General features: G+C 42.0%; 1 protein-coding gene across 2 annotated transcripts; it reads left to right on the top strand.

The window, feature by feature from the left end:
• Window positions 1-20,118: 20,118 nt before the first annotated feature.
• UNC13B (unc-13 homolog B) lies at window positions 20,119-243,580 on the top strand. Of its 2 annotated transcripts, XM_062017877.1 has the most exons (39): window positions 20,119-20,234; window positions 49,663-49,692; window positions 51,544-51,643; window positions 55,786-55,903; window positions 56,808-56,931; window positions 65,889-65,959; window positions 68,737-68,794; window positions 84,577-84,799; window positions 98,984-99,310; window positions 101,149-101,239; window positions 147,432-147,478; window positions 152,922-153,000; window positions 154,722-154,796; window positions 155,289-155,508; window positions 166,761-166,988; window positions 167,300-167,441; window positions 178,796-178,965; window positions 180,275-180,390; window positions 182,318-182,481; window positions 184,921-185,071; window positions 185,826-185,894; window positions 188,004-188,093; window positions 189,515-189,649; window positions 190,460-190,593; window positions 191,529-191,614; window positions 198,600-198,726; window positions 203,177-203,273; window positions 204,068-204,211; window positions 205,180-205,257; window positions 206,240-206,317; window positions 214,207-214,295; window positions 217,391-217,543; window positions 220,386-220,509; window positions 227,497-227,553; window positions 232,755-232,835; window positions 233,245-233,392; window positions 238,649-238,741; window positions 240,295-240,454; window positions 241,645-243,580. In XM_062017877.1, the coding sequence occupies exons 1-39, from the start codon at window positions 20,213-20,215 to the stop codon at window positions 241,928-241,930; spliced, it is 4,785 nt and encodes a 1,594-aa protein (XP_061873861.1). In that variant the 5' UTR covers window positions 20,119-20,212; the 3' UTR covers window positions 241,931-243,580. The 2 variants fall into 2 exon arrangements, with proteins under 2 accessions (XP_061873861.1, XP_061873862.1); XM_062017878.1 differs by lacking the exon at window positions 227,497-227,553.
• The last annotated feature ends 17,659 nt before the right edge of the window (window positions 243,581-261,239 follow it).

Here is a 261,239-nt window from a genome sequence, read left to right as displayed (position 1 = left end):
GAGTCAGCTTCATTACTCCCCACAAAAACTGGGGAACTGCAAAGGACTTCAAAAGGGTCTATGAAGGCAAACAGGAAGGTTTAAACACGTTAGGCAGTGCTGTACACCATGGCTGGCCACATTCCAGAGGCTCCCGGGAGGGCTGGAGGAGGGTGTTTCCCCAGGAAGATGAGGTGTCCCGGGCAGCGCGCAGTGGAGCGTCGTCTTTTCCATGCTGAGCTCTGCTGCCTGCGGGGCTTCCCTTTGAAGGGTGCGCTGGTGAGGTGACTGGGTGCTGGTGAGTTCATTGCTGGGTTAGCTCCCTCCCGGAGCTGCCAGCGCTGCCCTGACCGGCTCACGGGCCTGTTTGCCAGCCTGGCTGCTCTCCATGGAGAGGCAGTTGGGTGAGGAGCTGACAACAGCAAAGCTCCTACCACGGTTTTAATTTCATGTAATAGTTTTCACCACGGAAGGGCGATGTCCCCAAGCACATGCTGGTTCTGTCGGTGTGGGTGGTTTTCGCAACCACAGAAGTGCCTTTGAAAAGTACGCACGTCGTCTTCCCAGAGCTGATGGGACAAGATGTGCCTCTGCAGAGGCGATGCCATCCCCGCACTGCCCGCAGGCTGCCTGCACCCTCAGGCTGGCCCACGCTAACGCACGCCCGAGCCAAGTCCGTGTAGGTAAAACCATAAGGGACCCGTGTGCAGAAACAAGCCTGGAAAGATCTGGAGCTCTGCCAGGGACAGACTGCAGAGAATTTTAAAAGGCCCTTGGAGGAAGCTGGTGGGTATCAGCTGTCACGTTGCTTGGGGGCTGCTGGCGAGCCAGGCTGGGATGGCGCAGTGGGGAGTGGTGTTAGGGCTGGACCAGGCACCCTGCAGTGACTCATAGCTTTTTCTCATCTGTCAGAGAAGATGGAGAAAGCCCAAGGGGCAGGTGAGCAGCAGGAGTGTTGGGTGTCACTTCCCCTCTTAAAGATGTGCCATGCAGGCACCCCCTTGTCAGGCTGTGGCAAAAGGGATTTGGCTTTTCTCTCTCCTGGAGTTTTCACACTTACAGTCTTCCCTTCGGTTGGCAATGGAGGAGAGCAAGGACAAACCCTGCCTCTTTTTCCTCACAGCTGTCTCAGCGAGGGGATGCATTCTTGTGCCCCACAGTGCCATGCTGGCACTGGGGGATGTCCCCAGGGGAGCATAGGTTGGTGCCCCAGGACCTTTCCCCTGCTGGAACCTGTTCCCAGCAACATTCTCGGTTTACCTGTTTGACTGAAACGGCTGTAAAACTGAAGATATGAATCAGGCTCAGGGAGTTTCCTGCCAGAGTCCTCCAGCTCTCAGGGTTAGGGGTGGTGTTCCCTACCAGCACTGCAAAAATCCCTCCAAGCATGGCTTGAATAGGAATTCACAGTCACAACTCAAAATCACTGTTGTACCCTGATGGAGCCACAGTGCCCAGTAATGACTTGTCCTGAGCTGGAGGTGTGTGCTGGGATTCAGAGCCCTGATGGGAAAGGTGGGGAGTGACAACGCTGCTTAGGAAAGATTAATCTGTTAACAAGCAATGGTTGTAAGATCAGGCTGGTCTGCTGTCTTCCTCCCAAGCTCCACACGACCCTCACAGCTCCAGTGTTGGCTCTGTCACACAAACTGTTCCTCAGGACTTTGCAAAGGAGGGAAGCATTGTAACCATGGGGAGAGTTGGGCACCAAGGTGCAAAGGGACCTTCCAGGCAATGCAGCTGGGTGCAGGTCATGAATTCAGTGCTTTAGCCACCACACTTCACTGCTGTTTTGTGTCTGAGAGGCATGTGGTGCTTCCCAGAGCCAAATGAGGGTCTTGGCTGTGGACAAGATCTAAAAGGTCCTGTTCTGGAGCTGCTGGCAGGTGGTGTAATGTGGGGCAAGGGCTGCAGCTTGCAGCTTAGCTGGCTGAGGACGCCTGTCAGGATGAGTTTCTCCAAGGGAGATTCATAGCCCCAGGTAGGTACACAGTGGAGTTGCCTTCATGCCTGAGGGTTCGCAGTACAAAGCCAGAGCAGATCTAATATCTGATATGTGTTGGTTACATCCTGCTCTGAGCAGGAGATAAGGCTGGAGATGTCCTTTCCTGTCCCTGCCAGTGGTACTCGGGGGTGCCCAGTTGCCACTCCAGTGCTATTAACACCTGGGAATGGTATGTGCCTTGTCAGCACCAGGGAAATAATCTCTGCTCAACCTTCATCACAAACTTCCCCTTCCTGCTGCTTCACCCCTTCCAGTCACCCATTGCCCTGGACAATTTGACTTCACTCCACAGCCCTCTGCCCTGCCTGACCTGCAGCTGGGGAGTTGGGGGATGGGCTATGGGTCTAGAGTGGCAGTCGGGATGGGCTCCAAAGATGGTGCTGCTGGTCCAGCTGGGCTCTGGGGAGAGATGGCACTGTGCCCCATTGTTGGATGCAGAAACAAGTCCCTCCCTCATTCTCCCAGGGCTAAGCTTCTCCCCCTGCAGCTTCACTGCAGAAATGTTTCTTTTCCTTCAGGCCTGCCTTGGGGGGGGAAAAAAAGGAAAAAAAAGGGGAGGAACTGGTAAACTCCATTTACCTGCCTGGTTTGTGTTGACCCCGAACAGCCATCTGGTGTGGGCTGTGCTGGGGCTGGAGTGTGCCAGGGCTGCCCAGAGCCGGGTAGTGACGTCTCAGCCTTGCAGCTGCCCCCCAGCCACGCTGGCAGCCTTCTCTGACGCTGAGTGTAGGAGCCAGAGCTGATAACAGAAGGCGGAGGTCCTCTTATAGTCAACTTGACGCGTGACGAAGACTGAGGCCACCCAGAAGTGCCTCACACAGCTGCAGGCTACCCCAGGGCCCAAGGCTGCCTGTTGACCATGGGTGCCTGCCTGCACCTCAATTTTGTCATTTCCCCTTGGCCACGTTCAGTGTTTGAGGCTGAGCCCTGCTGCTGAACTCTGAGACTCAGAGCACTCGCCAGGATCCTACACCTCACACAGCGCCTGTGCCCTGGCGTGCTGCACCTGGCTGCACCCCCTCTTCCAGTACCCAGGCATCTCCCAGGAGATACAGTTGCTGGTTAGTGGGGTCAAGCTTTGGAGAGATATGGCATTTTTGAACCTCAGATTATGGATGAAGACAGCTCAAGGGTACTGCTGCATGGAGGGACAGCAAAGCCCTTTCCCTGCTGCCTGCTGATGGGGAGGTGCTGAGTTCTGTGAGGTTCCTCTGGAAGTGGTATATCCCCACTCCAGCCACTGAAAATTTCGGATAATGGAAAATGCCGTCTGATGCCTGTCTTGGTCAGTGGATGCTGCCTGTTGGCACAAGGTGGCAGCCCAGCCCAACTAATTTTAAGCAGGGCCATGACCCACCTTTTTGGGAAAAACTGGTCACTGCCGTGACTTGCCAGGGGATCCCTTGTCCTCGCACACTTGGGATGTGCATCACTGCCCTGCCGTGGGTCAGTGTTACAGAAGGTACAAGCCCTGCTCCATGAGACAGCCTCATGGGGCACAGGGAGAGGTACTACCCTGGTTCTGTTGGCACAAATCCTCTGCCAGCACTGGGAAGCCTTGCAGATCATGTTCCCTGCGAGCGTGCACCCAGCACACCGGTGCAGAACCCAGGTAAGTGCCTCTCTCATACTAGATTGGACATGTCCCTGCAGGAGGACTGCAAGGGCAGCCTGGCAGGAGCCTGGAGCATGCATCCCTATCACTCACCCTCAGGAGGACAGACCATGGCACTGAGCTCTCTGTTCAGACCTGCGCATGGGCATCCACAGGTTGCACCTCTGCTGCACTTTCCCTCCCTGAGGGGACCTGGGAAAGAGGGGCATGGTGATGGGCTTCAGGCCAGCAGCTCCTTGGCGTGGGGTGATGCCACACCAGATGTATTGCAGCTACCAGGACCTTCCATCAGGGTGCTTCTGAGCAAGAGCAAGCAACACAGAATGAGCCAACAATGAAATGAGGAAAGATAGGCTCTTCTCTGCCCTCATGGGTAACTGGGACACCCTGGAGTCTGTGATAACCAGCCCAAGCTGGGGATGTTAGGATGCACTGAAAGTGTTTACAGGCTTTTCACTCTGATGTTTCCATGCACCTCCAGCAAATGGAGAGAGGTGTTTTTTACAAAGTCATGAAGCTGTGGGGACTCTGGTTCTCCGGCATCAGGTCTCACTTCTTGGTGTTCACTGTATTCTCATGTCCTGATGTTTCCATCTGCATGTTGCAGGTTGGAGGGTGGTTTGTGGCTGAGATTCTTTGTCGATATGTTCAATGAGATAACCATAAGGAGGCATGGCAGGCTGACATTTCTCCTCTCCATCCATCCATGCTTGCTCTGCAAGTGCCTTTTGTAAGAACTGGAAGCATTGCGAAGTTCCTGCTATGTGTGGGATAATTCAGCAGATACTCCTGATGGTGGGTGCCTGGCTCAGTCTTGGGCTTTACTTGTGTCACTCAAGCAGCCAAGGCTGCTGTATGTGCCTGCATTGCTGACCTGGCTCTGTCTTGATGTGCACCTTTTCCCATATTCTGTTTGTTCAACTGTAATGGGGACACATGAGAGTGCTGTTGATGTGATAAACCTTGCTAAAGTATGCACCAGCTGCCATTTCCTTTGGATTTATAGTAGAATCTCATGTTAGACCTTTTTACTCCCTTGCTCTTGCCATGACCTGAGCCTTGACTGTTATCTTTCCTGGTGTTGCAGGACCTCACTTTCCAAATGCTGTGCCTTTGCTGGAGCCCATGGAACAAAGCAGCAGATTTGAAGGAGGGCTGGGAGCACAAGCAAGCTGCTGCACTGCCATCCTGCCTATTAGCATCCAGAAAAACCCTGTCTGAGCATCCATATGTGTACAACTACTCTCCGTGTTCAGATGTGCAAACATACCCAGGGCCACAGCACAGGCATCCCTGTGCTTGGGGGGTAGCAGGTAGCAGAGAGGTCTCTGGGCTCCCTCACAGAGTCGCTTCAGATCTCAGTGCCCAGCTCTGCCTCCCATGCCTGTCATTCATTTCAGTGTGTGCATTCAATCCCTCACCAAGCTCTTGGGAGGCTTGAAAATTAAAGGATGCAAAAAATCCCTGCCAGCTGCCTGCGTGGGGCTTCCCAAAGGAATCTCGTTGGCTCAATGCAGGTGGGTGCACAAGCAAACGAGGTCATGGCCAGGGAGTGAGCAAGAGCCTCATCCCCTGTGTTCAAGCACTGTGGCTGCCCCCATGCCAAGGGAGCATCTGCTGGGGTTCACATCCCTGGTGCCATGGTGGAGAGGTACGAGGGTGGCTGGAGTTTGAGCAAAGCTCTCTTTGAACTGTATTTGTGGATGATGTCACCGTAATGCTGGCAGTGAGAGCAAAGAATAGGAAGTGCTTTCAGGGTCTCTGAAGCAATTTCCAGCCCAGAGGACCTGCCTCTGTGTCTTTCATGCTTAGATCCATGAAAAAAGAAAAAAAAGCCCAACTAGCAAAGCTAGCTTGATTTTAGTTCAGAGGGGAAAAAAAATATATATACCCTAAACACCTCAAAGCATTAACTGAATCCTTTGGCCATCATATCCATACTGTGAAGGCAGAAGGGCCCAAGCAAGGCAGCTTTCATCAGTGAAGTGTGAAAGTCCCAAGACCAGGTCAGGAAGAGATCATAGCTATCGTGTCCCAGGTGCAGGTGGCTACAGGAGGTGCTGTAGGAGGCACTTGGCTACTTTTGGGGTACTCTTCCTCAGGGTGTGCTAACTGAACATGCTTCACGAAGATTAGTTATTTCCAGAAGCTGGCTTCTTGTCCCAGTAGGACTGGCACTGGAGTTCCATGTCTGCTAGCTGCACCTAGAATAAACAGTGCAGAGAAGCCCAGGAACGTGTGTAGCCCTCATAGATGTGTTGCTCTGCAGCTACACTTCCAATTTGCTGCCAAATGAGTGAGGGAAGGAAAGAGGAGAATGTTCATAAATTAAAGTTGCAGTCCTCTCCTCCTCTGTTACTAACCCCTATTCAGATTTAATCAGACAGTGTATTTCTGTCCTTGAATCCTGAGTTATTGCAGCAACAACCCACTCCAAGAGTGGCTGTACTTCAGCAGCTGTTGAGCAGGCTCATAATAAAAGACAAACTTGTCTCTGAGAGGTTGTGGTCTGAAACACAGCAACAGGTAGAGACAAGGCCAACAGGCACCAGTGAAAAACAAAAGTCAAGCAGTGCTGCATGGATCTACACGTGCTAGCTGAGATAATCAGCCAGGTTACAGTGTGGGAGTCTTGCAAGGTGGGTGTGGAGGGACAATGGAAACCTCAGAGATGAAGACAAGCAGGCAATGGAGAACTGAGAGAACTGTATGATTGTTCTGGTTTAGCAAGGAGCAGCTTTTGGCTTAGTAACAGGGGGAGCGGGTTGCAGTGAAGACCCGGTAAAGAGTTTGCGGACTCTCCCCGCCCCCCCCGGGTTCAGACCCACCTCCAGCCCGGCTGGGCCAATCTGGCGCCTCTGCCATCACTATTTAGGGGACGGGAATTTGAAATGCGAGGCAGGAGGTGTGAGAGTGATACAAGACGGAGGCAACCACGCGGACCCTTCAGCCAGAGAAGGAAGGAAGGAAGGAAGGAAGGAAGGAAGGAAGGAAGGAAGGAAGGAAGGAAGGAAGGAAGGAAGGAAGGAAGGAAGGAAGGAAGGAAGGAAGGAAGGAAGGAAGGAAGGAAGGAAGGAAGGAAGGAAGGAAGGAGAAGCAGTAGACCAGAGACCCCACTGCAAGCCGTGGTGAGAATGCAGCTGTGCCCCTGCAATCTATGGAGGTCCATGGCAGGACTGAGAGTTACCAGCAGCTCCGTGTGAGTGAGCCCGGACGGGCGAGGGACTGTGTGGGGAGATGGCCATGGCCCAGGCCATGCTGGAGCCTGTGGGCTGCAGAGCAGCCCCACACGAGAGGCAGAGAGGAGCTGCAGCCTTTGGAATAAGTGCACATTGGATCAGCCCGTGCAGGGCTGCTGGGTGTGTGTGAGGTACCCCACGGATGTGCAGGGAGGATGGGTGCGGAGCCCACCTGTCCTGAGGAGAGACAAATGGCAGAAGCCATCAGGAATAGACTGACTGAAACCCCCACTCCCTGCCGCCCCCCATGAACCTTTCAAGGGGGGCAGGAGGTAAAAACCCCAGGATCAGGGCTCTGAGCCCGGGAAGAGTGGAGGTGTGGCAAGAAGGTGTTCTTAAAAAGGCTGGTCGGACTCTTCATTGTTGTGTTACTCTGTTGTTTTATTTTGGTTATGTTTTGGGTTTTGGGGTTATGTTTTAGTTGATGTTGCATTAAATTCTTTTCTGGTTTCTTCCCCAAGCCCAGTAGCCTGGTCTGTTTTGTCCTGAACCTTAAGCGGCAGTTAAGGTCTCCCTGCCCTTTGGCAATTCTCAGCCTCTTCGGTACTCAAGGCTAATCATGGTCTTTGTTCCCCGATGGGCCTAAACCAGGACAATGATGAATGCAGGAGGTTCGTGTCATTTTTCTGTAGGACTGTGTCAGCCATACGGGTCTAACATTTGTCTGGAAAAAGATCTTTTTCTGCACAGTTCAGAATAGCTCTGATGGGAGCTTTGATGAGACTTGTTCCTGAAAGGGAGCAGGGAAAAATCAGAGGCATTCTGCTGAAAGGCCCTTCAAAACATTTGTATGGAGAGTGACCTGATTTGAGGATAACATATTGGTTATGGCTCGAAAAACTTGCAGGTTAATGATTTTGTACCCCATGATGGAAAGGACTTGATAAATGTGAACAACTTCATTCAAGTTGAATTTGCAACCACGGGATGCATCTGTGAGGAGAAAATAGTGGCAGATTGAGCTTAATTTTATACAAAAAAGTGCTGGATCTGTGACAGAGAGGCAGATCTGTGAGTCCCCAATATGTGGCTGTATGATCTGGTGCCCATATTCAGAGACAAAGCATTAGATTAATCTCACCTGACATTTTCCTTCCTGTGAGCTAAGGTCCCCAGGCTCCCTTCACAGTCAGTAGTGAAAAATAAGTACTTTCAGGGAGTCTAACCTATTTCGAACATGAATTTGAGGGTGAAAGGAGGTATTCCCTAGAAGTGTTTCCATGCATTATGGAGACACAGTGGGAAAAACTCGGAGACAGACACACATACTGTGAACATCTGTATACCACCACCACAAAACAGCTCAAACTCCCTCAGTGGCCATATGAACACAGAAAAAAATGTAGAAATGATGAGGCTGAGAGCATTCAGCTCCAATGGCACTGAAGGAAGGTGCAAGAATGAGTTTTAAGAAATCCCTGCATGCAAAGGGAAAGTTTCTTTGTCTTGGTTTGCTTCTTCAAGAGAGCTACTGGCTTCCAACTGTGCTGCTTGCTTGGCTCTTGGACAGAGACTCTGGCATGCATCAAATCCCCTTCTCCCTTCTGTTGGGAAGGGTTTATGGTTTGGCTGATGGTCCAACACACACCTAAAGCACTAGGAAAGCTCTGCTTTTCCTTCCAGAAAGCTAAGACAGGCTACAGATGCTAGCTCCTTCATCCCCATGTGCAGATGTAATTAGTACTAAAACAGCACCTTAGGGGCATTCACGTTGCCTTCACAGCATCCTGCAGTTATTTTGATCTATAGAAACTTATGCTGTCAGTGCTAAACTGGTGAGGCCACAGAGAGAAACTTATCCTAAATAACACCAAAACTGGGCCATTTTCTGGTGTATTCTGAAATTATAAGCAATCTCAAAGAAACATACTAGGTTTTACCTACAAGGCTCCTCAGTTCTTCCAGCCTCTGCACTAAAACCTTCAGATCCTACAGGGAAACATGTACTTTATTGTTACTGGCAGTTGTCATAGTAGACCTTTGCACACAAAAGCAAGACTTGAGCTGATTGGCAGTTCCATGAGAGACCTCTGGAGAAACCTGCCTGGCTTATAGGATCACAGAATCATAGCAATGTTATGATTGGAAAAGACTTTAAGATTGACTCCATCCAGTCACCTCACACTGCCAATCCCATCACTAAACCAAAACATATCCATCAGTACTTCATCTATATGTCTTTTGAATATCTCTAGGGATAGTGACTCCACCACCTCCCTGGGCAGCCCGTTCTTAATTTTTCCTAATGTCCAATCTAAACCTCCTCTGATGCAACTTAAATCTATTTTCTCATGTCCTATCATTTGTTATCGAGAGATCGACCCCCACCTCACTACAGCTCCCCTTCAGGTAGTTGTAGAGAGTGATTGTGTCTCCTCTCGGCCTCCTCTTCTCTAGGCTAAACATCCCCAGCTTCCTCAGTTGCTCCTCATCAGACTTATCCTCTAGACCCTTCACCAGCTTTACTGCCCATCTCTGGACATGCTCCAACACATCAATGTCCCTCTAGGACTGAGGGCCCCAGAACTGGACACTGTATTTGAGGTGCGGCCTCACCAGTGCTGAGTACAGTGGGACAATCACCACCTTGGCTCTGCTGGTCACTGTATTTCTGACACAAGCCAGGGTTCCATTGGCCTTCTTGGCCAGCTGGGCACACTGCTGGCTCGTGTTCAGCCACCTGTCAATTAACACCCCCAGGTCCTTTCCCTCTGTGCATCTTTCCAGCCACTCTGCCCCAAGCCTGTAGTGTTTCCTGGGGTTGTTGTGGCCCAAGTGCAGGACCTAGCACTTGGCACTGTTGAACCTCATCCAATTGGCCTAAGCCTCTCCAGGTCTCTTTGAAGGGCCTTCCTATGCTTAAGCAGGTCTACACATGCACCCAGCTTTGTGTCATCTGTTAATTTACTGAGGACGCATCCAGATCATTGATAAAGCTGTTAAACAGAACAGGCCCTGGCACCCAGCCCTGAGCAACATCACAGGTGACCAGCCACCCACTGTATTTAACTCCATTCCCCATCACTCTCTGGGCCTGGCCGTCCAGACAGTTTTTCACACATTTCAGAGCAGGTCCATCCAAGCCATGGGCAGCCAGTTTCTCCAGGAGGATGCTGTGGGAGACTGTGTGGAAGGCCTTACTGAAGTCCCGGAAGATCACATTGACAGACTTTCCCTCGTATAGAAATGGTGGATTTTATGTCTCTGCAGGGGGTCCTGCTGCCAGAATATTTGGCTTTTCTCAGCAAAATTTTCCATGGGTGCTGTAGGCTGTAATCGGCCTGAAGAACTGGGCTCTTCCTTGTGGATGTGTGAGCCGAGGCTTGGCTTTAAAGGAGCTTCTGAAAGCAGAAGATAGCATTGGTGTTCCTGGATGGGAACACCAGGGTTGTATGGAAGCTGCATACTAGAAAGGAATTGGTGAGTTGGGGAAGAGACAGTTGATAGATAAAAGATTCCATGATAGAAGCAAAAATCTCTTTTCCTGGTATCTTTGTGAGCCATCAGCATATTTTTTTTTTACATACACAAATATCCAATGGGAGGTAAATATCTAGCAATTAAGGATCAAAAGACAGGGCAAAATTATGGTATCTGCCTAAAATTTCCTGCATTTTGAATGCCAACTGTTTCTAGATTTGTGTGGTGATGAGTACTCAACATTTTTCCAAGCAGAATTTTCTATGTTAATGCATGTAGCTCTGAACATGAAAGCAAACAGCATCTGGAAGCAAATAACTTGTAATGAATGCCATTAAGAATCTCAATCTGTGAACCACAAAATGATTCCTACCACATGTAAATGGCTCTGCCAATCTGTTTCTTTCCTACCCACTAAGCATAACAATGACACTGGGTTCCTTGTCCCAGCTTGGGGTCTTAGTGCTCACACCTCAGCTCTAGCAGGCAGCTCCCATCAACAGCATCTCAAATGGCAGGAGGACCTCTGACTACCATAGGCAATATCCAAGCCACTCAGGCAATACCCATCCTACGGGCAGGCCATGGGCAGAGAAGCCCCTCCCCAAGATCTGCCAGCATTTAGTCTCCCACTGGCAAGGGAAACAGCCTTGCTAATGACTAGAAATCCTGAAAGCATAACATAATTTAGAGCCACAGCCACACTCCCTAGGGAAGAGCAATGGTATATGCAAGCAGTCATCTAATCATGGTCTAATTACCCAACTGGAATTTGGCCAGGATACTGGGACTAAGAGCAGTACTCTAAAGAAAGGGTTGTAGGCTCTCTAGTGAGTGTATGCACTTGGGATCTTGGCTTTATACACTTAGTAGAAAGTGTAAAGGGGCAGAAAGCATGCCTGGTACTGCACAAAAGCACTCTCAGCTAGGCAAAAGAGATTGCAGGTAGGTTGCTTCTTCACAATTTCTTATTTCTAGAAATTGGGCAACTACCTCTTCCTCCTGTCAGTGCAGACTATTAATTGTTAGGATCAGGTTTTGGTTCAGATGATGGTCCCGAACTAAATCCTCTGTTTGGACATCTCTGTTGTGATCCCATCAGCTCATACTGACGGATGTCACTACAGGCTATGTGGTTTCAGTGCTCAGATGTGAGAAACCACACAAATGGGGGCAGAGAATAGCATCTCAGCAGCCCAGGAAAGTTAATTTCCCATAGGTGACAGACGGCTAGAGCCAAGTGGCTCTCTAAACCTTCCTCGCTACTGTGCTTTCCACTGACCTGATCTCAAGTGGCATTGCTCTATACTGCTTTTTTGTTCAGAGTTGTTTTGCTTTTGTGTCCTTTTTCTCAATGAGAGTGACCGGTTTCTTGCTTAAGACAAGACCTGGCGAATGTGCTAGCATGAGGCACAAGTTAAAGGCATTTCTTGCAGCCACTCTACACTCTACTACAGTGGCTGTAGGCTCTGAGAGATGCTTTTGTTAAAGCCTTCACAAGCAGATAGGAAGTGAGAAGATAAAAAGAAGAGAGAGAAACAGAGATAAAAATGACAGCCCTGGGATTAACGCAGGCATTGTTCAAGGGTGGAGGTGAGGACTGGAGCTGTTGGTGCCCAAGGCTCCTTCCCTTTGGTTGGGTTTGGACAAGTCTCCCAAAGGAGAGGTGAGGTGTGGGATGGCTGTTGTATCATGGTAAGGGTGTGACCTGTTCTAGGTGGACCTGCTTTGGCATGGGGGTTGGACTAGATGATCTCTAAAGGTCCCTTTCAACCCCTAGCACTCTGTGATTCTATGATACAAAGGATATCAGGCGTTATGGCGAGGCTCCGGGCTGGCTGCCTGTGTCCCACAGCAGGAATCCCCATGGGACTAGAAGGTATAATCTCATAACTGGGACTTGTCACTCCTCAGCTTTCTCAACTTGCTGCCAAGGCAAACCTTGACCCTGGCAGGATCCTTGCAGACCCCTTATCACAGACCCACTGTTTAAACAAATGAATTTGTGCCAGGTGATTTATCTCCAACCTTTGCTGATTTTCCTAAGCAATTTTACATAACCAGCTGCGTTAAATTTACATTTGTATAGAGCAAAGTCTTACTATTGTCCTTTTTTGTTGTTTTGCGATAGAAAAGAAAGTTGGAAGAGCAGTATTTTCCTCATTTAAAAAAACCCTCTTTTTATCCTCAGCTCTTGTGAGAGGCATGAGGAGCTTGTGAATGGTGTCTGTTCTGCTTTCAATACAAAGTGATAATACCCAGCACAAGAAACAGAGGAGATCTGAGATTGTTAGCTACAATGTTGAATTTTGCCTTTTGTTTCCTTTTTATTTCATTCAAAAATGCATCAAAAAGTATAAAGAAATGGTCTCTAAATGATATGCACAGATGTTACTCAAAGCGTTCCTGGGGAATATTTCAAGAGAGTCGTTCTTTCAAGAGAGTAAATTTTGTCATTCTTTCAAAGTTCACCCTCTCAGACCTATCACCAAGGATACAAGGTGAAATTCAGCAACGCACATACATATCAGGAAGAGTTACAGTCTGTGAGAACAGCAGCTTTCAGGCTGTAATGTCACATCTTCTGCAACTTATCTTCACCTGCAGCTTCCTCTGTTGTGAAGGAAATTCTGCCCCACAGCTGCCAGGCAGGCTGTACTGTCGACACAATCTGGACAGTCCTTAGTTTTTGGTTTTTGTTATTTAAAAATGCTGATTTGAGAAGGAATGGGAAAAAGTACCATCTGGACAGTGAGATGCTTCCTAATTATTAGTTATTTCTTGTGTTAAACTGTACCAGTCATCATCAGAGTGCTAGATATTACACAGGCATTTAAGGAAATGGACAAGCTTGTCTTGTATTTGTACTTTAAATCCTTTGGAAAAGGATTTTGAAAAATTCTTTAGGAAAAAGGGACAAAAAGAAGAGAAAAAAAATGAGCTAAAGAGAATCCTGGGAAAACCAGAGGGGACTGAGTTGCAAACTGCTTGTTTTCTGCACACTCGTTGGAGGAGGTTGGTGGCGGAAAGTGTTCACAACAGGGCTTTTATTCTGCTATCGCAGCTCTGAAAGCTTGATGTGTGTGCCCAGGGAAGGGTGAACCAGCCAGCCTGCCTGCCTGCCTGCTTGCTTGCTTTCCCTGTGTTCTTCACATAGCAGGAAGGCACGGTACACATGCACGCGGCTTGGACTCCAGCACCTATGGAACAAAGCTGGAAGGTTAAACTGCCTGTTTACATAGGAAATGTCAGTCACTTGAGCCACTTCTAGAGGGCCAGTGGCACTGTTAAACCATGGGAGGTAGGCCTTTCCCTGCAATGTGCTTTAATCCTCTAGTAAGTAATTTTAAAAGAGCACTATAAAAACCCTCTGATAAAAACCAGGCTGTGCTCTCTGTGGGTCTTACTGAGTGCTTTTTTGTTTCTATGTAGAAGCCCCCGCCTTCTCTCCCTGCTGCTCTCAGATGACTGATACACTTTAATATGAAATCACACCAGAGGACAGAGATTCTGGCTAGCTGCTCCACAGCAAAGTGAGAGGGATCCAGTGTCTCCAAGTAGTAACGTGATTTCCCTTATGCCTGTGATACTCTTTGGTAGAAAGTGACTGACAATGTGGCATTTGGCTGTGGTCTTGCATGGTGAAGCAAATCAAGTAGACAAAAAAGTCTTTTCAGTCTCACTGTACTTCTTCCTCAGAGACTATATTTGACTATCTTCACCAACAACTTTAACTTTTACAAATAGCTCCTCTTTTATCTCTGACAAATGTTCCTTGTCAATGAATAACAGCCACAAAAGCAAGAGAAAGCTATCCCCCTAGGCTTCTCTATTGAAAAATAACCTGTGGTCCTCAAATATCTGTTAATGTGAACAGAACAAAAACTGAAGACACAGCTGTAACGCAGGAAACAAGCCTGTTTCTGGGGTGAAAGTTTTTGCACCTTATGGAGATAAAAGTGACTCCTCTTGGAAAAGCGAAATATTTGATTTCTTTAAAATAAAACAGTTGCCTCCTTCCTTTGTAATAGAGAAGCTGTAGTTCCATTTGTACATGAATCTGACCAAAGTGGAATATGGAATAGCAGAATGGGTGTCACCTGTTTCTATTAAATCAGAAGGTGGTTATCTCACAGAATCACATGGATCTGTGTAGCTAATCTGAGGCATCAGTGCCAGGAAATGCTGCCCTGATCCTGGTGTGACCTGCTGTGCACAATATGTGCCATTCATACTTGAGAAGTGTTAACGGGAACAAGAAGAAATGCAAACCAGAAACTGGTCAGAGACAGTGATCTCTGGATAACTCAGGAAAGATGCTTTTTTTTAAGGCTGGCAAATTAAAATTAGAGAGGTGATGGAGCTGTTGTCTCATGGGTAAATACCAGGAAGAAAGAAACACTATTTTAGCTCACAGATGAAACTAGCAGAATTATGAAGAATATGAATATGTTGGAGGTGATGGCTGCTGAAGTGTTTCTGTACAATACTGGAGCAAACCCCTAAAGTAGTTTGTGAAAGAGACAAAGCTGGAGAAGAGGGGCAGCGTGACTGTAGGGATGCAGCTTCGGACTCCAGAGGTCTCTTCCGTCCTGCCTTCCCATGTTCCTAGCTCCTGACTGCTAGATAGTAGGTATGTGTAGAGGAGGAGATGTTAAGGATAAAATGTAGACAAGAATAAAAATCTGTCAAAGGACATTATTTATTCTGATCAGAAAGATCACTTCAGCGTAAGGCAGAGTCTGTCCCTGAATATCCTAGAGCTCACGAATGTGTTTCAGCATCTGCTTTTGAGAGAGCAGCAATAGTGGCAGTGACCATGCTGGCTAAGTCAGGGATCAGTAGCAGAGAACACCAGTGCTTGCATGTGTGATCAGATCCAAGGAAAATATCTCCGATCAGGGTCCATGTTTTACACAGACCCTGTGTTTCCAGCTTTGCTGCTCACTGCTTGGACAGATACTGCACGCTGGCAGTGTGTAGCTGTGGGTGCAGTCAATCCTACCATGCAGTGCAATCCCACCATGTTGATCAAGGACAAAGCACCTCAATATTAACAAGAAATGCTGTGTTTGGGATGCTTGGGATAATTGCGTGAAAAATGGGTTCAGTTCCATTGACTCCAGTATGAGTGGTTGAAAGAGTTTTCTGTAGAGCAGCTGTAACTGAAAGGTCAGTTCCCATGGAAGCTGCCCTCTTGTGCAGAGTTTTTTTCCTGAGATTAAAGGATGCTTCTCGCCCCTCCAGCCTTTTGAACATGGATTTGTACTCTAAAAGCCTGCAGTTCTCTTTGTGCTACCCATTTTAAATGGTTATGTGGTGAGAGTGTCATATGCAAATGTATTTATAATCAGGACACCTCGTATCTTTAGTACCTCCTTCCTTGAAGAATTATTGCAACCTCCATTTTGTGGACAGAGAATTAAGGCACAAAGACTAAACCCTAGCAAAGTGCCAAAGCCATGCAGAGAGGAAAGCTAAATGGCTGCAGAGTTCCTGAGCTTGCTGAAAGGAAAGGCTCAGTACAGGGACTTCAATGGCATGGTGGCAGGTTGAACAGGACAGTTGGAGAGTCTCTAATTCAAGAAGCAATTAAAATTAAGCCAATAGTTAATGCCTTAAATTGCCATAACATTGCCACTTCCAGATGTCACCAATCTTTAGGAAAAGCTGAGATTGGGATGCTGGAAAGAACATGCCTCAAGTTGCAGCCTGAAATTTTCCTGGTAGCTTGGCTGCTGCATCCCACTGCCCTGTTCACCTCTCTGCCCTGCAGATGCAGAAGCCCCATCCACTCCTGAACCTCTGAAATTTTATGAGTATCATTCATTTTGAGCATTTTGGAGTGTTAAAACCAAAAAAGTCTTGTTTAGATAAAACTGAGAGGATTGCAGGCTGCTTCCATGCAAGTTTTGGTTTTTTTCTTCTTTTATTTTCTTCTGCTTTTTTTGAGTTTCGTATTTCTGCCACTGGAGAATAGCTCAAACTGAAATTTGGCATGTGGCAAACCCACATGGGTTTTGTTTTAAATCAAAGGGTTTAGATCTGTTAAACATTGTATGTGAAAGAGTGTGTGTGTGTGTGTGTGTGTGTGTGCGTGTGCGCGTCTGCGTGTGTGTGTGTGTGTGTGTGTGTGTGTTACGCAACTGACCAAAAAAATTCATCTCAGACCTAGTTTTTGGAGCTAAGCTCTAAAGATAAGGAAAAAAAAAAAAAGCTTTTAATTTACCCTCTGGCATTTGGCAGGAACTGAGTGCTGGATATAGACTAAGCAGTTGATTGATATTTTGATATTGGGAAGCAGCCCCCAGATTTTACTATGAAGGTAACAGGCTACTGAGACGGTTTTCACAGTTTACACAGACTGCAAATATAGCCACAGTATTGCTCTCTGAATAGGGAAACTATAGCAAATAGACAGGTATAAAACAGCTGGCAAGCTGCAGTAAGTGGAGGATCACCCATTTATTACTTTCCTATCCAACAGCAGGTCAGCTGAAAGCAGTGGCTGGGGTCTGAGTAGCCGGAGAAGATTAACTCTTTCTCTGTAGAGAGTGAAAATTAGGTTCCACTTTCGAATTAGCAGTAATGTCTCCTTTCTGAGTTTTCAGAGCCTCTTGGCTTTTGTTCAGAAAAGCATGTAGCTTCAGTATATATGGTGGTTACTGTGGTGTGCTCACTGCATTGTTTTTCCTCTTTAATTCAAAGGACTTTTCCATTAAAAAATATGCTGCTGATGGAGTGTGGTGCCACTGCTACCAGAGCACACTGACAGACAATGATTTTAAATCCAGTCTGCTACAACAGATTTGGGGCTTTGCTTGCAGTTAAGTATTTGTGAACATGGCATTCCCTTTTGTGGATTTACAGAAAAAGATGTGGAAGAATCACTCATGTTTAAGAGGTTGAGGATAGCACAGCAAGTAGTGTTTTTCAAGTGTTTTTTTTAACTCTTTCCATGGCTGTGCATTCTTCATTGAACTATTTCTGTATTTGTGACAACAATGTCCAGAGAAAGAACTGGAAAAAAGAACAGAGAAAGATCCATTTGGTGAGTGTCACTTCAGCTGGGAAAAAAAAGGAGGTTGATTTTGAGGAGCAAGTGTAATTTAGAAGAAGGTAGTTCTAGTTCTACCTTGCAAAAGTTTCACAGGAATGGCATAGTCCTTCTTCCAGCCTATCTGAAGTGGAAAGGAGAGGGGAAATGGACAAACATGCAAGTAAGCACTGTATTTGGGAACTCAGAGTTACACTCTTTTGATTAAAGACTGGTAAAATATTTGCATATAATTAGACCTCATAACTGCCAAGAATCATAACATCTATGATAATCCCAGCCTCCACAGTTACTGCTGGTAGTAAGATATCTCATCCTAGCTACAAGATGCTTACTTGATTGCCTCACTTTCTAGTAAAACATTACTATAATTTTGAAATGTGTATGACACCACCTGCCCTTGATGAGCTAATTTCTGTATTACGGTAGCATTTACAAGCTGTAGGCAAGATAGGGACTTGCTGTACCAGGTGCTGTGTGACACAGTAGGTGACAATCATGGCGTCAAAGGCTTTAATTTTTAAATTAGGACAGGCAGAACAATGGGGCCCAGCAAAGGGAGAAGAGTAGTCATGATGAGATTGTGGTGGTTATGGCAGAGATTAGCTAGAGCACAGTTCAAGAGTTTTTGTTTGCAACGTGGTTGCAAAGGAAGACCGGAAAGGAAAGGCTGAGCAGATCTGGTACGCCTGAGCAGACCTTTTGCTGATGAAGAGCTCTGATGAATGCAGAGGAGATCTGAAAAGGCTGGAGGTCTGGGGTCCTATCCAAGACACATGGAAAATAAATAATAAAGTCCTTTTTAGAGCAAAACACTAATGAAAAGTCAATGTTGTGCTCAGCTCACATCTAGGGCAGGCTTTGATGATGTCTAGTCAAAATGCAGAGGCTGGTGTGCTGGAACTCTTATGATCTGCCACTGCTACCCTTGAATAACACAGAGAAGCACACCAGAGCTTTTGAGTTTAGCATCATTTCAGCAGCATTGAAGCCAGTTCAGGGGCGAGAAGATTCCTTCCTTGCCTGACTCAGTGCTGGCACTTGCAGTTCCCTGTACTGACAACTCCCATTCATGCTGCTAAGTGGACGTGTTCCCACTCCCTTGAGGCAGCCTCTGGTAACACCTTTAGCATACAATCTGCTTGTTTATTTGCAAGAACATTGTGGTTTGTCCTTTCAATTGGCTCCTCTTGGACTCTAAGAAAAGCTTTACATGTATATCTGACATATTTCCTTGACTGATACACTTCTGTGCAGCAAACAAAGGCAGTAAAACAGGCTGTGCTGAGCAGGGCAGAAATCAAACCTCTCCTGTCTGGGTCTGAATTTTGAGGAAGTTGGTAATGTCTTTGAAACTCTCAGCTAGGAGTCTTGTCCTTTACCATCTGTGAAGACTTTTGGGTGATTCTGAACGGTAATGGAACACTAATCACATTATATGACACTTCACTTTTGCATTTCAGTATCAGAAATCATTTTTTTCTCCTTGGATCATCTGTTTGGAATTACAAGTACATTGTGCAGTGTTACGGTTATTTATAGGTTGGGATGAAGCAGTGCTAAAAGCATGAGAGGCCATCAGAGAAAACCACTCGAAAACAGGGTCAAGGGAGACCAAAGAGTAGTTCTTTTTGCAACAGGCAGCAGATCTATGAATCATCAGCTCAGAAGATGGAGATGCAGGACTCTGCAGGGGTCTGAGAAAGACAAGAGAAGCAGAGGGATGGATTGGAGGCTACTAACCACACAAAGACACCAGGCTCTGGAAACCCACAGAACAAGTTTTGCTTTGGAGCTGAAAGAGTACTTAGAGACAACTAAGACACAGTAATCATGCCTACTTGTCCTGCTCCTACTCTTCCCAAAGCCTTCGCTTATGGCTTTTGCTATGTGGAGGTTTATGGGTGGTTGTTGCTGTGTATCAGCTGAGCTTCTTATGGTGAAAAACTAGAGCTCATCCCAAGATGAGTGTAAATCACAGAACCTTAAGAGTTGGAAGGGACCTCGAAAGACCATCTAGTCCAACCCTCCTGTCAGAGCTGGACCACCTAGAGTAGGTCACACAGGAACTCAGTCATCCAGGTGGGTTTGAATGACTCCGGAGAAGAAGACTCCACAACCCATCTGGGCAGCCTGTTCCAGTGCTCCTTCACCTGAACAGTGAAAAAGTTTTTCCTCATGTTTCTTTTGAACCTATTACATTCCAACTTGTACATGTTGCCCCTTGTTGGTCATCACTGAGAGGAGCCTGGCTCCATCCTCCTGACACCTACCCTTTATGCATTTGTAAACGTTAACGAGGTCACCCCTGAGTCTTGCAAAGATATAAGGAGGATGTTATTAGCCAGTAAGATCTCTTACCTTGCAGGAATAAAACAAAAGGGGCGAAAAGCAGGAAAAACCCACCATGTAAAGTACCAAAAGTCCTCAACCAAGTGCAGCCCACGATTTTCTCGGGCAGGGACACCTCCGAGCCGGCCTGCTGGACGGCCACACGACACCCCGAGAACCCAGCGCGGCCGGCGCGTGTCGAGCCGGTCCCTGTCACGGACGCGGGCGGCAGCGGGCCCAGCCGCGGTCTCCCTCGCAGCTCTGTGAACTGAGGGGGACAGCTCCCCGCTCCCCCCACCCGCCCGAGCCCCATGCGGTTGCCGTGGCAACGGGAGCGGTGGCGGGCGCCGGCGGCGCCCCCTATCGGCCGCCGCGGGGTGGCGATAGCCCGCCCCGCCCCGCCCCGCCCCGCCCGGTGGCGGCCCCGCCCCTGCTCCCCTCCGCGGGCGGCCCCGCCCCCGCTCACGGCGCCGCCGCCTCGCCCGCCGGCCCTGAGGCAGCGGGGCGGCATGAGAAGAGTCGGGGGCGGCTGGTGGGGTCGCGGTTGAGGTGTAGCCACCGCCGCCATGTCGCTGTTGTGCGTGCGAGGTGAGTTGGGGCGGCGGCGAGGGGCGACCGGGCTCCCGCGGGAGCGGCTGGGGGCGACGGTCCCGCTGGGTGGAGCTGGGGAGCGCCCATGTGGGGAGCGCCTCGGGGCGGGCGGCCGCGCCGTCCCGCCGCGGGGGTCACCTGCCTCAGCTGCCGCGAAAGGGTTGGTGGGGAAAGCTACCGGGCCCCCCGAGGAAAGGCCGAGCCCGGCCGCCCCGAGCACTTGCCTCCAAAGTGAGCTGTCAGCCGGGCACCCCGCTCCGGAGCGGGAACAGGGCTGGGAGGTGTTACGGCTGTGTGAGGTTTGGGTTTATCTCGTAAATTAACGACTTTCCGTCTGTCGGAAGCGGGGATAGGTGTCCCGGTGACCTCCCGGTTGAGCTCGCGCTCCATCGAGGGAGCTACGGCCGGCTCCGAGCGGGAGCCTCCACCTGAACCCCGAGTGCGGGAGACGAGATGTCCGCCCCGGGGGGGCGAGGGCGGCTGTTGGAGCGAGGAAGGGCGAGGGAACAGGTGCGATGTCGAGGAACAACAATCCCGCCCGCTGCCAAAACCCCTGCAGCGAGGAGGAGCTGTGTTTGACTTTCGTAGTTCATTTGAACACGAGTTGAAATGCGGACGCTGAGTGAAACCATGCTCTCAGGAAGCAGGTTGCTGTCATTGCTTTTAGTGTTGCAGCTTTCACTCTCTGCGTGCTCACTTACAACAGTATTATTTAATTCAGTTTATTCAGTGTTATTATTTCAGATACGTTACTGATTATCTTCTCATCGTGCTGTCGAGCCTCTTTCCCTTGCTGAACAGGTTACTGAAAGGCGGCACTTTTCTCATGCAGGCTGGGTTGTAGTGCTAGCAGCTTGCTCTTTAAGTCTACTTTTCAATTTCTTGTTCTCTTGTGCCAGAAAAAAAAAAAAATCCCTAGGGAAAACCATCTGCCAGGACTCACACTACAGAGATGTGTCTCCTGTCAGCGTTCCACACTGAACGATGTGGTTGGTCACAGGGTGTCCCCGGATGCCAGCCATGCCCTGCGGCTTAAAAGTGTAGTTTTAATGTTCTCAACTCCTTTGCCAGGTATGATCAAAAATACTGGCACTGCAGTGGTGCTTACTGTTTAGCTCTTCTTTCATTCATATCCACTGGTTTTATGACAGCTATTAATCCAGCTGTTTGCCTCATTTTTTAGTCAAAATCATTCTTTTGATGATGAAGCTGGCAGAGTATCTTGAGTGTGCACTATTTTGGGGAGAGCACTGTTCTTAGAGCAGAGTGTTTTAAAATTAAGCTTCAGCCCTTTATTAAACATACGTCAGGAGATCTGTACAAGTGTGGGGCTGTTTTACACAGTTCTGTGTAAACTGTGAAGTGTGTGTAGCATCTCTGGTAGACTTGCCTACTCCATTTTGCAAGCTTTGCCAAAATGTCTTAATTGAAGCTAATTCTTACTAGGTCAAGGATGCTTACATGTTACAGGTGTTTCTACTTTTTTAGTGGTTTGTCCTCAAAATGATCTCAGGCTACTCTTTAAACAACTGTGAGTTTGACTGTTAAAGATGTGTTTCTATGCCGTCTACTAAGAGCAGTGAAAAGTCATGGATGTTTCAGTTACTGAAACTCTTCTACTGAAACTTGTATCCCCATGGTGTAAATTCTTGGTCTGTTAAGAGATTTTGTGACAAAAGCATTTCAGCAGCCTGGAACACTGCTTTCTGGAGTTTGCCTTACTGTTTGACTCTGTATAAAGAGCTAAAGAAGAAACTTGAGGTGAGAAGTTGGTGACAGTGTGAGGTGGGGAATTATGTTGAAAATTAGGTCTTTAGTTTCCATCTGCTATGTTAAGACAAAGTAACAGCAGTAATTTAGATAGGTCACACTGATTGACTTTATTATAAGAAAGCAGAATGTTAGTCTGTCAACTGAGCTTGAAGAAACATGCTTTGTGAAATAGCCGTGACTGAAGGAGTGAGCTCATGGAATCTCACCAGTATGAGCATGAAACAGAACTGCACTGAGTTAGAGCAGTATGAAAAATCAAACAGCTACCAGGAGCTGAGATAATAACTTCTGGGGCAAGGAGAAGAAAGGTCTACTAACTGTCATTTCTTTAAAAAAGAAAAAAAACCGATATTTTTCTTACGTTTTCCCTTCCCACCAAAATGAACTCATCTTGTTGAGGCAGTGCAGCTGTTAATATGAAAGTTAAAAAAGTTTTTTCCCCTGATTAAAAATTGTGGAAATGTAAGATTTCAGGGGTTGAATGCTGTAGACCTGAGATGAAAAAAGAAAGACAACAAAAAAAAAACCCAAGAGTGAAATAAATGTAGGCGATTGGGACACTGTTAATAACCTCTGAATTGCAGTTAAACAGATAAAGGGAAATGTGGAAAAACCTGTAAGTGGCAGTGTAACAAGAAGCCTGGCAGCCAGAAAGATAGTGTTGTAATTCATTGATCTGCTTTTTTTCCCCTTCAATTATGCACATTAGTAGTATTTTAATGAATGGCTAATCTAAGACAGCGCACACACCAAACATGTTGGAGTGCTGCCTTTTCCTGAAGGAGCAGCTAGCAACCATGGCTTCTCGATCTCATGTTTAGTGCTAGATTTCTTTTACATTTTCTTTTTAGAGAGCAAATTTGGTTTGTTTTTTTTTTTTTTAGTTCAGTTTTTCAGAGTCTTTGAGCTACATGTGCCATAGAGAGCCTGACTGAAAACATAATCTGAGGAGTTGTGAGTCTGAGCTCACCTGCAAGTATTCAAAGGATGTGTGATGTGAGCAAATGGTAACCGGCTGTTGCAGGAACAAATTAAGGGATTCTTTTGGAGCACAAAAATATGCAGAGAGAGGAAGTGAAGGAGAAAACAAATTCTGAATATTATATGATTGAGGCTTTTAGAGGGGACTTCTTCATATTTTGATTGTACTGCTTAAGTGCAAAAGAGATTGCATATACTCCTGTTTAGAGCAGCTGTGTCTGGATTATGTCTGATAATCTTCTCTTGGCATAGTTTGCTTTATTAGTTTGCATTTAGTGTTGTATTTGTGAAAATAGCACATATTAAATCAAACAAATCCCAGTGAAGCAGTCTAGTTTTTCACTTCACTCTTACATTGTTGATTTCCTTGGTCTTCTTGCTTTTACCTAAGACCTCAATTAAATTTCTTCTTCTGATCCCTCCTGTCTTCTGACTGACAGATGCAACTGCTATCTCAGCACAGCTTGCAAGGGGCACAGTAGAGGAGGACCCTGTTGAGGCTGGGTCACCTGGTCACTGGTACTCTGTGAAGGTTCATTTGCTCTGTTTGCATTGCTGTCCAGAAGCTTGTTTACTTCTACTACATCTTCCTTTACACCCAACTGTACCTTGCTGTCACAAGGTAGTGATGGTTCTCTTCTAGTTTTCTGTCTCTCTGCTTTGTAACAGCTTATGCTGTGTCTTCAATGTCATTGTATTCCTAACTTTTTGACCTGCCTTATCCATCTGATAGTTATAGTAAAACCTGTGTGTCTTTCTCATATCTTGCCTGTCCTGTTTGCTATATCAATGTCTGAAAGGCTTTGCTGCTGCAAGGACGTTAGCAGTGGGGATTTTCCCTCGTTCCTGTGTATGGTTCCTGGTTTAGTCACATTGTAGTTGTCGAATGGGCATTTGTCTTGGGGCCTGATGTAAAGTACCTATGAGATCTGTCAACCTGAAGTATGTAGGAGAGCAAGTTAGGTGATTTCTAGTCTTGCAGGCCAAAAATTCAAGTTGTTGACTGCTGTGTGAAATGACACTGTCTGAAGGTTGGGGATGTTGTGTGTTTGTTTTTTTTGGCCTACCATATATCTTGCTGCAGCTCTGAAGAGTTAGAAAAGCTTGCTTATCTGGTGACATTTTTGTCAGAAGAGATGGAGTGTTGGAGTCAGGAATCACAGAATGGTAGGGGTTGGAAGGGACCTTTAGAGACCATCTTGTCCAGCCATCTGCTAAAGCAGGTTCCCATTGATGGGTTCACACATTAACGTGTTCAGACGGGTTTTGAATATCTCCAGAGAAGACTCCACACGCTCCTTGGGCAGCCTGTGCCAGGGCTCCCTCACAGAAAAGAAATTTCATGTTCAAATGGAACTTTGTGTGTTCCAGCTTGTGCCCATTACCCCTTGTCCTGTCATTAGACACTATAGAAAAAAAGACTGGCCCTATAATCTCATCACCTGCACTGTTAAGGATTGTTAAAGACTCTCCTCATTTTTCTCTTCTCCAGGCTAAACAGCCCCAGGTCTCTCAGTCTCCTTGTAAAAGTGATTTTTCTCCTCATCATCTTAGTGGCTCTCCCATAGACTCTTTATAGAAATTCCATCTCTCTTGCTCTGGGGAGACCAGAACTGGACACAGGACTTCAGTTGAGGCCTCACCAGAGCAGAGCAGAGGGGGAGAACCTCACTCAACCTGCTGACCACACACTTCTTGATGCATCCCAGGATGCCGTTGGCCTTTTATGCCACAATGGCACAGTGCTGGTTCATAATTAGTTTGATGTCTATCAGAACTCCCTGGTCCTTCTCATTGGAGCTGCTTTCCATAGATCAATTCCCAGTGTATACTGGTGCATGGAGTTGTTCCTACCCAGGTGCAGGACTCTGCACTTGTCCTTGTTGAACCTCATGAGGTTCCTCTCTGCCCAACTCTCAAGCCAGTCGAGATCCCGCTGAATGGCAGCACAGCCTCAGGTAAATCCGCCAGTCCTCCCAGTTTGGTGTCATCAGGGAACTTGCTGAGTACGCTCTGTCCCCTCATCCAGGTTGTTGATGAAAACGTGGAACAAGACTGGCCCCAGAACCGATCCCTGTGGAACTCCACTGGCCACAGGCCTCCAACTCAATTCTGTGCCATTGATCACCACTCTTTGGGCTCCGTCATTCAACCAGTTCTCCATCCACCTCACCGTCCACTCATCCAAGCCACACTGCCTGAGCTTTCTGATGAGGATGTTATGGGAGACAGTGTCAAAAGCCTTGCTGAAGTCAAGGTAGATGACATCCACTGCCCTCCCCTCATCTAGCCAGCTGGTTATGCACTCATGGAAGGCATCAGGTTGGTCAAACAGGATTTCCCCTTGGTGAATCCATGTTGACTCCCCCTGATCTCTCTAAACACATGATGGAAAAGATGATTGACATCCAGGATGAGCTGTTCCATTACTTTTCCAGGAATGGAGATGAGGCTGACTGGCCTGTAATTTCCCAGATCCTTTTCTTTGCTCGTTCTGAAGGCTGGAGTGACATTGTCTGCCTTCCAGTCCTCAGGCACCTTACCAATGCTTCACAATTACTCCAAAATTATGGAGAGTAGCTTAATAACATCAGCAGCTCCTTCAGCACATGTGGCTGCATCTCATTGGAACCCATGGATTTGTGGATGTCCAGTTTGCTAGTAGATCCTTTGCCCAATCCTCCTCAACCAAAGGAAGGTCCTCCATTTTCCAGTCTTTATCCTTCAAGGACTAGTATTCCTGAGGGCCAAGCTTAGTTGTAGTGTCTGAAGCCAAGAAAGCATTCAGTAGCTCTGCCTTCTCTTTATCCTCTCTCACTAGACCACCCTTCTCATTAGTGGGCTTACATTCTCCCAAGTCTTCCTTTTGCTGTACTTGCCTTTCTTATTCTCCTTTACATTCTTTTCCATGTTTAATTCCAAGAGAACTTTAGCCTTCCTTGTTTCATCCCTGCATACTCTGATGTCATTCCTATACTCTTCCTGAGCAACCAGTCTCTTTTTCTACATTCCATAGACTTTCTTCTTACATTAGTGTTGGTTCAGGAGCTCTTCATTCATCCACGCTGGCCTCTTACCTCCTTTACCTGATTTTTTTACTCATGGGGATACACTGATCTTGGCCTTGGAGGAAGTGTTACTTGAAGGTTAACCAGCTCTCCTGTACACTCCTACCTTCTAGAAGCCTAGCTCTTGAAATTCCTCCAAAGAGATCTTTGAAAAGGCCAAGAGCATCTCTCCTGGAGTCCAGGGTCTCAGCCTTGCTTGCTACCTTGCATCTTCCACACAGGATCTTGAACTCCACCATCTTATGGTTGGTCACTGCTGCCAAGGCTGCCCCTAACCTTGACATTCCTGACCTTCTTTATTTGTCAGTACAAGATCCAGAAGCACACTTTTCCTCTTTGACTTCTCAACTACCTGTGTCAATAAGTTGTCCTGGACTACACATGCTTGGCTGTGTGACTTAGCCAGTGGTTGAAAAAAACCTGGGCCTGTGATCATGGGCCTGCCTTCAGCTGTCTGTATGGAACCTATTGGTGTATGTAGTGTTGAAACAAAATAAAATGCATTAGAAATCTGGATGGTAACAGATAAAAGAGTGTTTGCTAGTGAAGAATCTTCTTTGCATTGAGATTTAAGTTTGAGGTTTGTAAAGATGTGACTTGCTCTTTTAATTTTTCATTCAGATAATTCATTGTGTGATCTTGCTAACAGATTGGCAGCTGCTCTGAGAGACTTTCTTTGCTCTGCCTCTTTGGTAGGTTAAAACTTCCCTGGCATTTTCTTGGTGTGGAAGAGTATGAGAGCAAGTTTGAAAGGTTTCTGTTTAGCATTTGAATTAGCTCTTCATTGCAGTCCTTGTTTTCTGGCCGTACTTAAGAATTTTCTATACAAATGAAAGTTGCATTTAATACTCTTGTATTGATCTCAACATCATTAAATAGAGAACTAAAGTCGGTTTTATTTCTACTGCTAGCTTTGCTTATCTGTGCATGTATTAGCCATCTTTGCCAAGGACTTTGCTGAAATCATGTTTTCCTTTTCTGCTGTGACCTGTTATATTTGGCAGATGCCTTCTGTGATAAAAGACTCGTATAGGTATATATCGTGGATATTTGGATCAGATCTTTCTGCATTTAGCAGGTTCTCAGATGGATTTTCTTTTTTCTAAGGCATCCTGACTAGACTGCTGTGCATAATGCTGCTTTTGTTACTTGCTTCTTCACTGGCTTCTGTGTCCTGCTTGGTTTTGTAAACGTGGCGAATATCCAATCTAGGAGGAAAAAAATGTTGAAACATGACCATCATTTGGTATGGGAAGCCTCACTAACCATGACTGGTCTCTCAAGTGGCTGTTACTCTGTTTCACTGTCTCTCCATTGTATTATGTAATTTCAAACATTAATAAAACTATCCTGCACTGGTAAGTCAGACGTCTCAAAATTGTCTGTGTTAAATCTGTACAATGTAGATCAACCTTTCCAAATAGGTATTGAATTGTAGGCACCATTTTGTCAGAACTTCAACTCCTAAGATGATTTTGTCTGGTGTTCGCAGGATGTATAATTATGTGTCCTCCTGCAAGCATGCCCTGAGTGTTGTGCTCTTCTCTCCTTAGAGCCTGTGTTCTGATCTCTCTGGATGCGTTTATAAAGCAAGTGTCACTGGGCTACAGACTTCTTCACTGATATCTTGAGTGGTGGTTATCTTGACTTTCTGATTTTTATTGTTTGCATTTTGGATATTTGTGTCATCCTCACTCATCGATGGTCTGGAAAGTACCTGATCTCACAGGTGCTTGTCTTTCCACAAGCATGGGGTAAATACTGGATACTTGTTGCTTCCTCGCTGTTAGCACTTAAGTCAGTTAATGGGATGGGAGGGCAATATCGTCCTTGGTGGTTTTTTTCTCTAATATAATGAAGATTTGATTTTTTTTTTTTTTTTAAATGTTTAACCCTCTCGCTTTTGCCTGTGTCAAAATTCTGACACCCAGAGCCACCCAACCTGTGTTGATACTGTTCATTTCTTGTCCTATGGCTTATATCTCTTTGGGGTGCAATGGGTTTCAGTTGTCCTTGCTAGGGAAGCAGTGGCCTTTTAGTCCCCTAGAAAACTCTTAATAAATAATTCTTGCATCTGATATCTCAGTTTTGGTTTGAATTTATCCTTCTCAGTCCATTTTCTAATAACCGTCCTCAGCTTTATGAAGTTAACCTTCCTTGAAATGTCCTTTGTTTGTTGCTAGGGATTCTCCTTGAACAATCCATGTTGAGTTTTATTCTATCACAACAACTGCTGATTACTTTTAAATAATTGTGGAAGTAAATTGTAGTGGGAATCCAAAATAATTCTGCTCCTGTTAAATAGTTTTTGGGTTGGAAGTTATTTACAAATTTTAAAAGAACTGGAGATGTTGTGGTAGGTGTATGAACTATCCAGTGTTTCCTTGGTTTTAACTGTCTTTATATGACTAATACTACGAGTTGACAGGTTAAATGCATTTTGAAATACATTATGGGCATCTGTATTTCTAGTTCACCTGGGAAGAAAGCTTCCAATTTAATCCAGAATTACTTTTTTAAAAAAATAAATGCAGAAACCTCTCATTGATAGTTTTCATTAATGAAAAGATGCAAGTGAGGTTTAGTTGTGAGGTTCTTGCAAGAAGCAGAGATGCCTACTTCCTTCACTAGGCTTTCTTTTTTTTTTTCTTGTCCTTTTATTTTTCCCATATAACACACTGAGTACCTTCAGATATTAGTGACCTTTTCCTTCTTGTGCAGCATGAAGACCAGCTGTGGCGATGGGATCAAGTTTGATGATAAGTCCTCAGATAGGGAATTCTTTTGACTGATGTTGGTTGAACTTTATAAGCACCACATTATGGCATGAATTCATGTCTTACTGGTGTGGAAAGTGGCAAAGAATTGGAGAATGGTACTGGCAGATATGCTGACTTTCTGGCAGCTAGGTGAGGCCATCTTAAAAATGAAAATAAATACTGGCAGCTAATCATTGTGACTCAGTCTATGTTACTTCTAGCTCACTGCTTTTGAGTGTCAAGATATTAATCCTTTTGTTGGGTGAGCTGGCATGGCATTTGAAAGAATTCTAAGGGAGCTGAGTATCTACATTCAATATGGAAGCATATGGTCAGAGGCCTTCAATTTAGGGAAATCCTGTACTGAAGGAAAATTAAATTGAGATGTTGTCAGGTGTATATCAACCTCACCCACTTTGTTTGCAGGATGTACTTTTGCTAGGCAGGCTTCAATTTGTATAGGTCTTAAAGTTGCTGGACAAGGTGTGTAGGTTAGAAACTGTGTTAAAGGGATTAAAAAAGATTTTGTTCTCTTTTTTCCTTGTCTTGATTTGGGAAGTTGGAGTATTTAGAAACTTGAAGAAGGTATGATCTTCCAACAATTGTGTGCTGGCCTCAGACTTCTAGTTAAACATCCTGTATTTAAAGTGAGTTGGACTGGAATGGCATGTCCGATGGGGGGATAAGAGAAGGTGTCTTGTTCAAGATAATCTTTAGCCTAAAACTGTTGGTGAGTTTTAAGACAAGTTTGGCTTCCAGCCTTGACAGTGTCCCTTTAAGGAATACTGGTTTTAACCTTATTACTTAAAGCTCCTGTGGCTTAACTCTCTTAATTCTTTACAGCTAAATGCATTGCTAAACAGACTCTGGCACTTCCTTTAGACATAATTATAAGATATTAAATAAGTGCAGAATTACACTTTTGAGTATTGGCACACTCAATACTTGTTTTTTCAGCTCAGGCCAAAATAGTAACACACAACTTAAGAAACACTACGTTAAAAAAACCTTGCATGCTGAAGGACTTCTTGGGTCATCCCTCTGTCTAGATGAAGTATCTAGCATATAACCAGCCTGCTGTCATCTTTGTTGGCCTTTCCAGAGAAAGGAATTTGAGTCTGGAGCTGAGTATGGTGGTCTGCTAAACTGTTCATTCTTTTAAGCTTTTATACAGCACAGTGGTTCAGGCCCTGTAGCAGGGTTGCAGGCATGCTTGAACAAGGCAAAGTGAGCTGCTGGAAGGACTGCATCACTTGAACTCTGTTCTGGAGGATGGTATAGGGCTCTTGTCTGCAATATAATAAGTTGGGAGATGGTTGGTTGACTTGAGAACAGACAAATGTTTTTTACAATGTTGAGCAAATCTGTTCTGTGTTGTCCTGCTGTCTGGCAATTTTGTAACTTTGTGCCACCAGCCATTCAGTCTGCTCAGGTGTAGCAGGGCAGCACTTGAGCTGAGGAGAGTGGTGTGAACAGAGGTGCTGTGGTGCCGTGCACAGAGAGCAAAGCCCCCAGATTCAGGCACCGGTTTGGAGCTTCGTGTGCTGATGAAGATGTACTGTGTTTTTAAACCTTCATGGGACTTTTCTCTGGCTACCTTTCTTGGCTTGTCATAATTTTTGAAGTTGTCATAGATTTGTCTCATTCTTTATGCCAATGGATACCTGGTTGAGGCTAGACAACTCTGTAACTCATGGGGAACTCTATGCTTTATTCTGTCCTTTACTGATTGTTTTCATTCCAAGTATCACAAGAAGGCCATCAAAGTAAAGGAAAAGAAGAAGGGGTTTTTCAGGTACATTAGCAGCAAAAGGAAGATGAGGAGGAGTGTAGGCCTGCTGCTGAACACAGAGGGTTCCCTGGTGACAGAGGATGCAGAGAAGGCCGAAGTACTGAATGCCTTCTTTGCTTCAGTCTTGGGAAGCTGAGTCCAGCAAAGATGGTAGGATGGCCTGGACAGCAGAGGACTTGCCCTGAGTGGAAGAGGAAGATGTTAAAGACCTGTTGCGCAAGCTTAACACTTGTAAGTCAATGGGATCTGATGTGATGCCTCCAAGGGTGCTGAGGGAGCTGGCTGATGTGATTGCTAAGCTGCTGTCCATCATTTTTTGAACAATCATGGAGGACAGGTGAGGTGCCTGAGGACTGGAGAAAGGCCAAAGTCACTCCAGTCTTCAAAAAGGGAAGGAAAGATGACTTGAGAAACTACAAGCCAGTCAGCCTCACCTCCATTCCTGGAAAGGTGATGGAACAACTCATTCTGAATGTTATCACTGAACATATGAAGGAAAAGATGGTTATCAGGGGGAATCAACATGGATTCACCAAGGGGAAATCCTATTTGACCAACCTGATGCCTTCCATGAGTGCATAACCAGCTGGCTTGATGAGAGGAGAGCAGCGGATGTCATCTACCTTGACTTCAGCAAGGCTTTTGACACTGTCTCCCATAACATTCTCATCAGAAAGCTCAGGCAGCGAGGCTTGGATGAGTGGACAGTGAGGTGAATCAAGAACTGGTTGAATGACAGAGCCCAAAGAGTGGTGATCAATGGCACAGAATTGAGTTGGAGGCCTGTAGTGAGTGGAGTTCCACAGGGATCGATCTTGTTTAACATCTTCATCCATGACCTGGATGAGGGGACAGAGCATACTCAGCAAGTTCCCTGATGACACCAAACTGGGAGGACTGGCGGATTTACCTGAGGCTGTGCTGCCATTCAGCGGGATCTCGACTGACTTGAGAGTTGGGCAGAGAGGAACCTCATGAGGTTCAACAAGGACAAGTGCAGAGTCCTGCACCTGGGTAGGAACAACTCCATGCACCAGTACACACTGGGAATTGATCTATGGAAAGCAGCTCCAATGAGAAGGACCAGGGAGTTCTGATAGACATCAAACTAATTATGAGCCAGCACTGTGCCATTGTGGCATAAAAGGCCAACGGCATCCTGGGATGCATCAAGAAGTGTGTGGTCAGCAGGTTGAGTGAGGTTCTGCTCCCGCTCTGCTCTGGTGAGGCCTCAACTGAAGTCCTGTGTCCAGTTCTGGACTCCCCGACTCAAGAGGGAGAGGGAACTGCTGGGGAGTCCAGCACAGGGCCACCAAGATGATCAGGGGACTGGAACATCTTTTGTATGAGGAAAGGCTGTGGGAATTGGGGCTGTTCAGGCTGGAGAAGAGGAGACTGCAGGGGGATCTCATTAATAGTTATAAATATCTAAATGGTCTGTATCAGGAGGTTGGGGCTTCCCTTTTTTTGAAGGTATCTAGCAATAGGACAAGGGTTAATGGGAAGAAGCTGGAACACGAAAAATTCCATTTAAACATAAGGAAAAAACTATTTCACTGTTCAGGTGAGGGAACCCTGGCACAGGCTGCCCAGGGAGGGTGTGGATCCTCCTTCTCTGGAGGTCCCCAGAAACCTACCTGGACATGTTCCTGTGTGACCTGATGTAGGTGGATCTGCTTCTGCAGGAGTGTTGGACTATATTATCTCTAGAGGTCTCTTCCAACTCCTACTATTCTATGATTCTGTTATTCTAAGAAGGCTGTTTTTTCCCCACCAAATTCTTGACCAGATTGTTCAATGGTTGCTGTGTAAACTGAGTTATTTCAGAGTTTTATGTTTGCTTTTGCTTTTTTTTTTTTCTAATTACTTGAAAATATGCTTTAAAGATATTTCAAAACAATTTCATATGATCAGGTAGTGATAGAAAGGCAAGGAATGAATAAACTCTTGTCAAATTTCCCTTAAGCTTTGCTGTAGATAAATTTCTGCTTAGAAAACATAGCAGTTTCCAAGGAATAAATGTATATCTACATGAATATGTAGACAGTTAAATTTCTAGAGAGAAATCTTCTGAGACATTTTTCTTTCCTGAGGGCTCGTATAAACTTTAGAGTGTGTTTCCAGGAACTGTCTAGAGACTTCAGACTTTCAGTACTTTCATGATGATTCACATTTAGTTGTCACATATTCTTTCTGTTGCAGCAGCTACAGTCCTTCACAAATGAAGTCCATGTGGAGTGTTATGGCTGTAGTTATACACTGGAGATCCACAAGATTCTGATACTCTAATAATTATGTTTTCCTATAGGGCCAGGATTACTGTAGGCTGCATGAGATGATGCCAAGGTGACTTATCAGCTTTGAGTGAGGAAGGAATTTGCTGAGTAAACTACTACACACATTTTAGAAAATTGTCACGACTATTTTATTCACCTTCCCAATTTCATGAGTTAGCCTTCATCATACTTCTTTAAAGACAAACAGGTGATGTTCTTCAGGAGATCATTTGGCATTTATGGAAGGCACACTTCATGTGGCTCTAAATCACTGGAAAGCTGACACTGCCTTTATTTTTGGATTAAATAATGTTTTTTAATAAAAGAAATTCTTGTTATTTTCTGGTTCGAACATCTCTCAACCTTGAACTCATGATCTGAACTTAAAGTTGTCGCATATGAAGTGAATTTGGTATGCAACATGGATATGGATTGCTGGGGAGGGAAAAATGGTTGTTAAACAGTAATTCTATTTCAGCCTTTTTACCTGGTGTAACTTGCTGCATGTGCAAAATTTTATTAGATTTTTCACATACCAAATTAAGTAAGTGGAGTCTGTGTGTGCTCCATTTTAGTTAGAGATTTTTTTGAGGGAATTAACTGCTTAGAAACTCTATAGTTATAAGGATTGTTGTAATCATTGAATACAACCCTCTGCAGGATGTGGTATTTTCTACTATAACAACCTAGAGTCTTCTAGAAAAGAATAAGATTCTGAATTAAAATTTATGAGGAATTTTCTGCAGTTCTTGTCAGGCTCTCTGTTGATTATCATAATCTGTGACAAATTTAAGCATTTTAGACTGAACTGGTTTTTTTTGCTTCAGCATCACCACAGCAGAAGTTGCTATGCCTTTCCTTAGATTGGAGAAGCTGTTAAGAAATTTGTACTCCTTGCTCTTCCAGTACTTAAGAATTGGGAAAAACTAAGTTTAGTAATGTCTGTTACTTGAGTACAGGTATGTGACTTATGACTAATCTGCCTGTAGTGAGAAGTGTTTACATATTTTTCCATGATTAAAAAGAGATCAGGACATGGCATGACTTATCATATTGCAGTGTTAAATCAGTGTTTTGTTACACTTTGCAGAGGTAGAAGGAGTGTGATTCAACAGAATTGTACTGGCAAACCTGTTATGTCTATTGTAAACTTGAGTTTGAAGTTACTGATCTGTATGTTTCTGACACCTGGGTCAAAGATACAGAAATCTGTTCAGGCTTTATTGGTGCAGAGCAGCACATGACAGAAGTCTGAATATGTGTGAGTTAACCCTGTGCATGCTTGATGGGGCCTGTACGTGGTTTTTTTTCTCTCTGACTATCAAGAGGAAACTGATGTTGGAGGTGAAATAAGGGTTACATGATTGTGAAATGACAAGTGATAACAGTTGTATGAAGTAAACAGTGAAAAGCATTTTAATGAGAAGTTTTGAGTTTGTTTCCAAGGTGGTGCAAACACATTAGTGTTATGAACTGAAGTGGGAAGCTTGTGAGTAAAGTGGTGGAAGGGGGGCTGTTGGACTAGTATTGGAATTAGCTCTTAAAGGTTACCAGGAGCCATGAGAAGTGGAGCTATAAAGTGAAGAGATGTTGAAGGGGATACCTTGCTCTGGAAACAGAGGAATAAAGATGACTGGGGAAATTCCACTGTGTGTTAGTGATGAAAAATTGTAAAGCAGCATTAATGTGGATAAAAGAGAACCAGCTGGGCTGAAATTGCTTTGGGAAGAGCTGATAAGAGATTTTGCTGTGATAGTTCAAGAGATCTGCTGCACGTAGTCCTGGATTTAAATGTGGTTAGAAATCTCATAGTATGTTTAGAAAGAAGTATTTCTGAGTATTGTCACTATGAGAGACTGACTCCCCACACCAGACAGAGAATGCTGTTGGTAATGGTAAGGTACAGAGAGCTGTGTTATCTGTCAGTTTCATTGTCAGATATTGACTGAAGCTATAAAATTGATGGAGTTAACTGTAGACGTGGATTAAAAAGCAGGGAAGCTGGACATAGAAGTGAACTTGGTTTGGGTGATCACAACTTAACCTAGGTTAAGTTAAACATATAAACGTGTGGCCTAGCAGCTGTCAAGACTCTAGAGAAATTGAAGAAGCGTTGTGGTGAAGCAAGGAGTTTGGATATGAAAAAAAGGCATGATATTCAGCAAAGCTACAGGTGCAAATATTAGTATCTCAAATAACAGAAATGGCTCCACCTAGGAAATGACCCGAGAGCTGATGATTCACCTGACCATTGCGTCAGGATATGGTGAGCAAACACAGAACCTCTGAGAGGTGTGGGCAAAAAAATCAGTTTGTAAAGGAAGGAGTACCTTGAGGATCAGGAGGTCCAGGGATAAGGCAGGGGCTTCCACCTCAGCAGACAGGTGGTGTCTTACAAAGTGTATTAAAACAGGTAACAGAAGGTGCTTTGATTACATGAAAGGGAAAAACAACCAGTCTCACAAAGGAAGGAACAGGACTGCTGTGCATAGAGACAAGGAACTGAGTAAAGGTGATCTGGATATGATCCCTGAGCTATAAGGAGTTGTTTCTTATGGGGATGACACTGAAAATGATACACAGATATGTGCAATGGAAGCAAAACTTTTACTACGTTGAATTTGAGTTTAGTAATCTGTAGTCCAGAGTGCTAAAACATGCAACACTTGAAATCTGGACTCTCTTATCAGAGATTTAACTAGTGCTCTAGGCAAGCAGTGGCATCACCTAACAGGATAATAAGAAGATGCTTTCTGTGTGTTGGAAGGAAGGGCATGGATGATAAATGTTGTTAAGTACAGTCTTGCAAAAGCAGGCAAGAGTGTGATAATAAAATTCATTTTAAACCTTGCACATTAGGAGAATCATAAAAACATTATGAGCAGGTGGAAGCAGTGTGGAAGGTTGTCAAGTATAAAATGCATGGGTTTGTGAGAGGAAGATTGTATTGGGCTAACCTCTTGTCCGAACAGATGCATGCTTTCATCTGGAAACATCTGTAGTGTCTCACAAATGACCATAGCAGACATTTCTTTCTGAAGGAAGTCGAAACTGGCAAAAACCATTTTAGGTGTGTAAGGAACTGACTGAAGCAGAAGATAGTAGCATTGCAAAGACTGGTGGGAGGGTCACTTAGATGTCTCCTGCTTGTGGCGTGACAAAGGTAGGAATGTGTGAATCAAAGTTGTCTTTAAGACAAGGTCTAACAGCATAATTGATTTAGAAGTAAATAAATATAACACATGAAGAATTCAGTGACCTTGAGGACCATGACAATGAAAATGGGTTGATATTGTGTAGAAGAGCCGTGCATTTCAAGGCAAATTACAATAATTTCCGAAGAAGGCAAAGCTGAGTGAAAGGAGAGATGGTGGGGAGTCCCTGTGACTCAGCACTGTGGTGCTGATAAGCAAACTGATGGGATCTGTGATTTCTGTCTGTTAAGAACATCAGGAAATTAAACATGGAGTGAGGAAGAAACATTAAGGTAGAGGATGTGATGACATGAGGTTTAGACAGTATAAGTGTGTCATTAATTAAAGTGTAGGCTGAAAGTCAGGAATGATTTTGAATGGCTTTGAGTGGTCATAGGGGAACCAATGTTAGAGTTGGTTACCCCGGAGGGCCCTCATGGTACTCACAGCAGTAACTTGGTTATGATGTGAGTTACTGCTCTGACAACTACTTGCTGTAGACAAATTGTATATTAAGGTAAGATTTTGATGCAGTGTCTTGCTTAGTTATAAATTTTAATAATAAAAAGACAAAGCTACATGTGAGAGAACTTGCTTGTGCTCACTTGTTACCTAAGGCTATTTATTTTAGTTAATGATTTTGATTCTAATGACCTTTAGTCTGGTGGAATTTCACTTTAATTTTTATAGAGGCTCAAATGCAAGCAAAGAGCATGGGTTTCAGGAGCAGTGTTGAGCATAATCCTTCTCATTAGTAAATCTGGTTGTGTTTCAGTTATTTGTACACACTGTATCAAGACAAAAGTATTGTCAGGAGAATGCTAATGTGCTTGGGAGATGCAGCTTCTTCAGATACCGTAAAACTGACACGTGAGATGAAGTTAAAAATCATACACTTGCTCAGGGATTGGTCTCTAGGCTGAAATTTGTAAAACACATTATCTCTTTACAAACTATTCTTTAGAAACCCAAACACCTCCAAACCATCCTTTTCAGCCTGCTTCTGGGGGCATGTTCTAAAGGACCAATGTCCCAAGACCTTAAGCAAAAAAAAAAAAAAAAAACCACAAAAAAACCCCCCCACAAAATGTTGGTGCCAATTGAATTCCCCTATTTCTACAATTTGTATGTCCTACAGGGACCAGTGTTGTTTGAAAAGTTTGTGAACAGTAAAAGTTGGGCTGCCAAAGAGTTAAATCTGCAATGTTCTGTTGGATCTCCTGTTCCTGCCTGGGAATCTCATCCAGTTGCACCTTAACTCACATCCTAAACAGGTTTTTTTTACACTTTCGTAGTGCTCAGGATCAGCATTTTTCTGTCTCCTATGTAATAATCTTTTTTTTTTTTTTCTGATTTGTAAACTCAAGCAAGGAAATATATAATAAACAAAATAGTAATATTTTCATTAAAACTGTTTTTCAGACTAGACCAATCGTGCTTCATTATTTGGTGCAGGAATACACAGGAGCAGTTTTTCCTGAATGTTTATAATTTGCTGTAGCATAGTGGGATGTTTTTACTTTAAAAGAAAAAAAAAAAAAAAAAGACTGAATCTACCACAAACATGCTGTTGTTTTGAGTATCTCTTTTGGTGAATATGCTAGACTTCTGAAGCTGAACAGTGATATTTGTTAGTGTTAGTTTGTAGCCCAGTGCCTTTCAGGGCAAGCTCGTGCTCAGTCCTGCTTGACAAGTAGCTGTGTTCCAGTTGGCTGATTGCTTGCAATCCTGTAACTTAAATCGAAAGTACCAAAAAATGTACCAAGGCTGAGATTAGGTGGGAATCACTTCTGATGTGGTTAGTCAGCAGCTCTTGTTCCAGGGTTCACCTTGTTTAAATCAAACCTGAAAAGAAAGTGTAGAAACTTAAGTCATTTGGAAAGCTATACAGATGGCTTTGGTGTTTTTGTTGGCTGAGGAGAGAAGCACATGCCAGCCAAAGAAAAAGCACACCAATTGTTTTTTTCTGTCTGTAATTCCTGCTTTTTCTTCTTTGTTTGATACTAGAGTACTTCTGTCTTCTGGCAACTGTTACTTCACCGCGGCCAGGCTGTGTGATTTGACCCAGTAACCGTGGCAAGATTCTAGTCATTTAAGTGGCTTTTACCTGTACATATTGTGTCTGAGGTGCAGCTGAATATGCTTCCTGTCTTTTATTTTGAAAATAAAAACCCCATCAAAACCTAGTTTTCCCACTCATCTAGTCTCTGAATTAAAGCTTTTTGATCCAGATTTAAAAATAAAAAAAAAAAGAAGTTTGCTCTTTGGCTTTTTTTTTTTTTTTCCCACTGGAGCTTTTCCTATAAACTAGTTGAACTATTGGTTTGTCAGCAAAGTCAGTTTACTGGCTCAGACTTACAACTCAGACTGTCTCCTAGCAGACTTAATATGTTATCAGTCTGTCTCTTTTCCTGCCTTCTGGTGCAAGGATATGGCTTTCATTATGCTTATTTCCTTAGTCTTTGACAGATAGTATTGAGTTGAAGTCTGTTTTGTGTAAAATTAAGTAGCGTGGGGTTTGTTCCCTTCTTCAATTAAGGCATTTCTACTAACTTAAAATAACGTATTTCTGAACAGTACAGAACTCAAAAGAAGGATAATATATGGCACTGAAAATTGGAAGCCTCCTTTATTCTCTGCCTGGTAGTATTAGTCCTCTATATCTAACAATTCTGAACGATTTGATGGAGTTTTTATTTTTTCAATTTCCTGATCAGAACAGATGCAGAATCTCTTCTAATCAATAGATAGTTAAAAGTTCAGGAGAAATCTGTAACCTTCAGGGAACTCCTTAAAACAAAGTGACTGAAGCACAGTCTAAAAGAATGTGTCTTCCAAGAGATAGTCACAAACATAGTGATTCACTCTAGCATGTTGCATCCAAGCTTTTTTAGTAAAAGAAGTAAAGGCTGTAACAGAATATTAGAGAGAGGAGGCAGCTTGGATTAGTGTTCACCTCTTGGTTGGGGAACCAGGTCGCCTGACAGAGTTGTCTGTGTTGCCAGCGTCAGGAGGATTAACCTTTCATAATCTCTGTGATTTGAATAAGAGATTTTGTTCCTGTCCTCATTGCTCAGTTCAAAGCAGCTGCAGAGCAGTAACTTCAGTGAATCTTCAGCAATGTGTCGCTGTTGGTCAGCCAAAAAAGGAAGAAATAGATGTTAGAGGATTTCTCCTAGCTGTGTTTTGTAGCAACCATTTTTAGTGATTGGGTGATAAGTGTATATATGTGGAATTATTCTATAGGGGGAAGTTGGCCACATCCTCAGTTTCCTTTCTATTTAAAGGGTGTTCTGTTACACAAATAGTATGAAATCCATTTCTCCATCACCACACTCTTTTTTCCCTCCTGCCTGAGAAAGCAAACTGTGAGCAAAGACATCATCTCTTGGTTTGTAAGCACAATGTCAAAAAACTCAAGTATGTGTTTGTTTTCTCATGCCTCAAGAAAAACTTAACTGGTCCAGACCAATCAGTTAAGAGGTAATGCTCACCTGGCTGTACTAGGTCAGATCAAAGCTAGGAAAGTTTATCACCTTGGTGGTGGTAGTAGTAAAAAGAGACGTAGTTCTGCTTGTAGCACTGCAAAAGGTGAAGTATAATTTTCTTTTATGTTTTGTGGTTGTGGAGGGAGTATTAATTTTAGTTTTTAAAAAACCCCAACTAAACTATATTTGCTGTCTCAGATAGCAAATTATCTTGCCTCTCTTCTAGTGGTAGTCCCTTTCTTCTCAACTGAGAGTGATATGGGTTTGCTTGTGTTGTGTGCCTACTTTAAAACATCTGATACTGGTGTCAAGTGACAGCAAAGATATATAACAAAGAGGCTAAATTGTGAAGTCTTTAAAGCACGTCTTCCCCTTTGCTGTTGAAAAAGTATTGAAGTGGAATTTACCTGAAATTTCCCAATAGCATCCTAGATCATCTTTTGAAGTCCCTTCCAACCGTTAAGATTCTGTTACTCTGTGATATTGGGGATGGAGGAGATCTGGTGACAGAACAAACCATATGAAATTCTACTTCTCAAAATATCACCTCTAGGTTTTAAGCCTAGAAACTAGGGCCATATTATTCTAGACTATATACTACTGTATCATCATGTCATGATTTTTCTTAGCAATTGTCTAGATATTTGTATGGACATGGTGCCAGGCTAAATGAGGTTGTTCTGCAGACCTTCCTACTGTGACATGACTTTGAGTGCAGACTCTAGTTGAGGGTTTGCAAAGAGCCCTTGGTCTTCAGGGCAGAAGACATCTGGCAGGCAGAAGACACCTGGTTTGGTACTCAAGTATGACATGTCATTGATGTCTAAGTGTCACAACATTCAGTTTGAGTAGTGGGACTATTGTACTTATTCAAACAACTGATGTTTAGGAAATAGTACACTTTGAATTGACTGGCTTTGTTGGGCAGTAACCACAAGGCAAACATCTGTGAGATGTCGAAAACATCTCTGTGGAGTATCATTTGTGAATACTCTTGTGAAATGTTCTTGCAGTTCTCAATGGAGAAATATGACTGGAGAACTGACACTTCACAGCATTCCTTGGTGAAGAAAACCATATGAATGTAGATTGAGTACTCCACTAACTGCATCACAGAGCCTGGGCTTTTGGTTCTGTGTAGCAAACAGATGTTGAAGTGATGGCTAGGAGTGAAGGTAAATTTCAGGTAGATGTTAATATGCTGATGGGAAGTTTATGAAGAAACAAACTACAATTCCAAATAAGCATCTGAGTGTGCTGGCTCCCACCTATCTAGAGTTAATTTCTCAGTTTGCACTGAGAGTATGATTACTGTCAGGTAAGTTGAAAAGGTGAGTAATGAGGTAAAGTTCTATCTGGAGAGCAGCACACAGATTTGGCATATCTTTGAGGCACTTTGTGTTCCAGCACAGACTGTGGCTCTTGAGAACTGGAGTTGATATTTTCTGCACACCTTTAAAGGATGATAATGAGATGCATTGCTAGAAGAATTTTTTTTTTTCCTAGATACTGGGAATGTATCATTCTAGTGAGTCCCAAGTGGGTAGAAAATGGCCTATAATTCTCACCCTGTTCTAGTTTCTTGAAAGGTGACTTGAGCTCAATGGGTTGATCAGTACTGTGTAGACTGGGAAGTGTTCTGAGACTACTTGCATGCCAGCTGAACTGTGGGACCATGCAGGTGGGAGAAATGGGGGTAGATAGCCCCATAGCCTGGAAGAACATCTCCAGTGATGGGAATTCCTGGAAGAGAGTCCTGGTGTTGGGAATTACACCATGACATGTTCTGCTTCTCTCTTTAGACTACCACCTTCTCTCTCCTTTGCAGCATTTAGCCATACAAGCTACTTGGAAGTAGGAGCCTCTGCACTTATTCTGTTTCCAGGTACATTTCATTTAAAAACTGGAAAATGTTTTATAGCCTGTTGGCACTCTGGATTCACTGGCAGTGCTAATCTCTTTCAGAAGGTTGTAAAGTTCAAGGCTTGTGTGTGCTTACTTTCTTTACTGCTTCCCAGCATCTGTTTTCAGCTTTTTTGGCTGTATGGTTCATGAATATGGCTTTTTCCCAGACAGAAGAAACAATATTGTCAAGCTTATTTCATCTGCTGCTTGTCTGAAATCAATTGAATGCTTCCTACTGCCTTTCAGGAAGATTTTTCTGGGGTCAGCTCTAAGTACACTTCTTACAGCTTCCTTACTGCAAAGCAGAAGTTTCACTAAGTGCTAATGCTTAATGTAATAATGATTTGAGCTGTGGTTTGCCAAGTAACTTAACAATGTTTTAAGCATTTTATTGGTAAGATCTCCTGAGGCTTAATGGTTGGATATAATCTTTTCTGAACTAAACAGTTCTATAACTCTGGATAAAAAGATCTACATGTTTTGAAATGTTGAAATCCTTTTGCAGTACCTCATGGTCACGGCATTATACATAACGATGTTTCATCAGTGTAGACCCTTGTCTGTGCAGTCTTTTGAGTTATCACTGTATCCACTTAGAAGCTCAGAGAGGCAAGGGAGTTCTGCAGATTGAGACCTGCTTTTTGGTGAGTTTCGTTCCTCCTTTCCTCTCTGTGGACTTATACTGTCTTAGTTGCTCTACTTGAAATTTTGTTTTCACACCAACAAATAATAGCATTGCTTTGCTGCCTGATCAGAAAAGTGCTCATGTAAGGATCCTGGAAGAGCAATCTGATGTCTACTGTAACTTCAGGGAAAGAATAAGTTGCAAACCTGTTTAGTTTTCCTCTTGCATTTTGTTCCCTCTCACAGTTGCATTCTACATTTTTTCCTGTTCTGTATTCTCCTAGTAAGATGCTTTGTTTCCAGTTTGTTTCTTGTGAGATACAGGTTCAATTTTTCTGTCTGAAACTCTGTTCACAATGTCAGTCTTCATGGCCTATCTTCTGCAGCACGATTCAAAGTTTTTTAAATTGGTGTAGCATTTTCTCTACCTCTGAAAACCTGTTGCTGAAATAATTTAAGAAATGTTTCAGGTAGATGAGTTCTTGAGCTAAGCAACAAACAAGAATGCATATGAAACCTCTTAGTTCAGGAAATTGAAAACCTGTGTGGTGTATAGCTGAGTGCATCAAATCAAATCTGGTAACAGAGTAACCTGTAAATGAGACCCAGCTGTGTCTCTGACTGAATCTATTTTTGTTGTTGGTAGTGTTTAGAAGACTACTTAAGTTAACCAGTTACTACATTGAAACGGTCACAGAAAGTAAATGGAATTGTCATCCATTCTGTCACACGAAACATGTTTTAAAGAAGCAGGGTCTTGTAAGAGAAACCTGTTGCTGATGAGGGCTGAGTTTTGTTTTTCAAAAATAGTTAAACAACGCTTGCCACAGAGTCTGTAAACTTGGTTCTCTACTCCAGTGTACTGTGAGTGTGGCTTAGACTTGAGTGTTTACAACTGCCAGAAAGGATTGTTCTGTTTAAGTTACCTAATAACTTGGGTAAGGGTGCAAGAAGCACAGCACTGTGGAGCTCTGATGTGAGCTGAACTGTGCTGTATACACTTAAAGTTTTATGCAAAAGCTGAGGTGAAAAGTGACAGCACCTTCAGATGTGAAATTGCCTAGCTCACTAAGGTGATCAGATTGAGCAGAAGTCAGATGTATCTGTCATTTAACAGCACAGCGTATTAAGTCTGGATTTGCTCATTTTTGCGTAGTTTGGTCATTTTGCGGTCTTGCTCTCTCTCACAAGTTTCTGTGAATGAAACTGTGGGGAGTACTCCAGATACTCTGCCACCATGCTGTCACTCTGCCCATGGGCTATGACAATAATAGACATTTAGACAAGACAATGATATATAGCTTTTATATACAAAAGCTAGGCTTTTTTCCAGGCAGATTTCAAAGCCTTTCTCACTGAAGTTTGGCCCATACAGCTGGTGGGACATAGAGCCTGGGCCTGTGAAAATTCTGGCAAGGAACAAGTGTGGAGGTGAAGCTTAGTTAAGCAGACCCAGGCAGCAGCTGCAGTGTCTCAACAGGACTGGAATTGTCTGTCAACCTCAAGATATGGGGTGTCAGTGCTATGGAGGGAAAGCAAGGCAGGTGCTGTCTACCTGTGGGTTGTGACACTTGTGTGCATGTAAGCCCTGGATCTTAACTGACCAGAGAATTTACAGATGAACAGGTGAGCATCTGGTGATGTTTGACTGTGGGGAGAGTTACCAGGATCTGACTTTATGTAGTGCTTTCTTGGATTTCTTACGTGAAATGGTGCTGAAGTTAAACGAGCTTAGTATTGAGTGTGTTTCCTCTGACACATGAATCTGGAAAATCCTTCCAAGCAGTCACATGTGTCCCTGCTGCTATCAGTCACTGTCCAGTGGGCACAAAGAGTGGAGTGAATGGTAGAAAGCTGTTTATTGGAAATTCTCTTGTAAATCAAATACACTTAGTAGCTTTGTGTGTCTCTGGACAGGGTAATGAATTTGCAGATCATCTGAGCAGGAAGATTCTAATTCATGTGAATTAGGAGGGACTGTAATTCATTTTCAAGACATCTGGCAAATAGAAATCCTTAGGGTGGATCAATTTGCTACCACAGGCAACGAAACAGAATCTTCCCCACCCCCTTACTTCCTGAGAAGAATCCAAGAGTGATAGTACTTGTTGCTTAAAGGTGGTTAGTTGCTGAAGGAAGCATATCTTCCCTTGGTTTGATGTGGTTACCAAGGCCTTGAGAAAGGTGAGCTCAAGTGGCCAAACTAAAGCAAGCTCTTTGCTATATGAATGGGAACCACAATGTAGAAGTGTGTGATTCTTAAAATTTTGATGAATTATTAACAATTAATAAACTTGTGTTGTGTCCATTCTATTTACTCTAGATGACTTATCGATCTCTTTGTTCAGTTGAGGTGATTTAGTGGTAATGACAGCTTGCTGTTCAGGTTCTCTGGATTCTTCCAAAGTTTTGTTAATCAAACAGATGATGGTTTTTTGCAGGACTACTTGAGATCCTAAGTTAGGAAAATTCTGCCTGTAGGTACAACCTCAGTTCTACAGGTACTGATGGGAATCTCTGCCATGTTCCTACTCTCTGTCAGTTACCAAGTGAAATGGCATTTCATAGGGTCTCTTTTTCCTTCTGGCAGCTGAGCAGTTCTCTGGTCAGCCTAGCCCTTCATTCACGTCAAGCAATAACAAAATGTTATCCTCTGTTTACTGTCAATGCAATCTCAATGTTTACATCTGTTGGTACATGAAGGTACCCACTGTATTTCCGTCACGTCATTCTCAAAGGGAATATACTGGGACATAAAGTGCTCTCTTCCCCGCTTGAGTGGAACAGCATTTACATGTAAGCCAGTAGTTTGTTTTCCCTGGCAGAAAAACAATAAAGCAATAGATGTGACTCAAGTCTCTTGTCTCTCGATGGCCCCTGAGGCTGAAGTAATCTCTCAGCTGCAATAACCACCCCAGCTCAACAGGGCTCTGCTGTGAGAACATGAAGCCCAAGCAGATCCTGTTCTGGGCTTTCTGTAGTGACAGCAGAGGCTGTTGAGATGCTGCCAAGTGCTCTGAGGTCCGTGTGGCCTTCTGTGCCAATTATCTTTCCTCTGAGCTGGTTCAGGAAAATCTTTTCCTTCTGAACATAATTTAACTCTGAATTTTTGAGAAAGCAGCAGAGCCTTTCTTTCTAGTCCTGTATGGGTCTGGGAATACCAAGGTGGCTGTGACATACAGAAACTTTGTTACAGGCTTGGGAAATCATTAAACTACTATTTTACCCAGCTCACTCTTAGAGTTCTGAAGGTATGAGAGAAGTTTCATGGCACAACCAGTACTGTTGTTCTGCCATGGAACATGCATTTGCATTTAATTGCAGACCTCTAATGGTGCTGGGCTTTTATAAGGATCATGTGAAACGAAATGGTGACTGAGTTAAAATCGGGGGTGAGGTCACTGTATAGCCTCTGCTTCCTCCTGCCTGGAGCACCTTTTGGGTTGAAGTAGTGGGAAAGACAACGGTTCTTTGCCCTCAGGGGCAAGGTGAGGATCTGCAGGGACTGTGAATGTAAAATGCTTTGATTTCCAGGGGAGGGAAAGGGATGGGATCCCCCAGGGACAGAACAGTCCTTGTTAGATGTACCAATCTTGTGCAACTAAACAGCCTCTCATGAATTTTATAAATAGCTTTCACGAAATGTGTAGGAGGTGTTGAGTTCCCGACTCTTCAATGAATACATGTGCTATAGCAGTTGGTGCAGGGTTCAGACAGCAAAATTATTATCAAAAACGTGACTATAAAACACACAATAGACCTGAAGGGCTACAGCACTGCCTACCCAGACCTTTTCTCCTAGAAGGGATCCCCTCTCTTCTGTGTGTATGCTGCAGGGTGCACAGGCCATGAATTTGGTGTGTTGACTTAGTCTTGGGTAGTATGAGTGGTTTGTTGTGGACTCTTATTTCTGTTGCTTAAGCAACCTTTGCACCCAGTGCTGCGTATCATTGTTCACTGAAGTCTGAGCACCTGGAAAAGGTGAGAAAAGCACAGAGTGAAATGGAAATATGTATCGATTCTGCTGTTCATTTGGGGACAGCTACTGTAGGAGTTAGTGTTCTCAAAAACACATCAACACTGCATGTGTGTTTCACTGGGGAGAGGAAACTTTGTCAAATTGCTGATCATGAAAATGTGTTTTGAAAGCTCAGCTTTCAGCAATGCATTTCTTTTTAGGAGCGGTAATTAAACTGCATTCTTCCATTCTTCTAATTTCTCTCCAAGCCTATCCATGGCACTATTGGCCTCTGTGTTAGGATGTAGATCTTGTTGTAGTGTGGTGAGTGACCAGCTCCTGGGTCATGTGCTGGATTTAGTTAGGATGTAATCTTTTGACCATCTGCTCAGGCACTGAGTGTCTGCATCTCTCTGATTTGCAAGCACATGTTAAAGGTGATCCTGAATCTGCAGATATTCACGATACTCAAGTTCCCTTTAACTGAGTACAAATGTATTCCCTCTCAGGATGTTTGAGCACTGTGTTGTCAGAACCTTCCAGCAAGTTGGTGTACCTGGGGCAATTTTGGGGCAGCTAGCCAGGAAACAAAAATTTCTTCAGACTGATATATATATAAGTAGATAGCAAGAATTTCTATGTAGGACTGAATTTAAGAATACTGCTGGCGTTTTTTGATCTTTCCACAATAGTTCTGGCCTTTTTTTTTTTCTTTTTCAATCTCTGGCTTCTATTTTCCTTTCCTTGTCTTTGGAAGTGTCTCTGACCCTCCAGCCTTTAGTAAGTGACAGTTGTAGAGCATCTGGAATCCTGTTGTGGGGGGTGGGTTTTTTTACGTTGCAGGCAAGACTTCACTGTAATTATTTTCTTGTCTCTTTACTTAGAGTAATACCAAAATGGTGAGAGAAAAAAACTGTAAATGAAATAAATGTTTACATCGATTTTCATTGCTTTTGTGTCTATCTAATTTGCATCCAGTTGTTTCACTGCAGTCCATCTGCTTTCCAATAGCTCCTTGAACTGAAGTGCAATAGCTGTGTCTCTGATATGCCAAGTCTGTTTTAGTGATGAAATGAATCTCTGCTTGCACAGAAAAAGCAGGAGCTGACAGAATACAATAGGTACAATGTCTAACCAGACAAAAGGTATGAGTACAAAAGTTTCTCTACGGAAGCTAATCCTATTGTGCCTTTCCAAAGCTGTGGTCCTTAGGGGCATGGTGTGTGTTGTTCTGCACCTTGTACCCATCCTGTGAATCCCCTGGACTGATGGACAGGCTGGGTCTTGGGCCTTACAGCTCTTCCCAGCTTGAACTGGCAGACACTCACCCTCTTGTTTAAGGAACTCTATAGTTTCATGGCCAGTCTTGATCCTGAGGATGATGTTGTGGGAGCTGCACATTTGCAGTGATTTTTACATTTCCATAGGAAGTGTTTTCCAGCGGGCTAAGAGAATAAAAACATTTCCAAGTTGCTTTTCATGTGAATTGTTTGGACATGCTGTGTAAACCTGAAGACAGAGCAAAAGAGTTACTAGTGAAAGGAGACTCCCAGGTTTATGATCCAGTTCTTTATTTTTAAGCCCTATTTCTTCATCTGAGGGTGTAATTTGTTACATTCAGTTTGTCTAGTGACATGTTTATTCTTGGTAGTTACTGAGGAGATAAGACTTGATTTTTATGTGGGTCTATAGCAGCCTTGTGATCATTGTTGAACCCTAGGACAGCTCTTGCTGAAGCCTCACACGAACACCTTTTCCAGCATGGTAAGGTGATGTAGAGTTTGCTGCCTTTCATCAAATGAACCTTTTAATATTTAGAGATTGAGACCACAATGTACAGACAGCATCTGTTGCTTAGTTTGCATGTTGCTTGCTGCAGAGACAGTGTTTCATCTCTGTGTCTAGGAACCATTGTCCCACTTCAGCTGCTTTTGTACAAATAATACTGAATTTCCACGCTGGGATTGCCTCTGCTTCCCTTCTAAAGGAAGTGGAGCTTGTTATGAACAGGGAGAGTGACCAGCTGAAGCTTGCTCTGCATGCTCTGCTTTCTTTCTCCTTTTTTTCCTTCCCTAAAGCACATGGACTTGTTTCTCTGTCTCCTGCCTCTTGAAAAGGCAGGGAGAGGAGAGGATCAGAGATGAGCTGGTGTCTGCACATTCTAGGGCAGTATTTTGTGAAAAGCCTGTTTTCATGTGATATCCAAAGGCACCTAGAAAGTGGGTAGCTTGCACTGCCTATTTCTCAGTGGTTAAACAGACTGATTGATTCGGAGATTAAAAAGGAAACTGCATCTTTAGTCAGCAGGAACACTGGCCCCCACCACTGTATGTTTTGCTTGCACCATTAAGTTTACCATCAGAAATGCTTCAGGCCCTGAACCTGGGAGAAAACAAACCCATTTATTTTGTACTTAAAGCCTCATGAGCCTTGGCAATCTAGGTAAAAACTACAACTTTTCTGACTTATGTCTGAGATGCTTCTGGCTCATGTCATACCTAGTACAGTATTTCCTTTGTGCAAACATCTACCTAGACTGTACATGCTTGCAAAGGAGAGTTTCTAAAATAGTGAGGGTGTTCTCCAGGATCACATTCCATTGCAGCTCTCTACATGTAACCATGTAAGAGCCTTTATTTTATTTTATTTTTTAAATGTTCCTTTGTAGAGCATTTGTCTTGGAAGACAGAATCTTTACATAGCATTAAATAAGTGTTGGATGCTTTTGTTTTGTGAAGCTTCATTACACCAATTTTTGAGTCTTTTTGCTCTCTGATATGTCTTGCCTAGCTTGTTTACTAAGTTTTCTTCTTAGTGTTAGTTTTCCAAAGGAGAAGGTAGCTGGAGCCTAGAGATGTCTTCTCTTAGTTCTTACACTTGGCAATGCCAGTAAGCATATGAGCTTGCAAAAGAGAAATGTAAGAGTCTTCCTGAGGTAGACATGGACTATCTTGTCTGGTGAGATAAGAGGAGGTGCTGTTTTATGTTTAAAACATTGTTTTTGATAAATACTGTCCTGGAATTAAATTAACAAAGGAGAGTTTAGAAAAGTGACATTTGAGTTTCGACTGCTGCTTGTTTGGCACAGCAGGTTAATTTGATTTACAGATGTCATACTATAATGCTACTATTCAGGCTAATTATATTCAAGTTCTGGTTGAAAGTCTGCTCTGTACTGTTAGAAGAAATTCTTTGCTTATAAAGAAACGTTATTTCTTTTAGAGTGTCTGTAACTTTGTAAGTGAGGTGGGATGAAATCAGATCTTGCCAAGCAGCAGTAACATCTGTTTACAGCAGACTGAGTTTGAAATTGCTTTGCATTAGTCATGTCATGTTGCGTTTCAAACATTAATCTTCTGATTATTTTTCAAATGCATTGATTTTGAGAGGTGACATGGGGTGCAGATGAGATTTTGTCTCTGGATCTGTTAACTGTTTAAATGAGTGCCGATTGCCAGTTGCCAAGTCTCTACTGGGGATGTTGTCCAATTAATGCGATGCCCTGTGACACTATGACTCCAATGAAACTTGAAATAGAAATTCATCAGGACGAAACATCTAACAGCATCTTTTGGTTTGTTTTTTTCCTTTTTTTTTGTCTTTACAGTAAAAAAAGCTAAACTCCAAGGACCACCAGGTAAGCCATCCTCTGCTGCATGTTCACAACAATGGTTACACCTACCCTCTCACTTCTGTTTGTGTTGCACCCTCCAGCTTCTCTTAGCTCCTCCATGTTCTTCTTAGGAGTGGCAAAAGGTATCCTGAGAATCCAGGCAGCCTGGTTTAGTAGAAAGCTTGAGGCTGTCATCTGGTGTCACAGTACTAAATAACCTGCTTACATGACCTGAACAGGTGTTGGATGAGGAAACATGTACCTTTATTGTCACCAATTCCCACCCCATTCTGCCCTTCACTCTCATCTTCCCTCTCCCCTATTAAAAACAGGATCTGAAAATGTCTGCCAAGCAGAACTTGTGTATGCCTGTCTGTATTCAGTGCTGGATAGTACTGCAGAAGTGATTAATACTCTTATGTGGCAGTCCATAATGGCTGTGCTTGGGATTGAAATCCCATCTGCTGGGTTTTGTGTCTGCATAATAAATAAGAACAAACATCTGGTCTAGGCAACTATTTCACTGTGGTTCATTAGATAGCAAGGAATGCCTTAGCAGACAAACACTTGTTCAGGTGTTTAAATCCAAACCAGTTGCACAGCTGTATTCATGACTTATTTGTTCAGCTTTATTCTCCTGATATAGCTGTCCTCAGATTATAGTAGAAAGCTTCCATTTTGCCTTGTTCATACTCTGTGTCAGGTCAAGATCTGTGTGTTCACCAGCCGGGAACTTCCAGGGAGGGAAAGCTGAGTGCCCAGACTAGAAGGCAATTAGCGTGTACTTTGTCCTTTCTCTAATCAAGAAGTCTACTCATGACTGCAAAGTGTTTGTTCTGTGGTCTAGGTCTAATTCAGCTGAAGCATATGGTTTCACTGACAAACCCAGTCTCAGGAGGATGCAAGTGATGTAGCTAGAAATAAGGGGATCTGACTTTCAGTGACCTCCACTTCTTCCTGAGATTCTGGATCCTGTAGTTTTTCATTCCTCCTTTTCTGTTAGGATATTTGAAGCTAGACTGCTTTGTGCCAACTTAGCATATGTCTCTTTCCAGACTTAATGAAACTGATAGATAGTTGTGAGGTGGTAGCTCCCCTCAAAGAAGAGTTTATTCATTCTTAAATGCTGATATTCAAACTTTTCTATGTGCCTGTGTTTGACTGCATGTGATTTTACTAACAATGAAATAGCAGCAACTAGAAAAAAAACAAGGTTTTCCAGTCTTTTTTTCTTCAGATTTAAAATAAAACTGAAAACATTTAAACAAAGCCTGTCTTGTCAAAATGTGAGTATAATATGGTTGTTCTTGGTCAACTGATTTGAGCAATACAGATCAGTTTTAGCACACGTGTAGTATAAAACACTGTGTTTTCCTTCTACCCCTGACTAGTGTTTGAAATTCTTTGTGGATTCATGGGTGGAAAACCAGGTTGGCAGTAGGAGAGCAGTTGGGTCAAAAGGGAAGAGATTATATGATCAGCCCAACTGCTTCTTGCTTGTATGTTTTGCAAATTTGTTTTTCACTCTGCATGGTCTGCATGATGGGTGGGAATTATTCTGCCTCTTCTTCCTCTCATCTGCATTTCAGTAACAGCACCTTATGTACAGTGTGTCTGTGTTCCTCAGGATTTTACACTCTTTATTTGTCCCTGGTTTACTGCAGATGCTTAGTTGCTTATTTTTGTTCGTGCATTAATTTCTAAAAATCTGTGACTAAAAATTTGCTCTCAAGTCAAAAAGATTTTTTGAACAGTTGTGTCCTTTACCTAGTGATGTCTTCCTATGTGGTTTTCTGCTTTTGGGAGCAAAATGTTGTGCCTGTGTGATGAAAGGATATACTGAAGAGACAACAACATTTTCCTCTCATTCTCCAGACAAATTTAATACATATGTGACCCTGAAAGTGCAAAATGTGAAGAGCACAACAGTAGCCGTGCGAGGTGACCAACCCTGCTGGGAACAAGACTTCATGTTGTAAGTAAAGTGTTGTCCAGCAATGAGATGCTTGTGGCTGTCCTTCCCCAGCACTGACATTTATATGGAGATGCTGTTGTGTTGTCTGGAGTACTTAAGTAGGTAAAATACTTAGTGGCAATCATTTTTCTGTTGTACACACTGACCTGTGCTGAAGGAGATGTGTGCTGGGAGACTGCTGGTGCTGTGGACTGGCTGGCATAGCCTGTGTCTTTGAATCATGCCAGATTGCCTGGATTCCTATTTTTATATCTGTGTGTTTATGGGTGCAGTGAGGGCTGGCTGCTCCTTCAGGGACAATGAGCCAGGAGCAGAGTGTAGTGGGATGGGTGGTAGGGCAAAGTCCTCACTAGCCAGAGCCCAGTCCCACAGTACCTAAGCAGCACAAGTGGGAGTAGGACTAAGAATCAGACCTGTGTCTGCAGGGAGGTCAGGTCATCAGGCAAGTTTGTAGTAATGACACAGATCTGAAGCTGGGAATGCAAGTTACCAAGTCAGGCTGAGGGTTGTGACTGGTAATGAAAACCGAGATCAGACATAGTCCAGCAATTGCTAGTCAGGTACAGAGCAGCAAGACAAGTCTGATGTTGAGCTGGGAAGTCAGTCTGTGGGTTGGGTCTGGATGGATGAGATTTGTGGCACAGCCGTGGCTAAGCTGGAGACAAGCACACCTATAGCATAGCTTAAGCAAGGGCTCAAGCCCAATAGGTGAGCTTAAATGGAGCTCCTGGGCCATAGAAAGAGAGCATGAGTGGAAGCCACTGGTGAGGCTGGCCAGGGCAATTAAGGGCTGTTAGCGCACATGGAGTCTCAACGTATTCATCCTGATTACTTCAGTATGGGAGCTGCTCTTAATGTGTTGATATTTTCTGCCACTGACCTGATGCCCATGAATGTGTTTTCCAGCTCCCCTGCTGCAGCTTGAGGGGCTGCAAGTTGCTGCCATGAGCAGCAGAACCTGTTCCAGCTCTTCCACGGTTTCTGGTGTAGTTGGTACTTCCGATTTGATCTGCTCCTCATAGTCTTGACACATAGCTAGGGATTTCCCAATATCTTTTGGAATGGTGGGTTTTTTTTGCTGGGGGATGAATGACTCATTGACACATTGCATCAGCTTCTGCTTCTATAGCGTTGTAAGACAGTGACCTAAATTTACTAAATCCTGGGCGCCAAGTGCTTTTCTCTGAACTTAGCATGGACACTGCTGTTGTGAGGGGAGTGATGTGGAGTCAAAGCTAGCACTGCTGTTTTTGAGTGCCTCTGAATTGTTTACATAGTATCCATAGTAAGAGAGCCACATAGAATTTTGTGAGTGTGTTTCCCAGTCCAGCAGCAGTTGATTATCCTCTGCTGAAAGTGGGTAGATTTTGCCTCTGGTTGAGGCGTTCACTGGCATCAGTACAATGTTACCATCATAGGTCTGCTACCATCTCCCTTGTTCAGTGGCAGTCCACTTTTGGAGCACTGCATGAGGTGTGTGCTTCTGCATGGAGAGTCTGGAGCCTATCCTTTGGCATCTGTCGGAGCACATGTGCTCCTGAACATGGTGGTGTTCTCAGTTCTGCATTTCCTGGTCAGAGAGAGGCTGTGGCTATCAGTGACATAAACTGTGCAGGACTAGGGTAAGGTTGGTGCAGGAAATTGTTAACAGTCTGCCAAATCACATACCATACCCAAACAACTAACTCACTCTTCCTGTGATTTCTGCTCATCCTGTGTACAGGAACTAGCCTTAAATGTGGCTAGCTACATAGTAGGCTGCTTACCAGTGATTTAAGAATGGCACTTGTTTGTTGGGTGATGGCTCTCACTGTTGCCCCTCCTCCTCCTTCCTCTCAAACAGCCCCTGGAACTGCTCACTGGTATCAGCTGGGAGCTTAGCTAATATGCTGTAAGGTCACTGTGCTGCTTCATAATTAGTTGCCAGGGGATATGAAAGCAGAATATTAGCTGAACTACCTCACCATTATTGTCTGTGCTTTAGCCAGGCAACAACACAGTTGTTCTGATGTTTCTTTATAATGAAAATAGACATGGCAGGGAACGTGTTTTGCATGATCTTGTGTACATTAACTTGTCTCAGGAGAAATAACATTGATATTCCAATACTAGCATTCACTGGTTTGCTCTTTTTGTATCTGGAAAAGGCTTTCGAACACAAAGTGTCTTTGTTTTTTTTTCCCCTGAGAAAAGGATGCTTTTCCTGCCCGTGTTTTTGCTTATCTTTTTCATGATGCATAATAGAAGAATAAACTACAACCAAGAAAACTTTGTGTGTGTTGTTTTTGCTTCCACACTTCTTGTAAGATATAACACACTTCAGTGTTTAGGACTCTGGGGTTTTGTGAGATTTGCTTATTTACCAGACCAGTAATGTGTTCTTTGGGGCATTTTCTAATTTTGAAGCAGATATAAAAGGACTGCACGTTTGCAGCAAGCATCTCTTTGAGTGCAAGTGCAAACTGATATTTAGAACATGCTGATTAAATCGGCATTAAAGTTGTTAGAAATGTCTTTCATTCAAATTCTATGTATGTATGGAAAGGGAGGGACGCCTAATTCATGTCTCTTTTGTTCTTTGAAGCTGTTCTGCATCTAACCAGAAGGTGGAGAAAGAGAGACAGAAAGGCAATCAAAGCCACTGTACCGAAAATCCTTGTTTTTTCTTATCTGGTGACCTGTCCTGTGTAGTTCTGTACAGACACTCATTGAGCTTGTAATGATTGATGTGTTGCTATGTCAATGTATATTGAAGCAAAGAGTGTGGTTTTACAGTCTGGCTGAAAAAGAGAGTTTTTTCCTTCCTTTCCCTTTCTGGCCCCACAGTAGTTTTCAGTCAGCAGAAATATCAGTAATTTCTCTTGTTGTTGCAAGTTCCTGCAATCAGATAAACATCGTCTTCCAAGAGACAAGTGATGGTGTGGGCAGCTAGTCATTATTTTGGTGGTATTGAGTAGCCATATCCAAACAGAGAGAGCTGGAGAGTCAATTTGAAGATGCCAGCAATAAACTTACAATAAGCCTCTGTAACAGGTTGATTTTGAACTCTGTAGACTGAGTGACTCAAGTACTGGACACTCCTGACCTCAATTCTTATGTCTTAAACAAGAGCAGAAGTACTTGGGTTTAAAATAGGTATTAATGTGCTTTGCTGTAGCTGCAGGGTTTGTCTTGAACTTTGGATATACAATATTCTCTTCTAAAGTTGTAAGAAGTCTCTGAGGCAAAGCTCAAATAGATGCTGGGATTTGCAGCAGTTGGTTTTTTTTTTTTTTGGCCATGACTGCAGTCTGTAGAAGTTAGTGACTGACATGCTTATACACTCCCTTGATAATGTGGATACATTTGGACAGAAGGATGGCAGGCAGTCCAAGGTTAGCAGATAAAAGCTTAAAGAAGCTTAAAGAAGTAGAAACAATAGCCTTTATAGCCTTTTTTGCTGATAAATGAGACAGTTGTGTATCAACAGACAGTTCAGGGTTCTTCACTACTTCATTGGTTTTGCCAGCATTCACGCTGTACTTGTGTTTCAGTGCTCTTAAGGAGTCATGTTAAAAACCAGCGTGGAAGAGGGAGGCATAAATCCTACGAGGCACTGGGAAGAAGTGAATTTGAGATGCATTCTTATCTTTTTGAGAGGGAAGATGTTCACGAAAACCTTCAGATAACATTTTCCAAGAACCTTGACACTTGATGGTTGTGTGGCTGTATTGCCACTTGCTGCCAAAGGTTCACATGGCTCAAAGCCCTGCAAGTGTCAGGCAGAGGAAGAGGCTAGTGCTGGAGCAGGAGTGGTACAACACAGCCCTGCCAAAGGAAAGGAGACACTTACTTTGTTAGAAATGGGGTACCTGATGATTAAGAATAGCTTACCTTTAGGATTTTGACCAAGATACACTTCTTCCTCCTGTGTACATAGCTGCAGAGATGAGTTCCCAACTACCAGGCTGCATGACATAGTTCATGGTTTTAGTTTTCAGTCTTTGTGTAGTTAGTGTTACACTGTCATTAGCAACTAGTGTTCCCTGCAAGTATGAGCTACCTCAGCCATACACTTCCAGAAGTTCTCTGTAGCTTGACACAGAGAACTGTATTCTGGTTTGTATTCTGTTTTTTTTCACTTGTCTTTTCTTTTGTTGCAGTGAGATCAGTCGTCTGGACCTGGGCCTAATTGTTGAAGTATGGAACAAAGGACTGATCTGGGATACCCTGGTTGGGACTGTGTGGATTGCTCTGAAGGCCATTCACCAATCTGATGAGGTTAAGCTGACACAGAAGGTTTAATTTGACAGCTCCAATTTTGATTGTTAATGTGTTATAAATCTGGTCTGGTGTAGCCCAGGACTCTGCTCCTCAGCAAACCTTCCACTTCCAAAGTCAGGAAGGCTGGGTGAGGGGAGAGGGCTGTTGTCATGATGATGTTTTTTTGTTTTCAAGAAGGATGCCAGTAGTGAGGCCATAGGATTCATTGATCTCATTTCACTCAGGTGGAGTCAAAAAACAGGGCTCCATCTGTTAAAGCAGCACTGTAATTGACAAGTGTCTGAAGATTAAGATCTGACTGCTTAGTTTGATACTCAAATTTCTATGAGTTCATGCTAAAGACAGACAGTGACCTGGTAACAGACAAGCTGGCCTTTAAGGTAGGCCCAGAGCATGTATACATCATCTTGAAGCTTCTGGTTGCAGTGTTAGAAGATATATAGTGGTGATAATATGATTTGGAAAAAAACAGGAAAATAGAATGTGCCAATGTCTGTAACGACTCTAATTACTGAATTTAATGGTTCTTGCAGCTAAGCAGGACTTTTTACTTAAAATTTCAGGGCATTCATTTAAAAGACTATTGAATTTGAGAAGGGACAGCCTATGGCTGTCCAGGCACTCCTCAGTGCCTATCTTTGACGGTCTTACCAGTTCCACTGGAAAGGCAATAGTTCTGCTAGAAGGTGTTTTCTGCTTATTTTGGTAAAAGCATTTGAGATGTGAAAGAAAAGCTGCAATCATATGATGAATAGATATTATTTCATATTTAAATTGAGTACCAGACCTTGATAATACTTTAAGGCTCTTTCTGAAGTCTTTCATTCTTGGCAAATATATGAGAGTCACTGCAGAAGCACCTGCTAGGCTTGAAACTTGAGCTGTAGCTTGTGATTCACAGGAAGGTCCTGGGGAGTGGTCTACGCTGGAGGCAGAAGTTGTAATGAAACATGATGAAATCTGTGGAACCAAAAACCCAACTCCTCATAAAATTTTGCTGGACACAAGATTTGAATTGCCTTTTGGTGAGTGCATTTCAATAACTTACCAAGGATGTTGACAGTGGAGAGAAAGTGTTTGGGGGCAACTTGAGTTTTATAATCAAGTTATGCTCCTTCTCAGTTCAATGCAGATCAAATTGCTGATGTTCATTTCTTCTTTGGCTTCTTTCTAAAAAGTTCAGAAAAAATAGAGAAGTGAAGGTCTCTGAGTGCTGGAATGTTTAGACTAGCAGCAGTTTAAGAAACTGTTAATGTTCTTTCAGGATTGTGCAGTCAGACATTTTGTTCCTGAGTAGGGAACATTCACTCCTTTGTATCTAGACAAATTTGGCTCTAGAAGAGATGCAGTGTGTTGTTAGAGCTGTTCTGTGGTAGATACACTTAAACTCTGTTAGAAGCATGCAGTTCAGTTAGTGAAACATTAATGCCCAGTGCTCCTGAACATTGTCATTAGCAGAGTATATAAATGACATGGTGTTATAAGAGCTGTCTTTCTGGCTGTCATAGCTTAGGCCCATCCAGGGATGAAAGAACATGATTAGACTCAAGTAGCATAGACTTGAGAATTGCCAAAAGGCAGGGAGGGCTTAATTGCCACTGTGGTCCAGTACAAAACAGATCAGGCTACTCAGCTCGGGGAATAAAACAGAAAATAATTCTGTCCACCACCAACTGAAGCATAACCATAAAACCCCAAAATATAACCAACACAAACCAACACAGAGTGGTACAATGATGAAGAGCACAACCAGCCCTTTAAGACCACCTTCTCCCCACTCCTGCCCTCTTCCCGGGCTCAGAGCCCTGGTCCTGGTGTCTTTTTCTCCTACCCCATGAACAGCTCAGAGGAGCAGGGAATGGGGGTTTCAGTTAGTCTATTACTGATGGCTTCTGCCGTTTGTCTTTCCTTAGGGCAGGTGGGCTCCTCACTGCTCCTCCCTGCTCCTCTGCGGGGTCTGGATGCACTCACATGGAGCTACTGGTGGCTCTCAGTCCTGCTGTTGCCCTCCATGGGTTGCAGGGGCACAGCTGCATTCTCAACACGTGTTGCAGAGAGGTCTCTGGCCTGGTGCTCCTGCTTCCTCCTCCTTCTCTGACTCTGGGGTCCACATGGTCACCTCCATCTTGTACTACTCCTACACCTCCTCCCAAGCACTGTCCTTAAATAGTGCTGGCAGAGGCACTAGATTGGCCCAGCTAGGCTGGAGGTGGGTCTGCACTCAAGAGCTGGGGGGGAAGTCTGAGAACTCTTTACCAGGTCTGCACGGCAGCCCCCTCCCCCTGTTACCAAGCAAAAGCATCTGCTCGTTAGACCATGTCACTGGAAGTAACTTGTGATTGAAAAGTACAGAATACGGGAAAGTAGCTAGTTGGAGCAAACCCATCTTAAGTAAAGCTATACGTGATTTTATTTATTTTTAGTTTTGCTTCAAAAAACTGCCAAACCACCACAAACCTCTAAAAAACCAAACCACAAAAAGCTTCTCAAAGAGATAAACTCTAAAAGTAAGGCCTTAGCCAGAATGCAATAGCTTGTCTTTCTAGCTCTTAGCTGACTCTTGGGACAAAGAACAGAGATAATGTCTTAGGTTTCATGGTATTTTTTTTCCTGAGCTGGGCACTGAAGTGTTTTCAAGTTGTCTGTTGTTGGAAGGCTCATCTCTCTCCCTCTGCCTGTTGCTTGTTTTTTGCTGCCAAGCCCCTGGCAGCCTGAGCAATTTGTATCATGCTCCAAGCACTAGTGGAGCATTTACACACCCACTGGCATTTGGCCAGGGTCTGTCAGGATTGGCCATCTGTCATGGGAAAAAATTAGGTCATCTATTAGTCTCCTACCCCCCTTCCAGGTGCAAGGGAAGATGCAGACTTTGGCCCTGCAGCATGATGATCAATACAAATTGTGTCTTGTGCTCTGATGGTACTATTTTGAGTGCCCAGTACCCTGGATGGTGCAGTTCAGGGTGAGTGCAGTGTTTTATAGATGTGAAAGCCGCTGCTTTTTAACTACAGTCTGGTGTGTAAAGGGGAAAAGGTTTCTGACATCGTGGCTGTCTTGACAACTAAGCTGTCTGATTATTGGTCAGGAGCCATCCCTCTTCCTTGTGAAAATGTCCTGGTGATTCACTTCTGCTGTCACCCTGTCAGTGGGAAGTTTATTACTGAAGTTACTCTTTATGTAAGAAGAGGAACAGCTCACTGGATTTCCTTGTGAGGTGAAGCATTGGTTCTTAGGACAAGTGTTTGGGCTTTTGGGAGGGACAGAGCACAGTGCTCTAGCTGAAGGCAGGTCTTGTTAGTTGCCAACAGCTCATTGAAGTTCATTGTTTGCAAACCATCTCTGCTTTAAAAGAAAATGAAGTTCTCTCCCTGTGTATTCTGAGAATATCCAAAAAAGAATTTGCTTGCTGCTGCAGTTCAGGTTTTGGATGTCCTTACATTCTGTGATTTTTTTCCTTTCTTTTTTTTTTTTTTTAAATTTTATTTTCCCCAAATATAAGAGAAGAGAATCCCTGTAAACCACTATGTGTTAGAGCATCTGGATTAAAAAAAAAATCAGCTAATTGTGTGTTTTCTCCCTGCTACTATAGTGAAAACACAGGACTCTTTGTTTTGTTTTGGTTGGTTGTTTTGGATTCTTTTAACTACTATTTGAAAACATATCGTGTTCTATTGAACATAGAATTCTGAGAAGTAGGATTTCATGCAGAAAACTGAAAACATTATGTAAATAGTAAGCTTTTTGTGCCTTTTCTCTTTTTAATATTTTTAAGCACATCTGTTACTTATTTCTTTGCTTATTATGCCAAATACTGAAATCACAAGGACTCCACACTGCTATATTGAAGAGTTTTCATTGTAGAGTTTGACAAGTTGCCTACCTGTCCAATGTTTCATAATGCCTGGGAAAAAAATGAGTGCATCACTTAGCTCTTTCAAGGCTGCTGCCCATCTCTTAGAGTGCTGCAGATTTTCTTGAATCATCTCCATTTTCAGTCTGTCCTGCCATGGCAAGGTCAGAAGCAGATTAAAAAGCAGTAGGGTACCCAGAGCGCGGAATTTTCCTCAAAGTAAATCTACCCATGTCACCTCCTCCAGTGGTAATTCACACCATGACTGAATGTCTCCTGCCATCACCTCTAGGACACAGAAAGACCCTGCAAGATGAATTAGGCTCTGTCTCGCTTGCAGTACTGGGAGACTTGGTGGGATACATGGAGGTAGCTTGGTTCACAGCACTATCTTTGCATCTCTTCCAATGGATTTGCAGGCCAGTTTCCCTTTCAGTGGAGGGTAGTGGTATGAATTCTTGGTGCTCCATATGTTAAGACTCTGTTGTGGTGTTATCTGCAATCTACTGCTTTCAACCTATACAGAGAACTAAATGGATCACTGATCTGAGGTGGAAGTTTGTAGGTCATCAGCTTTGTTGCTGTAGAGGTAACATTTTATTAACAGTGTTTTTGGAGTGTTGCTTTGGAACGCTGTATATCATCTTTTGTTTCCCAAGTGAAGATCTCCTGGCTATTTTATGCAAGAGAACCGGAGTGATATATGTCCACATGTACAGCCTGTGCTGCTTCCCATGTCTGGTAAAACACAGCTGTCTGGGATAGCAGCTTTAAAAAAAATAGTGTGATCTTCATTTGGCTATGCTTCTGTGTTTTTTCTGTCACTTCTGGCTGCTCTGTTTCATTTAGTCTCGATGATGCATGTGGATGCAGCACCCCAGGTTATTCAGTCTGTGCATTTAAAATGTTTCATTGTGTTCAGGTGGAGCTTGAGAAGTTTTCAAATGATTATAAAAGAATAAACAATTTGAAAACCAGAAGGGCTGAAGTCCTTGGTGTAATACATGATTGTCTATGCAAAGAGGTTTAGAAACAGGTTGATTGTTTGCTCTATATTTATCCCAGATTAGTTTGCTGCTTCTGCTTCCACCTGATATGTTCAGGATTCTTTCTTTCTGGTATGTCTTCTGATGCTCTGGAGACTAGCCCACAGCTAAAGATGAAATAAATGCAGACTATGGTGACACTGCTAGTGGTAGTACACGATGAAGGCAGCTTAAAAGTTTTTGATTTGTGCTTTTTTTGTTGTTGGTGGTAGGTTTTTGTTTCTTATATGAAATTGTTTTGAAGTGTTTACCAGGCATGGAGTTGGGAAAGAATAATTTCCTAACAGAGGCTGGTGAGAGTTGTAGTCTAAGCTCCTGATAATAGAAAATAATCTTTCCTGAGGTCATTCATTAACTTGGTAATGCCCAGATTTCTAATGGGACAAAGAACATCTATGGTGGCCGTGATATATCCTCCACATGTCCCATTGCACGTTCCAGATGCAGCTCTGCATTGGGTTCAGTACTGTTGTTAGTGTGACGTTAGGTTGGTGGTGTATAGGAAGGACAGCAGATCTGTGGGCCCTTCTGCACTGAGCATCTGTGTGTGATGGACTGCAGTACTGGGAACCAGACTATCATCTAGCATTCTCTACTAGCCCAGTGTTCTTAAATGTTTAATCTCACAGAAATGTAATAATCTTCTATAAAGGTGCAGCAAAGCTTGAGCATTTGAAATGTGAAGTGTGGGTGAGGGTTGATGTTAACCTCTAGGGTGCAAAGCATTTTTATGCCTGGTAGTCTTAAAAATGGCAATAAACTGCCTTCTTGATGGGAGGAAGGAGTTGTTAGTGAAGATAGGCTGGAGCAACTTTATCCACTGATCATCTGTTTCTTCTCAGAAACAAGGCAGACATATGAAGGAAGCCAGCTTTTCTTCTTGGTCAGTTTAGAAAATTTGCTGTTAGGGAGATGACAGTCTTGCTGCTGTTGTCTTGATGTAGTGAATGTGACCTGGCATAGACTTTCCAAAATGCTGCTTTTCAAATATAAAATTGTGACATTTAAATCCAATTTTATTCTGTTCTCAGTTTTTATAAGTGCAGTGTCTATGTGCAAGTCCCTTACAAGATGCAATACTCAAAAGTGCTTGAGGAGTTTGAGTTTGTGCCAGATTGTTTCTAGTAGATAATTAGAGTCAAAATGCTTTTAGTATTTTCACCACTCCCGGGCTGGGAGCATGCTGATCTGCATCCAGCCATCAGGTGGAGTAAATGTGCTTTGTTGTTTTATTGTCTTGGGAAGTGTACAGAAAGAGAAATGCTCAGCTTTGCAAAATCATTTCAGTAAGAACTTCTGAAGAATGGTGTACCTCTGGAAAAGGAAGAAATTTGAATTGGGAGGAGAGGAAGCCAGGTGAAGACTTGTGGGAAAGAGAGGAGAGAGTGGGGATACCAGTTCTAGCATTTGCTCTCACTCATACTGACCTTTGGTATGCCTGAGCCTTTGACTTGCTATGTGTGAAAATCTCAGGTGACTCCAAGGTCATGTGCACTTAGTAGAGAAAGGACCACCAAGCCTGAGGTGAAGGAAAGCTTTAGGGCTTAAACTTGTGGTTATAGACAATCCAGAGATGTCTAAGGAGGAATACGGTTGTATTTAGGGGTTCTCATTGTGAGTGGTCTGTGTAGATACAGCAAATTCTCCTAATTCCGTCCTCAGTTTAAGTCTCTGTCCCCCTTTCTGTGATGGTGCAATGTATCCAGGTGTCAGGGCCTTGGGTGAACTAATAAGTCTTAATTACTCTGATGAGCCTCATCTGGGACCTCCATCCATAGGAGTCCTACTTCAGCTTGTCTCTAAGCCTTCATTCATGAATGACGCTGTGAAAATTACTGAACCCCCCAGCTCAGCCACAACCATGTTGATGTCAGCCACATCGATGTCGATGTCCATGTCGATGACCCCATAGATCCAGACCCAGATGTGGACTGACTTCCTGGCTTGACCTCAGACCTGCTTTGTCACCATGGACCTTCCTCTTGATCTGGGCTCTTGGTTGAACTTGGCCATGATCTTTGGGCCTGCCCTACTCACCTCACTCAGGTGGCGTGGGGACTCTAGTTGGCAAGTCCCCTGCTCTGCCAGCCATGAAATCTCCCTTGCTTCTTCTCCCTTAGGAAGGAACCAGGCCTTACTGCTCCCTGACACCAGAAGCCCACAGAAGACAAAGGGTTCAGCTTCCAACTGAAGATGGCAATAGGGGCAAGGACAGTAATGTTAACAATATTTCTGTGCTGATATCAAATGAAGAAGCCCCAAAAGCTAGTGAATATATCTGCCCATCTACTATCTGTTCCTGTTTAGCAGTTTTATTTCGCTGACATATGGTCTTGTTCCTCTTGTTTACCCTGCATGATGTCAGCAGAGTCCTGAGGTGGCATCACGTGGTCTCTGTTTGGAGTAGTTCAGCTTTTTATCTTGTAAGCAAAAGTTAATGTAGCAGAATAACTTGTAATCAAAGCTGAGCAGTGATGTAGGAGCTGGCCCATGGACGTAACCATGTAAGCAGTCAGCTTGTGATCTCGATACTAGGAATTTCCATTCTCTGCGCTCCAAAGAACCAGCTTCAACAAAACAGCTGACTGGGCTGAGAAACAAATGGATGCTGAAGCAAAAGATAGTTATAAACTGGGCACCTTGAGTACATAACAGGAACAACAAATCCAAGAGACACGTGGTACTCCTTGATGCCTGGGCATGTTGCTAAACCATGGTCTTCAGAAAGGATTGAAGTCTGCCCTGAGATAACTGCAGTTTCTGCAGGGTTGATGGTAATCCATTGTGTCATCCCTCCTTACATCTCTTTGGGTTTGTTTTCAGGCTCCAGAGTACAGTTGTTTTGATTCTGACCTTTAGTCTTCAGTTCCTGAGTTTTTCTTCATCTTTTAGAGAAGTGATGGCTTTCAGAGACAAAATTCCGTAGGTTTTGCTTTAATGTTTGGATTGCTTCAGGTTCTTGTTGGACTTTGTCTTCCTAAATCGCATCAGGTTATGTGCTGATACCTCTTCAATTAATTTATGTCTTTCTAGATCAATTCTGTCCAGATTTCCTTTAAATGCCATCCCTAATTTGTGCAGAGCTCATCTAAGAAACCTGCAGCTGTGATCTACAGCATATATGTTTTTCTAGTACTCCTGTAATTGTGGAAGACACTCTCATGTTCCTCTTACTTTGTTTTGTAATGGTGTGTAACAACAAAGCAGTGTAGTAGCTCTGTGTATAAGCTACTTTGTCTCCCTTCAATCAAGAAGTAGAGCACCTTTTTATAGTTAATGAGGATGTTCTAGAACCAAGTACTAGGCTTTCAGTTCCCTAAAACTTTCTCAAGGAGGGCCTGTTTTAGGCCTCTTGTCTGTGTGAGAACAATTGTAGAAAAACAGTTTAAAAGGCGTAGACATTGATTTATAGTCTAAGGAAATACCTACTTCTGAAACTGAATTCCACTGGAATGTAACTTGTTCTCGTTGAAGGCTGTTCATATTCTAATACATTGATCACTATTGTCTCCAGATGTTCTGAGGTCTTAATAAGTCTTTGACTTAATAAGATTATGGTTTGTGTAGCTGAGATAGGGCATGTGTACAACACAGCTGCTTTAGGAAGAAAGCAATACTTGGTCCTTTCTGAAAGCACTGTAGGTCCCAACTGAATGATCATTCGCCAATAAACATTGTTCTTATTTTTCTTAGGAGTGAGAGTGGATATAACTTTTAGAACCACATTTTTATCAAGAGACCATCCCAGCCTACTTCTGTCATTCTTGCCAATGTATAACTCAGCATATCATTGTGGCTGCAATATTGGGGCACAGTTCATTGCAGGAAAACAGACTTGTTAGATGTAAACTTCTTGTCACCCAGTGAGGCATCTCAGAATATAAAGAGTTACAAGACATGGGAAAACTAGCTGAATGGGTATTAAACTTACCCTCATTTGTGAGGTTGCAGGGTTGGTGGTGTTTAGCTGGGAGCACTCTCTCCACTTCCTTCCTGTGTGAGCTCTGAAATTGCTGTATTGGTGCAGTTCCAGGCTGTGAATATCCAAATTTCAGAAGTTGTTGGAGTCAGGGGAATGTTGAGTGGCTAAAGAAAAAAACAAAAAGGGCAAATACTTTTTTCCTCCTTCCAGTGACTTTACATTCCCACATCCTTAAATAATTTACCTAATTATTGTGTTTTGAGAGCTTGACTGGTGCTTTTTCCTTCAGTGAGTTATTTCCTTTGGGTGCTGTGTAGCTCTTGCTCTACTCCTTAAGCACAGTGTATAGCTAACTTGGTTTGTGCTAAGTTTTCCACAGCAGTTCCTCCACATCTCTGTGGGTGCACTTTGAGAGATGAAATCTTGAGTGGCGGAAATCTTGAGTGGATCAAATCAAACTGTTAGAGTACTATATTACCTCAAACTGTGAAACAGAAAATAGTTAACAAAATAAAGGTGATAGTGCTTGCTACTTGCTGTCAGTTGTTAGCTTGGTAAGTCTTCTAGAAGGTGAAAAGGTTGTGATTCATTTCACAATGAAGTTGCAGTGTGAAGTAGAAATAGGAGTGTGCTTTTGTGTGAATATGACTGCTTATAATACTGTTCATTACCTGAAAAGATTTGGCTTGTTGCCTGCAGAAGAAAACAAGAGACTACTTATTTTTTGGTACTTAATTGGTGTTATGCTAGATACGTAAGTAAGATGTGCTATTCAAAAAGCCCTTATTCTACTGATCTTATAAAAGCTACTTGTTATCAAGCATATAGGAAGTGTATTCATATCATTATGAAATGACTCTTCATAAAACTAATACTCAAATTAAATCTGAACCAATCTGTCTTACTCTTTTCAGCCTTTTTGTAGAGTGCATCTGGTTAATGAGCTTTAAACAAGAAAGCACTGCAAGCCCTTGAACTGTGTTACTATTTACAATGTTTATTTTCCATCTGAGTGCTAACGTAAGACAGTCACCTCACTTCAAAATTGTGTGTGGTTTTTTTTGTGGTGTGATCTTGGAATACCTTCCCTGTTTTAATGCTACTGGTAATAAAAGCAAATTTGCTTTGTTAAGAAGACAATGTGACTTTTTTTTTTTGGTGTAGATATCCCTGAAGAAGAGGCCAGATACTGGACCAGGAAATTAGAACAAATAAATTCGCTGGGAGATGATGAGGTAAATATGTAAACTGAAAAATAAATGTAGCCCTGAATGCTTTGTAACTTACCTTTATACTTTGTATTGGGTCTCTCTGATTAAGGTGACAACTAAATACTCGTCGTTTACAAGTCTTGTATAAAATGCTTACAGTTTTCTCAAGTGCACTGTTAGTTTTAAGAACATTTTTCTGCATGCTGCAGGTGTTTGAATAGTGAGCATTGTTTTGATGATGTGCATATGCTTGAAGGAAAGATAATTCTGTACCCTAGAAAACAAGGAAATAATTTTTGACAAGGTGTGGTAGGTTCTCTTCTTTTGAGAAAGCAAGTTGAAAATGCCATTTGTGCATTGTTTGCTTCTGGGAAGAAGACAAAACAAGATACTGAGTCTTTCTTGGAACTGAGGTCTGTTGGAGCTGTTAGCTTTTGTCCTATTCAAGTTGTTGATTGGCTCAGTTTATACAAATCTTGTGTTATAATATATGATAGCCGTGGCTTTGTTTTCTTGTTTTTTCTAACATATACTTGGATAAACAGCTATAAAATAGTAGTGCTATTTTTTTGCTGAAGTGAGATTGTTATATGATTTAAACTTTTCTTTCCAGTTTATACTGTTTGCAAAATAGGATTTCACATATTAATGTCTATACTGTAAGTTTAGCATTTTTTTAAAAACCACCTGTGGTGGTGCCAGGATAATTGAGCAGGTATGTGATGCTTGCTTAAACTTTTGGTAGGTCTGTCTCTGCAGCAAGATGACTTGCAAAATGTCCTGCCACTGACTTTAGGAGCTTTTTGTACACTTTATGTGAATCATTTGGTTTACTGTGCAGATTAAAAAAAAAAAAAAAAAAAGTAAAGTGAGGTTTTTTTTTGACTGAGGATAGACCAATATTTTGATAGATAAAAACATAGCTGCTTGAGGGCAATCTCTCCTGCCTTCCTGGGAGTTGAGAACCTCTTGAAGTTGATGGCAAGCTCAATCTGTATTTGCCGTGTCGGTGATACTGCTGCAGTGCCTCCCAGCTCCTGTAGACTGAAGCAAGAATCTGTCAGGTACTTCAGTGAAGCATAGGTGCCCTCTAGTGCTCCAATGAACTGGTAGGTGCTGAAAGATATCCTTAGATATCCTTGAAAGATATCCTTGTGAGACTCCTTTCCCTGCAATGCCATCCATCTGCATGCTAAGTGCATGCTTTTGTCAAAGACTAGTAATAAGTGCTTCTTTACTTGTGACCTATTGATCTGAAATTTATTATGAGTGTTCCTGTGACTGGTGAGAAAATGAAACCTTTGCAGGGCTTGACATGAGGTTTGTCTTGTCCCATGTCTGACAGTGACCCAGAGTGGGGAGGATATCTTTCTTGCACATTTCTGTAATTTGCAGAGACTTGTAGCTCAGGCACTTCTAGAGCCAGAGGCAGTATCTTTGTGTTTAACTCGATGGGTATTTCTTCTGTGGATGTCATTAGCCTTTTGAACACATCCAGGTCAGTTATATTGTAGCAAAGGAACTCAGCACCTTACTTCTTTGGACAATGCACAATTATCTTACTTAGCAAAGCCTATGTTATGAAAAATAGAGTGGCGTAGCATTGTTCATCCATTCTGTGCCACTCAACTTTACAGACTTCACGTCTCTCAGGGAGAGACCTCCTCACACTTCACTGCTATAATGTGGGGTCCCTCCCACAGGAGATAGTTCTCCATGAACTTCTCCAACATGGGTCCTTCTGATGGGCTACAGTTCTTCATGAACCTGCCACCGAGGTGTGCTGTTCTCACATTCTCACTCCCTTCTGCTGCAGTTCAGCAACTGTACAGCAACTTCTTCCCATTCTCAAATACATTATTCACAGAGGGGTTACCTCTGTCTCTAATTGGTCAGGCCTGGGTCAGTGGTGGGTCCATCTTAGAACTGACTGGCATTGACTCTGTCAGCTACAGGGGTGGCTTCTGACAGCATTTTGTTTAAAGAAGCCACCCCTGTAGCCCTCCTGCTACCAAAACCTGGCCCAAACAAAACCACTACAATGTCATAAAAATAGTTTCCGGTCTCTATTCCTACACACATTTAATATTCTTAATTTTCTTTTTTGGGACTGTTGATAGCCATTGGGATGATGCCTTAAAAACATCAAACTACTGCCATTTTTAGATCTCTGAGTATAATAATTCAGAATGCATTGTTGTCTCCTGTTGCTCATCAACAGTCTTCCTTTCACCAGTTTCTCAACCAGTCAGTGCTTTGAGATCCAGCAGTTCTTGTTTTCACAATCCTGATTAACTCAGTGAGTTGGCAGTTTACTGATGACAGGACTAACCACCTTTCAAGATCATTTGTGCATTATAAAAAGCATAGATTGGAAGATGGCCGCAGGGAAGTGTGTGGGTTGTCACCTTCCATATAATGAGCAGTCATTAATTCTTAACAAATCCAAGGAGTAGTTGTCTGATGGCCTTTTTTTGTGCAGATTGCAACACAAATTTGCTAAGGTTGCCACTTCCTCTGTTGTCAGACTTTTTTCCCTAGTAAAGACTATTCTTATTATCTTACTCAGTTATCTTAATTTTCTTCTATCTCTGTGTAATATGAGACAGGAAAATAAAACTACTGGCATTCCCCTAGGGAACACTTTGATGGTGTAACAAACAGCTTTGTAAAAAGTCAAAGCTGGGTATTTGAAATATCTCTGTGTTCTCTAATTTATTATTAAACGAGATGAAAAATTCTTTACTTTGAATGTATAGTAGATTGCAGGAAAGTTTGTAACTTTTTTTTTCCTCCTTTAGTATTCCTTTCAGGACGAAGTCCAGAAGAAACCATTGCCCAGTGCTGCCTCCCAGTGTTGTAAGTTAGATTTCATTTAGCAGTATTTCTTCCTCTTTCAGCACACTTCATTTTCTGGTTAGTTTTCAAATGATGGTATATCTGAAAAATGTTTTCTTGTTACAAGTACTTAAACCTTTGTGAAGCCAATATGTCAGTTGTGAAAAGCTATGACTCGCAAAATGTTGGTCTCAAGCTTCTGGTGCTACAAAGTGATATTGGGCATATAGTCTTTAAACTAAACATGTTTGTGTCCACATGTGCAACAGGAAAAAAGAATATGTTCAAGTCACGTAGGTTGTTAGACTCTTATAGTATCCATATAAGTGAGAAAAATTTGGTTTTTTTCACATAAGTCATGCTGTATTCTCTTTAAATACTATATGTTGGATATTATTTGTATGTCTTTTTAATGAAACTTTAAGAGGAGGAGAATAGATGGAGATATATATTTTTAAAATGCACCAGAGGTTTTCTGTATTTGCCTCATTTTTTTTGATACTACTTTTCATGCTCTGTTGATGAATGAAAAATATTGTTATTAATTTCTGCTTATCTAATCTTGCATTTTTTATGCTTCTGAAAACGTGGATGGAAAAATAACCTAGGATATACTGTGCCTCTTGGACTTCAAAATTAGATTTCTGAAATGCTGCTTGTGTAACAAATGATGGGTAAAAGCGCTTTTGAATGTCTTATCTACTTTTGGCAGCAACATTAATAAAATTCAATCTCGGCATTTAAACCAATCCTTTATCTTCCCTTCAAATCCCATAAGATGTGCATATTAGACTTTGCAGGCTGTTTATCCATTAGACTGGTTATAGGATGTCTACAAAACTTTTAATTTGATTAGTTTTAACATTAGGAAATATTAATTACTGTTCACCTTTTTTGTGTAGAATTGAAACTGATTCTGTGATTCTACGATTCTATAGTATGCGGAACACCTAATGTCGAAAGATCGAAGAAAAACAGTCTGAGATGAAATGTCCATGAAATGAATGTAGTGTTTGCTTAAGTGACTTTCCTGGCTAGGCTCCCTGGACTTTGCTTTTGTTTGAGACTGCCTGGATTGGTTGCCTTTATTAAGTATTGGGATGTTCAGGTAATTAGGAGGAATGCTTCTGTGTAGGGAAAGTAGCTGCAACTGTTCCCACATCATGGTGCTTTTACATCCTCAAGGTCTTGTGGCCAATTTCTTCCCTGCAGGACTAACTCAGCTCTTGCAGATAGATATAATGAAGAGAATGGCAGCTGCACTTTTTGTGTTGCCCATTAACAGCCTGCATCTTGCTAGAAAGTGACATTTTACTATAATTAATTGAAGGCTCCTGGTTTGAACAATATCACATAAGAATTAATTTAATAATTCATGGAATTAAAGCACTCAATAGACTCGATAAATAATTTCATAGCAGTATGTGGTTGATGTATTTAAGACTTTTCTAGTAATTCAATAAAGCTTGTGGCACTGCACATACTTTTGCTTATCTACAGTCTGCAAGTATTCAACATCCATGACTATCTAATTATTTACATGGACAAATATAAAATAGACTTTTAATGTAGAAGTACTTCTGAAAAATGAATTCTGCCTGCATCAATCTGCGTAAGAATTTTAAGCTTGCCTATATGTAGCATAGTCCTTTGTAACTTAGAAATTCAATCCAGAAGATGGCTTGTATTTGTATTGAAAGCTGACCTTATCCTTGCACATGACACAAGAGCTTAACCTCCTTTCACATAGGAGCAGGGTGTGTGTCCTTCCCTAACCTAAAATATGTTGAGTACAGAGTGTTCTTACTTACCATGTGGGTAAATAATTGTTAGATATATTTTTAGATGTAATAAAAGTGTCCTCAAGAACATTTGTAACGCTCATCCAATTTTCTATCAAGATATGCTAGATGAGAGGTGATCACTGCTGGGAGCAGGACATAATCAGCAGGATAATAGACTAAGTATCTAGAAGGAGCAAAAAAAAAGAAGTGAGCAATTTTTGCCCCATGAGAATACCTTCCCAAATCCTAAAAAAAAAAGGGTTATTATCTTAAAATCTGATGTGCTATAGAGCAAACGTGCAGCAAAACACTATCTTGCATTTCAAGAATGGTGTAACTACACATTCCACTGGAGTCCTGCTTAGCTCTCTTGCAACTCTGAGAAAGCTCTTCTGGCTTCTCTTTTATTTTCTATCTGAGGAAAATCCTGCTCCATCGGGCAGGGTCAGATCTGTTAAACAGAGAAATACTTGTCTGTATATGTTAAAATTAGATGACATTTCTGCCCTGTATGCCCCATTTCTGCATCTCGATTTTTCACATGTTATTTCCCTTTCCCAAACCACCTTTTCTCATGGTTGTTTCCTTATCTCCTGCATGAATGCAGCTTGTTCTGTTGTCTCCCTGTAGTAGAGAGGGAAGAAGGATGGAGAGGGATGTGAGAGAAGAGAGCTGCGCCATGTCTGAAAGCCAACATCTGATCTGAGAGGGTGAATTTTCATCTCTGGGTATGCATGGGCTCCTTCCTTGGCATGGTGCCATGGGAAATCTCAGCTCAGACTAGGTGCTGTTATTTTTCCAGAAATTATGGAGCTTTCAGGCTCACTTTCACAGACTGAAGTGCTGCTTTGTTCTTAGAATAGTTTGACCCATGGTTTCTGAGGTAACACAGGATTCAGGCTTCCTACCTTTTCTTAAATGAAGCAGGTGGGTCTGTTCTTGTATGTGCAGTTTCTTCTAAGCCCTACTGATTTTGGCACTTCCCACCTCTTCCTTCATCATACTTAGCCATTTCATTTTTACCTCCCTACTTCTGTGCTTCCCTGTGTATTTCTGCTGCCCCAGAAAGATCACATGCTTTCAATTGATTTGACTTTCAGTGGTCCCAAGCAATAAGCAAAGCTCTGTAGTGCCCGTGGATCCAGTTTTGTTTGCATTTCTACTACATGTAATAATAATTCTTAATTTCCTGATACCTCACTGGTGGATAAATGCAGCATCCTTATATTGGCTTTTACCCACACTCTTCAACTCAATGTAAACTACAAAGAAAACAAGCTTTTATTGTCTGGAAATTCACTGTCAGTGAAGTGGCTTGAAAAAGTTATTTGATTCTGTCAGTGTTCATTGAGTCAATAAGCTCTGAGTTGTTTTTTATGGTAGGTATAGATTTGTTTTCCTTGTGTTCTCAAGATCATTTCTGGCAATATAAAAGTCTATTAGTGAGTCACACTGTTGGTATTTTAAATGCAGCTCTGACTTGGAGGACGCACTGTGCAAACTGGGATGAGAAAGGTAATCTGTATGGAAAAGATTTGGCACTCTTAATTAATGTCAGCTACTGTAAATACTGCCCTATACTTTTTGTCAGGGAGTTTACAAATCTGGAAGAGAGCAGGTTTGTTCAGTATGATTCTCAGAAAAGATAAGTACTCCTGAGAAAAAAACAGTTATATCTGTCATCTGATCTTTCTGAGAATGCTTTATCCTCCTTTCTCTGCATATATTGTGTTTTTTCTATTTCCTTGAGTCTGTGGTGTTTCTCTTTTCACAATAAGACCCTGATAGGCTGCAGCACACCATGGTTCTTTCTTGCGTCTTGTTTGTTCTGTAACTTCCCTGTCTGCCAGAGCTGTGGGGTTTTTTTAATTTATGAGTTTTGTTTAGTTTTTTTGTTTTTTCAGAAGAAGGTAAATTTGTTGCTGAGTAACGCAACAAGGAGTGAAATAACTTTTCATATATGCTATTATACCAGCAAAAAGAACCATTGTCTGCCAGTAGATCAGAGAGGAGAGCAAGACGTTTCTTCCAGGAGAATAAGAAGGAGCTCTAAATGCACATCATAGAAATAAATGTCATTCAATGTGAGATCAGTTTGTTATATTGATCAGTTTGTTATATTGGTCTTTCTTTCCCACTAATACTTGAAAAAATCAATTTTTGCAACACGTGTAAGCTAAAAATCTCTTAATATCTATGCATTCACTACTATTTCAAAAGTACCAGAGGGTAACTTTGAGAGGTTTTGTTCCTGATGTCTACTACCTCTCTTTTTTGGAACTCAGATTCCACTGATTCATCAGGAAGGCTTATATGTTCCTTTGCATTGATTGACTGTAACGCTGAGGTTATGGCACTGATGAGGAGCTTTGTCTGCTAGAAAGCCAGATGAGTGCCTTCTGTGCCCCTGACTTCCCAGCAAGCCCTGATAACACCCACACTGATTTTGTATTTATGGTACTACTAGTAACTTTATGCTGCCATGAATATGCCTTGCTATCAAACCTTGCTGCTAGAATTTCCACAGCACAGGTGGTATAGTTCCAGCAGAAGTGGTTCACCAAGGAAGTGCACAAATCTCTGCAGGCTGTGGGTCCAAGGCAGCTGGGTAAAGCTCTTGCTTTAAGAGCTTGCCTGGAAGGATATGCATTGCAGCCTGTTTTCACAGTGTGAAGTCACAGCCTTCCAATGTCCCATGTGCATTTGCTTGAGCATGCCATCTTGTACTATTGTTGAATCCTATGGTTTATTCTAGTCAAAGATGATGTCCTCCAGTGTCCAAGTGTCCTCCAGTGTTCAGCTGGGTAACAACTGGCAGCAAATGTGCTGAAATTACATCCTATTAAGAGATATTTTTTTTTCTCTTTGATAACAATATGTAAAAACTGATGTGTTATGTCAGACTCTCTAGGATAGGCAGCATCAAAATGTGTGCACTGTGCTGAGGGTCTCAGCCAGAGGAAAAGGAGTTTTATTAAACCTAGAAGAAAGGACTGACCAGGACCTCACAGCTCTGTATTCTACAAACAGTACTTTATTAGCACCAAATATAGTGTACTTCTTATAACATTTGTACTTTTATAAACTTGTTTAGATGCTCTCTGTCTTCACTCAGCATGGAATATAACAGGATAAATAGTTTGGTAGCATGATTGGTAGAAGTGGACAGCAGGAATATAGATAATGTGCTGACAGGGATAGGAGGTTCCAGCCACTCTGAGACTTGTGAACAAAAATGAAACAAAATGGCATGCAGGCAGTCAAATTAGCCTGTATTAAAAACTTGGAATATCCATCTTTTCTACAGTGTCCCCGCTGATCCAGGCTTGACAGTATGAAATGGAGAGGAGGAGTTCCTCCTTGGATAATTGTATAATAGAGATACAGAACGAGCATATGTTATGTTCAGCTAACTGTAGGAACTTAGATATGCTCTACAAAATGTGTTAACAAGAATGTTGTAGCTTCCAAAGCACCAGGCTGCTGGCATGGCTTGGTCCTTAATTGGAGGATTATAGGAAACCTCATTTTTTGAGTACTGAAACTTAGGAATACAAAATAATGTGATAACCAAGGCATTTAAGAGCACGTGGAGTGACTAGTCTATATCCTCAATTCCAGTGTTAGTGTCTGTTGCTGTATGTTTCTAGGATTACAGCTTTACATTTTTGTTCTGTCTGGACTTCTTTGTGCTTTCAATTCAAGTTTGAACAGGCTTGAATTTGTTCCCAAAGGCGATCTGGAAGGGATTTTTTTCTATAACAAATTGAGGTTACTTTATTATGAAGCAGAGAAAACAACTTGAAAAGGCTGAAAAGAAATTCTGTTTTCATTAACCTTCAGAATATCAAGATTGTCATCCTGGGTCTTCTGTGATTATGCTGAAGGACTGAGATATATACTGTTAGTTCCTGAATCTTAAATGAAGCAGCATATGTGCTGAATCTTTAATAAATTCATTTTTTACCCCAAATGTTAGATGCTGAAGTGAAGTGGGTGTTAGTAAAAACAAACAAAAGTGGAGTTTTGAGATTCTGGATGAAAATCACTTATTCTCTGTTATCACATCTCTTTCTCTTTGCTTCTGCAGTGTTGCCTTACCAGTTAGTCTCTATTTGTAGTGTGCCCTGGTTAGCCAAGACCTAACTTCACAATGTGAGAAAACCGACAGGGTAAGGAGCTGATATCTAAAGGCAACTGCTCTTTTCTGGACCCTGGCCTGCTTAGCATCAGCTGCTATTTGTCTTGGGCATATTATTTCTTCTGGTTGTCTCCCCTTCTCATCTCTCTGTTGCATGTGTTGTACTTCTATTTTCTTTGGCAGATTGTCTGCATGTTCCCCTTTCTCCACTCCTTTTCACCCAAAAACTGCTCAGCCTCTGTCAAAGGTGATCTTTAGGCAGTTTAATGATTTTTATTTTTTCAAAAACCACGCCTGAGATGATAGCCCTGTAATCAAGGTTATGTAAACGCTGCATATTGGATCCTGACAAGCTTATGATATGTCTGGTTACATCTTCGTCTTGCCACCATGTCTGGCTCAGCTGCATTGTCCAAGTGGTGGCTTGTTAGACTTGCTACTCTGGACCAGAGGAGGGGCAGTTGTCATGTCTCAGACTGTGGTCTGCTGGTGATCAACTGTGTGGATTTCAGGTTTTCTCATTTCTTAAGTTCTGTAAACAAGAAAAAAGGATTTGATATTCCTGTAGACAGGAGCGGAATAACCCTTTTATACTCCATGGAAACTACATGTGTTCAGTATTATATCAGTTTAATATGTGGTTCTTTCTACGTCAACCTGGTAAAAAATATAACTGAGCGTGTTCCATGCACATACGTTGTCAGGGCTGCTTCATTTTTTGATCAAACAAACATATGTGCTACGTTTTTTTTCTCTAGCTATTCCTTTAGTAGCTGGATAGAGTGGCTTACCTTTGAATCTCTACAACATAACATGAGTGCCACTTAAGCTTGAGCTATGGCTGTGCCTGTACAAAGCACCGCATGTATGTGTGAGAGCCTAGAGTCCAGGGACCCTGAAGTATTGCAGTGATTATGAGGAACTGCATTTCTTTGTTAATCTTTTATGTCTGAGAAGCAAGGAGCAATGTCGTTGTAGCTCTGACGCACCATTATTTCACAGATGGGAAGAAACGGTTAAACCCTGTTTTTTTTTTTCCTTGGAGTAGTCCACATCTTTGCCTATTTTTCTATTTCCTACTCACTTTTTCTTCCCTTCTAGAATGGAAATAGCAACAGAGCCCATCTGTAGTACATGTGCATTGGGACTAAACTTTTGGGAAGCCAAGTTACTCACCAGGACCAGTTATTGCTTATTTAAGTACTAGTCTAGTGGTGGTTTTTTTAGGGAAAAGATGTTTTTTTAAGAACTGTTTTGAGCAATTTTAGCTAAAAACAAGAACTAGCCCATTCTGACTCAGCAAGTTTTGTTAAGTGTCATGGTTTTTCCCAGCCACAAGTGTCTTGCTTGTTGCCCCCCATCCACCCCCACCCTCATTAGGATGACAGAGGCCCCAGCGAGATGAGAGGAAAAGAGATACCCAAGGATGTTGTGGATGGAGACAAGGGCAGGGAGGGCTCGCTGTTAATTACGGTTCTGGGCAAAACAGACTCCAGTACTCAACTTAGAGAGGGAAGTAGGAAATTTATTCCACTACCTACAAGAAGCAGAACAGAACAAAAAGCAAAAGAGAGCAGGATGATGAGAACATTACATCCAGCACTTTAAGATCTCCCTCCCCCATTCCTCCTTTCTTTCTGTGCCCAGCTCACTGCTCCTGATATCTCTGCCTCCTCCCCGCTCATGGGGGACAGGGACTGGGAGATGTGGTCAGTCTCTCACAAATGGGCTCTGCTGTTTCTCTCTGCTCAGATGAGGACAACTCCTGGCATTCTTCCCTGCTCCAGTGCAGAGTCCCTTCCAGGGGACACAGTCTTTCACGAACCTCTCTGGTGTGAGTTCTTCCCAGCAGCTCTGGCTTCTGGCGATACAGGGTCCCTCACACGGGATGCAGTCTTTAGTGAATATCTCTGGCGTGGATTCTACCCACAGTTGAAGCTTCTGCAGATACAGGGTCCCTCCCTTGGGACACGACCTCTTCTGAGCATAATTTTAATGAACTTCTTTGGCTTGAGTTCTTCCCCACATTTACAGCTTCTGTGAATATGGGGTCCCTCACATGGCACACAGCCTCCTCTGGCCATAGTCACCATAGTCACTGCCCCTGACACGGGGTCTTTACTGAAGAGAATCACTGCCCCTGATGTGGGGTCTTTAGCAAAATGAGTAACTGCCCCTGATGCAGGGTCTTTAATGAAGTGAGTCACTGCCCCTGGTGTGGGGCCTTTAACAAAATGCAAACAAATCTGTGCTTCACCAGTCCACTTCATAGAATGCAGGGGAGTCTCTGCTCCAGCACACCTACTCCACTCTTCTCTCACTGACCTTGGAGTCTGCATGATTGCTTCTCTCTCTCTTCCCACTTACTAGCTGGAAAAGAAGGGACAGAAGAAGGAATAAACAGGAAGAACCGCCCTCTTCCAGCTTCTTCTTAAAAAGTGATCAAAAAATTGACTCAGCCCCAGCTGTGGGTCTGGCTCAGAGCTAGGAAGAGTTTTGAGCAACTTCTCTTTTGAGCCCCATCTTCATTACCAGAAACAGCTGTCATGTCAAATCATGACATTAAGGAGGGCAGGGGAAGGGGTTTGTTGAACTTCTGAGCCATCTCCTTTCTGGAAAGTGTACCTGACTGGTAGCTAGAGGTAAGGCTGGTAGCCATGACAGAAAGATTTCATTTATTCTGTGCCTACCTGTGAAGGATTTGTTTATTGCCTGCTTCACTTTGACACTCCTGTAAATGTTACTTTTAAAATATTTTTTTACATACCATCTTCTAGAAATTCTGGTTCTGAAGGTTTCTTGAAGTTGCAAGTTGTGTGCATGCTTCCAAGGTGCTTTGATGATTGTATGTTGTAGTTTGCCTGTGTCATATGGAGTGTAATCTTGTGGTGACAACATAGATATTGATAAGTAATAACTTGCCTGTTGTACCAACTTGCAGTGAATTAGCATGAGTTCATTGTCACCTTTAAGACTGAGAGATTTGCTTACTGTTGTAGAATTAACTTGTGACTGTTTGCATCTTTAAGATACCCTGAGAGCTCTTAAGTTTTTTTGCCAGTGTGTACATTGAGCTAAGGAAGTGTCTTCATTTAACTGTAGTTTAAATGTACACACTTTTTCACATGATTATTACTGATGTGCTTTCACCACTGGCTTAATTTTATTTTGGAGAGAGAGTAGAAATGGAACCATGAAGCACCTTCTGCCATTTGACTTGTGCAGTTAGCCTACGATCACATCCTAGAATCAGATACTGCTCTTAACTGGTTTCTGGGATATTCTAATCCTGATAATGTGTGTACTAGGAAATAACTCTGTTTCACTGCTCTTGCTAAGTAGTGTGTTGGTAAGTGTTTGGTCTACTTGTGGTAATAAATACATGATTGCTTACTAATTCTCAGAGTTTATAGTAATCTTCAGAATGTCTTGTAAACAAACTGGACAGTGGAGAGTAAGCCTCAAAACAAATGTAGTGTTATATTTATAAAGAAAAAAAAAAATCTCTTACATTTTTAAGCTTGCAATCTATAAGGCATTTTAAGTACATGAAAAGTATGCTTGTGGTTTGTTTTTCTAAGTTTTCTTTTTCCGTTCCTATTCTCTTCTGCCATTTGTGTTACATGCAGGCAACTGGAGTTATTTCGGATGGGGAGAGCAGCTGAGTACGTAACAGTTTGTTTTCTTGCAAGTTTTATGCTCCTATACCATTGTAGCATGCTCCAGTATGGCAAAAGTGGAAATATTCATGCATATAGAAAATGTGTTCCGTTGTATTTTCTTTCACATTCACTGAATCTTCATATTTGAGTGAATGGATGGCTGTTCATTTTTTCACTGTTTAGCTTTGTTTTGACTGTGTTTAAAATGAGTTGCTTGTGCCTTCTATAGTAATTTGAGGATGACAGAATTGGACTATTGTTATTTTCCTGTAAGACTGACTCTGATTTTCTGCTTGGCTGCATCTTTTGTGTTGGTCTTTATACCTCTGTAAGCCCAATTCAGTGTTTGGAGCAAGTCAAGCAACTGAAAAACACAGGGGAATCTGTAGTAATTGTTTTACTAAGATGTGAAGTTATGCCAAACTACAAAGTTATGCCAAAGTTCCTGAAACTACAAATAGGAGTAAATAGGAAAGCAGAAATGACCAGTACACACCAGCATGACAAAAGGGTTTGTAGGTATTGTAGCATGTTCGAGCTCAATGAGGCAGTATCACGACAAAGGTGCTAGGGCCTTGTTTTAAGTAGTGGTTAGCAGCCTTGGACAGATAATACTCAGATAGCACAGCTCACTATGATCTGTAGAGCTATTACCTGCACCTGAAGACTGGTGTGGTGACTTTTGCAGAAGCTGCAGGGTTTTTGTTACTTTTCCAGAAAATGCACATGAAGCATCTTCACTTTCTGTGTAAGTACAGGCAAAGCTTCTGTTCCAGGTACAGTGCATGGCTTCTGCTGTCTGTAGGACCTGTAAAGATTGACCCATCTGTCTTAAAACAGAGATGTCTGTCTTTTCCCTATGTGTGATGGGTCTTGCTAAGGGGCGCATGCAAGGAGTGGTCACTGTGACCACTCCCAGTAGGGAAGATATTCTGTCTTTTTTTTTGACTTAATGGAATTTGCAACTTATTGCAACCAAGTAACTCAGGTGTAATGTTCACGTAATTTTAGGCTGCATTTCCCACATGGACCTGTTCTACATTTTAGAAGACTTCTGCCAGTTTCTTCTCAATTTCTTCTCCCACATGTTGTGTCCTCCTTGATCTTCTGTCTTTCATCAAACCGTAACTTCTTTGAACGTTAGCAGTGTTGACCAACTTCTTCATGCTGTCACGTTGTATGTCCCAATTGTTTGAGGTTACTCTCAGAGGTGTGATAGCATAACCGAGAATTATCTAAACTTCCATATACTAGTAAAACAGAGATTAGTGTCTTAAATAGCTTTTTCCCCCCAATTTCGTGCCTTAGAATGGAAATGAGGTGCTTAGGCATTGGTCAGAGATTTAGGAGGGCTGTGCAGCAGGTAATTCTCCTGAGTGTAGATATATGGTTTTTTTTTTAATAAGGTACTTATATTCATGTAGGTCCCTCCCTCTATTTGATCCTTCCTGTGCTGTCCTCTTAGGAATCACGTTAGCAACCTTATAGGTGGGCTTGGACCGGTGTTGATGATGTTTCCAGGTGAACTCCAACAGCTTAACAATGTAATGAAAAATATACTTCTATTTGCAAATTTCCAACAGCAGCTGAGAAGCAAGCAGCATGATGGTAGCAGGAAGTATTTTTCCTGGTGAGAACTTCTTGCGATAGGAGCACTGTAGCCCAGGGCTTTAGTAGTTGGGCAAAGTGTGCTTTAGAAAAGAGACGTCTTGTGTTACTGACAAGGTTTCATTTTAGGAGAGGATAGAGAAGTAGGGTGAATGTGCAAAGCAGTCTTTGCACTTAAGACTGTTAGTCTGGTTCTTGACTACTGAGTGTTTCATGAGCAGTAAGTATTTTCAAGTGGGAAAATCAAGGTTATGAAAGCTCATAAATTGAAGACTGAATATTGCTAACTTGCTGTCTTGAAATTATGCAAATTCCTAATGTATTTTTAAGTGACGAGGGCAACAGGATGGACTAATGACTTGCAATGTAGCACTTAACTTCACAAAACCTGTGAATTTTTATCATGAAGTGCTATAGAAGTGCCTCAAAAAATGGCCTTGTTTCCCCCTGAGATGGCTTTTTTTCCCTTCCTTGTTTCTTCAGTAGTCCTCTTTCAACTAGTATGCTTTTTGATTATAAGATTTTGAAAAGTGTACAACTGGTAGAAGTGACCAATGGTTCAGCAGACAATGAACACTGTGGTCTGAGACTTAAGGAAAGACATTGTTGACAGCAATTGTAGAGAGCAATTTAAATGGATGAAGGGTGAAGAAGGCAGATGGCAAAGGCACTGGTGCAGGTCTGGCAGGGATCTCATCTGGACTTGAACTGGAAGTCATTCCCTCAATTAGTACACTTTCTTCTACCATTATAAAAATAGACAAAATCTATGAAAAGCTTGATGACTTGTTTTGGAGAAATATTGAAGATTTTGAGATACAAAGCCTTACATGTGCTTCCTTTTTCCCCCGTGCCTGAGTTGGGATACACTTAATGTTTTTGTCCCATGTTTTTATCCTCTGTAGAGGATAACTCAGCCCAGAAACTGGACCTTAGCTCCTGTTGGCTGATGACACATCACTGCTAGAAAAGCAGGAAGCAATTTCAACTGAATGCAACCTTTTGAAAGGAGCTCCTGCTGTGCATTGGGACCTGAGAACAACAAAAACGCTTCTGAAAGTGCATTCATCCAGCCACCTGTAATAATGTTGCTGTTAGCTTTCCTTCCTGTCCTGAAGCTTGATGTAAAGAAAGTTCCCAGAGGTTAAATGTGACTAGTAAAGCTGGTGTGGCAGGGCTCTGCAAAGTGGTTTTGAGGTCAGCGTACTAAAAGCTGTGTGTGTTCTGCCCTGGAGCAGTGGTGTAATAACTTATGGATGCAGGAGTGGGGAAGAATAACAAGGTTTCCAGGATGCAATTTGTTTCAGGGAAGCTATCTCCTTTATTGATTTTTCCCACTCTGTAAGATCCTATTGTGTGATGTGACTGTCCAGTGGGTTTTCTTCTTATGCTGCCTATATGCATGAATATTCAGTTATTAAATATGAACACCATGCTTCTGGCCTGCCCCTTCAGCCTTAATCCCACTCTCTATATGGTGAGTCCAGCAACAAAGAAACATTTTTCATCCCTTGAGAGTTTTTTGGTATATGTGAAGTTTCTTAAACTGGAATAAAATGGTTACTGACTTTTTATGTTTGTTGTTATGTGTCTTATTATTAACTGACTGATCTTCACAGGCTGAGGCTGAGCTACAGCTTCCTGTATGGAAGTCTTAGTATATGATTTGTCTCAGGAAGATAGTGCTTGAATATGCTACACTGTGTGTGTTGTGAGGGCTGTTTTGCTGAAACATGGGCTGCAATGCCTGACCCCTCCTTTTGAAAGGATGCTACATCTCCAAAGCTGCTTCTGCGAGTTCTTGCCAGTCTCTTGCTTAAAAGGTGTCAACTGTTTTAACAAATGCGATCCATCACCATGTGCAGGCATTTCACAGCATTCTTTCTTACAAAGGTAATGTGTGTTATAAGCTACATATGGGCCAGGTTTTGGTGCTTTTTATCAGGCTGAGCAAATGTCTTTATTTGTGAACACTTCTGTTAAATAAAGTAAGATTGCTCATAGGGTAGGTGCAATTCAGCATGAATAAGAGTATCTGGAGTTGGCCCTTATTTATGAGTCAGATGAGTCTTTGTGCCTGAAACTAACATCTATGGATGCTGTAGATGCATAGCAAATATATCAGAGAAAAAAAAGCATTCCTGCCTCAGCTTCTTGGTAGCTGGCACCTTGTATCCTTTAAAAATGTCATTGGAGAGGCATTCTTTTGTCATGACCTCTAAGAGACTTCCTCATACTAAACACCAGTAAGAACTGAGAGAAATTCTGGTGCCACCTTTTGTAAACATACACGCTGTGAATGTTTGATTGACATTAACCCCATCTATTTTTAGATGTTTGAGAGATACTGTGGTTCACATGGAAAATCTTAATTTGATAGTTCAGAGGTGAGACGTGGTGACTGGTTAACAAATCCAGATAGTGCTTCTGCAACATTCTGATCAGGGAATTCAGAAATCTGTAGGCCTATTGGCTGGGCAGAGTTGCTGACCCAGAGAAGCTATGCCTTGCTTCCTGGTAACCATACCTATGTTAATCTTTGTATGTCGTGTTTATTAAGTTTAGCTCAGTATTAGTAAGTTGCTGGATTCACTGTTTTGTTGGGTTTTTTTAACCCAGCTAATTGTACTGATTTGTACTTGTTATTATACTGTTGTAGTAAGATAAATTGTTTATCCCTAAAGCTGTTGGTCTGCTCTTTTACTAGATCTTAAACCTGTAACTCAGTTGGTCTGCCTTAAGACCCTACAAGTGTTTATAATAATTATACAGCCACAGCTGGAAGAAATTTGCATTGTACCAAGGTTATTTAGGCTTTGCTTTAAATGAGAGTTATATGTGATAGGAAGAAATTAGTCAAGCAGCAAGGTGAGGCATTAGAAAGCTCTTTGAAACAGCATTCCTATCGCAATAAAAGTAGTTGTTGTGCATTAAATGGTAATAGCTCGAGTGTTCAGCAATGACATTGCTCAGCTGAGTAATATCTCATTTTCCTTCTGAGGATGGTGTGGGCCTTGTGATCAGGAGATTTGGCACTTGTGCTACACAAAAAATGATTTGATATGCCAATCTTGAGTGTTTCTTGTAAGCACTGAACTGTTACAAAATTGATGGACAATGTGCTTTGAATAAAACTGAATATGGCAGTACATGATTGCTGTTCATTTCTGTGCAACTAACTGGAGACTGGCAAGGACTCTGCGGCATTTCAACTACTAAACGCAGGAAGCTTTACCTTCATTTCTGATGTGGACAATCAAATTGAATTGATTGTACTTGAGAGTAGAGCCAGGCTTTTTCAAGTGGTTTATATTTTGCAGACATGTTTTCTGCTGGGGTTGTTTTCTACTTTTCCATCCACTTCAGGACACTAAGCTTTCTCAGTTGGGAGGGACCTGAAAAGATCACTAGGTATGATTTATTCCTTGGATTAAAACCATGGAAATTTAATTGGAGGTGTGGGAAACAGCAATGGAAGAAAGAAATTTTCCTTGATGCTGCATTCCATCTGCTTGGAATTTCAGCAATTAAATTCTGGTGTTTTTAAGATTCTGGCATGAAAAGAGCACTTTCACTTTATCATTCAGGCTCCCTGTGAATGGCTATGTAGGACACATACAATTGAATAACTTACCAGAGGGGGCTTTAATTTGATTGTCCTTTCTAGACAGGCTTTGGTTGTGGAGAAAATGGATAGTGACTGATCCTTCTTTGCGTTTATTTTAAGCATGTTCATGGTGCTCTCCACGGCTGTATGGCATATATTTCACTTGAAGCTTGCAAAGATAACCTTGCATCCTGCACAGCCAAACACAGCCATACACCAATATTGTATTTTTGATACCTTTCCTCACTATAACTCTGTGTTTTATTTTTCTGAAGGGTTAGCAAGCAGAGATGTTTCTGCAGGGAGAGGGAAGGAGCTTTTTCCTTTGTGAAGGTTATCATTAGAGTTGAATACTAAACTTAGCTAACGTACCTGTGTGTGTTAAGTGTAGCAATTTTCCCCTATGAGGAGTAGTACAATTGTTTATGAGGAGAGCTGCTCGCCCAGTTCTTCTGACTTTCCTACTGAGTACTTTTCATTAGTTTTTCCCAACTTAAACTAATACTTTTAGCAAAAATAATAATAAAAAGGCATTAAACCAGAAAAATCCAGAACTTTTGATTATTGGTTAAGGATACTCAAAGAAGAGTTAGTATTATGGCTTAGAGGTTAAAAAGTTTCCAGGAAAGAGCTCCTTTCTGTAAATGAATGCTTGTTGTTGGACTTTTTACACAACATGTAAATGTTCATTTTGGCAACAGCAAGGAACCTGAAATTTTGAGTGTTGGTTGTTTTGTTTCTTGTTTATTTGTTTGTTTTTAATAAAGATGTCTTAATCATTAGGAGTGACTGAAAAGACTTAAACTGCTATGATGGGAAGTGGGAAAGGAGAGTATGGAACTGATCACTGGAGTTCCTTGGTACATACTTGAGGTTATAACCAGCTGATACATCCATAACAGAAATAGCTCTTTTTGTCATTCTTTAAAAAACAAATGGGCTTCACTGTCTGAGCAAGGCAACTAGAGAGAGCTCTACCCTTAGCTGCTTTTGTTTCTTAGCCTTTGAAGATGCTGACAGTGCTGTGGATGATAGAGACAGTGACTACCGCAGTGAGACAAGTAGCAGCATTCCTCCTCCGTACCACACGACTGCGCAGCCCAATGCCTCCGTGCACCAGTTCACTGTGCCATCACGCCTGCAGCAGCAAGGGGTCTCACGGGAACCTGGTGCTGACTCTCTACAAAATTATGATCTGGATTATCGAGACCATGTGGCCATCAGGTGGGTGCTGTCTTCTTGGTAGCTCTTCTTTTCCTAGCAGACCCTGCCAATACAATGTCAGTGGAGGAGGGCACTCCAAGGGCTCTGAAAGGCTTCTGATAGGAAGGTGTTACATATTTTGTTAACACTGTTGACTCTTCTGTGAACATAGATCTGTCATTTAGTGAATTACCTTTGAAGACGTGCCCAGAGGTCGTTTATTCTTGGTTGTCCTTTCACCTTACTTTTTGAAGGCTGGAGCACTGGGTAACTGTTCTGGTACCATTGCATGAGTATACTTCCTAAGCCAGTGAAACATGGTCTGGCAGAGTTATCCTATTAGGAGTTTCTTGGGGCATGTTTATTTTTTATCTGGATTAGCTCCTGTTCTTCTGTTAGTTCTGGCAAAGCACCATATTCAAGAAAAAAGTCTATAACCATTTAGGTTGTTGTTTTGTTTTGATTTTTTTTATGGTATCATAGAGCACTGCTGAATAGTGTGTTTTCTCTTTTGATTTCTTTTGAGCTGTATGGAAGATGATTTACTTGCTCTAAACTAGCTTTTCACCATGAATTGGTAGTTTTGCAACTGCTTTTTTTCTTCTTTAAGTATTAAACATTACAGCATTAAGTTTGTAGGATCAATGTCTGTGAACTAGAGCTGGTTGCAAAGGGAACAGTACAAACTTTACAAAACCATTCTTTAAAATAAAGGATCAGTTATGGGGAAAGCAGAAGAACTTGAACAGTGCTGGCCAGCTTGGCAAGAATGAGTGCGTAGAATAGGCCAGGCTGCTGCTTCTGCCTTCAGTGTGGAAGGAAGAGGCAGTTGCTTGTTGGCAATGCAAGTAATCTTTCATAGTTCGTTTTGCTTAGAGGCCAAGGGTATGTGAACTTTTAACTGTATCTAATGTATAAATGTGTTGTAAGACCAAAGAACATCAAGATGCAATATGAATTTTTTCTTACTTTTCTGAAGGTATTGATGTGAAAGGGTCTGGATGGGTAAAGTTTACTTGAAAACAATGAGCTTTGTAGTCTGCTCTGCTCTAAAATTACTTTTCCTCCAGGAAGGCAAGTCTTAGATGACGACTGATTCCCTCTGAGCATTCCTGTTCCCATGTGCATTTTCCACCTGCCTACCAAGATTTTCTGCTGCATGTTTAACCTTTAGACTGAGAACATACAAATAAGCTTTCCAAAGAAGCCATGTGGCATTCTCTTTCTTACCAGAAAAGTATTTCTAATGAGAGTTGGCTGAAAAGAAATATGTGGGTAGATATTAAATATTTCCGAAACACAGTTTTAACTGAGTATTACAAAACTTTTTGTCCCTGGTAGCTCTAAGTGCCATGGACCAGGCGGTAACATGATGCCAGTGTTCCTGGCTGGCTGCAATTTGTGGTTGCTAAGGAAACGACAGCTTACAGGAGGTTGTCATGGGTAGACCTAGAGGAACCAGACAAGGTTCTGCTAAAACCTGTCCTGAATGGGGCAAAAAGTTGTCTATGCCAAAATGCTTGAATTGAAACTGTCTGTGTTAAGACATGGATTTTTTTTTTCTTAGAACATTTGAGTTTTGCTGGAAAAGTCCTGATCCTCTTTATCAGCTATTACACATGATTCTGTTCCTTTGATTAAAGTGTCTGTGGTCTATTCTTCCCTTTCCTATGGATAACAAGCACTCTTTTCGTTTGTCATTGGAGTGTTTTGCTGCCAATAGATGGTTTGACTTCAGGATAGCAGACATCTTCCTCTCAGATATTTGTTTTTAAGCACTAGCTTTCTTTACCATGTTCATTTTTTGTAACCATGTGTCCTCCATGTCTCCCTGCTCTTGCTCTATTTACTTCCAAGGCGATATGATAGCATAGATTCCACTGTGAGTGCCCAAACTGACCTAGAGTCCACATCTGAGTCTAGTCAAATGACAAGCTGCAAGTGCTCAGTAGACAGCAGGCGCCCTCTAGATCTGTCTGATAGGTGGGTTAACCTCTCTGCAGCCTCTGTGCTTGTCTCCTTGCTGTTTCTACTGTGAAGTGGTCTTGTGATACATTTCAGTTGACACTTGCTCTTTGCCCTGTCTCTGCTTTTGATCTGTGATGATTTAATGGTGGACTGATCTTGTTTTCTTTTTCTACTCTCAGGTGTTGGACTTCTCGTCATTGCTTTATTTCTAGTGAAAGGAATGCTTTGTAGGATAGCAGGGGAAACACTTATTGGGGGGGGGCTCAATTAGAAAGAAAAGTAATTCTTTTTATGCCTAAATTAGACAATTGTTGGTTCAGCATTTACAGCTAATGGCTCTTGAAGCACTCATGTAACTCATTGCTTTCAACTGGGATTTGGAAGGGCTTGATACAGTCACTATGGTGGCCCTGGGAGTCTTTTCAATTTCATTAGCTTTTTAAAGAAAATTATTTCAATTACCAGCTTAAAATTGCAAGCAAGAAGTGTAGTAAGTGTTCTAAACTATGTACAACAGGGCTCATTTAAAGTAATGAGAATCTTTCCAATTAGCCTAAGTTAGCTCATACTGGTGGAAATGAAGCACTAAACCAGCAGTAGTGAAAGTGCAATGACCTATTTCTCTTTAGGGTTATCCCATTAGTACTCCATACTGGGGATGTTGCAGGCAACTCTCACAGTGAGGATGCTTGTTATTAGCAGTACCCATAAAATGCACATGTGCCCTTCACATTTTTCCTTCTCCTCCTCTGTACTTCTGTGATCAGGACACAAGTGCCCTCATGCTCCTTAGTTCTCAACAGTGAGTCATGTGAGACAAAGCTGCATTGTATCTTTCACATGAGCATCTTGATTTACTTTTTTTACATCCACTTTCTACCTGTTTATGTAGGCTGTCAGGAGCTCTTCTTGTGAAATTAGGTAAAGAAGAAGCTTTGTTGCTACTAGCCTTCAGGTTGCTGAGCGGTTGAGATAATTCTTCTAATCAAAGCCTAGATATAACTCCCAAAATCCCAAAGATCATTTACTTGGGTTTCTAGGAAGCTTCTGATTGTTTGATAGCAAAACACTAGCTGCTTTAATCCATTCTCCCACAATGGGCAAGTATGGATTCCTGGATCCACTTAGATGCGATGCGTTATAAGTGGGAAGTACACAGATCTTGAAAAGCATCTCAGGCCTATAGCGGGCTAATATCTATCAATAGTTTGCTTTCTGATTCAGTAAGAACTCTGAGGGTCTTCATTTTGAGTTGGTAGGAGCCCGCCTGAGAATATTAGTTGCAATGAGAGCGCTCTCAGCAAAGAAGAATGGCAGAATAGGTGTAACTCCCAGTGTTGCTGGTGTGCACAGTTTTGTGTTTTGTCCCCTGTCCCCACTTCCCTGGAGTCCAGTGACTCCCGAGTCTTTGTACATATCCTGTAGCCATCCTTGGGAGAAACAAAGTGCCTGTGTGGCTTAAGAATACTGCTGAAACAAAGTCTGGAGCCTAGAATGACTGAAATGCATGCATAGCATAGTGGCATGGTGTGTGTGGGCACTGCATCTCAAAGTAGTCCTGTTACTGTAATAAGTGACTTCTTTTCAGCGTGCCTAAAAAAGTAACAGCAGAGTACTGGTACAGCCAAGGCTGTGTGCCCTGACTTCATCACAAAAAGCTGTTCTTCTTCAAACTGGCATTTCTAAATTTTCTGCAACTGTAACTGATGGAATATCATAACCCATGATGCTTTTTTTGACTATTTCATTGAAATGTAATGGTGGTAGATTGGCAGGTTGTCAGTTTTGTTATTGCTGGATGTTTATCATTTTAATCTTCCTTTATTTAATGCTTTTTTTTCTTTATTATTTTTTCTGTCCTTTCTAGAGCTTTTAAAAAACCTGTTTTTTTCCCCCCCCTTTCTTTTTTCCCCCCTGCCTCTCTTCCTTCCCCTCCAACTGCCTTAATTTCTCATCTTAGACAAGCTAGAAATGAAAGAGTCAGGATCATCCCATTTGACTCTGAAGATGGAGAAGAGGAACAGGAGAGTAATTATGAAGAGCTAGGAAAACTGCTAATAGAAGAATTTTTAGAAAAAAGCCATAAAAATAGAAGTTGGCAGGAGACAAACATAAAAAAGATGCAAACTCTGTCAAAAAGAGACAGTTTCAATCACTGTGAAAAATCAAGGTGCTGCCAAAATGTGTGTGTGGAGTCAGGGTCTGTAGATGTCCCTAGGTATCCTCAGGAATATGATACAATAGATAGGAGAAGGAAAAAGAAGCTGCGATACAATTGTGAAGTGAGTGAACAAATAAGCCTACAAAGTAATGGAAGTCTGACCTTTCCTGGGGAGAAAACCATTTATTTCAATGGCGTGGCAACTGGTTCTGAACCTGATGATAATTTCCCAGTGTATGATAGAGATGGAAAATACAGCAGTAGCTGGGAAAGCAAGGAGCAGTTATCTGATTATCCCATCCTACGTCCGTACAAAAATGGCTTAATGGTTAAGAGTGGCAAGTTGCTCAACAAGCAGGGAGTGAGCCATGAAGGCTCACCTCACCTCAGCAATGGCGAAGACATGAAACTCATAGGGGTGCCAGATAACACTTTTGTGCCTGTGGATGTCCTCGAGGAATTTGACAGCAGTGCTTCAGATGAGTTTCAGTACTCACCTGTTTCAGATGATGAACTGGAAGAACTGGCTACACTGTCACAAACGTGGTGTGATTCAGATATCAGCCATTTGAGAAAGTTAACTGCTAATTACCCTACCAATATGGGCTCCCAGTTAAAGGCTAGTTGTGATAAAAAACACAAGTCTAAAGGGAGCAAGCATGGTCATCCTGTACAAGATATTACACTGTCTCCTGTTGAGGAGCCCAGTGAGGAATACATAGACACAATGGATCAGCTTCAGTGTCTGGTGGAATCAGTTTCAGAATATTTGGCTGAAAAGGAGGAAGAAATCAGTAAATTTGGTACATTGCCAGAGACCAGAAAAAATGTTGAGAATGTGTCACTGAAGCAGAATAATGCTGGTAATTCAGTAGAAGGCAGGAAGCCTGAACAGGCCAAACATCCTGTGGCAGAGGAGAGTACAAAGGGCAAATCTGAATCTCTCCCTGACTTATCAGGTGTGAAGAATACAGTGAATTCTCTGTTCAGCTCTTTCACTGAAAAGGTGGGGTCAAGCACAAAGCAGCTCACAGCCTCTGTTGAAAAGCTTGTTTCTTCCACTCCAGAGAAGATACAAACCAAAAACTCATCAGAAAGTGGAACCTCAAATGTATTTTCTGTTAAGCCCAAAAGTGAGAGTTCATCTTCTGGAGTTACAGCAGATAATAAAGCTGACACCAAGTTCTCCATTCACTCTTTGCTACCATCACAGGTGAGTGGTGATAAAAGAGCCCAGAACACAAACTCCAGCAAGCCAGAAACCACTGAGATGGACAGTACGGCTTCCGCACCACGTCATCTCCAGCAATCACAAGGAGCTGCAGCCAACAGCCAGCAGAACCAACATTCGGTTGTGAATTCTGTTCTAGGCATGTTTAATCCTTTAAAAATCTTCTCTGAGAAGGAAGTGCCAAAACAGGAAGTTACAAATGAGGAGCACACAAAGGAGGACATCTGTGCTGTGAAAGCTGATGAGGCAAACAGAAGTGAGGTGTCATCTGGACAGACGGCAGCCAGGACCAACAGTGTTACTCCTGAGATACGTCCAGGTGAGACTAGAAACGAGGCAGAGGTGAACACAAATAGTACTTCTGTATCTTCAATCTTTGGCAGGCTCACAAGCTCAGTCAGCTCCTTCAGTCTGAAAGCCAACCTCGACGGTCTCTTGGCTGCCAAGCAGCAGGATGTGCCACAGAAGCAGTCAGATTTGCATCATGTTACAAATCAGCCAGATGCCACCGTGAAAGAGGACGCACCTGCTGTGAGGGAGCAGCCTCCTGCAAATTGCTCAGAGGATCAGCATACTACAGATCGTGGACTGGGGAACAAGCAAAACAGAGGTAATGTTGAACTTAATTCACAGCCTCAAGACCAGCGTACAGCATCTGAAAGCTTTTTCAGTCCTATCAAAAAGTCTTTCAGTCAGTTGTTACTTCCTTCTGCTGAGCAAGGGCATAAAGAAAGTACATCCAGGGTGTTTAAAGGCCATAAATCTGAGGAGGACGTAAGACAAAATGGTTCATCAAGTGAAGAATGCTCATTTTCTTTCACTGGGAAACTCTCTTTATTCAGTGGGTTGGGTTTTTCAGAAAAGCAAGAACATACGAATGAGAAAAGAGGCTTTATTCCTTCATTATTGAAGTTTTCTTCTGCTGAAAATCTAACACCTTCACAAGACCAAAGAAGTCATCAGAGTTCTAGTGGCATTTCTTTGCTGGAAAACAAAACCAGCAGTTCAGAAAATGCCATTTCATTAAAATCTAGCTCTGTTCCAAATTTATCAGATCATAAAGAGGAAAATGAAAAAACAAAAAAAGTGAATAAAGAAAACCTATCTAGTGACCAAATTAATAGAAGAAAACACCAGGAGAGTGCCTCTGCTACTTTTAAAACCACAGGAGAGCAGCAGAGATTTAAGAGTACTCAGGAAGAACCTAGAAATGTAAAAGAAGGATTGACAAGAGAAGGACTAAACACAACAAACTTAAATGGCAGCACAATTGAACCTGTCTCATCACCCAAAGGGCCAGAAGCTGCAAGTGCAGATAATGTGCAAAAGAAGCACACACCAGGTTTTCTTTCTGGGTTTCTTCACATTTCTTCCAATGAAAACACAGTCAGTAGTCAAGACTTGACTGTTAAAAGCGAGAGTGATGGCCAGAAGAGCACTTCTCCTGGATTATTTTCTGGTTTATTTAAGTTTGCATCAAGTGAAAACTTATCTGAATGTAAACAGGAGAAGGTGAAGACAAACTCTCTAGGCTTCATGAAGCTTTTTGATAGAGGTGAGGATTCTAGCGCAGAGACAAAACCCAGCAACTCAGGAATGGCTTCTGATCCTCAAAGCAGCACTACAGAAAAGCAGGAATCTTCTAACTTCTTAAAAAATATCCTTCCCAAACCAAAGGAAAAAATGGATAATTTGAAAACAATGGAATCTTCCAAAACTAGTGACCACCTGTCCAGTGAAAGAATAACTAAAACAGTTGAGTCCTATGTTCCCCACTGCAGGCATCCTGTGTTCTCTGATGCTCTAAATCCTCAAGACAAGGTACAAGACTTATCTGGAAAGCCTGTAAATAGTAGGCATATCTCTTATCAGGATGCAGGATCTAGAGTTTTTCCAAGCCTTTTAAACAAAGGATCAAATGGATTTCTTAATTTGACTAATAAAAGCTATAATCTTACAGAGCAGTATTCAGCTGACCAGGAAACAAGAAGCCGTTCTGGCTTTGAGTGGGAATATGAAATGGGGGAACTGGCTGGAACTCGTGAAGTAGCAGTACCAGTCTACTATGTGTTAAACCAGAACTCTGTTCCACCCCCTCAGTTCTTGAAGTGGCCTGAAAACAATATGGTAGTGAATCTCTGTAAAAAGGATGGAAATGCAAATGTGATGGACTGGCACACTAACACAAACTTTGATGGAGCAAGTTTAGATTTAAATGTGATGTCATATGAGTCGTTTGACCAGTTAATGTTTCAAGATGTTTGTTCAGAAGAAAATGATGTGTGGACTGCAGATTCTCTCAATGAAAGTTTTACTAACTTCCCACCATTTGAAAGAGACGGCAGTTACTCATTTGAAGAGTTGCCGATGGATTTAAGTTACTCCTCTGGCTGTGATGGAACTATATGGACTCTAATAGACCAGGAGACTTTAAGTATGGATGAGAGCTTTATGTACTCATCCTATAGCCAGGAGTACCAGGAGTGGCTAATGATGCTTGAGCAGGGTATATGGTGGCCATCAGAAGATGGTGATTGCGGATACTACATGTACAGTGATAGCCAGTATGTGTATTCACTGCTCACTGATCCTACTGGGCAATACGTTTACGTGTGTGCTCCTGAAACTTATTCCTACCCAGACTGCTGGGATTATAATTTTCAGATGGATTCCATTCCAAGAGCTGTGCTGGAAGATGACACAATTGCTGTTTGTGGTTTTAAAGTTCCTCTTGGCAGTGAAGATGAGCTGTTTTGGTTTGCTGAAGAAGAGCCTTTGGATGATTATACAACAAATAAACCCCTGGATTTGTCAGTAGCTTTGCAGAGGAGTGATCAGCTAATGAACATGAATTTAGAGACTTTCTCACAAATGTTTGAAGAGTCTATTTATTGTCAGAGAGAGCAGCCATTAGACTTCTCGGGTTATAAACTTCAAAAACTCAAAGTAGATTTTAGACCTGAGAAGGAAACCCTGAATCATTCAGAGGAGTCTCCGCCAACCCTTGATCTCAGAACACATTCCAGAGCAGCTTTCAATAGATCACTTAGTAAGGAAGTCCACACCAAGGAAGTGGATAAGGCTGTCCCCGTGACAACTACTGGGAGCGGGTCATCAGGATTCTTTGGTTTCCATCTGTTTCAATCTGCTCCTAAAGCTGAAGAAACAGTGGTGTCTACTGAAAGAGTAACAGAAGCAAAAAAGACTGAGGAAGATAAGAAAACACCAGTGAACAAAGTTAGCTCTTTATTTTCTGCCTTGGGTGGACTAATTGGAAAGTCTTCAGGTCCTGACCCTGAGACATCAGAAGATGCTGCCTTGAAGAGAACAGACACACAGTCAAAATCATCTGAAAAGAAAACTGATGTTTTGTCACTTGCACCAAGTGGAAAATTAGATGAGACACAAACAGGGCGAAAGTTTCCTGTTACATCAGACCTGAGAAGAAATACTTCATCAGAACCTAATTTGGAGGCTACCAGAAATGAAAAGCCACAATTAAATCAGAATGAAAACATTCGTGTTAAAAAAACAGGGTTAACAAAATCTCCTTCTCAACTGAGCCAAACTGCTGCAGATGGCAGGCCCATGAGAGAAGAGAGACCTGCTAAAGCAACACCAGCTTCCAAGCATCTTGAAGGGCATGCAAGAATTAATGAACCCAATCAGTCACAGCCAAATCAGAGCCACCCAGCCTCTGAGCCTGAGGAGACATTATTTAAAAGTGCTCTGAAATTGTTCAGTCTCGGCGACGATTCTCCTGCAAGCTCAACTGCCAGCACAACACAAACTTCTGGATTTTTTGATTTCTTTAAAACACAAGTAAGCAAAGCACCACAACCATCACAAGATTTAGACAAAAATCAAAGTAATAAAGCAGAAAAGATGACACAGCCAGAACAGAAGGAAACCTCCAGCATCTCATCATTATTTGGATCTCTTGGAGATCTCTTCAAAGTGGAGGCAGTGTCTTCTCAGCCAGCTCCAAGTACTATGACTCTGCCAAAACCCAACAGCAGAACTATGACTGAGTTGAGACATCAAACTGAGAAGTCTAGGGGTCTTCAGAGTGCCAGTATGCCATGTCTATCCTCCACTCCTAAGGAAGGGCTGAGAACAGAAGGCGTGAACAGGCGGGTCTCACCTAGCCCTGAGGTGCAAATGGAACAACGAGGCAGAAAAGCTGAGGAGTCATCTCCTGTGAGTAAAAAAGTGCCTCCTGGTAATGCTTCAGAGAAGCCAATGAGCCTGGGTCCCAAAATAAGCCAGTTGGGTCAGTCAGCTGTACAGCAAAGCAGTGTACCCACAGTTACACCAATGCAACAAGGAGGAAATCGCTTGGGAGGCACAGTAAATCAGGCAAAACCCAAGGCAGAACAGCCACCAAAAGAGTCTGGTTTCAGTTTGCCTTTCAACTTTTCTGAGTTCACTGCTTCAAAATCACAGCCAGCACAGCAAGCCAGTAGGAGCATATTCTCCTTCTTCACTGGATCAGATGAACCAAAACCTTCAGCACCTGCTGCTGCTCCTGCTAGTGGGAAGCAGCAAGAAACAGAGGGGCTATTTCGTTTGCCCTCCTTCTTCTCCAGTGGTCCAGCTCCTGAGAAGAGCATCCCTCAAAGAAGTACTAGCTTTAGCTTCTTCAATTTGACATCATTTTTGGATGAAAAGCCACAGACTGCTCCTAGACAGGACAGTAATACAAAACCAGCTAAACCAGTGACCTCTCAACCATATGTCAAACAAAGTATGTCCGCTGACTCTGGTGACAAAATTATCTCTTCTGCAAGGCAACAAGATGGAGACAATAAAAAAGAAGTGGATGAAGCTGTTGCAACAGTGACTGGAAAACAAGTGTCTAATAATCTCACAGTCACAGAAAACAAACCAGAAATTCTGGCAGTGGAAGAGGTAGAAAGTGTTGCTGAGATAGCCGAAGAGAGTGACTTAGAGAAGGTTCCACAGGCCAGTGAGGCCACAGTAACCGATTCAGCTGCTTCTGGTTCTTGCCTTCAGACTCCTGGTGAGCAGGAGGGTTCTCAGGGCCAACAGAGTATTCGCTTAGAGGCAGAAGATGATGCTTTGGGTAGCACAGCGAAAATTGACAGTGTTGCACTTCCTGTTGGTAAAGAAGAGCCTTATTCTTCAAAAGAACAAGTTTCTCAAAAGGAAGATTATAGCATGGACTTAGATGATAAAAAGGATTCTCAGAGTCCAAATGACTTAAATATTACAACTGACATAAAAAATGAAATGGTCTCTGAGGAAGTTTGTGTTCAGCATGAGTTGCCAGAACATCAACTGCCTCAGCAAACTGATGGTGACAGGTTACAACAGGCGCAAGAGTTGCATTCTCATTCTAAAATGCCAGAGGCAGCCAAATTGCAAAACAAACCTAAGGAACCTGAGAGTGATAAATCTGTATTGGATTCTTCAGTAGAAATGTTTTCAAGTTTCATGACAAAAATGAAACCACCTAAAACATTATCTGGTTTCTTTTCCCAACCTCAAGCTACTGCACCTGCTACTGCACAGAAGAAAAGCTCCTCTTTCTTTGGTTTCTCATCGCTCCCAAGTGGCCCAGCACCAGCTTTTACAAATGATCTCTTTGGCATCTTCAAAGGTCCAAAAGAATCTCCAAAAGAGATGCCTCTAAAATCCACCACTAAACCTCAAAGCATTAGTGTGAAAGGTGCCACTGGGCCTGTTTCAGAAAAAGACTCTAGGAAGACAGAAAATACAGATGCAGCCAAGGAGACTAAAAGAGATATCACGAGTTCTCAGAAGGAGGCTGTATTACCTGTTCCAGCAGAAGAGAACTCCATGGAAGTGTCTCCTGTGAAAACAGAAACTGAGGAAAACAGGAACTCAGAAACCTGTGAAGAGGAACCTTTGGCGATGACTCCAGAAACAGGAGTCTCCAGTGAAAATCAAGCCCTTGAGGTTCCACAGATGGAACCTCATACTGATGCACAGCCCTCTGAGATGACAGATACTAAGCCATGCCAATTTGATGTCAGTAATGCAGCTGAAACGGTGCAGAATGAGGCCACTGATCAGATTGATGTAAATATATGCCAGCCTGATGCGGAGTCTTCACATGTAACAGAGGAAAAAGCTGCTCATACAAACAAAGAAGCTGTTGACATTCCTCAGGCTGTCTCTTCCGATGGGCTTGAGCTGGATTTGGAAGCCACAGCTAATGGGGCAAACACAAACCTTTCCCAATTGGATGAGAGTGCTACACTTGAATCAGAGCCTGCCACAGAGGATCAGACTGATACTGGTATTGATCAGCATGACATGATCAGCAGTGATAGTAGAGAACCCACAACTCCAGCTGATGAGCCCACTGGTCATGTGCTCCAGCTGAATGCAGAGAAGACAAGCGAGGAAGAAGAGCAAACTGCTAAACAGGAGAAACATTTAGCAATTGATGAGGTGCCTGAAGAAGAGATTGCTTCCAAAGGTGACTTGAAGAAAGAGAGTAAACCTAATAACGTGCTTCCGGATGCAAACAGTAGTAAAACAATCTTTGAAATACCAAACATGCCCAGTTTGCCAAAATTCAGCTTTATGTCATCTGCTGATAGTGGAAAGCCGTTTGGGTCATTCTTCTCTCAGCAGCCACCTTCTGTTAATAAAGCAGGGACAGATCAGGGCCTCATGTCCAGCTTCAAGAAACTTTCTTCAAGTCTGTTTGAGGGAGGTAGTGAAGAAAAGATGAGTAAGCCTGAAAATATGCAAGGGGCAGTATTTGGGAAAAAACTAGATTTCTCCTTTCCCTGGCAAAAAGACAACAAAGAGACCTCTGCTAAAAGGGAACCACATGTACCATCACAGGCATTGACAAAACCAGATGACAAGGTGTTAGGAACAGTCAATTCAGATGAAAGCTCAAAATCTGCAGTCTCAGATCAACTGACTGATGAAAATATAGATAGAAATTTATCCTCAAAGCAGCCTGACATGGTAGACAATGAGCTTTCTGAAGAACCATCTGGTACAAGCACTGTAGATGATACATCTAACAAAGAGCCAGGAGAGAAGCTTGATGAAGAGCCAGAAGATCATCATGATGTGATTTCAGGTGAACAGCAGAAGGAAGATCAGGCAGAAGAGCACATACTGGACAAGCCTGAACTGAAAGAAACTGAGCTTGATTCTGCGTCGAATGGAGCAATGCTTCATCCAAGTACACAGGCTGTGGATCTGAGTAGTGTGGAACAACTAAATGAGAAAAGGCTAGTTTAAAATGAGGCATAATAAATGGTTTCAGGTTGTCCGCCATTTATAATGCAATACTGCAGCAGTAGATACTGGCCTTGTTGTCTGGTGTCTGTAGCTCAGTCCCATCCCCTATTTGTTGTCAAGTGTTTGTAGTATTACTGATAGCTGTCACAGATGATGTGTCAAACTGCAGTCACTAATTATGTACAAGCCCTTAGACCATTTCTCACTCTTTTCTACTCTTTTCTGTAAGTGTAATTGGGTTTTCCAGGTTCTTATACTGTGTGCCACTAATTATAATTGATGAAATTAGCTTTTAGTGCTAATTTCATTAGCCTTTCAGAAGTTATATTCTTTGTGTTAATTCTGCACGTATAATTCACTTTGATTTCTTATGTAGTGATAATTACATCATATTTGCCAAGAAAAAAGTTTACAAGTAGAAGGTACTGGAAGGAATGAGCATTTTGTGTTCAAAATGCAATGTAAAAGCTTTTATTTTTAGAGAGAAATTTAACTTTGTGCTGGTGTGTTAGAGATGACATTACGTTTGTGTCATATTATTCAGGGTATTAAAACACCTTCAAAGGTATTGGTGAAGGTATTCTAATGCTTGCTCTTCCTAAAATCTGTGCAAAGATTATTTCATGCAGTTAGGAAAGCCACTAAAGGAAGGCATCAGTATTTCGTAAGTCTGTATTCAGTCTTGTGCTTGTGTTAAAGTTGCCCTCCAAACAGAGAATGTTAAACTTTTATCTCTGCATGGTGTAGGTGAAGCTTTTGCTTCTGTTTGTACAGTTGCAAAATTACATTGACAAAACTTCCTATCTGACTCCAAATTGCTCTAAGTATGCAAGTGAGAGAAATATTAGTGCTGTTTAAGTCTTGACCATAGTTTTCCTGACTGCATGGAAATTTACAGCCACTGTATTTGGTGTGAGGATTCTAGGAATCCAGTCGTGGAAGTGTCTTGAATCAGAGTTCTCACTGCTATTGCATTGGTTTTTTTACTTAAGTTATTGAAAAAGGTCATTTACAGTGGGACATGTGGCTTCCCTTTGAACAGTTGCTCTACTTTTGTGAAAGGTTTCAAGTTGATAATCTTGACAACTTCAATCTTGACTGCAATGTATTTTTTAATAAACATATAATATCTTTACGTTAATATAATGTAACTTTCAGTTAATTGTGCATCTTAACAATAGCCAGCTTGAGTCGTCATAGTAAAGACCTTACCTGCAGTGAAAGTGCCGAAGAGACAGAAACACTTCCACTCTGAATTGCTATGTTTCTGTTGTTATTCCTGCCTGGTTGTTAGAATATCTTCACTGTCAATTTCTAGCAGAGGTAGAGTGAAGCTGTGAGTTGGTGCAAGAAAGACCAGTCATGTATGGTCTATGTTCTGGTAGGCTGTGTATGAAGTGTTCTGCTGCTACCCAAGTTTTGGGGTTCCAAAGTCTAGATCTAGTTCAGGGAGTGTAATAGTTAAATATTACTTCATAACATGTCTTCTCAGTAATATTTAATATCCCACTCAGTTAGTTAGATGTGCAGGTTGCTTTGTGGTTCTCCGAGCCACTACTTTTTTCTGATGGACTTTTTTATTCTCTCATAGTCCTGCTGGCAGTAGTAGATATGGCTCCTCTTGTAATGTCAGCCAGGGAAGCTCTCACCTGAGTGAGCTGGACCATTCCCATGAAAGTGCCCATGGCTCTGAGCAAGATGATGATCACCAGGAAAGAGAATCGAATCATTCGTACCACAGTTTGGGCAACTACCAGAAGGATGGCCAAGCGTGGCTCAGGGAGCAAGAGGAGCCTCGCAGCAAAGGAGAGGAGGAGAAAGTCTGCGAGACAGAGGAGAAGCCTGCAGATCATTCTTCAGCTAAGTTACCTCTGGAATTTGAGAAGTCCAGGGATGTCAACGTAGAAGCCCATGTGAGGTAGGTGAAACTGCTACTGAATTTTCTAACGAATTCAAAGAAGATTCCTCTCTTTGTAATTTCCTGAGGCAAATTATGTACATTGCTCCTTCAGCTTTCTGTAACTACTTACTTGATGTTGCTGATCCATGAAACACCTTTATCTGCAGGACCAGTTAGTAGATGTTTTCTAGGCTTAAACTGTGTTTGCTATGTATGTAAAGAGGAATGCCTCCTGCTGTCTTGAAGCTTGTTTGCTGTATTTTCTCTTTCTGGTTTGATGAATATAGTCAGGCCCAAAGGTAAGTGCTTCCATTGCTCATGTATGATCAAGCTTATGTGTGAGCAACCAAGACCTACATGTAATCATGGTTAGAGATGCACTAGTTCCTTTCTTGTATAGTAAGCTACCACAATTAGAAATAGTGTTTATGTAGTTGTAGGTTGTAGAATTACAACATGAGTCAGAGCAACTTGTCTGTTCACTGTAGCAGCTTTTCTTGTCCTTGCACTTGGACTTTCCAAGCTATCAGCAGTGTTGAATACAGTCTTCAAAAGTATTTCAGCTAAGTTTGCAGGAGTAATGTGCTGGGATTTATACAGGTTTTATGTGAATTTTGAATTTTACTACCTAACTTTGGTCATGCCCTTTTTCCTTGAGGTAATGATGCCATTGCAGCCAGTAGAGTGGATATGGTTATACTTTCATAAGTATGAGAGATTGTTTGCATTGACTTCAGTTAGATATGTGGTAAGATGTCTGGCTCTGTGCCCTTTGGAAGGTACAGCTGGTGACACTGTGCTTATATGAGAAAGTTAACAACGACAGTTCATGTGTAGGCAACCCTTACACTAAAAAAAGGAAGACAAGACTAGAAAAATGTTGAACTGTTTTTAATCTCTGACTCACTTTTCTCCTTACAGAGCAGCAGGAATTTTGTCCCACAGTGGCTGGCCTATATCTGTTCACAGGGAAGGTTATTCACATATTCTATTTCAGGCTAATTTAGGCTTCTGAGTTGGATACTCCTGCATCACTGTCTTGCCCTCTTTTCATTCTCTGGCAATGCTTTCCTGTCTCCTTGGAGTATGCATGAAACTGAGCTCTGACCATAGATCCTTAGAGTTGTGCATAAGCTAGATATGTACCATGGATGCAGGTTGCTCTCAGCTACATATTTTTATACTGTAAGAAATGCAGGATGTCTAATGGAAATGTGTTTGTTTTGGTGATTTTCACCACAGCAACATAAAAAAAGAAGGAATGCAACTGAAGTCCCAATGTCTCATGAGGCTAGGGAGTATAAAATGTGCTGTGGGGCACTGAGGTAGAGCATTGCTTCCAGATACACTTGTTTCTTTTGAAAAGCTGTAGGAGATTGTGGAATGAGAAAAGTGCAATAAATGGAGAAGACACAGCTAAGCCCTGTTGCCAGTGTGAAGAGGGTCTGTGGCGATAGATATGAGTAGAAAGAGACAGTGGTTAGAAAGGATCTGCATCAAGCATGAGAATCGAAAATCTTCCATCTGCCCCTTTGTGTGTGTAGTGATGACACTAGTTGAACTGACTTGGCCAGGTATCTTGGACTACTTTCTGCCCAATATCACCTTACTCCTGGGGCTGAATTGTATCCTAGCTTGTATCTTTCGCCTCATCAGTTTCCAAGATGGTTCCCGAGTATAAGGAAACTGCTGCTTTAGCTTCTCACTTCCCAGGGGATGTGCAGGGCTGTGTTGACCGAGGCTGAGGTTACTTCAGTGTCCAAAGCTGAAGCTGTGATCGCACTGTGTCACATTGGATGATTAATGCTACAGATAAGTATTTTTCACAGAGTGATTTTCTGTTTCTTGCCTTTAAGCTACCATGATGACAACGAGCCACCACCATTTCCTCCAGCAAGGGCCCATTGGATTAGAGCCATTAGCAAAGTTCGACTGCGGCTTCAAGAGGTAGGATGTTTCACTCCTCTGCCACCTGGGCTTTAGATCTATGGCTGAAGGTTTTATTTCTTCATCTTCCTTGTAATACACTTCTTACAGTTTTAATGTTTTGCAGACAAAAATTGAATCAAATGTGTTGTACAAGTCTGCAGCATGTTGTGATGGTTTTAGAGCTGTCTAATTCCACAAACATTTTGGACATCACTGTGTGGAACTAGAGATAAATATCAGAGAAGATGCAGAAGCAAAGAAATTAGCTCTGAGTTTGTGGATGATAATAGTAATGTATAGGACTACACAGTTTGTGTTGAAGTGTTCAAAATGAAGACTTTTTCTCAAGGCAACTTGAGGATAGCTTGTTAGCTTAGTAGGAGTTATTTGTATTATTTGTCATGTGAAAATGTTCCTTGAGAAACTTTACATCAAATATTTTTATATATATTAATTGAAAGTGGGTGTATAATGGTATTTCCATCTCATGAAAGTAAGATTTAAAAATAAACATTCTTGATTTGGGGAGTCAAAAGAAAAAGGTTGTGACATTTTCTTCAACAGTATAAACACCCTTGTTTTAGAAAACAGCAATTAAGACCCAGAAAGTTGTTGTTTTTTTAAAAAAAGTCTTATGCTTTCATCCATCTGTGTGCCCACAGAAAGATAACATATGGTGCTCATATTCTATAGATGATAAACTATTGCTTAGTACCCGAAGTGCAGAGTTAATAAATTTAATTTAGAAATACTACTTTTTTTTTAGAGTTTTCTTGTTTTGTTTTTGTAAGAAATTATTTTACAGTATCTATCAGCAGCAGGACTTTTCCTTCACTTCTGGATTTGCTGCACACTTTTAAGAAAACAATTTTTTGTTGTTGTGTTTTTTTTTTTTTTTTGCATTGTGGAGCCATCTGAAGTGCCATAACAAAAGTTTTTCCCCTTGGCTTATCTGGATTGTAAATTCTTTCCCAACTAACAATTACTGTGTTATTTCACTTTGAGCAGGAGGAATTTGGGTCAAAACTATCAGTCTGACAGAGAAAGTGAAATTTAAGAATGCTTAATATCTAAGAAGAAAAGGATCTTGTGTTGTGGTTTTGTAGAGCACACAAATGAAACTGTTTAGTTTTGTGTTTCCTCATGGAAAACAAGTGCACATACTGGAAGGGACAAGAGATTGAGTGATGCCTCTCCCTGAACATCTCGCTTTTTCTCCTGAGAGTACAAAGCCCATGAAGTGGTTCCACATCAATCTTTGTATTTCCCCTGAACTGAAAGGAAGACATACTTTGAAATGACTGTTACAGGAAAACAAGTTTAGTTATGATAGCAAAATGCCATGATGTACTTTGCCTTGACCACTCCAAAAAACTATTGATGTCCAATTACCTGAAAATTTAAAAAAGCAGTAGGAGATAGTGCTTTCCAGCAGCATGCTCCAGGCCGTAGCTGTCTTTACTGTCCAATGGCTTTCCCTAACTTTGGCTCTAGATCTCATTTGTGCCATATAAATCCATTTCTCTTGGACACAGGACAAGTAGTAAAGAAGCAGAACAGATCCCCTTCCTTTCTGGAACAGTGAAGGGCTGCTGCAAAGAGAATGAAACCCTATTTGCTCCTCTTTTGTTCACTAAATGACCTTTTTTCTTTTAACTTCTTGACAGGTTTTTTTTTTAGGTACTCTTTAGTCAGCCTCTCTTTTTCCTTTCTCCTTTCTTTGTTTTTCCTGAAGTACAGTATGCAAAGCTGAATGTAGAAACAGCTGAGGGCCTGCTCATGTGCACTTCAGAGCAACAAAGACTTTGTTCTCAAAGCTATGATCCTGACAGGCCAAGATATCAGGTATCCTGCTGTGATGCTGCCTTTTTTATCACAGTCTAACACTGATGCATAGTTAGCCTCTAGTGCTGAGGTTCCTTCTAAAGAAAGACTTTGCCAGTTGTTCCTTAGCCTATATTTGTGTTGATTACATCTGTATATGTCTTTGCATTTATTCTTATGGAGTTATGCTTTCACTTCTTAAGCTCATTGCTGTCTGTCTCCTAATCTGTTATGCCTAGAAATAAAGTAGTAAGTGAAAAACTTGTGGGGCACCTGAACTGCCAGACTGTGTGCTACCAGAGCTGCCTGAGGGACCCTGCTTGATACATTCTTTGAGTTGAGTATAGTTTTTTTCCAGTGTGTTTGCATCTGTTTTAGCAGTTTCATCCAGACCTCAGGGTATAAAACTTCTACTGATCTTCTCCTACCCCAAGACTAATTTACCTTGTCATAGAAGGAAGTTAAATGCATTTGACACAGTTCTACTCTTGATGAAACCATGTTCACTATTCTTTCTCTCCTTTTTATGTTCTAGAAGATTTGCAAATAATTTGGTTATTTGTTCCAATCTTAAGTTCCCAGGAGGGGGAGAAAAAAGTCAAGTTAGCACTTTCATAATTATCTGAGTCCTCCTCTTCCTGTTTTTTAAGCACAAATGCTTGCTTTGCCCTTTTCAAATCTTCAAGTACATTGCTGGTTTTTCAAGTTCTTAGTACTTTGTGATTGTCAGTGCTGCAATCTAGTAGTTGAAGATTAAGATTTTTCAGGGCCAGTTGACTTGGAAATAACTACTTTATGTATTTGCTTTCATATTTGTTTTTTTTACTACATCCTGTTTTTTATAACTTGCTAAACCTTTTTTCCTTTAAAAGAAGTTCTGCCAGCTGCCTGACTGCAGCTGTCCTTGTCACTGAAAACCTGAAGCAACTAAATCATTAAAAGTTCCAGCCTCTTTAATGCCACTTTATGATAACTTTGGTGTGCTATAAGCAGCAGCACTGGGTTTTTCTCATATCGTGTGTTCACTTCTAGGTGTTTAATTTTGTTCTTTGGCCTTTTAATGCCTCCTTTCCAGTGTGATCATGCTTGTCCTTAAAAACTTCCTCAAGAAGAGAATATAAGCTCTCTGAAGAGGGAGACAGGTCTCTTGTTGTATGTCTTTTCCTTTGTTTCACTGGGATAGCTTGTGTTTGTTATCTGTTATTTTGTTAACTGTTAGCAGCTTCCTGAACATCCTGGTCCTTTAAGCTTGCTTCTCATCAGCTCTAGTTACCAATTTTCTGAGTTTTGTATTACTTTGTTCTTGAATCACAGTGTTTGTCTAGCTTGTCTGATCTCTTCCTTTTGAAGCTTATCAGAAACTGTCAGTTCTCAGATGCTATTGCATTCTCATTTCTCTTTATACTTTTGCTCAAATGTAGAAGAGCATCTCAGCTAGTTGCTTTCTGCACCCTGTGCATCATCAGCTCCTTCCTAGATTTTGTTTGAAAGTCAGTGATACAAATGCACACTATCCAGGTAAGTATTTCAGAGCTCCCTGTTCTGTTGGTAGTTAGAAAAGGTCCTGTCCCATTTCTTTGACATCTTCCCATCTTCTGTCATTACCTAAAAGCTTCCAAGAGGAGTATCCTTCTCCTTTGTTCCATCACTTTGAACATTAAGGACATAAGCAGCTGCTCAAAGTGATGCCTCCAGCTCTTTTCGATCTTTATTGGTGTGCAGTAACATTTCATTAATATATGTGGAGCCCCAGCTCGTGGATCTGAACTGTTGGATACCTCTCACATAAAATACTGAGCTGGTTCTTATGACTCTTAATTGTTAATGACCTAGCTGAAATTTGAAAGAAAGAGAAAAAGACACCCAAGAAGTTTCCATATGTGATATGATTATAAATCCCCTGAGCAATTCAACCTCCTACCTGGGAGGAGATTAATATTCATGTGAATAATATACATGCATCCTACAGCACCATGAGTCAGAGAATGTAGTATTTTAATTAAGATTTGACAGTTATGAAATGGCACAGAAATTTGTAATGGTGCATGTTAAAGCTTTGTGGTAGCCTGCACGTTTTTTCCTTCACTTCTGCTGTTTTACTTGTTCTCATTCTGTGTTTGTGAAGAGGAAACTTAATTATGCCAGAATCAAACTGGAGTTTTCAGCCCTGAGAGGAATGACTCAATAATTCTCACCTTCACACTTAGAACTTTGACTACAAAGAGAGATTAATTGATAGTTCATCTGCTGCAGTTCCTCTGTGGGAGCTTCTTTTCCAGAACAAACACATAGCTATTGTATCTTCAATTTGCAGCCTTCTTTAACTGAAATAGCCTTCAGCTAGGGACACCACTATGTGACTTTTAAAATTACACAGTTTGAATCTTGAATTTTGTGTAACACAAAAAGATTGGCAGACTGGAGAAGAGCAAAAATTCAGTCAAATCATTAGATTGCCTCTCTTACTAGTTCTTTTAAGTATGTTTAAGTATTGCAAGAGGATGAGGGGTCTGGAATTTTGTCTTACATCAAATTTGTCTAGAGGGGAAAAAGGAAAAACAGTATTTGAGCAGTATTTCCTCTTTAGTTTTTCTTCTTCTAGATATCATTTTATACCAATTATTTTGATTTTAATCTTTGTATTTCCCTGATAAATGTCAATTGTCTGTTCTTTTTGACTACTACTAGATCACATACTGAGATGGCAGATGCAGTTGATGACATTGTTTTTCTTGAATATAATAAACATCTGCTGCAGTGGGGACTAAATAACTGTTCTCTAGTCTTTCAGGTATCCAGTTGTGTCCTCAAGTCTTGTTTTCTCATGCCCTGTAGCTTCACAATCAGCATTTCCAATCAAGCACTTGCAAACATTTTAGAATCATCAAGGTCTTACTTTTAAAAGCCCTGGTCCAGAGAAAGGGTTTATTGGTGACTTTGGAATGTTGAATCACTATTTATTTTGAGAAAGAAAGGTGTTCCCTTCTTCTGTGGAGTGCCCTGAAGAGTTGTTTATGGACTTCCACTGTTAGTGAAGAGACCAGAAAGGCACTAACTGGTGCCAGTTTTGGTTGCTAGCTTGGTCATAAGTGATCTGCCTGCCCTCACTCCCCTCATGTCCAGGCCCTTTGAAAAGTAAAATCATGTACTGTACACAAGCCCAGAGGACATACCTGCTTTGAGCCAGCCACCGAAAGATAAGAAATTGTCCCTTTTCACCTGTCATAGACTGTGCAATCTACGCAATAGTTTACATTAGACATTTTATTTCCCCTAAGCTTTGTTGCCTAGGTGTCTTTTTATCAGTCCCGTGAAGATGAGTAAGCTCTACATTTTCAAAGCCTCCCACACAGTGGCAAAGAAGCAAGCTGAAGCAGTGTAACTCTTAACAGAGAGTTACTAGAAACTTCTCTTCATACAACCCTAGTTAAATGTCTCCTTTCTTTGCTACCTGTTGTATATATGAAGGTTAACTTTAATCTCCACTGCTGATCAAAAGTATCAGGGGTCATAGTTGATGGGGATCTGTGGAACATGCTTTTGCTCATGGCATTGCTGTTGCTACATCAGAGAAGAGATCAGGTCTGTATAGTTAAAGGCGCCGTTGGAGAGGTGCTGCCAGCGGTGGTGCTGACTGACTGACATGAGGCTGTACTCTCGATGACAGTCAAATGCTTTCACTGAATCACAGAATCATTATGGTTGGAAAAGATCTAGAAGATCATTGAGTGCAACCAGTAACCTAGAACTGCCAGGCCCATCACTAAGCTTAACCATATCCCTCAGCATCTCATCTATGTATCTTTTGAATATAGGGATGGGAACTCCACTGCCACCCTGGGCAGCCAGTTCCAAAGCTTAATAACAGTCTCTGTGAAAAAGTTCTTCCTAATGTGCAATGTGTAAGCCTCCTCTGGTGCAACTTGAGCCCATTTCCTTGTGTCCTACCATTCATTACTGGAGAGTTTGACCCCCACGTCACTACAGCTCCCCCTGAGGTAATTGTAGAGAGTGATCATATCTCAGCCTCCTCTTCTCCAGGCTAAACATCCCCAGCTCACTTGGCTGCTTCTTACAAGACTTGCTCTCCAGGCCCTTCACCAGCCTTTTTTGCCCGTCTCTGGACATGCTCCAGCACTTCAACGTGCTTCTGGGAGTGAGGGACACAACGCTGAACACAGCACTCAAGGTGAGGCCTCGCCAGTGCTGACATGGGGACAATCACCTTCTGGGTCTTGCTGGTCACACTATTTCTGATACAAGCCAGGATGCCATTGGCCTTCTTGGCCACCTGGCCACACTGCTGGCTTATGTTCAGCCAGCTGTCAATTAACATTCCCCAGGTCCTTTTCCTCTGTGCAGCTCTGAAGCCACTCTGTCCCCAAGTCTGTAGTGTTGTATGGGGTTGTGGCCCAAATGCAGGACCCAGCACTCAGCCCTGTTGAAGCTCATGCAATTGGCCTCAGCCCATCTATCCAGCCTGTCCAGGTACCTCTGAAGACCATTCCTGGTCTCAAGCAGGTTTAAGCTTCCACTCAGCTTAATGTCATCAGCAAAGTTACTGAGGGTGCAAGTGATCCCCTCATCTAGATCATCAAGATGTTACAGAGAACAGGCCCCAGCACTGAGCCCCGGGGAACACCACTTGTGACTGGCTGCCAATTGGATTTAACTCCATTCCCCACCACTCTCTGGGCCTGGCCATCCAGCCAGTTTTTCATTCATCTCAGAGTAGATCCATCCAAGCCATGGGCCGCCAGTTTCTCCAGGAGGATGCTGTGGGAGACTGCATCAAAAGCATAACTAAAGTTCGAGAAGACCATATTCACAGCCTTTCCCTCATCTGCTAATTGAGTCATCTTCTGCTAGAAGGAGATCAGATTGGTCAAACAGGACCTGCCTTCAAGCCACGTTTACTGGGCCTGAACCCTTGGTTGTCCTGTATGTGACTCAGGATAATCTGTTCCATAACCTTCACTGGCACTGAGGTCAGGCTGACAGGCCTGTAGTTCCCAAGATCCTCCTTCTGGCCCTTCTTGTAGATGAGTGTCACATTTGCCGTCTTCCACTCTGCTGGGACCTCCCTGGTGAACCAGGACTGCTGGTAGGTGATAGAGAGTGGCTTGGCGAGCACTGCCACCAGCTTCCTCAGCACCCGCAGGAGGATTCCATCTGGCCCAGTTGTCTTGTGTGCGCTGAGGTGGAGCAGCAGGTTGCATACCATTTCCCCTTGCACTAAGGAGGCCTCATTCTGTCCCTGTCTTCCAACTCAGGTTGATGGATGCCTAGAGAAGAGCTGCTTTTTACTATTGAAGACTGAGGCAAAGAAGGCATTAAGTACCTCAGCCTTTTCCTCATCCTTGTTCACTAAGTTTCCCCCTTCATCCATTAAAGGGGGAAGATTCTCTTTAGCTCTTCTTTTGTTGCTAATATATTTGTAGAAACTTTCTTATTGTCTTTGACAGTAGTGGCTAGCTTAAATTCAAGTTGAGCTTTGGCCCTTCTAATTTCCTCACTACATGATCTCACAACATCCCTGTGGTTCTGTTTACCCTGTCAATAAAATGTATATGCAGCTTTCATATCCCTTAGGGACTGTGTAATAATAGTAATTTAAAAGTAGTGGAGGTATTCTACTGCCTCCCTATGCCATCTTACTTCTCTTTGTTGCATCTGAGTTTGAAGACTGGCAAGTCTTGTGGGGCTCCCCAAAATCCATTCATGGCTTTTCCAAGACAGCTTTTAGTGTGGAGTGATTCCATGGTGCTTGAACAACCCACAGCTGTGCTGTCTTCTGGTTGCCTCTCTGCGAGGGAAGGTTCAGCTGACATGCTGTACTCGGAGGAGGAAAAGCCTCCTTCGTCTCAAAGTGTCTTAAATGAGAGATCTGCATATTCACATTTATTTGGAATAAAATGCATGTTTATTTGTCCTTACTTGAGAGTCTTTGAGACCTACTGTTATTTTTATCCTGTCATTTTTACAATGAATGTTAACAGTGATATTACAGCAAAGAGATAATTATTTGTATGTACACACAAGAAAATGGAGTATGCCTTCATTGGCTGCTCTTGTAGTTTTTGAGTAGTCTTTTGATAACCTTATCTCCAGTGGGAAAAATTAGCAGGCTTGCCTGTTTTTACAGCAATCACACTAAAGTTAGGAGAAATGCTCTGTTGTGGAGCAACATCCTGGTCAGAAATAGTTTTCATAATGACCACAGTAGCTAGGAGACTGTTTGGTTGCTCTCAGGGTTTACTGCAAGCTTCTTTGAACATTTCAGTGTACTGACATTCAACTTCTCACCTCTGCTAAATACAATTTCTGATATTCCCTGACGCACAGGGCATCTGCCCTCTTCAGTGACAACAGAATTCCTGTGTACCTTCCTGTTGCTGGTTAGGAAAAAAACAACCAAACAAGGGGATTTTTCTTATTTGTAACAGGAGTTTGCAGAGTGGACAGGATGGATAGCCAACTTTCCTGTAATACTATTTTACTTTTTCATTGCAAGCCTCTTCTGGGCTTGCAGGATCAGAGGTAGGTTCCATGAGAAGGGAAAGAATCATAGAATCATCCTGACACATTGTTTCCTTACTTGATCTATAGTAGGACTATAATGTTGCTTCTCTAGTTTTGTATGGTAAGCACTACACATCTGTAAGTCAAAATTCTTATGAAGCCTTGGAAAGGGAATCTAAGTATAATTTGTAATTTATTTTTCTCCCTGGGTTTATTCCATTGTTTCCTCTTTTTTAAGTATGGGAAGGTGTTTATGCAACATCTAAGATACAGTTTACAAACACGAGATGTTCTACACTCAGGTGCACTTTTTACTTTGTGCCATCACTGAACATAAAATTCAAGTAATCCAGTTTGCCTGACCTGTACACTTCTCTGACTTGTAAGGTCATAATGAGAGTACTGGAATGTAGGTGAATTATCTGCTAATATATCTTTTGGGTTATTTTATTTACTTGAAACACTTCATATGTGAGTGTTTGACTTCTGGAGTGAAGCTGGATGGGAAATGTCTGCTGCTTTGGCAAAGTGTCAGGTTTTCTTGGAGCTGGTTGAGGTTAGGCTTTCTGGTTTTGACTTACTGAGATTGACTGAGATATGACAAATAGACTCCTCTGTGGATGAGTGAGCACTTTAAGCTAAAATGTATCTAGAATAAGTGAGGAATAGAACTCTAGGTCCTGATCTAAACTGGGAACTATTAAGATTGTAACCTAGATTTCCCTAGAAAAGTGTGTTGTCTGCTAAGCTGTAACACGCTTCTAGGGAATGACTATTCCCTGTGTTCCCTCTCTGTTCCCTCTCTGTTTAGACAACTTAGACTAGAGAAATACTCTCGTTTAACATCGTGGCCCTTTGAAATGGGTTTTGATTCTGACAAGTTGAAATTTCCTGAAGGATAAAGTGTCTTAGTCACCTTCCTTCCTCTCCATGGAAGTTGTGCATTTGCTGATCGGAGAGCAAAATGTGGGTGGAAGCAGTGGGCTGGTGATGTGAATACATGGCCTATGCTTCGTACAGCTCCCAGGTTCCCAATTAGACTATGTATGCAGAATTGCCGACTTTTTATCTCTGGCATAATTTCTCTTAGGCAGCTTTGTCCCAGAAATTTTTGTGTTTATCTCTAGAAGTGACTAGCATGTTGCTGTCTAAAGGAACTATCCATGTGCACAGAGCACCTCTGAACTGGAATGAGCTACAGTAAGCTCTTTTCCCCTGTCTTGTGCTGATCTTGTGCTGTTCATGTTTGTACCAAGACTTTCAAAACACTTTGTTGTGCACATGCTTACCTTTCCCCAGCCAACTGAAGCTTTCAGGAAAAATGTTTGGAGAGCTGACCAGATCCTCTAAATAGTGTATAACAAAGGCTGTAGAAGAATACTGAAAGTGTTGGAGCAGAGGCAGCCATTGCCACCTTATGTAATACACTCTTCTTGCACCTTGTTTTGGGGATTTAACGGCAGAAAGAATTGCAGAACTGAGCTCTCTTGATAGAGACCTGTATTGGATGCTGAGTGGGACACAGAAACCTGTGGCATCCTGACCATCTTAACATGGCACTCTTGCATAGTGCTTATCAGTAGGAATTGAGAGAACTTGGTCTAGCATTGGAGTAAGTCAGTTCCTCCTGCTCAGAATAGGGGTGCAATGGGAGAAGTGGGTGGGGGGACTCCTACTTGCCACTTACGCAGCCCTTAAAAATAGCCTTGGCTGTTGGGAGAGCCAGACTTCACACTCTTATTTTTAAGGCTCTGTGTGGGAGGAGGGGATATTTCCCAGAGTTGTGTATTCCTGAAGCAATCTGTGCAAGAAATGCTGCACCACAGAGATAGCGGTAGGTTTTGGCTTACAAAGCACAAGACTTGTGGAAAAGATGAGCTAACCAGCACTGACTGAGAGCATCACAAATGAAGTGTTAATTGTTCATGCAACATTAGCAAACACTTTGAACAATAACATAAGTTTGTAGAAAAAGGCAATAGATCAGTAAAAAGGGTTCAGTACATGACAGTTCTGTTTTTAATGTTGTTTTTCTTTCAGTTATTTCTTGTTTTCCAAGCTACATGGTTACACAACTTGTTTAGGTGAAGGACGGGGTTGCCTTGCATGCTTCTGAGCTAATTTTTGGAGTTATGTAAGGGTTATTGTAACTGGAATTTTCTAGTAATGTGCATCTGGATTTAAGTAAGATGATTGCTTTTCCCCCCCTCCTTTTGTACAAGTGACATTTGAAATTGAAAATGATGTTAATAATACTCAGTGTAATGCCTGAAGACAGCAGGACTCCATTTCTGGCTGGTGCTACACAGTAGCATTTTTATTTTGTGCACATTTTAATGTCAGTGATTTATTGAATTTGAGCCTCTTCAAGGTCTTGTGGTATGGCAAATGAGTAATCTTTGTTAGGACATAGTTCTTTCCCAGTGATACAAAAACTTTTTTTGCATCCAGGCTCTTTTCTTGGCATCCAAACATGATTTTAAACCTTATCTTGGTGACCACCGAGTTCTCTACTTCTATTCATCTGTAGAGTCTGAACAATTTTTTGACATTGCAGAAGGACTGGTCAGATGAGCTTGATCTGGGTCAAGGTATGGAATAATTTCCATTGCTGTGGTGGTTAGTCACTGCCACTTTTGAAAGGGGTTTTTGATGGTTCTCCATTGGTTTCATTTGAAAGCTATATGTGGTAAAGGTGGGACCAGTTCTTCTCCTTGGCTTTTAAATCTGTAACGAAATGCCTACAGCCTTTTCTGACAGTCTGAGAGCTGTACCTGTAATAGGCATCCTCTACTGCAAAGCACTTGAAAGTCAACGTATCGGATATCTGTTCCGCAGGGAGAATTTCCTTAGTGCATTGAGAGCTTCATCCTTTGTGCACTATAAAAATGAAGATAGGCATAAAACTGAGGTGAAACCCCAAATTGCTCAAGCCTGCAGGTACTAAATACAGGAAGTCTGAGTAATAGTTTATTGGGGCATGGTTGGCAACAAGTCTCGAGATGTACAAGGTGGTTTGTGTCTTCAGGCTTGCAGGATGGTGAAGTTCCAGGTGAGCAGTGCTATTCTGTGGACTATGGCGCTGTCCTGTTAAAAACAAGAGAATCCTGTTTAAGCCACTCTTATGCGTTGGATCAGGAAGAGTGAAAGAAGGGCTGTTCTGAGTAACTACAGGCTCATTTAGTCTGCCCTCGCTAGTGTTTGAGGCTGTAGAAATAATTGGGATATAAAGACTTGCTGTCTGGCATTTGGGAAATTAGTAAAAGCACTAATTGCATGCTGCTTTGTGCTACATTATAACAGACCAGGTGAGCAGTACATCACATCTGTCTGTATTTCCGTAGTATTTCTAGTATGCCGTGTGGGAAGCTAGCAAATGATTTGAGGAAGATGAGGAGTATTGCAAAAATCAGAGAATGGGTTATGGAAGTGGAAGAGGGGACACTGGGGCAGCCCTGAGAGGGGAGATGCTGAGGATGTACGAAGTGAGACCAAACAAGTATGGTTCAGCTTAGCAGACTGGAAGCTGAGCGGATGTTGCTGCTGTGTACTAAGAGAGCATGGGAGTAAATATTGGCAAGTTTACAGCTATTTAAGCTAAAGGTTAATATTAGCATAAGAACAGAATGGTTTAAGCTGGTTATGAACAAACTCGGGCTAGAAATCAGAAAGCATTTTTTCTAATTGTTGGTGAACAGCTTCCAAATGTGTTTCTTTGCCCTTTCTGTTTCTAATTAATCTAAAAACAAGTATGTTTATGAAAGCTATTATATGACAATCGCCCGTGGGAGCAAAGAATGGGGATTCATCATGCAGGAAGCTTTTAAGTAGGCTGTGAGAGATGTCCATGGAACCACAGCCTCTGTAACAGGTTTTCATAGTGTGGCCTCGCTGTGCTTACGCTTCCCTCTTGCTCACCTTTGCTGCTGAGCTGTGCCATGCTACAGGACGCTGTGGGTTTCAGAGCACGGCCAGAGGTGCGTGGGAGAGGGATCTGCCACTTAGCTGCTGTCACTGAAGGGAAATTGTGAAAACTGTGTCGAGGCCCCTCTTGAATAGTGGCTTTCCCATGCAATTGTGCAGTAGATATTTAGTATGCTAAGACTGTTGGGTTTCTTGAAGAACAGTAGTCATTAGTGACCAATGCCTGGCAGTCAAACTGCCGTAGATGCAGTTTTGTTGTCTGACAAAAGTTGAAGTGGTAACAGTTTCAGAAAAGGTGGTGTAGTGAATAGGTTTGTTCTTAAATGAGATTTTAAAAATTCCCCATGGGATTTTGGTTGCTTATTTAGACAGTAAGTTGCAATTGAACCTGAATTCATTACAAATTTTTCAAAGTTAATGCTGAAAAATTATTTTCTATGAGAGCTTGAAGAACAATAGAGGCTATCAAGGTAAAATTGGTGATGTATACTAAAAAGGAGGAAACAGGGCTATCAAGCTAGAAGGGAACTGAGATTTAGCCTTGAACTGATTTATCTGTTTAGTTTCGTTTTGATTGATACTTGAAATTGTTACAAAAATATGTGAAATACAAGTAGAGATTGCTTTATGTAAAAAAATAAGTTTGTTTTAACTATGTTTCCATGTGGATTTTATTTTTGTTAACAAGTCAATATTCACCTTGTATTTTAAGGTAACACGTGTTTTTTGAGAAACTGAGAGGGCTAAAATTTATTGCAGTTTACTCTTTTTTTCTGGTTTTATTCAGTGTATTAAGTTATTGCAGCAGATTGAAATGTGTGCGTATTCTTGACATCTCGTGTAACGAGTACTTGAAGGATCCAGTTTTGTCTACACAAATACCTATAGATTGGCTGGTGTATTCACTCTGAATTCTGTTATGCTTGATTTAAGGAACTTAATTTAAAGCCAGTACAACTCTCCTTCATATTTTGGGACATGGGTACATGTTATTCATCCTCATTAAATGGCTCAATTTTTGGCTTGCAGTTGTAATAGCTGGTTAATAGATAACCGTGTACAGTTTTTAAAAACATCCTTTTTTGATCCTGTCATTACGTATCCACTTCTCTCCAGTTTTACTGAAGGTGAAGTGGTTTCCATGACCTGAGAGCCTAGAGCAGAGGCAGTGACCCCTGCCATTCCTGCTCAGTATTTGAGTGTTTTTTTTGGTCAAGTTGTGTTTGTTACTTCTGTCACAGTCTTGCAAAAGGGGCTAACTGGCCTTTCAGTCACTTGGCCTAGGTAACCTGTGTAGTCAAAGCCTGGTTTGTACAGCTATTCTTGTACTGCCATTTTTATCGCCTTGCAGAGGCTTTCTGAATGCTGTCACTTCCATTTTTTTGCATTAAATTTCCTTCCTTATCCCTCCCAATAGGGGAAGCTGCCTGACCAATTTTCTAGACCAAATTAATTCAGGCCTGTTTTGTAGAGCCTGTCAAGTGTTTTTACTGGAGGTTTGAAAGCTGTATCTAGGGTTATTAATACAGATATGATTGCTGGAGTCAGCTTTGTCAGAGCTATGGTGTGGCAGTGCCTCACTTCTTGTTCATTGCCTACACAGTGTCCTCAGAGACTGACAGAGGCATATATGACAGAGGCATATATATGTGGTTCGTAAGAAGTGCTTATAGGGTATTTTTTCATTAATCAGCTGCTGCCTCTGCAGGGAATATCAAGATATGAAATTATTCTTACCTACAAAGAAAAGCATGTTATTTGAGCCAAGAGCCATAAAGAATGAAGGTAGGCTGGTAAAAGAGATTCATTTCCTGCTTTTGGAAAGTTGGTGCATCTGTAGCAAATGAGGAAGCAATTGCCAGCAGAGGAAGTGATCTGTCACCAGAGGAAGCTGAGCATTGCTCCATAAGGTTATTTATTAGTTCTTATGCCTCTGCCATGTTATTACATGATGTTAGACAAGCCATAGTGGCTTTTGAAAGGTGTTTTCTTTTGCCTATCACTCTGATCCATTAAATGGTTTCTGATTATTTCATTTTAGATTCTGAAAATGAGCCATCAAAGCAGTAAGTGAAGTAGCTTGAAACCAGACTTAATAGTGTTTGATATACTCAAAACTCTGAAAAGTAAGGCTTTTGTTTCCCTGAAATGGCTGCCCATTTGTAATAGGGACTTTTTCACTTCACAGGAATGATACAAAAACACCACTTAATCCTTGAATTACTGGACTAATATGTTGATGAGTGCAAAGAACGCTCAACTCGGTGTATGTAACATTGATGTAACTGCATGTAACGGTAGGGCCTGACTGCAATACAATAAATAATGCATATGATTGTGCTTAAATAACATGAAGGAAACAATATTAAAGAGTTTCTTGTTCAGTGAGCAGTAACTGGAGAAGGAATTATCTTAAAGTTTTTACTGTGTGCTACTCTGTAGATCAAAGTGCTGAATTCCTGTAGCCAAATCCTTATGTGTTGGACCTGCCTTTTAAAGAGTGTATCAACAATTTTATCAGAGACCATTTGCTTCTCACTGTCAAGCTCAGGTAGGAAAATGTGCTCTACAATGTCTGAACTAAGCCGTTGTGTTATGGACAGCTATGTCGTCATGCAGATCATCTGCTGGGAGTCAAGCACCTTCATGCCTATTAGCAGGTATATGTTTTAGTATGGAACTTCCTACTAGAGACAGGTTCTGGTGTGATATAGGTAAGGAGCAATAAAACTGAGATCTGGGCAGTATGTGAAGAATTTAACTAGATTGTCTATCTTCCTCAAAAGTATCCCTGAGAAATGGGATCACTCTTGTTAAAACCCTCTGCAATAGAAGTATATCTTTTAGGAAGACAGCCCATGCTCACTTTTGATTAAAATCTTTTCCAGGTGTGTAACCTAGCTTTCCACTGCTGCAGATTAAGCTTGTTATTTCTTTATATTTCCAATAGAAATGATGAATAGTTTACTTCCCTGTTCTTGCCTCAAATAGCTCATGTTTGAAAGCTTCCGTGTCTACCTGAAGACTTAATTTCACAGTATTTGCTGCAACTTTTCTATCCCAGGTTTCTTGATCAAAAAGGCAGTTACAGCTCTAACAGAGAGTATAACTTCAGGTTTTTCCACCCCCAGCACATGTATGAGCTTAGATGCCTTTGCATTTTAGTGGTTCTGATTGTTTAATTAGATGTACAATCAAGACATTGACTGTAATTTTCTGATTTCATGAAATACCAAGTCCTTATGTTTTGGATACAATTTAGGAAGGACGGAGATGTAATTTGAAGGAGGAAGCAGCAGAGGGAGAGTTTTGTCTGCTGTAAAAGCTTCCTCACTCTCCATTGACCTGAGTTATTCAAGCTGATGCTAACTTAAAGCCAGTATAATAGTTTTTTCTGGAATGGAGACACCTGGCTGGTAAAATGTTTTGAGTCTGATGAGTTGCAGAGGGCAGCATAGATTCTAAGAGTCTGTCTTTTACTACTTCTGAATGCTTTTGGATGGACAGCCAAAATCCAGGACAAGAACTCTGGAGGCATTCAGTTGTTTAGGCATTCAGGAGCATATTTAGGTGAGGTTTTGTGTGTGTTATTGCTGGACCATAAGGAGACAGCATACTACCCCAGAGCCTTGAAAACCTGAGACAGCTTCATTTTTAAAGTCTTGCTCAGATTTTGAAGGCTGGCGTGGGCTGTGACGAGTGGGGTTGGCACTGTCTTGACAGCAGCTCCTGAAAGGACTGTGGTGTCTGGGAGAAATGGCTTGAAGTGGCTGGAACTTACTGGATGAGGAGTAAAATACCCTTCTCTGTGAAGTTCTGGATTGTATAGCTGATAATATAGTTTTAAATCTCAAAAGTAGAGTGTGAATATCCAAATAGAGACAAGAAAGGGGCAAGCAGGTTTAGCCTGTGCATTTAAAGGGCTGCCTCACATCTCTTAGTGAGTGACACTGATGACTATTAGCAAATCAAATGGAGGGTGATTTTCATCTAGGCTTTTGTAACTTTGACCATCATTCCTTTAAGGATTTTGCACCTCAAAAATTTCCATGTCAGACTAGATCTGTTCTAGCCCCTGGAGTTTTTGACTGATGTGTTAGCAGCAGCTTCAGAGGAAAGGAGAAGGGAGAACTCATTGTAATCAATCCCTGACAGATAAAGATTGGCCAAAACTGTGAAGTGTAAAGATTCATAGCTCTGCAAAATGTTACTGCTAGGTTAACTTGTTTTTTCATTACTGCATAAAAATCTGACTTCTTGAACCTTACTACATCCTTTGTCTTATAAATAGTCTTTATTCCCAGGCTATGTGACAGTCTTTCCTTCTCTTAGCTCAGAAATGTTCATGTCTCAGCGTTCAGCCATCATACTGTCAAAAAATGTTTACATCTGGAGTGAAAACATCTTTCCTATGAAGATGAGTCAGCCAGTGGTTTGATCTCACCTGTTTAGAACGAATGGACTTAGGTTGCCTGCCCTTGGAAGGTAAACAGTCCCAATACCGCTGATCTTTAGCAGTTCTTTCAATGTGCCAGTGCTATTCATATTGTCTTTCTGTAAACTGGTGAGGCCTCATCTGGAGTCCTGTGTCCAGTTCTGGACTCCTCAGCTCAAGAGGGATAGGGAAGTGCTGAAGAGAGTCCAACACAGGGCCACCACAATAATCAGGGGTATGGAACGTCTTTCATATGAGGAAAGGCTGCGGGAACTGGGGCTGTTTAGTCTGGAGAAGAGGAGATTGAGGGGGGATCTTATTAACATTTATAAATATCTAAAGAGTGGGTGCCAGGAGGCTGGGACATCCCTCTTTTCTATAGTAGCTAGCAGCAGGACAAGGGGTAATAGGATGAAGCTGGAACACAAAAAATTCCACTTAAATATAATAAAAAACTATTTCACTGTTCAGGTGAGGGAGCCCTGGCACAGGCTGCCCAGAGGGGTTGTGGAGGCTCCTTCCTTGGAGGTCTTCAAGACCCTCCTGGACATGTTCCTATGCAACCTGACCTAGGTGAACCTGCTTCTGCAGGGGATTGGACTAGATGATCTCCAAAGGTCCATTCCAACCCCTACCATTCTATGATTCTATGATTCTAAACCAAATAATTCAACTTTTATGGGATGGAAAAACTCTTAAAAAGAGAGAGAACTTTTGAGGCTCTGGGGAAGATTATCTCCTTCTGTTCTTCAAATTTTTCTAGGCTAATGTTTGTCCATTATCAGTTTCCAGGGTGCTATAAGAGATAGCTATGCCTTTGTTCCTGTCTGAGCTTTTAGGTTGTCCTTGCACCTTGCTTTATGCTTTCCTAAGGAGAAATGAAAGAATCAGTGCTTTGAATGACACCTTCTTAAAGAATTTTCATTTGTCTGCAACATAAATGTATGTTTCCTAAGTGTTTTGGAGCTAGAGTCATGATGGAAGTGGCATTGATAGGGTAACTTTAAATGCCTTGGAATATACAATCTGCTTTCTTCCAGATTTATGGAAGCACTGCTTAGGTTGTGGTGATGCACAGTTCATCAAAGCCTGGTTTTCATTGAGGAGAGCCGTCAAACAGCAGGAGGTCACTACTTTTTCATTAACACTTCATCTCTAGATAGCTGGTTGATTTGATCTTCTTGTGGCTTTGAAGAAGTTAATAAGTAGCATGTTTTCACTGCTGAATCAATTGATAAACTTTACACTGTGTATTTGGACTTCTAAGGTCTAATGCAGCACTGAACTCGAAACACCTTACTGAGAACTCTGTCTTAGGGAAATGCAGCAGGCATTTTTATTTGGGACAGATGGTTCTTATTTTTCTTCCAGTGAGGCAAACAAAAAAATTGGTTTAGAGAGCTCTTGGGTCAGAGAAGTCTGAGGCCATTTCTGAGATGAGTTAAACATGAATGTATGTTGGATAGAATTTATTCCTGCTATTCCAGACAAATACTCTCCGTTTTTTTCCCCTTTTCTCTCTTGGCTTTTTTCCATCTTCATAGAATGGTAGGGGTTGGAAGGGACCTTTAGAGATCATCTAGTCCAACCCTCCCTGCAGAAGCAGGTTCACCTAGATCAGGTCACATAGGAACATGTCCAGGCGGGTCTTGAAGACCTCCAAGGAAGGACACTCCACAATCCCTCTGGGCAGCCTGTGCCAGGGCTCCCTCACCTGAACAGTGAAATAGTTTTTCTTATGATTAAATGGAACTTTTTGTGTTCCAGCTTCATCCCATTACCCCTCGTCCTGTTGATAGCTGTTATAGAAAAAAGGGATGTCCCAACCTCCTGACACCTACCCTTTAGATATTTATAAATAAGATCACCCCTCAATCTCCTCTTCTCCAGACTAAACAGCCCCAGTTCCCGCAGCCTTTCCTCATATGAAAGATGCTCCATTCCCCTGATCATCTTGGTGGCCCTGCGCTGGTCTCTCTCCAGCAATTCCCTATCCCTCTTGAGCTGAGGAGCCCAGAACTGGACACAGGACTCCAGATGAGGCCTCACCAGTTTACAGAGTAGAGAGGGAGAAGAACCTCCCTTGACCTGTTGGCCACTCTCTTCTTGATGCATCCCAGGCTGCCATTGGCCTCCTTGGCCATGAGGGCACATTGCTGGCTCATATTTAGGTTATTATCAATCAGGACTCCCAGGTCTCTGTCTGCAGAGCTGCTCTTCAGCAATTTGACCCCCAGCCTGTACTGGTGCATGGGGTTGTTCCTTCCCAGATGCCAGACTCTGCACTTGTCCTTGTTGAACCTCATGAGGTTCTTCTCTGCCCAACTCTCAAGCCAGTCGAGATCCCACTGAATGGCAGCACAGCCTCTGGGGAATCAGCCAGTCCTCCCAGTTTGGTGTTCTTGTCTCTTTGCTTCATCTCTCTGTGTAACATTCTTACCCTCTAATTTGCTTAGCCATCCAACTTTCTACTTCCCCAAAAGCCAAGACTCTGCAAGTGTTCTTGCTTGTGTTCCTGCAGGGAGAAGGGGATGAGTATGGGAGAGAGAGAAGCAGGACCTGTGCTTAAAGCATGCTCATTTTCCTTTGGTAAATCCACACGTGCTCATGAAGGAATTGCTTACTTTTACAATTTTATCATTAATTCAGTACTTTTCAGGAAGTCGGAATGAAATAGATAATTAGGATTAAGAAAGAAGAAAGGGTAATGTATACCTCGCAGACATCAAAGCATTTGGCCTATATAGCTGAGCCTGGCTTTATCAGTTTTAATAATTCCCTGCTGGCTCAACCTAAAATTAAAATCTTTTGGTGAATTAGAAAGTCACAGTAAGAAGTGTTTAAATTTTTAAGTGGAAGTTTATTTCTTTGGTATAAGGCAAATAACTCAGTGCTTTGAGCCTTAAGGTAAAGCACGCTGTTTCTCATAGGCTTTTTTTAGATGCAAGTCATGTCTGTTTCTCCCAAATCTGAATTATCTTCATTATTTCTGTAAACAAAGCATCCCTGAAAAACAGAGCCTATCTTAGTCTCCAGAGCATTAAGTAAGAGTTTTTAAATGTTTGAAAGGTGCAATCTTCCTTTCTTCTGAGGGCACCTGTGTTTTTGTCTTTTCGTAGCCATATTTTCCTCTCCAGGTCTTTGTGAGCTGTGGTGAGAGCTGTGACGCTTTCCAGCACTTCATTGCTCATGACCTCCATTAGCAATGTCTCCTGTCTCTTTGTCTAATGAGACTTGCTTGCTTTTCTCATGTTTGTTTTTTTCTACTCCTGTTCTTATAAGGCAGCTGTGGGAGTATTGGGATTTTATGTGTCAATGCTTTGAAATCTGCACTGGCTCTTTGGGTCTCAAGAGCCACGTTTGGTCCCAGCGCACTTTTTACTTAGGAGTCTGGTGTTGATGGCTGTGGGGATGTACAAAGACTGAGGAAAGAAGAGACATGAAGGACAGGTAGTGATGGCAAGATGACAGTGGCTGCATTTGTAGTAGGGTCTTTGGAAAAGTATGGCATGTAAACACCTGCGAGACTGTCTAATGGATGCTTCAGGTGTTAAAAGAGAGTTAATCTGGATAGGGAAAGTGTTGTCTGGTAAATACCTTTTTAAAAACTATTGCTGTGAAAGAGACCCCTGGCAAGATCTTCTTTGTCTCATTCATATTCAGAGCTTTGAAGATACTAAGTGCTGTGCAAATCCTGGATTGCATTTTTATTTTCTCAGTTGGGCAGTCTTCATCCTTATGTGGATGAATTTGATATGGAGCTTTGGCTCTGAGCTCGAGTACTATAATTGTTGTATTTAGTAGCAATCATTTTTATTGCAGTGGAACTGGGAGCCTTGAGTTGGGTAGGAGTCCTATTCTCCTGGTGGGGTGCAAACATATAATGAGAATTTTGATGCCAGACTCTTAAAATCATTTAAAGGTAAAGCACTTCTGACAATCTAACCTATGGTCCCTTCATCAAGAGAAAGGAGAAAAAGAGTGAGGGTTTTTCGGGGGAGGGAAGATATGAGTGACCACAGAGGAATACCAGCCCTACAGGGAGTCTGAAAGGAGGTCGGAGGCCTGATTTCTGCAAGCAGCAGTGCTGTGGATGCACGTGGAAAAAGCAGAGGAATACAGTTCACCAGTGCTGCTGCTGAGACAAAGTACTGTGAACCATGACATTAGTCTACCTGTACGCAAACTGTGTTTGCATCCCTCAAACAAATGAGCTGATGGTGACACGAGCCTGGCTGTTGTGATTTGATGCTTCAGTGAGGTGCTGGGGTGGAGACCAGAGGGTAGAAGATGCGAGGAGAATATCTCAAGCAGCAGAGGTAGGGCTGGAAGTACAGTGATGCTTGCGGAGGAGGAAGTAAATAAAAGTTGGTATTGGTGTAGGTAAGAGATTGGAGGGGAAGTATCATTCACAGCAAGGCTGGCTCACAAGGAGGTAGGAGGTATTTGAGCAGATGGGAGGATAGTGGCATTTCCACAGCTAAGTCATATAGGCCTCATCAAAATCCCACCCTGTGCTGTGAAAAGACTTTGTTTTGAAAGATCACTGAGTTGTCCTTGAGCAAAACTAGGAGATGTGCACAGCTCCCATGCAATCCTTGTGGTGCTAAAGGCAGAAAAACAGAACAGCTCTTGGAAAGGAGCTGGGTGCTTGTGTTGGGTGCAGGAAGAATGGGGATATGATGAAGAGTGCCTTTGTGAAAAGGAGGATGTGAATGTGAATCAGCTGACCAGGAACGTTTTCTTAACAGAAGTGTATATCATGCACCTGGAACACCTTGTGAGGCAAAGAGATGGTGCCTTTAATTCAGGTACTTCTTGCAGGTTGAGTGCTTGATGCTGCTTACTCCCAGGAGAGAAGTGTCAGTACAATGTGAGTGGATCTGATTCTGTGCACACCACTTCTGCAGTCATTCTTTTATGTAACAACGTGACTTATTTTTGGGAAATGCAAGATCAACGGGTGTTCGATCCCCCACACTCTTAGCAGAACTAGTACTAGTCTTCCTTGGAAACTGGATACAGTCCGTTTCAGCAAGGGCATTGCTTAATCTTGGGGGTTAGTCTGGGAGGGAATAGGATATATGAAAATAAACATCTATATAAGAGTTGGGTGAAGAATCTTCTTGGACCTGGTTTATTATGTTGAGTCCTGGGCTTTTTTCCCCAGCCCCCTGCTCCACAGTCCTACAGGATGCTCAGAGTCAGGCAGAGCACTTTTCCAGCACAGATCGGCTCCCTGCGCTGTACTGTCTGCCCTCGTAATGCTGAAGGAGTGCTTTTTGTCTTCAGTCAGATTGGCTCCATCAGTTCGTATTTCCTTCTGAATGGATAATAAAGCAGAGAATCATTTTGAGGCGAGGAGTGTTGGTGCGCGAGTGAAGCGGGGAGGCTGCGTGTGTGAGGAGCTAGGCAGTAAGCAGCTGACGTGGAGGAGTAAAGTAGCAATAGCTGCACAGCTTTCTCTCTGCCTCTGAAGTACAATATTTTCTGTTGAGTCACAACTGAAGAGAAGGATGAAGTTTTAACTGTACTTAGTACTGCCTGAGAAAGGGAAAAGATGCACTATGGCAGTGAACTAAAGAGTCTCTGTTGAGGGGTACTCCTGGAAGCTGACAGGATTTCTGCATTTTTGGCTTTTACATTCATTGGCCTCTGCTGGGTTTTTTCTTTTTTGGATTTTTAGTAGCTATTTGCTTTTTTTTTTTCTCTCTCCCGTTTCAAAACATGCCTTCAACTTTAGATGATTTTTCATCCTAGTGCTGCCATGGAACGGGATACTCTCAGTGCCTTTTAACATTGCTTTCCCTGATACCTGAGATGGGACAGCAACAATACGTTGATAATCTCTGCAGTGAAAGTTCATTATGTGGTGAACCTTTAACAAGAGTAGGAATCCTTTGGGACTTGTCTTTTCTATGAGAGCAAGCTATTATATTCTGTAGTTTTCTATTAATTCCATATGTTTATTTTATATTTTAACCTTTCATTTTATTTTAAAGCAGCAAGGTAAGTGAATGATTAGAACAAATGAAGTGATTGGGTTTAAACTGCAAGGAGGCAGCAACTAGGGAAGAATTGTTCTTTATTTTTAGAGTGAGCTCTGTTTATGTATGTGTGCTTACTTGAGCAATACAATAGCTCTGTTGGAAGCTGACTGGATTTAAACACGTGCTCTGTGAAAACAATTTGCTCTTAGCATGTTCATTTGTATGCTCTGTTTCTTAGTTCTTTTGTTTACTTGTTAGACACTGTAGATGTCTTATTGCTGGTATAATTGAGACTGTGTCTGTTTACTTCTCATACTTTTCAGAGGATTTGTACTTCAGCTGGAATTTGACATAAAAATCTAGAGTTAAAGAGAAAGGGATTTGGGGATAATTAAAATTTGACCACTTGAAAAGCCAATAGCTTGAGAGTAATTGAGTTACTGGATTGATTCTTCCTTAAATGTCAGTCAAAACAGGCTTGCTTTTAACTCAGAATATTTGTCATTGGTCTGATATCCTGTGCTGAGAAGCTTGTGAGTTGATGAGATGAAATGACTGGCATGCAGGAGAGATGAGGATGCTGTACAAGCTCGTGATTCAGAGCAGATGGTGTGACTGTTTCAGATATCTTTTCAGGTTTTATACAGGCAGCTTTCTTTTGCTAATTGAGCGAGCCTTTGGGGGATAAACGTCAAGACCGAATACAGAATACTAAGGTATTCTATCCTCAAGATGAAAAGGAGAAAGCGTATAGAAGTAAAGCTGCAGTTTTAGCCCAGGAGGATTTTAGTTCAACAGCATGAGCTGGAAAACCCTAATTACTCCATCAGCTGCCTACGTTACCTTCACCCAGCCTGGCTGAATGTTGCTGAGCATCTGGTCTAAAGGAATCCAGGACAGGTCAGAAACAGTGAGCAAAATCATGTAGCACTAGTCTGTACCACAGCTGTGCTAGTACTGCCCTGACAGCAGAAGTTGGATCTCCTAATTCGTCACCTTGAGTTGGTGAGTGCTGCCTGTCCCTCCCCTACCTGAATGTCCCTGTGAGCTGAGGCACCATTACATGGAGAACCAGCTCCAGACCTCCTCAGTGAGTAATCAGGGTTTTGAGAGAATTCTTAGGGATGAGTTTTTCCTGGTGGTTCTTGTCAGAAATGCAGCTCTTGGAGAGTTCACACTGTTGCTTCAGCACTGGGTTGTAAATTGGATTATAAGTAGAGGAAAGGTACAGCATGTTCTGTTTCTGTAAATCTAGGCAGAGCTCTTAGCCACCTTCAGTACTTTCATAATAGTACACCCAAACCTTATTTAAAACTTAAGGGCTGCATTTGTACTAGCAGTGCTATCTGCCTGGTCTCTCCTTAGAGGTAGCTAGAGAATCAGAAACATTTCCCCAAAGCTTGGCAAACATTTCCATAGGTCTGATCCCTAAGGTCGGCCAACCTATCAGTGTGCTCTGGTCCTTGCGTTTCAGTCCTTGGTACTGTTTCCCTTAAACAAAAAGTTGATCCTTGCTCCTGGCTCATCTGTTCAATATAGTACTTTGTTCTTGGGATCCTGATTCAGGAAAAATCTGTTTTAAGGAACAACTAGTACTTTAGGTTGTGGGTAAACCACTTACCCGCTGATTCAGCTGTGTACAAACCTTCCATGCTCTGGAAATAAGAGTGCTGCTGAATTTAATTAAACCTGAGCTGCGGGTCAGGTTTTGTATTTGCTGCTAAGGAGTAAAGTAACTTAAACATAAGAAGCAGCTGTGATTTCCCGCCCCCCTCCCCCCCACTTTTTAAGTCGTTAACTGTCTTTTTTTCCGTTTTCTCATCATGACATGGTCTCAGAACTAGATAGGTGCCTTAGACTTAACTGCAAAAATGCAAGGCTCATGCTTTACCAGCAGCTATCAGCTCACAGCCTGTGCCTCCCTCTGCACTTGGGGACAACCCCTATTTCCAACCACCTTTTCCTGGCTGCCAGGTAATGACAGACCTCATTTGTTACTGCAATTGATACATCGCTGTGCCAGCCGCTCCTTTTTGCTTGCAGAAGAGGCAGTGATAAAACCATGTGTCTGCAGAGGGAATGAGCATGTCTTGCAGGATGGCAGGGCTGCCTGACGCTGAGGTGCTCTCTGTGTGCTCCCAAGACAGTTGGACTTAAAAGGCCTGGACATCTCTCTCCCTCTCTGGCCATGCACACAGCAGTGATGCCAGGTGACTGACCAACTTTAGTCCCCATTTACAGAAAGCTGAGACACACCTGGCAACTTTTGTGATAGCCTGTATGTTTGTAGGGTATATTAAGGGGTTAAGGCAGGATGTGCTATCTCCTTGCTCTGCTACACAGTGAGATACTCTTTCATTGCATGCTTTTAATTTCATGCTGTTTCCCAGCAGATTTTTTTTTTTACTCTGGTGAATGCTCTCACAATACTTCAGTGGGTGTTTTACCCTCACACTTAGTGATTTTTACTGTTTCTTCACTTTGTAGCTGCACTGATATCTTCATGGTACAGCAAAATGCTATTTAGAGGTGTGTTTTGCCTCAGTTGAATGGCCTTGTGTAAAAGGTAGGAAATGACTATGACATTGTGGGAGGTGCAGAACCATTTAATTCATTAAGCCAATATACGTTGTTCCTCAAATCAGCTTTCCACTGTGAGGGTGACTGACTGGCCAAAGCTGTCCTTTTGTCACATTTATCAAACTACTTTGGAAAGATTTCAGGTGTGTTTTTTCTAAAATGTGACAGATGGAGGAATGCTGGCTCTGACTGATGTCTGCACTGAAATGTTCTCACATAGTTTTTAGTCAGCTTTGTTGAAACAAACCCATAGGTATGGATGAAACCTGGAAACCATGATTGGAAATGCTCAAAAAATTCAGAAACTTCTACAAGCAGGACTAGGATGTGGTTTTGCAACTTGTGTGGTAATTCCTGAACAAGAACCTAGGTTGAGACTTGACCGCAAAGGGACTGGGAAGTGGTTTCCAAGGGATGGTATAACAGTTTCTTTGCTCACGTTATTTTTAATATAACTTTCACCTGTTTGTAACTACAGTCTTTTCAAGGCCGTGGATGTATTTCCTCTTTAAATCCACTGTGATGTGCCGTGTGTCTCTTCTGCACCATACTTTTAGCTGAAATATCCTGAGATGTACACATTATTCAACAGTATACTTTGCTCTCCAGTCCTGACACTCTTTGCCCAGGATCATACAGCTTAGTACTTTCTTGTTCCAATCACTCATGCCAAGACTCAAAAGCTAGGCTTTTTGTTAATTATCAGGAGAAAGTTTGAAAACCATGTTCTCAGAAGCAAGCAGTAGTACCGTGTTTAGGTATGATCCAAACCAAAATTAAATCTAATCATGTTAATTAGAAAACTGCGTACTCATCTTCAGAAGTCATACATCAGCTAAGTTGGCAGTAACCCTTCATATCTCTGTCAGGCCTTGTTAGGATTCTTCCAGCAATTAATGTGTTTAAAAATGCTGTAATATTCCCAGGAAGAGTCGATGTTTCAGCATGCAGAGTGCTGGGGCGATGTTGCTATGGCAGCCTTAGACATGATTTCTTTCTCTTGTCGATGCCAAAGCCTTCTTTTCCCAGAATGGTCCTGCATTTTAGTTATTGGTGTTTTTTGTGTTTAAATGGTTATTTCTAAAGCAGCAGGAGCATTTATCAATCATTTCTTTTTGCTGATATAATTATTAGTACAGGTAACGCAAGAGCACTTTGTGTGGAAGATACTATAAACATAATCTAATCTAAAAGACTTCCATCAGTGGCATGGTGGCGTGAGCCGACAGGCAGAGAGTCTACTGTGAAACATTTTCTTTTGGTCACAGTTAATTGGGACTCTGAACATCACCTCTTCCCTGGAGTATCAACGCCTTCTAACGTGATAGTGTAAGAGTAAAGGTGTATCAGTATTCCCCTTAGTGTGATTAAAAAACAGATAGCCAGTAAACAGATAAACTGGCTTCACTTCAGTAGAGGTTTGATGGGCCTGTGGGTTGCACGGTCAGTCTCTATTCTTCTACTCGATGGCAGCCAGCTTGCTGCTGTGTGGGGCAGTGCTGAAGGCACTGTGATTCTGCGTTTGTTTTGAGCCACGTTTGTCCAGTGGCTCACAGAAGGGAAGCTGCTGCTCAGAGAATGTTGTAGCCAGCTGTCTTTTCTCTGGTGAAGGCCTGACCCTTCCCCAGAGTGCCATAAGTGTAAAGTATGACTGACCCCCGTCTGATGAGCAGAGATATCAATTGCACTTTATTCCCTTCATTCTTTCAAGGGATTTCCTCATTCATTGATGCTGTCATGCCAAGCTTTTGCTCCTGTTATTGCAGATCCATATGTCAGGAGGAAAAGTAACCATTATTCATATATTGCAAGGATAGTTCAGAAATGTGCCTGGTGACAAGGTAATAAGCTGTTCAGTTTTTGTGGTAGTTCACCTGTTTAGTCTGATTGAAATCTTAATATATCAGTTTTAACCTCATGGGAGTAGCAAAACAATCCGAACACTCTCAAGTAAAGCCAGTGATGTCTTATTCCTTCTTAGCTTGAGCCTGGCTTCTTTCTCGGAAGTTGGTGAAAACTGAGGTGTGGGGATACCTGTGCATGCTGCTCTTCAGCCTTCATACCCAGACAGCCGTACTGAACTGAGCATGGAGTTCTGGAGAGAAATGTCTGCTAAAAAGGCAGTCAGAACAAAGCTTATATAGTCAGTGATGGCTTGCAGTGTCTGGAAGGATACCAGAGTGCAAATACACTTTACCAAACTTGATTTTGCGATATATGTTAATGTGACTCTTGCAGTGATTCTGGGAGAGAAGAAGATTTGAACAAAGATTTGCATACAAACTAGATTTTATTTTTTTTCCTCTGGAAAAAAAAAAGAAGGTTCTGATTGAACCTGCATTAACTTCCATTGTCACTTTGCTTGTCTGTGCTACGAAGAAGCGTGATGCTAACACAGGCAACACGAAAGGAATAAGGATCTTTTATATGGTGACAAGTGACTGCAGAGCACCTAGTTGGGAACAGTGGAAGGGAACAGGAGCATGCACACAACCCTGAGTGGAGAGGAGTAGTGAAGGAACCTGGCAAGAGGTGCAGAGGCACAGGGGGCCAACCCACAGCATGAAGAGGGTGAATAGAGCTCCAGGTCTGAGTGTGGGTTTGGGATGACAGAAGGCAGCAAACGGAGGGAGGAAGTCCGTGGAAGAGGTGCAGAGAGAGTGATCCTCTTACCTGCTTCCTGGGCTTCTTGGTAAGTGGACAGTGTTTGGCTCTTTGGTGGAAACAATTTCCATTCACTTCTACCCACTGTAGGGAGAGGCAGAGAGGATTCCCTCATAGCTAGAGCTGCCATTCTCATATTCTGCTCTGGCCTTGTTCCTGGCCTGGGAGGAAACAGTTTCTGTCTGTCTTGGAGCAAGCTGCAAAGCTGTTGCTGGTACTTGAAATTGGAGATAATTTTTAAAAAAATCTTCAGTGTATCTATCTGTCTATCCATAAATACACACACACACAGGGCAAACACAATACATATAAAAATAAAAAGGACAGCATTATAGTGTTGCACTGAGCTGCCTACTTTGGAATGGTTGCAGTCCTGCAAGAAAGTGTTGAGCACAAAAGAGCATTCTCTGTAACAAACTGCTGTTGTCAAGTGTTGCAGCAGTAAAGGAAATGAGAGCAAACCCCAGCTTAGTTTTCTTTTTTTCAAACTGAAATGATAGTTAAGCTCTGAATGATGTGAGCAGAAGGAAACATGACAAACATTGAGCTTTCTGGAGGAATCCTTGGACAAGCAAGTGTAGAGGCTATTCTCCTAGTGCTTGGGGTTTGATATGCTAGAAGATATTTGAAATGAGCATCTCCTTGTGGTACTCTCAAGCAACATGTGTAAGGTGTAAGGAGCCACAACCGTAGAGCTGCTCTTGACTTCCATTGAATGCAAGTGCTTGCTCTCTGAGGGTTCACTTCTTAATATTGATACAAATTTGTTTTTCTGGTGTTAGACATCGGTTAGCCACTCAAGCGGAAATTCAACTTTGTAAGTGGTAGCAAAAGAGAGCCTGAGCAAATACTTCTTAGGTCAGCTCTGTTCTGTGAGGCATTAGTTAGATAAGAAATACAATAAAAATAAAACTGATCTTTATGGACCCATGGCCTGAAAATTGTATAAAATTAGAACTTTAAGAAGCTGGCAATCAATCTAACAGGGGACTTTGTTTAGCCTTCACAATGGCAAGTATTACCTTTGGTATGAAAGTTCAGCTGAGATGCTGGATGGTTAGGGCTTAAACCTGAAGCACAGATGCAACCCCTGTTACAGCATATTAACTATCTCTGATTATAGAGATTGATATTTCCAAGTACTGCTTGCTCCTGATCAAAAATTACACTCTCCTTCCCTGCCTCCAAAGTGAAACAACAAAAACATGTTCACCAGGATGAAAATGCTAACTAGCATAAAAATACTCATACTAGTGTAAATGGCTGTCAGGTGGAGCTAGATGTTGTGTTAGGATGGGCTTCTACTTCAGAGCTTGGAAACAGCACAGGTAAAGAAACTCTGAGCTAATGCTTAGAAAATGGGACATGGCGTTTGAAAGAGGCAGCAGATGAAAGCTTCCATGAGCTCTGGAGCTGGCCCTTGAGCAGTGAAAATGCTCAAAAATGAGTTTGATGGGCCTTGGATCTAGGCCTCAATCGGTGCCTGTTGTAGTCTTTGGTCCTCTGCTTGGCATGAGAGTGTGAAATATTTGGGCTCAACACATGGTCCCACCTTCTCCAGTAAGTGCTTCTGGGACAACATGTGACCCTCTCTGCAGAAGACTTTAGGGTTGCAGGGACAGGGTGAGGACAACCAAAGTTACTAAAACAGAAAGCAGGTGCGAATGGAGCAGCTGAACCAAAACAAAGGTTAGAAATCCTGTTTCCACTCCTTTCCACACGGCAGGAAGTCTTCCTGCGCTAAGCTGGACACACCTGGCAAAATGGAAATAAGGCTGGAAGTTGCTAGTGATGATTGTGTTTGTGCATTCTGGAGCTTTAAAAATCTTTTATAAACTAGATAATGACAGAAATGAAAAACAGTTACGTACTGGTCTTAAACAAGAATGTGAGAAAGAGTATGTGCTTTATCAACAACTCCAAGTGTAATCCCCAAAGACATTGGTGTTCTACAGTCACCCTGGCTCCAAAAGGGCCTCTTTTGTAGGTGTCTGCCTGCTTTAATCTCTGGAGGAAAAAAAGCTGACTGTGTATTGCTTAGTAAGTATGGCAGTGAAGACACACGAAGGCTTGAAGTAGTTAACATAGTGGGTTTTGGGTTTTTTTTTTTTTTTTTTAAATGTTGCTCTTTGCAGAGGAGATTTAAATCGGGAAAATGATCCACTGCAAAATCTTGAGGGTTGGAGTAGAAGTGACGTGCAGAATCTTCATGCTGTCAGCTCAGCCTGTTCGTACATATGCTGAGTGTGGCATATTTAACTGCAGGTTAGCTTGGGAGCCTGTAAGCTTTGAGGTTTTGGGGTCTTTTTTTAGTGTTTGGTAGCAAAATACTGAGATAAAAATACTAAAATAGCAAAAAGGTTTTACACTTAAAATCTGTCATCCAGTCTTCCTGCCACTTTGTGCAATTCTTGTGGGATAGCTGGTACCGTGCCAAGTGAAACTTGATTTCTGCTTTGGTTTGAAGCAAGAAAGGATGAAGATTGTGGACTTGAAAGGAAAGGAAAGGAAATGTGCAGGAATAGAATTCCTAATAATTGTCAGAGTTCTGTATTTAGAGGAGTGGTTAGAGTAATTTGCAAACCTGGTAGAAAAAAAGGAATGGCCAATGGCCATTACTCTTTTATACTTTCTTTTTTAATTTTTGGATAGAAGAGGGAATGAGGAACACTTATTTTGACAAAGAAGGACCTGATCTGGGGAGGTGACCAAAACCAAGATGATATTTGTAAGCTTTAAATAGCACATCCTCTTTCTGTCTTCTTTTATGTGCATACTGGGGTTTTTTTTCTGTTCTACTGCTTAAGTTACTTTGGCAATTTCTGTCTGATCCAAAATGTAATGTTTTCTCCCTTCTTTTGGTAGTTGCTCCATGACAGAATAAAAACTGGATGTGAGTTGTGCATTGGGAATTGATTGATGTGTGCTTGTGCAACTCGTAACACTATGAGAAACACAGGTGCAGCTACTGATGATGTTTTCTAGAAGTAGATTGAAAAAGCAAGAAAATGAAATTGCACCTCTGTACAGAAAACCTGTTGTAAAACTTTGGGGCAGGAAGCAATTCCGGAAGCAAAAACTCCATTTGTTTCTGCGTGACAAAATGAAGCGTCTTCTTCAAGGCCAGGTAGATGAGAATCCAAACCATGCCCATCACTGCCAACTCTCCCCGGTGGAGATCGAAACAGACATGTTTGTTTGTGGAATAAAGAGAAACTCTGCAAGCACTGAATTTTCCACTGCTGGAGGGGACTTTCATCAAGATGGAGGACACGACTCCAAGGGAGTGAGTGAAGTGTGTGTTGGTGAGGTGGAACTGAACTGGGATGGCTATGTAAAGATACCATGCTCGGTTCAAAAGAACAAGAAGGACTTGGATGGAAATTCTTCTGATAGTATGATGCAGACGCCTTCTGAAAGAAAGGGCAGAGTGTCTGAGGGACAGGACCTTTCTTCCCTTAGCATTACTATGAGCTGGAGAGAGATAGCTGAAAGACAAGGGTGCTTCCCCCAAGAAAAGCCCGCTGCATACAGGAGTCGTAGACGGCAATCAAGAGATCGCTCAGCTGATGTGGTGGATTACATTGTTAAAGAGCTCCAGGGAATAAGTCGCATCCAGACAGAGATTGCAGAGCTCCGCCAGCACCTCACCTTGATAAAAGGCTCTGTGGATGAAGTCTCCAGTTGCGTGGATACGGTCTTGAGTGAGATAGAAGGTCTTCAAGGTGGTTCCAGTGGCAAAACCCAGGGTACACATGTTCGAGAGCCAAGTAAGGAAGTACACAAGGAAGAACCAGTATTGTATTTTTATGGCATTCCAGAAAAAGATGGTGAAAACACAGTAGAGCTCATCTACAGTTTCTTGTCTGAATATCACTGTTTCAATGGTATCCAGTGCAGTAAGTATATAAAGGATGCTTATAGATCAGACGTTGGTACAGGCAAACCGTTAACGCCAAGACCAGCAGTTGTGAAACTTGTCAATTGTGAACAGAGAGACTTTATCTTACAGAAGTCAATTGTTTTGCAGAGCTCAGGGGTCCGGATTGCTACCAGTGAAGAGCAAAAGCGACAGAATGACCAGAGGGGCTACAAAACAGATTCAGGCTCTTTGCAATCTGGCTTTAAGAAAAGTCATCGTTACTCTGTGAATCCTGATGTAGCTCAGAGAACTGATGGAGCTGCACACGTTCAAATGGACTCATGCCAGGTTAAGTGTAAAAGCACAAGTAAGAAAACACAGTATGTAGGGGAGTCATTTGATTCTGTGCAGAAGTCAACCTTGACTAAGAGCAGCAACTCAGTACCTGATACTGGGAAGGAAACGCAAACAATAAGCTGCGGTGAGCAGCCTTCAAATGACAGGGACATTCACCAGGCCCTTCATGAACCTGTACAAAATCCACAGGTGACCACGTTGGCCAAATTGGATGATAGAAGTTACTGCTGCTCATCTGACTCTTCGGGCTGTGCAAGCCAAACGTGTGCTTCAAGCAATGGTAGTGAGCATAGGCTTGACACTGAGAGCGGCACTGAGACGTGGTCTTCACTTCTTGATAAAGATCAAGGCATAACCACAGAAGACATTGATCTAGACTGTGATACCCCATGCAAATTTACCAGTGTGGAGAAAATTGATATTCAAAGAGAAGATGTTTCTAGTGGGGTGACAACTATTAGCTATGATCATACAACAGATGAAATGGCTGATAGCAGTGACAGCTTGAAAGATATGATCCAAATGGACCTGAATGACCAAGATCCAACTGATCAGGTCTTTAGGGATGTCCTGGAAAATTCCCAGTACTTTCTTGACCATTCTCGGGATAACATTGATCTTGTAGACATGAAGTTTTACACTAATAAGCTTGGGAAAGCTATTCATCACTTCAGGTCTGCTCTGCAGGTGGTGTTTCACAAGCTGGAGACAAGTGATTCTGAAATTCTTTTGGAAAATGATAGTGGCTTACAGATGGATGATGACAATACGCTTATGCTGGCCAGCTCAGGTACGTGTGGGAGCTCTGACAACTTTGCAGAAACTCCTCCTAGTCAGTCTTCTGAGAGCCAGGCAAACACAGCTATCAATAGTGTAGCATCTGCTCAGATGCAGTTTGTTCCATCCAGTCTTTCCTCTGTTCCACGTGAACCTCCTGTTTCCAGTTTGGTGCCATCATCTGACTGTGAAATTTCTGCTGGGCAGTGCTTACCTCCTGAGGAGCTTGGAGAAGATGCGAACTCTCTGCCTGAGCCAGCAAAGGAGTGCAGGCCCATGAGCTTGGACAAGGTGTGCGCAGAGACCATCTACCTGAACAAGTGCATCAACAATTTCAAAAATGTTCTGAGGGAAAAGAGGCAAATGCGTAGGAGACTCTTAAAAGAATTAGCACAGGAAGGAAACTGGATTTCTGCTGAGGAGACAAATCCAGGTAAACTGAAAAAAAAAAAAGTTTTTAAGATGTCAAGATCTGATATTTGTGCAGCTTGTAGCCAACAGCTCACCCTGTGGGTGAACAGGTTATAAGAAATTGTGAAGAAGTAGTTATGAAGGCAAATATATATGCTGTGCAACAATACTGACCAAAACTCCCTAAAATTTATTGTGTAAGACTGAAATGGAAGCTAGCAAGCTTCACCTCTCTTCTCTTACCAAAAATAAAAAGATTTGCAGTGCATCTTCAAAATAGCAGGTGTTAAGGTTTTTCGTCATAGTTCGTGACTTAGTTTCTTGTTAAATAGTTAAGACGTGATAACAAAGTGTGCTTTTGAGCTATAAGTAGCAAGATTTGCAGTTTGGAGAGTTGAGTGGCTCCAGGCTTCAAGTGGCTCCATCACGAAGTGGGAGTTCTCAGTGTTTAATCACTGCTAGATGTTGTCCTAGTAGAGACCTCTTTTTAATTTCAATTTTATTTTTAAAGTTGGGACCTGTGCTTTGGTATTGTTTCCAGAACTGATCTATGAGATGAGAAATTCTGCATTTCTGTGAAGCAATATCACTTATGGCTGGCACAGGTAATGAAATGTTTGACATACAGCAGTTGAGCAGCGTTGGTTAACCTTTTCCTGAGGATGAGAGACAGAAATGACCAACGTGTTTTGAAAGGCCTTGATTTGGTAAAAAAACCCTAACCTTTAAATGTATATCCATCTGCCTCCTCCTTCTCCAGGCAGTGAGAAAACTTTCTCAGTGTCATCTCTGTCCAAATTACTGTTCAGTAAAGGGAAGAGGCTTTGTGGAAGATATTTTAACAACAGCTTGAAACCTTTGCATCCTTAGTTTGAATCTCCTTGTATCAACTATTTTGTTCACTTTTCTCTTTGCAGCCATGAAAATTAGTCTGAATGATGTGTTCTTTTTCCTGCTGAAAGAGTTGTTTTGCTCCAAGTGTCTTTTCTAGTGGCTGTGCTTTCACTGTGAGGGAACAATCTGTCAATTCATATTTGACTTCCATATTAGTGACCTTGTCAATGATGCTGATTGTAAAGCTTGCTTTTTTAATTTTCTGTGAGATCCTTAGTGTAGAGTTGATTCGAACAATAGTTTTTTTTAGAGGGAAACACTAGGATTTATTAGGGCTTGGCACAGATACATATGTATGTTTATGTTTCAAGGGTATGTTTAAATCACTAAAGTGGAGAGAGTACAGATGAAACAAGTTTGTTTTTTTATTGATTCAGAAGCTATTTTTGGGTTTTCTTCTGTTAATTATAATCCCTTTTTTTTTATAGTGTTTGTAAAGTGCTCTGGATATATGTCCTAATTTTAGGACCCGGGGGAAAAGCAGTGGTTTGGATTAGCATTTATCACAGAGCAACAAAACTATTGAAATAGTAGGGTGGAAGAGGAAGAAGTTGAAGACTTGTTGACCAACCTTAAGACTCATAAGTCAATGAGTCCTGATGGGATGCATCCTAGACTGCTGAGGGAGCTGGCTGATGTGATTGATAAGCCTCTCTCCATCATTTTTGAACAATCATGGAGGACAGGTGAGGTGCCTGAGGGCTGGAGAAAGGCCAATGTCATGCCAGTCTTCAAAAAGGGCAGGAAGGACAACCCAGGAAACTACAGGCTGGTCAGCCTCACCTCCATCCCTGGAAAAGAGATGGAACAACTCATCCTGAATGCAGTCAGTAAACATATGAAGAAAAAGATGGTTATCAGAGGGAGTAAACATGGATTCACCAAGGGGAAATCCTGTTAAACCAACCTGGTAGCCTTCTGCAAGGGCATAACTGGCTGGCTAGATGAGGGGAGAGCAGTGGATGTCATCTACCTTGACTTCAGCAAGGCTTTTGACACTGTCTCCCATAACATCCTCATCAGAAAGCTCAGGCAGTGTGGCTTGGATTAGTGGACGGTGAGGTGGATGGAGAGCTGGGTGAATGACAGAGCCCAGAGGGTGGTGATCAATGGCACAGAGTCGAGTTGGAGGCCTGTGGCCAGTGGAGTTCCACAGGGATGGGTTCTGGGGCCAGTCTTGTTCAACATCTGCATCAACAACCTGGTTCCCTGATGGCACCAAACTGGGAGGACTGGCTGATTCCCCAGAGGCTGTGCTGCCATTCAGTGGGATCTCGACTGGCTTGAGAGTTGGGCAGAGAGGAACCTCCTGAGGTTCAACAAGAACAAGTGCAGAATCCTGCCTCTGGGGAGGAACAGCTCAGTACAGGCTGGGGATTGACCTACTGGAGAGCAGCTCCATTGAGAAGGACCGGGGAGTTCTGATAGACATCAAACTAATTATGAGCCAGCAATGTGCCCTTGTGGGCAAGAAGGCCAATGTCATCCTTGGATGCATCAAGAAGAATATGGCCAGCAGGTCGAAGTAGGTTCTGCCACCCCTCTACTCTGCCCTGGTGAGGCCTCATCTGGAGTCCTGTGTCCAGTTCTGGACTCCTCAGCTCAAGAGGGACAGGGAAGTGCTGGAGAGAGACCAGCGCAGGGCCGCCAAGATGACTGGAGCATCTTCCTTATGAGGAAAGGCTGCACGATCTGGGGCTGTTTAGTCTAGAAAAGAGGAGACTGTAGGAGATATCTCATTAATATTTACAAGTATTTAAATGGTGGATGTCAGGAGGTTGGGACATCCTGTTTTTCTCTTGTATCTAGCAACAGGACAAGGGGTGATGGGATGAAGCTGGAACACAAAAAATTCCATTTAATCATAAGAAAAAACTGTTTCACTGTTGAGGTGAGGGAGCCCTGGCACAGGCTGCCCAGGGAGGGTGTGGAGTCTCCTTCCTTGGAGGTCTTCAGGACCTGCCTGGATACATTCCTGTGTGACCTGACCTAGGTGAACCTGCTTCTGCAGGGGGGTTAGACTAGATGATCTCTAAAGGTCCCTTCCAAACCCTACCATTCTGTTATGACCTCTTCCTGAATGTCAGAGAAGGCTGCTCATCTCAGCAGCGTTTGAGCAGTACAAGCGTGTTCACAAGGCAACAGGTACCCAGTTGACGAGCAGGATCTCTGCTGCACGTTGGTACCTTTAGATCTGACTTCAGGTTGTATTGATGTTTCTGAGCCTTCCTGGTTCAGTTCTCCTGAACATAAGCTAGTGATGTGAGAAAGAGCTGATACTTTTGTGAAACTCACATAAAGGCATATCTATATGGTTGGTATGACAGTTGAGGGTACAACACTAAGAATGGGATGAAATCATGATGTAGGAAATGTATTTTGAGAGATCAGAGGAGTCTAAAGGAGCAAGGGGAGTGGAAGAAAAGGGATAAGGGATGAAAAAAAGAGAGAGAACTTGGGGAAAAAACTCTGGATGTGTCAGGAAGCAAAGCAGCCTGGATCATCAGAGCAAGGCAGAGGAGCTGAGAAGGGAAGAGCAGGCTTGCCTCAAGTCGAGGTCAAGGGACATAACGAAAGAAGCAGTGCTCATGTAGGATGGAGCAAGCAGGCAAAAAAGTGATGGAGGAACCACTTGACAGTAGCCAGAGTGAGAGAAATTATGTCAGTATTGCCAAGGGCTGTAGACCTGGGCAAAATTAGTTATATTTGGTTTGAAATAGGGTTGTTTGACATGCATTTTCTGAGAAAGTGAAGCAACAGTTTTATGTGCTGCTTTGCTGTAGTCAACATAATGCAAGTTCGAGCCAAGTTCTTATTTTCTTCCTTTGGAAAAAGCATCATACATAAAGTTTGATGGTTTGCTTTTTTTTTTTTTTCTTTTTAGCTGCCGATGAGTATTTATTTCTTTGAGATTTAGCTACTTGTTAATAGTGACCTACTCTAGGTGGTCCTGCTCTGTCAGGGAGGTTGGACTAGATAATCTTTCGAGGTCCTTTCCAACCCTTAAGATCCTGTGATAGGCTTTCAAGTTCCTGGTTCAAATCCACTGAAACCCCACCTTTGCTTGCTAGCTTTTTGATTCTGAGCCTGACCTACTGTATTATTTGTGCCTGCTTGAAAGTTCAGTTCAAGGCATTTTATTAAATGTGTTTGGCAGCAGTCTGCTGCAAAGGAATGGATGGTAACTTTGAAGGTTTTGGTAAATCTGTGTTTTAGTGAATCAGAGATGATGCACCAGCATAAAGGTTTAGATTATTTATAGTTGTACGTAGATGCAAATTACCGGAACAATTTAGAACTTGGCAGATGCATATAAATTATTGTTGTGTTTAATTTGAAGTCAAAAGAGAAAAAATAAAATATCCCCTCAAAATCTGAGCAAGCTTTTACAGTTTTAATTTGATTAAAACGAAACAAAAAACCCCCATAAGTGAAGATGATTTGATTTTGTATGTTTAAAACATGCCCTGAAATGGTAGATGTTTTTGTAGGTGTAAGTTAACTGCTCAAAAGGGGAATGGTGAAAGAATTCCATGACCGAGTTTTAACGGAACATCACTGTTGATGATGCTTTGAGAACACCTGCTGTAATGAGACATAATCAAAAGATTTAAAATCTGTCTGTAGTGGCTTAGAGTTTTGCCAAACTTTTGTATTTGGCCTGAAACTATCACTAACAGCTTTAAACTGAAGGAGCTCAGAAATCAAAGACGTGTGTGGAATTTAAGCCAAAATAATCCTTTCTTTTTTCCCCCCAAAGTGAGTCCAATGCAAGATTTATTGCTTTGTATTTGTATAAAAATAAGTTTGACCTATATTTGAGACGCTCTAGTGCCCTCAGGCCTTGAAATTTGGCAGTGCTAGTCTGTGTCAAGGATTTTTCTGTGGAAATCAACCCTAAATGAGTGAAGAGAATAAGCTATTGAAAAATATGTAGTTTGCATATGCTTACTGGTAGGTTGCTGCAATTGATCTGTTGCTCTGCCAGAGAACTCCATCTGTCCTCAGTGTTTTCCAGCCAGGGGCTAAAGCAGGGCTTTCCCTGCTCTATGTGACTGAGAGCCATGGCAGACCTGACAGAGGTAGTGAGTCCAGATCTTCTGTGTCTTCTGCACTCAGAGACTACACAGGAGACATCAGGAAGGAATCTTGTTCAAATACAAAGGAATTAAAATCCCAGGAATGAAGGAAGTCTGGATCTACCTGGAACACACTGAAACAACCTCAGGGACCAAGTCAGGAGAGGTTGGGCTTGGGTTTGAAGGGTTTGGAGTGACTGTGCAAGAAAGTGAAAACCATAGGACTTGTGGAATCGGATCTGCCTATGTGGGAAGGTTTTGCTTAATATATTGAATGGGATAGGCAAGAGGATGATAGAGAAAATCAATTTAGAGGAGAACAATCAGAAATATGTGTGCCTGGAAAAATACCTTCCCGTATGAGTCTAGGATGGATCCCATATTTCTTCATTTTTTCCAGGTTAGCAGGTCAAAACCTGTCACCCCTGCAGCAACTGGCTGTTGAGAAGAGGACAGCAGCATCCTGTGTTTCTCCTCTGTTAGCTCACAAAGGAGAGGTCTGCAGGGAGTCCAAAGGCTTTCCTCCATGATGAGGATCCACGTGGGCATGCCTTAAGAGGGAAAGCAGGGGTTTTATTTTAGCTACAATCTAGCACTTCATTTGCTAAAGTAATTTAACTTCTCCTTAGTGATGGAGTTAAAATAGCTTCTCTATTTTCCTGTCTTAGTGATTGCATGTGTGTAATTACACTCATATAGAGAGTAACTTTGAAACCTATTTTAGCTTTTAAACCAATTTGAGTGGCCCTTGTTGCCATGAAGATATTCCTTCCCCTCCGTCTTTCATATGCACACAAGTAATGTGATTCTTCTGTAAAGATACAGAACTATGTGATTGAAAGACTTAAAAACTGTCTTGTCTGTACCGGAAGTTTTGAGTATGATTCTCATATAACTTTACTAGCCTTGAAATTGCCTGTCCATAAACATGAGGTTTAGTGTAGGAGGCTTCTGGATTTTATTTTTTTTCCTGAGAGGAGAATTGCCTAGATTTATAAAAACAGAAAATATCTCTCTGCGTTATGGTATTTGCAAAAGGAAAAAGGTGTTCCGTGGGAGCTACCAGTTATCTTGCAATGGGCAAAATGTACGAGGGGCGAGGAGAGAGGGAAGGGGAATGCTTTGGATACAGGCAGTAGATTCAGTCTTAGGGAAAGGGAGAACAAATCTGTCCCTGTCTGTAATAAATGCAGGTTCTCTTTACAGTATGGTAAATAGCAGCTCCAGTTCTGAATTAGGACTACTTAAAATTCTTGAGTTAATAAAATGGGAACTGTAACTCTAAAAATTGTCTCTCAAAAGCATATGTTCTAATGCATGTGCCGTTCTGGATGAAATGTGATTAGTTTAACTCGAGATTAATTGGTAGAGGTTAATTAACTGGTGTTACATCCAGAAAGCACATGGGAAAACTCTCCTCTGCACAAATGTTTTATCAACTTGCGGCAAATATTTACCCCACTTCTTGAACATTTTACAGAGCTCATGGTCTATCAAATCTGGTCTATTAACTTTTGTTCCTCTCCTTCTTTTTTTTTTTTTTTTTCTTCACAGAAGGAGGTAGAGGAGAGCTCCAGGTTGTACATGTTGTCCCTTGTAACCAGCATCTCTTTCTGAAACTCCTGTGTGTGCATGCCTTGTCTTCGTGTAGCCAATTGCTCCTGCTGAGGCTCTGAGATTCAGTTTAGCATGTTATGGTTGTCAGAGGAATTGTTAACACTGTGTATGAGTTAAGAGTCTGTTCAGTGCATATTACCTTGTACACAGAAGAAAACATGAATGTTTGGAGTGCTCTATGGGGTGCATGCAAAGTGCACAGGCACCACAGTAGCAGACTACATATTATTTATCTTGTCTTTTCCAGTCTTCCTCTTTTTGAATCTTGCTTAAACCAAGAGTGTCTTCATTTTTCTCTCAAATGTAAAATTTCCTTTCATCTCTATCTGGCTCATACACTTAGAGCAATTAAAGTCAAAAGTAGCACTGTGGACTGTCATACTGAGATTAAGCAAGACCATGCTAGGAAGTGTCTGCTTCAGATCCAATGCCTTTTTAGCAGCTACAGGCTGTACATTGTTTTGAGTAGGGCCACATGCCACGTGGGATGGGCAGCACTTTTTCCTTAATACCTACAGCTATACCTATATACTTGAGTCTCTCCATTCTTGGATTAGTTGCCTCTCTGCTTATCACCATGGGCAACAGTTAACTCTTTCCTCCTAAGATCTGCAGAATTTTGTTGTTGACTACTGTGTAACATGTTAGTTCAACTTTGTAACTGTATCTCATACAGAGAAATTTCTGGCTCTTGGACTCTCAGCTGTTTTATTTTTCTGAATCCATGTTGTGTGGATTCAGAGCCTGCTATGATTCTGCCTATGCTGAAGCTGTACGAATTGAGTTAGAAGATTTCCTGGAGTAGGCTGAAGGTTGCATGGCTTCTGGGTCTCAATGCACATCTCATCCTTTGAGTTTGATGGATTTGCATTTCTAAGCTTTACTGGCTCATGTGTCAGCAATTTTGTTTCATTCTTGCTGGGAAATGCCTGTCCATTAATGCTTTTTTCAGGAATATGTGGTGTCAAATTCTGTCCTCCTCTGGCTTCAGTGAAAAACCATTACAGCCTCCTTTAAGCTGGCAATTGAAAAACTGGTACTGGAAGATATATCAGGTGGAAGGGAGCATCCTGTGGGTCTCTTCAGCCATTATTTAAATTGACAGCGTTACTGAGTACAGTGAGTCTAAACTAATCCCTTGTCTTATTGTAGCTTTGGATTCCATGTAAAAAGTAGCATACTTGAGGCAATGAAGACATTGAACCACAAGACCAACTAGTTTAATTGAAATTACTTAGTTCAGTCTAATTCTGCTAATACCCCCAAAGAAATGGTCTAATTAGCCATGACCAGAAGTTCAATTCAGACAGTGAAACAGTTGTTCCTTGTTTTACCCTGATTCAGATTAATCTGTTGCTAAATTGGGGTCTTTGAGGTTTAATAATGAAGCATGGTATTTGAAAATAATTCAGGATGATTTTCAAAACAAATGAAAAGTCATTCTTGATTTTTTTCTTATCTGTTTAAAGAAAGCAGCTTTCCGTGTTTTACATCTGTTTCTTATCTAAGAGGATAATGTGCTAGACACAGTACTTAACTGTGATAGAAAGGTACGTTGTTAGAAAGTCTTTTATGTGTAGAGATGGATTTATATGGAAAAAGCTAACAGATCCGAGGACGTTCTTCCTTTTCTTTGTGCTACTCTAGACTTTGTGGTTTTTTTTTTTAGTGACCCTCTGTCCATTTTATGGACTTTCTCCTCGACAGATGTTTGTAATTGTTTGTCCATTAAAACATCATCTTGTGTATGAGATAAATTGTGAAATATACAAATTACAGCTTAATTAAATAGCATCTCCAATTACTTGTAAGCCTAGCTGCTGCTTTTCATGGGTAGACAAAACTCCTGTTAGTTTCCTTTTTAGGCTTCCCTAGACATTGCTTTCCCTGTGACAGAATACTGTGCCTTAAATGATCATGTCTGTTGACTTGTTTAAACCAGGGTATTAAATTTATGCGACTTTGTCACTGGAATTATTTTACTAACTGGTTCTTCATTCAATAAGAAACTTTAATTACTTGTAGAAGACCTTTCAGCAACTGATTGCAGCATACTTCACTGTGAGTGAACATTCTGCATTACTAGAGGTGACAAGCACTTTCCTGGCTGAAGGTGTTTGTAGGTGTAAAACTGTCATCTGTCAGCATCAGAAATAAAGAGAAACGGAATAGAGAGGTTTTGTTTACAAGTTTGCTTCTCTGTCTTTTCAGTGCTGCTTTATGTTCTTAATGGATATTAAAAAATATGTATAATTTCAGATTCAGACTGGTCTGTCTGCTTTCAAGGAGTAATCAAGTGACAGGGCTCTTCAGAGAAGTGAAGTGTAAGCCAGCAAAATGTTTGTGACATGCAGCATGTAGATGTCTAAGCATTAAATCAATCTACTTTCCCTTTGCCCTCCCATGTGTTTTGGGAAGGACAGTGCTAAAATCTCTCATACTTGTTCTTCTCATCAGCCTATTATTGACTTTGCTTGCCCAGTTCTAAGCAAGCCAGGCTGTCAGCATGGGCTGAACTTGAGCAGATCTATGGCTGATGGCAAGACCCAGAGCAGCTGGTGGAGCCCTTCTGTGTGCTGGTGAGAGTGCTACTTTCAGAGGATGAGAAGCTCCTCAGATGAAGCAAATTCAGCTAAACAGTATTGCCATATGCCTTCTTTAAATGAAAAGGAAAATATTAAGTGTTTCTACCCCTAGCAGTGGCATAAACTGGGGATTTTTCTTTAATTGACACTCTTGGAGGTTCCTGGGCCCTATTAACCCTCACACCAACACTTGTAGGTAATAGGCCTCTGGTTCTCTGACTATATATGTCAGTGCAACAGGGTACTGCAGAGCACTTCATAACTGTCAGCCCTCTCCCACTGTGTGATACTGCGCCATTGCCTCATACATAAATGACATAATTCTTTAAGAATGGTTAGGTTTGGTGTCTGCTTCTGCTTTTGAGTGTCTGCTACAGACTGTCATGGTTAGACACCTTTGAATTTCCACCTGCCATTTGTATTTAGCCGCAGTTGTTCTTCCGTGCAGTGCGTTCTCCTGTCTATTGAGTAAGCACACAAATAGATTCTTTTTGATAGAATAAACAAGCTGTCCTGTTCTCCTCCTATAGCATTGTGTTTACATCCTGGTGCTGCTTTTGCCATTTTCCTTTGTGAATTCTTCTTACTTTGATATAGAATAAAAAGATTGTACACACTTTTTTTGAAGGGATTTTTCTAACACAGTACATAGGTTTTATTCTTTTATTTTTATGGAGACATTTGACTGGACATACTCTATGTATGATGTCCTCGTCTCACATGACTGTATCTTAAGGGCTTACAGCCAGTGAGATGACTTGGAGTCCAAAGAGGAATGCCTTGTATGCAGTCAAATTCACAGCAGGATTTGAGGATCTGACCTCACTATTTGTACCGTGCTTAATCCTCCGTTGTCGTCTTCACTGCCATTAGTTCTTTCCACAGGACATCTGAGCTCTGTATCAATAATTCTGTGTTTGTCATTGCCAGATTTTATCAGCAGATCCTACTTACTCCCACTAGCTTCCTTATTGCGTTGTCCATGGCTGGCTCAGTTATAGTTACGTGTTTACCCACCTTAAAGCTCCCTACTCCTCCTCAGCTTATCTGTCCTTGATAACATGAACATAGCATTGCGTCAGAAGTTTTTTGAAATGAAAATTCATTTACAGTCTAAAGAAAAAGTCAAACAAAAAAAAATACATTGCTATGCCCAGTATTTTCTTTTTTCGTCCTGTTTTCTGATTGCATCCATATAATTCTTTCTTTTGTATTTTCTCTGAAGTCTTTCAAGCTGATGAAGCCAATTATGAGCCTGTGCTAGACTGGATCACATTTATCTCCTCCCCCACACCTTAACCATAGGTACTGTGTTGGCTTTCCTACAGTCTCAAGGCATCAGCCCCTTTTTCAGGCATGTCAAGTGCTAGTTTTCAATGAACTTCCTCAGGGAGAATGCTACCTGGAGCAAATTACCTCTTTCAGCAAACTCCTCTTTCCGTGAAGCCATCACCTACCTTGCTCCTACATCACTTACTGAAAACTCTTTTGTTTTGTGAAGTTGTGCCCTGACAATTATTAATCTTGTTGAAAGACACTTTTTCCCTTGTTTGCTTTTATTTACATAGCTAAAAGGCTTGGCAAAAGTAAATAAATGAGCAGAAGTACAGTTTCTTTGGACTCCTGGCAATTTTTACTTGGCATGTCTCAAAATCTGGAAGATGATGAAGGTTTATTTCATGATCACACTTTCTACCTTTCCATTCTTCCACACCTCTGACTGTTCTCTGTTGACTCCTGGGTGCCTGTAGGGAATGGTTATTGTACAGTTATGTAACAGCTTTCCCTGGATCTTTTTTCCCTGAGCAGAGTTCTTTATGCTCTTGTGGTCTCCATAGGGCTGCAGTATTGCTCATGGTATTTGTGGCCTGTTGTTGTCTCAAATATTGGTTCCTTATATTGAGAGTTTCTTAGATAAACTGATCCCAAACCCTATTACACTAATTCCTTCTGCCAGTAAATGTAGCTGCATTTGCGTTTGTCATTCTCTGTCATTCAGTACAGCTGAACCACTGGTGTCAAACTCAATCCAGTATAAAACATTGTTCCTTTGATAGTTGCCTTCTAGCAACAGGTCTTACAAGATGAAGGTAAAGATGTCCTCCCTTGTGGTCTCTGAAGGATCTGCTTGTATTCGCTTCATGAAGTCTCTCTTGAGCAGCTTCATGAAGTCTTCTCTCTTGATTCAAATCCCTCCAGCAGAAAGGCAGGTTTCAGAGTGATCGGCGATTTTGGGTACACAGCTTGGAGTAGAGACAGATAGAGCATGACATGTCCTGCAGGAGCTCAGAGCCGGATGAGCTGCTCTGGCTGTGAGGAGAACCTGCAGCTGTGCTGGACCGTGTATCTGGGTTCCTGCCTGCTCTGCAGGCCCATGCAGTGACGTAGAAAACCCATTCAGTTATGGATGCTGTCATATTATTCATGTCTGTTTAACAATAATAAAAATTACGTAGTCTTCAGATCTGCCTTGACCAGGAGTTGTAGGACTAACAAAAAGTTTGGACTCTTGCTGCTGTACAAGTTAAGGCTTCAAACAGAAACTTGAGCTTCTTCATTACTTCAGCTTTTCTCGGGAGACTTTGTCCGTCATCTGTGAACAACTTGAGGTTGCACAGCTGTCCCAAACTGTGTACGCACACACTCACAAGAATCTTTTTGGAGCTGTGTTCTTTTATATTGCATAAAACTGGAACTTACTTCCTGACAGATTTACGTTTATCTCGGGTTGTGAGACCCATGGCTGGAAATGCACTGTGTGCAAGTTGCAGCCTCTTCATATGCTTGGCAAATATGCTTATCTGAGGTTGGAGTGTTAGCTATTAGCAGTAAGTCTTGCTTAGTCCTGTTTGAAACCAGCTTTTCTTTCAGGGAGTGCAGGAGAAGAGTAAGCTATAACGAAGTGGTTATAGGTACAACATTTTCCTCTTATTAAAAAACTTTTCTTTCCTCCAGGTACATTGCAAGTGTTTAAGTACTCCTCAGCTCTAATTGGTCCTCGAAGATATTCAAAGAAACAAACTGTTGGTCTATAAGTACATTCCTAATAGGAACATGGTTTGAATTTGTGAATATGAATCCTCATATTTGCAGTCTGTGGTGATTTCAGTGACACTGTGAAATCCCAGTTCATCTGCAATCATCTTGCAAGCTAAGGCCCTTGTTTGACACCCACTGGAATTCAAATGCCTGCATATGGATGGGTGAAGCTTCAATGGCCCTCACTGCTTAAAGGGCTGAAAAATCTTTTCATTTGAGCATGAGCAAAGCTCACATGTGTTTGTTCAAAGTTTCATGTTGATCAGTCATTTGTGCATTTCGTACAGGTGCTTTTAATTTACAACATCTTCATTATGACTGTGTTTGCATAAGTGATGACTTATAGTAACAGGAACTCTCCAATAACTCATGTTTTTGTTGGTCTTTGCCTTTTCAAAGAGGAGGTGCACTGAACAGGCTCTTCAGGTTCCAGTCCTAGGCATTCAACAAAATCGCATAGCCTGTCTGTGTCTTTTTGGTTTATCCTGACGTGTTGGTTCATTGGAGGTGCTTGGATGAGTTTCTGTATGCATTTGCCTGCATGCAGTGTGTTCTGTTATCCTTTCCTCAGAATAGAATCTGAATCGTTTTTGGTTTTATATTTTTCAGAAACTAATTTAATGTTGTTATTTTCCCTTCTGCCATTTAAGGGTCAAGATGAGTCTGATCCATCAAAACCACCCTGGCTTAAAGGAGGGTAAGTGATATTTCAAGAGCTTGTTTCCCCGTGTTTATAATTGCAGTGTACTTTGAGGTCTGCAATTCAGCCTAAATAAAAGCCACGCTTCTGATGTTTTTAATGACTGTTGTCAGGAATAATCAGGTGGCCATGCCCCACTTAGAGGCAGGCTGCTGCTTTATTTCACTCTCTTCTTCTTGAATAGCTGGAAGTGGGCTGTACAGCTCTTCAAGAGATCTGTAGTTAAGAACAAGGTTATAGTTGCAGCGTATAATCTGTAACGTGATAGTGGCAAGTGCTTATGGCAGCAGTATTAAATAATCCTTACTCAGCACCACAGAGTGGTCTGGATGAAATCCTTTTAACCCAGGGGATTGGACTAGATGATCTCTAAAGGTCCATTCCAACCCTACCATCCTATGATTCTATGAATCAGTCACTGACATCACCAGGGAAGGGAATGAGTAGTTCAGAAAGATTGCTGTATGTCTTTTGCTGTTAGAAGAAGAAAGTAGCTTTGAGAAGTCTTCTGTTTTTGCAATGATTTTAGTGGTCATTGTAGTAGTCAAAACTGCATAACTCTGGAAAACTTTTGCAGTTTGTATTTTCTAAAGCAGTGATCATCATGCCTCTTCTGCACAGGTGAGAGGCTGTGCTTTCTCTCCACAAGACATTACTCTCGGCAAATGAAGCAGGCAAATTCTGATTGTGTGTAATTTCAGTGTGATGTTCTGCATAACAGGTGCCAGCATGGTACCTTCCCTAGAATCCTCTCTGGAAGAAAAAAAATAACGATGACACAATTTGCAAGCTGCTAGGTTATATGCCTTGTATGTGATGATGACGATATGCTTTGGTGGTGAAGCACTCATTAGGAGCTAATGTAGCAGTGCATTCGCCCTGAAATCTCAGCAAGAGGTTGGCTTGCTAGACATATAAGTTAGTTTTCATACTACTGAAGGAAGCTTCCGTAATAAAACAGAAACTTAAATTGAAGGCCTCATTATATGGCTTTCTGCATTTGGAGTTATTGTTCTGTGATGTTGGTATTCCTGCGAAGCATCCTCTCAACGCCTGTGGATGACTGGAGCTGCCTAGCAACCCCGCTTTTCCTAAGGAGCTCGGGACTTCGTTGAGCAAGCTGCTGGAGAACTGGCAATTAGTAAAAGCAGGAGACAGTGATTTATTCTAACTATAAACAGCACCTTCTCCTGCTTTAACAGTGAGACAATGTACTGAGTTTATTGGTTCATGCACACAAAATGATTTCCCAGCTTCAGAGATGAACACACCTACTGTCCTGAAATACTTCAAAATGTGTTTTGTCAATTCAAGGCAATGTTTGCTCTAGTCTGTATTTTTTTTTTCTCTTTCTGTCAGAGCTATAACAAAGCAGGCTGGCTAATGTAGTTTTGAAAAAAGTTTGGCTTGTTCACTGTATCCGTGCATGCGAAGTATTCCCAGAAAGGTGGTTGTGGGCAGTGAACCTTTAATTCCACCATTAGCTACATTGTGACTGATTAGCCACTAAGTATATTAATACATTCTATTTGGAGTATTTTCATATGAAGATGAGAGTAGTGGTGTCACTTGAAGGGAAGTAATCGTCTTCTATCATTGCAAACCATCTTTGTGTGCTTAAATTTTCAAGATTTAACAGAGCGTCTGTGTCATAAAACTTGTATTAAAAGATGAATATGTGCTTCAAGCTATTTGCACTTTGAGCATAATGCAACAGTAACTTCCTGACTGTAATCACTGGGTCAAAAGAGATAACTCCCCCCAAAAAAGTACAACCGATATTATGGAGCAGTCTCTGGGTGTAGCTGTATCTCTCTGTAGCTGTATCTGTATATTTTATTTATCAATGTGAATCACCTCATACAAAAATGATATTCACTTTTCAATACAGCACTCCATAATAACGCTATAAATATTACATGTGTTGCAGAGGAAAGTTATCCTACTACATGTAAAGCTATGGTGTGCATGTGAGGCACTGTCAGTACCTCTGTCTGTACAAACACTGTAATTTTGTGAAGTGGAGATTGTGCATGAATAAAGAGTCTGAGGTAGCTAAAAGCACAAAGTTTAAAGAAATATATTTCCAGATATTAATAAGCTAAAAGCAAGTCATCTGAGTGTTTTAGCCTAGAGAAGAGGAGATTGGAGGGTAGTCTTATTAACATTTATAAATATCTTAAGGGTGGGTGTCAGGAGGTTGGGACATGCCTCTTTTCTATAGTAACTAGCAACAGGACAAGGGGTAATGGGATGAAGCTGGAACACAAAAAGTTCCACTTAAACATAAGAAAAAACTATTTCACCATGAGAATGACGGAGCCCTGGCACAGGCTGCCCAGAGGGGTTGTGGAGCCTCCTTCCTTGGAGGTCTTCAAGACCCATCTGGACATGTTCCTATGCGACCTGATCTAGGTGAACCTGCTTCTGCAGGGGGGTTGGGCTAGATGATCTCTAAAGGTCCCTTCCAACCCCTACCATTCTGTGATTCTATGAATCTGTAAGTCTGTAGGTACTGGGACGTGTCGTCTTGGTGCATACAAGCACCCTTCAAATATGCTTGTTCTTTGTTAGTTTGGCTTACAACTGGTTCTGTCATAAACATCAGTCTATCATAAATATTTTCAAGAAACCAAGCTGTAACAAGACATGTTTCTCAAGCACAATAACTTGTTTAGGCTTATCTTGAGTTTATAAAACATGCAATTTTAATGTTTCCCTTTCTTGGTAAATTGCAGAGTATCACAGTTCCCTTTCAATTGAATTAGGGAAAAAAAAAATCATTGGAAATTATGTAGAAAAGAAGTGTAAGTTCCTAGCTGTGCTATTGACTTTTAGCAGGAGCATTGACTCTAGATTTTTACTTTAGGCCATTTTATTGCACTTCTTCAGCTTGCAGACTCTCCCTTTATATTTTGCATACTCTTTCATAAATAAGTGATTTGACTCAAATCTTTGACTCAAAAGTTATCAGTAACCTGTTTATGCTTTATATAATACTGGAATTCTTGACATCAGCTGGGACATCTTCCATGACACCGACTTTTATCCCAAAACTGTGTTGCTAGTCTCAGGAAGGGTTTGTATCATTAGGGCATCAGGCAAAATTCAGTGTTTGATTCCAGCAGAGTCTTCTTAGTTCTGACAATATAAACACTATTTCTTATTTGTTGATTTAGGTCAGATTTTCTATAGTAAGCCAAAAGGGATTATTGCAATGTAACATGGGCAAACAGCCTTTCTGGAATTCTCTATTAGAAATGAGGGTAGCCTGTAATAAAAACAGCGTATAGCCTTCCTGTAAGGATTTCTGGTGTTGGAAACCTGTTCTTATTCTTTGCCAAAGATTCTGATAGTTCTAATTAAGTGCTGTAAGTCTCCACCCTTCTCACACCTCAGCCTGTCTGGTGTTTCCAGCGGTGAGGCCTTGCTGTGGCAGCTGGCAGCGGGTGGTTTGCGTTGCCGCGTGGGAGCGCGGGGGGCCGCGCGCGGTGCTGCAGTGAAGGTGTGACTCACGCTGCGTGCAGAGCCGGCACAGTTCACGCGGTTACACGTGACTGCTCACCTTCCCACCAGCCTTGTTCAGACAGCAGTAACTGTCAACGCAGCCCTGGCTCGGACGTGTCACCCTCCTACACCCCGTCAAAAAAGTCAGTTTTGCCATTACAGTGCCATGGCATGTTTCTGTATATAATAGGCTGTTTCCGTCTTTGACACAGCCTTGTGCTTGGGCTGTGCTGTGATGTCTTTGTCCATACCAGAGCATAGTTTACTCTTTCAGTTTAGTCACCCTTTCAGTTTAGTCATCCTGGATGGGTTTTTTTTTTTAGTTTTGTCTGTATTCAAAGAGGTTTTGAATAGGTTCTGCTTGTCGAGTGCTGCAGATTGCCTCTTGTCACTTACCAGCCTCACAATTTTCATGACGTGTCAATTTGATTTCCTAGATTATTTTGAAGGGTGGGTCCATGTGTGTCTTTTATTGCACTAAAACAGTTTGACCCATACTCCTTTTTCCTGTAGTTGTGGTGTCCTAAAGCGTTTCACATGTATATAGTGTAACAAGTCAGCAAAATATGCTGCTTAAAAGTGCTGGCTGGTTCATCACACAACTGCAAAGAACTCTAAGCCAGCATAGTATGGGGTGAAAACAAATGGCTAAGGATAGAGAGAAAGAAATTTCCTTTACATTCTCTGTAGACAACAAAAAGGCCTCAGGAACCAGATTCTTGGTGTTAGTAAGGCATGAGAGCACCATGGAGATGGGGAAGGGAGATGCCGAGAGGGGCTATGGGTTTTGCCTGGCAGGAGTCACGTCACAAATCTGTTCTTCCGTTTGGGATGAATACAGTAGATGCAAAAGCAGAGTTATGTGTGCACAGCTTCCAGCCTTAGCAAAAAGCATTACAGATGAATGTAGTTGGTTTACTGAGGGCCTTTGAGCTGAATTAACAGATAGGCTTATATGTACGTGGCATTACCAGTGAACAGCAGGATCCAGATGGAGCTCTCCAGGCTGGTCCTGTTGGGAAGGAGGGAGGTTATAGCGGTTTATTTTGACAGGCTGGGGAAATGTCAGTTCTTGTCCATTGCCATTTTCACTAGCAAATGGCCACTCTGTGTGTAAAGGTCTGCATGGCTTGAAAAGCTGAGCGCTACAAGCAGTACCTTTTATAGAAACGAAAATTATTATTCACTTGGATGTGTGGCTGGCATCAGGCAGGAGTGTCTGGATTGTTGCATATGAAGAAAAGAATTGTTTTTAGCATTAACTTTATAATCGTCTGACTGATTTTGCTTCCTGCAATAAAGCATCTTTCTCTTCACCACTCCACCCCTGCCAAATTTAATTAAATGGAAAGTGAAGGAATGGAGAAGGACAGGAGACAGGATGTTTTAAAGTTTCCAAAGCTTTTCCTTCAATGACACTCAATGCCAATAGTAAACTATAAACTAAGCTCTCTCCAGGGAACAAAATCTAATTCTGAAAATGTATGGCTCAGTTGCTCAGTCATGTAACAGTGGACGTGGTGTTACAGATGTTACCAGTCAAGTGCCACAGCCTTGTGTGAAATACTGACACAGAGCTCTGGTTCTGCCGTTGGGTAAGTATTTTTGCCGGATCTGTGCCCCACAAAAGTAGTGGCGGTAAGGCTGCCTTCACCCACCATTCCAGCAGCAGTGACTCTTGGCCTACTCTGAGCTAGTTCACACTTCAGAAGTAAGAGTAAGATAATGACCTTTTTTTTTCAGCATGTTAGCAATGTTGGTTTATTATTAAGTTGCATTTGCAGTGAGCTGATTCTTCTCACTCTCATTGACTGTGATACTAGCAAGGAGACTGTTTTAAGGAAGTTTTTTTGTTATTTTTTCATTGTCTGTCGTTTCTGGTGAGATTTTTAATTTTTTTTTTTTTTTTCTCTTTTCCCTTCTGAATTTCCAGGCCTGCAGGTGGTCTCTATGGCATTGATAGCATGCCTGATCTACGTAAAAAAAAGCCAATTCCACTTGTCAGTGATCTGGTAAGAGATTTGTTTTACTTCTGCCGCACAGTCATTAGTGCAGGTGCTTTTTGACACCTGTTAACACTCATTGACAATTCAGGAAGCTGAATGCTTCCTGTTTTGTTATGTTCTTATGCTAAAGGCTTAGGAGTTGTATGTGGAAGAATCTCAGTGAGAGAGGCCATGGTTTTGTAGACAGTTTCATTCATTTGGTAGAACTGAGATCTTTGTTTTGTTCTTTTTTTTTTCTTTTTTATTCTACAGGGAACATTTGATTCTTTTTAGACCTGCATTATTTGTAAATGTTTTCCTGAAAATCACGTACTTTAGGGAAAGTTATATGTCCATGTGAGGTTTGGCAACTTATCAGGAGGTTGGAATTTCAGAGGATAGATAAATGAGCATATGTGCTTGGATTTTTAAAGCCATTTGCAATATTACCAGTAGGCTTCTGCACGGAGGAAGCACAAGGACCAAGCGAGTGATGAGGACAAGTTTCATATGCTTGTGTGATATGGTGAAATAAGGCTTCTGCAGGACAAATGGTTTTCTGTTGACTGCTCAATACACATTGTATCTCATACTTGGGAGAAATGCTGTAACAACTGAAAAACCAGTTTCCATATCCTGCAATTCACGTGGCAAGATGCATGCAATTCTCTCTGCCAGCTTATGCATGGGAAGCTTAACGTGTATCTTACTAGCATCTAACTCATCTAACTTACTAAGTGCTCGTATCTTAAGTCTTTGCATTAATGGCATTAACTTGTGTCACTTTCTTTGTATGCTTTCATTCTCTCTCTCCACAGGCCATGGTAAGTGGAGCTAAATACTACCCACCAAGCCTTCACCAGAAACACAGATTATTGTACCTTATTTTCCCTCCACTTTTTTGCTTTGTTTTGAATCTGCAGTATTGCAGTGCATGTGTATCCAGCACTCTGTCCTACTCTATCACTGATGGAATGAACTTTTTCAGCCTGCCTTCAAACAGCAGAAAGGGGAGCATAAATGAAGGTTTCTGACAGGGAGTTGATAATTTCAAAGACTTTGCTAGCTTTAGTTTCTTTCTCTGCTTTCACTTAAGTGGAGTGGCTTATTGAAGTCCTTTGTGTACCAGTGTGACATGGCTGCAAAGGCACTGCCCTGTGCTCTCAAGACTGCAGAACTTAGTGTTGATGTGGTTCGAAATAGGCAGTTTTGATGGGAAAATGCTGTTCATTGTGTTCAGTGACGGCCAGTGAGTGTGATACACTAGCACATTCAAACCTTTGCTCCCAGCCCATTCTGTTTCCTTTTTATGCCCTTTTTGTCATGTTTGGGGGTGTTGTGTATATTGGAAAACTGATGGAAACCTTTTGGATGTGAATGAAGTTAGATATAGAAGAACAGGTCCCATGACCTGACCTTAGGCAATAGCAGAGATACCATTGCCACTCTAACCTGGAAGTGGAGATGTGAACCCCAGTTTAATTGACAGTTCTTACCAGAAAAACAAATAAAAAATTGCCAGAGTGACACTGGTGCTTGTGGGCAAATGGAAACAAGTTGAAGATCTTTCAAAGTGTGCATCTGACTCCTCTGAGATGTTAGCTATCATTTAAAAAACCAACTTGAATGTAATAGACTGCTAGTGTGGTATCTGGTCTGACAGAGTCATCTTGGTCACATCTCAAAGTGTGTAGTGCCAGTGCATTTCTGAATATTGGTGGTGAATAACAAACTTTCTTCTTTCTTAGTCACTGGTTCAGTCCCGGAAAGCTGGAATTACCTCAGCAATGGCCACTAGAACATCTCTTAAAGATGAAGACCTGGTAAGTGGGAGGGTTGCTTGGCTCATGTTAAATTTTAGTAAGCAAGTTAAGGGAATTTGGCTCTCTGGAATACAGAGCCAGCTTCACAGATATCTAAAAATATAGATGCAAAGCTTCTTGTATCGTTTGTTTAAATAAACCAAACATTTAAAAAATAACACTTAATATGTCAATATGATCCTGAAAAATGTAGTCTTACCATCTCCGTCTGTGCTACCATGGCGGACAGTGTGTGAAACTTGCTTTATGCAAGATATTCCTCATCAACTCCTTAATTCTTCGATCTCCTCCACCTTTTAGATGCCTGGAGAAACATTTTTGAATGGATGTGCTCTGATGCTGCTTGTAAGGGTTTGGTTAATTTGGCTACCTCAGATGTGTAGATTTATTACACTGCTTATGCCTTTTCCCTCAGAACTCATTTGACAGCCAGTAAAAATAGGTTCAGTCACCTTCACTGAATGCTGCTTTATATGTGCTTTTGCCTTTCAGAAATCTCATGTCTATAAGAAGACCTTGCAAGCCTTAATTTACCCCATCTCTTGTACAACCCCGCATAACTTTGAAGTGTGGACAGCCACAACTCCTACGTACTGCTACGAATGTGAGGGGCTGCTCTGGGGTATTGCACGGCAGGGAATGCGCTGCGGTGAATGTGGAGTCAAGTGCCATGAGAAGTGCCAAGACTTGCTCAACGCTGACTGCTTACAGAGTGAGTAGTGGACAGTGGAGTGCAGCTCTTCGGAAAGTGTTACCACAGCTTTCCTAAATGTCCAGGTGATACCTCAGTGATCAGTGAAGCTGAGCTTATTCAAATGACTGCATGTTTTCTGAAAAGGTGACATAGAGCTAAGCCTGTGTCCATCATCCTTTGGACAAACCTCCACTGATGCAAGAGAACTTCTTGCCAATATTGTGCTTGATGTGCTTTAAAAGATTTTTTACTCTTTTGAATCTATTTGGTTTTGATGGGTTTGTTGGTTTGTTTGTTTTAACCTGTGTAACGTATTTAATCTCACTCTGTCAGCTCAGGTGGTGTGTTTGCTAATATATCCTGCATGAAAGAGAGGCAGTGGGCTTGGTAACTAAGGTACTAGGCTGGATATTTTGATATTTGTTCTCTTTCCTGCCCTAGTGTACCAGTCAGACTGCTTGTGTTAAAACTGGTGTTAAGCTCTTCAGATCAGCACTAGGTTCCTGCTTAGGGCGCAGAGTCCATGGATGTAGCTCAGGTTCTCTGTACAAGGTGCAGGTTGGCAAAGCATTTTGTCTTTCTAATAGTAGAGCCTCATGGTTAAATCATTTTAGATGACCTGAAGCTGAGTCAGCAGAAGTGATGGGTCAGATAGGAAGGTGTTTTTTAAAAATATGGAGAGCATTTCACTTTCCAACTAGCATTCCTGTTTATTTTATTGTTTTTTTCTCCCTTTAAAAAAAGAGCTCTTCAAAGAGCTGTGGCTTTGCAGAATAAATGAGACCTTACACAAACAATGGAGATGTTTCAAAGGAACTTGATTGAAGAAAAAAAAAAGAGAGAGGAAAAGTACTAATTTAGGCATCTGGCTTGGTCTGGTTATTTTTATTTGCTTGTAAAATAGTTTCTTAATTTGGTCTCAAATTTATGTTCCTGCTTGAGCATAAAATATCTTAGTCTAAATGGAATAGAAATTTTTGCCATATGTGTTAAATCTTGAGTAGGAAGGTGGGGCTGTCTGTGTTCACTCTTGATTTTTTTTGGTGTTGCAGCTTAATGAACTAAGTCTGAGGAATCAGAAAAGTTTGTGAAGTATATACAGACTTATTGCAAATCCATAGAATCATTTTGGTTGGAAAAGACCTTTAAGATCACTGAGTCCAACCACTAACCTCACACTGCCAAGACCATCACTAAACCATGTCCCTTAGAGCACCATCAATGCATCTTTTAAATATCTCCAGAGACAGTGACTCCACCACTTCCATTGGCAGCCCATTCCAATGCTTAATAACCTTCTCAGTGAAAAAGTTCTTCCAAGTGTCTAATCTAAACCTCCTCTGGTGCAACTTGAGGCCATTTGTTCTTGTTACTGGACAGAAGAAACTGATTCTCTCCTTTCAGCTAATTGTAGAGGGTGATAAGGTCTCCCCTCTGCCTCCTTTTCTCCAGACTAAACACCTCCAGTTCCTCAGAGTTCGGCGGTTACCCATCACACTTGTGCTCCAGACCCTTCCCCAGCTCTGGTGCCCATCTCCAGACACGCTCCAGCACCTCAATGTCCTTCTTGTAGTCAGGGACCTCACCAGTGCTGATTACAGGGGGACAATCACTTCCTTGGCCCAGCTGGCCACACTGTTTCTGACACAAGCCAGGGTGCCATGGGTCTTCTTTGCCACCTGGGCACACTGCTGGCTCATGTTCATCCACTGTTGACCAACATCATCAGGTCTTTTAACTCCCAGTAGCTCTCCAGCCACTCTGCCCCAAGCCTGTAGTGTTGTGTGGGGTTGTTGTGGCTCAAGTGCAGGACCAAGCTCTTGGCTTTGTTGAACCTCATTCTATTGACACTGGCTCATTGTTTGAGCCTGTCCAGGTCTCTCTGAAGGGACTTCCTGCTCTCAAGCAGGTCCATGCTCCTGCTCAGCTTGGTGTCATCAGCAAACTTAGTGAAGGTGCACTCAATCCCTTCATCCATATAATTGATAACTAAATATCAATAATTATAGGAATATAAAATGAAATCTTTTACCCTTCTCAGTTTTTTGGGAAAGCCGGGCTGCAAGGGATACGAGTGAATCATACGTATCTTGTTCAGTGTTGCTTGTGCTTGTCTTTTTGATGTACACAGAGTTTTAAGTCATAGTTAGGACTTGGAGCTATTTGCAATGGCTTATTTGCCAGACACAGCTGATACTAGTAATGCATCTCCTCAGTTGCTTAGCATTTCTAGATTGGTCTTTGAGGGTTGCAAGGTTCTTTACAGTTTATGGCATTCAACCAATTGCATAATTGACACCTTGACTTTGTTGTGCTCTTTTTTTTTTTTTGCAATTAAGCAAAGAGCTGGCGTGTTGCATTTTGTCAGGACAATGTAGTTAAGTTATAGCTCAGTTTTCTGACCCAACCTTATGTAGAGTCAGTTAGACTGAGGTTAACTTTAGTTGTTTCTGGAATTCACCACAACTATCTGCCAACTGGTAATTTTCAAAAAGGATGAGACTGAGGATTGATTGAAATACAAGTCCACAAAATTATAATGTTGCAGTGGATATGTGATATGTCAGTATGGGGGAAATGCTGTGGAAAGCAGAGGAAAATTAAGTTCTCACCAACAGGCACAAAGCTGCTGTACAGAGCAGAGGTCATGAAGTTCAAAACAAGGGAAGAAAAGCTAGATTTAAGAAATAACTGATGACTAAGAGGAAGTACATTCCTGGAGGGGGCAGCTGTGGCTATACATAAACAATAAGGGAGACTACAGTCTTGGGTGGGTACTGATAAGAGTTCAGTGGTGATGGAGAAAATAGGAGAGTGTCTTGAGAGAGGATGGTTTGAGTTTGCAAATCTTTCAAGAGAGGCATGGCAGCATGGGACTGGAGAAGGACAGAAATGATTCTGTTCCAAAAAATGAAAATAGCCGTATTAGGCCTGTTCAACTGAATTTTTTTAAAGGGATGAGGTGGATCCCAAAGCAGAGGTGTAAGACGTGCATGTACATCTCCTGTGACTCTAGCCTGCAATTACAGCTATCCATGTCTTAAAGCCTTTCTGAGCAGTAGACACTAGGTTTAATAGCTGTCAGTAATAGCTCTGAGAATTAGTTTAATCCTTGTTTGAACCTGTTTATGCTTGAACTATGTTGGGGAGGAGGGAGACAAGCAGCAGGGAGGAAGATGGTCCATTTAAGCTCACTATTTAAAAAAAAAAGGGGGGGGATTAAATTTGCTGGAAGAAAATTAAAGATGGAAGTCAAAGGCAACTTCAGTGATGAGAACAGAGAGTCTCTGGAACAGCCTCTGAAAAATAACCATGGGGGCAGGTTTTCTAATCTCTGGTTGGAATTAAATAGGCTTATGCAATGGGCTGTGGGATGTGATGATGGCAATAGTCTGTGCTTTTCTATGGAATAGAAGTAACAACTGGAAATTACTCTACTTTTCACGTATGGAAAAGCATTAGATAGGAACTTGTTATTTTATTCACAGGGTTGCAGGTGTTTGCTTTGCACATCTCCTTTCAAAATATAAACACAAGATAACTCAACATGCAGAGGGGAAAGAACAGTGTACGTGAGGCTCAAAACTTTTGAAGCATGTAGAAAGGCAAAGCCCAATGAAATGAAATCTTTGCTTACTGAGTTATTTGAAAGCTGCCCATCATCAGAACAGGGAAGGTACAGACTGTGAGCCAGAGATCTGTGGGAGTACGCAGTGTGAGTGTTGTCGATATCGTTAACTGGGGTAGAGATGTAAAAGAAACTGAAGATGGCAATTCTGTAATTAAAAGACAGAAAAGGCAGAGGAAAAATAGCACTATGAGGTTAAGATTATGGTAAGGCCAGTATGTGAATGTGCTGCTGGGTTGGGAAAACAAATACTGCCAATACTGGAAATATATTGAAGGCTTTTTCAGGCAGCTGTGTTCTTTGCTTTGGCATGTTCATCCTAAAATCTATCTAACTGGAATACACCAGGCCAGAAGAAAATGGGAAAACTAGATTTTATATGTGTTTGAAGAACATAGGCTGTGCTTGAGGAATGAGAAACGGGGTTTCTGAGAGACAAGCAACAGTTTAGAGATCCAATAAATTCAAGTCTGAACTTTCTTGTATTCTGAACTCGGGAGGGATTTATTCTGAACAGAAGCTTTATTGTTGCTACTGGCAAAAAAACCAAAACAACCCAACACCAAAACCGTTCTCAGGACATATTTTCACTTAGGTCTATTTAAGGCTTCCAGAAACAGTACATTGCAGTAAAATGAGTTTTCAGGCTGGTAACAAATACAACACTATTGATTATAGTTGATGCCTCAAGGCATATCTTCACTTCAGTCTATGTAAGTCTTCACGAAAATGTTGCATTGGAGTACAATGAATTTTCAGGCTGGTCACAGTTACAGTTCCATTGTCTATGCCTTGAAATTTTGGGTAGACCATCTAAGGTTTTATTCCTTAGAATCAGAATGTGCTTTTTATCCATCTTCTGTTCTTTGGTGCCTTTCTGGAGGAAATAAAAGGATATTGTTCCCCAAGTTGGTTAGAATTAAGTTTATTTTTTTCTGAGGTGTTTTTTCTTACTCAGTTTCTTAAAAATACAGATAGTGTCTGATGCAGTCAACAGATGTGTGGGACTGCAGTGATGAAATAATCAAATTCAGCAGCACTTTGTTGCGATTTGAATCAAAACCCATTTGCAGATTGGTTGAGCAGTGCTGTTCCATGAATTGACAATGTCTGAAGTGCGTTAGACTGGAACCAGTTGTGGCATGTGTACTGCAGCCATCTGGTTTATGGCACTGTTAGCACTAGGTTATTTCTCTGAGGATGTTCCTTTTTTGTTGATAGTTAGAAAATATTATTTGATGATGGGGTGCTTAAATTTTATGATAAGCTTGTTAAATACTTGTTCAAGGAAAGATGCTCTCTTTTTAGCCTTCTGCCATTCTTAGAAGTACTTGAAATCTCTGCTTCATTGGTACACTTCTTTTCTTACTTGAATGAAAATGGATGGAGGGATGGTCTTTAAAATCCCTTTATCATGCAAATCTTTTGGAAAAAGACAGCTTTCTTCTTTTGCTGTGAGCACTAGTGTAATACTACCTAAAAAACAACAGGTTGGGTAATGTTAATGTCAAAGCGAGAGTAAAGCTGAGAATGACTGTCTGGGATACCAAGAGATAGATGCACAAAAATAAGAACTATGAAGAGAGTAGAAGGGAAGGGCATTATGCTAGAAAAATCCTAGTAAAAAGGGCCTTACAGTTCTGGGCTGTAATTTGAAAAGCCATAGTAATTTGCTTTTGCAAATTATTTGCTTCTGCAAATTATGTGTTATTTTTCTTTGTAGTGATGCTAATCTAGTCCTTGGTAGATTACAGTTAAACCTGAGGAAAGAAAACCACAGTAGGATATCAGAATTTTATTCTCTGAAAATGTTGGAAATGAGAAAATGACATCTCAACCTTCAAACTATTGTTGAAAATGAAATCTGTGTTGTATGATAGCTGGTTGGGCTAGATGATCTTTTGAGATCCATTCCAACCCTTAAGATTTTGTGATTCTGTGTTTTATGATACGCTGGAGCAACAAACCTTTGAGAACTTCACATGAGCTGTCAGGGGTGCCTTCCTGAATGCCCTGCTTTTGGTACTGTTTCGGCTCCTAGTTCACGAACTCGGGAGTTGTTAAATACTTTTTAACTCGGGACTGAAACTCAGGTATGTTTGTTGCTCTTGGGATGAGAAGCTTGTCCATGTTGCACTCTGAATTCAGAGACCAGCTCAGTGAGTAGATTGTTCATGAAAATGGTTAAATTATTCTTGTGGTAATCGCCTTGACTTCTGGGTTAAATAATGATAAGACACCATGGTGATGAAGACTTGTTTGCTCCCAGAATCCTATGTAGGAAAATATTTGCACAGAAGGAGGAAGCATACCTTTATTTGAAACTTGAATATCTATTTTAAGTTTCAGGAATATGTAATTTCTAAGCATTATCCGCCTACTAAACAGCTGTGATTCTATCCTGCCAGTGTTGCTTTCTTAGCTTTTTCCTGTTAAAGCATAGAATAACAGCACTGTCAGTTTACTAATAGCTGTATCAATACAATTCCCAGTATAGATGTATTTGCTTTCTGTTTCCAGTCATAAATGGACTCATAATTCAGCCCTAGAGAGGAACAGAGAAATAAAGACCAGTACCATTTACATGGTACTGTGCCTTTCTGTTACCATTCACAGAACTACTTGAAAAGCTGATCCGCTTGTCAAACCCCTCTTTTTGCAGCTGAATAAAAATGATTCAAGTTGAACTGCAGGAAAAAACCTTTCTACCATCCGGTATAGTGACATGTTTTGGGTTTATATTGCATAAATCATAGTCCCTCAGTGGTTGTTTTGAAAACTGTTGGTTTTGTACCAACAAGAGGTGTTAAGAAAGAGTGTATTGATGAGACAAGGGGTTTATCTGGTCTGCATTAGCCCATGTTGTTAAACAAGGTATCTGTCTGATTTCAGCTTTTGCGCTGAAGTTCAGATAGAGCCTCTGCAGGGAGACAGACACCTTTCCCAGGGAAGGAGTACTGAAGCCTTCTTACCCAGACAAAATATCAGGGCAGAGTGGAGGAGCAAGGGGAGCAGCATGGGTGGAAGTGGGGAATTTCCTCTGCAATTCAGGAGGCAGTGCCAACCACTGAAGAGAAGGTTGTTAGGTATGTATGTGTCATGGCTTACACATTCTGAAGCCCAGGATGCCCTGGGCCACTGCGAGCCTTGTAAGGGGGTAAGTGCACTATGCAGAATTTTTGGAGGTGGTAGGGATATTATATTTATCATATTTTGACTAGATTTCTGCAAGGTGGCATTCTAGAGAATCATTGTTTGCACCTGGAGTACTAGCATTAAGGTGATGGTGCAGACTGTGCCACTCCAGAACTATGATAACTGTCAGAACCTGTTCTGTTGTCATGATTTAGACTCACCAAGGGACAAAACACCACAATTAGATTCAAGTAGCAAAGACCTGAGAATTGCCAAAAGGCAGGGAGGGCTTAATTGCCACTTATGGTCCAGGACAAAACAGACCAGGCTACTGGGCTTGGCGAAGAGAACAGAAAAGAATTTAATCCAACACCAACTAAAACGTAACCATAAAATCCCAAAACATAACAAACATAAACCAACACAGAGTGGTACAACAATGAAGAGCACAACCAGCCTTTTAAGACCACCTTCTCCCCACCCCTCCCCTCTTCCCGGGCTTAGAGCCCTGGTCCCAGTATCTATTTCTCCTGCCCTGGTGAACAGCTCAGGGGGCAGGGAATGGGGGTTTAGGTCAGTCTGTTGCTGATGGCTTCTGCCATTTGTCTCTCCTCGGGGCAGATGGGCTCCTTGTGATCCTCCCTGCACGTCTGTGGGGTCCCTCACACACCCAGCAGCCCTGCACAGGCTGCTCTGACGTGTGTTCATCCCAGAGGCTGCAGCTCCTCTCTGCTTCTCATGTGGGCTGCTCTGCGGCCCGCAGGCTCCAGCACGGCCTGCACCATGGCTGTACCCCCACACGGTCTCTGCCTGTCTGGGTGCAATCACACGGAGCTGCTGGTGGCTCTCAGTCCTGCCATGGCCCTACATGGCTTGCAGGGGCACAGCTGTGTTCTCACCATGGGTTGCAGAGGGTCTCTGGTCTGGTGCTCCTCCTTCCTTCCTCCTTCCCTGACTGTGGGGTCCACATGTTCAACTCCACCTTGTACCACTCTTACATCTCCTCTCAAGTACTTCAAATTCCCATCCTTAAATAGTGCTGGCAGAGGCACCAGATTGGCCCAGCTGGGCTGGAGGTGGGTCTGAACCCAAGAGCTGGGGGAGAGTCTGAGAACTCTTTACCAGGTCTGCACTACAGCCCCCTCCCCAATTACCAAGCAAAAGCATCTCCTTACTAAACCATGACATCTGTTTAATAACTTTATCAATTATCTGGATGAGAGATCAAGTGCACCCTGAGTAAGTTTGCTGATGACACCAAGCTGAGCAGTTGTGTAGATCTGCTTGAGGACAGGAAGGCCCTTCAGAGGGACCTGGACAGGCTGGATCGATGTGCCAAGGTCAATAGAATGAGGTTCAAGACGGCCAAGTGCTGGTTCCTGAACTTGAGCCACAACAACCCCACACAACACTGCAGGCTTGGGGCAGAGTGGCTGAAGGGCTGCCAGGAGGAAAAGAACCTGAGGGTTTTGGTCGACAGTGGCTGAACTCATGTTTATGAACTCATGTTTATGCTGGATCATGCCAGCAGTGTGCCCAGGTGGCCAATGGCATCCTGGCTTGAATCAGAAATAGTGTGGCCAACAGGGCCAGGGCAGTGATTGTCTTCCTGTACTACTGGGCACTGGTGAGGCTGCACCTCGAGTACTGTGTTCGGTGTTGGGCTCCTGACTCCCAAAGGGACTCTGAGGTGCTGGAGAATGTCCAGATATGGGCACCAGGGCTGTGGAAGGTTCTTGAGCACAAGTCTGATGGGGAGTGACTGAGCTCTGAGGTACTGGAGGTGTTTAGTCTGGAGAAAAGGAGGCTGAGGGGTGACTTTATCACCCTCTACAACTACCTTAAAGGAGATTGTAGTGAGTGAGGTGAGAATTCATCTCTTCTCACAAGTAACAAGTGACAGAACAAGAGGAAAGGGCCTCAGGTGCACCAGGGGAGATTTAGACTGGACATTAGGAAGAACTTTTTCACTGAGAGGGTTGCTAAGCAAACACTGGAAAAGGCTTCACAGGGAGGTTGATGGGGTCACCATCCCTAGAGATCTTTAAAAGATGCATGAATGACATGGTGAGGGACATGGCTTGGCATTGTGAGGTTCATGGTTGGACTTCATGATCTTAAAGGTCGTTTCCAACCAAAGTGATTCTATGAACTCTTGCCCATCTTAATGATGAACAGTGAAACATTTATATATTTGCAAGTTACCTGGCTAGTAATTTATTTAGAAAATGGCTTTGAAATAGAGCATTCCACTAATGCACAATGTAAACTTCTTGAGGTCAGAAAGATCAGGGCAGAATTGGTTTCTTTGGATCATGAGAGGTTCTAGAATTCCAGGTAGGAAAGGCAAATTGTTCAGTTTGGCCTCTTCAGATTTCCCAGTAGTTTTCGGTAGCTCTGTGTAGACTAAATAGAGTCCACCTCCATCTCCAGAAGACCTAGTTCTGATCAAGCTGAATAGCATTTATTACCTGAAGTTCAAAGTACAGCCCCTGGTATAATTTTGGTTTCATATTAATTTAATAAATGTTGGGTCTACAGCTGGATGATTGCCTGATACAAGACATCACTTTGGGTGGTGCTAGTTCTTCATCACCAGTGAGAAGAGGCAGCAGGGACTGTGTAATTACTTGCAGTATTTTGATTTCATTTCATCTTAAGCCAATGATAAGAAACTCTAGGGCAGATACATTTTATTGTACTAAATGAAATACTGAACATCAAGCCCCTAGCAAGTATAACGAGAAAGTAATCAGGTCATGTGAAGTTATGGCTTGTTTTATATCCAGGTCTTTAATAGCATGCCTTGGAATGCAGTGCTCTTAATGAACTTCTGAAACTTGATTAGTCACAATCTGTTCCAAACTGTGTTTTTATTCTTTTTGATTTGGGTGGTGGAAGTTATAATTGAGTTTTGTTTCTTTATTGAAGTGAATTCAGTAATGGTGAAAGGTGTTAGACTGAAGGCCCTAGAAATGGATATCTTCAGGCCCAATCACTGGGCACCCTGTTGGGACTGTTAACAAGGTTGCATGTTGCGTTGTACTGCTGGGGGTCCTTTAAGTGTATGTATTCGCAGAACTTTATTCATATTTGTTTACTACCTGCTGAAACTGTTTCATATGCAAAGCTATAATGCCTTATATTAAAGGTGTTCCAGACATTGTATTTGCTAATTTTTCCAGAAGAAATCAATGTTATGTATCTTTGTGACTGATGGCTGCCTTTGCACAGACTTGTACTGCTTTAATACATATTTTCAAGGTAATTTAATATTTGGCGAACACTTGAATGAAGATGATTTTTCTAGGACAAAGCTTTCTTTAATTAAACTATTCCAGAGAAAAAAACAACCAAAAACTAGCAAAAGCATATTAAACTAGACAGAAGTGTTATGACTGAGTGTTTTTGCAGGAGTTTTTTATTGGTTTAACTTAATTTGATTTAAGATGGTAACTTAGAATTGCTGCAGACTGCATGTAGAGAGACTGTGTGCAATCTTTGATTGCTGCTTTTCATTTCACACCTGGGTTTGTCTGCCCTGTTGGCTCATGTCAGTGCTTTCATTAACACATGCCTCACATCTGACACAGTAGTCATTGGCTGAATTTCGACTGTCAGAAGTGAGTGGGGAGTTTGTGGGAGTGCCCTTATCTTGTAATTTTATGTACTTTTGGAAGAGATATGTAAGTGACTAGAGGCCTCCCTCTTTCCAGATGCAGTTGAATACCAGTGTAGTACAGCTCCTGTGCATGAATCTCGTGTTTCCAGGTGTTGGGTACTGATACTAGTGTCCCATGCTTATGATGGCCCCAATTTTTAACTATTGAACTTGCTACCTTATAGGTTTTTGTTGTAGTTACTATGCCAATGTGATTGAAATAAGGTATTATTTGTCTCCATCAAACTGATAAAAACAATGGGATCGAGTGAGTGACTTTGGTCACAGACAGGATGGGACAAAGGCTGTGCAGTGACTCTGTGCTGAATGAAGAGTCCCGTGGCACATATCAGTAGGAAATACTGACCGTGTCAGTCCACCTGAACTTCTGCTTCTCTGTGGTGCTGAGATGCAGCCTTGAGACAAGCTCTTAGATACTGTTTGTGATGGTGTTCCTATGTCCTCTTCTTGTCACTTACACTACCAGGGATTTGTTTATTCAAAGCAAGGTGATGAGAGAAGGGCCCATGCTGATGTCTTCAGCTAAAGAATGAACCTAATTTCTGGATCTTCCTCGGCTGCAAAGGTATTAAACTCAGGCCTGTTGTCAGAAGAGAGTCCTGATCCCAGGTTATAGAGGAATCTGGGCACTCCCTTTCCTTTCGCCAATAGGCAATCCAGATTCTCTTGTGTGTATGTTGAAATGGAGGATGTCTGTAGAAGTCAGTAACAAGAACCATCACGTGGAGGCTAACTCTTGGCTTTGCTCTGACTGTTCAAATTCAATGAACCATGACTTTGTGTTTGTCTGTTTCTGATGAACATTGTGTACTTTCTGGTACGCAGGAGCAGCAGAGAAGAGCTCAAAGCATGGAGCTGAAGACCGAACCCAGAATTTCATCATGGCAATGAAGGATCGCATGAAAATCCGGGAGCGGAACAAGCCAGAGATCTTTGACTTGATCAGAGATGTGTTCTGTGAGAGCAAAATGACACATGCTCAGCAGATGAAGACAGTGAAGCAAAGTGTCCTTGATGGCACTTCAAAGTGGTCAGCAAAGATCACAATAACAGGTGAGGGAGGAAGGCACGGGTTCTCTTGGCCTCATTTGAGAACCTAAGGTGAGAGAGAGAGAGAGTTGGTGTGAATCTAGAGAGAATGGAGAGGAAGGACTTCTCTGACCTGTATCTCTTTCTGCTTAGTGTACAAGTAACAGGTGATGCTCTTATCCCAGGGACTGTAGTACACCACAAACTGAGTCTCATCCAAAAAGCTCTTGAGTAATACTCCTATTTCTCTGGCCATTTTGAGCTCCTACTTCATGTGATGTGTGTACACATTGTCTTATTGTGTGGTAGTGGTAACCCTTCTTTTTTCCTTCCAGTCGTATGTGCTCAGGGTCTGCAGGCCAAAGACAAGACTGGGTCCAGCGATCCATACGTAACCGTTCAAGTGGGTAAAACAAAGAAGAGGACAAAAACGATTTTTGGGAATCTGAACCCTGTATGGGAAGAGAAGTTTTACTTGTAAGTGCTCTCACAAGGACTCTCAACCCCATTTGCCTGTCTGTGTGATCAGTGCTTCAACAGCTGTGTCTTCTGTTTCAATTAGCACTCCCACATCACTTGTATTGCGTGCTGGTTTTACATCTGCTCAGTGTTGTGTGTGCTTCTGGAGATTTGATGTCATCAGCAGTTGCAGGTAGTGCCCACCTATTCCTCTCATCTGACTGACGTATATAGATCAATTGTCTGCTCTGTGAGAACTTTTATATTGATGTTTCTAGAGAAAACTAAAGAAAAAGGAAAATCATTAACTCAGTGACTTTTGTTCTTGACTGATAGACATACCTCCAAAATTCTTTGTAATATAAAAGACTAAAATTTGTATAAATGACTAAGCAAACTTCCTATAACCTGTTGCTGTGACCTGCTACCAGTGTTTGATCAACAAAGGTTAAAGGTAGATAGTTTTCTGTCACTTTTCTATGAAGCTACCAGTCTCCCTGTTCAGTTCTGGAAAATAAAGGTAACAGTAACTCTAGGGATTTTCTGTGTTTGAGATGGGCAATGTGTCCATATCTGAATTGAAAGCAAGGGTTGGAGGGAGAATTCTTTAGATTTCAACTACTCTCAGAAGGCTGAAGAATGTGTTATTTCATCCTGTTGAATAAATCAGCAGTACCTTAAATTTATCCTTGAACATGTTAAGCAAAATGGAAATATGAAATCCAGCAAGTGTTTTGTGAAGAATCTCATTCAACCTCAAACATCTTTATTTCTTTTAGTGTTTAAGCTCTTCCCTTGTACCTTCTCACTCTTTCTTTTTCCTTCCTTGTTTTTTCCTAAAGTGCTTGCAGGGAGCTCCCTCTGCAAACTGAAACTTGTATTTTAAAATCAGTTATATCAGCCCACCTTTGTCTTTACAATGTACAGTACAAACAAAAGTATTTTTAAAGTAGTTTTCTTCTGCTCATTAACGTCAGAAAAATCTTGATGCTATTTTGAGCAAGTAAGCTCTTGGCTTTATTCTTAGTTTAGTTCAAGGTAAGATTACTGCTTGGTAAGCAGTAAGTATGCTTGAGGTGCCGTTTGGATAACTAGTCACAATAGCAGCAAGTTTGTGTGGGTGCCTTGAGGACCTTGATTTACCATGCCAAGTAGTTACCATGGTATTTGCAGTGTGTTCCCTTCTAATTTTAGGAGCTTCAACAAATAGTGTGTTTAAAGATAGATAGCACAACATGATAAATGTCACTGTTTTAATGATGCCACTGTTTAGATTTTATGGCTGTATCTGTGATTCAGCAGATAATACGCTGTTGGGCATTACAGTTCATGCTACTTTCTACCTTGCCTGTATCTAGGTGGTCGCTTTAATTGCCTTGGAATAGCATGAGGAGATGTAGGAAATGACCACAGTCTTGAAAATGATGGCAAGAGAGCATTCAGTACTGGAATTTATGTGACATTTCATGAGTAGGTGTCAAAGCTCACCTTCTGCTGGATGAGGGGAGTGTCATTTAGAAGTGTGTGCAGCACTGGTCTTTCCACATCCATCCTCCTCTTTTGTATTTGTAGATCTTTTTTCAGCTTACTCTTAACATTTCTGAAATTTTCTACCACATAATCAAATGGAAATTTAAATCATCATATAGAGACCAAAAATACCCATTACATACCGAACTTTTGGAGAAGAAATTGTCAAATTTAAAGGGTTAGGAGGTACATGATTTGTTTTTTAGAATAACCTTAATTTGTCATAGTGAGAACAAGGTGTGCAAGCCTACCTTGCAGCAGACAGGTGGCAAGTTTAGTGTTCAAAATGCTTAAACGTTTCTGTGGACACGAGTTATAGGAGTAGAGACGGTGTCAGGTCAGTAACTAACCTGTGCCAGTGCTGTTCATTTTCTCTTTGTCTCAGTGAACAGTCTTTTTGGTAGTTAGTGTTTATTAGGTGCCCAGTGTCTTTCATATAATCACAGTTCCAGTGTTTTTTCAAAGGTTGAATATAGAGTCAGGATACTGTGTGCATCAGTCATTATAATTATAGCATTGTGACTGTAATCCATGGCATGAATTGAGGCAGACTATGTACAGGTGAGTGATATAGTTCTTTCTACAGACTTAGTAAAGTTTATTGAAAGAGGTTTACACAAGTTTTAAAAATTTTAAGGCTGCCATAACCTATTTCAAATAGTTTTCCTGTGCTTATTTACAGTGATGGACAGAAAAGTATATTAACTTAAATGCATCTCCTTAAGTACGACTTTGTTCCATTTCTGTGTATTTTCAGAAAAATCTTCTGCAGTAGACTTGACCCAATTCAGGAGTCCAAATTTAGAACCATATTTTAGAAAAGAGAAGACTGAAAACACTTTGGGTTTCCATTATAAGTGCAATTTAGGTCATTACTAGCCTGTGTCACTGTCGGCATCTGCTTAGATTAATGAACAATTCATGTTGCCTGAGTAAGTAGTTTGCAGGTCCTGTTTCTGTCTGAAAATTACCTCTTTATATATTTACATCTTTAGCTTTAGGAAATATGTTGTTTTAGAGAGGTTTTGTGTCTTTCATTGGAGTTTGAAGACCTGTGAAAATATAGGGGTTGATCTTTCTCCTCAGTTCAGAGTTTTGAAGGCTTGATGCAGAGTCTCTGCGTATGTGATGCTGGCAGGAAGAAGCTTGATGGGAGGGAAACTCCAGCCATTGCTGCAATGCAGAAATGTTCTGTGAGCATGCACTAAGGAAGCCTTGCTTCCCTTGGCTTTATATCCTATTCCCCTTCTGCAGTGACTCCTTGTCCCTTTCCTATGGTTATGATGAGCAGGCTTATTGGTAGCGTTTTTCATTTGCCATACCCCTTTCTTCTCTGTGCTCTCAGCTCTCTTTCCTTGCCCTTAACTCTGGCTGGACAGAAGGCATTATGTGTCCTGACTGCATCTGGTTCTGAGTTGTCTGGATTGGTTGGTACATGAGAGCCAGACAGCTACAGACTTCCCAGGGGCAACAGCTGGTACATGTTTCTCTTCTCCATCTAAGTGTAATTTTTTTCACAAAAGTTGTTAGAACAGAAGCTTTCACAGAAAGTCTGTGTAACTCTCATTTCCTTAGGAAATAGCCCAGTAATATTAGAGCGAAGATATTTTTGCACTATTCAAGGCAATTAGAAAAAGAGATTGAGTCCCCATTTAGACATGTTTTAGACTGTCAGTAGAAAACACAAGATTCCTAGAATGATTTTTGGTTTTTGTGCAAGCTGAAGCTGAGCACCCATTTGAATGGGCTACAATAGCAGACAGTGCATGGGAGAATAATCTTGACCACAGGACAGAGTTTCTGTTTTAAAAGGGAGAGCTGCTAGTCTGTACCTTAATTCAGTAAGTACCCCAGTCTTTAATGGCTGTGAACACTAGAAGTACTGGATTCAAACAGAACATTCCTGCTTTTCCTGGCCTAGGGACAGAATGACTCCTCCATTTTACAACGATTGCCCCCCTGAAGTTGTCTGAGTACAGCTGTGTCTGAAGCTTTGAATGGTGGGTGTGAAATCATTGCCTGGAACAAATTACCTTGTCACTGAACAATTTGCAAGAGGCATGTATGTTTTCTCACTGCAAAAGAGTAACTGAGTTAAAATAAATGCAGTGCCTCCTGCTAGCAGATAATCAGTATTTTACTAGGACATGCAGATACATGATACACATTGTGTCCCCACATGTAGGAAAAGGAGGCAGGAGGCCTCCATGGATGAGCAAGGATCTACTGGGACAACTCAGGCAGAAAGCAGCCATCTGTGAGAGCTGGAAACAGGGCCCGATTTCTTGGAAAGAGTATGGGAACTTTGCCAGAGCATGCAGGGGTGCAACTAGGAAGGCTAGAGCCCTTCTGGAATTAAGCCAGGAAAGTTGAGGAAAGTATTAAGATGTTTTTCAGATACATCAATAGTGAAAAAAAATAGATTAGGTGGAAGATAGGTCTGCTGCTGGACACAGAGAGTGCGCTGGTGACAGAGGATGCAGAAAAGGCCGAAGTACTGAATGCATTTTTTGCTTCAGTCTTTGCAGCCAAGTCCAGCCCTTGGGAAGCCCAGTCCAGCAAGGATAGTAGGATGGCCTGGACAACAGAGGACTTGCCCTGGGTGGAAGAGGTTAAAGACTTATTGGCCAAGCTTAATGCTTTTAAGTCAATAAGTCCTTGATGAGATGCATCCTAGAGTGCTGAGGGAGCTGGCTGATGTAATTGATAAGCCTCTCTCTATCATTTTTGAACAATCATGGAGGACAGGTGAGGTGCCTGAGGACTGGAGAAAGGCCAATGTCACTCCAGTCTTCAAAAGGGCAGGAAGGACAACCCAGGAAACTACAGGCTGGTCAGCCTCACCTCCATCACTAGAAAGGTGATGGAACAACTCGTCCTGAGTGTTGTTGCTAAACATATGAAGGAAAAGATGGTTACCAGGGGGAGTCAACATGGCTTCATCAAGGGGAAATACCGTTTGACCAACCTGATAGCCTTCTACAAGGGCATAACTGGCTGGCTAGATGAGGGGAGAGCAGTGGATGTCATCTACCTTGACTTCAGCAAGGCTTTTGACACTGTCTCCCATAATATCCTCATCAGAAAGCTCAGGCAGTGTGGCTTGGATGAGTGGACAGTGAGGTGGATGGAGAGCTGGGTGAATGACAGAGCCCAGAGGGTGGTGATCAATGGCACAGAGTCGAGTTGGAGGCCTCTGGAAAGTGGAGTTCCACAGGGATTGATTCTGGGGCCAGTCTTGTTCAACATCTTCATCAACGACCTGGATGAGGGGACAGAGTGTACCCTCAGCAAGTTCCCTGATGGCACTAAACTGGCGGATTCTCCAGAGGCTGTGCTGCCATTCACGGCTTTAGAGTTGGGCAGAGAGGAACCTCCTGAGGTTCAACAAGGCCAAGTGCAGAGTCCTTCAGCTGCAGAGGAACAACCCCATGAACCAGTGCAGGCTGGGGGTTGACCTGCTGAAGAGCAGCTCTGCAGAGAGAGGGCCACCAAGATGATCAGGGGACTGGAACATCTTCCTTATGAGGATAGGCTGCAGAAACTGGGGCTGTATGGTCTGGAGGAGACTGAGAGGGGATCTTATTAATATTTACAGATATCTAAATAGTGTATATCAGAAGGTTGGGACATCCCTTTTTTCTGTTGTACCTAGCAACAGGACAAGGAATGAAGCTGGAACACAAAAAGTTCCATTTAAACAGAAGAAAAAACTATGTCATGGTTGAGGTGACGGAGCACTGGCACTGGCTGCCCAGAGGGGTTGTGGAGTCTCCTTCCTTGGAGGTCTTCAAGACACGCCTGCCAACATTCCTGTGTGATCTGATCTAGATTGACCTGCTTCTTCAGGGGGGCTGGACTAGTTGATCTCTAAAACTCCCTTCTAACCCCTACCATTCTGTGATTCTGTGATACATTCCTGTTAATCCTTTGGGAATGTTACTATTGCTTAGCTAAGTACGGGGTTGTCACCCAAAAGCTTGTATTTGATTCTGCAATTTTTCTTTGACCTACTGAGGCCAGGTTTTGATGGGGCTTTGAACAATGTGGTCTGGTGGAGGGTGTCCTGCCCATGGCCTGGATTTTGAACTGGATGATATTGAAAGTCCTTTTCAACCCAGACCAGTCCAAGATTCTATGATGATTTTGATTATCACACTGAGCATCCTTCAGTTATATGTACCTGTTCCAGAGCTATATTTTAGACTTCCGTTTCTGAGACCACTATGTTTATAAACATCACTGTAATTCTTCATCATCAGCTTCCTTCGCTGCATGACAGGGACCATTCAGTTTTTCTTTCTTTACTCCAGATACTGCAGATACTGAAACTAGCATGCTGTTAACAAGCCACTTGTTTCCCTACCTTGTTACCAATGTAACAGTTAAATTTGAACACTGAGTTGATGCTTTGTGGCAAGTGCCTGTTGAGAAGCTGACTTAAAATATAGCTAAGGATGTAAAGCTCAGAATCACTTCATCTGGTCTTTGTATTGAGGAGAGCCAAACCATTAATTTGTCAGTTAGTGTTGTAACGTTGTGTAGCAGCAAAATGATTGTACTTGGTCCCCTAAGAAAAGAGCTTCATGCTAGTAAGAACATAAAATTCATTTCTTTGTTCTTAGGCAGCAACAGCTGTATCTCAGGGCATATTATTGTTCTGTCATGCTTAACTTCTAAGCTAATAATGATTTGAGCTTTGTTCTCTTACTACTCCAATTTTGCCTTCTGTGTTTTCTCTACTGTCTTTTTTTCCTGCCTAATAGAGGGAATATGGCATTGTTTAAAAATTAACCTAAAATTTTCTGCTTTCCATTCCATTTGAGGCTGGCCACAACAGAGCTGCCAGTTGGACCCGGCCATGTCAGGGTGCTTCATTGAACCACACCCAAGTCTTCTTGCTTTTTCAACTGGACAATTTCTCATAGACAATGTTTTTTTCTGCTCTCTCTGTGCATGCAGTTATAACTCTTTACTGGACTTTCTCATACTGGTTCCTGCAACTACTCCTTCCTTCCTCATTTTCCAGAGGACTGCTTTTGTGGTTTTGTTTTGGTTTTGTTTTGTGTTTTTCTTGAAGCTGCACTCCTCAGAAGCAAAACTTTCCTCCTGTTATGATTATAGATCCTAAAGTCTTGCTGATATGTTTTCTCCTGTGCTTTTTTCCACACCCTACACTTTTCCTCCATTATTTCTGGAAGCAGCTCTGCACTTTCTTTCTCTACCATTGCCTGAAATGTCCCCTACACTGGACTATTAAATTTCACAGGCTCTTCTCAAGAGCTGCATCTGCTGTGACACAGAAGGGAAACTACTTACAGGATATGGCCATACAGACACTCACTAGGTTCCTTGAACATCAGTATTTTTTTTAGTATTGACACACAACAAAACTACTTAATTCTGGACTTGACTCACCTACTTTTAAATCTGCAAATCTTTGCTCACTCATTTCCATTGTTTGATCTTGCTTCATGCTTCTTGCTTTTTTCTCTTAGCCTGTCAGCTCTACAAGACAGGGCCTGTCTTCTGCTGTGGGAGCCACCCAGCACAATGGGGTCCTGGCTGCTTTTAGAGCCTTTGGGCTTTCTTGTTCATCATGCAAAAAAAAAAAAAAAAAAAGGCAAGAAAACAACATAATTTAAGGAAACATCTTTATTTAAAGTGGGCACATGGAGTGTTAGAGTCATGTTGGTATCCCACCTCTCCAGTCTGCCCAGTTAATTTTAGAGATGCCAAGTTTAGATGTCACTGCAGCATTAATGGAATGAAACTGAGGACTTAGTGAGTTCTGCAGGGTTAATGTGTTGATAAAACCTTTATTGAGATAAGAAATTGATTGTGAAGAAATGTCCGTTCTTATGTGATACAAATGGATCTTCACTATTACAGTTATTCACCAGCATCTGTCTATGTGAGTGGAGGTTCACCAGCGGAAGCTCATGGTGTCAGAAGGTTAAAGGTTTTCAGTTTTACACTCTCTGTGGTTTAAATTTGTGATCTTCACTCTGGGTAAAGATAGTTTTGTGAACTCCTGATATTTTTGTATCTCTTACTACTGTCATTGTTGCCACAACTTAACAAGACTAATGACTTTGGCTTTAGCATTCCTGTGGAAGTAAATGCAATCCTGCAACTGTTAGCACAAGCAGCAAATAATTAGCAAATTCAGCACAAATGTCATTGCTTTTTTTGCTTTATAGTATGAATAATTAGCTCAAAGTGGTGTTCTGGTCAGTTTTAGACCCCTCTTTTTCATTCTGATCACTTTTTAGGATGTGTGCAATATTCCACTCCAGACCCCTGACATCACCTGAGCCAATTTGGACCAACCTTTACAGATAGGCAGAGGTCTCAGAACTAAGAGTGGCTTTCTACACTCTTTGTGTGGAAGCTGGAACTAGATTAGAAGGATACAAATTGCTAACTTCATTGTGGGAGGCACTATAGTGTAAATTCAGCAGTTGCCTGTTCTGTTTAGCCACCAATATACCAATTAGTGTGTGTGTGGGCATGCCACTGTGCGTGCAGACCAGAATTAACTACAGCTTCGTGTGCTCGCGTGCTTCCCTTCAGCCCAGTTGCTAACTAGGCATGGGAAGAGGCCAGAGTATTGGCAGTGCAGGGAATGTGTGTGGGAAACAGGTGGTTTGGGGTTGGGTAAGGCCAATGGGGAACATAACAGAAAAGGTGGAGTTAGAGAGTGGGATAGAGAGCAAGTCAGCAGAACCAGGCTCAGATGCTCCCACTGCTTCTACAACCACTGGCTTCAGCTAGAAAAACTTTAAAGGAAAAAAGAAGTCACAATTTATTTGATCTTAATTTTTCTTAAAGATTTGCTGTGCTGTTTCATGAAAGTGTTACTTGATTTGGTAGCTTGAAATGTAAAAATAGGTTCTTTATAAAATGGCAGCACTGCAAACATCAGGACAATATGGATATAAAAGAAAGAGACAATTCCTGAGCCATGTACAAAAGGAATCTGGTTTCCAGTCTCTCTCAATCTGAAGGGGGCTTGAAAACATTTGGTAGTTTCTTCCATGCAGTACCGTCACAGTGTGTTTCTACTCTCTGTGTCCTCTCATGAAAGCTGTTGGAGGTCAGCTGTGAGAGCCTGGACGTAGGCTGTATGTATGTATATATGTATGCACACAGGGAAATCAAGCTTCACAAAAACAGAGCAAGAAGTGGGTCAACCATCCTTAGAAATGTGCCAGCTCCTGTATTGAGGAGGAATGTTTCTAGTGGTATAATTTGTTAGCTACAGTTTCATGAAGTCATGACGATGTCACAAGTTGGAAACTATTTCTCGTTAGTTAGAAAGCCTGTTAGCAGTCAAGCCCAAGTGCCTCACTATTCATGGTTCTGTTTTGGAGTGTTCCCTAGAAGGTGAACTAGCATTGACAGAACTGTCTTGCTTCACTGAAAGCAAGGACTGTGGTTGCTATGGACTTAGATGGCGATGTTTTACGAGTAAGCCATCAGCCCAAGCCTTTCAGCTGCAGTGAGGGTTAAGACTCACGCTCTGGCATGGGAGCATCATAAAGAAAATTAGTTGACCAGTCTCTTAAAAACAACAGAGAAAGGTGAGGTAAAATGGGAACTCTAGTAGCTCAATGAATGCTACTGAAAAGTTTCCTGTAGCACTGATCAGGGAATTATGCTGCTGTAGCCAAGCGAAGGATGATAACCAGCCATTCCAGGAGCATGGGATGATGCATAAAGGACCACTTAAGTTAGATTTAGGGCTAAGCAGTGAATGCTTTCCTAAATGAATGAGCAAGTTCCTCGGCATTGATAGCAAAGAAAAAAGATCAGAGAGGTCCTAACAAAGAACTGGTGTGCCAATGACAGCTGAAGAAGTCAAGAGCTAACTTACTGGTCCTTTGTAAATGGCACTGTCCAACAGCCTGTTTCTTAGAGGCACCCATGCAATTCTGAACACTCAGTGTGTATGGTACAGCCAGAGTGTACATTAGTGCACTGTGTTAGGAATGGAGAACTTCTTTTACATCCTTATATAGCATAAGGATGTTGGTAGATACAGCAATACACCCAATGAAATTTGAGAGCTATGAAGAGCAGCAGTCCAAGCATTCTCTGCTTGTGAATGCTTGCTGCATGGTTTTGTTAAAGGAAGACATTATTGAAGTAGAGGAGGAGGAAAGTGGGAATAAAGTCGGGAGAGAAACAATCTTTCTTCTGAACTCTAAATACAGCTTTGATTGCATAGCAAAGGCAGGAAGCAGCGATGCACTCTACCTGTTATTAGAAGCACATGGAATTCCTTCTAATTTTCTCTGTACAATTCCCAGCTATTTCTCTGTACTGGAAAAATCAGTAGGAGCTGCATGGATGTCTGTTAAGCAGTAGTGAATTGCAATGATGGCAACAGAAGCCAAAGTGATTTCTTGGTAGAGAACATGCAAATACCAGCCACTGCCACATCTTTTTGGCCAGCCTTAGCAGATCTCTTCTGACCCACTTCTTCCTCTCCCTGTTGCTTAGCAACAGATGCAGTATGTTAATGTTAAGCAGGCTGGAAAACAGGCCTGCAGCAGAAGTTGCCTATTTTCATAGGTTTTATTTCCTTGAGGGCAGACATTTGTAGTGGTTATGGTGAGTAGTCACCCTTGTCATGGACTAATATGAGCATTCAAATTGCTTTATTGTGTTGCATGCCCTGTAAAGGAGCAGAGCTCTTGTAATAAAGGTCTTCTCCCCACTTCTGACATCTAGGAGTCTGTTTAGATCTACAGAAGATATTTGAACACCTAAAAAAAGGGAGAGGCTGCAAATTCTGCACGTACATTAAGCTGGAGGATGCCAATTCAGCAAATAGTAAACTGGTTTTTTTTAATGGAAGTGTCTTTACCGATCTGCTCAGAGCACTAAGTGTCAGTCTGAGCTGTGAATAATAGGCAGAATCAATTCTAGTAATTAAATACCAATTTTGTCACTACTGTATCTCACCATTTCCTCCCAGGCACAAGCACTGTTTATATCATCTGATTGTAATATATTGCACATTAATAGACTACTGCTTTGTGATTGTCTTCAAGTAAGAGAGCTACCTCCACCTGAAATATTTATCCTTTATTAGAAAACATCATGAAGGGTGTTTGTCATAGGCCTTGACTATGCCATCTTAGATACTGCATGTGCATAGACACACATTGCCCTTAGCACCTGTGGCTGAACACAAGGTCATTGATGAGGAGAGATATCAGAAGCCAATGAGATGCTTGTTGGCACTTTGGGGGTGTATATGCCAAGCTTACAAGCTTCACTGTCACACTAGGTTATCGTGGTCTTCACAGAAACACACTGAGTTCAGGGAGCTGCTGCTGAGAGTGAGGACGAGCAGGAGAATCACAGCCAGTTTGCAACTACCAGCTTCAGACTTGTTGTCAGGAAAGGGCACTCCTTCACCATGCATCTGAAGTGTGGTGTCTGCTATTCTGCAAGAGTGTCTAGAGTGCACCAACAAGTTGTTGTGTAGTTCCTATCAGAGGCTCTACACATAGACGTTTGTTTACATTTTGTTTATGCATCCTTTTACTACTGGACAGGGGGGTCAAGAGTGAAGCATGTAGTATATAAACATTGACTACATTGAGGATGATGGAGCACTGGAACAGACTGTCCAGGGAAGATGTGGAGTCTCCTTCCTTGGAGGTCTTCAAGACCCACCTGGAAATGTTCCTGTGTGACCTGATCTAGGTGAACCTATTTCTGCAGGGTAGTTGGATAAGATGATCTCTAAAGGTCCCTTCCAACCCCTACCATTCTATGATTCTATGATTGTGTGCTCTTCAACATTATGTTTTTCTTGTTTACAGTGAGTGCCATAATTCTTCTGACCGGATCAAGGTGCGAGTGTGGGATGAAGATGATGACATCAAGTCTCGTGTCAAGCAAAGACTGAAGCGTGAATCAGATGATTTCCTGGGGCAGACAATTATTGAAGTCCGTACCCTGAGTGGAGAAATGGATGTGTGGTACAACCTTGGTGAGCAGGGCTTCGAGACTGAAAACGTGTCATGTTTTCATGTTGTCATGTGTTAGTTTTGGAATGTTTGAGAGCACATGGATGCATCTGGACAGTTTTCGAGAAAGGGAATTAAAAAGAAAAAATGCTCAGCTGGCATATGATGTTGCTGTGGAGCGCCTTGCAAGGCTTTGATCCCAGCTAAAATGAAGAGTATAACATGTCAGATGGGAGATGGGTTTTCCTTGTCAGACACTGAAAAGTGTGGTGGGTAAAATGCTTGGAGCAGGGTGGGGTTACACGTCTTCTGGAGATATATTTTCTGTCTTGTTTCCTGTTTTGTGTAAGCATTTTATCATTCTGCGAGACCTGCAAGGGCATTGGACTGCAAAGTTAGAAAGAGGACTGGAGCATCTTCCTTATGAGGAAAGACTGTGGGATCTGGGGCTGTTTAGTCTGGAGGAGACTGAGGGGGGATCTCATTAGTATTTACAAATATCTAAAGGATGGATGTCAGGAGGTTGGAGCATCCCTTTTTAATATGGTATCTGGCAACAGGACAAGGGGTAATGGGATGAAGCTGGAACACAAAAAGTTCCATTTAGACATAAGAAAAAACTATTTTACTGTTCAGGTGAGGGAGCCCTGGCACAGGCTGCCCAGGGAGGATGTGGAGTCTCCTTCCTTGGAGGTCTTCAAGACCCGCCTAGCCACGTTCCTGTGTGACCTGGTTTAGGTGGACCTGCTTCTTCAGGGGGGTTGGACTAGATGGTCTCTAAAAGTCCCTTCCAACCCCTACCATTCTGTGATTCTGTGAAGTTGTTGAGACCTTTATTGACAAAAACAGAATGGTTTAGAAAGTAGCAACAGGTAACCAGATTGTGGTGAATAGACATGCATAGTAATCATCCTAGGCAGTCCAAAATCTTGATAGGGACAACCAGCAGCTTCCAGGAGCTTTAGACTATGGTAAAGTCATGGACGTATTCCACATCAGTCAGCCCTGTTCCCAGAAGAGAGATCAGTCCTAGATGGTTCTTGTTCAGCAGACTGAATCCAAAACCTACTGGCTGTCAGAAAAACTCTCCTATTTCTAGAAATGTACATGATTCTGGCTGGATAGGTCACATGGAGAGTTGTGATAGCAGTTGTTTTGCTGATGTCTACTTAGCGTTTGGTGTTTTGAAAGAAAGAAAACTTTTCTCCACAGTGACTCTGACCACAAGCTCAGTCTGAGCTTCCAGCCATTTCTTTTCCAATGCCATCACTCAAAGAAGGCCATGCTCAGAACACAAACAACACTGTAATTGCTAATGGTTTTTCCTTCCAGAGAAAAGAACAGATAAGTCTGCAGTGTCTGGGGCTATTCGCTTGCAAATCAGTGTCGAGATCAAAGGCGAGGAGAAGGTGGCTCCATATCACATTCAGTACACTTGCCTTCATGAGGTAAGAAGCAGGTTCATCTGAGCCATCACTTTTGTCTATTGAAGAAGCGATTTCCTGACCTTTATTGCCTTGAAATGTTCCTCCTTGTCCTAGATGGGCTTTCTTTTCTCAGCTGCCCAGACCTGGAAACATGCAGAACTGTAAGACCTGCATTTCTCAGGAAAGCAGAGGCAGCTTTAGGCTGTCTCACTGGTGCTGGGGGCTGGCTGGCTCAACCTGTCCCACTGTCACAGCTGCTGTGGTGCTGTCAGACAGAGATCAGGCATTGGTCCAACTCAGTGCCCACTATGAGTTTAATATGGAGAAATCTCTGAGTTTCCTAGTGTGTTGTTTTCACTATGTATGGATATGTATGTACCATACCTATATCTTCCTTAGAGAAGCCGTACTGAAATACTATGAGTACTGTCTGATCTGGGGAGGTGTTTGGCTCTTGTTGTTGAGTGATAGGCCTGACATTGTGAGGCTAGTGGTTGGACTTGATGATCTTAAAGGTCTTTTCCATTGGTAATGATTCTGTGATTCTGTGATGCAGATTTCAGTGGTGTAAATTCTGTGCTGCTGCAGTGATGTGTAGCTACAACTAACTGTTGGGAACAGAAGATAAGCTGAGGTTACTAGTTACTGACCTCTAGTCTCAGAGTGAACAGGGATGAGCAGGCAGTGATGCAGAAGTTGGGAGAATTCTCACTTGTGAGAAGGACTATAGGAAAAACCCTTTCTGTTACAGATGCATGGTGTTCAGTCTATCAAAGGGAAGGCAGGAGACAAGACTAGTCTTCCTAAATAAGAGTAGTCACAACCCCTTTCACCTGACATAGAAGAATATCATGAGGCTTAAGCAAATTCAGATTGGAAAAGGAGGATGGATATATCAGAAGATTGTTCACCTACAAGAGCATATTTATCCAAATACTGGGCTAGATTAGCCCTGTGGTGTCTTCTGGCCTTACCAGGGAACAGACAGAAAGCTTAGGAAGACATCAGTAGGCTTCTTTTAGTAGTCCGTGTTTTATCTTTCAATACGTATTTATTGTTTTTTAATTCACTGATGGCTTCTGTTTGCTAAGCTGCTGTGTTTTTTTTCCTTCTGAATGTGCATGATCACTTTCTGCCTTCCATTTTTGCAAAAAAGTCTCTTTGTATGTATCACCTTCATTCATTTTTGTATCAGACAATTAAGATGATTTACAGCTAGAATTATTTAGCCAGGAAAAATAGTGATGATGTAAAGGACAGTTGTCTAGCTCCTAATGAGATCATTAGACATTTGCATCCTTTACCACAGGGAGCCAGCTGTCTGAAAGGCTGATGAATCTGTGAGTGATCTGAATTTGAGGATTACCAAGGAACCCACTGAACTGAATGTACAATTTCTGCACAGCAATGATAACTGAAAGCCTTTGCAGTGTTAGATAAAATGAAAGGTTATGTTGAATAATAATGTAAGCATCTAGTTGTTAGAGGTGATATTAGGGATGTCCTCTTCAGAAAAATAAAACCCAAACCTGTTTGGACTGTTCTGCTGTATGATAACAATAATAATTACTAAGTTGATACAGATCTGTTATGTCAGCTAGTTTAAATATCTTGTCCATGTTAAGACATTTCATTCTGAGGACAGAAATGTGTAGGTTTCAGGAAGCTAATTAGTCTGTGGATTCACTGCACTGAAGCATTCCCCTGCATCATTCACAATGTCTGCTGGCTAAAGTTGTAGGTGTGCATACAAAAAATTCAACTAGAAGCACTCAAAAAGAAGAGAAAGTAGAAGCAGAAAAATACATAATTGATAGGGGGAAAGATGGAGGGAAGAGAGCAAAGAAATTTATTTAAGTACATTCTTAACAGTTCCAAGCTCTTCATGAAACTCACTTGGAGGCTTTATCAGCATCATATATAATTTCATTCCTGTTTTGTATTTCAGAACCTTTTTCACCATCTCACAGATGTGCAAGGGAATGGGGTGGTGAAGATCCCTGATGCCAAAGGAGATGATGCCTGGAAGGTGTATTTTGATGAGACAGCTCAAGAGATTGTGGATGAATTTGCAATGCGTTACGGCATTGAATCGATATACCAGGCCATGACGTAAGATGCATTTTGTGTGGTCTTTGGTGCACATAGTCAGTGTAGCTAATTGCTGTGACTGTTAATATTTACGGGATGAAATGTGTTGGTAACGGAAGGCTTGAACAGTGACAGCTGCTTCTTCTGGGGCGTACTGTGAGCGGGGAGAGACTGTCTGTCTCTGAATCATTGGTTTCATCAAAGTTTAGAAATTAATGTCTGACAAAGGGCTGGAATTAAGCATGTTTGTATGAGCACCTTTAATACTAATTCTAAGGAATTACACCAACTTTGGTAGTGTAAGTGGGCGTATTTTAGTATTAGTACCTGAGCCATTCCTGTTTTAAGACTCTAAAATCTCTATTTGAGAACTCTTTGTTAAAAAGATATTGCCCAGGGATACCTCTAATGGTCTGAGAAGAAGTGAGGTTTTGGAAAAGTTTGTCTAACACATCTGTTGTGGCCATTGATAGACTACTTTGAAGTCACTAATTTCCTAGGTGCTGTGAAGGCATTTATAGAAGTTTGAGTAATGGAGCCACTGATTTGTCCTCTTTGGAGATAGACTAATGCAGTGCTTGATCTTCAAAGTGTGTTTTCCTTGCCACTATACTTGCATTTTGGATTAGCCGTTCTTCCTGTTAAAGACTAGTAGTGCTATGCTTAGCTCGTTTCTCATTTTAAATGCAATACTAAATATAGCAGCCAGAAATGAACTCTTTCATATTAGAAGATGAAAGTTTTGGTGTCAGGATCTTTGAATGAGTTATGATCTGTACTTACATCACCTTGCAAACACCTTCCCTGCCTATTGATTTAAGACAAAGTGGAAAAGAATTGGAAGTTACCTCCAGAGGTCTAGTCCCTGCTTTTATAGCAGGGCTAACTGGGCAGTTGGACCAGACTGCTCGCAGTCTCTTTCAGTTGAAAATTTTTAAAGATGGAGGTCCAACAGCTCTCTGGGCTTCTGTCCTCAGGCTGTGTTATTCTGAGGAAGAAGTTCTTGGTTGAAATCCAAACTGGAAAATCTTTGAATTTGCTATGCTGTAACTCCTGCATATTCCTGTTTATCTTTTAATCTTCCTTCTAAAAGTATTTTGGCCTTGGTAAAGCTTTTAGGTGTCTTATTTTTTTTACCAAGTGCCTAAATGACCAGCTGGCACGTAGGTATCATGTAGTTAACATTCAGCCATCAGTATCATCTTTGTCTGATTTGTGAATTCCCGTGGAGTTGTCTCACTGAAGCTTTTTTGGTTATAATAATATGTAGTTTAACTACCAGATAAGCTACTGTTTCTTGAGTCTCAGAGGGCCGAAGCACCTCTCCTGTGAGGACATGCTGAGAGAGCTGGGGTTGTTTAGCTGAGACTTTCTTAGTATGGCCTGTAGTGACAGGACAAGGAGTCATGGTTTTCAAATAAAAGAGAGTAGTTTAAACTAGATATAAGGAAGGAATTTTTATTATGATGGTGGTGAAACACTAGAACGGGTTGCCCAGAGAGGTGGTGAATGTCCCATCCCTGTAATCATTAAAGGTCATTCAAGGAAACATTCAAGATTGGAGAAGGCTCTGAGCAACCTGACTGAATCGAAGATGGCCTTGCTCATTGCTGGGCAGTTGGACTTCTAAAAGTCCCTCTCAACCCATTCTATGGTTGTCATTCTGAACCCCTTAGGGAGAAAGCTACATTTAGAAAATAATTCCTAAATTTAGTTAGAGAGCACAGTGAGGATTCCTACTTAAAAATGGCCCAGCTCTCCTGTCTGTTGCAATGAGCTTTACTTAGCATGTCCTGTAGTACTGGATCTCTTAAGCTCTGATATTTTCCCCCTTATAACTTAACAGATTTTCTTTGATTTCACAAGCTCAGATGCTTCTGGTGTAATTTGGAGATTTCTTGCAGGAGGATTCCTTGCACCTTTAATGAGAGCAGTTAAACGAGAAAATGCAAATGACCATGCATACTTCCTGCAGGTTGGAAGGATTAGCCCTAAGGAATCACTTATCAGTACAGCACAGAAGCACTAGTCTGTGATCTCTCTGTGCTTGAATGCTTTCCAATTGCTGCTGCCTCATCATGTTACCTCAGAACCCGTGGCTGCCTCCAGTCGCAGCAAATTATATAGATTTCCTTGTGTCAGGCTTGATTCTAGGAAATGGCATCAGGACCCAGGGTACCATCTAAGTCACAATTTGTTGGCAACAAATAGTTGGGAAGCTATTTCATGATCTGGAAAGGGCTGTAGTGAGGATATTTCTCCTGCTTTGTGCATATCTATTGTACTGATGGCTTCTTTCTGAAAAAAAGCTCTGAGATGACGGAGATATACAGAGAGAGGGAAAACATAACTTCCATCTATTCATGGTGCCAGCCAGCGTAAGGGGGCCATTAAAGGGACAGAATCAAGCTGTGCTTTCAAGAAGAGACCAGAATGACTTACAGAACTGTCCTTTTGCAGGCATTTTGCATGTCTCTCCTCTAAATACATGTGCCCAGGCGTTCCAGCTGTGATGAGCACCTTGCTTGCCAATATCAATGCTTATTATGCACACACCACTGCCTCCACCAATGTGTCTGCTTCTGACCGCTTTGCAGCCTCCAATTTTGGGGTATGTTTGTGTCTTTGGTGATGTTACAATTGGAGTTCTGTCATTTGCCTATGATGCTTCTGCCATTCAATAAATAACTTCTAATTTAAGGAGCATGAAGTCTGTGAGGAGTACGAAGCTGTGGAGCTCTTCTAGACTAGACAAAGAGCACATTTTTATCATTGTCATAATTTTAGATATTAATCGGCATAATGCATTGTGATGTTTATTCTCTTTGGTGATGCTCTTGAGAAAACATACAGTGTGAGGTGATTGTTTCAGAACTTTGTTTTAAAAAATAGCAACTGCTATAAGAAACAAAAAAACAATCTGTCTCACCAATGGTTAAAAAAGTTTGTCATATAACATGTGATACTGGTGAGTGGCTGGAAAAGTATTTGAAAAATACATTTGCCAGCAAAGTGATATTGCCGTGAATTAGACCCTTTTCTGCCTGTTCCTTTCATCTCTAAGTAAATATTTTCATTTAAATACAAATTTGGTGCAAATTGCAGACTAGAAATCAGAGGTGTTTTTGTTCTGCCTCTATTTCAGAATGGTAATGAAGTATTTTTCTGATCTTACACTGACTTCAAAAATAATTACAATATAAGATTAAATTCAAGAATCAAAATACTGTTTGCACATGCATCCATATTGCTTCCTCCTGCTCTCTGGAGATCTTCCACTAATTCCATGGTATCTTGCTGCTTACTCTGGATACTAATTGTAGAGTGATGATATGTGATGTTTGTTGGTGTTTTCTGCTCAACAGAAAGAACGGTTTGTAAAGCTTCTGGACCAGCTTCATAACTCACTTCGTATTGATCTCTCCATGTACAGGGTGAGTGAGAATAAACAGAATCCTTTGAAGCATTCTGGTGGGCAGAGGGGAAACACACCATTTGGCTTGTGGAGTCTCCTTCCTTAGAGGTCTTCAAGACCCGCCTGGACATGTTCCTATGCGACCTGATCTAGGTGAACCTGCTTCTGCAGGGGGGTTGGACTAGATGATCTCTAAAGGTCCCTTCCAACCCCTACCAGTCTATGATTCTATGATTAATTTTAAATTTTTAAAATAGTGGCAAAATGTGGACTTTTATTTTATTTGTTTAAAAGTAAATTCTCTTTGATTAGTGTATTTATCTGAAACATGATGAAATATATAAGGGAGATAAACACTAGCAGATTAAGAGAAGTGAGTTAAAAAGACAGAAAAAAGAATAAGGGACAAGACGCAAAAGAAGATAAAAGGACTGTTGTGTAAAGAGCTATTCTAAAACTGTGATACTAGTAAGAGAAGTTTGAAGGAGAGCATTGATCCACTGAGTAGCAGAGTGAAAATCAACACATGGTAATAGCAGTCTGTAGTGATGGTACCTATTTTGTTTGCTTGGTCTTCAATAAAAGCTGCTTTTGGGTGGCTAATTTGACTAGAGCTTGGACAAACAAGTAAGTTATTACACAGAAGACCAGGAAAGACTAGTGTAATTTAAATAATTTAGATATTATCCAATTGGCAGTATATTTAGAAAAATAGCTGAAACAATTTGAGAGATCTTACTAATTATTTTAAGACCTCTGAAGGCAAAGTTAAGTTTGGGAAGAAAAAGGTGTTAGCTTTGGGCTTTCATGACAGGAGATGACAATTCACAATTTAAAGTACGCAGATTAAATATCTCCCTTCTAGTTTAATCAAGCTGTTCATCCATTGTTTTAAATGCTTACGACCAGCAACGTGTGTATATTGGATGGTCTCTAGCTGACGTAAGCATAGAGGAGCTAGAATTTAAAAATGGACAATATTATCTTTTCCTTATTATTATTCCTAATCAGAACATGCATTCAGTCCCTAACATTCATGGTTTGTGTTTAATCCTTGACCCACAGAAGTCTTTGAGTTTTGTAAATACACTGAGTGCCAGAGTCATGTGTAGGCAACTCAACTCCAAAAGTAGAGCTGTCTGCAAATGAGCATCTACAAATGACTGTAAAGTGTATTACATTGCTTGCAGTGGTTAGCTGAACTGCAGCAATACCCAGTTACTGTCAAGAGACAGTGAATTTTCTGAAACTCCTCAGTAACAAATGAAAACTTCTCCCTCTGCCATCCTTAACTTTCCTCTAATATTTTTTGAATGTGCAAATTGGAAGAAACTACACAAATGAGTCTTGCTGCAAGTAAAATAACAAAGGTAGTAGACTAGTTCCATCAGCTTGAAGATGCAACGTTTGCTGCATTCAACATGTGCATTTACATACATAAATATACTTACGCACATCCATACACACATATGTATCATATCTGGGAGGGAAGATGGTACTTACACTTTCAGTGGAACCTAGAGAGTGGAAGAGGAAGCTAAGTCTACAGACAGAAGGGTGATGGGCAGAGTATGTAAAATAAATAGAGAGAGTGAGTAGGCACAGAGGGATACAAGCTTGTCTTGGCAGATTAGATCTTACAAGGGACTGAGTGGTGACAGTGACTTCCTACATAAGACAGCGCTCATTTTCCCTTCTAAGTCCAATTTATTTCTCTGCAGAGGTTGCTATATACTCTTGGTGTTTCAGGAGAGAAGCCAAAACGCAAGTGATGAGTACAGACAGGAAAGGGCCCACAGAAACAATCTCAAGCAAGAGGCTAGGGCTGCCAGTGGTGAGGCTGTGGCTCCTTGCCTGCTTCTTCTGCAGACAAGGAGCATCTCTGGCTGCTGAGGGCTGTCGGTCTCCTGGCATCCAAAAAATTTTCATTCACATGAGAAGCTACTTAATTAAGCAAACAGATAAGCTCCTGCTGCAAAAAGGCCCTATTTATTGAGCATTGTTTTGACTGGTACAAGCTTCTCAAGCAGGAAATGTTTCCAAGACACTTTCCTTATTTAGCACATGCTTGAAGCCTTGCATGGATCTGACTATGCTTTCCAACAGGATTTCTGTTTTTTGTTGACAGAATAACTTCCCAGCAAGCAGCCGTGAACGGCTGCAGGACCTGAAGTCTACAGTGGATTTACTGACCAGCATCACTTTTTTCAGGATGAAGGTAGTGTTAGGGGTGGGGATGGGAATGGGGCCTCTGCAGCTTTTGCTACAGGAGTTGTTTTCCCATTTTCAGACCATTGCTTCCTGTCGTTGTACTTTAGACAAGGAAAAAAAGTGATCTGCTCACCGTGTAGTAAACATCCACATTTTATCTTCGCTATATTTTGCATTATAAAGATGAGAGTTGGTTTTCCCTTTGGATTCCTCAGTCATGAATATGATACAAAGTAAATTGAAAAAAAAAGAAAAAAGAAAGTTGTCTGGGTTTAGGAAGATAATTTCCATTTTTTAATAGCATTAGAAAGCTTCTCCTATGAAACTGTAACTATCACTCACTATCATCTCTTCACCATCTTTTATCTAGTAAATACTTTAAAATGTATTTCTTGGAGGCTTAAGATACTGAAGTGGAATAGTATTTCTCAGTGGAGATCCGAAAGACTTGTTATGAATGCCAATGCTCTGGTTCTGTAGTTAAGATCATTGTTCTAGCAATGTGTAATGAGATTATTTTTAATTCCCGATTTTCATTTCTGAACTGTTTTTAAATTACAGTTGTAGGTTAGCACATGTCACTTAGTAATTTTTATCTTATCAAAACCAAAGCAAGTCTTTGATTTGGGCTGTTTCAGGAAGGATTTAAAATTTGGGTCTGAAGCCCAAGCATAAATGATGGTCTTGTTTTGAAAGTTTTTGTTCCAACAATGTGTCTGTATGAAAGTTTGCTTTACAGAAATACTCTGAAAAGTTTAGTCAGTGACAATATCAAAATTGTCTGAGACTGTAGTTTTATTCACAGGATGATGCCTTCATATCTATTTACTTTAAAGTAACCCTGCAGTCTTTTCCTAAAGCAGCATAACAATGAAATAATGAAAAGAGCTGTTGTTGCAAAAGGAGAAGGCGTGTCAACTGGCGTGTCCCTAAGGATTCTGGTGTGTTTTATAGTTCAATAAAGCTTGTGATGAAAGATGTCTTTAAGGAAAGTTTTTGTGTTTAAAAGGCATACAAGTGTTTGGTGTTCAGCAAGACTTTCTATTCTTGTTGCATTTTCTTCCAGTGTTGGAAAAGATTGCTTGCTGGCTTCATAGCAAAATCCTATAAAATTAGCAGGAATTGTGTTTGCTTGGCTGGGGTTATATACTTATCAAGACATGTAGTTTATTTATTCTAAAGAATCTGCCTTGCCACTTGAAAAATCTGTTTTATGCTCTATATGATCCTGTGGGGACATAAGCGTTGTCACTGCTGGTTTATGCCTGGGTTGAGCTACCTGTTCGTGGTTTGAGGTCACTGACAGAACAAGTTACTGAAAGCCAATCTACCAAGTCCTAGGTAATTCCCAGACGGGCAGCTTGTTCCTTCCCTGTTTGATTTATGAACAGTGCTTTGTTTGACTCTCTCTTGTTGTCTCCTTGCCAGGTCCAAGAGCTGCAAAGCCCACCCCGAGCCAGCCAGGTAGTGAAAGACTGTGTAAAAGCTTGCCTCAACTCCACCTACGAGTACATTTTCAACAACTGTCATGAGCTGTACAGTCGCGAGTACCAGACAGATCCTGTGAGTAGCTGATGAGTGGGCAGAAATCCAACTTTCTGGTTTTCTGAAGATAATAATGATACTACTAATTGATATAAAAAGCTAACACAAACAAACATTATGTGACTTATGTTCTGAGTGCACAAAACTTCTAATCAGTTAATGTGCACTAATTAGTAAGCAGAGAATGATAATTGTTTTATGCTAATTATGATTCGTTTTGCCAGCCTCGGGTATTTTAGTTTCATGATCAGTTACTTGTGAAGGGAAGGTTTGATGCAGCTTTGAGAGAGCAAAAGCACTCTAGAGCAAATGTAGACTGATCATGAAAACTGTCGTTACGATAGGTAAACCTCAAGCAGTGAAGTTTTATCTTGTTTTCTAGCATCTGGTGTCTTGCACTGGACCCAGGAGGTACCTCTAGACACAAAGTGTTTTCAGATCCACAAGAGCTCTACTGACTGCTCTGCAGTAATGCATGTACAATATGTCAGTGTGGATATAGTCATCAACCCAGTTGCCTCAAAAGTGGATGTTTCTAACAAGCTTAGAGCAAATGATGTCTCAGCAGGTGCCCTAGTGCCTGACCTGCTGTTGGCATGGTAAATGACAAAATGAGGATTATTTGGGTTTGAGGCCACTGGTAAGCTGCATGGTTTGGCACATTACTGTGTTTTGCATTAGATCACACAAGTTGCTAGCAGACATTAACAGTTTCAATCTCTTCAAAATAAAGGGTCCACTGGTAATCCATGTTTAGAATTTGTATGATGAGCTATATTTGCCAGTTTTTTCCCTTCCTTTTCAAATTTCCAATGCCTTCCTTTGTAGAACAAAAATCAGGACCTTCCTCCTGAGGAACAAGGCCCCAGCATCAGAAACTTGGATTTCTGGCCCAAACTCATCACTTTGATAGTTTCTATCATAGAAGAGGACAAGAATTCTTACACCCCAGTCCTGAATCAGTAAGAATCTTCCGTGTCCTGTGACTAATGCTAGTCTCTGTGTTCTCTGCTTTATTTGTTAAACTACTTTCTATCTCTTCTGTCACCTGTGTATTTATAGAAGTACTTGTCTGTATTTCTGTCTTATCCATCTCTGTTTATATAAATAACTCTTTTTGATTGGGATGGAAGTGTTTCAAAAGGTTCAGTTAAGATGACGTTCAAGCACAAACACACTGATTATTACAATCCTGAACTCAAGGAGGCACCTGAAAATGGGATGAGAATTCTTTTGGTTTTTTTCTGATGTTCAGCAGTTCTGGGATGCACATTAATGCACATTAATGCACACAGTGGTGCCATGGTTACAACACCTTATGCAGTAATTTAGGAATGTGGCATTCAGTGCAGCATTGGGAGATTGCATTGGGTAGGGTTGGCAAAATATTGGAAAGGAACCTGAAACTGGTCCATTTAAGTAGTGGATACACCTCCAACAGTCCAACAGAGAGAGGGAGATTAGCTATCAAGGTGTTACACACAAAGAGCTGGATTATGCCCTAGTGATCATTGATTTAATGCAGTGGAGACACCTGATTAGTGTTCACCTGTCAGCCTAGTAACTGTAGAAAAAAAGGAAAAAAGAATCATGGATGAGAAAGGGAAAAAAGGCAAGACATTGAGGTCACATTTCCAGAACTATTCTATGCAGCACTTCTGTGAAAGAGTCTAGGCCCTGGATTTTTGAGTTAAAATCAGACTCAACAGCAGTGTCACTTTCAGGTTATTTAATCTGTGCCAAAGAATCCAGTCCCTGATCTCCAGTTTCTACCTGCTCATTTATCTAGGGTGAAGGAAGCATCTGTAATGGTGAGCATTTCAGCTTGTGATTTAGCTCAGAGCTGAACAAAGAAGAGCCTTGATACATGCCAAGGTTTTCCTAAATGTCCCCTCAGGTTTCCTCAGGAGCTTGCTGTTGGGAAGATCAGCGCAGAGGTCATGTGGAGTCTTTTTGCCCAGGATATGAAATATGCCATGGAAGGTAAGAGAATTCCTTACTGCTGCCACCTGACTTTTGCTGATTTCTTGTTTGCTGTTTTGTGGAAATGAGGCTTCACACTAGTAGCGCCATTATTTGAGGCACGGGTTTCTAATGGTTTGTTTGTGGACAGCTGCTTTATGGATGAGAACTGAGGCTGAATCTCTGCATGAGCTCTGGACCTGAATGTCAGATTGTGCTGCAAGCTATTTATTGTTATGCAAAGCTGCTTTGAAACCAGAAGTTCACTTTGACCAGGTGATACAATGGCTTAGATCAGGAGCAGCTTCTTTCTGCACTGTACTGTGGTAGAAATGCCTGGAGAAGTAGGTGAACTCTGGATTGTGCCATGGCTTTAGTTCTCAGTGGCACAGTATAGACTGCCTAAGCAGTTGGCAGAAATGTACTGTTAGAAAAAATCCTGCTGCAGACATCTTCATTTTTAATTAATCTCCTAGTAAAAGAAAAATTGTATTGTTTCTGAAAATGAGTTTGGGTTTAGATTAGATAGCAGATTTTTTTTTTCCACTGCAAGGGTTGTTAAGCCCTGGCAGAGGCTGCCCAGGGAAATGGTGGAGTCACCATCCCTGGAGGTATTCAAAAGATGTGCCAGTGGCACTGAGGGATACGGTTTAGTGGTGGCCATGGCAGTGCTGGATTAGCAGTTGGACTCTGTGACCTTAAACGCCATTTCCAACCTAAACAATTCTGTGATTCTCAGTTAGATATGTAGAGCCCAGCATAGGCAGTTCTACTACTTGTAGTACTCTTCTGATGGTGAATTACCTGAACTTGGTTTTAGTTCTGTAGACTCATTTGCACATTCTGATCATCACCTTACAAGGTTCAGAGAGCATTCAGCTCCTACCAGCTCTGCAGCTGCAGTAGCTATTCTTTTCTCAGTGTTTTGCATGGTCAGTTTTTGTGATCATCAAGACAATGATACTACGATAAAACAGAAGTGCCAGTGCTGGTTATGGTGTGCTAGCAGTGTTCATGTTCTAAACCCAAATCAAGTTACTGCTTTTGGTCACTCATGAGATTATGCTCAATCCATTTGTTCCCAATTTGATGTAAACTCACTTACAGGAGTGACAGCCTATTAGACTCTAACTGCAGACTGCTAGAAAAAAACCCAAAAAAACCAACAAGCCTGCTACCATTAGGAGAGTTTTCTGTACTTTATTCTTCAAGAACAGTCTGTGAGGTTGCTCTCTAAATGAAGATGACTGACTCATCTAATTCTTAGTGTCTGACAATGCAACAGGAGTAGATGCTATGCTGCAGAGGGAGACCCTTTGTCAGCTTTAGGCTTGAATTCAGCAGGCTGCTGGCCTAGATGGAATGTTCTCACCTCTGTGTTAGAAATTTTTCTGTAAGCTTGTACCCAGCAGTGTCTTCTCTTGTGAGGTCATGTTGATGTAAGAACAGACACTGGGAAGAAAGACTAAGACCTACTAGCTATAAATTGAAAAATCTCTTTTATAGTGACTGTCACTACTTATCCGTGTGTTAGAGATAAGGCAACTGTGGTAACTTAATGTTCATTTTCCCTAGAAACTGTTCCTGCAAACCCTTTCAGCTCCCCATTCCATTTTGTCCTTATTTACCCCTATGTGCTCACCCTCAGGAATTTATACTGCAGTTTGCTCTTCTGCACATTGAAAGTGTCATGTCTTCCTCCTTTATCACCAGCCATGAGAACTGGATCTCTCTAGATCTAGTTGCTGTCTTTCCTAAGATTCCTTAGGAAAGGAATCCAAAATGCAGCTGCAAAAAGGATACTGATTGTGTATGTGAATTTGACTGTCAAAGAGGACGTGGCTTTTGACTGATTTTTTTGTTTGTTTGTTTTTGGTTTTTTCCCCCTTTTAAATGAGTCTGATTGCCAGTGCCCAGGTTAACTCTGCCTCCCAGGTTTTCTGTGTTCACGTCTCCTACCATGTCTCTCTTGCTTCTGTTTCCCCTGGTGAATCTGCGTTTGTTTAGCTTTTCCTGACATCCATCTGCTCACTTGTGAGCTTCTTAAGACAAGGACTGATAAAACATTTCCACCCATGAGTTCTTCAGTACTTTTCAAAGTACTTCATGGTTAGAAAAGTTGATGGAAAGGCAGCTGGTGGACAGGGAAGGGTTTGTGTTTCAAATGAAAGTTGAAAAACTGCATGGTGCGTGTATTTCTGCTCCAGCTGTGCAGGTCCTGCAGGAGGATTGAACGAAGATGGAGGCTATGTTGATATCTGTGTCTCTTTTTTTTTTTTTTTTTTTTTAAGAAATCCTCAGGGTGCAGAATTTTACTTGAGGCAATTGTGATTCCTCACTGCTTTGGTCTCCAGCAATGCATAAAGATAACCTTCAGAACAAGCTGTACAATAATTCAGTTACAGGCCTTAGTACATGTGTTTTAAATATAAATGATTGGATTAGCTCACTGCTTGCTTTGTTTTTTTCTTTTAAACAATAGCAAAAAAAGGATTAAGGAAACAGATTAAGTGATGTGGAGGATGATGATTAGATTTGCTGTCCTCAGCTCTTGACTCTGTCATTTCTCAGTTTAGAATTTATAGTTTCTCTACCAGCTTAACTACATCAAGAGTTTCATGCTCCTGTCTTTGCCAGTTTGTGGATTAATCACTGAGTACATTTCTGGTATTCTCCAAGATCTGTATGCATCAGGAGCTCTCTGCAGCAAAACCAATCTGTTTTGTGGAGAATATAATACTTGCCTCTAACTTCCTTCATGGTGTTTTCCCTTATGTTCTTTTCCTAAGTTCTGGATAACATGAGCTCATTCACCTATCCAAGTGGTAAGTTCATTATTCTTGGTAGAGTTTATAGTTACAAATAGGCAGACTTTCATTTGGAGCCCGTAGTTATAGCACTTTGGCTGTGGTTGCTAATATTAGCTTTAGTGTCCTGTAGTTTTGTGCCAGTGGTGAGCAAATCTGCAGAGAAGACTTGAAGACCGTACTGCTGCTGCAGAAACAGAAGGTGTTGTGCTGTAAGGAGAATCCCATTCCGACCAGTCACTCCGGTTGTTTTTTGATGGTATCCAATACCCTTAGCAGTTCTTGGCAGAAGACCCTTTTCTAGGTCCCCGGCATTTAGATAATGTCTTATGATGAAGAACTGTGAGATCAGAACTCTTCTTTATGGATGTATCTATTCCTTTCCTCCTGGCTGGGAGGATGCTTGAGGATCTCTGGTGCTTTCACTTTGCAGTAGCAGTAAACTTTATCCTATCTAACCAGTACTCAGCATCTGGATAGCCTCCTTGTGAATGCACTGGTAGGTGGAGTTACTAGTGTTTGTGCGATCCTCTCTGAGACCTCTGTGATCCAGAAAACACAAACACCCTGAGCAAAGAGGGCTTGTGCTCTACCCTTACTGGGAAGATGTTAAAAGATAGTAATAGAAAATCAATGTCATCCTTGACAGCAATTTTTTATCTTACTTTGGACACAACAGCATTAAGAGTGTTACAAATTTCAGCATCTCTGACAGGAAGAGAGACTGAGTATGCTTGGTGGGCAGGATAAATTATTTTGCTGCATTCTCAATTCCAATAAGGGGAGGGGAATCAGACGCACACGTAGATGCCAGCTGTCTAAAGTGCTAACACTTCAACAGCCTCAATGCCTATTAGAGTTTCTTTGCAGAAATTAAGCATTTTTTGCTAGAAATTAACCCATGGAAGGTAGACTACCAGTCAAGAAAAAAAAAACCAAACCCATGGATTAAGGATGTGGTGGAAGCTCTGTTCTCTGCTTGAAAAACAAAACTGGATGTGACAGTAGAAAGTGTGCTGCTAGGAAACAGTTCCCTATTAGTACCTTAATAATATGGCCTTAGTGACCCTAAAAGCTCTTCTCCTGAGGAGACCGTTTGCAGATTAAATCTACTGTGGAAATGTGAGAGACTTGCAGAACTCTGTGGTCTTTTCAGGATAAAACACAGCAGTTGCTGTGCGAAATATCTGTGCAGGCTTCTGCTGTTGCTGCCGCTAAGCTCTTTGAAAGCCAGCAGGTTATAAAGCAGTTCAGAAATGGGCTAAGACTCGCAGTTCACAGGCTCTTTGCTTTACTTTTTCTCAAATGGGTTTTCAAAGCATACCTCTGGCTGATGTGTTTCTGTGTCACCTTCAAGTGCTCTTACACGTTTCCCTTTACAAAGAAGGCATCTGATCAAAACTGTACAGGGTGCATTGAACGGGGAAGGCTGATGGTACAAGCTGTTGGGGACGAGGGGGTTTTGGGGCTTTCTTTGTCCTCCAGAATATTTGAGCTGTTATAGTTGACTTTTGTCTTTTCTCTGTCACAAGCCCCACCTTTCTTTCGCATACGTAAAGTCCTCTTTTATGGTGGTAAGACCTCCCCTCCTTTTTTTTACTTTCCTGTAGTTTCATGCCCTTGATACGAAGCCTCTCCCTCACTGCTTAGATGGCTGGGTAGTCCTAGTAGCAGTCCTTGGGCTTATGCTTCTGTGGCTCCTTTGCATCTTCCTCTTCCGCGACTTAGTAGTCTTTTAGATGTCCTAAAAACAAGGAAAAGTTTTTAATTACTTGCTTTTTGTGTGTTGCTTTATTTAGAGAAAATAAATCTGTTTTGAGCCCTTTTTACCTCCAAGTCAGACCTTCCTCTGCAGGAGCAGCACTTTCCTCATGTGGGAACAGCACCTGGATGGCACTGCATATCAAAGTTAATGAAGTTATAATTGTTCATTGATTTCCTCCCTCTCACAGGAAACTCGGCTATTGCCATGTTTGTTTCCAATTCTAGATCTATGGAGAGAGATTTGCATTTTCTTCTGCAATTGTTCTTGAGGGACATCAGCAATTCAGACACAGAATACTCATGTTTCCTTAGTGCTGAAGAAAGATACTAGGTTTATTAATGTAAAACACGAATGGACTTTCCTTGGTTCTAATACATGCAAATTTACTGGGGAGAGTAATGGATCATAGCCCTTGTGAAATAGTGACACATGTAAAGTAATTTGTCCATCAAACCGTCATCTGGAGCCTATGTCTCATATATATTGAGCATTTCAATTTCTTTATAACAAAGGTTGGGTTTCTTCTTTTTGAGGCTCTATCTGTGTGGATCTGCTACATGTGAATTAGAAGGAAATCTGTATTGACACTGTTACAGAGGTTTGCAGACAACTCACTGGAGTGTTCTACTGTTTGGGAGTTGACAAGGCTTATGGAATAATTATGCATGAGAAGTTCTTTGTGTTTTGTGTTTTCAGTTGGATAATTCATAATTTATTTGGCCTTTTTCTTGTGCATATTGTTGAAGCTTCAAGAGAGAGGTAGAAGTTTCTTAATGTTTTGAAAAAGTTGTAGGAATTCACATTTACAAAAATATAGATGATATTATAAGATAACTTATCTGTCACCTGATTAGAAAACTGAGGCCATTTTTGCATCATTAAGATGTATCTTCTGCTGATAAAAGCCTTGTAGCGTTTATTGCTCAACTGTGCATGTATCTACCCACTTACTGGATACTTGATCCAAAGTCCTAGATTAAAGCCATTCAAAATTAAAGAGGAAGATTTTCATTGTTGACTTGACCTAGCTGGATTATGTCAACATATCAGCAGTGATGCCTTTGAAAGTTAGGTCAGTAATGAGGTAACCACTTAGAAGGTAGGAAGATGAGTCTCAAGTAAAATACTGGGAGAACCAAAAACTGAATTTTAAGCCAAAAATCTTGCATATTTTGGTCTCATATCTCACACTGTCGTCACGGACCAGCAGGTTGCTGTGTGCTAGAGTGAACACAGAAGCCTATCACAAAGTGTATTCCTGCTGTTCTAGCCTGGTAAAAGAGATGGGTATGGACAGGCAGCGCTATGGAGTGGCAGTGCAGCATTGGCCAGCTGATAATTCAGGATCACAGTGCAGGCAAAATCCAGCTGCTGAGCCCTCTTAGCATCATGAAAAGGAATTAATTTTATTATTTTCAAAGAGGCTTTTGAAGAAAGTGCAGCAGATAGAGCTGCCTGTGTAAGAAGGTGAGGGTGGCTTGGGAGAAAGCATTGAGCTGCTTTTGAGAGAACTGAAATAGTTTTAAAAAAAGGGATTGTGGGCAGACTGGAAGTAGAGGTCAACTGCTGAAAGTCAAGATAGTTGGATGTAGGCTGTGAAGGGCCTTGGGAACAAAGAGATGGAGCATGTGTTTCTTTGAGAGAGAAAGGGGAGCAGTGGTCTAGGGATATGATCTCTGCAGAAACGTAGGACTGACACATGCTTCAGCAGCATAGGTGGCATGGAAAGAGTCATGTTGTGGAGGTATGTGTGTTAAACAGGGACAAATGGTCCCACCACAGCCTGGGCACGAAAACATTGCAAAACCTGGCAGGAAGGAGGGACTCAGCAGGTATATACGCATGGGTCACTTCAGTGGACTGTGCTCAGGAAGGCCGTGCAAATAAGAAAACAGTTGCCTTCTGGGAGAGAAGTGTCATCAATTTCTCCAGACTGTGGATTGGAGAAGGACTTGGCCCCTGTGTTGCTTGTTTGAACCTGCTTGTGTCTCACACGATCAAACTCTGAAGAACTTACTTCTTTCTACTCTTATCTCATAGGGGATGTAGTGTAAGATGTTGACATTGCCTTTGTTTATATCCAAGAATGAATAGATTCATTCCTGATTACTTTGAAATCTGGACTGTCATATGTTAAATGGAAAAGCTGGGAGAGATTGCTTTATTTTTATTGCTTTAACAACCAAAAACTCTTTAACATATGGAAGTGTTAATTGAAGCTACAGAAATAAACTCCAGAGCCTCAGTCAATGTTCAACTACCAAGTACCTCTGCCTACCGCCAAAATCCTGTGTTGTGAAGATTTTGTGACTCTATAGGTGCTTCATTCTCAAGACCCTTGCCTGCTGTAGACACGCTTCATAAAACCATCCTGTTCCTGCTGCCATGACAGTGGTAAACTCAAATCTAACTGCTTTTTTTTCCTTCTTTACAGAGCACGAGAAACACAGACTGTGTAAAAGTGCAGACTATATGAATTTACACTTCAAAGTGAAGTGGCTGTACAATGAATATGTTCGTGATCTGCCTGCCTTCAAGGGAAAAGTGCCTGAATATCCAGCGTGAGTGTGTTATGTCTCCTGTAATAAATCCCCATTATCCATCTCCTTGTGTTACCTTGAGGGCAGTCATTTGGTTCTCTTGCGACTGCCTTCATGATACACCGTTTCTTCACTCCTGATTTTCTGTGTTTATGTTCATGTTTGTCCCCTCTGGTAGTGTTCTATGCCACTGCCCCAGACACAATTCCATCCTTTATTGTATAGTATCTCCCAATATCTCAAAAGCTTTAGAAATTGACAGTTTTTAAGCCATTTTGTGCCTGGTCAATTTTTGAACAGCAGGCTTCTGCATATGTGATTACCTTCTTATGTTAATAGATGAAGATTTGTGTATCATGTGTATGGCTGTTTGTGTGTATGAATGTCCTATACAAACACAATGGAATTTGTAAGGTAGTGCTTTCTTTTTTCAGTGAAACTAGGTGATTTACTTGGAAACATCAGATAATCTGTCACTCTTAGCTCTAAGCAATTGTTTGCAACTTTTATTTAACTTTAAAAGAGCAGCAGTACATTTCGGACCTCAAGAAGGTTTATGAGCCTAAAAAAGTTTTCTGAGCAGCCTTGAAAGAATACTGTAGCTAGAGTCCCATGAGGGCAAGATCAGATGTGTTGTTTCTGACCAGTGTTAACTGGTTTACAGTCTTTCAGTGATAGCTGCTCCACATCTCCCTCAAGCAGCATTTTCCCCTGTGCTTCGTTATTATCCCTTCATTGGGTTTTATAGGGTTTAACACACTGCAACTTTCGTCTCCAAATATTTCTTGCTTTAGTTTGAGCTTATTATACCACTGTGGGCATGGAGAAGAAATTGTTCCTATTTTACAAGGGTTAAATGCTTTTCTTATGTCCCTTCCCAGTCTTCTGCTATTTCCTGACTTTTTTTTTGTTTCCCCATCTTTCTTTGAGAGGTTTACTTGCCTCTCTCCAACTGGTTTGTATCTGCACATGGAACATCCAGACTTAAATACTGACGTTTCATCTACACCTTGCTGTGCATTGCCTTGCGAGCAGTGCTTCTGCTCCCATATGCTAGATTTATAGCAACCTTTTTGGGTTTTTTTTTTCCTTCCATGGTATTGTTGGCTAGTAGTTCTTCCAGTGGGCCACAGGCCAGTCCCCAGGCACCCTTAACAGCTCCTATTCAGCTGTTCTTCCCATCCTGTGCATGACTGTTCAATGATGTCTTAAGTGCAGCACTATGCACTTGCCCCTCTTGGAAAAAACAACGTTTCTCTTGGCCTGTGTTTTCAGGTTGGCATTTGGAATTCTCTCCCTGTCTTGGTGCATGCAGTCCCTCCAGCCTGGTGCTGGCTGCATACCAGTAAGGTTTGAGGCGTTGGCATGATTGCTCAGCTTGGACTACTGGCCTTGCTTAACAAATCAGGTCAGCAAGAGGCATTCACTCAGTGATTAGGGTGCTGGAGGGACGATCTCAGAAAACCTGTTCTTTGCCATGCCTCTGAGTCAGTGCGGTCTCAAGGCAAGCTGTCAGATATTCTTAATCTCTCTTTTTCTCCTGTGTAATCAGGGTAATGATGCCCAGTTTGTTTCTGCAGTGTCCTGTGGACTAATCTGCTCTACTGGCATTTGTGGTAGAGCTACAGTGCTTATATACATTTGCAACTGTTGGCTTTGGTACTTCACTCTTGTATTTTAGTACAACAGCCACATTGTCAGACACTGGTTATGTTTATTTCAACTACAACCTTCACCTGTCACAAAATATCCCCTTGGTATCAATTACAGCAGTGTGCTCTCATCCTTTGATTTGCTTCATCACAAGTGTTCATATTCTTGAAACTTCATTAAACAAAGGAGTTCACACGTTAGGCTTGTCCATCAGTAAACTCTTTCAATTAAACTAAATTATTGCTGTCCAGAGAACAGCTGAGTTGTTTGTCTACTTAACAGACAAGAGACTATTAAAAAACTCACTTTTTATTTTGAAGCTATGAGAAACCGTGTTTCTGATAGCCTTGTGATGTGATTGAATAAAGTGAAGGCTATGAAGTACTAAAGCTGCAGTTTTTATGCTCCCCTTATTTTCAGAAATTCATCAGCAGTTTCTGAAAAACAGAAACACAACTGGAGTGGATCTTCAAAACTTCCTCTCTTCAGCTGCCAGCTAAAAGCTGTGAAGTGTCAGTTTTGGAAAAACCCTAGCCTTTTATATGTGTAAAGTAATGTTCTATGTTTTGGTTTAATACTGATGTTAGCATGCAGCTAGTATCGTAGATGTAATGGAAAGCGCCTCCTCTCTGATGGAGGAGGGCATTCCTTTCTTTGAAATTCCGTCTTATTCTTCTGGTTCACTTCATCAACATTTATTCTTTTACTCTTTGAAAATCTGCCTTTCCTCTGCACTTGCCAAGCCCACAGGATGTTCATCGGTTACCCACATGCAAACACTACAAATGAACAAGATTAATTCACCAGTAAAGTCAGAGAACACAGGAGCCAGGCTTATGGCCAAGCTGAAATTGAAGCCCTTTGTGTTATGTTACTGTTGTGCAACCAACAGAGGTACTCTTTCATGTAGTCACAAAGCACTGCTTCCTTTCCCAGCAGACAGGAATGAGGCATATTCTGTGCAGACCTTGTTTGGAAAGGTTGGCTGTGCCGTCTTGAGCCAGCCCATGCTGACCCCTTTAAGCATAGAAAGTCTCTCAAGCAGCACCCTGAGCCTCTGCCTTGTGTGCTGGTGCCTGAGTCATTATGGTGTTTACTTCTAGATCAATAATTGAAGCAGACAAGGAAGACGATATTTACCATTTAACCACACTTTGAAGCTATTTCTGCCTGAAATCAGATTATTTTTACTACTTTCTGCACTAGATAATTTTGAATGTTGTTCTGGATATGTTGCCTGTGTAGTGCTGAGTCCCTCCTCACTTGCTCAGCAGCCTGAGACCTGATAGCAAACACTGTAAGAGGGTATTTGGCATAAGGTAGCTCAAGATTTCTGTTACAGCTTGAAGCACATTTTAGTCCTAAATGTGCCCAGAGACTGGAAGTATTTATACATGTTTTATATCTCTGTGTTTTCCTGACAGCCAGTAAAGGAGAAGGTTGAGGCTGGCTTTGCAAATGTAGTGACAGAATTTCCTGACATAAGTGACTTTGCTTTTAAAGATTCATATTCAACCTTTTTCTGGAGATAATGCTCTTTATTTTTCTTTTTCTCTAATGGGAGAAGGAGCAAACACACCACAACCAGTCACTCAGCCCATTCAGCAGTACCTTTTTCTGGGCTACCTTTGTTTAGACATCTTGGTAAGAGAGTAAAGTACCTACATGTTTGATTTTGTACATCAACACATTGTAGCCTTAAAAACGGGCAATTCTGTTCTCGACAGTAAATGGCCCTTTCTTATGAATGTGGTGCAGTAAGAAAGGATGAATGATAATCACGAAGTTGCTCTACTTCTCAGACTGAAAATGTTAGCTTCTGGCTCAACGAATTAGTCCTCCCTGTGCACAGACATGTGAAGCAGTCAGCGCCTTTCAGCCTGGGAACTGTGAAACAGGTGGAAGATGTGTAGTTGCTTCCTTGTAAACTGCCTGAGATATCTTCTAAGGATTGAGCTGTCGCTTCTATATACACTGTTGCAGTTCAGAACAAAAAGTTGAAAGCTTCAGAAGCTTGTAGCAAACTCCAAAATACACTGACTTTAAGGAGCCTGAAGTGCCATCCAAAGGGAATTTTTCCAGAATACAGGAAGTCCATATGCCTGTGACAGTGTTCCACTCTTGCTGTCTGCATTAAATAGGGCTGCATAGATAGGTTGCTTTTGGCATTTAACACTGTGTCAGTTACCATTTCCAATATTAGCATTGATATGCTTTATATTTCAAAGTGTAGAGAGTATTTAAGGCTATCTAGTATGCTCTGCTGTGAATTTTCTCTTGATCTCCCTCTCATGTCTGGTACATGCTTTCATGTTCTTTGCAAACTCAGCCCATAATTAGCACAATCTCTATGAATACAGCTGCATGTTTAGAGGAGTCTATACTCTGTGAAATTCATGTAGTAATCTTTTGTATGGACTGGAATTACATCTGGACACTTTTTTCCCTTTACTTGTAAATGCTGTTTAGTAATAATTGAAGTTAAGATTTGCTTCAGCTGTCATGCGTTGGCACTCACAACAAATCCTAGATACGTGTTTAAATAAAGCTATAAGCATTGTGCTGTTGCTTAAACACACAACCCCATCACCAACTTTTGTACCACGGGAATATGTTCTACAAAGGAGAGAGCAGAGACGACCAGCTGTAAGATTCTGTCACTGAAGCCACTTCTCACTTTGCCTGCTTGGCCAAGGATTCAGATACCTAACAGTGGCAAGCTTTCACAAGGCTTGCTGAAACAGGAGCACTGTCTGAACCTGGCTGGGATGCTCTTGTTTCTTGCTGTAACTTAACATCCTTCCTGTCTCTCCTGCAGGTGGTTTGAGCAATTTGTGATGCAGTGGCTGGATGAAAATGAAGATGTTTCCTTAGAATTCCTGCATGGTGCTCTGGAGAGAGATAAAAAAGATGGGGTATGTTGGTCACTCTGAGTGGAAGACTTGGCACTACATTCTTCAGTGCCCAGAACCAAACAACAACACTCTAAATTAGGCTGTCGTAAAATGGAGAGCACTATTCTTTTTGTTTGCTGAGCAACTGGGAAACTTGTTTGTTTTAGGACATTTCTGTATAGGTCACAGAGAACTGTTTAATATCAAGGTGCATATCATTCATTTGTGTCTGTTCTGATGCTGTTTGTTAGCCAGTGGCTTGATGCACTGTTATCTCTCAGTGTTTGGGAGAGGTATTTGAAATAAAAGGCACTTTGCGTGTACTTAGCTAAGCAGTGAGAATGTGACCTTAATCCACTGGCAGAGTAATCTTATTCTTAATTTGCTGAGTATTCCTGATGGAGACCAAGGCTCTTTCCATTTGTTCAGTGGCTGTTGTCTCTGGAGTCTGTGATGCTAATGTAAGCCTTCTCTTTAATATCTAAATTTTAAGAAAATCGAAAAAAAGCTCTTTACTTTCTCCTTTCCTCATTATCTGACAGGCAAACCATGTATTTTTTAAAGACTCAGCATGACGCTACACTTCCTTGGTGCTTGTCAGGTCATAATTGGTGAAAGACAGTAAAGTTATAACGCAACAGAACTTGCTCTTTAGCTTCTTTAGGCCTTTTGAAGAGCTTTTGACTAGTTCTGAGGAAGATGGTAAAGTTCTCCAGCCAGTGATATGTCAGATGATGGAGACACCCATGAAACGGGTGTATTGGTGTATTTCAGATCTTTCCATTTGAGAATGACTCTTTATACTTCTGTTTTAGTTCCAGCAAACGTCCGAGCATGCTCTGTTCTCTTGCTCAGTGGTGGATGTCTTCACTCAACTCAATCAGAGCTTTGAGATTATTAAGAAGCTGGAGTGCCCAGACCCTGTCATTGTTGCTCATTATAACAGGAGGTTTGCTAAGGTAATAGTCTCAACATGCAGCTGTATGTCTTCCCTCAGTGTGTTGTGAAACAGCGTGGTGTTGTTTTGCCAGATGATGGGGGGTGGTTGAAAGGACACAAACACCAATAGAAAGATTAATTTTACTATCTGTCTTAAAATGTTATGGAAAATAAGATAAAGCATTCAGTTACAGCAATAAGCTTATGACACTCATTTCTAGACAGCAAAGAGCATGTGCAAGATAATGCACCTAATCATTACTACATGAGAACAGGGATAGTGATTAAGAAAGATAATCACCAATTGCCCTATTGATACATTATCATCATCCAAGTCCTCAGTCACTGGGGAGCCCCTGTTGCACGGAGGATCTGGGGAGGCTGTCCCAGCAACTGGGAGGGCCTGCGCAGTGCATCCACTCAAAGGGGAGGTCTCCAAAAATCACTGCAAGAGGATCCAGCTTTTTATAGTATTGAATAAACAATCTCAACATTGCTTTATCAGTCGAACATCTGGTTTTAACTCTCTTTTGAGATAACACCTGAAGCTTGTCCAAGGGCCCAGGAGGAACCAAGGGAGTTTCCTCATCATCTCGATTTTTCTTTACATACTTCCAACCAAGGCCAAACATCTAGTTTCTCAGCCTTGAACACCAGCCCCCATACACACAGAAATAGATACATCAAAGCAAAAAATATATTTTCATAGACGTTTTAGCTAGATCCTTCACTAACTATCAGAAATGTAATCCTCATCAACAATTATGTTTTGTCTAAGCTACAGCTTTTGCTAGTGATCATGGATTTCACTAATGATAGGCTACTGCTTTTAGATAACTTTTGGTTGGGAGGTTCATCTAGAGGTCAACTTTGTTTTGGGGCCTGTTGCTCAAGCCTTGGCACTTCAGGTGTGTTTTTTGTGTTATTTCGTGGAGTTCTCCTGCTGTGATAGAGGAGAAGTAACAGTGCTCACACTTTGTCTTCACAGACTATTGGAAAAGTACTGATGCAGTATGCTGACATCCTCTCCAAGAGCTTCCAGTCCTACTGTTCGAAGGAGAAACTGGTGAGTCATGCTGAGCTCCTCTTCTGCCTTGAGGCATCACATAATTTTCCTGATGAAACCAAGTTTTCACATAGCACCTGATGGTATTGATGATATTTTCAGTATTGGTTTTATTATTATCACTCATATGGTTTTGCAGATTGAATTCTGACTTGGACATAAAATAAACTGGGTCCTGAAGGTAATCTGCAGTGCTTGGAGTCTGCCAGGTCCCTTTGAAATAACTCTGCCTGTCTGGCTTGTGTGTCACTGAGATGACTTTTTTTTTTTTAAGGACATAGTTGCTCTGTAGATCTGGTACTTTGCAGCACTCTTGATTTACGGTTGTTTTCATCTAACTATCTTGCTATTTAATCCTGAATTCAGTAAAATTCTGTGTATTAAATAAAACATGGCCTTACATTTTTGAACTGTGGGTGTCTCCCATGCATGTTTTGCCACCTCTACTGGGGACATAACTGTAGAGGAAGGTGTCTATTGCTCAGGCTGCACTCCACTGCTGCTTTCAGACTTGGCCTGGCAGGACCCTGATGTGTCTCTGAGTGCAGCTTTGGCAAGTAGTTCCTTTTCTGATCTGGGTTGTACTCTGTTCTCAACAGTATGTTGCAGTACTCTCAGACTAAAGGTGATACCATTTAGACTCTCCCAGGAAGGGCATGACAGAAACTGCAGAGAATTGGGCCTCATCCTGACACTGATTTCTTGTGAGCTTGTTCTGTTTGTGGTAAAGCTGAAGGAAAATATAACAGCAGATGTCTCAAGGTCTGGGGTTTCTGGAAGTGCCCATCATGTCTTGAGCTGTAGAAAAAGGAATTACTTGTCCTTTTTATGTTTGAGTGCTGAAATCTGTGCATGCCCAGTTTCCTGTCTGATTCTCACATCTGGTGGTACTTTGATAAAAGAGCTGAGACACAAACAGTACCACTGATGAAAATGTTTTGTCATCTTGAGAGGTAACAGGCACCTGCTTTTGTCTCTTCAGCCCTGCATCCTGATGAATAACATCCAACAACTGAGGGTGCAGCTAGAGAAGATGTTTGAAGCCATGGGTGGTAAGGAGGTAAGAGTGCTACTAGGTTGTATTACTCATTCCTACTGCACCATTACTAGGTTATTTGCATCATAGTGGTCCTTGAAGACTGCTGTCATAAGGAGAGCCCTGTGACACCTGACACTATAATAAGTGAGCTCTGCCTTAAATCTTTTCAACTAAATGTGTCATATGATGAAAGAGAGAATGTTTTGAAGCACAGAATAGAGGAGGAAAGGAGGGAAGAAAAGGTTACATACTGTGTTCGTGTGGACTAAGTGGGGGCATGGATGGTGGTTTCACAGCTCTGAAGACAGATAAATCTGGGAACAGTTGACATTGAGCCATTTTACATGACATAGAATTGTGGTACAGTACTTTTGGCATTAAATGTCCGATACCTTATATATCTCAGACCTGCAAATAAAGCGTCCTGTATTCATGCTTTGTTGTATAGTCAGATGCTCAGATGTGTCTGTTCTGAGATGGCCATTTTAACAGAAGTTATGTTTTCCTCTCCCAAATCACTGTTTCTGTTTTGCTATAATCCTGTATCTTTTTTTTTTTTTCCTCTTTTTTTCATTGCTTTTCAAGATTCAGGAAGATCAAGAAAAGGCTGCTGATGCTGATGTTAGGAAAAAAATATTTTTGAAGCCTAAGTGCATTTTCGTTTGGCTGTGTTGTGGTAGAGCCTGTGCTATGACCTGTATGCTAAGAAGAAAGTCAGCTTTGCTGATGGGCAGCTTGTTTTTTGCCTGTATTGCTGTTTCAAATACTTCTTGTGCTCAGTGGCAGAATTCTCTTAAGTGGCAAAAATCTCAACAAATTCCCATGAAACAAGGAAAACTGCTGTCATTAATTCATATATGATCTCAATAGTCCTAATTTCTGAGCTGTATATCAAAAACTAACATTATATACTCCTGTAATAGCAGTGTTAGCTAAATGCTCATTTTTTCAGGTAAAAAATAAACTTGTGAGGAAATGTTTTTCAATTAAACTTAAATTCCCCTAAAGAATCAATTTGCTACTCTTTTCTGTAGTGGTCGTTAGTAGAGTTTTCCTATGTGTCAAATAGAGAATATGACCAATACTGTGTTAAATAAGGGTGAAAAAATAAAAACTGTTTATGAAGAGTGTCTGCTTTTCCCAGTCTAGACATCTCTGCATTCTGCCCTTTAAAACCATCCTTGGGAAGATGTAGTTAAGGTAGAACAGAGGTAATGAATCCACTGTTCCTCTGTATTGTGGAATCAAAGGGGGGGAAAAAAGGGCGAAAGAAACCTCAGCTGCTATAATAAAGTACAGAGGAAGGGATGTGTCAAAACATGCCAAGAACCTGGTTTTTGGAGGTTGATTTTTAAATTTTTGTCACATGCTGCTTGTTCACTTAATTGGGCTGCCACTGATCACCAGAAATAAATTGTGCTGTATTAGGTGCCTGCACTATTTGCTGTCCCCAGGGGTTTCCGTCTTGGGGACTATGTAGTACTTTGCTTCTTGACTTGAATCCTGCCAGGATATCTGTTTAGCTAGAGTAAATGAGGTCTTGTCCTAGTTTGAGTAGTCCTTTTTCGGATGCAATTGGAGTTTGACTAGTGAGTACCAGGTGAGACAACTTCAAAAATAGAACATGAAGACAAACATGCTGTTGGAACTGTTATCTATGGGTTTTATCCTCTCCTTCAGGAAGGGCAGTTCTTACTTTCCCCAACAGATTTGATTTATATTAATCTACACATCACACAGTAGGATACATGAAAAGTAAGCATTATCCTGAGTGCTCTACACAAAAAAGAACTGCTTCCCTGGGAGAGAAGGAATGTAGTGTTGCGGCATGTACTGATTGTCTTGAACTGGTCACCTTTTTATGTTCTGAAAAGTGTTATTGAGAACTAAGTACCAAATATTCCATTGTCCCTGTGGGATATTAGCTGTAACATATGTGAAGCCAGACCTTGGGAACTGGTTTCAGCTAATGTGTGCTTGTGGCTTCATCTGCGTCTGGACCAGAGATCCATCCATCTACACTAGTAGCACTACACAGCTCTGGGAAGCTTTGAAATACTAATGCTACCTAGAGCTCTTTGCCAGTGGATCCATAACACACTCGTGCAGAACTCCATCAATTGTTTCTCTTGATTCAAAAGGGAATAAAGGGAATGGGCTCCTGTAGCCACGCTGCAGTGTAATGGCATAGCATGGAACAGAACTGCTTGCCAAATACGATTCTTGAGATTGGGCTCCTTGACATAGTGCCTTCCTTTACATTTTTTTCCCCCCTCAGATGAGGAATGATACCTCTGCCCGTGCTTCCCTTACTCTTTTTCCAACAATAGTACTCAGAAGGCATGAAACAAGGCAAAAATTGCCCAGCATCTCTAGGTTTAATGTACTAACATCATGTGGTATGTGAACATTGCTAGGCATAAATATCTGCACACAGTTATGAACACACACAGAAAGAAGTAGCTTAAGTTATTTTTAGTGTTTATAATTAATAATTTTATTTCCATTCTGAGTTATGTTGATCTCATGGTATCAAAACAGCTTCACTGTGGCTCAGTAGCATTTTCAGACATTCCTGAAACATGTTTTGGAAGGGCAGCATTTATGGAGAGACAAGTAACCTTAAACATAATGAACTGTGGAATCAGGAGGTGAATCCTGTTGTGAAACTGAGTACATGAAGACCTTTTGAAACTTTTGATTTCTCTGAATCACCTTCAAAACACCCACAGAAAGGAGTTTGTAATTTTTCTCTGTGCTAGAGTGGGCTCTATGGATTCATTGCTAATGTTTGTCTGAACTTGGCCCTATTTATTCAGTTATTCATAGATTACCTAATAAAACCTAACGTGATTTGTGTTTTCCACCCACCTCTGCTGTTCTCCTCCAGACTTCAGGCTGCTCTGTGCACTGTCCTTGACACCAGAATAAACCTTTCCCATTTTTCTTGAGAGAGAGGGCTTTCTACAGTCCATTATTTTTCTTAGGTTTTCTTGAGTTACGAACTCATGGCAATGAAATTAAAAGGTGCCTTGCTGCACTGGCTACTGCTGAAGTCTAGATGTGCTCTAGTTTCAAACATTTCTGCACCTTTTTTCCCCTGAAGCATATGAGGTTAGTATCAGAAACATACACTGCCTAGGAGCCCAGAGAATTAACTGCTGAGCAGCAGTGGTTTGTCATCACATGATTGTCAAGCCTTTGATTTCAAGCTAATCTGTACAATTAATGCTTTGGGAAATTACCCTGTTAATGCTCAGCAAGGGTTAGCCCACATTTTCAATCCCAAGTTAGCCACCTGATTAACAAATTGCAGGACAGTGTAGAGACAGTCTAGGTTTGATAGGAACGTTTTAAAACAATTTGTGGTGTCTACTGATTGCTTCTCTTCAGCATCTCATGCACCATAGCAAAGGCCACTCTAGTATCTGAGAAGCTGACAGCTGTGTGCTCCAGGTTCCTTACACTTGAATTCTATGGGAAAGTGGGAAGATGCATGCATATTTAGAATCATACACTCATAGAATTGTTTCAGCTGGAAGAGACCTTTAAGATAATTGGAGCCCTATCAACAACTAGTCCATTTCCTTAAGTACAACATCCACCTGTTTCTTAAACATCTCTGGAGACGGTGACTCCAGCACCTTCCTGGGCAGCCCATTCCAATGCCTGACAATCCTTGCAGTAGAGAAATCCTCAGATCCAGCCTGAACCTCCCCTGGTGCAACTTGAGGCTGTTTCCTCTTGTTCTATTGATTGTCACTAGAGAGGACAGACCAACCCGCACTTTGGTACAACTTCCTTTCAGGTAGCTGTAGAGAGCTATAAAGTCTCCCTGAGCCTTCTTTTCTCCAGGCTAAACAGCCACAGATTCCTCAGACATTTCTGATATGGGATGTGCTCCACATCCTTTACCATTTGACAGCCCACCTCTGGATCCTCTCCAGCACCTCAATGTCCTTCTTGTAGAGAGGGGCCCAAAACTGGACACAGTATTCGAGATGCAGCCTCACCAAAGCTGAGTAGAGGGGAATGGTCACCTCCCTGCTCCTGCTGACAGCACTATTCCTGATACAGGCCAGGATGCCATTGGCCTTCTTGGCCACCTGGGCATACTGCTGGCTCATGTCCAGCTACTGCCAACCAACACTGCCAGATTCCTCTCTGCCTGGCAGCTTTCCAGCCACTCTTCCCCAAGCTGCTGGGGGTTGTGGCCCAAGTGCAGGATCTGGCACTTGGCCTTATTGAAACTCATGGCATTGGCCTTGACCCAGCCATCCAGCCTGTCCAGATCTCTTTATAAAGCTTCCCTACCCTAAAGCAGATTGACACTTCCACCCAGCTTGGTGTCATCTGCTAACTTACTGAGGGTGCAGTCTATCCTCTCCTCCAGATCATTAATAAAGATGTTACCCAGGAGTGGCTCCAGTACTGAGCCCTGGGGGACACCACTTGTGACCAACCACCAATTGGATTTAACTCCATCGACCATGACTTTTCAAACCCAACCATCTAACCAGTTTGTCACCCAGGAAAGTCTATACCCCTCCAAGCCAAATGCAGCCAATTTCCCCAGGAGAACACTGTGGGAAACAGTGTCAAATGCCTTACTAAAGTCAAGGTAGACAACATCCACAGCCTTTCCTTCATCCAACAAGCAAGTCACCCAGTCACAGAAGGAGATCAGGTGTGTTAAACAGGACCTGCCCTTCATAAACCCATGCTGACTGGACCTGATCATCTTGCTGTCCTGTTAGCCCAGTGCTTTACCAATAAGTATTGAAACCAAAGAACAACTAACAACATCTCTTTGAAAACTTGGAAGCCTATCACAGCAAATTTTTAGACACATGGCTTCCCTGTCATCCATGAGAGAAGCAGAAGTTCATAACAGTATACTGTAAATGCCACCATTCAAATTAGCAGAGAACTTGGGATTCCATATCTGAATGTGCTTGGATGAGACTTTGAGGCCAGAAGTGTCAAACCCTAGATCTTTTCAGGAAATTAACTGGGCCCTTCTTTATTCCCTGAAGTGCAAACATAAGGTTACCTCTTCCCTTTTTGTGTACACCTGAGCCTTCTGTATTGTGCATTTAGTTTCAACCATGAAACTGTCCGCATCAGCCGTTATTTTGGCTGGAATTGAAAGACTTGCTCAGAGGTCAAAGGCTACCTCACTGTGGGTACTGTCTCATGTTTTGCAAAGAAAACTTTTCATTAGCTTTCTTCCTCTGAATCATTTCTGAAACACCCACAGAGTGAAGATCATAGGAATGATGAGGTCCAGATTCTGACAGAAACGGTGTGGATGTGGCATATGACAGTCACCCAACTGACTGAGGCTGCTTTCTGGTTTACTCTACAAGCCAGACTTATCATAGCTGATATACTTAGAATTCACCGACTGAGCAGAAACAGCAAAGCCTGTGCTGTTTCCTTTAAGGGCAGTTATCAGTGCTTCACCATATTGGCAAAGAATAGTTTGCAGTTATACCACATACTAGGGGGTCACCGTAGCTGATGTATAATTTTTATATATGAAAAAATGGTATGTACTTGCCAGCACCTTTTTGATGGATTGAAATCATTATCAGGTAATTCTCCAACATTTGCTTTAAAGCTAAATGCCTAAGCATTAACTATCAGTAATGTACTGTGTGGACTCCTTGTGTAGTAGCAGTGGCTCCGAAAACAACAGCCTTTCTAGGATGACAGAGTACTTAGTGTGTATGGAACCGTCATGCTTATCACCAGGGTTTGGTTTTCTGAGGGTGAGGCTTGGCGCCTTAAAGTTGAACCTGGGTAATTGTCTTACTGTTTGAACCCAGAGAGCTGTGAGCTGATGTTCTGGAGGAGGGAGAGTACTTTGACACGGGTTTTGGAGCTCATCCCCTTGGCAAAGTGTTGCTCCAGCTGTCTCTTCTTGCAGTGTGAGGATGGCAATCAGCCTTTCTTCTGCTCCTGAAAAGTTCAGTTTGCAGTCAACAAGTATAATAGCAAGGAATAGCTTAAAGATAGTTGACGAGCTCTCCATGTCATCTCACAGTAAAGCAAGGCATTAATTGCATGATTCATGAACCAGGCCAATAAGGATTTTTCTAACCTCACACATCCATTAGACCTGTAACGTTTATCCGGTAGCATATAAAGAAGTAACTAGTGAGAAACGAGTGCCTTGTCACCAGTTCTTCTGTGTTTTCTCTTTTTTTTTTATTGGAAAAGAAGTTACTTGAGATGTTTTGATGAATTGTGAACTGATCCTGTAGTAAAAATGGCCAGAATCAGAGAACTGTTCAGTAACATTAATTTTAGATAGCAAACCATCCAGGATGTGACTCGGTCCTTTACACAGTTGGAGAAGGGAAGGGAATTTAGGGGCAACACAAACCATCATCAACAAATACTGGTTTTTGTTTGTTACCTACAAGTTTGACTAGAATGACTGCTGATTTGCATGACTTTAGCTTTCTTCTGCCTTCATAGCAAGGCAGTTTTAAAGGTAATAGGAATAAAAAATCACTTTAAGGAAAATACAATAGAGATACCTAAAGTTATGAGGCTTAAGTAATCATCACTTACTTGTTTTTTAAGAAAAGTATTTGTAAAATTCTGATCCAGAAGTTTCATTATCAGAGGTTCAGATGCCTAATAGAATCAGTTTTCCATGCTGACTTAAAACAGGAAAATGAACAGATCGTATCTCAAATCCTCTAAGGCTGGGCCTGCTCTGACACATGATGAGGAGTATGAAGAGGGATTCAGCACTGGAGTGGGAACTCCTGTCATGTTCAAATCCTATGTAGCTGTATGTATGGATATAACATAAAAATCTAACTTGTTTTTTAACCAATATATTTGCATCTGGACCATATTTCTAAATAGTTATCCGGCCTTAGAGGTAAGGGCTGAAACTCTGAATGCCAAATGCAAATATTTCTGGAAGATTTTTGTTTTACAAGCAGCTTGCCTTCCTACATACAAAGGCAGATATGTTTTACAAGTTACTTTTTCAGAGCAAATGATCCCAAAGCATTCAGCACATGTTGGTAAATACACACACAGGTTAGTTGCTCAGAAGTGGTTCTTTTGAGACTGAGGGAATGTCCACAGCTAGAATATAGGGCACTGTTGAATGCAAAGACAGGTGGCTTTGAGCTGATAATAAAGGAGCAAGCATTTTCTTTTACAGCATGTGCCAAGGTGTCAACAGTGTCCATGTAGTGCTTGGGGCACTTTTTGTTTGTTTTGTGAAGTCTACTCTGAGCAGTTGTATACAAAAAGCTGTCTGTCTCTGTGTGAGAGTAGAGCTACTTGTGCTCAATACTCACAGGTGAGATTATGCTTTCCAAAAGGGATCAGTGGACTCTAGTTCCTGCTATGACATTGTGACCAGATTTTCAAAATAGCTGGGATCCAGTCTTATGAGAGCAGTAGCTGGATCAGTCTTCAGTTTGAATATGACAGCAGAGTAAAAGGTGAATCAGCATCTTTCAAGATTGTGCATGGAGAAATGTACAACTAAATAACATCTGGTCTGAAAAGCTATGTCTTCTTCTAGACTTAGGGGAATTAAATGACCTGTGAACCCAAGATAATGTACAGTGACTGATGATTCCTTAGCCTGCTTGCCCCGATGGCCACAAGAATTAACTTTCTTTGTTGACCTGACAAATATCAGGAAGAGTATCAGAGGGTATTGGAGGCTGGGGAAACCACTTGCTGCTGCTTGGGCAAATATCTGTTGATGATATAGCATCAGCCAGTGAGGAAGGTGTCCTAGCTGTCAGAGTCCAGCAGTGACAGTTCACCTGCTTATTAAAAGTAGCCTCAACAGTGTGTCCTCTACACTGTGAAGGACAGCAGACTGCTCTCCAGGTTCAGGCTAAGTGATCTTCTTTCATCCACAGTTGGATGCAGAAGCAAGTGATCATCTCAAGGAGCTCCAGGTGAAGCTGAACAATGTTTTGGATGAGCTGAGTGCGGTGTTTGGTAATAGGTGAGTATAACAAGGTGCCTATCTTTGAAGGATTCCTTTATTTTGTCTAATCTTATTCAGTTACGTTAAGAAGAGAAAAGAAATTCATGTCAACTGTGTTATATTTTTCTTTTTGTCATAATTTCACAGTCTTTCAAATACTGAGACCATCTAAAGAAGTGAGAAATGTTTTAAAGTTTCTCTTTTCTATATTGCTCTGCTTAGAAATGTAACATGAAGATCTCTCAACTGTGAAATGTATTTGAATTACAGAGTGATTTTTTCCTGTAAGTAGTGCTTGTCAGTAACAGAATTGCCTGCTTGTTTATTGCTCAGAGAGCAGTTTCCAGCTTAGCATTTATGAAGCAACATTCTTGTTTAAACATTCTACTCTAAATGTATGAAACAACTGACTGATTTCTGATTGTTAAATGAACATTGTCATAAGAAGGAAACAGGTTTAGAATTTGAGATTGATTTGTTCTAGTATTGCAGTGAATGGTGTTTTTTCTAACATTTCAAGGGGAGGAACTCTTTAAAGTATTGCCAGAGTAATTGATGGCAATTAAGTTTTATTGCAAACCATGTTACCATTTACCTAAGAATAAAAAAAACACTCAGCTTCATGATAATTTTGTAGTGAACTGTAAGAGATGCCAATTAGGCAAAATCTAGAAATGTAGGGGTTTCATCTAATCTTCAAAAATAATGTTATTCATTTCATGTTGTGCTTAAAAACACATTAATGCAGGCATGAACTGTAGTGTAGATGAAACATGGGCAAGGGGAGTAAAGCAAATTGTACCAACTTGACCTCCTGTGCTCTGCAGATATGTAGTGCTTATGACGAAAAATCATGGTGAGGTTTTCTGGTGCCTATTTGGATTCCAGCACACAGAGCTAAGTGGGAAGGTCCCATTGCCAGTAAGGGATACTATATCAAGAAGTTGAGAGATTCAAATTGCGTCTGAACCGAATCAATAAGATTCATAGTTAGACAGAGGATGAGTGAAAAATTGTGGATTTTGTTACCTGAAACCTGTCTCCATGGTGTCACTGCTACGAGACAATTAGGGTGCAATCTTGACATTTTCAAATAAGATGTAAAGAGATTATTCAGTATCAGCATACATACCAGTGAGTGTTTTAGAAAATGGCAGCAAGAGATTTAGACTGGCAGATGCATAAGATACTTAGCTCTTTCCTCAACAGTAATAGGAATGTAAAGCAGACCTGCAGTTTACTGTATAACCAGGATCTTCTGAAGGATGTAAATGTGGGAGGTAAGAAAGATATCCACAATATTCTGTGCAGAATCTGTAAACAGTTTCTACTACAACACTGTGCACATCTGTCACTGTAGATCTTAATTTTTCCTCATCTCTGTGAGATAATTGCATCTGCTGGGAGAGCAGCACACATCTGGAGAGCCCCACAACCTTTGTGCTGAGAGAAGATTATGTCTGGACACAAGGATTTTCTGTTTTAAAGGATTGTAATAGAGAAAAGGAGCTTTGAAAGAGTTTATACTTCACACAAAGCTAGCTCCTGTTTTGTTATTGGAAGCTATAGGAGTGAAAGAGGGAGTTCCTGTGGGAATTAGGGAGCAGAAGGCCCTGTCTGACAGCATAGGTGTGGTTGTCTTTTAAGTTGCTGCTTCCAAGGGCTCTTATTAAGCTGTGCATCTACACAAGCATCAGATGAACCTGTTGCCACAGTAACTGATTTTGTATTAATTTTTATCTGTTCATGGATTCTGTTATATTTCATCCCCTGGCTGCGGTTTTCCACATCTTAAGTCAGGGTCTTGCAGTTGATGCTGTATTTGGGAGAACTGTGGGGTGAGGTTAGCCTGTAACGGAACAGAGGCTGGCAGTACAGGAAGTTTAGTACTGTATTATTTGATGTGACTTATGTCTCAGGTTAAGCTGTTGTATCCACAACTGACTGCTGCAAGCTACGCTGCTAGAAATAGGGAAATAAGGACAATGGAAGTAGAAGCTGCAAGGAGAGACAGCTCCTGAATTGCTCCAATTCAGGCAGGCCAAAAATGAGTAATAGGGACTGTGAGACTGGGGATGGCAGCACAGGAGAGGAAATAGGTGATAGGGTGGACAAGAAAGTTGAGAACCACAGGGCAAGAGGGGTTGTATGCCAACAGCGAACCAGCGATGTCCTGGGTGGCTCACGCAGCAGAAAGTCAGGCCACTTACGCAGCTGTAAAGCTGACTTAAAAACCTGTGTACCTGCTCTTAAATCTTTAACTTAGCTCCTAGCACTGACTTATCTTCCTGGTTTCAAACCTCTGTGCCATTAGTGGGTAGCTAGATGTCACTTGTAATGCCTGTTGTTAGTAACTGTTCTTTTAAACGTCAAAGCATTTTCCTTTATTTGCTGAATTGATATGTTGACAGCTCTGCTGATCTATTAATAATTTTAAACCATTTTATTATTTCATTTTGAACATTCTGTTAGCAGTAAGAGGTGGAAAAATAACTGTGCTTTAACACTTCGCACGTCATTTTACTGCAATGACTCTGCTCATTGTACAGATGAACCCCACAACCCATTTTTGCACTTGGATATAGCATGGGCTGCGTGCCACTGGGACTGATTTCACTCAGTGGCAGCTTCTAGACTGTATCTATTATTTTACAGATTTATCCTATAATGGGTCATAACCAGATTACTGCTGATGGACTCTTGGGTGCTCACAGTTGTGCATGCATTGTACTATTGATCCATACAATACCCCAGCCCCTGTGGTGTACATCTTTGTAGAAAGAAAAGATACATCAGGATGCTTTGAGCCAAGAATAACACTTTTTCTTGAAATCAGTAAAGGATCGTTTGTTTTTGCAAGCTGAATGAAGAAATTCCTCTCAAATGTGATTATCTGCTGCTCAGCAGTGGTAGGCTGTCTGTGGATGATGTGTGTAAGGAACTGGGTAGCATGCCGCTTGGTAACAGATACAGAAAAGAAATAAACAGCAAATCTTGGGAAGGGTATGTGATTCCATACATGCTTATGGGCTTTCAATATTTTACCTTATGTACTAAGAGCTGACATCTCTGCCACTGATAATCTCGGTTTTGGTTCTCTCCTATCTGTTCAGCTTTCAGACTCGTATTGATGAATGTGTCAAGCAAATGTCTGATATCCTCTGTCAAGTGAAAGGGACAGGAAATGTTGCTGCTAATGCCAGAAACACTGTTGCACAAGATGCAGATAACGTCCTGAGGCCATTGATGGATTTCCTGGATGGCAAGTAAGGGAGTGTTCAAATATATGTTGCACATACAGTGCGTTGGCTTTGGAACTGGACTGGGGGAAGGCGAAATGGCTGTATGTTCTTGGGTTGAGATATCCTGCCGCTGAATTTTCAGTAAGAATTAATGGCTTTTCTTTCCACATCTGCCTATCTCTCAAGGCATGTGTCACTTCCTCATCCTTCATTCAGTACCAGAGCACACTCTCAGTTCTCCTCTTCTTAACAATTATAGTAATCAAGAAAACTCACTGTTGATCAGGTAGTGGGAAAAACTGAAATATCAAATTTACTGGCTACATTTTTTTTCCCCATATAAATTTTATTATAGCCAATTAACAAACATACTGCAAAGCAGAGAGTCCAGCGCAGGGCCACCAAGATGATCAGGGGACTGGAGCATCTTCCTTATAAGGAGAGGCTGTGGGAACTGGGACTGTTTAGGCTGGAGGAGTCTGAGGGGGGACCTCATTAGTATTTACAAATACCTAAAGGATGGGTGTCAGGAGGTTGGAGCATCCCTTTTTTTCTATGGTATCTAGCAACAGGACAAAGGGGTAGTGGGATGAAGCTGGAACACAAAAAGTTCCATTTAATCATAAGAAAAAACTATTTCACTGTTGAGGTGAGGGAGCCCTGGCACAGGCTGCCCAGAGGGGTTGTGGAGTCTCCTTCCTTGGAGGTCTTCAAGACCCAGCTGGACACATTCCCATGTGGCCTGATCAAGGTGAACCTGCTTCTGCAGAGGGGTTGGTCTGGATGATCTCTAAAGGTCCCTTCCAACCCCTACCATTCTGTGATTCTGTGATGACCTCTTCCTGAATGTGTGAGGAGGCTGCTCATCTCAGCAGAGTTTGAGCAGTACAAGTGTGTTCACAAGGCAACAAGTGCCCAGTTGAGGAGGAGGATCACTGCTGGACGTTGGTACCTTTAGATCTGACTTCAGGTTGTATTGATGTTTCTGAGCCTTCCTGGTTCAGTTTTCCTGAACATAAGCTAGTGATGTGAGAAAGAGCTGATACTTTTGTGAGACTCACATAAAGGCATATCTATATGGTTGATGTGATAGTTGAGGGTACAACACTAAGAATGGGATGAAATCATGATGTAGGAAATGTATTTTGAGAGATCAGAGGAGTCTAAAGGAGCAAGGGGAGTGGAAGAAAAGGGATAAGGGATGAAAAAAGAGAGAGAACTTGGGGAAAAAACTCTGGATGTGTCAGGAAGCAAAGCAACCTGGATCATCAGAGCAAGGCAGAGGAGTGTGGAGATCTCCTTCCTTGGAGGTCTTCAAGACCCACATGGACACGTTCCTGTGTGACCTGATCTAGGTGAACCTGCTTCTGCAGGGGGGTTGGATTAGATGATCTCTAAAGGTCCCTTCCAACCCCTACCATTCTACAAAACCATACTTACATACTTGATATATATGCTATTCAGTGTCCCAGTCATATTAAGTGTGTGTATTCTAGTCATACCTGGTACTTTTCTGGCTAGAAAATAAGCTTCTGAACTATGTGATGTACATAAGCTTGATCCATTGCTTTAATTATGTGCTGCCATTAACACCCTACAGCGTGATTCAGCTGTACAGGAATGTTTTGTGGCTAATGGCACATAATTCTCATCAGCTAAGCTTTGAAATAGAAAGAGAAGTAGTTTTTAGTCATTTTAGAACTTAAACTTCTCACTGATCCACAATAGCCCTGTATTTTGAAATACATTGGCCAGTAATTTTAATAGAAAGTACTATGAGAGACGTGAAACTTTACAAGTTCAGAATACATTTCCTTTTGTTGCTCCATGTATTGATTGCCCCATCTTTCTTTTGGATCAGTATGTAGTAAGTGACTCTAGAGCAATTATTATAAGAAGCCTTCTCATGAGCATTTTTCACACATACATCTATGAATCCTGAGTAGCCACTTTTCTTTGTATCACTTGGAACTTGCAGAGCAACTGATTTTTAAGATGATAATCCAAGCCTGGATTATTTTATTTCCCCCTTTACGGTAGGCAGTGTGGTTTTTTTATGTTTCCTGCATCCTACCCTTGTCAGTCTTGTCCCCATTGTTTGTTTACTGTCTAACCAGCTATGGAAGAAGGGAAATTTGGGAGAAGATGAAAGGCAATATAGAAGTCAGGTATTGCTACTGGCTGCAGAGTTCCTGTTTTGTGGCTCTCCCAGCATGATCAGTAAATGCCAGAGTCCAACAGCCATTTCAAAGACGAATCTAACATTTCGTACCCTTTGTGATAGCAAATAAACATGTGGCAGTTGACTGGCAGTGAATGCAGTTGAAACAAAATACAGAGGAGTCTACGAAGTGCTTTAAGGTGGTTATAGAGGTGGAAGATTAAGAGACTTCAGCAGCGATCAGCAGCTGTGCCAGAACTCCTGCACAGCAGTTAGAGAAGTATTGGTTTAGATATTCAACAAAAATCATTATAATAGGCCCTTGAAGTTTAAAACCTGTTATTCTGTATCTGTAATTTTTTCCTGTATACTCTGCAAACCTGATACAGTTCAGTGGTACCTGCTCTTATTTGGACTGTTGCCAACCACCATAATTTAGTGATACCTTCTGTAATCCTCAGGTCAATAAACAGAAATGTTGAGATCAGAAATGTGAGTAATCCATATTTGGCCAAAATGTTTGGTGCTAGAACTCCAAAGGTGAAGACAGGCAATGCTTTATGAAAAGGAAAGTTTTTTACCCTTAAAGCAATTGTTATGACAAACTATTTTGAATGGAACACCGATTCTCCCATCTATGTCCTTCTTTTTCCTTGCAAACTGCATTCTTCGAATTTATTCAGTTTTTGCTTTCTATCCCTGCAGCCTGACACTGTTTGCAACTGTGTGTGAAAAGACGGTGTTGAAACGTGTGCTGAAAGAGCTCTGGAGGGTGGTAATGAATACCATGGAGAAGCTGATTGTTCTGCCTCCTCTTACAGACCATACGGTAAAGCCTTTTCTCCTTCTTGACTCATAGCAGAATGTGTTGCCATTGCCTGTATAACTCATCTCCTTGACCTAATGAGTCATCTATCCAGGTAAATTTGCCTGCATGTAGCCTGCCTGAGGATGGAAGGATGTGTCTGTAACATAGCAAAGTAAGAGAGTAGCTCTATTTATAGTAGGGTTGCAAGATACAGAGCACACTCTAGAAGAAAAACAATTCAAATTCCATGATCCAACGGGAGCTACCATCAGGTAGATCAAATTGCACTGATGATTTGCAGTCCTTTAAAGAGAGCTATGTGGGATTATTGGGCAGTTAGTGTCATCTTCATGGCATTAGATCAACACCTGTAAACACCTTTTGCCTAATTATTGTCATCTATTAGTCAGATGTCTCTCTATAGATGGAGTTAATTTGGGTTTGCTTTTTAATGACACTGCACCCTGTTTTACACCCTAGAAGGCTTTAACATCAGTGTGGGCTGGCATGATTTCTGTCTCTGATGCTGGGGACCTTGTCCAGATAGTTGGTCTTCAAAGGCAGTCTTTTATTAGTTCAACAGTATGTACATGCTGGATGAATATTTGTCATGAATAATGTGGTGCTTTTAACAATGGAGGACTGACTCTTCCCCAATTTTGAGAAACCGTAGAAAGTGATTAAATGTCAGTCACTCATACCCTGCTTTTCTTGGAGGATGATGCTCAGTTGGAAGCAGGGTGAAGTTTGGGCTATAACCTCTTTATTTGGAGGTCATCCAGAACTTCTTTTCATCTCTGTACTGTGGGTAATTTATGCTGATTTTTTTCTTTTTCCCCCATAGTGGGTAGAACAATAGTGGTTTTTGCTATTCAGGAGTTGCCTACGTATTTTGAGAGGACTTCTTGGGTTGCAGTATCTAGACAAGTGATGCAAACCTGAGTTCTGCACTAGGTGTTTCTTGCTCTGAGATGGAAAGCCTGTGTCTCCGGCCTTTGTGATGATAACTTTTATCAGAACTGCTGTGAGCTGTCATACCTGCTAAGTATAAATTTAGCATGAGGCATAGTTTGCTAAAGACTGCCTGCTCTGAACTCGGATTTGGAGTAATCATTTCTGCTTGCCTTTCTTATTTATAAAGGAGGAAACAAATATCTAAATTTCAGAGGGTGAAATTTGTCCCTCTCAATTGAATTGCTTTAAAAAGGCACCTTTAGGGACAGGTACTAAAATGATGATGTAGGAGCAACATTAATGTGACCCTGTCAGAATGGAAGTAGTGAAGTCAAAGGCCTCAGAGAGAAGCAGGGACTAGCTGCGTGAACTTTATACTTGCTAGTTTGCATTTTAAATGTGGAGTAGGAGCATGAGTCAGTGCTTATATCATGAAGAAGGCAGGTAACTGTGATCAGCCAGTTCTTCCAACCTGCAGGATGTTGCTCTAAGCCACTACTAGTTTGGGGTTTTTTACAAAGAATTTCTTGCTGTCATCACTTCAGTTCCACATTGAGAAGCTGTTTTTTGTGTAATGAAGCGCATCCTCGGTTATCTGAGATAATGCTAAGTGGTCATAGCTGGATTTTTAGCTGTCTAATCAGTCATATCGTAGTAAGGAAGCTGAACTAGTCCAAACTGGAAGAGTTTCTGTTTCACAAAGGTAGCTGTGAACACTTCAGTCATTAAAATGGCCTTGTCTACAGTCCTTGAGCAGGGACCCTGTGGCGAGGCTAGAAGGAGTACAAGGGCAAAGAGCTGCTTCCACTGTCCCCTGGGACATAGTGATTTATTCTGTCACCACCAGATTTTCATCATCCCTAGTAGTGAAGGCTGGCAGGGCAAAGCAATGTGAAACTCAAGGTTGGCAGTGTGGGCAGAAGCAGTGCTTTGTCTTTGCTATTCTACTCCTCTGCCATGCACCTTTTATCTAATTTTGCTTTCTTTTTTTTTTTCTTTTGAAATCACATCAGACCCAAAAATAGCCCCAGGCACTGTAACTGACTTTCCTCCCAGCCATCAGCAATAGAAAGCCCTAGGGCTGCCTCTTCACATTTGAAGGACCGCTGGATGGGGATTTCCCTCCTTAAACTCCTCTACGGCCCTTAAGAACTCGGAGATATTTGTGGTAGAAGAGAGTCTCTTTTATGGAACATTTTCTCTTCTTTTTGTAAAATTGCTAGAGGTGCAAAAGTGTTTTTGATGGTGGTCATGGAAAGCATACTTGAGTGCAAGATTCCCCACATACTGCAATGTGTCTTGCTTTCTCTTGCATGACCCTGACACTGCATAATACTTTCATGCCTGCTACTCTCCAGACTGATCTATCCTACTTAAATTAGCTCAGCCTGTGTTACATGCGGAAAAAAGTCTGAGCTCTGCTCTTCCATTCTCTGCTGCTTCTGGAGGATTTTGTGTAGGGTGAGGCTCAGATGAGAAAGCAAAAAGCGGTCAGCTACTGTCCAAGAGAGACTCAAAGGGGACAGGGCAGTTTTAGAGCCTCCCGCTCTAAAGAGCTGTGGGTGCCTTAATGAGTTTCAGAGTAGCTTCTGCCTCTCTGAGCATTGACTGCCCATGGGTTGACATTACTAGCAACGTGATCTCCAGTAACTCACCAAGCAATTCACACCTCACTAGCTTTAAGTAAAGATCAACATTTAATTAAACACTCTCCATTTTGGATGAGTGGATGTGCAAATACAGCTCTTTATGAATCCTTATTTTGAGGTTCAGTGCACAACACTTGGGATATTAAGGGATTAGTCATACAGTTCTCTCTCCCTCACAGCATGGAATGAAACTATAGCATGCCGTCACTGAAGAATTGCTTAATTTACACACAGGTTATTCCTCTGGAGCCTCTCCTTGTTTCACACACTACACTGCAGCCATTCACATGAGGCTCCATTTATGCTTGCTCTTGCTGTGCTATTTTTCTACTCATTGTACTACTCTTTTCTGAATGAGAATGTGGTCCAGGAAAAGAACAAAATTATCTTTAAGCTGCAGATAGGTTTAACATATGACTTCCAAACACATTCTTCACACTCATCTGCAAGCAGCATCACTCCAGAGCTATTTTATGATGGTGAAGAGTGTGGTTTTAAAATGTTTCAGAAACCTTTGTTAACTTGTGTTAGTTTAAATGAATGCTCTCCCTTGTGCTGACTAGGAGCAGAAAGGTCCAAGGCTACCTCTGTGATAAGAAGAAAAAGCTTTCTTAGCTCAGAATTAAGTGATGGTCAGTGAACTCTACATGTGCACAAATCTCTCTGCTGACAGATAATTATTTCTCATTTTTCATCCCTGCTTTTAAGCTGATTTTCTCAGTATCTGATACACCATGACAATAAAAAAATAGTCTTAATTTTTAATAGATGGTAGCAAACATTGCCTGATGATGTTTTTTGAATGAACTTAAATGCTTCTAATAATTGATCAGATCTCATTGTTGAATATAGGAATTAAAAAAGCGGAAAAAGAAAGTACAGTACCAAGTGAAACTTCCTTGCACTGGTATGTCTGAGAAAAATAGGACTGAGTAATAAGATGTTTTCCAAAAACGGACTGGAATGCAAATGACTTGCAGTAGGCTTTTGTTCTCTTAACTTCTTCAGCTGAGAAGTAGGACAGTTAGGCTGTGAGAGTTTGGGTATAAATCAGTGTAGGTCTGTTGGCTTCTACCAATTAGACTTGAGTCAGCTGATGGTCCCAAGTACTTTCGCCGAGGGGTTAAAAACAGTCAGACCAGCAACAAGCTTTTTAAAAAGTCTTTGTGTCATTAACTATAGATGTCTTTCCTCTTTCCAAAAAGTTTAGCAAGGCAAAACTAATTTCATGGGAAGAACTAGGAAAGCCAGCACAAAGGTCTGTCCCCTTTTCAAATATGTCCTTAATGTTTTAATCAATTCCATTGCAGGCGGCTTTTCTCAAAACTAACTGATATTTAAACTTAGTTGTTTTCATTCCCTAGAGGACTACCTGGAATGAGTGCTGTCTGTAGAGCTTTGTGATATGTTTTCCATGAATAAATAACTTTTCTGAGGAGCTATAGCATCTTGTTTGCAAGAATGCCATTTGGCACAGGAAGGAGCTGTCCAGATTTTCATTAGATGTTGCCAGCATTGATGACAAACTCAATATAACAGTAAAATAACTTCTTCTTGCAGACACATTGTCAGATGTTGGCACTGATTGATGAGGATTTTCTTAGCGGGCAAGAACTGAGGAGTAGTTATCTGAGCAGCTTTGTTCCTTGAAGCGTATCAACTCTCTGGGTATTGCTCAGTGTTACTGACCTGCCCTTCTTAGAAGCCTGCGGCAGGGAGACTACGTGCCTGGGGTGGTTAATGTTGTTGTTCCAATGTATTTTAAAAAAAAAGTGCCCAATGAAGGTTGAAAATGCAGGATCAAGACATGGTGATGTTAGTGTGTTTGAGGAGTGCGCACGTAACTTTTTCAGAATTAAGGCAATAAAAATGTTAATTTATTTTTTCTGCTTGGGCAACAGGTGTGAAAACATTACATTTTAAAATCCATAAGTCAAATAAACTTTGTGAACACAACAGAACAAGGGGTGCATCTGTTGAGTACCAGTGCACTGGCTGAAGCTGTGTTCCCTGACTGAGGCCCACAGTGAAATCTTTGAAATCTTTGTGTTGCTTCTGGTGTGCAGTAATGTTCAGCATCACTCACTGGAAATGCAGAGAATTTTGTACTTTTTCAGTTTAGAGAGTTTTACTCTTTAACGTGCTACCTATGGGATGCTCACAGCAGGTGAAGCTCCCAATCTCATTCAGAAGCTTCCCGTTATGCATGCATTGTACTGACCTGCACTTTTTCCTCCTCCACGAATTGTGAATTTAATCATTATTAAGAGTTTCTGTTTAGCTACAAAGTAAAAAATGTTTGTTCTGTATTGATTTGTATTCCACAAACATAAAAGGCTGAGGAACAATGAGGATTAGGTGATGGTTACAGACAGAGCAAATCAAGACGCTGTCTGTAATTTCAAGTCACAGCATCTTTCAGCTTGAAGAAATTGCCAAAGCTGGCAAAAGTAAAGAAAAAGTGTCTCATCTAGAAAGTCATCTCTTGACTCCTGTTATAAGGGCAGAGAGTGTCCAGTATCTCTAGAGTGGGTCTTAGTCTTTCCAGTGTTACAACTGTAAACTGTTTGCCTGCTTTCCTTCTGAAAATTGATACCTGCTACCTCTAGTAACAGGTATAAAACACTTTTTGCTGAGAGGACCCATCAGTGGGACTAACGTTCACTTTAATCCTAGGAAAAAAAAAAGAATGATTTCAGCAATGATCTCTGCAGTAGTACCAAGTGTCCAGAGTCTCTTCTGCAAATGCATGTATGAGGTAGTTTGTGCTCTGCAGTGTACTGACTTAAACAAGTAAACAAATGCCAAAGGCAGCAAAAAGCCCCAAACTGAGTGACATAGGCAGGGGCAAAGGTCACTATAATAATTCTGTGTTTACATCTTGTGCTATTGCAATTTGAGGGATTTCGGGGTGGATGGTGGTCATGGCAGTCGTGATTAAGTGGGAGGATGAAAGACTGTTGAGATGAGAAAAGATGGTAAAGGAGAGAGAAGGAGAGCTGTGGAAAGGAGAAATGGGCTTACTGGAGACCTTTGAGGAAATGTGGTCCTCATGGAACTGGCAGTCCCCAGATAAGGTGAGTTTACTCTTCTCCCAAGTGTCTTCCTGAGCAAGAAGACCCTGTAGAAAGTGCCACCCTCTAGTTTCTGTACCTGGAACCTTATTTCAGGCATTCAGCTGGGACAACCCCCAGTGTTGGCATTTACATTTAATTTTAACACTACCCTCTAATGACCAATTACAAGCAAGGAGAGACAAAGATCATCTTTAAGGGGAAAATGCTCCTGACATATCAAAGGCTTTTGTGGGAGAAATAATGAAGGAGAAGTTTAATCAGGGAAGAGGGCTCACCTGTAGCTTTGTGTTGGTCCTAAAGCCCAAATGCGACAGGCCTAAGAGGGATGAAGTGGAGAGAAAAGTTTCACTTTATGATAAATGTGCAATTTTTAGCCTGAATTAGAGTAGACTGAGGTTCTATTCCAAGTGGAGTGGAGCAGTGGGCAGTTGTGACTGTTTTAAAGATGAAGGCAAGATTAGACAAATGAAAAGGAGTGAAGTGGAAGAAAATAAATTCCAGCACACTCCATAAAGTGTCCTTTGGAGAAGAGACTGGAGAATTGTTTTGGTTGCTTTTGGCTTTCTCATTAAATTCTTCATGTAACTCCACAGGCAAAAGGAACATTACATAACAGAGAGATGCTGTGGTAGGGAAAAGGAAAAATATCTTTGTTGTAACCATTGCAGAGAAAGTATCTGAAAATCCATCATCCTGGAGTGTGACTGGAAGCAAGATTCCCCATTGCTGGGATTTGTCTTTCCTTTTTGTTTCCTCATTGATCATGCAGTATCAGTACGCCATAGTGGGGAAAGAAGAGCCATTGGCCAAGTTTTGCCATGAAGAGGTGATACTTCATTTGCCAGCCTCTCATCCAAAAAATTCTCAGATACAGTTTTATTTCTGATCTGATGTGTGCCTACCCCCACCCTGCTTATGGGACCCTGCTTCTACAGAGATATTGTCATCAGTTCTGTGGGGTTTTGCTTTGGCCACTCTTATGCTGTCTTCATGTGTATTTAGACTTGAAATCTAAAGGAGCACTTGGAGACAAAACCAGTGCACTGCCTTCACTCCCAGCTGGTGCAATCCATCTTGGTTAAATGGGTGGCTACTGTAAGCAGGAGTGAACCAGTTAGCAGAATACTGTGCTCTGAAACAGTTCTTGATAGGGTATACACAGAAATGACAGGTTTTCTGCTACGTAATAGGTTGTTGTGGCTGGCCTTGGGTGGTTATGTAAAGTCCTAGCTTTGAACTTACTTGACTTGCTCAAAGGAAAAACATGCAAAGCCTGTTTATAATCTTTTCCTCCCCCTCCTTTCTTTTCTAACTTCTTGCAATCATAGGGCACACAGTTGATTTTCAGTGCTGCTAAGGAGCTGGGACACTTGTCAAAGTTGAAGGTATTGTTCTGCATGGCTTATGTCAATGTCTGTGTGCAGAAATGTGGAAGTGAAGTTGTGCATAGCATGCCTTGTGCTTCCAGTGGTTTGTCGCTGAATTCAATTGCAGATAAATGCTTTTAAGTGCATGAAATGTGCTTTTAAATGCATTGTGCTAACATTAACATTGTGTTTGTCTGCTAAATTTTATTATGGGTTTAATCATCAAAGTAGTTTCTCTGGTTTGTAGATACAGCTATTGGTTTGGTGTATCAGTTTAAAATGAGGAAAGCAGACTTCTCATGATCTGGCCAATTCCTCTGTATCCTCACGTATAAAAGGGAGTCCCTTATGTGATCCTGATAATGAGATATCATCCGGAAAGATGATTGTGCTAGCTATTGATAAATTATATCAACTGTTACAAAAATAACTGTTGCTTATGGAAGAGAGCCTGTGTCTGTAAATTCCTTCTGCGTGGGCTCTCTTTACAGGCAAGCTGGCATTTAGCATGAAAGCTGTGTTGATGTGTTTTGACAGTGCATGACGTGACAGTGCATGACATGAGCATTACTAAGTGCACGCCACCTCATCATAAGCCAATCAAGCATTAATTCACTTGTCACGACGGGAGTGGTATGAAAATAGTGATGCCTTACAACATCCAAATTGCACTATGCTGTGGTTTGACTTGTGCTACGAAACAGGTATTGTGCAAGAGGTTTAAATCTAAGTGTCACAGCTCACAAACCGTGCTGCAGGGTGGAAGAGGGAGCTGAACGTGAACTCTCTCTTGAGATGATCAGGGAAATCTTCGCGCAGCAAAGAGCTTTCTCCCGAGTGGCTTCAAAATGCACTTGTCTTTTCCCATTATTTTCTTTTTTGCTTCTGCACTTATTACAGCTGTCTTTGTACAACTGTTTCCCTTGCCCAGCAGACATGTTTCACATACTAGTGTTTATAACCAGGACAGTACACCATTCATTTAATGTGGTGCTTATTTGCAGTCTTTGTTAGTGATCTGGACATGGAGGGGTGTCATTAGATGCACACACTTCTCTCCAGCTGCATTTTGGAGCTGTTACATAGTAGCTAATGGTGACATAACATAAACCTTCAAGTGTGGCTCCCCAGCTGTCACTTGTGCTAAAGGACAGCCCTGTGCACTCCCACAGCCAGGCTGTCTTCCCTGGTGATGCCGTGACTCCTCAGGACTGCATTGCCTCTGCTGCTTCCTGTGCTTACAATGCTCTGTGTTGCCTCTGTGGGACAAATGGGGAGAGAGAAGTCAGGGAATGATAGAATCATAGAATCATTTGGTTTGGAAAAGACCTTTAAGATCGAGTTGAACCACTAACCTAACACTGCCAAGCCCAATGCTGAGCTATGGCACTCAGCACCTCCTGTGTGCATCTTTTGAATATCTGCAGGGATGATGACCCCACCACCTCCCTGGGCAGCCTCTGTCAGTGTCTGACAGCCCTCTCAGGGAAAAAGTTCTTCCTAATGTCTAATCTAAACCGCCCCTGACACAACTTGAACCCCTTTCCTTGTGTCCTATCATTCATTACTAGAGAGAACAGACTGACCCCCACCTCACTAAAACTCACCTTCAGGTAGTTATAGAGAGTGATCATGTCTCCTCTCAGTCTTCCAAGCTCCCTCAACCACTCCTCATAAGATTTGTTCTCTAGACCCTTCACCAGTTTTGTTGCCTGTCTCTGGACACACTCCAGTGTCTCAATGACCCTCTTGTAGTGAGGGGCCCAGAACTGAACACAGTATTTGAGGTGCAGCCTCACCAGCACCGAGTACAGGGGGACAATCACGTCCTTGGCCCTGCTGGCACACTGTTTCTGATACAAGCCAGGATGCCATTGGCCTTCTTGACCACCTGGGCACTCTGCTGGCTCATATTCAGATGACTGTTGGTCATCCTGGGATAGTGGGAGCTGGACCAGAGCCTCCAAATGGACCTCCCCTTTCCTGTGAGTATCACCTTCCCCATTAAAAAATATCAGCAAGAACCCAGCATTTGGAGGAAGATAAGCCATCCCTGCCTTGCATATGCAGTTCTGGAGTTGAAAGGGGAGAGCTCTGAACTTGCTTTGTTTCTCCCCAGGCATAGCTAGTAACTTCCATTGTTAACTTTTACTTCCATATTTTCATAGAATCCCAGAATGGTAGGGTTGGAAGGGACCTTTAGAGATCATCTAGTCCAACCCCCCTGCAGAAGCAGGGTCACCTAGATCAGGTCACACAGGAACATGTCCAGGTGGGTCTTGAAGACCTCCAAGGAAGGAGCCTCCATACCCTCCCTGGACAATTCATGACTTCTCATATTTTTTTACTTTCTAGAAATTCCTAGAATTTCTTACTCTGTACAAGGAGCCTTTTGCCAGGAGTATGTTGGAAGCTTTGCCAGTTTCCATTCACACTGGTCAGATGAACACCATGCTTCAACAGCAGTCCATCTTCAGTTCAGTTACAGTAAAGCTGAACTTGGGTAATTCTGGACTGCCTTTTGAGAAATGCATGTAATCATGCGAATCAGACAAAGCCTCAATGTGTGTTCAAGCCTTTATTTGCCTATCCACATACAGGACTACACCAGCCCAGGTACACAGGGGTTTTTATATGGCAAGAGAGCTGTGAACAAGTGTGAAAGCACTCTGTCCCCTGAACTGTGGAGACCCTCAGTTCAGACTGATGGTGTGAACTGACATTGTGTCCAAAAATTTCCAGAACGGTGAAGGTGCTTGGGTCTGTGTAAGCATCATGGATATTACTTTTTGGTTTTGTCCTTTTGTTTTTACAGGGCCATACAAGCTAATGGAGAACTCATGAGTAAATGGCTCTTCAGAGTCCCACTCTTGTGCATTTTGCAGTTCCACTAAAAGCCTGGGAAAATTATGGGATGGATTTTAAGCTTGCTTTGTCTCACATAGAACAGGGGGAACAGAGCCCTAGTTTATCAGATAACTCAGCTGAAAACGGAGACTGACAGACTTGACAAGCACAGGCTTTTGTCCTGATGACAAATCAATTTCACAGTGTATTTTAAAATGCTCAGAAAATCAGCCATAAACCTGGCACCCTGGTTATGTCTGCCTCTCAGTTATTATCAAACTACTTCTGCTCAGTTTGCTTAATAGCCAGCAGCTGGAGCAGGGAGCAGCAGCCTTCTCTCTCTTGCACCAGAGTAGCCAGTTGAGCTCTGACCACAGTTCTTCTAAGAGTACCCGTGGAGAATACAAGGATGAATCTGAGACCAGGAAAATAATGATTTTTTTAAATTTAGTAATTACTACTTCTGCTTAAATATGCATAATTATTTGATATAAATATGTGTGGCTGGCTCCTGACTAGCATCTGGGAAGTGCAAGGTAGCACTGTGTGCTGTCCTTTATAGGAACAGTGTAGGATTAAGCAGAGGGCAGGTATGCAGGGGAATGACAGTCGTGGGCTCCTCTGTGTGTAGGTGCAAGCATTACCAGTCCAGTCGCTGGGCTATTTTTACATAATGTGTTAAAGCAAATCGCAATGTGAAAGTCTTACAAGGCAGTGACATGTTGCTGTGCCTTGACAGCCTGGGCACTGGCAGAGTGACTGGTCAGAGTGGGGCTAAATTGACTCTTAGGTGTTTGAGGGAAATGCTGAGCACCTACTTAATGTCACAGTGTAGGGAACCTGGCAGGCAGACATTTCAACAGTTGTGAAAGTCACTCTGCCTTGGGGACATAGTGACCCTGACTAAATTGGCCTCTTCCATGAACCTGGCTTTGGGCTCTGGCTGATTGTGCACTTAATCTGTCTGTCAGACTGAGCAAAGAATGTTTTATGCTCTGTGTACTGAAGTGTGAAGCCACATCATCTTCAATTGAATTACTCCCAGCTCATGAAGAAGAGAGAGGAGAGCTATTGCGCCCCTAAGGACAACTTGTCACTACAGAAGATATGTTGCAGCTTATGGAGTGCTGTACTGCTCTACATAGGTCCCCAGACCAGGAGTGTTCTGTGGGGGGGAAAGAAACAAGTTGAGGCACGACTCCAGTACTCAAGGAGGCACAATGCAAACTTATCTGAGGTGCTGTTGGCTTGAGAGGCATCTTCTGTACAGTTTAATGCTGCTCTGTGCAAAGGTTTGTGCTAGATGTTTGTGAGAAGCGTGTCAGAATGCCTGTCGCTGCACCTGGGCTGCAATGAGCCCCATCCCTATCAGGCAGAAGTATTGTGGTGGATAATGAATAGGAACAGCACCAGACAATGTGAAGAGTCACCAGGCTGCAACACAGCCTGCATCTTTATTGTCGTGAAACACACACATGGTGGCATGCAACAGGCATACTTGACTCAAAGGCAATTTAGTACAACTGTCTCCTGGCAAGTGTCTCTTATGAGAGGTTATGACATGTTTAAAGTAGGGATAAGTAGCTTTTGCCTGCATCTCTTTCATGAATGCTTCAGCACTCAGGCTGCAGTAAGCTGGCAGGACCCTCCAACAGTAAAAACAGAATTTAGATTTGTGCAAAGCTTTAACTTTCTTAAATGTGCCTCTTTCCCTTGAGACTTAGTCTAAGCATCAGGGAGAAAGAGCTTAGTGAAATACCAAAGGATGTCACATCCTTATAGTCAGGCAGAAGCCTAACGGGTATACTCTCACTGCAGTGAAGGGAATCCCTTCCCAAGTGTTTCCTGGCTCTTTGCTGAATCTTAATGGGAGCAACTTCTTTTAGCAAAGGTGTTTTCTAGAACATGTTGATTGTTTGGTTTTCTTCCTCAACACCAAAGATTTGACGAATTAGTGACTTGTGTAAGTGGGAGAGCTAAAAATGTCAGGGAACAACATATAACACATTTGGTCAATATGTGGTTCTCAGAAATCCTTGGTTAGGTGGTGGTCTGAGAGTTGTGTTGTGGCTGCTCTGGAATGATTGAGATAGCCAACAGACTCCTGTGGGGAGTTTCTGAGAGACAAAGTGGGACTTAAAATTTTAACTTCGGTTCCTTTCCTTATTTCTGACTTCTGTGCCTGCAAGAAGCAGAGAAAGTGGGTTTATTTTCAAGTTAAGTTGCGTTACACGATTCTGAGAGACTCTATTAACCATTCCTTACTGAAGCCACGTAGCCACAGCATGAATCCAGAAAAACTAATGATACTGAGGACTCTTTCCTGTAGTGTCTGACAGCATGTTCATGTCAAATATAATGGTTGTTTGCAGGATCATATGGGGAGAGAAGAAACTAGGAGTCTCACTCCAAAGCAGTGTGCTGTTTTGGAACTGGCACTGGATACAATCAAAGTAAGTGTTTCTATTTCTGTCTCTTGTCATTCCGTTACTCCATCTCCAAGTAATATTTGGGGAGATAGTGCCTGTCCCAGTCCAGGGGATGGCAAGACTCTTGTTGCTGCTGTTAACAGCGATAAAGGCATTGAGTGAGTGATACTGTCACGCCTGTGTAAACCTGACTAGGCTCAGATGTCTGGCATGTGCTGGGAGCCAGTATATTTATGTTTAAGTGCTTTGGAAGAAGTAACCCAGGAGCAACTGGTATCAGTTGGTCTAAGAGCTGGATCTCTAATACAGAAACTGTTTTGTTAATTTCTCGAGCTCTTTCCCATCCTCAGATGCAACAGCATATAAATGTTGGTTGCTGGTTGCAACCAACCAGTTCTTCTTCAGTATTTTTCCTGTTTCTTTTTACTCTTAGCAATATTTCCATGCTGGTGGGAATGGTCTGAAGAAAACCTTCTTGGAGAAGAGCTCGGACCTGCAATCACTTCGATATGCTCTCTCTCTCTACACTCAGACCACAGACACTCTTATCAAAACCTTTGTCCAGACTCAGACAGCTCAGGGTAAGATTCTTTTGTGTTGTTGCCAAAGTTGAATGGAGCTATCTGCTCTGTTCGTAATTGCTGTGCCTTGTACTGCCAGTTTGTGGAGTGCTTTTGGCAGCAACATTTCTAGAAACGTGACAGTTTGGAGCTTTTGAAACTGGGAGGGAGGGAAAGGGGGTTATTTCCCACTCAACAACTACATTTTGAGAGAGCACAAGTATGTGAAACATAAGGCCTGGGGTGTTTGTGGTCTTTTTTTTTTTCTGCAATCCTCACTTAACAGTCACGTTTCATGGATTAATGTGGGTGGATGACTTAAGTGAAATTTGAAGTCGTACTGAAGCTGTTGTGCTTGAAGTTGCGGTGTGAGAGACCATTTCAGCAGCACACCGCTGCAGACACCAGTCAGTGCCTGCACCACAGGCAGCTGCCAGCAGCCTGTGTAGTCCTTGCTAAGGCTGATTGGCAGCAGTGTGATGAGGCACAGAGCTACATGTTGCCTGAAAAGGGAAGAGTCTTTTAGGAGAGCACTGTTTTGTCTGCAGTGCAGGATATATGTGAACTAGATAGTTCCAAATCGCCACAACATTTTAGTAGGCTGCTGGGGTGGATCAGTGGTATTCTTCAGTAGATCTCTGGGAAGGCATGGTGCTATTTCATTGATTTGGAAGGGGTAAACTGCTAATTCTCTATCTTCCGTTGCTTTCATGTAAACATCTCCAGATTGTTGATGGAATAACTGGGTGTCTAGTCAGGGACCATCACTGACTGACTATGAATCTTGCTAATCTCAGTAAGAGAGGACAGATGCTATTAGGGGTTAGGTCAAAATCTAAATTGATGTTTTGAGTTTCCAGGCTGTTTAAATACAAATCTTGGCATTGTGCTGCTAGATCTCCATGCAACTCCTTGGAGGTGTCTTTCTGTCTTTTTTTTTTTTTTTCCTTTTTACTTGGAGTCCTTTCCCTGTAATCTTGTCAAACCTATGAGAGGTGGTAACCCTACAGATTGGTAATGACTCTATCAAGATGCTGTCGCAATGAGCAGAGCCCCACAATCAAGGGAAAAGTACTCCCTAGCCACCGCACGTTTCCCTTGTTTAGAAATGAGAGTGCTTGATACTGGCATTCCCTGACAAGTGGAGAAAGTGCTGAGAATTCTTGGTCAAAACAAGGTTTGTTTTTAAAGTGATGCATATAGTTTTGGGGGACTGAATCATCCTTCTCTCTAGCAGCACAATATATTCTTGCTTAAGGTGAAACCCACCACACTAGAACAGAGAAGTTGACTAAAGAGTGAGTAGGTGCATCTGAAAGAATAGTCCTGTACTGTGTCCCAGCAGAGCAAGGATGACATCCAGTGGCCACACAGGTCAAAGACTGTGACACCCACCAGGGACTCCAGTAACTCAGCTTTTGCTGTTAGTTACACAAAACACTTTTTAATGAGGAACTTGTGTGCACAGTTCATTTTCAGTCTTTGCTGTTCCCTGGCAAATGTTTCTCATTATGTATCCAGATCATGAATTGAAACTATTTTTTTTATGTGAATCCTATTATGCTGTCCTGATGAGCCAAGAGATAGGCATGTGTGCAGCTCTGCTGTTCTACATTCCATGCTGCAGTCAGAAGTGTTTCAAATTAGAGGAATAAGATCCTCCATTGACTCTGCAAAGTGGCAAATTCAAATCTTATATGAGGAAGCAGCCTCATGCAATGCAAGATTTGAGTATAAAACTCCACTGAGTGAGACTGTTTAGCAGACACACAAAGATAATGGAACACAATCTAAGAGCAGCAGGAGAGTACAGGGTTGCTACAAGTGTGTGTTGGGTGGTATTTTTGTGTTTTTTAAGAAGCTTAGAAAGAATGAAACTCTGACTTTATGACATAAGGTGCACTCGTTACAAGGTCATTGATTCTGTCTCGTGGCTAGCTGATGTCATTTCTTTGTGGGTTGTTCTGAGCCACTTTAGGACGCAGGTACTAGACATGGTAGGCCACTGAGATGGTTTAAATCAGCATCTTCTACATTAGTGAGCCTGGTTTGGGGAACAAAAGATGACTTGAGATACACCACCTAATGACCCTTAGAATCAGTGATGGAATATCTCTGAGAAATGCATGACTTGCTTCTGAGATGAGAGTTAGAAAAGGGTATTGCTTACACACGCTCTCTGTAACCCCAGCTAGTTGATTAGTTTGGAGATCAGTGCATGTATTGAAGGGACAGAAAAGACAACACTAGTTTTTGCATCTGACATCTGCTCACCAAAGCTCTCGGACTGACACTCCCCTCTGCGTGAGTCAAGCTTCTCACAACCCTGTGAGAGGAAAAGGGTGCCTGCAGAACTATTTAAATGCCGATTGTTTTCCTCTGTTACTTCACCACTCAGTGGTTGCATCTTCCAGTTTCCGAGGTACCTATTGCCCTTGTTTTCTTACTGAGATGGCTTCCACAGCACTATGCCATTAAATGTTTGCTCTGCGAGGCTGCATGTGGGCTCGCAGTTGTTACTACAGCACAAATTCTGTTACTGTCTTAACGTAGACATTCCCTTATTCGCACACAGCCTTGCTGTCAGGGTGTTGGTGTGGAAGAACTAAGAGGATATTTTGTCTATTAAGAGTCAGAATATTTGTCTTGTGTTTAAGAGACACTTCTAATTGTATTGTAATTCATGCTCTTCTTTCTTTGTCCTCCTTGCTTCTTGCCTTTTGAATTCATGTCTCAGTGCATGATGGGAAAGGTATTAGGTTTACCGCTAATGAAGACGTTCTTCCTGATAAGGGTATGTTCAAGACTAATGTTGTTGTCCTAACAACATTAGCCAACTGCCTTGCTTTTGAAGTCATCTTGCCCATGCTCAGAAACCCTTTCAAGAGACCTGTTCCCCTTAGTTCCCTGTAGAAGTGTGTTTCACGGAATGCTTGCATCCCACAGACAGAGCCACAGGCTGTGTGTCTGTGGTGTAGAAGTCTGTACCTTGCCTGAGAGCCTGTCCCCTAGCTTGACTTTTATTCGCAGGACAGGAAAGCTGTCATGAAAATAGACTGGTTTTGAGAGATGCTGCAGACTTACTTGTTCCTATACCCTTTACCATGGGCTGTGTAATGCTGTTTCAAGTCTTGGAATTGCATGTGTGTGGTCTGCTGAGATGGGCTACTGTAATACATGGTAATGTCTGATATGCACTCAAGGTTATGGCCAAGCTTGGACCGTATGGCTTGAAGTGGGGTAGCTAAAAGTCTGAGTGTGCAGGAGAAACCTAAAAAATTGTCATGTTCTACTTAGTCTCTCAATGTATTTTCTGCTATCTAAAGTCTTTTTGCTGTCTTAGGTGAAGTACATCTGTAACCCATTGCATGAGCTCAGTTCTGCAGTTTCACCTTCCAGTAACGTGATACCAGTGAGACTTTCATGTCAAGATTTAGACCTGCTTGTGCACTAAATGTGCAAGCGTATGTATGGACACAGTTGTGCTCAGATTATATTTCACTGGCCGTCTATGAGGTAGTTTTCTGCCTCTGAACAGTTAGTAGCACAAGATTTTTGTATGAAAAGACAACAAAGAAGGTAGAAAAAAAAAAAAGAATCAAAATTTTGTCTCCCTCAAAGGCCACAGGATGGTTCCACTGTCATTCCTGTGGAACGTCAGTGTCTCCTTCATAACACATTAATTACACTATAGATCAATAAAATGAAGACCCGGATGTTTGCTGTGTGATGTTTCTGCAGATGTGGTCTGATGAGGTTGTTATGCACTGTAGGTAATCCTGTCTGTTCTCATGAGAAATGCCAAGAGTGTGACAAACTTGCACCATCAGGTAATGGGTCAGGTCGATAACAAGCAGGAACAGTGTCCTCCTTACTGGGGAGAAAACAATACGTTCAAGATCATGTACAAATGTTACAGCCTAAAGGCTGTGTATTATACTCATGTCAAGAATGAGAATCTACCCAAGATGACAACTTGAGGTTCTGTTTTGTTTGCTCAGATACTTTGACTTGTATATTAATGTGTCTTTCCCCACCTACAGTTCTGTGCCATGTCATTCTCTTCAGAGAACTGTTCAGGTTAGCTCTCAAGGTCTTGGGTTTTGCCTGCAGACTGTTCTTGTGAAAGCTGACCTGTTAGATCTGTCTAATCAAAATGTTTGTTTAATTATATCCTTCAAGCTCTTTGTCGTGGATTTCAAACACACCAATTATTTCACTTAGCAATGTATCTTAGCCTCAAAGTTGACAACATAATGCTACTGTTCATAGGTACTCAATTACCCTGTGGTCATCTCAGTCACAACAGCATTGCTAATTGTCACCCTGAAGTTACAGAATTATCAAAGAGAAAGTAAAGTCAATCTCACTGTCTTAAAGACTTAATTTTCAATTTGCAAAGCAGGTGTCTTCTGTAATTTACATGACATCTTGACTTGCCTGCCCAGAAAAGTGTAATTTCCACGTATTGCGTAATAATTATGATTAAAAGTTTTAAAGTTGAAAATACCGTCATACACAAATTGCAGGATTCATGAGATCTTCTGCCTCTGTTGTATGACGTTACCTTTTCCTCTGTGAAGCTACGTCTTGTTTTCTCCCTGGCTAATTGATGGAGGGAAGTATGTGTGCAAACTGTGAGTGCTTGTCTCTCATCGTTTTTGGTGCACAGTGGTGAAGGGCTTCTCTGAAGGGAAGGAGGTAGGCAGTCAGGATGACAATCTTTATCTGATGCACAACATGGAAAAAGACTCCTGGAGGGTGAGACTGCACTATGACTCTGTGCAAATCAGTAACATCTGTGTCCCTTTTTTTCCCCGAAACTTCCTCTTTGGTGTGGGGTTTGGTTTTGTTTTGCTGAGTTGTTTTGTCCTCACTTTTTCCCTGAGTGGACAGGAATGCCAGGGCCCACCACTGGAATGCCTGCATGTACACACAATAGCTCGACAGGAACCTCCAAAAAATCCTTGCTCTGTGTGAGAAAGTCCATTGTCGAGCTTTAGGGGTTTTAAATTCTTTTAAAATTCTTACTAGTATTCTCAACAGGATGTGATTGTTATGGTGGAGTGCAAAAGATGTTAGTATTTACGTGTGTTGGGCATGCAAGTGTGACGTTATCTTGCGTTAATGTTACGCTGTCGGTGTTGACTGAAGAGTTGGCTACGGAAGGGGTACTGTGAAAATGCTGTATTGTCTTGCTGAGGCCGTGAACCAAAGATGGGTGCCAATAAACAATAATCCGTGTGTGCATGGTGGGTGTCAATTTTCTTCCAACAGGCTCTGGTGTGGATGATCCCGTTGGTGAAGTGTCCATACAGATCGACCTGTACACCCACCCAGGAACTGGTGAACACAAGGTCACGGTGAAAGGTATGGCGAAGCATCTGTTACTCCTCAGGCTCTGACACTGTGCCGAGGCAAATCTCCAGTTGGCATTCATTATATTTCTGTTAGCTCATGGGATGTGAACCCAGATTTATTTTCTCTGTTTCACATCAGGAACATGTAGAGAAACAGCAAATGAGCTTGTCCAGGCAGTGACATGGCGATGTACAGTTCTGTTGTTTATTGGCAATGGTACATGAAGTAAACAAAAATCAGATGTCGTCTCTCACCAGGCGCCCTGGCTCAGCCTGAGCTGCAGAGAACAAGACAGCATGACAGGGTGATGTTGTGAAATTGCTCAGTGTAAACCAAGAGATTGCAGAGTTCAGAGTTCAGAGGCTCCTCTTCCCCTGTCCTGAAGGCCATGTTGGTCCCTAAAGAGCTGCTCTCAAAATAACTAAAGCAGTGATTCATCCCAGGCTTCCTCTTCCTCCTTCATCTCCCTTGCTTGAACACAGCATAATTAACTGCTTTAATTTCCTCCAAAGATTTATATAAACAGCTCTTAGGGCCTCTCTTCTGGCTAAATCTACACTGCAATTCAGAAACTGATTTTTCAGAGCTGTTTCCTGTGCTCCAGTCTGTTTCCCACAGTGACCTGAGAATAAGAATTAAAGAGCTAATAATTCTGGGTTCTGGAACCATGGCTCACAGAACCACAGAATCTTAAGGGTTGGAAGGGACCTCAAAAGATCATCCAGTCCAATGTCCCTGCCAGAGCAGGACCACCTAGAGTAGGTCACACAGGAACTCGTCCAGGTGGGTTTTGAATGTCTCCAGAGAAGGAGACTCTACAACCCATCTGGGCAGCCTGTTCCAATGCTCCCCCTGAACAGAGAAGAAGTTTTACCTTCTCCTTCTGTGGAACCTCTTCTGTTCCAGCTTGTACCCATTGCCTCTTGTCCTATCATTGGACACCACTGAGAGCAGCCTCACTCCACCCTCCGGACACCCACCCTTTATGTGTTTGTAAATGTTAATGAGGTCACCCCTCAGTCTTCTCCAAGCTGAAGAGCTCCAGCTCCCTCAGCCTTTTATCATAAGGGAGATGCTCCACTCCCTTCATCATCTTCGTGGCCCTGCACTGAACTGTCTCTAGCAGCTCCCTGTCCTTGAACTGATGGCTCATGGGCTTTGTTTGTCTTACCTGCAGTCTGATATTCCTTTTTGACAGAGGCCTTTGTATTGACCTCAAAAATGCCCCTTTTTTCCTATTGAACATGTGAGATAGACATAAGCACTCAACTACCAGGGCAGCCTGGATGCAGCTGCAGGAATGCCTGGTTTCTTGGACTTATTTCTTGACTACACGCATGGTAAAAGCCAAGTGCTGCCCTAAGCATTAAATTCCTGTCACAGAACTTAAGCTAGAGCAAAAAACCATATCTTTGTATTACAAAAAAGTCTTCCCCATGTGTGTCAGGACACTGTTGTGCTTTGGAACAAGAAACTGAAAGCCAAGCAGAACGGAAGGGTGTCCAGAGCAATGGCAACAAGTGAGTATTTACTGTAAAACAGGTTGTGACTCTCTTTTCCAGTTGTGGCAGCCAACGAGCTCAAGTGGCAAACATCTGGCATGTTCCGTCCATTTGTTGAAATCACCATGATTGGGCCCCATCAGAGTGACAAGAAGAGGAAGTTCACAACTAAGTCAAAGAGCAACAACTGGGCTCCCAAATACAATGAAACTTTTCACTTGTAAGTATGACAAACAGCCTGGGGAACTGACATGGCAAGTGTAGGTGCAGAAGAGAAGACAGGGTTTTCCAGTGGCCAAATATAGCCTGCTCAGGGCCCAAAAGAGTATGTGAACGGGTGGTTTGGCCCAGTCTCTGGTGTCTTGTCAGCAAAAGCCAGATTAGGGGAGTTTTTACTGTGGGTGGGATGCTGAGATCTGCTCTGTACCAGCAGTGTCCCTTGGCTACCTTCTGAAATGCGTTGTGTGTCCTGTCAACGTATTTTACTGTGCTCCATCATTTTAATGAACTCTGTATCTTTTATTGATAGAGTTGAGGCTAAAAGTTTATGACACATTTTTAATTCTTTCAATGTATGTGGTTTATCCCAACTTGACCTGTGGGACATGCTTTTTGAACTTGTTTCCAAGGATACCACCCTTCGAATTGGCAGTAAATTGCCCTGCCAAAACTGCAGTCTTTCTCAATGCCGAGCATTGATCTCTTATTATTTGACTTTCATTATTACAAAGCCATCTTCCTTCTTGGAAGGCTCAACAAAGGGAGCTACAGACTAGTGCTCATGCAGCTGTGCAGTAAGAATGAGAGAAGAAGAGATAACCAGCAAAACACTGTAAACATCTTGGGCAAAAGGGTTCTCAGAGAATTTGTCTCTGATGTGAGGAAAAGCAGGTTTCCTCTAAGTAAAGAGATTCTGTCCCCTTTCTTTTAATTACTGTTTTAATTTTAGAAACATCAGAAAGGTTGTGGATGTGTTTTTATTGGCTTTTCCTTTAGCGGAAGGTTCTGAATCTTTAACAAACAGTTCATTTAATTAAAATACTAATTGCTGAAATGAAGCAAGCCTTAACAGAAGCAGAAATGCTTAAAGTCATCAGAGCTAAAAACCTATTAACGTGGCTTTAATGTTCTCCGCTCCTCTCAGTTGCACAGTTTACCACATGCACAGGCAACTTGATACGAGTTGTCTGCATTTTTGTTTTAAGTGGCCAGGTTGTTTTTACCAGCTGTAAATCAGCAAAAATTCACATGCACTATAGGTTTTACTTCTCGCTCTCTGACTGGGGTTTTCTGTAGAAAGGAGTTCTCTGTGTCTCGTCGAAACACACTAGGCAGCTGCAGGCACCTTTATTTTGCAGAGAAATTGACACGTTCTGAGTCACTGCAACTAAACCTGTGTGTGTTTTTCAGCATACTGGGGAATGAAGACGGCCCTGATGCCTATGAGCTCCAGGTCTGTGTGAAGGACTACTGCTTTGCTCGGGAGGACCGAGTGCTGGGGATCGCAGTGATGCAGCTCAGAGACATAGCAGACAAAGGAAGCTGTGCTTGCTGGTGCCCCCTCGGCCGCAGGATTCACATGGATGAGACTGGAATGACAGTCCTGAGGATTCTCTCTCAAAGAACCAACGATGAAGTTGCCAGAGAATTTGTGAAGTTGAAATCTGAGTCCCGCTCCACGGAGGAAGGCACCTGAGCTGGGCTGTGTAGTGTTTGCTTTTCTCTTCTGCCTTGTGCCAATATGTGCAAGTGTTCAACAATTGTCTGTTATTAATTACAAAAGATTTTTTCCGTGTTGTCTTTGTCAGGTCCAGTAGCGCACGTGTGCTGTACAGGAAACAAATCCATCGATCCGGTGTGAGTTATTTATTTTTCTGTAGCTGGGTAAGACACCGTAGAGAGTGAGACAATCTCTTCTTATTTAAGTGCAAATTCCGCTTTGTGTATATAAATTATTTTATATTGGAGGCTGGGTGTGCTGGGTTTTGTTGATATGCAGCACTGTGATTTTTATCCTCTGAAGCTGGCAGGCGTTAAAAAGGTTCTGCATAATCATGCTATGGTGCAAACACACAACTGTGTGAAAATGGGGAGAAGAAGAGTGATTTGGGGGTTTGGCAAAGCACGGTTGTCTCTCATTGAATTTGTGAACTGTGGAGCTGCCAGGGGATGCTCTGGCACAGATTACACCAGTGTCCCAATGTGATATGCAGACATCTCAACATCTGCTTAAAAAAAGAAGTTGCAAATTGCTCTGAAGATGCACAGCAAAGAAATGTGTGACCACGGATGTGCTGCTGTGTGACCAGTGGGGCCTAAGATTCCATAGCCAAAAGCTGCAAATGCAACACACCAGGAGCAGGCTGCAGCTGCCCTGCTGCTGTAATTAGATGGTGCGTCTCAGAGAATATAAATCCCAACGTGCTGCTGAGAGCCCTGCATCAACCATGGGGATACTGTAAGCTGCTGAACTCCACAAGTCACACTTAGGCTTCCTTGGGTAAGGAAGGGAACAATACCACAGCCATGACAGACAACGTGGCTGCTATACACCTTTTTCCGCTTCAATATTCTCTTGTTAGTTTTTTGACGTAGGATTGGATAATTTAATAACTGCAGGCTTTCTGTAGCATTTTGTTACCCTGGAATAGCTGAGACCATTCCTCACTATGGTCCCAGAAATGATGGCTTGCTCAGGAGAGAGCATCTTGTCTCCCCTTGGCAAGCACTCAGTCTGGAGGGCTGGTGAAGGGCCAGCAGGTCCATCTGCTTCTGATCTTGCAGTCGCTGTTGGCCGTGCTGCAGTTGGTCCACGCTGATTGTCATTAGTCTGTGATTTAACGATACCATTGAAAAATATTTTTGCACTGTCTTAAAAGTAAAAGCGTCCTGGTTTTGTTTTCTTGCAAAACAAAACACTGTCCTGAGCAAAGTGATTGCAGGGAGGTCAGAATCTCTTGACTGAAAATTCGTAAGCAGGAAGGTCTGGAGTAACAATTACACCTGAAGTATGTTGGTTGGAGGGATTTAATTCTTTTGGGGATTTTGCTATTTCCAGCTGCCTTTGTGCTCTGGAAAGAGCAGCTGGAATAAGCCCACAAAGTACTGTAATACTGTCAATAAATTCAAGGACTGTGTGTTGAATGACTTTTTTTTTTTCTATTTCCTCTGACACTTGTACAGCTGTATGATACCACTCCTGTGTTTCATGGCCTGCTCGTGGAGTTCTGAGGCGACACATCTGCTTTGTTCTTGTCTGTGGTGTATTATAATAATGCTCTTCGAAACTCCACGCTATTTGTCTTGATTTTGAATCATTGTACGTGCCACTGTTATGAGAACTGTTAGTACGGTCTTTAATAAACTCTTTTAGCAGCACTTGGAGTTGTCTGTTGAAGTGGGACTGTAATTGGGGAGAATTGCTACTGCATCTTTTTGCAAACTACTCTCATTTTGTAGACAGGTATTTCTTTGGTGGTAGAGATGCCCAGTTGAGCAAATGAATCAGACAATTCCTCCCCACCCCCACCCCCATGGCACTCCTGTCTTTGATATCCTTCCCCGAAGTCCTTGGCTTCTGAAAACAACCCGAGACATCACAGAAAAGCACAGATTAGAACTTACTCTACTCCCCACTCCTAATTTGAGGAGATGCTTCCAACTTCCAGCAGACAAGCTCAGATAACTCAGAGACTCATATTTCATGATAATGCAGAGCTCTGTAGTTTTGTAAGATGCCGTTTTTCCCTTGGGTGACATCTGCAGCAGTGCAAGTAACTCAGCCAGCTTGGCCCAGGTTGTTGCCATATTTCTGTTTCTGGCTTCCTCAGGTGGAAGTACTCAGTCAGGTGGCATAGTCCGTGTGATGTGTTACTTGAAATACGACTTTCAGTCCCCACTTCAGCAACAAGTTAGATGGTACACAGGTTTCCAGCTCATCAGTATGCTTGCTCGTCATAACTACGTTGAGCACTACAGTGAAGAGATGTTCAAAGGAAAAATCCTGTAACGATGGGGAAGAGGCCTGGGCAGGATTGTGCATGGAGCCAGGAACCCAAGGCTCCTGTATGGTATATATTGCTTACCCACCAGTCTAGTGCTTCTGCAAACCAAGTTTGTGAATGTTTTAATTGCAGAATCAATTTCCATAAGTGTTACTTTGTAATATATTTGTCTAAAACCGTCTGCCCATCTTGCCTAGAATTTTGTGTCAGCACTCCTTTTGAGACTTTAATTTTTTGTTTCTGAACTGAAAAACCTTGCAGACTCAAGCTACAAACACTCAGACTTTTTCTTGCAGCTGTCTGTGCACATGAGTCTCTTCACTCTGAATGCTCCTCAAAATGGCAGCTGGATATAGGATATACACTTTGTATATCAAACACATACATAGGTAGAAAGGAGGCTGAGGGGAAAACTTTTCACACTCTACAACTCTCTGAAAGGAGGTTGGAGTGAGGTGGAGGTCGGTGTCTGCTCGCAAGTAACGAGTGACAGGATGAGAGAAAACAGCCTCAAGTTGCACCAGGGGAGGTTTAGATTGGAGATTAGGAAAAAAATTCTTCTCCGAAAGAGCTGTCAAGCCCTGGCACAGGCTGCTCAGGGAAGTGGTGGAGTCACCATCCCTGCAGGTATTTAAAAGCCATGTAGCTGTGGTGCTGAGGGACGTGGTTTAGTGGTGGCAATAATAGGGCTAGGTTAATGGATGGACCCGATGATCTTAAAGGTCTTTTCCAACCAAAATGATTCTATGATTCTAGAACAATGAATACATGTAATACATATTTCATGAACATATACATATATCTACTGGTGTGCCTAGAGTTGGAAAGGCAAAGATGACAAGCAGCCTTTGCCTGCTGTCCTTCCCAGGAAGTGTTTGTGGAGTGTGGTGACACTCAAGGTGGGACGGGAGAGAGGTAAGAGATGACCTTGATGCTGGAGGCAAGTGGGTGAATTCTGCTAATAGTGTGACTGGGGACTTTCTGTGAGGTTTGTGGGAAGTGCAGCACGACCACAAGCCCCTGTCATGCAAATCTTGCCTCCAAGTGTGGTCATGAGTTATAAGAACAAGGTGAACAGAGGATGCTTCCTTCTGATACGCTTCATGATGATAATTTTCAACTCAGTGAATGTTCCTGACTCCATGGTTTCTCTTTATAAGTCCTAAGCTATTCTTCTTCTTTCCAGTCTTCGAGCCCCTGAAAACTTCTGTGGATTACAAGGTGTTGTATGAAGATCTGTTTTTTGGTTTTTGCCTATTCCAGCTAATTTTCATAAATTTCAGAAATCCACCTAATTTTTCAGAAGTTGCTGAGGGAAATGCTCAAGTCACGGCCCTATCCACACTTTCCTAGGCAAAGGAGCTGTTGTAGGCCTCAATCATATCCCACCCTGGTCATTGCTTTTTGAGGCTGCAGTATCCCAGTTCATTCAGTTACCCCAAACCCTTGATGATCTTTACTGTTCTTTGAACCTCTTCCATTTATACAGATAATTTCTGAGTGGTGAGGGCCAGGAATACGGGGACCAGAGCAGCATCTAACATTCAAAATGTAGACCAGGAAGCCTTTTGATGGTAGCATCTGAAGAGCAACAGTCAATAGGGAGCAGATGTGCTGCCAGACCTCCCAGGTGACAGGGGACCTTTCACAGAAGCCGACTTGTGCTGCAGCTCGGGAAGTCAGCATCACTCAGAGCAAACTTCAGAACCCTGCTGAGATTTGGTGGATGGTAGAGAGCTGTTAACGATCCTTTTATTTTCTAGCCTTTATTTGTAAAGATAATTTGCCAAGAACGGATAGAAACAAAGCAAACCTGACTTTTGGACTTAGCAGAGGTTTTGCTCATATGAGAAATTCCCTTCTAAAGCTACAGCCAACTGAGGGCTCTTGACACCATCAGAAAAATGAGTTGGGGGAATGAGACAGCTGGACTCAGAGAGATGACATGCTTGTGAGCATGTCATGAGGGAAAAAGGGCTTTACAGCAAAGGATGTTGTGTTTCTGGGTGTGTGATGGGAGAGGGCAGAGACTCAAGGGCAGAGGTGAAGAGGGCAGTTTATCAGTCTTCCTGGAAGAGATTAGCAAGCTGATGGTCGGAGACAAGACGGCGAGCAGGAGAATGGGAAGGTTTGGGGAGTGCCTAGGACAGAGTGGGAAGACAGCTGGCACTTGAGGCATGATATTCAATTTCCCTGTTTCTGGGCAGCAGCAGGGAGGGAGGAGGCAGTGGAAAGGCAGTGGAGTAGGTCAGGCGGCTCATGGGATTTCCTCTAGGCACGTCATCTTCCTCCTTTTCTGCTCTTATGCTCTCATTTCCTCCTTTCTACATAAAACTCTGGACGTAGGCCTGTGAACATGTGCAGTATAGCTAAGGAGGCTGGCAGTATTCCCAGGTGGTTGGTGGAACATATGCTGTGGGTCTGAGCTCTCCCTGGGAGTTGCAAGATTATCCCCTAAACTCCCCTTTTAAACCAGGAATGTGGACACTGGGGGATTTTTTCCAGGACCTCAGTTCTCTGATTCTTAGAACTTTCTTCTCAGTTGCTGCCTGTGGTTTATAGCCAGTCTAGAAACACTTGTTCTTGCACCACTGTCTTGTTTATCATGATGCAGTCTTTTTCACAGCTCCTAATGCTTGGATGATGTTGCCATCTCCACTAAATTATATTCTGTTGAACGAGACAAGAGTTAGGTTTCTGCTCGTAAGAAGTGTTTGCCATTTCCAGTCATGTGCATAATTTCTTATATCTGCTCTGACATGCAGCCTTTCTAGCATCACTTCTCCCTAGCTTTAAGAACTTCCAGTTATCAATCCCTGCCTTCTTTGGCTTCTTGTATTTCACACCCCATTTCCATTAGGTCAACCCATAGCCCTTTCAGTAACCAAAGTCTCCTCCAGTGTCACCCAGAGTTTCCATCTGATGTTGTATGCAATGGTTTATTTGAGTCATCTAGATTTTAGCTGCCAGATTTGTCCCTACAATTAGGTTACCCCAGCTGCAACCTGTGATAAGATTCATTTGGTTCCCAAGTGACACTGAATGCATTTCAGGACAGCCTAACAAGTTGGAAGTCACTTGGGTATGTTATATATTTTGCATGTTATTCTCTATTCATGTAACTTGCACCTTCACAGATGAGTAGACCCTTGCCGCCAAACCTTCAGTTCCACATTTGGGTTAAGAACCCAAAGAACCTTCATATTTCACTCTGTTCCCTTGACAAGATGAACTGAGATGAACTTTAACCAGTTCTTATTTATCTTTACTTGATTTTCAGTACACGTGGGTATTTTTGTTGTTTAAGAAATTAAAAGCCCTTTACTTACCCCTACATTTAACTTTCAAACAGATATTCATTGGAGAATAGTGCTTTTATGAGTTGCTCTTTTTAGTATTTCCACTGCTTATTGGAAGCCAATGCAGAATAACACCACCTTTTATCATCTTTGTGACTGTGTGGTGACAAAACCTGTCAGCTATCACATCTGGTAGTCCCATTATTAACAGCAGCTATTCACCAGTTGCTGAGATGCTGGTTTCCTGTAACGAGAATTGTCAGCCAAAAGGATTTCTAGCTATTGGATGTAATTCAGACAATGTGAGAATATCACCCCTGGGAACCAACCTATGGGGAGGGTACCTTAGAGTTATGTGAATTTTGCAAAAATAAAGCAGCACTCACAGTGCCTGCTGTCAATCTTTCCTTCACCCCTCCCCCATGGCAGGCACTTTCCCAACACTCCCCCTTGTTACCCACTGACGTTTGCCCAGCTGAGCAACATCAATGTTGTCTGTCAGCATCTTCAAGTAGCAGAAAACGTAACTTAGTCTGATTTTACCTCCTTCCTAATCACAGCTGGAAATGCAGAGAGGTGCACTGCTTTGGCAGCTGTGAGAGGTGGTGAAGTCAAAAAGCTTCCTTAAATTTGATTTGCTGCTAAACATGGACACTTTATCCTTCTCTTGAGTACAGCAGCTTGTCAGTCTGCAGGTCCTTATTTGGAATTATTTTTGTGTGCCTGGAGTCCAGCCTAGGTCAGGTCATCTGTTTGATCAAAGGAGGAAGTTTCTGAGGATGACCATCACGGATGCAATAAACCCACACAATAGCAACCAAGGTTTTCTCTCAAAGCTTGGCAGCAGCAGTAGCTTATTCCCTTGTGTGTATGTGTTGGGGGGAGGGGGGGCGGAGTTGGAGATGAGTTTAAAGACACACATACTCTGTATTTCACTGAAGTTTCTTGTTCAATTTTGAAACATTTTTCAACAAAACCACACACTCCCTCACAGATACCCTCAACCCCCACGTGCTGCATGTGTGAAGTTTTGGGGCATTTCCCTCCTTGCTACTCTTCTCCCCATTGGAAGTAAAAAACCCAGACATCAGTGAAAGTTGGAAACCACGGTCAGTGCTGGTTGGAAGCTATTGTATTACAGATGATTATTCCAAAGCACCCTTTATTCTATCTGATAACACTCCATGAGCAATCCCTGCATGCTTTTCTGCAAGGGAGAGCTTCACATCCAGTCTAGATATTGGAACAAGATTATATTGGAACCAGAAAAAAAAAACCAACTAGAAAACACCTGATTCTTTCAGGTGGAGTCCAGATTAACTAGACCTATGCCAAAACTTCCCAAATCAAGGAGATACACAGCCTTCAGTCCCTGGCAAGTGCTGCATGATATCAAATCCATTCTCTGAAAGTGAGAAGTTAAAAAGGAAAAGAAACAGAAACCTCTGCTGGAGGAAGTTCTGCTTCACATATTTCTAGGGCAATCACTTTTTTTTTCTTTGGGACCACTCCTGAAAAAGGAGAAACTTGAGGGTAACCTCAGTTTGAACCAAAGACAAATAGAGAAGAGGGGACAAGAAGGGAATGTGGCTTGAGGATACCCTAGTTGTAGTCTTGTCTGCACAATGTGGGGTGATGAGATGGGAGATAAACGTGTTTTGCCCCTCAACATCGCTACTCTCTCCAGTGTCTGTCTGGTGCCATCTCCAAACCAGTAATAGCTCACCCTTGGCAACAGCTGACGTCTGTTCCACAGAGCACCACTCTTACAATATCATGAGCATCAGTAAACCAAGTGCTAATGCTGTAGCCAATTTTGTCCATGCTGTGGGTTTCATCTGAATCATGCAATGTGGTTTTAAAAGATTGATGGAAAAGCGTGACTTGGCAGAAAGAGTTGCTAGCGTGAGTTTTAAATGCAAGCCTCTCCAGCAATTAAAAGCCATCAACTTCTGTGACAGAAGAGCCCACCAGTTTTCTCATGGTTTACCACCCTGCCATCTGCCCAGTTCACTACAGACTATGATGGCTTTTTCCTATCCTCTACAGAGCAATGATGACTGCAGTATATGTAGCATCCATAGAGTCGGAGCCGGGGAAGAACCAGTAGATAATTTCACCTCATCTGCTGCATTTCCTAGGTCATAGTGCCTCACCCAGTTAACTGTGCCTCAAGCTCCGTGGCTTTGGATATATCTGTCACTGCAGTGGTTTTGCCTGGGACAGGTTTTTGTTAGTGAGGGGGCTACAGGGGTGATTTCTTTAAACAAAGAGCAGCAAGAAGCTTCCCCTGTAGCTCACAGGGCTAATGCCAGTCAATTTGAAGATGTACTTGCAGCTGACCCAGGCCTGGCAACTGATGCAACATCTCTGTGAATAATGTATTTGAGAAGAGGAAGATGTTGCTGAGCAGTTGCTAAACTGCAGCAGCAACAGGGACTGAGAATGTGAAAACGTCTCTGCAGACACCAAGAAGAGGGGAAGGAGGGTGCTTAGGCCCTGAAAGAAAGACTCCCCTGTGGTGCAGCCCATGGTGAGGCAGCTGTGTCCCTGCAGTCCGTGGAGGACCATGAGGAGCAGAGACCCACTCACAGCCCGTGGAGGAGCCCACGCCAGAGCGGGTGGATGCCTGAAGGAGGCTGTGACTCTGTGGGAAGCCCATGTTGGAGCAAGTTCCTGGCAGGACCTGGGAGCCTGTGGGGAGAGAGGAGCCCATGCCACAGCAGGTTTGCTGTCAGGATTTGTGATCCTGTGAGGGACTCAGGTTGGAGCAGTGGGAAGTGTGAGGAGGCCTCCCCAGAGAAGCAGCAGTGGCAAAGTCCATCTGGAATGAACTGACCACATCCCCCATCCACTGTGCTGCTGGAGAGGGGAAGGAATGAGAGTCCTGGGAAGAGGGAGGGGTGAGGAAGGTGTTTTAAGATTTGCTTTCGTTTCTCATCTCCCTGTACCGGTGGTTCATTAACAAATCAAACCTTTTTCTCCCCAGGTTGAGTCTGTTTTGCCTGTGACACTAATTACTGAGTGATCTCCCTGTCCTTAGCTCACAAACCGCTCATTGTATTTCTCTCTCCCCTGCCCAGTTTAGGAGGGAGGAGTGATATCATGACTTGGTGGGCACCTGGCAGCCAGCCAGGGCTAAATCTCCATAGCCACATGATAATCTTTTTGTGAAAACTAAGAAATGCAGATCAGCTGTTGCTGGTTTGCTCTGTTGGTTAATGATTTGGAAGTGTTTCGCTTCCCAATGCCCATTTATCTGGTTTGAGGCTTCCAGACGCTGGTTATTACACAGTTGTGACAAGAGGTCAGGTGTGCCGAGCAAGAAAAGATGAGAGGTTTGACTGGGTTTGACTAGCTTCAGAAAACCATTAGTTTCTGGAATGAACCCACATGGACCCAGTTATCCTGGTATTAGGTCCAGAACAAAGAAGGAAGAAATGGTAGATAACAAACCGTTGCCATGTCCTATGCTTTGTTACTTCCAAAGTCTCCTGGAAGGATCATGCAGTATTGCCCACTCCCTACATCCCATTGAACAGCTGGTTAGCGGTAAGCTAAATTTAAATATATGTTTCCTTCTGCCAGCTTTCACATGAAAGACTAGAGATTGGTCTAATCCCCGCCCCGTGGGTTGTGGGTAACACGAAGCTTCCCTCTTCTTAAATGTCTGATTGGTACATCTTTCTCAAATGCTTCAAGTCAAGGATTTAGCATCAAGCAGAAATATTCTTTCAAGGTCACAATGACTAGTGCTGCAGAGAGTTTCCATCCACCCAGCTCTTCTTCACAGTTTTAAGTAACTTTCCAATCAGCTTTGGCATCTCTGTCTCAAGTAAAGCTTTTTCAACGAAAGAGACTTGCCTGCTGAAGGGCTCTCAATTACCTGCTTGCAGCAAATAGGAGGTCAGCCCTCTGAGGACTGATATTTTTGTCAGTTTGTGGTTTGGGTTCTTATCACCTACAAGTTCCTCATAACATCTAATCTGATTATATAGTTATGAAGAGTAGGAATATTAGGCAGAAACAGGTCTTTTTCTCCTATTAAAAGCAAGTCCTCTGAATGTCTGGGAATTTCTTTCTGTGTGACCAACATTGCAAGTAATGAAGATATATCTAGTTCTGGTACAATCAAGAATAAAACATAGCAGAAACAATATTGGAGGACTTGTGTTGATTTAGATTAAATTTCTTAGCCAGACCACACAGGCCTCTGGAGGCCCTTACAGCTTTGTAGCCCCTCATGCTTGTCGTTTGTGTGGAGTGGGCGTTTTGCAACTGTGTAATGGACCATTTTGTAGAACTATAAACTCTGTAACATACTGACACGAGTATTTGGTGAGCATAAAATAATTTTCTTGTCAAACAGTGTGAAAGTAAACCTCCTTTTTTCTGCTGCACAGCAGCACAAGCCAGAGTCTTGGAGCTTCAGCCAGAAATAACACATCCTTCACTGATCACTTATGGTCCTACCTGTTATGATCCTACCTTGCACAGGGTGATACTGCACAATCCAGTGCTGTGCAGAAATACAGCGATGAGATCCTGCAAGTCTTGTGGTTTTGCTGGCCCAGTGCCACACCAACTAACCAACCACAGGGTTCTCCCTGCCAGGTTAATTGTATTGTTTTTCTTAGGAGCTGGATCTGGCAGGGACATTGCTCCAACACAGCACAATGAGTCCATTGATAGAGAACTTGGAACAAAGGCTCATGAGACATGACAAAAATAATGAGATATCACTATTGTCTGGGAAAAAAAAGAGTTTTAAATGGAATGGTAGCCTCGCTACATATAAAAGTTCATTGTTAAGACAGTGTTAAGGTTGAAGAATGACTCAAACTTTGGTTAATTTTCATGCTGTTGGGCAAGCTGACTCCTCTGCCTCCTTATGAGTACATGCAATGGTGACATGGGCTGTGCAGTCACAGCATATACCCCTGTTTTGGCTGCTCCACATTAAATTGACTACTGGAACTAAAGGCACCGGGGTAAGGGCAGCTCTGCCAACATGGTAATCCCAGCTGTCCCTCTGTGTGCACAGGTGCCTGAATGGAAGAACCCAACTTGCTCTCACTGTTCAGATCAATGGCTTGGGACAAGTGTGCCATGCAGCCATCTGGAGTGTCCCTAAGGAGAAACACTGTTCAATCGAGGTTCCTCCCAATAGAAAGCAGGGCATGACACCCTGTGGTGAGAGATTAAATAATAAGGTCAAGACCCAGCAGTGTAGGAACTGGTATGCAGCCAGGCCTTAGGATTGGAGATTTGGAAAGACTCCCAGGTGATCATAATCTTTGTGAGCTGGTCACAGCAGCTGTATTAGGGAGGGGGAAATCCAAGCCCTCAAAAATACTGTCTGTATTTGCTAAGATCTAAGCACTCTGTCCGTGGGGCTGCAGGAGGGTGTGGGCTTAGTTATGGTCTTGCCTGCTGGTTCAGGTAGCTGTTTCAAGTGAAGTGCATGTATGTGTGTGTCTGAAACAAAGGCCAATATATCTGATGGATTGTTTTTGCCCACTCTGATTTCTGTGAGGAAAGTCAAAGCCCCTGTGAGTATATTTGACCTTGAATATGGCTCATACAAGTTCATTGTAGAGCCCGTCCGAGAAACATCACATCTTCTGGGGCTGTCAGCACCCAGAGGTAGCAGGGAGCAAAACTGGAGCAGTAAATAGAAAATAACTTTCTCCTTTGAAGTCCTGCAGATGCTGTTGCTGAAGCCAGCCCTCTTGGAGTGCACAGCAACTCGGTTGTAAATTCACACGTGCTGGGGCTTCTGCAGAAATAATTTCCAGCTTTTGTGAGCAGAGAGCTGGGAGACATCAAAGCTTTAGGTAACTAGGGCATCTATTATACTCAGCCTTTATCTTTTCTTGGGAGGAGATGGGATAGAGCAGGAAGTTTGATGATTTTGCAAAGCTAAACTGAAAGCTTGTTTTGGTAGCTGGGGGGTTATCAGAGGCATCTTCACAGCGGTTCTGAATTAGCATCTCTCAACATCTGACGTCTCCAGCATCCAAAGAACGTGCTCAGGCACTCCAAAACCACATAGGAAAATGGGGGAAAATTGCTAACAAGATACCATCCTTGTTTAACTTACCCTCCCGTGAATTTAGACCGTATTTGGGGATATCCCTATTGAGCTTTTTTCTCTTGTTCTTATTTGTCAGATGCTCCTTTTCAAAAAAACTTAGAAGACTTAGGTACATCTGTGGTGTGCCTCTACTCATACCATCCCTAGAGTAGAGTGGAAACTATCCTGGTGCTCAGAAGAACACAGGAAACATACAAAGCCCTAGAAATATGTAATTCCTGCCTATTTTTTTCTGCCCAACTTAATCCAGAGTCTCGTCAGCCTCAGGCACCTCTTGAGAAGCTTCAAATAATGAAGAGTTAAAATCTGGGTAAGCTGAAGATGCTGCATTTGTGTGCTGGATGCTGCAAATGGGTTTTGCTAAGGGCCCTTGCATTGGCTGCCATGGGTATTGCTGTGTCTGAGTATGCTTTAGTAGGGGATTTGAACTCCTTTACAGCCTATGTTAACCTTAATGAACCTTACCATAATTGCACCTGTGATATGTTCAGTGAAAGTGTTTTGTAGTGTTTTAGAGTTCTCTGACCATTTCGGGAGGGATGCTGCCAGACAGAGGTATGTCAGTGATCACTTGCAATAATGTTAAACATTTTCAGTTGTGGGAGTTTATGTGTGTTAGCTACAAGTCTAATCGGAGTTTTGTGATCTTTTACTTGTTTGCACAAAAGTGAGGCTTGTGGGGTCAAATTCTAATTTATGATCCTGTTGCAAGTTCAAAGTCCTGTAATGTTAATGTTGTTAACTATGGATCAAGTTAATGGTGTTGAGTCACAGAGAAAGTGAGCTGAACCTGAGTATAAAGCTTGCACAAGCCACGACATACCTCTTAACTATATGAGCTATGAACAGGCTGCTCATTCTTATCTGAGGGTGAGTTTCACCTTCATTGGGACCAGATTTTATCCTGTCATTGTTCTTTAGCTGATGCTTGATAAAGACATCTCTCTTGCCTTTTAATGCTCTTCTCTTGTAATGTTCTCTACAGTTAACTGCTAACAAGATAGTTCAGAAAGCTGAAAGGTTTCTTCTTTGGGTACTTAGGTATTTGTACAGAAGCCTCAGAAATTGATGCTCTGAAGGTTAAGTCACTGATATTCTAGCAAACTGCTGAGAAACAGACTTTTCACCGCAGCCAAAGGGAAGTGAGTGAATCTTCCTGAAATTCACTGGAAGGTGATAACTACAGCATTGCAAAAGTTAAAATGGAGACTCTGATCAGGAGTTCTCATGATGGCAGTGGGCTGTAATGATTACATGACAGTGGGCTGCTTTTAGACTCAGATTGTGACACGCTTTCTTTACTTACACCTCTTATTTTTTGTTTTCCATCATGGTGCAAGCATCAGGGCGTCTGTTTGTGCAACAAACGCCTGACATGCTTTAGAACAAATTAAACCAGAGCTAACACCACCAGGGAGGGCTGTCTGAATCCTAATCATGAACAACAGCCCCAGTTCTAAAGAGCTGTCCCTCCCTGGGGTCTTGTGCTATTCCTTTGGAGTGAAAGGCTATTTATAACCTCATTATAGGGTGTTTATCATTAAATGTCAGGAAGCATCTGCTGGCACATTTCTCAGTAGGAGATTTCTAAATTCTGCAAGTGAGTTTAGGTAGCTGAATATACATGGGAGTTCCCTCCAGAGATTTGAATCACATCTTTGAAGGCAAGTTATCACTGCCTTGTTCCAAATACAATTCATAAAATAGAGTTCTCAATGAATGATCAAGCTGAATGTTCAAAAGTAGGCATTCTTGTCTTCCTGTTTCAGAGACTCCACTCTATTGTAGGCACAACTGGGAGATTTCTTTGGTTGGTATTATTGCTATGTGTGAAGGCACACTTCCATGAGACATAATACTGGTTTAAGAAGTTAACTTCTGCATCACAGTTCATCATGATGTGGGTTATGACAACACAAGTCTGTGTAAGACTTTGTTTTGGACTTGCTCCCTTAAAAAAAAAGGAAAGGAGAGAGAGAAAAGAAGAAGAAAATCTTTAAAATCTCTGTCTGTGGTTTGTGTGTGTGGTGGTTTAGCCCTGGCTGGCTGCTAGGTGCCTACCAAGTCATAATATCACTCCCCCTCCTAAACTGGACAGGGGAGGGGGAAATACAATGAGCAGTTTGTGAGTTCGGGGAGATCACTCAGCAATTAGTGTCGCAGGCAAAACGGACTCAACCTGGGGAGAAAAAGGTTTGATTTGTTAATAAACTATCAGAACAGGGAGATGAGAAATAAAACTGAATCCTGAAACAGCTCCCTCTACCCCTCCCTCTTCCAAGACTCTCCTTCCTTCCCCACCCAGTGGTGCAGGATATGGGGGATGGGGTTTATGATTAATCAGTTCATTACAGATGGACTTTGCCGCTGCTGCTTCTCAGGGGGAGGCCGACTCACACTTCCCACTGCTACACTGTGGGGTCCTTCTCATGGGAGACAGTCCCTGAAGAACTTCATCAACATGATAGATCCTTCCCATGGGCCCCAATTCCTCACGAACTGCTCCATCATGGGGCCTGTCATGAGGGCAGCTCCTCACACCCTGCCCCAACGTGGGTCACCCATGGAGAGAACAGTCCTTCAGGTACCGACTGCTCCAGCCTGAGTCCCTCACAGGATCACAAATCCTGACAGCAAACCTGCTCTGGCGTGGGCTCCTCTCTCCCCACAGGCTCCCAGGTCCTGCCAGCAACTTGCTCCAGGTTGGGCTTCCCACAGAGTCACAGCCTCCTTCAGGCATCCACCCGCTGCAGCGTGGGCTCCTCCACGGGCTGTGAGTGGGTCTCTGCTCCTCATGGTCCTCCATGGGCTGCAGGGGCACAGCTGCCTCACCATGGGCTGCACCACAGGGCACAGGAAAATCTTTATTTCAGGGCATAAGCTGCTTCCTCACCCCTCTTCTTGGTGTCTGCAGAGATGTTTTCACATTCTCACTCCTTGTTGCTGCTGCAGTTTAGCAGCTGCTCTGTAGCTTCTTCCCCTTTACAAATACATTATTCACAGAGGCATTACCTCAGTCACTAATTGGCCAGGCTGCAGGGTCCATCTCAGAATTGACTGGCATTAGCCCTGTCAGCTCCAGGGGAAGCTTCTGGCAGCTCTTTGTTTAAAGAAGCCACCCCTGTAGCCCTCCTACTACCAAAAAACCTGGCCCAGGCAAAACCACTGCAGTGTGGTAATGACTTCATAGAATCACAGAATGGTAGGGATTGGACTTCAAGTGGATGTAACTAGTCTCCCACCAGCTTGTTGTCACTGTATTGTGCAGACATTGCTTTGATGCTAGTGAGTCAGAAAAGGGAACTGATTTCATAAAATGCAAACAAATCCACTTTTTGGGGGGCAGTGGAATGGGGCGAGCCATCAGTTCCTAGTCTGAGAGGGGAGGTAAACAGGAGCTGCTGGGAGTGGCTTTTGTGTTGCTGCAAACGTCCAATAAATCTGCACTGATAATTTGTGCATAACCACTCTGTTTGCAAGATTTGTACCAAAGAGGTCTGAGCTGAAGTGCCCTTAATGCAAAGTACCCAATTCCTTCTTGCATCCAACTGGCAAATGTTCTTAGACATTGAATTATTTGTGGCTGGTAACATGCATGGTCTTTGTGGCCTGCATGTCAGGTGCTAGAGAATGAAGTAGGACTGGTCCTTGTCTGAGAAGTTGCATGCAGGCAACAGACAAATCTCTCATGATTTCTTGTGCACACTCCTTCCACCAGTAATAAGCACACCAGCTATCCTGGAATAAGAAAGTTTAACATGATGCTGATGGATGAAGCAGAAGGTATTGGAGTTTGATCCTCATGCATATCCAAACAGAAGGGTAAATGAAGACTGGTCCTAAAACACAGATGGATAGTTGGTGTGCTTATTACTGGTGAAATGAGTGTGCACAAAAATCATGAGAGATTTGTCTGTTGCCAAGTCTGTTTCACAGTACATTACAGCTATAGGAGGAGGCCACAACATAGCAGGATATTTCTACAGCAGAAACTGAGAGAGAGGAAGCACACCTAATAGCTGTGTACAGCAAGACTCTGAATTCACAGAGGACAAGAAAAATAGGTTATTGGTCTGACCTGTAGTCTAGGAGATGAGAGAGAGGGGAAACACTGTCCACTATGCTGTATTTTTTGTAGGGGACAACAGCTTTTGAAAGAACTCCTCTTGAAGAAATCTTCTGGGATAGAGCAGAGGGTCAAGGGAAGAGCAGATCATGTAAGCAGGTCTTGCAAAATGGCTTTCCATTAGGCAGCAGCCTGTCTTTCTTTTCCCCTTAAGAATTGTATGATTCTGAAACAGCAGCTTTTCAACTTCAAACAAAGGGAGTTCTCCTGCCACGAAAGCTTTACCCTCAAGCTGTTCTCTTAGTTTCAGATTGTTAACCATTGTTAATTTGAAGTTATTTTTTACTTTAATAACCAACACAGCAAAGACAGGAAAGAGTTGTAATTTTGCATATCCTCCAAGACCAATTCCAAGTGCTGTGTAAAAGTCTTCCTACCAGCTCACTGACTCATAGCTGTAGTGCTTGGAGGCAAAATGCAAGCAGGAGAGGCTGTCATATTACTATTAATGTTAAATCTGAAATTTTCACTATATGAAGCACATTTTTCCTTAAGAAGACACTCTTCTGTTTCAATAGTAGTACCATGAACTAATATAGAACTGAAAAGTCAGTAGCAAAAAGCTTATGCATTTGTACCCTCTGGAGAGATCAGTGTTCCTATTTAAAAACAAACCAAAACAAAACAAATCCAACAAAAAACTTTTTATCAAGACTTGGAGTTGGTTTGTGCCTTTGTTACATATGAGACACAGGAATTCTTGTGTACTGAGATGTCACTGGTGTGTCTCTAAACACCTTGTAGTTTCTGACATCTCCTACTTGGTTTCTTGAGGAAATGAAGAATTAGTATTTACTTTAATGAATAAGAAAGTAGAAGTACATTGGCATTAATTGACTCACTCAGATGTGAGAAGGGACTTGAGTCTCATTTCGTCCTTCTTTCTTTAGGCATCCGTATGACCCTTTCAGTCATAACCACGGGCCATTATCTTCTGTGAGAATTTTAAATAGAAAGGTATGATTTCACTGCCATGTTTGCAATCCTATCTGCTGCACCAAACACCAAAGAACAGATTTAATTTGAAAAAGGCTGCAGAGTCTCTATTCATTAGCCAAGAGCAACCAGCACGAAAAAACCAAACAGACAAGGTGGTTGAAGAGACATGAAATTCCTTTTAAATATCCTTCCACTTCAATGATTTAGCACAGTGCAAAGAATGGAAAAAGAAAACAATTGTTTCTCTGAAAAAAAATCCTTGTTTATTTACACCTGACACTATTTCAGGTTTTATTTATGCAGAAGATGTCATCAAACCTAAAAGCAGATGTCGAAAAGGCCTACAGGAGCAAATCAAGCTTGTGAATTAGCACTGGAAGTTTGCGTTACTGATTTGTAGGAAAGCCTGCCCTGCTGGTGTGGCTTGATAAATGCCGTTATTGAGGGGGTGTTTTAAGTTCCCATATTGCACCCTATCACAGTTGTACTTAGGTGAGCTGGTTTTTAGATTAGCTCTGTCTCAGAATTATCTTTGTAAAATTGTTTTGGGATGAAAAGGATATTGAAACAAATATCTTTTTGTCAAGAGCTGAACATACATGGGATTTTTTTTGGCATAACCGTGGTATCCAGAGGCCTGAAGATGCATCCTGTTGTACTTGGTGCCAGAAACACCTTGAATACTCGATTATCCCACAGAAGTTACGTACACTTTACACAGCCTTATGGGAGGCAATGACATGTCTGGCCTTTGAGGGAGAACATAGTAATTGAAATTCTCCATCTGATTACTGTCCAAGAAAATCACAGAATCACACAATCTTAAGGGCTGGAAGGGACCTCAAAAGATCATCTAGTCCAACCCCCCTGCCAGAGCAGCATCACCTAGAGCAGGTCACATGGGAACTTGTCCAGGTGGGTTTTGAATGTCCCCAGAGAAGGAGACATACGTTGGCTATCACAAGTTGAGCACAATGTCTCCTTTGCGTCTCTTGCTACTGCTTCACCTGCAGCAGTGTACACTAGCAGGCTTTTAAGGCTGCATTTCTCTCAGATGAAATACAGGATCCTGCCTATGGTATATAAACCTTTGTAATACCTGATGTCACACCGGAGTCCAACGATCAATTGCTCTCTATTTACTCAGTGCTACACGGTGCCATGTTCCACTCACAGAACTTTGCCTTTTCTGTTACAGCCCTTATCGAGTACACAAAGCACACCAAGACATCCTGTAACTTCTAGATTGCGTTCAGAGTGCCTCTGCACAGGTTTACACAGATCCTGGGAAGCCTGGTGTTTGTTCCCTAGCAAGCTTTGCCACTGAGCTGGGGAGAAGCCTGGTGTGATCTGCAGAGAAACCATCTAGGGATTTTACAAGAGTCTGCAGGTTTTTGTATGGTGCTGAGAACAATCCCCCTGCTTGTTGCAACGAACGACTCGAGGCAGAAAACACCGAACAACCAGGTAGGACCATACTTTAATTTCTTCTAGAAGAAGAGTGAAAAAAATTTACATGGAGCCATTTTTCATCTATGTTTTTTTCTTGTATATATTTTCCTTTTGCGTACTCGATTATTCTGCATCTGTAAATGTTGGTTATCGATAATGGGTCTTGTGTCTCGGTGCTCTTTATATGATACCAGCTTTAGTGTGTCAGTGACAACCAAAAGCAGAGTGAGCTGGCACCACTGCAGCGAGGCTTTAGCAAAGCTCTCTAGAGCCTGTGAGAAAATACACATTCATTTCAGTGGCTTTAGATCCAGGCCCCTCTCCCCATTTCAAGTTTCTGAAGGTATAGCCAGGCTTCTCCTCGTCTATGTGCTTAAATATAAGGGTGCTCCAAGCTCTTCCTATCCTCATTATTGGTGATTGCATTGTGATTTAACAGTAATAGCATGAAACAAGGGAATGTCTTGCCTTCACCATAAAAGATTTTGCATCATAACTGACTCTCTGGAGGAAAATGTGCTCTAGCTGAAATCGACCAATTAATATGTTGTTTTTCTGGCCTGTTGCATACTAAGCAATAAATGGTCTCACTGCCTTTAAAACTGCAGGGTGTGAGACTGGGATGGAGCATGTGCATCCCTTCCTAAAGATCCGTACATAGAAATTGTAACATTTGGTTTCACTTGGATAGTTTTTCCTTAGTGTAGCTATTTTTGTTTCATTAAACTAGTATGTGATAAACTGCAAAAAGCCTATGGCAACTCGTGGAAGCCCAGAAGCTTTATGAAGGTGGAGATTTGACTATGAAATATTTTTAGTGCTTTCTGTATTACAGAGAAAAATAACCCCTCCCTCCTCGGTCCTTGCTTGTCTGACACACAAAAACTTCCAATGTTCCCTCGTATCTGACAGTAGCTTGATTCTCTTCCCAGGAGTAAGAGACAGTAGTGTGTGTTGAAGGAGGATTTTCACCAGAAAGCCTTGCTCTTCCCTCTCTACCCATAAAAACATGATTATTCAGGTATCTTGACACAGGCAAAATTCTCTCAGAAGCCAGCAGATTTGCAAACTAAGGCCACAGAAGGAAG

Source organism: Colius striatus, chromosome Z, assembly GCF_028858725.1.
Source record: "Colius striatus isolate bColStr4 chromosome Z, bColStr4.1.hap1, whole genome shotgun sequence".
Lineage (NCBI taxonomy): Eukaryota > Metazoa > Chordata > Aves > Coliiformes > Coliidae > Colius > Colius striatus.
Note: the sequence above shows the minus strand (reverse complement) of the source record. Positions and strands in the feature narration are given on the sequence as shown.

What these genes read in the sequence shown, in the direction of transcription:
- UNC13B (XM_062017877.1), top strand. Translation starts at nt 20,213, where the DNA reads ATGTCGCTGTTGTGCGTGCGAG. An exon ending in TGGGAACAAGACTTCATGTT is followed by an intron (nt 51,644 to 55,785) that starts GTAAGTAAAGTG and finishes CTTTTGTTGCAG; the next exon opens with TGAGATCAGTCGTCTGGACC. An exon ending in AACGTAGAAGCCCATGTGAG is followed by an intron (nt 99,311 to 101,148) that starts GTAGGTGAAACT and finishes CTTGCCTTTAAG; the next exon opens with CTACCATGATGACAACGAGC.